Here is a 287,652-nt window from a genome sequence, read left to right on the forward strand (position 1 = left end):
GGCTCAATAGCGGCAGTGGAGGAGAACAAGTCCCAGTCACCCCTATTCATGGCCCATCTGCTATGGCGCCCAGAAGAGTGACTCTGTGGCAGTGACAGAAAGATCAGAAAGTGGTCACTACCACACAGGTCGTCATGCACACTCCATTGGACAGAAGGTAGGAGGCTAGCGCTGCAGGTCGAAAGGTTCAGGGCAGACTATGTGCCATGACCCACACTGAAATGTGTGAAGGCACCACCATTTAAAATGGAAAGATCGAGTTGTGCCAATACATGCTCAATGGTGGCGCCTCGACCTGTTGCCACTGAGCCACACCACAGAGGGTGATGGGCGTTGAAGTCGCCCAGTAACAATAAAGTTGGCAGCAATTGGGCTATCAGTGCAGCCAGGACATGCTCCATGACATCAACATACGGTTGAAGGTAAAGACTGCAGACGGTAACAGCCTGTGGCGTCCACACCCGAACAGCGACAGCCTATAAAGGTCTTTGCAGAGGGGCAGACTCGCTGTGAAGAGAGTGAAGGACATAGATGAAGACACCACCAGACACCCTTTCATAAGCTGCCCGGTTCTTATAATAACCCCAACAGCCGCGGAGTGCGAGGGTTCTCAATGCTGGAAACCAAGTTTCCTGAAGAACAATGCAGAAGAAAGGGTGAAGGCTGATGAGTTGTCGGAGCTCAGCTAGATGGTGGAAGAAGCCGCTGCAGTTCCACTGGAGGATGACATTGTCAGTGGCTGGGAAAAGCGTGAAGGGACTGGGGAGGTAGATTACGTCTCCTGGGCCCCTGCTGCTACCGAGTCACTACCTGTGCAACAGCTATCCATCGTGTCTGAGGGATTGCCGAGATCCAAGTCCTCAGTGATGCCAGAATGTCCACCTCATCCTTTGATGCAGAGGTGGAAGGTTGTGGTGGGACAGGTTCCACCGCAATGTCAGGATGCTTCGGAGCCTTTTTCTTCGTCTGCTTTGCGCGCTATGCCTTTTTGTGGGTCTGCCTGGGAGGGCCACACTGGGTCAGTCTCAGGGACGGACGACGACTGTGAGGCCCTACGACCAGAGACTGGTGGTTGCTTCAGAAATTTGCAAGTGTCCACTTTAGCACTGGGCAAAGCCTGGGATGGGAGGGCCCCAAGTGACCCCATCCTGGTGAGAGTAGCCGAAGAAGTCTCACGCTTCTCTGGCTGGAAAGGGGAAACTAATGTCCCCGATGTTGCTCCTGAAGTAGATGGAGAAGGAGCAACAGAGAGTGAAGTGCCCCCCACAACAAATGGGGCCAGTGAATTCTGACATAGCTGAGAGGCAACTGTACGTGATAACACAGGACAAGACCATATCAGTGTTGCAGCCATGGCATAAGTTGATGGCATTGGCACAGGATGTAGCCGCTCAAATTTCCGCCTAGCCTCGGGGTGGGTCAGGTGGTCCAGAGTCTTATATTCCATTATCTTCCATTCTTGCTGGAATATCCTACAGTCTGGCGAGCCGGGGGAATGGTGTTCTCTGCAGTTAACACAGACAGGAGGTGGGACACATGGAGTATTGGGATGCAAAGGACGTCCACAATCTTGACACGTGATGCCGGAAGTACAGCGGGATGACATGTGCCTGAACTTTCAGCATTTAAAACACCGCATCTGAGGAGGTATATATGGCTTCACATCACAACAGTAAACCATCACCTTAACCTTTTCGGGTAAGACATCACCCCTGAAGGCCAAGATGAAGGCACCGGTGGCTACCTGATTACCCCTCGGAACCCGATGGACGCGCCAGACGAAGGGAACTCTTCGTCGTTTTAAGTTGGCGTGTAGTTCATCATTGGACTGCAGAAGAAGATCCTTGTGGAAAATAATACCCTGGACCATGTTGAGACTCTTATGGGGCGTGATGCTAACTGAAACATCCCCCAACTTGTCACAACCCAGCAACGTCCGTGACTGGGCAGAGGATGCTGTTGTGATGAGAAATGAACCAGAGCGCATTTTGGACAAGCTTTCCACCTCCCCGAACTTGTCCTCTATATGCTCCACAAAATACTGGGGTTTGGTCGACATAAATAAGTCACCATCAACTTGCGGACAGACTAGGTACTGGGGTGAATAATCTGCACTGCCCTCTTTATCCATACGTTCTTCCCATGAAGTGGTCAGGAAGGGAAATGATCTTGGATCAAATTTCTTCCCGTTGAGGTTACACCTTGGTCGCTTAGAGACTGCTGGTGGAGGCCCACCAGTGAGAGATGATGTACCACACTTCATTGCGGGTCATCTGCCCTGATGCCACCCACTCTGACCAGTGGCCCTCCCCACAGGCGCTATCCAGCCACACCAAAGACCGCCTTTGCTGGGAGTCCCGACGCCCCAGAGCATCTAGGCATCTACTCCTCAGCATACATGGTGAGGTAGCAGCTCAGGCATCAGCAGTGTGATCCCTGTGTAGTCAGGGGGTACCACTAAGAGGGTACATGACGACCCCACCACAACGGACTGGTTACCGTGCTGGTTGTCAGGTGTCGAATATCCATGAATAAAGGGAGCAAAGATGGAAATGCACAATGGAGGGAATGTAGGCTACCCCGAACACACTGCAGCCCATGTGGCCGGAAGATCAGTGTAAGTCCTACTCCTTGACAATAACGAATATGCCAGATGCTAGTTCAAGATGGATATAGAATGCACCACGGAAGGCGTCCTTCCCCCAATGGTACGCACTGACGGAAAAAATTTTGAAATGAAGTGGTCAAACCACTTAGGGGACCATCACATTAACGGCCGAAACAGTTTAGACTTCTTGTAGTTGCCTCTTACGACAGGCAGGAATACCGCGGGCCTATTCTTACCCCTGAACCCGTAGGGGGGGGGGGGGGGGGGTTCCATGAAGTGTCCTTGCTCTCAAACTGCGTCTTATATTTCAGTTTCGACGGAAGTATCCTTAAACGAAACTTCTAGAACACTCGAGATGGATCTTCCTCTTCTCTCTGGGACGTGACTTCCGCTCGCTACAGCAGATTGACATCTCCCGCAGCAGAGCGTCGTCACCTGTCGAGACAGTGGTCGAACATGGTCGCTGCTCCCCTTCCCGAACCTAACAAGACCATCTCTCGCTTACACAACTTACATTGTACATTCATGTTCACTAGTATTCTGAACAAATTTTGTTTTGATTATCTATAAACTATACTTCACATTTTTACTGGCTACACTGAATATGATTGTGTGGATCGTTGCTGTATTGTAAAACCAGTGTTGTAAAAGTTGACCTGAATCTTGAGTATTTAGTGCGTTGCAGCTTAGATGCATAAGCACTGTGATCCTTGTACAGTGAGGGGACGAAAATGATGGAATACCTCCTTTCGTCTGGCCTAGTGCAGCAAGTAGACGTGGCGTGTGGCATGAATTCAACAGCTCATTGCAAGCCGCCTGCAGAAATGTTGAGCCATGCTGCCTCTATAACCATTGTGAAAATGTTGGCCAATTTGGGTCAGCAACTGAACTTTTAATTATGTTCCATGAATATTCGATGGGACTGATGTTGGGCGATCTGGGTGGCCATATCATTCGCTCGAATTGTCGACAATAGTCTTCAAACCAGTCGCTAAAAATTGTGGCCCAGTGACATCTCTGGGAAGATGAAGGCCATTAGTCACTGCAAATGATCTCCAAGTACCGAACATAACCATTTCCAGTCAATTGTCGATACAGTCGGACCAGGGAACGCAGTCCATTGCTTGTAAACAGGGCCCACACAATTACGGTAGCACCACCAGCTTTCACAGTGCCTTGCGACAACCTCATCACACACGAGCTATACCATGAGCTGAAATCCTGATTAATGTGACCAGACCACGATTCTCCACTCTTCTAGCGTCCAACCGAAGTCACCAACCCAGGAAATGTACTGCGGGCGATGTCGTGTTTTTAGCAAAGGCACTCGCACCGATCGTCTGCTGCCATAGCAAAATAACCCAAAAATTTCGCCGCACTGTCCTAACGGATACGTTCATCGTACGTCCCACAGTGATTGCTGCGGTTGTTCCGGGCAGTGTTGCTTGTCTACTAACAGTAACAACTCTACGCAAACACCGCTGCTCTTGCACGGTAAGTGAAGGCCATCAGTGACAGCGTCGTCCGGGTGAAAGGGAATACCTGAAATTTAGTATTCTTTCTCCTGACACAGTCGATGCCGACCGGTGAGGCCGAGCGGTTCTATGCGCTTCAGTCTGGAGTCGCGCGACCGCTACGGTCACAGGTTCGTATCCTGCCTCGGGCATGGATGTGTGGATGTCCTTAGGTTAGTTAGGTTTACGTAGTTCTAGGGGACTGATGACCTCAATTGTTAAGTCCCAATGTTCTCAGAGTTATTTGAACCATTTGAACCACTGTCGATGCCGGAACACTGATTTCCCTTACGATTTTCGAAATGGAATGTCCCTGCATCTGTCTCCAACTACGATTCCGCGATCGAAGTCGGATGTTAATTCCCGTCTTCCGGCCCTAATCACGTCGGAAACCTTTCCACTGAATCACCTGGGTAAAATTACAGCTCCACCTTTTATACCTTGTGCACGCGATACTACCACCTTCTGTATATGTCAATTTCTCTGTCCTTCGAATTTTGTCGCCCCAGTGCTTCATCTTATCAGTCCCTGAGCGAAAATAAAACCGTCTTGATTTCCAATCGAAGCAGAGTTGACAAATCGGCATGAATGTAACGATATTGAGGAAAGTAGGGCACACAAGTCGTCGCTCGTGGTACCGATGAGGAAAATGGAAACTATCCCACGGAAACGGTATATTTTGGACCTAATGGGTATTCGTGTTCACCGTAGCACGCACTGAACTGTTTCAGAATGCTGCAACCTGCTGAAATAAGCTGATAATTAGCCATAGAACACTGTAAACGAGAAAGTACATCGTTTCACTTACTTTTGTACAAGGATATCAGCACCTTATTTCTCATTGTTAAGGTTGTAATATGGGTATCTATTCATAATGTATAAGAGAGCTCATAATCCGTGAGAATATTATCTGCCATAGGACGCAACCTCTTCTCTCATCTCTTTTGCAAATGATGTTTATGAATGCTGTTTATGAATGCATGTGCTGTTTATGAATGTATATGCTGCCTACTACAATTGCAATCTCTTGATTAATCAATTGAAGTCATAGTAAATCAGAAACTAAAGGAATGTCTCACGATACACATACATAATAATTGCGTTCGTTGGTGCAGGCATTACATATATGACTATAATTTCAAGATAATCAGTGGGGTGTTTGACGTTGTTGACAATAAATTCTTATTTGTGAGTGAAATAAGGCTAATATCTCAGTTTCTAAATAATCAGATTTACAGATTTACGTTTGTATGAGTATAACAACAGAAGTAGTTTTGGCTCGTAATTATAGACGCTATTTTAGTACCAACAGTAGAAATAGGACGCTTTTGCTTGTTTATAACAACTTGTATGTATGAAGTTGGAAACACAGTATGAATTAAAATACTGGGATCAAATAGCTTAAAGTTAACACCAAAACTGTGTCCTTTTGAGACTGTCGAATCATTCTTTGTAGCCGCGCGGGATTAGCCGAGCGGTGTAGGGCGCTGCAGTCATGGACTGTGCGGCTGGTCCCGGCGGAGGTTCGAGTACTCCCGCGGGCATGGGTGAGTGTCTGTTTGTCCTTAGGATAATTTAGGTTAAGTAGTGTGTAAGCTTAGGGACTGATCACCTTAGCAGTTAAGTCCCATAAGACTTTTTTAAAAAAAGGAAGCAAAGAATCCTTTGTATCTTATATTCAATTACCGATTTACTTGTGTAAGATGTATGAGTTCCCACTCAAGTTGTAATAGTACGACAGTTATATGAAGACTAATATTTCATATAAGTACCGAGGATGAAGCACCGATGAATTTGCATCAAATTGCACACGGTCACTTCTTGTATATTTGGAATTTGGTTAACCCTAAAAGTGTAAATAATATTATTAATGTCCTGTTAATTCAAAAGTCATTAGCGGAAGAAAATTATTTTGAAACACTGTACGTAGGTATCTGTAAATTTAGTGTTTTGTGACAGGCAACATAGTTGAGTGATGACATCGCTGTGGATCATGTCAGCAGTGTTAGCATTGAATTGTTAGTTAATGTCTTGAAAGCGGCACATCACCTAAGAAAAAGAGAGCAATCGATTTTCTTTCGTGAGCACAATTGTAAACTAATCTTTATATTAGGGAAGCCAATTCTGAGAAATGCCCGTTGACAGGGCTCTGAAAGCAGATTACGAACAAGGATTAGTTGGAAAGGTATGCATTCTACTTCATCATATTCAAAATGATTGTTGGTGCTTCTGACTGCATTGATATTTATTAGAAAACTGAAAGCAAGTGTGTTACATCAACAAGAGATAAATGAAACTCAGATTATGTGTTGAGTATATTTGTATCTTGGCGTGCTGTATGAGTTTAATAAACGTATATGAAACAGTGGGAAATCTCATAAGCGGTAAGTTAGTAAGCATGAGTCTTCTAAAGGTGTTCTTCAAATTATAAATCAGATACAGCGCGTTGTTATATGAACAAAACCACTTTAGGCATCAGTGTCATCAAGTTCTGTGAAGAGAGACAAATGCCGCACAGTGATAACGAAATTTCATTTTCAAGTAGAAGTAATCACCCTCTTTATATGTAAAAAGTTTATGGAAATTTTATACAAAAATAATAACGACATATTACGAAGTGAAGTTAAAAGTGATTTTACTAGCAATTGGCGTTTACCTTGAAAGCATTACCGAAAAATATATTGGCATCGTTATGGTAGTATATTAGTATAAAATTCATAAAACTGTTTCCTCGAGTCAGAAAGTTGAATACCACAAATCTGATTGTGGTAGGGAAGGTAAAAAGTCTGAAAAGAGACCGCTCAGTCCAAGCTTTCTGGGGGGTCAGTGAAGTGACATAGAAAGAGATTAAGGATTTTCGGTCAGATGAAAATAGGGTAACATCAACAGCAGCAGAAAACGGTGTAAACAGCAGTAGGATTAATCCTGAGTAGGAAGAAAGGGCAGAGAGTGAGTTACCGTGAACAGTTAAGTGGTAGTATTATTCTCATCAGAGTCGAGCGCGAACAAACGCGAAAAAGAAGTCCACGTAAACGGTCCGACGTCACGAGCGTAAGATAAAGAGATAGAGGCAATGTATGAGGAGCGTACTGAACGTGTAATTCATTATGTGAAAAGAGATAAAAGTCTTATAAATGTAGGTTATTGAAACGCTGGAGTTGAGCAAGGAGCAGAGAACAGAGTCAGGGGAGAATATGAGTTCTGTAATATTAACCAGGTTAGTTCAATCCTATAATATATTCCAGCTAGTCACAGCGAATATAGAGTTGAAAAACCGCAAAACGAGCAGGTATAATTAGCAAAATCCTGGAGACAGGGCAGATCCCAGATGTATTACATCATTGCCAGACAGAGATTCCGAAATCAGGTCTTGTGTTGTAAGACTTTCCCAGGAGCAGATACATACTCGTGTCGAGCGGGATACTGAAATACCGAAGAATAACGAGAATAATGCATTGCATTTACTACAGCTATAAATACCACTATAATGGATATCACAATAGGCAGTTCAATTGAAAATGAATAGACATCTCTAAAAACGGGAATCACAAAATTTTGACTAAATTTGATTACGACGAAAATAACAATAAAGAAACTTTGGATAACATAATAGGTACTTCTGTTCATCGACAAAAGAAGGAAGTATAAAGATGTTCAGGAAAAGACGGGAATTTAGCAGAAGAAGTCACTTGGGAACAAAATAACTAGTAAGTGCAGGAAGGCCAAGGTGAGAAGACGATAGAATATGTGTCAAGACATCAAGCAATAACTTTCATGGTACTTAAGCTATCTGCAAAAACTGCCCGAGAAGGCAGAGATTGCGATGTGTTCAACAAATAACTCAGAACGTTGGATGCAACTGCTACCCTGACATGAAGAGATTGGCACGGGAGAAAAATTTGTGGCAAGCCTCATCAAATAGGTGAGAAAACTGATGCCCCCTCTCCTCCATCCCCCCCCCCCCCGCCACACACACACAAAAGACTATTGCTTTATTAAATGAATCTCACACTGATATGTAATCTCCCATCAAATTCTGCGTACGAGAATCTAAGTACTCACTGGAACCGCGTCCCATGCCCTTAAATTAGAATCGCTTGACGAAGAACACTTCAGTGTCGTTTTCGAAAAAGTTGAAGCATGTTTAGAAAGACTTGTGGTTTGGGCGCATCATCTACACAGTTGAAAAAGCTAAAGTAGAGCCACGGAGTGGTGAAGGCGATAGTACGCCGATGAAAATGGTTCACTTATCGTTCTCTGATTAGTTGTCAGCGATGCTGACATGCACAGTTAATCATATGCTTTACGTTTTGAAAATGGATAAAACAGTAATTGGCTCCTGTCAACAATGTTGTAAGATTACTTTTATAGCCAGATGAAGAACAACCGATAGTCGTAGTGTAGATAAAAATGAGGGAAGCTAAAAATAACTTGGGCTCTAGTTCGTGTCGACAGTGAGATCGTTCGAGACCAGGCAAAGCTCCGATAACACATGGATGAGGAACTAAATCAGCCTTGGATGGGGAACTAAATCGGTCATAACCATTTTGAAAAAAATCGTCCTTGCCTAGAAACTGTACAAAATGAGTGGAGTTGCACCTACTGGGTTTCAAAACCGTTCTCCGCGCTCGATTTTATGGGAGTGTGCGTTTGTTTGTCTGTGTATGTGTGCGTGTGTGTGTGCGTGTGCATGTGTGTGTGTGTGTGTGTGTGTGTGTGTGTGTGTCTGTGTGTGTCTGTGTGTGTGACAGAGAGAGAGAGAGAGAGAGAGAGAGAGAGAGAGAGAAATTTCTTACTTTCTTATTTATTTTAATTTTTAATTTCTATTATTTTGTTTTTACTTCATTTATATATTTATTTTTCTGCTGATCCAGTCAGGCGATTTAGTCCTGTTTCCTTGTGCTTCAGCCGATGATGCGCATGCCTTTTTTGCCTTTCTTCGAGATTCCTGTGAATAAAAAATTTCATGTTACAGTTGACGTAAATGGTTAATTAATCAAATAACAATGCATGTGTAAAAGGCCGACTCACTCATAATAGATTCTATACCTCCGTTTTTGTTTCAGAGTCTCCTCAAGATAATTATCTAACTGTACAGTTGTTGCTTTCAGTTTACACTATGTGATAAAAGTATTCGGACACCCCCAAAAACAACCGTTTTTCGTTGGTTGGTTGGTTTAAAGATTAAAGGGACCAAACTGCAGAAGTCATCAGTCCCTTGTTTCAGAAACACACAGAGCACAGTGAAACCATCCATTAATCATTCGAAGCACTAAAATAAAAATTCCGGGGGAAGAAAAGCCCCAAGGTCAATAATAAAGCAACATGGAAAACGCAGCACAACAACAAAAACAACATAGAGAAGAAAGGCAGAAAGAATTAAAACTACAGCAGAGCATTTTGGCTGGCTGATCACGAAAATAAAAGGATGAGCCAGCCACTCTGCAACACGTTAAAACCTCCAGCCTAAAAGATTAGGGTGGAGTCGAATTACAACTCAAAACTAATTAGAAGATACAGCTGAAAAGAGGGTGCTGTAATAAAATTAAATGGACCTATAAAAGCCGCTTGCTCGAATAAAACTTAAAACCCGATCTGCCATAGAGACATTGTCACTTAAAAGAGATGATAAATCACCCTGGAGATTAAAAGTTCGCCTGAGAGCGGTTAAAAGAGGACATTCCAACAACATATGGGCCACCGTCATGTTTGCACCACAGTGACAATGAGGGGAGTCCTCTCGACGCAGCAGATGACCATGCGTCAGGCAAGAGTGACCAATGCGGGGCCTACAGAGAACAAAAGAATCCCTGTGAGAGGCCCGCATGGAGGAACCCCACACTGTCGTGGTCTCGTTAACTCGCCGCAGCTTGTTGGGTGCAGCCAGAGTGCGCCATTCGTCTCCTCACATCCCAAAGACCCGACGGCGCAACACCGATCGGAGATCAGTTGCCGGGAGGCAGATCTCCAGCGTCAGTTTGTGGGTAGCTTCTTTGGCTTACTTGTCGGCGAGTTCGTTTCCCGCTATCACAACGTGTCCCGGGGTCCATATAAACACCACTGAATGTCCACACTGTTCAAGAACATGAATGGACTCCTGGATGGCAACAACCATGGGATGGCGTGGGTAGCACTGGTCAAGAGTCTGTAGACTACTGAGAGAGTCACTGCTAATGACAAAGGACTCTCCAGTGCTAGTACGAATACGCTCAAGGGCACGAAAAATGGCTGTTAGCTCTGCGGTGTAAACACTGCAGCCTTCCGGCAAGGAGTGCTGGTCTACATAGTCCGCATGAGCATAAGCGTACCCCACACGGCCATCAACCATCGAGCCATCTGTATAGATAACCTCTGAGTCACGGGATGCGTCGAGGAGAGCAAGAAATTGGCGGCGCAAGACTGCAGGAGGAACTGAATCTTTTCGCCATCGTGGGAGGTCGAGCCGAAGCTGCGGCCGACGAATACATCAAGGTGGTGTATGTGGGTGACCTGAAAAGCAGAGGGAAGAGGCAAAGACTCGAGTTCACTAAGGAGGGACCAAACACGGATCAAAATTGTATACCCTGATCCCGACCGCCGGTGGGGGATATGGACTGCCGCATTAGCGAAAAGGAGACGGTAGTTAGGGTGATGGGGCAAACAACGGACGTGTGCAGCATAGTTAGCTAAGAGTTTTTAACGCTGGACGCGAAGTGGAGGAGCCCCAGCCACAGCAAGTAGGCTATTAACAGGCTGGTGTGGAATGCTCCAGTCGCCTGTCGAACCCCAGAGTATTGAATGGGGTTCAGCAGTTGCAACACTGAGGATGACACTGAGCCATAAGCCACACTCCCATAATCCAGTGGGGACAGCTTGAGTGCTTTGTAGAGCTGCAGCAGCTTATTACGATCTGCACCCCAAGTTGTATTGCTGAGGCAGCGGAGGGCATTCAGATGCTGCCAAGCACTGACGCTTGAGCTGACGAATATGTGGAAGCCAAGTAAGCCAGGCATCGAACAGCAATCCCAGAAAACGGCAAGTGTCAGCAACCCTGATCACGGCATCCTGAAGATAGAGCTCAGAGTGGGGATGGACAGTGCGACGACAACAAAAGTGCATAACACAAGTCTTCGCAGTAGAAATGTGAAACCCATGGACTACGGCCCACGCCTGCACCGTGCGTAAGGCTCCCTGCAACCTACGTTCTGCAACACTAATGGTGGAGGAGCTGACAAAGATGCAGAAATCGTCAGCATATAACGTGGGTGAGACAGACGAGCCCACTGCTGCTGCAAGGCCATTAATGGCCACAAGCAAAAGTGGCACGCTCAATACAGAGCCCTGTGAAATGCCGTTTTCCTGGACATGAAGAGAACTATGGGACGTGCAAAGTAAAACGCGGAATGTTCGAACAGATAAAAAATTCTTAAGAAAAATGGGTAGAGAGCCCCAGAGACCCCACCCGTGAAACGTGGCGAGAATATGGTGCCGCCACGTCATCTCATATGCTCTGGAGAGGTCAAAAAAGACGGAGTCGAGGTGTTGGCGCATGGAAAAAGCAGTGCGGATTGCAGACCCAAGGAAGACCAAAGTATCGGCGGTGGAACGGCCCAGACGGAAGCCGCTCAGGCATGGAGCCAGAAGACCCCGAGGCTCGAGCAGCCAACACAGCCGTCGACTCACCATACGTTCCAGTAGCTTGCACAGAGTATTTGTAAAGCTGATGGGCCGATAGCTATCCACATTAAGCGGGTCCTTACCAGGCTTCAGCACCGGAATGATGGTACTTTCTCGCCACTGCGACGGAAAGACACCATCGCCCCATATGCGGTTTAAGATGGCAAGAACACATCGCTGACGGTCCGGGGACAGGTGTTTGAGCATCTGACTGGGGATGCCATCTGGCCCAGAGGCTGTATCGGGGCACTGTGCCAGGGCGCTTTGGAGTTCCCATGAACTAAATGGGGCGTTATACGCCTCAGGGTGGCGAGAAGCAAAAGAAAGCCGTTTGCCTTCCTCCCGGCGTTTCAGCGCGCGAAACGCAGAGGCCCGAACATAGTGCTGAGCGAAATGCTCGGCGATTGCATCGGTATTGGTGGATACCGCCCCGTTGATGGTAAGCCCTGGGACACCTGTAGAGTGCTGCAATCCAAAGAGGCGCCGAATCTTCATCCACACCTGGGAGGTTGAAGTACAGGAACCAATGGTGGAAACGTACCTCTCCCAGCACTCCTGTTTCCGCCTTTTGATGAGCAGCCGGACCTGAGCACGGAGGCGTTTGAATAAAATGAGGTTCTCCAAAGACGGGTGCCGCTTATGTCGCTGAAGAGCCCGCCGACGCTCTTTAATGGCCTCAGCGACCTCCGGAGACCACCAAGGCACTGAATTTAGCCGGGGGCACGCTAACGAACGAGGAATGGTACGTTCCGCAGCGTAAACAATCGCTGCAGTCAATGCCTCAACCGCCACATCCATGGTACCGTGGGGGAGAGATTCAACGGTGGCAGCAGAGGAGAACACTTCCCAGTTTGCCTTGCCAAATGCCCATCTGGGCAAGCGTTCATGGGAGCGACGCTGGGGTAGTGAAAGGAAGATGGGAAAATGGTCACTACCACACAAGTAGTCGTCGACTCTCCAGTGAACTGATGGTACAAGCCCTGGGGTGCTCAACGACAGATCTATGGCCAAGAACGTGCCATGCGCCACACTGAAATGTGTGGCGGCGCCAGTGTTTAAGAGGCAGAAGTCGAGTTGGGAGATGAGATTCTCGATATCTCTGCCTCGGCCAGTAATCTTCATTCCACCCCACAGGGGATTGTGGGCGTTAAAATCCCCCAGGAGAAGGAAAGGCGTGGGGAGTTGGGTGACAAGTGTAGCCAATTCAGTCAGGGGGACTGTACCACCTGGAGGGAGATAGACACTGCAGATGGTTATGTCCTGGGTAGTTCTTACGCAGACAGCCACAGCTTCCAATGATGTTTGAAGGGGCACAGGAGCACTATATACAGAGGTAAGGAGGTACATACCCATTAATAAAGGGAGTTGTTTGGTTGGTATGGGGGGTTAAAGGGACCAGACTACTACGGTCACCGGTCCCTTTTTCCAAACCTTAAAAACACCCACAGAGAATAAAAGCGAACAAGGAAAAGATGATAGACGACAAAGGACAAGAGAAACTGAGACAAAGAGCAGACAAAACGAATTAAAATCACACAGAGTGTGACGGTGGTTGGCTGACCATAGAGATAAAAAAGGAGAAGCCAACCACCAAGAACATATTAAAAACTCAGCTTACAATCGTAGGCCAAAGGCCAGAATCCACACAAAACAATAAAAGAAAACAGAAACACTCAGAGTAAATGATAAAAACCCCCTGAACGAATAAAATGTAAAACTAAGCCAGCCATAGCGGGCTCATCAGTTAAAAGGGCAGGGAGCATATCAGGCAGCGCAAATGTCTGCCTGAGCACAGCTAAAAGCGGAAAAGTGAATAAAATATGCACCACCATCAAAACTGCCCCGCAGCGACAGAGAAGCAGGTCATCACAACGCAATAAATAACTGTGTGTCAGTTGGGTGTGGCCAATGCGGAGCCGACAAATAACAACTGAATCTCTGTGAGTGGCTCGCATGGATGATTGCCACACACACGTTGTCACCTTGAGAGAACGGAGTTTGTTTGGCGTGGGCAGATTGCGCCATTCACTGTCCGAAAGCGAGAGAACTTTGCGGCGTAAGACTGCCCGCAAATCAGGCTCCGGGAGGCCAATGTCCAGGATGGGTTCACTGCTGGCCTGTTTGGCCAGGCAGTCAACATGTTCATTGCCCGGGATACCAACATGACCGGGGGTCCACACAAAGACCACAGAGCGGCCGCAACGGGCAAGAGTATGCAGGGACTCATGGATAGCCTCACCAGACGAGAACGAGGGAAACACTGGTCGAGAGCTCGTAAACCACTCGGGGAATCTCTACAGATGACGAAGGACTCACCTGAGCAGGAGCGGATATACTCTATGGCACGAAAGATGGCGTCCAGCTCAGCAGTAAAAACGCTGCAGCCAGCTGGCAAAGAATGTTGTTCATAGTGGTCCCCTCGAGTCAGAGCATAACCGACACGACCAGCAACCATCGAGCCGTCAGTGTAAACAACGCCAGAGCCCTGATACGTGGCCAGGATGGAATAAAAGCGGCGTCGGAAGGCCTCCAGAGAGACTGAGTCCTTCGGGCCTTGTGCCAATTCGAGCCGAAGGCAAGGGCGAGGCACACACCACGGGGGTGTAAGCAGAGGTGCCCGGAAAGGAGGTGTAACAGGGAAAAACCCAAGCCTGTAGAGAAGCTTTTTGACGCGTATGGCGATCGGACAACCCGACCAGGGCCGACGTTCTGGAAGATGGACGACTGACTGCGGGAACAGGACACGATAGTTTGGATCCCCGGGCAAGCTAGAAACATGGGCAGCATAAGCAGCCAGAAATTGTTGGCGTCGTAACCGCAGCGAAGGGGCACCTGCCTCCACAAGTATGCTGTGCACAGGGCTGGTCCGGAAGGCATCAGTGGCAAGGTGTATCCCGCTGTGGAGGATTGGGTTCAGCACCCGCATTGCAGATGGGGATGCTGAGCCATAAGCCAGGCTCCCACTATCCAGACGAGACTGGATTAACGCCTGGTAGAGCCGTAACAGGGTAGATCGGTCGGCGCCCCAGAGGGTGTGGCTCAAGCATCGCAGAGCATTTAGATGCCGCAAATACGCCTGTTTAAGCTGCCGAATATGAGGCAGCCAAGTCAACTGGGCATCGAAAACCACCCTTAAAAACCTGTGTGATTCCACCACAGCAAGAAGTTCGCCGTCAAGATAAAGCCGCGGCTCCGGGTGAACAGTGCATCGCCGGCAGAAATCCATAACGCAGGTCTTGGCTGCTAAAAACTGGAACCCATAAGCTACAGCCCAAGACTGCACCTTACGGATAGCACCCTGTAGCTGACGTTCAGCAGCTGCAATGCCAATAGAGCTGTAGTAAAGGCAGGAGTCATCAGCATACAGAGATACGGAGAACCCATTTATTGCAATTAAAAACAGGCAGACACTGAGGACAGATCCCTGTGGTACCCCATTCTCCTGGACTCGGGAGGAACTATGGGAGGCCGCGACTTGCACGTGGAAGGTACGATACGACAGAAAATTGTGGATAAACATCGGCAGAGGGCCCCGAAGACCCTATCCATGAAGTGTAGGAAGGATGTGATGACACCATGTCGTATTGTACGCCTTACACATGTCGAAAAAGACAGCGACCAGGTGCTGACGGCGGGTAAAGGCAGTATGGATTGCCGACTCCAGGCTCACCAGATTGTCGGCGGCGGAGCGGTTTTTACGGAACCCATCCTGAGATGGAGCCAGAAGGCCCCGTGACTCCAATACCCAGTTCAACCGACGGCTCACCATCCGTTCAAGCAACTTGCAAAGAACGTCGGTGAGGCTAATGGGACGGTAGCTGTCCACCTCCAAAGGGTTCTTCCCAGGTTTCAGAATGGGGATAACAATACTTTCCCGCCATTGCGACGGAAGCTCACCGTCGACCCAAATGCGGTTGTAAAGGTCGAGGAGCCATCGCTGGCAGTCCACTGAAAGGTGTTTCAGCATCTGACAGTGGATGCGATCTGGCCCAGGAGCGGTATCAGGGCAAGCGGCAAGCGCACTGTGAAATTCCCACTCACTGACTGGAGCATTGTAGGATTCAGAATGGTGGGTGCGAAAAGCAAGGCTCCGACGTTCCATCCGCTCTTTAATGGAGCGGAAGGCCAGAGGCTGAAGTGGAACTCAGAGCAAAATGCTCTGCCAAGCGGTTCGCAATTACGTCGGAGTCAGTACAAACTGCTCCATTCAGTGAGAGCGCAGGGACGCTGACATGGGACCGATAGCAATAGAGGCGTCGAATCTTGGCCCAGACCTGCGATGGAGCCACATGGAGGCCAATACTTGTGTTGGCAAATGATGCGGCGGGCCAGCGCATGGAGCCGTTTGAAGGCAATGAGGTGTTCTGTGGAGGGATGTCGCTTGTGACGCTGGAGCGCCCGCATGCGATCTTTAATCGACTCAGCAATCTCAGGCGACCACCAAGGCACAGTCCGCCGAAGAGGGGTCCCAGAAGAACGGGAATAGCAGATTCTGTGGCAGTAACGACGACGGTGGTGGCCGAAAGAACCACCGCATCAATGGCGTCAGAAAGAGGCTCAATAGCGGCAATGGAGGAGAACAGGTCCCAGTCAGCCTTGTTCATAGCCCAGAAGAGTGACGTTGTGGCAGTGACAGAAAGATCAGACGGTAACAGCCTGTGGCGTCCACACCCGAACAGCGACAGCCTCTAAAGGTGTTTGTAGAGGGACAGACTCGCTGTGAAGAGAGTGAAGGATATAGATGCAGACGCCACCAGACACCCCTTCGTAAGCAGCTCGGTTCTTATAAGTTTCTTGAAGAGCAACGAAGAAGAACAGGTGCAGGCTGAGAAGTTGTCAGAGTTCAGCAAGATGGTGGAAGAAACCGCTGCAGTTCCACTGGAGGATGATATTGTCCATGGCTGAGAAAGGCATGAACGGACTGGGGCGGCATATTACGCCGCTCGGTCACCTTCTGCCTCTGATGGAGCGCCTTCACAAGTGCTATCCATTGCGTCTGAGGGACTGGCGAGATCGAGGTCCTCAGAGGGCGCAATAATCTCCACCTTATCCTCAGAGGTAGAGCTTGTAGGTAGCGGTGGAGTCAGTGCCACCACAGGTGCCTTGGTCTTACAGGTCTTCAATGGCGCTTTCTATCGCTGTTCCTTTGGTTGCCGTTGCTGGGAGGGCGTACTGGAGTCATTCTCTGGGACTGAAGATGATCGCGAAGCTCGACGATCAGCGACCTATGGCTTCATCAGCCACTGGTGGGTGTCTGCTTGGCCGCTGATAGAAACCTGGGAACGGAGTGCCTCAAGGGATCCTTTCCAAACGAGAGAAGCTGAAGAAGACTTACACTTCTCTGGCTTAAAGTGGGGACTGGTGTTCCCGATGGTTGAGGGCAGGGGGTGTTGCTTCGGAAGTAGATGGAGCAGGAGCAACAGGGAGTAAATTGCCCCCCACAATCAAGGGGGCTGGTGGATGCTGACCGATCTTAGAGTCAACCACGTGATGATGGGAGAACTGTTGTTGCAGCAGCGGCGTAGGTCGACGTCATTGACACAGGATGGAGCCTCTCATATTTCCGTTTAGCCTTCGTGTAGGTCAGGCGGTCCAGGGTCTTATATTCCATTATCTTCCATACTTTCTGGAAGACCCGGCAGTCCGCCGAACAGGGGTAATGGTGTTCTCCGTAGTTAACACAGATAGGAGGCGGGGTCCATGGAGTACTGGGATGCGAAGGATGTCCACAATCTCGACACATGATGACGGAAGTACAGTGGGATGACATGTGCCCAAACTTCCAGCATTTAAAACACCACATCAGAGGAGGGATATATGGCTTCACATCACAACAGTAAACCATCACCTTAACCTATTTGGGTAAGACATCACCCTCGTAGGCCAAGATGAAGGCACCCGTGATTATCCCTCGGACCCTTATAGACACGCCGGAACAAGTGAACACCTCGTCGTTTGAGATGGCACGCAGTTCATTGTCGGACTGCAGAAGAAGATCCCTGTGGAAGATAATACCCTCTACCATGTTGAGACTCTTAGGGGAATTGATGCTAACTGAAACATCCCCCAACTTGTCACAAGCAAGCAACCTCTGTGACTGGGCAGAGGATGCTGTTTTGATGAGAACTGAACCAGAGCGAATTTTGGACAAGCCATCCACCTCCCCGAACTTGTCCTCTATATACTCCACAAAACACTGGGGCTTGGTCGACATAAATGATTCACCATCAACTCGTGTACACACGAGGGACCGGGGTGAATAGTTTCCATTGCCTTCTTTAGCCATATGTTTCTGCCATGGAGTGGCCAGGGAGGGAAACGATCTTGGTTCGTATTTCTTGCCATTGAGGTTAGACCTCGATCGCTTAGAGACTGATGGTGGAGGCCCACCAGCGAGGGATGATGTACCATGCTTCATTGCGGGTCATCCGCCCTGATGTCACCCATTCCGACCAGGGGCTCTCCCCACGGGCGCCACCCAGCCACAGCAAAGACCACCTGGCAGGATGGCCTTTGCTGGGAGTCCCGATGCCCCAGAGGGATAGGCATCTACTCCTCGGCATACGTGGGGAGGTAGCAGCTCAGGCATCAGCAGTGCGATCCCTTTGTAGTCAGGGGGCTACCTCCAAGAGGGTACATGACAACCCCACCACAACAGACTGGCTACCATGCTTGTTGTTGGGTGTCGAATATCCATTAATAAAGGGAGTAAAGATGGATGTACACAATGGAGGGAATGTAGGCTACCTGGATCACACTCCAGCCGATGTGGCCAGAAGCTCAGTGTAAGTCCAACTCCACGACAACAACGAATATGCCAGATCGTAGGGCAAGATGGATATAGAATGCACTACGTAAGGCGTCCTTTCCCAAATGGTATGCACTAACGGAAAATTTGGAAAGGTAGTAATCAAACCCCTTAGGGGACAATCACATTAAAGGCCAAAACAGTTGAGACTCCTTTTAGTCACCTCTTACGACAGGCAGGAATACGGCGTCCTATTCTACCCCCGAACCCACAGGGTGTTCGGAAAGAGGGCACTACCACACAAGTCGTTATGCACAATCCATTGGACAGACGGTAAGAGACTAGGGCTGCAGATCGAATGGTCGATGGTGTAGTACATGCCATGAGCCATACTGAAATGTGTGAAGGCACCATCGTTTAAAAGGGGAAGGCTGAGGTGTGCCAATACGTTCTCAATGTTGGAGCCTCGACCTGTTGCCCCTGACCGAGCCCACAGAGGGTTATGGGCGTTGAAGTCGCCCAGTAACAGGAACGGTGGCGGCAATTGAGCTATTAGTGCAGCCAGGACATGCTGCGGGACATCACCAACTGGTGGAAGATACAGACTGCAGACAGTAACAGCCTGTGTCGTCCACACTCAAACAGTGACAGCCTCTAAAGGTGTTTGTAGAGGGACAGATTCGCTGTGAAGGGAGTGCAGGACGTAGATGCAGACACTACCAGACACCTTTTCATAAGCTGCCGGGTTCTTATAATAACCCCAATAGCCACGGAGGGCGGGGATTCACAAGGCTGGAAACCAATTTTCCTGAAGAGCAATGCAGAAGAAAGAGTGAAGGCTGATAAGTTGTCGGAGCTCAGCTAGATGGTTTAAGAAACCGCTGCAGTTCCACTGGAGGATGATATTGTCCATGGCTGAGAAAGGCGTGAAGGGACTGGGAAGGCAGATTACGCTGCTGGGTCACCTGCTGCCACCGATTGAGCAGCTGTGCTAGTGCTATCCATTGCATCTGAGGGACCAGCGAGATCGAGGTCCTCAGCGGACGCCAGGATCTCCACGTCGCCCTCAGACATAGAGCTTGAAGGTTGTAGTGGGGTGAGTGCCACCGCAAGGTCTTTGGCCTTAGAGGTCTTTCTCTTTGACGTCTCTCGCTGAACCTTGGGTTTCGCTGGCTTTGAGGGCTTCACTGATTCAGTCTGTGGGATGGAGGAGGATCGCAAAGCTCTATCATCAGCCACTTGTGGGCACTTACGCCACTGCCAGGCATCATCCTTCCCGCTTATGGAAACCTGGGTAGGGAGGGGCCCAAGGGACGCCTTGAGAGTGGGAGTATCCAAAGAAGTTGGATGCTTCTCTGGATTAGAAGCGGGTACGGATGTCCTCGATGGGTGGGAGGGTGTTCTCCCGAGGTAGGTGGCACAGGAGCAACAGGGTGGGTAGAGCCCCCCGCGGGCAAGGGGGCATGGGTAGTTGTACGGCTTGGTGATCCTGATCCAATTCTCGGAAATGATGGGGCTACCATGGTTGTCATAGCAGCGGCGTATGAAGATGTCATTCGAACAGGATGTAGTCAGTCATTTTCCTCTTAGCCTCACTATAGGTCAGTCAGTCCAGGGTCTAATAGTCCATGATTTTGCGTTCTTTCTCAGGATCCTTCAGTCTGGTGAGCAAGGTGAATGATGCTCTCCACAGTTGACACACATGGGAGGCAGGGCACATGGAGTATAGGGATGTGTTGGGTGTCTGCATGTGAAGCTGGAAGTACAGCGGGAAGACATATGGCCAAACTTCCAGTACTTGAAGCACCACATTGGGGGAGGGATATAGGGCTTGACATCACACCAGTAGACCATCACCTAGACCTTCTCTGGTAATGTATCACCCTCAAAGGCGAATATGGAGGACTGGTAGCAACCTGATTATCCCTCAGACGATATGCACACCTCAACGCTCTAAGTTGGCGTGCAGCTCGTAATCAGACTGCAAAAGTAGGTCCCTATGGAAAATAATACCCTGGACCATATTTAAACTCTTATGTGGTGTGATGGTAACGTTAACATCCTCCAACTTGTCACAAGCAAGTAACCTTCGTGACTGCATAGAGAATGCCGTTTTTATCAAAACTGACCCAGAGCTAATTTTGGACAAGCCCTCCACCTCCCCAAACCTGTCCTCTAAATGCTCTTGAAAGAACTGAGGCTTTGTGGACATGAAAGACTCCCCATCAGCTCTCGTACAAACTAGGAACCGGTGCAAATAACTGTCACTGTCATACTGAGATTTACGCTCCTCCCACGGTTTGGCGAGCGAGGGGATCGTTTGCAGATCGAATTTCTGAGCATTACATTGAGCCCGAAAACGCTTAGAGACTGCTGACGGCTGGCCACCAGTGAGAGATGATGTACCATGCTTCATTGCAGGTCATACCCCCCTGATGCCACCCACTTCAACCAAGGGCCCTCCCCACAGGCGCCATCCAGCCTCAGCAACCGACAGGATACATGGCGGCCCCACCTCAATGGACTGGCTACCATGTTGTATATTAGGTGCAATGAAGTCGATGGTGGTCGTCTCCGCAAAAAGTAAGACTGCACAGTGCATAGTGGAAATTGCACCCAGGAAAGAATCCTCGCCCAAGAGATGGAGAACGAGCGGGACAGCAATGCGACAACGATAAAGCTGGCTAGAAGTCTCAATGCACGATGAGCAAAATGCGCCATGTAACGTGCCCTTCCGCAGTTGGCTCGCTCTTCGGAAGAATTTAAAAAGATGTAGGTCAAACCCGAGAGAAGACCATCACATATAGGCTGAAACGTTTGGGACTCCTTTTAGCCACCTCTTACGACAGGCAGGAATAGTGCAGGCCTATTCGTACCCCCGAACGCGCACGGGCCATCTCCAATGGTCATGACAGCAGGACGTCAGCCGATGATATAATGTATCAGTTTCATTGCAACAGTGGCAACGATCCGTCACACTGAGACGAATACGAAAATGTCGCACGTTGGTAGGTATAATATTATGAACAACTTGGTACCACGAGGACACCACTGCCATCGGGAAAATCGGGAGGTTAATGTTAGACCAAAAAATCTTCCAGTTCGTTAGGGGCGACAGGGCTTCCACAGAGGAAATACTACGAGGAATTGGCCAGCGGCTTAACAGCATTTTTAGGTAGAGGTTCGCTTGGGAAAGGCTATTTACTCCTAAATAACTGACTTCAAAAAAATTCCTTAAAGTGCCGTAGTTTGTAAGTAATCCTAGCAGTATCTACTGGAGGTGCTAAACTCGCCAGTCGGATACAGTCATAAAGGCGACCTGTAAGTGACTGGGGGGCGCGTTGACACGTTAAAACGGTGCGACGGATGAGTATGGCATGACACCATACAGCACGCGAAATATAGAGTTGCTCCAGATAAACCTGTCAGTTAAACTTCGCAGGAAGTGGAAAGATTCGTGCAATAAAATGAGCCTTACTTAACACATACGTTTCCATGTCCCGGACCTTAGGAACAAGTGAGAGGGAGCGACGCACGCATTCAATGATCACTCCCTGAATCTTATCAGTGACAGACTTCCAGTTTATCGTAGCCATCTTTAACGGACAACTGTCAATTCTAACACCCAAAGATCGATATCGGGTGACCTTCAAAGCCCATGGAATTTCAACAGCGTCAAATCTTCAGAAACTGAGTAAGTGACATTTCTGGTCATTGACCTGTGCTCCCTGTAAGACGACAAAAGAAATCCAAAACTTACTTCAGCAGTGGTATATCATCATGGGTACAGAGAAGAACCGTAACGTCGTCAGCAAATGCACGAATGGTAAACCTTTCTCCCAGCAGCGACCAGTCACCCAAACGAGCAGCTATAGTTCGCAATAATGGCTCCAGAAACAGCACATAGAGCGACATAGATAATGGACTTCCTTGATGGATGACACACCGCGATAGGGGAAGTAAGACTGCCATTTATGTCAATGGATGCCCGAATACCAGTGATTAGAGAGCTAAACAGCCGTTGTGCAGCATTGTTAAAACCAACAGTCGTCAATACTCGCATAAAGAATCCATGATTAACGCTATCGAACACTTGGTGAAAATCAATGAAAAGCAAAGCGCTTGGCACAGGAGTGGTGGAAGCAATCGAAATTATATAACGACATTCAGCAACGGGAGTCAGGAGAGTACGACTCGGAAGGCAACTTTCATGGCTCGCGATAATGGTGTCCAACAATACCGATAGTCGGCTATTTACCGCTGCTGCCACTATTTTATAATCATAGTTGAAGAGGGTAATCGGGTGGATCTAATCCACACGCAAACGTCCCAGCTTTTTGGGGATCAGGACAATTTTAGCAATCTTAAAGTCAGGCGGGAGAAGACCTCTGTGAAAAACTTCATTTACCATGGAAGTTATCGTAACTCCTATCAGGGGCCAAAATCAAATATAAAATTCTTTGAGAAGACCATTGGGGCCAGGCGATTCGTGGGAGGGGGGACGAGCCGCGATATTAAGTATATCATCATGATGGACTACAGAGAAAAACTCTTCCTGGAGAGCTGGCGTAAAAACACTATTGTTGTGTACATAGTTCCGCGTAGTCAACTTTCCCACTAGAGCGCGCCCCGCTAAGCACAACAGCGCAGGCGCAGCGCTCGTCAGTCTCCGCACTACGAGATGGTGCTGCCTCAGAGACGGACCAAATTCTGCTTCCGCCGATCCACGTATTAATATGTAATGCAGCCAATAAGATTGCTGCTAACGTAGAACATTTTCTCCTCACGGATCACACTCGCTCAGTGATACCTGATCGTGCGAGGTATTATAACGAATGTACAGACCTCCGATCAGTCAGTCTGCATTTGTCTGCACCAGTCTGTACCAGTCTGCATTTGTGTGCATTAGTCTGTACCAGTCTGCATTAGTCTGTACCTTAGTCTGTACCAGTCTATAGTCAAGTTTCAGTCTGCGCCTAATAAGATTACCATATTCCTGTACATAGCCATGAAGATAAATGAATAGACACTTTGTCAAGTATCAGAGGTATGTGAGGATAAGATTAACGTACCAAGACCAAATGAACTTCATACTGTCAATTTTAAACTGCATCCAGAATCAAGTTACATAATGTCTGTGCTTTTTATTATTTTAATAAATGCGTGTGAAAATTAATCAAATTCTGTTTAAAGTTTGTCACCGTCAATCTGCTACTCTAAGCGTGCAAGTGGCATTTCTATCGTCTGACCTAACGGCAGAAGATAAACGCGCAACGATAAGACCACGAGACATATTGCTGACACTCGCCTACTTCGTTAGAGCGACAAGTCAAATAATCTGATGGTGTGTGTACCAAAGGTCTTATAGTACGCATACCACAACTATCAAGGAGGGAGGTGAAATCAACAGACGATGGACCGTCTGAATCCACTTCAATATAAAGTTCGGAATAATACTGGTAAAGTTCAAGCTTGATATCAGATTGGGAGGACCACTCACGCCCATCCATGAACGGATGGTAGAAAGACACGTTCTTTGAGATAGCTTGTGAAGCCTGTACGATTGAACGAGGCTGGGAACGCAATCGGACACAATCCATTTGCCTACGTTTCCGTTATAGATGTTTCGCCTTCACACGGTGGTCGTCGACGACCCTCAAGGGGGTATCACGAGCATTATTGTAAAGATCGCGAAGGACAGCGTAATAAATTTCCCTAGTGCGCCTTATTTCAGCCGCTTTTTCAGCGCTAAAATGCTTGAGTGTATTTCGAAACCGGGGTTTTAGCAAATGTAACCCGTCATTTTGGAAGTAAGGAATAACGCACCTGGGACTGGGTTATCCGCACCCATACGTCTGCGATGATACCTTCCAGAGAGGGATCCGTGAGATGTAGAGTGTTTAGCTTCCATAAAGGGCGCGAAAGGTGGACCCGCTGCGGGACGTGGTTGTAAGTCATCGAAACAGCACACTGATCAGTGAAACTGGCAAGAATTACATCTATAGATAGAAGCTGATTACAGATGGGGGCAGATGAACAAAAGTGGTCCAATCAGCTACTTGAAGTAGCTGTAAAAAGCGTAAACCACTTCAATGTAGGATATCTGCAAACCCAAGCATCCTGGAGATTCAAGGACGTCACCGTAACATTAAATTCACGACAAAATGTATAATTGGGGGTCTAATCTACACGACCTAAGACGCAGTTAAAATCGTCCCCCAACAATACCTTGCGCGGTTTCTGTCTTAGTAAATAAAGGTCATAAAAACTACAGCCTATACAGCGACCATCATCTAGCGCAAAAACCGTCAGCGGGATTCCATCTCGATAAAGCAAAGCCATACCGGTAGAATTTTCGGGCGCGACATTGAAAAACAGAGTATCCAGGAGGAAAAAACATATCAACTAATACCTCTTGTAAACACACGATATCAGCTTGGGAATCGTAAATAAACTGGCGTAACGTAGCAAGCCGTAATTGGGAACGTATCCCATTAAAATTGAGAGTTAGAAATGTATATGCTCTGCATCCGTTAACACATGTAAGGTCAATAAAAGAACACTAAGGAAAAATCACTCATCACATCTGTCTCTGCTCAACGTCCGGAGGTGGGGAAAGAAGGTATAATTTTAATTTTCCCCACCGGATGCCGATGAATCCACGTTGTTCTTTTTACGACGCGTCGCTGCAATTGCAGGTTGAAAAGGCTGTTTCACACCACTCCGTGAAAACATACACTCCTGATGTGGAGGGGTTGCGGACGCATCAAGCTCCTATTTGATAGAGGAGACATTACCACTGCACTCATCGTAAATCGCGAAGCACAACTCAGAACGACCAACAGCAACATCAGGTACAGAAGAGACAGATAATGCAGTGCCGGTGTCGGATGGCATCTCCTGATCATCAGGAAGAGAACCCGCAGAATCCTGTTGCTCCACCGTCTCAGCGTGGAGGAAGGGTGGTATTGCACTGGAACACTGTAAAGACTGGCCAGCAGGCAACGTCTCTGCGGGAACATCTGAACTCACGGGAACCGTCATGTCTACAGGTAAAGTGGGGGACGCAGATTCAACACACATTTCAATATCAACAGTATGGTGTCACCGCCAGACACCACACTTGCTAGGTGGGAGCCTTTAAATCGGCCGCGGTCCGGTAGTATATGTCGGACCCGCGTGTCGCCACTGTCGGTGATTGCAGACCGAGCGCCGCCACACGGCAGGTCTAGAGAGACGTCCTAGCACTCGCCCCAGTTGTACAGCCGACTTTGCTAGCAAAGCTACAGTGACCAATAAGCTCTCATTTGCCGAGACGATAGTTAGCATAGCCTTCAGCTACGTCATTTGCTACGACCTAGCAAGGCGCCATTATCAACTGCTATTTATCTTGTGATGCGTGTACCGTCAGACCGATGTTCACCAATTATGGATTAAAGTTAAGTATTCCAGAAGCTACGTACTATTTTTGCTACTATAAAGACCTTGTCATTTTCCAGACCTCACGCCATCCTGCGTGAGCTTAAACGCGTGCCTTTCGGCTACCCTCTAGTGGCTTGGCTGTCTTGCCAAGTCACAACAGATCTCGTTTTCTATTTCAAGAGATATGTCATACACTTTCAACCACGACGGATCCAAAGACAGTGATTTTATTTATTACTCGGAGATAACATAGCTGTCGGATTCCAGTCTATTTTTTCTAATTTTCGTTTCCCAAATAATTTTATTTAGTTACCTTCATAGTCAAAATGCCTTCGTTAAAGCCTGTTATCTGTTTGTAACAAGTTGATCAGCTTCTCTCAATACCGTTTGATATAATTGTCTATGTACTAGCTAATTTTTTGGGATTTAGAAAACACGGAGAAAATCTCGTACATATGCTGCTTTATTGACACCATTCACTTCTTAATTTAATGATAGATGGCACTGGGGAATGAATGAAGAACTAGTGTGTATCATTTCGGTATAATACCGGTCAGTCCGTACCACATTCCTTTGCGTTCCTGTCACACCAAAGATATGATTTCCCATGAAACTGAACTTTACCATTAATATCTGATAAATCATAAATACATTACTGGCCATTAAAATTGCTACACCAAGAAGAAATGCAGATGATAAACGGTTATTCATTGGACAAATATATTATACTACAACTGACATGTGATTACATTTTCACGCAATTTGGGTGCATATATCCTGAGAAATCAGTACGCAGAACAACCACCTCTGGCCGTAATAACGGCCTTGATACGCCTGGGCATTGAGTCAAACAGAGACTGGATGGCGTGTACAGGTACAGCTGCCCATGCAACTTCAACACGATACCACAGTTCATCAAGAGTAGAGGCTAGCGTATTGTGACGAGACAGTTGCTCGGCCACCATTGACCAGACGTTTTCAATTGGTGAGAGATATGGAGAATGTACTAGCCAGGGCAACAGTCGAAAGTTTTCTGTATCCAGAAATGTACGTACAGGACCTGCAACATCCGGTCGTGCATTATCCTGCTGAAATGTGTGGTTTCGCAGGAATCGAATGAAGGGTAGAGTCACGGGTCGTAACACATCTGAAATGTAACGTCCACTGTTCAAAGTGCCGTCAATGCGAACAAGAGGTGACCGAGACGTGTAGCCAATGGCACCCCGTACCCTCACACCGGGTGATACGCCAGTATGGCGATGACGAATACACGCTTCCCATGTGCGTTCACCGCGATGTCGCCAAACACGGATGTGACCATCATGATGGTGTAAAAATAAACTGGATTCATCCGAAAAAATGTCGTTTTGCCATTCGTGTACCCAGGTTCGTCGTTGAGTACACCATCGCAGGCGCACCTGTATGTAATGCAGCGTCAAGGGTAACCGCAGTCATGGTCTCCGAGCTGATAGTTCATGCTGCTGTAAACGTCGTCGAACTGTTCGTGCAGATGGTTGTTGGCTTGCAAACGTCCCCATCTGTTGACTCAGGGATCGAGACATGGCTGCACGATCCGTTACAGCCATGCGGATAAGATGCCTGTAATCTCGACTGCTAGTGATACGAGGCGTTGGGATCCAGCATGGCGTTCCGTATTACCCTCCTGAACTCACCGATTCCATATTCTGCTAACAGTCATTGGATCTCGACCAACGCGAGCAGCAATGTCGCGATTACGCATTTCTCCTCCTTACACGAGGCATCACAACAACGTTTCACCAGGCAACGCCGGTCAACTGCTGTTTGTGTATGAGAAATGGGTTGGGAACTTTCCTCATTTCAGCACGTTGTAGGTGTCGCCATCGACGCCAACCTGGTGTGAATGCTCTGTAAAGCTAATCATTTGTATATCACAGCATCTTCTTCCTGTCGGTTAAATTTCGCGTCTGTAGCACGTCATCTTCATGGTGTAGCAATTTTGATGGCCAGTATTGTATGTCTCTGGCTTTACAATGTCTAAGCTTCTTAATTCTCACGAGACGATATTAATTATAAGTTCGATTTTTTTCTATGTCTTTTCAGTATAAATTTAGTCTTTACACGGACACTATATCTCACGTCTCGTTTATTAGCAGAATCGCCTTGACAACCATCGGCAAAGATTTTAGTATGATAAGGTCCAACTATTTTCTGTCCCAACATCTCAAAAGAATCAGTTATCCACCAATCCAATATCTAACCCAGTTATCAGAATGATATTTAATTAGGCTTATAATCCCTAACTTCCGACTAATACGGAAGACTGCGAACATGCACCATTGGAAACAAAGACTCAAGAGAGCTAACAATGCTGCGCATTGGTTTATATATTATATTCAAAACTAAACGCAGCTCTCTTATGTTTTTCTTGGATTCCCTTTGTACCACATTTCGTTACTATATTTCAAATATCTACTCTTTGTAAAATTTTAACTAACTATTACTTCGAAATACAACTACCGTTTTTGGCTCTTGGGTCATTTCGTATTACAGAATTTAATCCAGTACTCGTTTCTGAATAACCACTCTCTAAAGAGCGGTTACATGGCGTATGCCTATTGCTGCTTGCTTCGGATGATAGGAGACCAATTTCAGCACCATTTCCACCTCAGCCTGAATCTGCTCTAGTGAGTGGCCTACATCATCACCTATGTTGTGCCGAAGCTACTAAACATTGCCCAGATCTTTTCTCTACCAATGCCGTAGGAATATAGTTCCAGGCGGCCTTTGGGTACATTGTATCAGCAGGAACCATTTTTAAAGTCCGCTATGATACCCTAAGCAACCACAATTCAGCATCAGGACTCGGCTCATCCATGTTAGAGGCAGGGCATCCACTTTATATTTAACTACTGTCATAAGACGTTGGTGTGGGCCTTCCACGTTCCTTATGCGCAGCTTCTTGGAGGTTCTTATATCTGGCTCCCCTGTCTCGTCGGTCACTGTGGCCCACATCGCCCCAACACTTTCCCATGTATTGACCTACTTTGTCTGACATAACAACTTCCGAGACGCCCTTCCGACCATACACGCACTATGAGCAAAAGACATTTAGAAGTTGTTTTCGGAATGCACCCAACCCCCACCTAGATATTTGTTGCGCAAGTGTGGAAGAACATCCAAGTGTTTTTCTTTACAGCCGACGCATGAGCTCTGTGGTATCGCGTAATTGATGGTAAATACCGACAGAGCACCGATTTCGCCATGTTGCACTGGCCGAATTACCGCTATGTACTCGCTGCCACAGCGACAATACTGATGATCATTATGTCACATGATACATGGCAACTCGTGCAACGGATACTGTTTTACCGTCTCCAAGCCCTGCCACTGACTCCTCCCAAAGGACACACATTTTCCGCTTACCAGGCATCACGCTATCACATGTTTCAAGGGCCTGACGATTGCATATCGCTTCAGTGACAAGACGCACTGTAAGCTCGACTTTTGCATCGTGTCATGGATGCTCACACTGCACTTGAACGAAGGCCATTCTACCGCCATCAATTTGCTAATCACTTACACAGTGTAATTTATGACCCTCCCCTTCCCCCCTCAGCTGGGGCGTAGCAGATATTCGGCAGGCCTGACTCCTTACGACACCCACTCTCGTAAAGGTACGGTGTAACAGCAAGTCCAGGCCAGTGAGCGTGAGACGCAATCGAAGAAGAGCGTGGCACACCTACTCAGTATTCTTTCTTCGTTTTCTCCTTTATTCCAACCTTTTGTTTCTTTTTCTTGTCACGCTCCCAATATTTGCAGGCCATGAGCCGTTAGAGAAGTCTACCATAACTTAGCACAGTTAGGACAGAAATATACAAATAAATAAATAAAAATAAAAAAATTAAAAAGTAAAAAGTAACTAAAAAAGAAACGAAAAATTCCGAACAAAAGGATTTTCTTGTTTCAAGAAAGATCGTTCTGGCTTGATGAGTTTTTATATTCAGGAGGTCTCGATAGCAGATATATGTGATGATCTGTGTGTGATTAACTGTGACCATTTAAGCATCGTGGACATTTGCATTCAGTAGGCAAGTTTCAATAGTCGGATGTAGGGGTATTCCGTGCTCTAATTCATAGCAACGAAAATCAAAGCTGTCTTTACAGCTGCGTTTGTGCTTGAACGTCATCAGTTCATACATTGAGTTCCTATGCAATATTGTTACTGGTGGCGAGTCATGGTGGCCATTTCTTAATTTTTATGAGTGAAGTAACGACAGAGCCATAGCAAGAGAGATGTGCTTGAGCAAAGGTCAGAGTGAACGTATTTTGTATCTGTTGGCTGTAAAAGCGTCTAGTACACTAGGAATTCCTTGCCAGGTGTAAGCCCATGGCAGCTGGTATTTGTTGCCAACAACTGAGATACACCAAACGAAACTGCAACGCGTGTTGCTTACACTAGGAATTCCTTGCCAGGTGTAAGCCCATGGCAGCTGGTATTTGTTGCCAACAACTGAGATACACCAAACGAAACTGCAACGCGTGTTGCTCACTGCACGATAACAAACTGTGTTCATGTCAAAACCGAATACTATCCAGGAGGTTGCTTCGGAAGCTATCCTTCACGCTGTTATAGTTCTGATCTTATGCCTTCAAATGTTTACCTTTCTCGCTCCTTATCGAACAACCGCCAAGAAAATTGCTCTGATATAAATGAAATGTAACTTACCATAATGACCTTACGACGAAAGTCCGTTTTAATAAAATATGAACTATGTATAACACAAAAGTGCCTATATCGGCACGAATTAGTAAGAAATTACTCACTTTGGACTTCTAAACTGTCGGTGTTTACTTGCTGTTGCGTTCCATTCCCAAGTAGCATGGAAACGCAGAATTTCACAAATTGAACGATGTATTCACAAAAACCAAAGTTCTGTCGACAGAAGCGAAAAGAGACATTATCAGCTGTAAAGTATCATGTTTTACGCCCTTCCACTATGAAGCACCGCCAGAAGTGAGACGATTTTCGATGAAGAATTTTTCTTCAGATATCATTATTGATTTTCGCTGAGGCTGTTTGTAGCTCTGTAACAGAACAACTGACAATGTAGCCTTCAGTGAGATTGGTTCGGCGAGCCAATACAGCCTCAGTCTGACAGGCGCCAGTGTCGCCCCAGAGGTAGCAAAAAGATGCACTGCATATATCTCGATTATAGCGCAGTGGTGGCTAGGACACATGAATTGCAACATGAGAAACGAGATTAATTGCAATTTCCACGTGTAATGACTGTCTAGATTCAAAACCATAAACTGACGATACGCCTCACCCTAAGTAAAAATTACAAGGATTATTCAATGGTAATTACAATTAAATTTAGCAGGACAGTTCTGTGTCATCCAAGGAACAGATCGTTGGTCACAGAGCTGATAAACTTATTCTGAGTCGTTGCCAAGATTCAATTATACTATAAGCACGAAGAAAACAAGGAGATGTGTGCTTTGATGTGGTTGCGGAAGTGATTATAGTTCGCGTGTCAAAGACGCGGCTGGTGAGGGTCGGAATATAAAAATTATATGTCGATTACTTTTACTGCCATCTCTGTAACTAGCTTTATAGACCGGGGCATAGTTGCTTATAACATTTAGGTGCACCGACAGGAAAATGAATACAATAGATCAATAACTGTATCAATCATTTCTGTTTTCCTTTTGTCTTCAGCGCACTGAATTCTGAAAATCTCATTCAGCAGACAATATTCACATTTCTTAAGTGTTCCAGTTGTTACACTGTTAAGTATTATGACTAGGCAACACGTCTTTTGATCCTTATACGATGTGAAATCATTTTCCTTGAGAACACTGACTGCAAAACGTGAACATCCAAAGAGAGACTTCGTAATCGCTGAATAAAATAACTTTCCAAAGCAAGTAGTTTAATGTGCACCGAAGCCATACGGCATGTCCGAAAAAGCGATCTCCAAAAGAAGTGTAGAAAATCAAATCAGCTAACATGAAAGGCGAAGGAGTTGTCACCAGAATTTGGAACAAGGAACATAGCACGCTCACAGTAATGTCTAGACGAAGTCATCCTTAAGCAAACTCGTCATTTAGTCTATAAGTACTGAAAGAACGGACAAAAACAATGTGTTAGTAAAAAAATGTCTCTGAGCACTATGGGACTTAACATCTATGGTCATCAATCCCCTAGAACTTAGAACTACTTGAACCTAACTAACCTAAGGCGCAAGAGAGGTGAAGTACTTCGGTACTGCACGTAACTTTCACTCTTTTAATAGAGCCAAAAACACAAGTAAATATCAAATGCATACATAACTTTGGCTAGGATGAGCACGTAGGTGTGAAGCCGTAGTCCATGTCTGATCCTGTGAAATTAAGCTGTGTGTTCTGTATCATCTCAAAACTAACAAATACTCGTTGCTGTCAAAACTTTAACTGAACTTAACTATTAGAAAGTCTCAATATCAAGCTAGCCCACTCGGAAGTAGACGCGATATTCCCAGGCCGTCTGCTCTTGATGAAAAATATGCGAAATCAAGACGGCACTCTCTGAGCTCCACATCGTCGGCAGAGGGCGCTGTGGTCGGCGTAGTTACTTTTCTCTCGCAGTACCAACTTACGAGAGCGTACACCTACGTTGTGGCATCGTAATTATGGACGCCACAAATTAACCGCAGCAAAAAGTTCAATGCTGTATCTTTCTGCCTACAACTTAATTTCTTTCGCAGCAGACGGTAGCCTTGTTGCGGAGGCGAGAAACAAGTGTTGCGGCCTGTCACACAATTGTTGACGATCACTCTCTCATCCACCCACCACAACAACTGTTAATGTGTCGTAACATACGACAACGTTCGGAAATTTACACCTGCAAGGCGATTCTGTGTTCATGGAGAAGAATAAATGTGTCAGTTAAGGGATCCTGGCCCGGAAACGACCAGGTCGAAAGTTATAAGCGAAAATCGTTCTGATCCCTTCGACAATGGGCCTCTGCTACTACGGTCTCTTTGCTTTCCATATTTTGAGAGATAGATGTATGGACCAAAACAAGAGAGAAATTCCCGGGAAACATGGGCTCTAACGTTGGTGCTATGCGCAGCTGTCCATTTTTGCTACTGTGAAACACAATTCTTGCATTGCACAAGTTGTCAATAGCTCTTAAGTTATGCTTTTTAGATCCCATGTTTGCTAGACAATTTTTTCTTGTTTTGGTCCACACTACCTGCTCCCAGTAGAAGAGGTCCAATGTCGTAGGTATCAGAATGATTTTCACTTTTGACTTTCGAATTAGTCGTTTTACCACCACGATTCCTTACCTCAAATTTATTTGTTTACTCTTCTCGACCTTTCCTGAACGTTTGTAACATCATTACGGAATCACACTGTAGGCTATATTGACTGTATTCTTGTTATCATTTTCTGACTGGTTATTTTGCTCTTGCTCTGAAGATAAATTGTTCAGGTAAATACGAAGACACCGTATGGCGAACATTCATCGTTTCCATTGTTCCATCTCAACCATTTAAAAAAGGAGGGCAAATAAGCGACAGAAAAGCGCCTAAACTGCGCGGGGTAGCCGCGCATTCTGAAGGCGCTTTGCCACAGTTCGCGCGGCTCCCTCCGTCGGAGGTTCGAGTCCTCCCTCGGGCATGGGTGTATATGTTGTCCTTAGCGTAAGTTAGTTTAAGTTGGATTATGTAGAGTGTAAGCCTAGGGACCGATGACCTCAGCAGTTTGGTCCTATAGGAACTTACCACAAATTTCCAGAAATTTCCATAGCGCCTAACCTACACAGCACTGCAGTACAAACTCAAGGTTTAAGTAGGATTCTGTGAATTAAATTCGTTGCGGTTGTTCTCAATTAAAACAGAGGAAGAGAAAAACATATCTGAGTTTAAAGATGCTTTTAAAGAAGTGTTTAAATCTATGGCCACAGCTGCAGGAGCATACAGCTGGTGTCGCATCGAGAACGTGAACATTTTCTGATTTCTGTAGTAGAGATTAAGGCTGAACAAAGCAGTAAATGATGAGGGATATGGTGATTTAATCGTAAAATAACCTTCATGCAGTCGAAAACTTAAATATTCGAACTCTCTGTCACTTATTACGCACGAACTATTCAGAATACTTCATCGCAGTTACAAGTAAATAACTTGCAGACCTACTAGGATAATTCAGTTACAGTCCTGGAAGGCCGTCTACTATCACTGAGTTACCAAACTTTTTCTGGACGGCCTCTTATTGTATAATAGTTGGTGAAATAATAAAAATAATTTGCGGACATTTGTCTTTTTGTATGCGTACTAACACTTTTATTTACATCTACATGTACATACGTACTCTTCAATCCACAGTAAATGCCTGGCAGAGGGCTCATCGAACAAACTTTAAGCTGTTTCTCTAACGTTCCCCTCTCAAATTAGCGCGCAGGAATAACGAACACTTCAATGTTTCCGTGCGAGCTCTGAGTTCTTTTATTGTTGATTGGAATTTCATAAAAACATTCTGCCGCAGCCAAAAACGCCTATGTTTTAATGATTGCCACCCCAACTCACTTATCATATCCCTTACACTTCCTCCTCTATTTCGTAATAATACAAATAATGGAATGTAGTCTAATTAAGTCGGGTGATGCTGAGGGAATTAGATTAGGAAATGAGGCACTTAAAGTAGTAAAGGAGTTTTGCTATTTGGGGAGCAAAATAACTGATGATGGTCGAAGTAGAGAGGATATAAAATGTAGGCTGGCAATGGCAAGGAAAGCGTTTCTGAAGAAGAGAAATTTGTTAACATCCAGTATTGATTTAAGTGTCAGGAAGTCATTTCTGAAAGTATTCGTATGGAGTGTAGCCATGTATGGAAGTGAAACATGGACGATAAATAGTTTGGACAAGAAGAGAATAGAAGCTTTCGAAATGTGGTGCTACAGAAGAATGCTGAAGATTGGATGGGTAGATCACATAACTAATGAGGAAGTATTGAATAGGATTGGGGAGAAGAGAAGTTTGTGGCACAACTTGACCAGAAGAAGGGATCGGTTGGTAGGACATGTTCTGAGGCATCAAGGGATCACCAATTTAGTATTGGAGGGCAGGCAGCGTGGAGGGTAAAAATCGTAGAGGGAGACCAAGAGATGAATACACTAAGCAGATTCAGAAGGATGTAGGTTGCAGTAGGTACTGGGAGATGAAAAAGCTTGCACAGGATAGAGTAGCATGGAGAGCTGCATCAAACCAGTCTCAGGACTGAAGACCACAACAACAACAACAACATGTTGAATTAATGTTATCACGAAATTCTCACAGATACTGCACTGCCCAGAACGTAAGGAGCCTCTCGAAGTTCGCAGCAACTACGAAATGATTTGAAGCGTAAGCTGTCAGACACACATTGGTCGCCTGTTTACTGGCCAATGCGACTCTGCGTATGTGTGCGTGTGCGCGCGCGCGCGTGTGTGTGTGTGTGTGTGTGTGTGTGTGTGTGTGTGTGCTTGCGTGCGTGCACGCTGGCACGCGCCCTCGCTCACTTTTGAGCACTGTGCGAATAAATACCATTAACATATAAAAGACAAGCGTCAATAAAAAGTGCATTAAATATTACTGTGAAGTATTTTATTGAAACGACACATTCCAAAATTAATTTCTGCTCTTTCCGTGTCCTGCATATTGCGTAAATTAAATTCTTGGAGGGTTTATTAGGTCTCAAATATATTCAGCGTAGACAGTGCTCTCTTGAGACCTTGATTCGCGGGCAGTGCAGCGATAAACAGTGGCTGAAATGTTTATGTTGACTGGCCGACGGATACTGCAGGAGACAAAATAGTTCAAATGGCTCTGAGCACTATGGGACTTAACTTCTGAGGTCATCAGTCCCCTAGAACTTAGAACTACTTAAACCTAACTAACCTATGGACATCACACACATCCATGCCCGAGGCAGGATTCGAACTTGCGACCGTAGCGGTCGCGCGGTTCCAGACTGTAGCGCCTAGAACCGCTCGACCACTCCGGCAGGCACTGCAGTAGACACTAAGATATAAACCGAAAGGCGCACATCCTGGCTCTGAACGTAGTATAGACGCGTTTTGGGTAACCAACGTGAAATTATATTCACACATACAATGGAAACAGTCACGAGTCTCGAAATGTTAACCAGTCATAAAATGCCCAATCTCTTTTGACCCTGAGAGAAAACGAACCTTCTCACAAAGTAAGATGAGGTGATACCATAATTATCAACACACACCCCCAAAAATAGAATTAACAGGCTTATCTGCCCTCGATTGCAGTACACAAGAAATTACTTTTCCTGGGAAGCATATAATTGATTTCTTCTTCTCATCCATAGCACTTACTGTAGTATAAAGTGAAGAAAATGATTATTCTAGGATTCTGAAGCATGAAATGACACCGCATTCTTATCCCGAGCTCTCCGTTCGTTCGGCTAACCGTCCGTTTCTTTTCATGCTTTACCACTGCTCTCATGGTCTTATTTAAGGATTTGCGGGCATCAAGTGTTTCAGCACAATATTCATTACTTTATTTTATTAGTTATACTGTGGAGGGACATTCGCAAAGGAGTGTTTACCCTACAGCAATGAAGATCTTTACTAAAGTCTGCTTTCAGCACTGACTACCGTCTATTATAACACTTTACAGAATTTACGCGGCAGGCAATTGAACAGTCAGGACAGTTAAGACGTCATTGAGTAAGTTGTCAGGTGCCGTGCGAAAAGTAAAATTAACATAGCTTCTCGAGTCACATTCAACACAAAGTGTAGTACTACAGCAGTGTTCTACCAACTACACTTCGTTAATTCCCCGGTTAATATTAGCATAGCGTAAAGGACCCGTTACTGTGCAACTATCGAACTGCAAGAACTCGGGAAATACGTAAAGGCACTGCCATTCGCTTCGTTCTGTTAACCTGTTACTACTATTTTGGAGTGCCAGTGTTTTAAGCTTACTGCAAACAGAAATAATCATTTATCAGGCGCTTTTCTCTTATGATAGCAATCCACCAGCAGCAATCGTAGATTCTAATTCAAATGTATTTGACATGGGTTATCACCATCACGAAACAATGACTCAAGAAATGGTTCTAAATAATGAATACGTAAAGTTCTCCACACGCTTACAAAAAGGCATCCGTTAAATTTCTGTTACACGGTAAATCACGTAAATCTAAAGGCATTAAACTTAACTAAATACTTAGGGATTACGATTACTCTTATATACTCTTGTCCATCATCCCTGAAAGTTTGCACCATCGCCACGGAATCGCCTTGTAGGTATAAATCTCCCTTCATAGCCGGAAGTTACGAGACATCCACCGTTGTTGTGGTGCGTGGAAGAGGGATTGAGCGTGAACGGCAGTGTGGTAGACCGTAACACTTGTTTATCTCCTCCTCAACGGGGCTACCGTCTGTTGCGAAAGAAACTAATTTCTTGGCAGAAAGATACAAGCATCACACATTTTGATGCGATTCATTGGCATATAATGGGTATGTGTAGCGTGTGGAATGCAGAGATGTCGATGCTTTTTATCCACTGTTTAGCAGTTCTTGAATAGACGGAAATTAAAACTGGTCTATAATATAACGTAGTAGTAGTTTGGCGCTATGAACCAGCGGCATGTGGGTAGTCTCGGCAAATTGTACAACCGTCTGCCCGTCTATGCCGTCACATTACAACTCAATAATTCTCGTTTGCGTATTATGGTAGCCTAGATGCGTCGTTCATACGAAAACGTCAGTGGCTAGATTAATAACATTCTGCGCAGATACTGCTCAGGACCGGAGCTCCACCCTCAGCTTGATGAACGAGTTATTGTTTCGGATTCTCTCTGTCTTAGACGTAATGCAACTAGAAAAGTTCTTCTATATAGACCGTTTTCGCTTTTATTGACAAAGCATCAGAAGCATTAATTTTGTTGTCATAACTGAGAGATGGTGTTTGTCGTTTTTTTAGTAGTTATTCACTGAATTATGAGTTTGTTTAAGGGTGACTTAGTGTAGACATTACTGTCAGTACTCGAATAATGATAACAAAACCAACAACTGTATTGGAATTCAGCGTCGTTTATACGTTTTAATACATGCTACCAGATTCGACACCAAATGGTGTCCTCTTCCGGCCCTACGCCTAAACTGCCATCGACACCCGCAATTATAAAAACCTACGAAGTCTTTGAATGGCAACAGTTATCAAGCAAGTACCCCAGCAAGTGCAACCGACAAAGTCGTGTGCAATAGGGCCACAAGTAACTGAATTCCGTACCCTCGTAGCAGTAACAATCCCGGCATGGGCATCAGATGGGAATAATAAATGCATGAGCGATACTTTCTAAAGCAACCTCCTGGACAGTATTCGGTTTTGAGATCAGCAGAGCGTGTAATCGTGCAGCAGCGACTCGCGATGCATTTTCGTCTGGCGTGTCTCAGTTGTTGGTAGCAAATACCAGCTGTGGTGTCACCGCCAGACACCACACTTGCTAGGTGGTAGCCTTTAAATCGGCCGCGGTCCGTTAGTTTACGTCGGACCCGCGTGTCGCCACTGTCAGTGATTGCAGACCGAGCGCCACCACACAGCAGGTCTAGAGAGACTTCCTAGTACTCGCCCCAGTTGTACAGCAGACTTTGCTAGCGAAGCTACACTGACAAATTAGCATAGCCTTCAGCTACGTCATTTGCTACAACCTAGCAAGGCGCCATAGCATTTGATAATTATCTTGTGAAGCATGTACAATCAAGAGCGATGTTCTACAATTATGGATTAACGTTAAGTATTACAGCAACTGCGTCCGTTTTTCTAAGTTCTCATTTCCTTGTAATGTTCCAGACCTCACGCCAGTCTGTGTGAGTTTAAAAGCGTGCATTTCGGCCTCCTCTAGCAACACGGTGTTGACTCTTCTGCCAACACTTCACCAGCTACGAGGGGCACACGCATAGGGAGGAACCCCTAGTGTACAACGCCCTTTTTCAGTTAACATACACAACGTACCTTCGCACTGACCTTTGCTCGAGTATATATCTCTTGCTACGGCTCAGCCGTCAATTTAGACTTAAAAACTTAAGAAATGGGCACCATAGCCGCCACCAGTAAAAATATTGCAGAGGAAAACTCAGTGTATGAACTAATGACGTTCAAGAACAAATGCAGTTATAACCACAGCTTTGATTTTTGTTGCTCCGAATTAGAGCATCGAGTACTCCTACACCCGACGTTTGAACCTTGCGTCTGGAATTCAAGTGTCGCATGGCACTTTAATGGTCGTAGTTTATCACACACAGTTCATCACGCATATCCTGATTTCGAGACCTCCTGAAAGTGAAAAGTCATTCATCCCAGAATGATCTTTCTTGAAACAAGAAAATCCCTTTCCGTTGTATATTGCCCAAAGGTACTCACCCAACACTTAACACAAAGATTCCGGGTCCCTCCGTCTGCTGCCTACACTCCTCTATTAAATCCGATGAAACTAATATTTCGCCAATGTTAGACGGTTTTCCGCTTGCGAATTTATTTTACAACTCGAACAAAGTTCATAACTTTCAAACGTGCAAAATCCAGTATGTAACTGCAAGGTATAACTATACAGGTAACATTACAACACTAAACAATATCTTTATTAACAGAATTACTAAGTTTCGATCAGGTGAACTGTTCGTATTTGTACATCATAACTTTGAAAAATAACACGTGGTACCGCTGAAGCAGTGGTCCGCTGGCATGGAAAGAGGTTCTGTATGACACACGGCTAATCTGGACGCTCATGTCATCTAGCAGTTGCAATGACGCAATCTGGATGTAAAAACGTGTAGGTTATGTACCACCGTAGCTTGCTGCCACCTCGTGGCGCAATTGTCAGACAATCTGTGACATATTTACTAAACTGTATTAACAAATCATTAAATATATTTTGTTAAAATGCTTAGAGTGTTAAAACGACTGTAAAATTATATATTGTGTATTATAAACAGTCACGGCTTCAGAAATAAGTAATAGTTGTTAAGAGAATTCGAGCATATTATTCTGAGCGGCGTTATCCAGCCTTTCTTTTAAAACAGACGGCTCTCGAACAAAGATTGTATAAATAGACATTAGTAGTGCGAGCACAGTGCATCTGAATGGTGTTTGCGTGGCGAAAATGGAGAACTGGCAAAAATAGCCTTGTAAGACTGCTGAATGATGCAAATATTTCATAAAATATGTAGCTAAACAGTGTGTTGTGTCAGAAGAGGTTTTCTCTGACTCATTGTGGAGTGAAAATCTGATTGCATTGTGGATCATGGGACTCTGCAAGCTGTAAGAGATATACCGCTGCCTACGCATGCAACTGGAGATGCTGTAGCATTCAGAGCCACAAATAATAAGCTGCTACTTCATGTTTCAGTAGCGTTTGGACATAGCCCATCATCACGTTAAATGCAACATTTTTATCTGGTCTGTGCTACAACATGTAACAGTCTTATTTTCTCTTTGCTACGACTTAAAGTGGACTTCGAGTAGGGAAGCCATATTGGCAAAACGTGTAAAAGCCATTGCTTAATTGGAGCTCGAAGTTGTGTGATAATATACTGATCATTTATAAAACAAATACATATCTCGTGTGTATACTTATGTATTAAAAAACAACGTCCTTATAATTTCAGTGTTTTAAACCAAAAATTTTTACAGTGATGAAATGTAGTACTTATTTGAATAAAAATTCGTTCGCCGATTTACACTGAGAGTTCATTTACGTATTATAAACCAGCCAAATTTCGTAATGGATGCTGTGTGCCGCTGTTACTGTTGAGAAGAAGACTCCACAAGGTAAAGTGAAACTTCTACTTCTTTTCTTCAGGAAACTGTGGTGGCATGTGCACTTTGCAAATCAAAACCAGTGGCGTATGACGAAATCAGAGCTTTTGCCAATGACAGTCAGGTATAGGTAGGAACTGACACCCATAACGTAATTTCGGATTACATATTGTTAATTGACTTAAACTTTTTTATACCTTGTCTAAAATGTTTTTATATTATTAACATTAAATATTTTACCACCACAGTAGTATTTATCTTCAGTGTTTATCAGATTACTCATTAAAGTTTAATTTTGATGAAAAGTGCTGTGCTATCTAGGATAATTACATATATTTGAATATGGGCACATTCCTGGGAGTTTAATGACTCCATGATGAAGTAACGTCACCTCAAAGGTTGTTAACATTAAAATTAATAGGTTTCATCTGCGATAATTTGCTGCTAACGTCTGTTTACTATAATTTAAACTAATTCGTGTGGTGCACCGCAACTCTCACAGACAAAAGAGAGTATCAGCATCACATAGCTGCACGCCACTGTCTCCCGTATTTTACAAGTCCAACTGCCACACACGGTTAATACAGCAATTATTACATCATAATTAAGATAAAATAAATTAATCCGAAAGAGGACCAACTCAAAGCTAAGTGCAAGAACTTGAAATAAGAAAATGACAGTTGATTAGTTCACTCACAGCCCCGCCGCCTTCACCTGGCGGACGGCGCCTGGCTTTAAGGCGGTAGGTGGCGCATGGCCGGTAGCCGGTGACCGGCAGCCGTTGAATGGCGAGAAAAGTCTAAAGCGTTAACTGTCCCGATCTTGACGCAGCCACAAGCTGTTCGGCGGAATAGTCACTGGAAGTTTTTGCAATCACAGGTAGGTTAGAAAGCGTACGAATTATCTTCGAGTTTCCATCAGACTGATAACATTAGCAGAAAACCGAAATCTGATTAAAAATGTAGAAAAATGGAATGGACTCGAACTCGAGAGTTCATACCTACATTCCACTAGACTTACCAGTAGACCATGATAAAACAAATCACAGCGACAGCTCGTGAAGAATGACAGCACTTCCTGCGTACACTTCCGCACCATACAGTATTGCAAGCTCGAGCAATAGCTAGATTTAGAATTCTCAGAGGCGACTGGTTACATTGTCCACGTTAGGTGAATGAGATCGACTTAGTAGCTGCGGCGGCTGGCCGACCCGTGGTGGGGTTTAGTGTCTAATTAGGAAAATCTGGAGTGTGAGGTCTCGCAAGGCCAATGATGTTTTCGAAATTAGATGCCAACATATTGGCTATCATACAATATGAGCTGCTTATGGTAGCTTGGGGCGGGACTGGAGATACCCAACAGTGAGCAGAGCTTGAAGCTGAACGGCTTCATCGATAACTCACAGCAGTGCTATAGGCAAGTGGTGTTGATACAAAGCTTAGCAATAACAACGACAAACAAGGCAACAAATGTTTTACATGTACAGGAAAAATTGCTGAAATTGACACTTCGTCAGAAAGTAAGCCTAGTAATTTCGCAAAGATGAAGTATTAGCATTTCTGAAGATGAGTCAGTGAAATGTGTGGTGTTGTATATGCTCGACTGTGCAGGCAATGATCAGTCTTAGACTAACAACAGACAGCTGGCCGGACGCCACAGAGACTAAGTCCGAGTCGTTCACTTAAGGTGGCCAATAAAACCGACGCCTTTGACAACTCCAATTCCGGTCGTCTGCACAATCTGGCAACGCTGTAAAATGTGGAAGTGTCAGGAGGAAGTATTGTGTACTTACGAGGTATTGGGGATTTTATTTGCCCTTTTTCCGGTGGTAATCGTCATGCATTGTAAACTTACAGTCGCGTGTTCGCATCCAACTGTATCTCGTTTTTGTTTTTTTTTTATTTTTTTAACCACATTTCGGCTCTCGTCTTAAGTTATGAGTCTGATTGAACATCGAAAATAATTCGCTTCACATTCTACCCCATAGTAATAACAAACTCTTTCAGAAACAGTTCCGCAGGACAGCTCGTGGTTGCGTCGCGATCACTGCAGCTTACGCTCGAGTGTTTCCTCGCCATGCAACGGCTACCGCCGCCGCCGCCTGAAATTGGGCGCCACACAGGAGAACGCGACGCGACGCTGTCAGTGTATGTATCAACTGTCATTTTCGAATTTGAAGTTCTAGTCATCATAATGCAGTTAAGCATTGGATTTTGCATACCTGAAAATCATGAACTACGGTTAAACGTTGTAAAATTGGGTCGCAAGTGAAAAAGGGTGTAACATAACATCTGCAACACAGTATTTACTTTCGGTATAACAGAGGGGTGAACGCAGAGGAGGTAGCTCGAAATATTTGAACTGTATGTGGAGCGAGTGGTTTTGGGAAATATACGCCAGAAAAAGATATTCTTGTTTCAAATAAGATTTTCCACATTAAGAAACTCTCGACTACTGATATAAGTGATGGATTACCATTTAACCATCATTCGACTTTTGCATTCAACAGGCAAGGTCCAGAAGTCTGGTGTAGGAGCCCTGATTGCTTTAACAACAAAACTCAACGGAGTGACTATAATTGCAGTTTTCCTTGAACATCATCAGGTCGCGCATTAAACATTCGTGTGCAGTACTATTACTGGTGACGAGTTATGATGCTTTTGTCGTTAACTTGCTAACAAGAAATGAAAGGCTGAGCCCCCCAAAAGACGCAAACTCGGGAAAAAGAGTAGTGTGGATGTAGTGTGTTTTGCTCTACGAATTCTTCCCCAAAGGTGTGTCCATCACAACTGGAAATTGTTGCCAGCAATTGAGACACCTTTCGGTCGCAGTGTAAGGAAATCGACCAACAAAACTACATCGTGTGTGCTAATGCTTGGTAACGCACTCTGTTGATTTGAGAAACACAGCTATCCAGGAAATTGATAGGGTAGTCATCTCTCAGGCACTTGTCCCTCTGATTGTATACTTCTAAAATTTTACCTTTTCCGCTTTTGATCTATCAACCGTCAAGGCAATTCATTTCTAGACGAAAATGCTCTTCAAACTACTGGTTTGGTGACATTTTGCTGGAGCCTTGTCTTACGACTCCCTTGTTGAATTTCTATCTGCCTGCTTGTAGCTGTGGTACAAAAGAATTAAAAATATGGTTTTCAGCAAGTCTCGAAAGGCGAAAGAAAGCAGCTTGCACCTGGTAGGCAAGCATGTTACCTCGGAGCTGGTTGTTTGCTAAAGTGGGTAGTCATCATTTTGAGTTTGAATTTCTGGCAAATGTGAATCAGACGTGTACCGTTGGTTTTAGTGTTTAGGTGTGTTGAAATTTTACCAATGATTTTTCTATAGTTTTTTTCTAGCGCAAATTGAGCGTTGAAGACTCCCATTAGCATTTTCACGTTGTTCTTGGTAAATTTTTCTCATGGTTTTTTCGAGTGTGTTCTAGAATTTTTCGACATTTTCGGGGTTTTTCTTTTTTTAGATGTTGGTGTGGAGATATGCATTGATGAGTGTATATTTTTTATTGGCGCTCTGGATGAGCATAGTGATAAGCCGATTGTTGATGGGTGTGACTTCTTTGACAGAGATGATGATGGATGTGTGTCGAGAAATGCCATGCCGAATGTTGGTGTGCCTTTTGTTACCTTTTGTTCTGTTTTGCTCTTGAAGATGCAATTGTTTCCCAATGCAAGGTTTCATTATCAGTTATTCTGTTTCTTGAAGAGCTAGAAAGAGAATTTTTTGTTGGTCGAATTCTTATATGAGATAACTTTGCTTTCCTGTTTGGATCAATGTACTGATATTTAGTGTTCCAATGAATGTTTTCTGCTTGTAGGGAAGTTTACCAGAGAACTCCGATATTCTCTGCCATGCTAGCCTGGATTCCCCAGAATCCGAATCCAGTTGCGGATTGTGTACCACCTGGGGTAAGGCTTAATTTACTTGCACAGTTCATGTTGGCTTGTGTTGAAACCTCTGGAGCTCATTGAGTTAACAGATGGTGACCAGAGTACCGGTGATTTTCACTCAAACATGTCTGGATTTGGGTTCAACGGGTTGAAAAGCCGTTGAGGATTGTGTTGGTATGTGGTCTAGCCCAAGTATTTGATTTCCTCGGTACACCCATATCTGGGAGGCTTTTCCCTATCCGCCACCTGGGGAGATGCCCGATGGAGGGTCTAACATCACACGGGATTATTATTATTATTATATTATGTCTTCAGCAGATTCGATATGGTGTGTCTTCCTACCACCGAAACAGATGTGTATTGTTTGATTCAATATTTGCATCACATAAATATAGGTTATAATTACGTTACAGTACTGCTAGTGAACTTATTCCTCACTTTCTCTTAGACAGTTACTACCTGTTACTCCACCAAAGGAACATATGTGCGCAGCATTGTTGCAATGCAGACGTTCAAATTATCTGATTTCTGTAATTTCAGTTCGATACCAGATCATTCTAATCGGATTCAGCCAGTCAGTCTTAATGTGGATTTCCGACTACGACTCTCATCATATATGACAGACTCGGTAAATCACATTCCTAATCAGATTGTTGAATCTAGTTCACTTATCTATGACAGGGCCTGAATTCTTAAACACTATGGAAAATTCTAATACAATATATTTATTACAAATCCTTATTTAAATATAAATATATGAAGGAAAGGCCTTGGGCATGGATGTGTGTGATGTCCTTAGCTTAGAAGGTTTTAAGTAGTTCTAAGTTGTAGGGGACTGATGACCTCAGAAGTTAAGTCCCATAGTGCTCAGAGCAATTTGAACCATGAAGGAACGGGATAACGTTTTATTTACAGGACCACAGCCCCATCCATCAGAGCAGAGCAGTGCAAGATTGGTTTCGGGGTCAAGAGAGGATAAAGCTGTTGCCGTTTTTTCCACGATCAACCCGATAGAGAGCGTGTGGGCTGAGGTAAGAAGGTCATTGCCATGTGGACCTACAAATGCAAGCGACCTTTGGACGAATATAGAAAACGAATGGTGGGAAGTAAACCATCACGCTACATCATCGAAGACCTTAGTGGAATCAATGCCCTGACGCCTTCAAGAAATCTTACGTAATGATGGTGGGTGGGTTTGTTAATAAAAGTATACTCGTTCACAAAACCCATGTGGACAACTATCTGATAATCGAGCAAGATTTGCTTTCTAGCAGGTCTTTAGCGTACAAGTCCATTTACTTTCAGTCTCCTCCTCACAATTCTTGCAATGAAAGGTAACTGAGAAATCTCATTCACTCGGCGCCAACTGAGGAATTGAATGGTGCTTGTGTTGTTCAATAGACAGCAGTCGTCACTCTCACTCGAATCAGTGACTGTGTGTGTGTGTGTTTTCATGTTCACACACAATCTGAATCAATACTATTAAAATGAGAGAGACAAGCAACAATAAATGTTGCGTCAAATGTAACTGTAAAGTATTTTAATGCAGTGGCTACTTACTACAATCTGAATTTTTGCCCAACCCATGTCGTGCATGTCTTGCATATTACGTTAAGTAAGTAGGGTATATTAACTCCATTATGTCGTTCGCAGAGGCAGTGCGCTCTTGATCTCGTGGCTCACGACAAGTGCAGCGGTTTGTTTATGTTGGCTGAGCGTGGACAATGCAGCAGACCCTTCGCCATAAACAGAAAGAAATCACCTTGGCTCTGACTGCAGTGAGCGAACATCACTGCGTGCATGTTCTTATACTAACCAACGTGAGACTCTACTCACAGGTGCCATGGAGCAGTTGGAACGGGTATCATGTCATTACTCATGAGAATATCAACCAGTGAGGAAATCTCTGCTCTATTTAGATCACAAGAAAATAGGAACCTTCTCACAAAGTAATGTGAGGTGATATCAAAATTTATCCAACACCCAAAAATTAACTCCTGAGCTTTCATGCAGGCAGTAGAAGTACACAAGGAAATATTATGTCTTGGAAGCGTATATTTCATTTCCTTCTCTCATATGAACGCCCTTGTTTTAGTATAAAGTGAGAAAATAAACACAAAATACTAAACCTTCTGAGAAGCTTATAAGTCATTTCCTCTTCCCGTATCATAGCTTTTGTTTTAGTATGACGGATTATGAAGCATAATATGACACCAGATTCTTATCGAAGGCCCTATCGGAAACACAAAACGCAGGGAGCTCTCCATTCTTTTATCCAAGAGCCTGTTTCTTTCATGCATTACTACCGCTCGCAGATTCTTATATAAGGACTTGTGGGCATCAAGTTCTTCAGCAGAATGAGCCTTATGTTACTGTGCTAATTACGATATGGAAAAAATGCAACAGAGATGAGTTCCCCTAGAGCAGTGAAGATATTTGCACATGTCTGTATTCAGCAATGACTGCCAGCTGTCACAATACTTCACAGAATTCATGCGGCAGACAACACAATTGTGAGTGCACTTCAGACTTTATTCGCAAGTCGACAGGAGACGAACGGAAACATCAAATTAACGTCGCCTTCCTAGTCATATTCAAGTCAAAATGAGGTGTTATTAAGGTAGCTGAGCGTTCTAGCAATTACACTTTGATAATACCCATATGAGTACTCCGATAGCCAAAAGAACCGGTTAGTGTGAAACCATCGGGAGCTCCATTACGATCAAACTGCGACAACTTGAAACAATACGTGGATTCTTCTCTTCTCTGGGTAACCTCTCACTGTTATTTAGGATTCTCTTTGTCCTACACGTAATGCAAATGGAACTGCAGGTTCACGAGGCGCTTTCCGCTATTCTTGAGAAACATCAGCAACTTGCAATCACTGCAAGTAACAACTGCTTGATGTTAATGGTCCGAGTTGCAGTGGCTGTGGTGGTGTTATGTTGTCAAACTGCTTACAGTAACGTTAATGGTGGCGCACATAATCTAGCGCTGACTACCTACGTAAAGAAAGATAGTGTGGTGGCGTCGTCGCTTCTCTTTATTTGGCATCAGCTTGAGTAATCTGATTTAACGAACATAGTACTCCATTCACGAGCTGCAAACGTTACAGTATGACTACAGAGATAATCGTGCAGGTATTATATTAATTCTACAGTGAATTGCTTGACAAATATTACCCTCAGCTATGCAGCTGGAATGACTCATTACAGCCGGTCGCGGTGGTCTAGCGGTTCTGGCGCTGCAGTCCGGAACCGCGGGACTGCTACGGTCGCAGGTTCGAATCCTGCCTCGGGCATGGGTGTGTGTGATGTCCTTAGGTTAGTTAGGTTTAAGTAGTTCTAAGTTCTAGGGGACTTATGACCTAAGATGTTGAGTCCCATAGTGCCCAGATCCATTTGAACCATTTGAACTCATTACACAGGTACTCTACGTTGCACTAGGTTAAGTGATCAGTTCACTGCAATCCTGCTTCTACTGTTCGTAAATGCTTGTATACTGACCATTTGTTATTTGACTAAATATGCACTACAATCTAATTCGCATTTATATGACGTGGGTTAGCGCCATCATAAAGCAATTACTAAGGAATGGATGCCGTTGAAGTCCTGTCACATTGACGGCAAGACAATTGTTCGCAAATCACCTTTATTGCCTCAAAAAGCAACTGCATCTTAAATATCGAAGGACAGACGTCCACACTGTCACAGAGCTTTGAAATATAGCAAAGACGGCAGATGAGAATTCGTGACCGCCCGGGCGCCCGGGGTTCGAACCTAGACCTCCTGCTGAGTATCTATACACGCTCCTCGTCAGACGAATATTCCCATCTTTGTCGCATACTCGCATACCACATACGCGGTACTGCTCCCCCCATCCCCCCCCCCCCACCCCCACCCCGGGTCCATTATTCCATTCGATCGCAGCCGCGCTGAATTCCGGTGAGGGTTCGGAAGATGACGTGCGTCTAGCACTGGAAACTTTCGATGGCCCGTCGGGACCTGAATAATTATACAAGATGTTTCAGGAGAGTAGTAAATATTGTAGGAGGACGTAGCAGAAAAATACCATATAACATGTGTCTAATATTTATTGAGTACATGCAGCTGGGTTCAGTGCATTTTCGTTTAGTTTGTTGGTCCTTACAGGAACTCATTGCCTATACTTCCTTGAAAATGAGCTTCCAGCATCATTGGAACAGGTTCCTTTGGCTACAAGAATGAGTATGTTCCTCCAGGATGACGGGGCTCCTGCGCATTCTAGTCGTTGGGTGACATAATCGAAACCTAACATTTCCCGGTTGATGGATCAGTAGATATGGGCACTTTTCTTGGCTACCGAGGTCCCCAGACCTTATCTCCTTGAATTTTTTCCTGTGAGGATGGTTGAAAGGCGAAATCTACAAAGAAAAAGTAAACTCAAGAGCCTATTTGATCATTTGGATTAAGAAAAGTGCAGCCCTCATAAAAGAACGCAAAGACGACCTCAGAAGAGCTACATATGGTGTTATCAAGAGAAGTCAAAAGTGGACGGAAGTTGGTGCAGGAATTTTTGAAAATCAACTTTGAACGTCCTCATTTGCCTTTGCTTTGAGTCTGTTAGGGTTACGTACTAACAGCTGTATCTCTGTACTCAATAAAAAGTGGACACATTTATGTGGAATTTTTTATGCAATTCGTCTATACTACCACTATTCCTCCTGAAACACCCTGTATACGCACATATGTGTGGTGTATGTTCTTTCGGACATGTCCGGAAGGACAGATATCTCACACACACACACACACACACACACACACACACACACACACACACACACATTTCTATCTTAAGTGCTATTCGACAAATGTTTGGCAACTCAGTGGTACTGACGGACTGGAGCTGCATTAACCCACTCATTTGACTAGATATAGTTGTAATTTTCTGAACAATTCATGTTTATTAAGTTCAAATGGCTCTGAGCACTATGGGACTCAACTGCTGAGGTCATCAGTCCCCTAGAACTTAGAACTAATTAAACCTAAGTAACCTAAGGACATCACAAACATCCATGCCCGAGGCAGGATTCGAACCTGCGACCGTAGCGGTCTTGCGGTTCCAGACTGCAGCGCCTGTAACCGCACGGCCACTTCGGCCGGCGTTTATTAAGTGACAGTGACAGTGTCTCTCATCGTATACTTTGTTGAAAACCTGCTTCTTTCTGCCCTAGCCTATGCTACAACAATGAATGAATGCTCACATTCTTGATACCTCACTGGATGTGCTACTGCAACTATAGCCAAAGATTCCAATCCCGCTGGAAAAGTATATTTCAAGTCAAATCGTTTTGCTCCTCCTCTAATGTCATTTAAAACGATCACAACGAAATTAAGTATAGGAATCTTACGAAACTCTTGAGTTCATACTGCGGTGCTGTGCAGATGAAAAAAGTAGTGTTTCACAATTATCAGATTACAGATGGAGTTTGTCAGATTCCATTAATTATGACTGGATTATTAATTGTTAGTTCACAGGCGCTTTCCTGCCGCTTATTGCAACTGTTTTTTTAATGTTAGAGCTGGAAGAACAGAAACATCAGATTATCGCCGTATGGAATATTCGAATTCACCTTAAGTCTTCACGTTTCGAGCAACGGCTGAATATCCGTCAGAAGAGCTGACAAGAAGAAGTCAGGTCATGCCTGCCTTCTGGCAGGTGTGCTAATGACAGTGATCTCAATAACAACATTGTATAGCAAAGATACGTTGCCAATTCAACCACTGGAGAAGCTCCAAAATTGTGAATCGCGTCTAGTGAATATGCTTTCAAAGTTTTGGTGCGATTAAGACAGTAAAACACAAGTAATCGTCGCAGTTATTAATTTATGAGGTTACGTTTGCACTCAGTGCATCGCTGTATTATAAGTAATTTTACGCTACCCCTAAACATAGCTACAGAAATGCGAATAAGACTCATTGAAATATAATGAGGATATCCTGGCCCTTGCCAGCCACATTTGAGACGAAGCTATAGTCACTTCCGATGTCACTCACAGAATACATCAGCTGGTATCCTTCCTGGCAGTATAACTGAAACTTAGCAACAACGCAGATTATGTTTGGCAACTCTGTGACCGACGAGTTACTTCCTTGACGGCACAGAACTATCCAGCTAAATTCGCATGATGTTATGGTGTCATTTCAATTGAATAGTGTAAGTGTATTTCTCTTGGGAAATGATAGGGTATCAGTTAATGCTTTTGAGTCCACGAAAGGCGTTCCTCACTGGAAATATAACTCTCGTCTCTTCTGTTGCGGTTTATCTGTCATAGAGGCTACTGTGCCAATAACTAACTCACAGACGCCGTACATTTTCGCTAGCTCCGAGTAACATGCTTGCGTGCCCGTCAGAAGCTGCTTTCGTTCACCTTTCGAGACTCGCTGAAAGCCGCATTTTTAATTCTTTTGTTTCCGACCTACAAGTAGGCTGATAGAAACTCAATAAGGAAATCGCAAGAGAACGCTCGAGAAAATTCGTCTTGCTACTTTCATTATCCCTTAGTGTCAGAGCAAAAACGTTAAGGCATTGCAAAATTCATAATGTCAGTTTTGTTTTCTGCCTGCAAATTTTTTGTTGCTTTGAATACATAATTTTATCTATGAAATGCCACATTTTCATAATACTTAGTATGATACAGGACATGAAGCAAATACAGACATTTTCGAAGTCGGTAACATGCTATTAATTTGTGTTAAAATAGGCACAGTCGTCTTACACACACTTATTGCTTCATTAAAATACATTGTCGTCGTAATGTTTCCTTAGTAAGTTCAGTTTAATTTGTATTAGTAAAGTGAAAATTTAATTTCTCTTTGATTACTACAGTTGTGTTCAATAACCTAATGGAAAACGTAACAGTATATCCTTTCACAATATCTAAAACAATCTAGCACCAAAGTAGTTTAAAAATTCTACGCCTGTAGAAACCTATTGGTTCTAAAAACGTTATTAAACCAGTGTAGTTTAAAGAGCATTTTCGTGTAGGAATGAATTGCCTTGACTGTTAATCGATCAAGAGCGGGAAAGGTAAAATTTTACGAGTATACCGTCAGAGGGAAAGTGCCTGAGAGGTGACTTCCCTATTAATCTCCTGGATAGTTTCGTTTCTCAAATCAACACAGTGCTTCGTCATGCATTAGCACACATGATGTAGTTTTGTTGGTAGATTTTCTTACACTGCGACCGAAAGGTGTCTCAATTGTCGGCAACAAATTCCAGTTGTGATGGGCACACCCCTGGGGAAGAATTCGTAGTGCAAAACACACTTTTGGAGCTATCAGATGGAAAATATTATGTCCGCTCTACTCTTTTCTCGAGTTTGCTTCATTTGGGGGATCAGACTTTCATTTCTTGTTAGGAAGTTAGGGATAAAAGCATCATAAATCGTCACCAGTAGTAGTATTGCACAGGAATGCTCAATGAGCGACCTGATGATGTTCAAGGAAAACTGCAATAATAGTCACTCCGTTGATTTTTGTTTTTACAGTATGCAGGGTTCCTACACCAGACTTCTGAACCTTGCCTGTTGAATGCTAGAAAGATCTTATTTGAAACAAGAATATCTTTTTCCGTCGTATATTTCGCAATAGCGTTCACTCCACACACAGTTCAAATCTTTCGAGCTACCTCCGCTGCATTCACCCCTCTCTTATACCAAAAGTAAATGCTGTGTTGCAGATGTTACACCTTTTACCACTTGCGACCCAATTTTACAACGTTTAACCGTAGTTAATGATTTTCAAGTATGCAAAATCCAATGCTTAACTGCAAGATGATAACTAGAACTTCAAATTCGGAAAATGACATTTGATACATACACTGACAGCGTCGCGTCGCGTTCACCTGGGCGGCGCCCGATTTCAGGCGGCGCGAGGAAACACTCGAGCGTAAGCTGCACTGATCGCGAAGCGACCACTAGCTGTCCTGCGGAACTGTTTCTGAACGTATTTGTTATTACTAGTGGGTAGAATGTGAAGCGAATTATTTTCGATGTTCAGTCAGACTCATAACTTTACACAAGGGCCGAAATGTGGTTAAAAAAATAAAAAAAGGAGATACAGGTGGATGCAACACGCGTCTGTAAGTTTAGAATGCATTACGATTAACACATTTTTTTAAGTTTATTTGATACGCTCTCAGTAGCGTCATGGCACAGATAGAGCGTTACCTGTATGGAGAATTCGGGGCAGCGTGCATCTGCTGCCGTTGCAATAGCGAGCGGTGACTCTCTAATTGTCATGCACAGCCTCTCGAATGTGAAATAACTTGTCTCATAAGGAAAACGTCAGCCTAACAGACGCCTTTCGGAACTTAGTTGAATGTAAGGTATCATTTCTACCACTATGACACTGAATAGCGTGCAGGATAGCTGGATTTCGAGACTTTTACGAAAGAGTACACAAGTATCACTGCGTTTTGAACACACTAGTAGTCACCGATGATGCAACACCAATGTTGTGTTCAGCAACCACTTTTAAAAACTGTTCGTTCCTTGTGGGGATCGAACCGACGACCTTTGGATTTTTTTTTAACCAGCGCCTCAGACCCCTTTTTTCGTTTTCTTTGTGTTAGTTGAGCGGAGTGAGTTCCACGAAGTTCTTCTCGAAAAATTGTATGAAAGATGTCGTCTCTTTACGTAACTGTGAGGTAGCTTCGCGATATGTCCTAACTCCGGGAACGTCACCGGGCAATCGCACACGCTATGTTCGTATATTGCATATGAATGTATGAAAAGGTAAAGGTCTTCCGTAGACCAGGGAGTCCTTGAACTGCATAGATTCAATTTCTGATGTGGCGTCCATGAAAACAATATTACCCTAAATTATGTAGAATAAATTATCTTAGCAAATATAATTTAACTCCTTCTGGGCTGTCACTGCGGCGACCGTGCGTTCAAGGTCTCAACATCACAGGGAAGTAGAGGAACTTGAAGAATTCTCTCAACCATTAAATTAAGAATACCCGTGCTCCCGGGTTAAAGGTGCCTTCTATTTGCCATCCTTGGCATATCATCATATCATCATACTAAACTGTAACATAGAACGTAAAGAGAACATCGGTATCACGCAAAATGTTGAGCACATATATATTTTCGGTGTAAGATCTCTTCTCGGTTGACATCGCTGCGAGAGGCGCTCGTAATTCCTGCAGATCGCCAAACCCTGAGTGCACGGCAGATATCTTTGAGAAGTGCGCTGGACAGTGACGCAAATATTAAAAAGTTTTGGAATAGAGTTTTATATTTGCGATGTTGCCGCAACCGTCAATGTTCATAAGTAATGTAAAAAAGGAACTCTTCTAAAGTAGGCGATGTGTGTTCGATAACGAAGTACACAAAGTGGCCCATGAGGAAAGTATAGCTATTGCGTTTTGCGTTGGGATAAAGGTTCCAGTCGGGGAGGTTCCATTCGCTGTTATATATTTCTCTGCCGTCCTGCTCATGGACGCCAATTTCTTGCTGGTCCAGTTCCAGATCCGAATTTTGTCTCCACAAATAAGGAGGTGCGCTACAGATTCAACAAGCCGAGAGCGGTCACACAACGGTATGGCTCGCAGCTGAATCTTATGAAGTCATTCAGCCATGGGGACGTTGTACCAGGCTGCACTTACTCTGGTAGGCAAGATGGCGTGGGATATATTCTGCCATATGTTCGTCCAGTTTTTTTCCGGAAATTTGGCCTCGAGGAGATTCGGTGGACGTCGAGAGTTCTGCAATTCATAAGTCTGCTTGCAGGAAGTTCGTCGCCGATCATGTGGGAGATAACTAATATCCAAAAAATATTGGTGTACATAATCAAGTTCAACATTGATATGGCCGACATTGCCTGGAGCAGTGCAGTCAAGCGGTCGCAAAGTTCCGAACAGCCACTGCGTTGTCCTCGGCTCATCGGTATGCAGGATCCTAGACGTCCGTGTTATAAACGTTGCACGACACTTCATCCCGATGTGTTTGTCGCCCAAGCCACCTTTGCTTCTGTTGTGGGTTGTTGTGTTGAAGGACGCTTTGAAGATATTCCTCTTCCACACGTACCAGCAGGCTACAGATAGAATGGTGCGTGCAATTTCCGATGGTATCGGTAGTACCGCCGCTATATGGTAAATTTTACTCAGGCTGTAGGTGTTACTGAATTATACTCTTTGGACTCGATCTAAAGCTCGGACGTTGTTCTCCCGAAGCATGCCACGAATGATGTTCAAATTAATCTACCAGTAAGTAGAAATCATTTCACGTACGTTTGGCATAAGGTACATTCCAAGTTGAGATCTTGCTGTAGTTCCCTCTAGCCACGTCGTGTCCACTTTACCACCGTGTGGGCTCAGATGCAGGAGTTGAGATTTCTGAAGATTAAGCAGTGCACCCGGAGAGCTGGTAAATGCTCACAGAATCCGTCGCAGGGTGTTCATTTTGTCAGTCGTATTTACGATTACACTGATGTCGTCTGCATAGGCGTGACAGACTGTTTTGACGTTAGCAACTGTTAAGCCCGTTAAAGTCGTATGCAGTTTCCAGAGTAAAGGTTCCACAAATATGACATACAACGATATTGAAAGAGGGCAGCTCTGACCGACTGACTGGTTAATGGGAAAGGGCCCAGTGAGTTGTCAACTAATCTTAATCCTGGAAGTGGTGCCACAGACGCATTGCCGGATGAGATGTAAGAAACAGTCCTCAAATCCCATTTTGCTCGTAGTTTTCAGTAAAATCTTGTGATCGAGTCTGTCAAATGCTTTGTTTAAATCCAAAAACGATTACAGATCCACGGTAAGTAAATTGTGTCTCTATATTCACACAGAGCATTGAGAATGGATCGTCCCAATGGGACTGTGGTTTCATGCGGACCTATCACCTTCCGCAGGACTGGCTTCAGTCTGGCGTTCAAGATGATTGTGAAAATTTTAAAATTCACATTTAATAAAGTCAATGGACGAAAATCCTTGAAACGGTCACGTCTGGTCGTTTTGGGGACAAGTATGAGCATATGATCAGTGAAGCCGGACGGGAAGGGCGTACCCGTAAAAAATTCCTGTAACATCTCCTTCATGGGTGGACCAACTAAATCCCACACCCAGGCGTAAAATCCTACCGGGAAACAGCACGACAGCTTTCCGGCGCGGTGCGTCCTTTAAGGTATTTTCTTTTTCCTCGCGAGTTATGTCCTCCAAGAGACCCACGTTGTCACCCAACGTTAGGGTGGTGGGAAGGTCCGACAGAAGTTCCTCACCAGCACCCAAGTGAATATCTTGTTCGGCGCACAGCGCAGTGTAGTAAGTCTCCACATGACGATTGATCGAAAGTTAATCGGTGTACACTGTACCTTCTTCGTCTATCAAACGTTGAATGATTTTCTGTCTTCCGTGCCTTATTTCCTTCGTGATGTGGAAGAGGGAAGTGTGTTCGTGCGCAGCTCTATCCACAGTCCGTGACCGAATCCTCTTACCATCTTAGAACCTCCGTGCCAAATCAGTGACATTCTACTTTATCCGTTTGATTGCCAGGATATTGGTTCAAGTGGTTCAAATGGCTCTAAGCACCATGGGACTTAATATCTGACGTCATCAGTCCATTAGACGTAGAACTACTTAAACCTAACTAACCTAAGGACATCACACACATCCACGCCCGAGGCAGGATTCGAACCTGCTACCGCAGCAGCTGCGCGGTTCGGGACTGCGGCGCCTAGAATTGGAGGTGTGGCTTGACATACTGCACCCAGCAACTTATCCAGTCGGCGTAACGTGGCTCAACCCGTAGACAAGCGATCCACGTTTCGGTGATTGCCTGTTTCAGACTGTCTTCAAGCAATAACGACCTGTTGAACTGCCAGGTGCTGCGTCGGAGAAAGGTCTGTTGCTTCTCGTGTCTGAAGGTGATGTGGTAAGCCACGTGTTCGGAAAAGTTCACCGCCCAACACTCACAGTCGATCACGTTGGCCAAAATCCCTCATCTGGCATTAATGTGGACTAATCTACTCGCTGAATCGCTGGTAACATAGGTAAAGCGCACCACTTGAGGATGAAAATAGCCCCAAGTGTCTTCCATGCTAAGTTCATTAATTAAAACAGACAGCTCACCACACACATTAAAATTCGGGGCCTGATCTTCTTTGCGCAACACACAATTAAAATCTCCGCCCATGACGACATTTGTCAGAGCGTCCGGCAAAAGGTTCACAATTGCATCTTTGAAAAAGTCACTTCTATGTCGTTGCCAGTAGAGCCTGTTGGTGCATATGTGTTAATGATGTGTAAACGCCAGCTGTTGTGACCGAGCGGTTGTAGGCGCTTCAGTCCGGAACCACGCTGCTGCTACAGTCGCAGGTTAGAATCCTGCCTCGGGCATGGGTGTGTGCGCTGTCCTTAGGTTTAAGTAGTTCTAAGTCTAGGGACTGATGACCTCAGATGTTACGTCCCATAGTGCTCAGAGCCATTTGATTTGATGTGCAAAACCTTGGAATTGAACACTGATTCCTCTGCCGGCGTCCAAAACATTGGCACCTACGCAAGGGACGCCCTCCGTATACAAAACAACATACCGGCCTCTGTGCCAATATTGTCAGTACCATCGTAACCAGTGATCTTAGTGATCTTCGCATTCTCGACTTCTTGTAGCAGTGCAATGTCAATATCCGCCGCATATAAATAAACTCTGAGGCACTGTATCTTTATGTCGGAGATTAGCCTGTTAATATTGATAGTCGCTAGCTCGTAAGCTTGAACGTAAGTGTCCCAATGTTCTTAGTTACTGTTATCATCGACGATGAGTGAGCGGGGTACCTTGTCCTTAACCATAGCATCAGATATTCAGAGATTTCTTTGGGGGTGCTCCCTCTCAACTTAGGCACCAAAACTTCGAGAAGCAGTTTTCCATGAGGAGGAAGACAACAAGCTCTGGTAAGTGCGGCAGGTTGGGAAACCGCAAGTACGTCAAAGTCCTTAAGAAGTGGCTCTATAAACAGCTGTTTCCGAAGTATTATCTGTAGTAACCCAATAAGCGGCGCACCGTACGTCTGATAGACGAGACAATTCAGTACAACACCCCTTCCAGACTATTCGGTACCAGGGATGGGATCGGGTGGTCGTTCTTGTAGCTAACCAGCTTTCTACTACGATTCATTAGGAACGATTGAAGGTAGATGTTCATCGACGTTCATTTCGTCCGACAAACTATCAGAGGCTAACTTCGTGACAACATCTCCAGCCTCACGCAATTGACTCGTAATGCCTTTAATTTTCGGTTTAAGCTTTTCTACGGCGGCTGAGGCTCCTTCACGTGCAATTCGCTGTTTTCTATTCTTCTGCGAGGGAGATCCAACATGCCGCGGCTAGTTGCGGTCACCACCTGGAGAGGACACGGTGGTGGTTCCTGGGATGCTTTCGGAGTGTGGAACATTAATTAAGAGTACTGGGGCCGTCGTGGTGTTGACGGACGGTATATCACTGTACTGGTCGGGTTAGGCTGACTGATCCCGGGAACGCTTCTCTACTACGCGCAAAGGGGCGGTGGGCGGAGCCAGGGCAAAAGGCGGAGTCTCAGATGCATCGGCAGCAGCTGCCTGGCGCATCTCTGCGTCAGGTGTCGCTAACGTTACCGGCGGACGGGTCACAAGTGCGGGATCTGTGTGAGACCGACATTCAGTGAGAGCAGCAGCAGCAGCACTTGCAACCTGCACTTGTGCGGGCACGTCTCCAGCTACTTCCGCGTACGACATCGGAGGCGCAAGTCTGTCAACAAGCGTGGCCCGCACGCCGACAGGCAGCTGCGTCGGCGACAAGCGTGGGCACTCGGCACGGATGTGGTCCGACATATTGCACCACGAGCGGGTACGCGGCTGGCCCTCGCAAACAACAACTACTTTGAAGCCCATGACGTTAACGTAGGAAGGGATATGCCACTTTAAGTCAATCTTCACAGTCCTAATGCCAGTGAAGTATCTGTTATTTGTCCAACGGTCGTTAGTAACAGCGTACACCATGCCGTACTTCGACAGAGCCTGCTTGAGACATGTACTTTCGATCTCAAATGGCAAACTGTGAACCATGACAGATCGTAACCCCAAACCAGCGTAAGATATTGCAACTGGACTCACCTCACCCGGAAGTGTCTTGTATAAGGTTCCCCTTTCGCTTCTTCCATGATCCAACCGCAAATTGCACTGCTGGTAAATTTCACTTGGAACGAATTTTCCAGAAAATCATATTGCATACTATAAACATAACCATTTTCTAAACACAACTCATCGTCTATCAATGTATCGAAATCATAAACTTTTGGACATGAACATCATAACGGAAATTGAACTTCAGGGGCGATTTACGAATTTGCGACTCCATTTGCATAATCAGGAGTATGCAATGACACAACGCACAAGCAGCTGCAAGAACAGTGCGTGACACGTCCGACGGCGAGCAGGGCCGGCCTGCGACTGTCCACTAGGCCACGGGCTAACACAACCCCATCCCCCACCCCAATATCTCGTAAGTACACAACACTTCCTCCTAACACTTCCGCATCTTACAGTGTGCAGATGGTTGTACTTAAGAGTTGTCAGAGGCGGTCGGCTTTATTTGCCACCTTAAGTGGACGGCGGCTGGCCGGCGGTCAGTTTTTATGTCTAAGACCGTACATGAGGACACCAATGATGACGACACCTGTGTAATAAGTGAATGTGGTACTGAAACAGGTGTCAAGCCATATAGTTCACATCTATGTCTGACAGGGAGCCACCAGTACCGTGTCCAGTGAAATGTAGTAAAGGACAGTCTGTAGCGTCGCGGCTATTACGCGAATGCGGATTTTTGCAGTAAGTTTGTTACGTTATGTCAAGCTGTTTTCGAAGTCTGCAGTGTAGTAGCGTTCGGTGTCGGCCGGCATGTGCCTGCCGTATGCGTCATAGCCACACCTGTCGGTAAAGTGGACCGTGAGAATGCTCACTGTGGCGTGTACTAAAATCACTTAGTCACCTCACCTAAGAAACTGAGTAACTACGTTAAATATTAGCTGTTTTATTCCAAATTTCGTACATGACCTTTTACTATTCAGACTAACTTCGTATCAAAATTTGGTACTGCTACCTATAATAGTTTCGGAGATATAAAAAAAACCTATTAAAAAGTACTTAACTGACGCTGAAGAAAGTAAATTCAGTTAGTAACAATAACATTTTATATTTCTTTTGTTATTTGAAAACAGTAATAGCGCTCTTAGTGTGCCAATTTATTTTATAAAGATTTTCAATTATAAACTTTTGATAATTTTTCGTTTGTACTGCAAATAACAGTTTAAAAGTCCATATTTATATTTTGTGTTAGGTTGAGAGCAAATGAGGGTGAATGCGAGTGTATGTGTGACACACGTCCAATTTCAATTCTATATCGTATTACACCTTACGTAACTAGCAAGTGTTACGCCACCAGGATGTCATGAAAAGTATATTTCAAGCATAGTTTTCTCTTAGTTTTCATTTGGTTTGATTTGGTGGAACATTTTGTTAATACATGCAGCATGAAATGACGTAGATGCATCTGCGAATGTTGATTGGACTAAAGCAGACTGAGCGCGAATATGATCATGAAAGATTAATCTGGTTGGCTGTTCGATTTGATTAACCAATGAGAGTAAAGTCTTTCCCGCGCATTGGGATGAGTGATATGCCCTGAAAGCAACAGCAGTCAGTCAGTCGTGGACTAGCTGTCGGACGAGAAGGTCATGTTAGACGTGTCCAAAAACATTATTTGCAAAATGAAGAGAAGACTGTTATATTGCGTTCGGTTTACATCGCTATTCAAGCAGATGCAGTTACGGAGAGTTCTGTGAAGTTTGGGAGATTTTGGAGTGTTTGTTGTAGAGAAAGCCACGCATGAAACTATCGGCCTTTGTGAAGAATTCTGTGTGGCGTGCATTTACAGAACATTTTTAGTGAGCATTTTCTTTTGAAGAATCCACTGAAAAGGACCAAGTGTGAAACTCATTTCGTAGCAGAGTATTGACTGTATTAATCTCGTAATATTTCGGGTTGGACTTAGTGTTTTTCTGGCTGTTTAGCGTGTGATATAAGCTGCATGAACTAGTAGTGGATGTGCTATCGACGTAAATATGAGCTTGTTGACACCGTAACTAAAAGACAATAAAAAACGTTACTATCGATAAGTGGACATTTTCAATGAAGGAATGAAGCATCCATTTTTGTATGTTAGTAACAGAGATTTACAGGTTTATTTTGTTACCTGGGTTGCGCGGACTTTGCAATCGTAAGTATGGACAATGATTTTCTTCAACGGTGCAATTAACACCGTCTACATAGTACCATCGAATGCAGAGCAGCGGGTGGTGAACGAATGCTATACTGAGGTAGGTGGGCATTATTTTTGCAGCTTGCTTCATACAGTACTATCGAACATTGTAAACCCACCCCTCCGCAAGTCATTCTCCAGGGAGAGGGTACTAAACATAATTACGTACATGGAACATCATTCACGTTATAGTAAAAGAGCGATCATGAACAGCTTTCAAACAAGTCTGCAGAAATAGAACCATGTATTGCATAAGAAAAACTACAGATATTTTAGGGAGGACAAGGCGCACTTGTTGCAAAAAACGGCGTTTGCGCATTTCAAGGACACTTGATACAATTTGCAGGATGTTCATGAGAGTGACCTACTATGTTACGCACATCAAATTGCTCGCGACATAGATCACGATGATTTAAGGGAACCAGTGGATGGTGGCATAACTTCAAACAAGATGGCGATTCGGCGATGCACAGCTAACTTGCGGAGTTGGCCCGAATATTTGTAGATGAGGTAAGCAAACCTATTCCATCGTTCTGTAAGGAATTTGTTTTTGATCAGTCAGGATTTGAAGAGGAAATGCATGTGAAAAGAATCCTGAAAATTAAAGGTACCAAGAGAGCTGTATTAAGATCAGCTAACATCACTGCCTTACTACATTCGTATACAGTTACGCCGACTGTTAATCTGGATAGTAAATTGGCTGGAATGTTATTTATATTGTTGTGAGAAGTTGGAGGTGCTCTGCTCCCTACGACGCCTACGATTCTTTCTCGTGTGGGTGATCTCGCAAGGGCAGTAAAGAATAGTTCCATCACAGCAAGCATAAGTGGAAAAATAGGCATAAGGCAACAACAACTATGGTATGAGAATTGCTTTTAGCTAATAGCTTGCTTGATTTCTGATCTACATATAAAAGTCATACTCCTTTAGAACGAACTATCCCTCCTGAAAAGTGTGTGACATTGCAATTCAAACCATCTGGAGCCGCTGGACAAATTCTGCCTCTGGATGGTTGTTTTTTTGTAACCTATAAAACTTATTATTGCACAATTTGCAGGTATGTTTCATAGGATAGGCAGTTTCATGATAAGCTCCATGACAGAATTTTTCGCATTTAGTTGCATGCTGTCATAAACATCAGTTCTCATTACCTCCTTACACCAATATGATTCGGGAATGATGACCGTAGTAGTCTGGTCCCTTTAATCCCACAAACCAACCAACCAACCAATATGGTTCTACATAGATTCCTCAAGAACGGATACCTAGCTGAAATTCTTCCTACACAGTTTGTAACTCTCAGGGAGCTTGCCTTAGATCTTGCTGGTGCGAACCTTTGTGGGCATTGTGGTGCGCAATTTTTCATTCGATGTTCATGGTGCAAGTTAAACGTTTGTTTTTTGACATTCCTTGAAGGTCTATGACATCTAGTTTGTGGAGTGTAATACATACATCCCAAAGAATCTTGATCTCTGCACATCCCGGACACTCACTTTTTGTCGCAGTCTTGATGCATATGGTGAGTCATTAGCAGTTTAACTTTTCGCGCCATAATTACTAACAGAACACTCTCTTACTAAACATTGAACTTATGATCTGACACTCAAGGGGTTTCATTTAAGTCAGCACATAGGTTGTAATCACGGGCAGTTCTTCCTAGCATCTCCTGGGGCATAATGCATTCGACAGTGAAATTGCACACACACAGGTTAAAGTGGCGCACACTGGGGTATGCCAATCGAACCACCGACGAAAAAGGCGCGAATATGTCCAACATTACTTTGAAATAGTATTTCAATAAGTATGTCTTAGTGCAATGAACAACTGTCTGAATGTGTCTCGTCGGAAATAAATGCTGTCACGGGTTGGCAGAATTTAATGGCAAGAAATTTGACACTTCATTAAGAGACGTATTGAATGCATTATCATAATTGCAATTAAATGGAGAAGTGATACAGAGATGTTGTTTTAATATTTTTGTAGTACATTTTCTATAACTATCCAAGTTTATTGAGCTGGTAAAGCAATGGATGAAATGCGTGTCATTGAGACTTTGATATGCAATAGACATCATTTGCCACACAGATGGCACAATACACCACATACAAAGGGTTGACAAAACACTATGAACCCCAAATTGGTTTTACATCGAATTTTGCGACGAAATTTCCAAGAAAGGCTGGCTCGTTGTAATGGGTACTTTTTCCCTAATGCATACTGCAGTACTTTGATACACAGTCATGTCAACTTTATAACTATTGGGCACTTTTACACCTGCTAGGTAGCCACCTGAGCAAATATATTAAGCTTTTTAGCTGGAATAAGAGGAACTGCTTTCTATTTTGTGTTGCCTCTATTGCAGACTCCAACCTCCCTGAGGCCATTACATCTGAGTGAAATCCGATATTGGTTTGTCTCCACTCCCTCCCCTCTCCACCTATCATCATACCATTAACACCAACTAAAGTGTAAAATGAAAAATAGTTTTCTTCGAAACTTTTTAAATGACTAAATATAAATGATATTTAGATTCTGTAGTTGTTTTATTATGCAATTCAGTAATGAGTCAGTGAGACAATTGAAACTACTTCTATCTAACAACCTTTTCTTATAGAATGATTAATCAATTTTAAGTGCATCGCAAATGTTATCTCCGACTCTTTCTCAGGAAAGAACCCACTTGAAGGATGAACAATGTTTGCAAAACATGAATCCTCTGCAGCAGTCCTCTCCCTTTCAACGCCTGCTTCACCTATCCATGCACCACCATTTAAAGTCAACCAGTTAATAACGTTTCCCTCTAAATAACTTTCAGGGCACTTTACTTCTGAAATATCAGAAATGGGAAAACTTCATGCTGATAATGATTTGTGTCTGACCACTCTAAGTGGAACTGAGTTTTCATGAAACCATGGCTATCAACAGACGCTTATGGTGCATACATTTCAAATTTGCATACTGTAAGGTATCAAGCCAAATATTTATAGATAAGGAAAAAGTACATTTCATAACATATATAAACCTTTTCCTGGATGCTTATATAGTGGCCACTTTTCCCTACCTAATATGGTAAAGTGGAAAGTCCTTTGCCTCCATTCTCGAATAGACAGTCCACTTTACAAAAGGGATAGGCTTATTGTTTTTATTTTACCACTGATTATTATCAGGAGAGCAATAACACAAATAAGAAATAACCAACATGCGATACATTCTTGGCACAAAAAGGTCAACAAACGATAAGTATTATTTATTCCTGATGATGTAAGTAGAGAAATCAACGACTATCATGGATTACTTTTTCATTCTAATTCATCCACAGTTTATCCAGACAGAAACAATATTAAGTCATGTACAAACTTCGCACGTGAGCTTGTCATTGTTCTCATAATATGCAATGCACAGTTCATGATCCCAGCGTTTACAGCACCGACGTCTTATCCATCCATCGTTTTCTTTAGATCTAGAAAAAGCTTACTTGCAGTAAAAAGAGCCTGTGTCTCTGTCCTCGTCAATTTAATTTTCTTATTCCATTTATTCTTGAAAAAGTTACATTTTAGCCTAAAACTGTCTTAGCATTTGTTCCCACTTATAGCTTCTAACCTTTATTTTGTGTTGCCTTACAATGTAGGCCTTATCTGTTTTTTTCTCTTCGAACTTCCTTTATTTATTATTTATTTATTGTTCCGTGGGACCAAATTAAGGAGAAGTCTCCATGGTCATGGAACGAGTCAATACATGAAATTATAACACGATAGTAGAAACAGATAAAATGAAATACAAGAAACGTATTCAGGCGACAATTCGCAAGTTTAAATAAAGAAAATCAACAATGTAACTCTGGAATTTGCTTAATTTTTTAGCTCTTCCAGGAGCTCCTCGACAGAATAGAAGGAGTGAGCCATGAGGAAACTCTTCAGTTTAGACTTAAAAGAGTTTGGGCTACTGCTAAGATTTTTGAGTTCTTGTGGTAGCTTATTGAAAATGGATGCAGCGGAATACTGCACTCCTTTCTACACAAGAGATAAGTAAGTGCATTCCACATGCAGATTTGATTTCTGCCTAGTATTAACTGAGTGAAAGCTGCTAACTCTTGGGAATAGGCTAATATTGCTAACATCAAACGACAGTAAAGAAAATATATACTGTGAGGGCAATGCCAGAATTCCCAGACTATTGAATAGGGGTCGACAAGAGGTTCTCGAACTTATACCACATATAGCTCGAAAAGCCCGTTTTTTGGCCAAAAATACCCCTTTTGAATCAGAAGAATTACCCCAAAAAATTAATACCATACGACATAAGTGTATGAAAATATGCAGAGTAGACTAATTTTCGTGTTGAAGTGTCACTTATTTCAGATACTGTTCTAATGGTAAATAAAGCAGCATTTAGTTTCTGAACAAGATCCTGGACATGGGCTTTCCACAACAGCTTACTATCTATCCGAACGCCTAGGAACTTCAACTGTTCCGTCTAGCTTATAATATGCCCATTCTGTCTGATCAAAATATCGGTTCTTGTTGAATTGTGAGTTAGAAACTGTAAAAACTAAGTCTTACTGTGATTATTTTCCACAAGCCATGAACTTATTTCATGAACTACATTATTTGATACTGTTTCAATATTACACACAAGATCCATCACTACCAAGCTGGTGTCATCAGCAAACAGAAATATTTTTGAATCACCTGTAATACCAGAAGGCATATTATTTCTATAAATAAGAAACAGCAGTGGCCCCGACCCTTGGGGAACGCCCCACTTAACAGTGCCCCATTGGGACTGAACATCACTACCACTCTCAATATTGCGGAGAATTACCTTCTGCTTTCTGTTCTTAAAGTAAGAGGCGAACCAATTGTAAGCTACTCCCTTTATTCCATAATGGTCCAACTTCCGCAGTAATATTTTGTGGTCAACACAGTCAAAAGCCTTCGTTAAATCAAAGAAAACACCTAGCGTTCGCAACCTTTTATTTAATCCGTCCAAAATCTCACAGAGAAAAGAGAATATAGCATTTTCAGTTGTTAAACCATTTCTAAAACCAAACTGTACATCTGACAGCAGATTATGTGAATTTAAATGCTCCAGTAATCTTGTATATACTACCTTCTCGGTAACTTTAGCAAATATCGATGGCATAGAAATAGGTCTAAAATTGTCAACATTATCCCTGTCTCCATTTTTACAAAGTGGCTTCACTACCGAGTACTTTAATCTGTCAGGAAACCGACCACTCCTAAAGGAAAAGTTACAGATATGGCTAAGTACTGGGCTAACATACATAGAACAATACTTCAGTTTTCTGCTAGATACCCCGTCAGATCCATGAGAGTTCTCGGTCTTTAGTGACTTAATAATTAACTCAATCTCCCTCTTGTCAGTATCATGGAGGAGCATTTCAGGTAACAGTCTCGGAACACTTTTTTCTACGAGCGCTATATGATTCCCTGTTGGGACTAGGTTTCTATTTAGTTCACCTGCTATATTCAGAAAGTGATTATTAAAGACTGTACGTATATGCGACTTATCAGTAACACGGACATTCCCACTACGCACTGATTCTATATCCTCGACCTGTTTCTACAGACAAGCCACTTCCTTTACGACTGACTGCATGGTTTTAATTTTATCCTGACTTAGCTATTCTGTCTGCATACCACATACTTCTTGCCTTCCTAATAACTTTTTTAAGCACCTTACAATACTGTTTGTAATGGGCTGCTGCATTTAGATTTTGACTCTTTCTAACATTTTGATATAATTACCACTTTGTTCTACAGGATATTCTAGTCAGCCACCCAGGCTGCCTGTTTGTGCTAGTACCCTGTTTTGAGCGTTCTAACGGAAAGGCAACTTTCAAAGAGCACGAGAAAAGTCTTGAGGAAAGCATTATATTTATCGTCCACTGTATCAGCACTAAAAACATCTTGCCACTCTTTTTCCTTGATAAGGTTTACAAAGGTCCCTGCAGCAACTGTATCAGCTTTCCTAAAAAGTTGATAACTATATTTAACATGTGTTGCAGCACAAAAATCTTTTAGAGTTAAAACTTATGCATCATGATGTGAAAGGCCATTCACTTTTTTGCTAACAGAATGTCCTCCTAGTAATGAGGAATGAACAAAAATGTTGTCTACGGTTGTTCTACTGTTCCCTTGCACTCTCGTTGGAAAGAATGCGGTTTGCATAAGATTATATGATTTAAGGAGATTTACCAGCATCCTTTGCCTTGCACAATCACTTATACAATTAACATTGAAGTCACCACATATAATTAACTTTTTATATTTCCTATAAAGTGAACCAAGAACATCCTCTAGCTTTAGCAAAAAATGTTGTGAAATCGGAGTCTGGGGATCTACACTCCTGGAAATGGAAAAAAGAACACATTGACACCGGTGTGTCAGACCCACCATACTTGCTCCGGACACTGCGAAAGGGCTGTACAAGCAATGATCACACGCACGGAACAGCGGACACACCAGGAACCGCGGTGTTGGCCGTCGAATGGCGCTAGCTGCGCAGCATTTGTGCACCGCCGCCGTCAGTGTCAGCCAGTTTGCCATGGCATACGGAGCTCCATCGCAGTCTTTAACACTGGTAGCATGCCGCGACAGCGTGGACGTGACCCGTATGTGCAGTTCACGGACTTTGAGCGAGGGCGTATAGTGGGCATGCGGGAGGCCGGGTGGACGTACCGCCGAATTGCTCAACACGTGGGGCGTGAGGTCTCCACAGTACATCGATGTTGTCGCCAGTGGTCGGCGGAAGGTGCATCTGCACGTGCCCGTCGACCTGGGACCGGACCGCAGCGACGCACGGATGCACGCCAAGACCGTAGGATCCTACGCAGTGCCGTAGGGGACCGCACCGCCACTTCCCAGCAAATTAGGGACACTGTTGCTCCTGGGGTATGAAGCTGGGCTACGGTCCCGCACACCGTTAGGCCGTCTTCCGCTTACGCCCCAACATCGTGCAGCCCGCCTCCAGTGGTGTCGCGACAGGCGTGAATGGAGGGACGAATGGAGGCGTGTCGTCTTCAGCGATGAGAGTCGCTTCTGCCTTGGTGCCAATGATGGTCGTATGCGTGTTTGGCGCCGTGCAGGTGAGCGCCACAATCAGGACTGCATACGACCAAGGCACACAGGGCCAACACCCGGCATCATGGTGTGGGGAGCGATCTCCTACACTGGCCGTACACCACTGGTGATCGTCGAGGGGACACTGAATAGTGCACGGTACATCCAAACCGCCATCGAACCCATCGTTCTACCATTCCTAGACTGGCAAGGGAACTTGCTGTTCCAACAGGACAATGCACGTCCGCATGTATCCCGTGCCACCCAACGTGCTCTAGAAGGTGTAAGTCAACTACCCTGGCCAGCAAGATCTCCGGATCTGTCCCCCATTGAGCATGTTTGGGACTGGATGAAGCGTCGTCTCACGCGGTCTGCACGTCCAGCACGAACGCTGGTCCAACTGAGGCGCCAGGTGGAAATGGCATGGCAAGCCGTTCCACAGGACTACATCCAGCATCTCTACGATCGTCTCCATGGGAGAATAGCAGCCTGCATTGCTGCGAAAGGTGGATATACACTGTACTAGTGGCGACATTGTGCATGCTCTGTTGCCTGTGTCTATGTGCCTGTGGTTCTGTCAGTGTGATCATGTGATGTATCTGACCCCAGGAATGTGTCAATAAAGTTTCCCCTTCCTGGGACAATGAATTCACGGTGTTCTTATTTCAATTTCCAGGAGTGTATAAATAAACAACAGTTAGAAGTTTAACTCCACTAAATTTAACCACACCTGCACAACATTCAAACACCTTTTCGGTTCAGTACTTTGAAACATCAATTGACTCAAATGGGATTCCGTTTTTCACATACATGGGTACTCCCCCACACCGCAAAGAGCTCCTAGAAAAGCTGCCAGCCAACCTGTATCCTGGTAAAGGAAGCCTCTGAATTATCTCCTTATTTAAGAAGTGTTCAGATATACCAATAATTTCAGAGTCAACATCTATAAGCAGTTCACTAACTTTATCTCTAATACCTTGTATATTTTGATGAAATATACTAATTCCCTCATTACTCGGATACCTAAGCTTTGTCAAAAGTGGTTTCTTTGTTAGAGAGACTTCCCTTAAGCAGGAATACCTATCAGCTGACTTCAATATAAAAAAGGTGCAGCTCGACCACCACTAGTGCAGGAATTTTCCCATGAGTGATCCCACCACCCCCACCTATGCTGTCACCTATAAGGTTTGCCAACCTCCCATTTCCATACCTTTTGGGTGCAAACCATGTCTAGTGAAACCCGTCCTGCTGATAGACTCCACCGACACCACTGAAATGTGACTCATGCCTTCTGTCATCAGCGCACCCCCATATCTCATGTTATTACGCTTGACGGCTTTATTAAGATGAGGCCGATATGACGCCGAAACAGTTCCACGAAATGCACGTTCATGTTGCCAGTCTGAGTGGCTATCTTTTCCAGGTCACCATCTATGTCATACTCCCCATCCCTATCAATACTATTACCAGCCCCACCCACAATCACTACCTGATCCTCTTTAGTACAATCCCTACGTAACCCCCGTATGTTAACAGTCACCTGAGCCAATCCTGCATTTCGCTTCACAATGATGGTGACTTGGTACTCACTCCCCAACGCTTCCTGCAACTGCTGGCCTACACCTCTACTATGAGAACTACCTAACAGCAGAACCTTCTTCTTTCTCTTAGACGTTGCAACTGTCCTAGCCACCGTAACTGCTGAGGTCTGCTGCATACTTCCTACATCTACAGCTACTACAGATTCCTCTCCACTAGACTCTGACAGTTGGTCATATCTTTTGCAAACACCAATAGTAAAACTATCTGAAAATCTCCTTCTCCTAGCAGATCTCTTGCCAACAGCCAGCTTCCATTCCCCAACCCCCTTCTCCCTCCTCATTCTATCTAGCTCCTCCTGTGCGTTTTTCAACTGCACCTGAAGGGCACACATCTTACGCTCCTGCTCCTCTGTCAACTTACTCTTGCTACATAACCTGCAGTTCCAGGAGAGGATCTCACCAGAATGTCCACTGGCTTCCCCACTGCATTCCCCCCCCCCCCCCCCCAGTGAAAATACCAAAGACCACACTTCTCACTCATGGTAAAATTTTACAGTTATTGAAACAAGGAAACTACTTTATCTAAGTTACGCTAGTACAATAAGAAGATATTAAAAAACTGACTACAATAATCACAAACTTACTATACAAGGGAAGTAACTACTATTATTAACAGTATTAATCAACAGCAAATGAGAATATAACAAAAGACAAACATAGAAAGAAAATCAAACGTCTAATGTCATTTTTGTCATGAAAAGCTCTTCATCTTTCTTTCTTTCTTTTAGCTTCAGTCAACTCTTTTTTTTATAAGAGCTTGAAGTGATTATGGCAGCCTCTCCTTTTTTATTCCTAATTTGTCTTTGATTCAAACTTTGTTTCTTAGACAAAGGTTTTACGTCCTTTGGGCTTATGTGGAACCCGCCTATAGGATGCTCAGACGGACGTTCTTGAGTGGTTGGACACCGAGGGGAAACATCTCTAGCCATAGATTTAGATTCTGGCTTCCTAAGACTAATGTTAGAGATTTGTTCACTTAAGCACACCACCCAGTCTTTGCTGCCATTTCAGACTCTTTGTTGAAACGATGGGGACTTTTGTTACGTTCTGCCAACTGGGATGCTAATCGCTGCAGGTCAGTAACCGTAATTCCATAAAATTGCTTTCCCATTTTAAAAAACGTAATTAAGAATTTCCTGCTCTTTTTCTTCACGGAACACTGCCCTTAAGCCCCCTTATAATCTTTTTACTGCCAACTCCATCTCTATTTGCTCCTACAACTCTCCGTTTACAGCCGGTCGCGGTGGCCGAGCGGTTCTAGGCGCTTCAGTCCGGACCTGTTACGGTCGCAGGTTTGACTCCTGCGTAAGGCATGGATGTGTGTGATGTCCTTAGGTTAGTTAGGTTTAATTAGTTCTAAGTTCTAGGTGACTGATGACCTCAGAAGTTAAGTCGCATAGTGCTCAGAGCCATTTGAACCATTTTACATCAAACGTTCGAAAAACCTAAATGTTTTCACAGGAAGAAATGGAGCAAGCTTCCTTTGTCAACGTCACTGGCAACACTAATGGTGTAGAGTACACCTAGTCTGGCCACTACTAGGTAGGAAGCAGCACTGTTGAAGACATCAAATAAGCAGTAGCCACTTTTCCCAAGCTGGCCACCTTACCCGTATTTCCCCTAATATAATAATAATATATTTGTAGGACCTACAGTAGGTAGTAGTCATTACTATTGTGTTGCACTGTAAATTAGTTCATTTATTCTTGCAGAGAGAATGATCAAACAAATTTATGATCAATTGTGGAAGATACATACAACAAAAAGTATGCGTTATCTTGAGATATACAATGCTCAAGTACAATATTATGACCGCCTACCTAATAGCCGGTATGTCCACCTGTGGCATGGACGACAGTGGCGACGTATCGTGGCACGGAAGCAATGATGCCTTGACAGGTCGCTGGATGGAGTTTGGCACCACATGTACACACGCACACACACAAGTCAGCTAATTCCTGTAAATTCTGGGGAAGGGGGCTATGTGCTCTGACACCAAGTTGAATCATATGCCAGATTTGTTTCGTTGGGTTCAGATCTGGTGAGTTGGGGGAGAGGATGAGCACATCAATAGGAACTCGCCACTGTGGTCCTCGAACTACTCCACCACATTGTGGCCTTGTGACATGGTGCATTATCCTGCTAAAAATGCCACTGCTATTGGGAAACGTGATCATGTTTTTTGCACAAACCCCACTGGACCCATGGATGCCCACATGATTGTCCTCCAGAACATAATATAGCCGCCGCCAACTTGTCTCCGTCTCACAGTACAGATGTCAAGGAGCTGTTACCCTGGAAGACGATGGACTAGTGCCCTCCCATCGCCATGTTGAAGAAGGTATTGGGATGCATTAGACCACTCAGTGCTCAACCACTGCGCCAATGCCCTGTGGCGATGGTTATGTGTAAATTTCACTCGTAGTTGCTGATGTCGTGATGACGTTGCTGACCTTGACACGTTCATGGGTCTTCGGCTGTGATGATGATGATGATATTTGGTTTGTGCAGAGCTCAACTGTACGTTTATCAGCACCCTTACAAAATCCCAATCTTTACGCAGTTAAGACTCGGTACTATCACGAATGATGATGAAATGATGTGGACAACACAAACACCCAGTCCCGTAGCGGAGAAAAGTCCCGACGCGGTCGAGAATTGAACCTGGGACCCCGTGATCCAGAGAAATCAACACTAGCGACTAGACCATACGCTGCAGATTTTCGATTACGAGGCCCACCGTAAGGGGTATTTGGTGCACTTTGTGTTCAGACGCACTGATGTTAGTTCCACCACAGTTCGCCACCTGTCCTGCCCAGAGTATGCCATCCGACGTCTGCAATAAGGGGGGGGGGGGGACGATCAACCCCACCGCATCTGGGCATGGTCTCACCTTGGTTTTGCCACTTGTTGAAGACACTCACTACACCACTACTCAAGCATCCTAACAGTCGTGAAATTTCTGAAATGCTCGTGCCTAGACTCTGGCCCATCACAATCTGCCCTTGGTCAGGCTCAGATACACTGCCTGCCTTCCCCATTATACATACAGACAGTATATTCACTGATACTGCATGCACCGTGTGTGTCTGACTACCAGTGTCATGCGAAGCTACTATCGCCTGGACGGGTTTATATCGATAGCAGGTCGGTGGTCGTAATGTTGTAGCTGATCAGTGTATAAGCATATGTGATACACCTGTTAAAATTTTACTGACATAAATGGTGCAAAGTTCAAAGAGTGTAAGGAAAATATCCGCGCATTTGTTTCATAGGCTGTAGTCTCCACAATACTGTGTCATACGTCAGAATGAAATACCACTCTCCAGCTGAGTACGCATTCATATGAGATTTTCTGTCAGATTAAAAATGTGTGCCTAAGTGAGACTCAAAGACACATGACACAAGATATGGTCACAGCTTTGCTTCAGCCAATACCTAACCTGCTACCTTCCAAACTTCACAGAAAGTCTCTCACAAAATTTGTTCTACTATTACTCCTGGAAGAATAAATGTTCCAGAGACATGACTTAGCCATACTGTGGGGGACATTTCTACAACGCCATATTTACTCCGCAGTAGAGTGTGCGCTGATAAGGAATTTCCTTGTAAATGAAAACTGTGTACCTGACTGAGAGTCTAACATTTGCCTCTCGTGGCCATTGCTCATGAAAATAGCTACACAAGAACGATTCATGACCTGTTCTCAAAGTTTCACTTCATCTCGTAAGCCGTCTCCTTCTTTTCAAACTTTTCTCCTCCGAAACTTGCAAGTGTAGCACTTCTGAACATATGTTGCAAAAAGATTACTTAACCACAGCTTTCACGATGTTTCCAGAAAGATATCTTCACTGTGCGGTGGTGTGTGGGTTGATACGAAACTTCCTTGCAGATTAAAACTCTTTACTGGAACGTGACTGGAACCTGGAACCTTTAATTTTAGCATTTGGGTGCTCACCTGCTGAGATAGCACAGTGCAGATCATGACAGTCCTCTCCGCTCTATTTCTGACAGTACTCTATCTCCTACTTTAAAAATTTCACAAAACTTATCATGCGAAACTCGTAGGAAAGATAATTCTCGAAGAAAGTATATCCCAGAAACATGGGTTTGCACAGCGCGCGGGATGTTTCCACAAGGAAATTTTCACTGTGCTGTGGACTGCGCTCCGATATGAAACCTCCTCGGAGATTAGAACTGTTTTACAAACCAAGACTCGACTTCGAGACATTTGTCTTCGGACTGCAAGTATTCACCGAGTGAATCGCTCAAGCACGACTCACGATACATCCACACAGCTTTACTTCCGGTAGCACCCATCTCCTGGCTTCCAACCTAGCCTGCGGAAGTTTAAGAACTAGAATTCCTGGAAGAAAGGACATTTCAGAGACGTGACTTAGCCACAGTCTGGGGACGCTTTCAGAATAAAGTTTCAGTCTGCGGCGGAGTGTCCGCCGATGTGAAACATAGATGAGGATTAAAACTCGGGACCCTAGCCATTCATGAGTAGTTGCTCACTTTTTGAGCACAACTCACGACAGTCCTCACAGCTTTACATCCACCAGTGCCTCATCTCCTGCTTTAAAAGCTACCCCCTGCGAAACTTCCACTAGTAATCCTGGAATAAAGCATATTCCAGATAGCGGACTGTGAAGTGTTCTGAAACTTCTTGGCAGTGTAGTGTTACGAAATTTATTGGCAAATTGAAACCATGTGCTCGACCAACCCTGAACACTGGTCCTTTGCCCTTTGCTGGCATTTTTGACAGCTTGAGGTAACAAAGAACAACTTGTGACCCGTCCTCCGCGTATTACACCAGCCAGTAACCATCTAATATCATTCAAATTTAACAGAAACCCTCCTGCTAAATGTGTAGGTCTAGCACTCCCGGAAGTAAGGATACTGCAAAGAGATGGTTTCACCACGGACTGTGGCATGTTTCCGGAATGAAATTCTTATTGTGCAGCGGTGCGTGTGCTGATACGAAATCTCCTCGAAGATTAGAACTGTTTCCAGACGGAGAGACGAACTCGGCACATATACCTTTGCAGGACATGCACCCACCAACTGAGCTACTCCAGTACCACTCAAGGCCCCTCCTCAGAGGTTTACTTCCATCAGTGCTTCACTGACTGTCTTGTTAAATTTGCAGGATTAGTATTCCTAGGCGAAAGAGTATTGGAGATACTTGGCTTAGCCTCAGTCTTGGGGAATTTTATAGAATGAAACCTCTAGAGCAGAGTGTGCGCCCTTATGTAACTTCATGTCAGATTAAAACAGCGTGAGGAACTGATACTCGAACTCGGGACATTTGCTACAGGGGCACGACTCACAACACGTTTACACAGATTTACTTAAGCCAAAACCTCATTTTATACCTTCAAACTTCACAGGACTAGAACTCCTGGAAGAAGGTATATTATAAAGACATGGTTCAGCCGCAGGCTGCAGGACGTTTCCAGAACGAAATTTCGCTCTGCAGCAGAGTGTGAGCTGATACGAGGCCTCCTGGAATATTAAAACATAGTGGCGGCCGCGGATAGAACTCGCGAACTTTGACGTTCGCCCAAGCACGAAACACAATCCATCCTGACAGCTTTACTTCCACTAGTACTTTGTCTCCTACCTGCCATACTTCTAAAACCTCCCTGGGAAACTTTCAGGACTAGCACCCTGAGATGAAAGGATGTTGCAGAGAGGTGGCTTAGCCACAAGCTGGGGGATGTTCCCAGAGTGAAATTTTGACTCTGCAGCGGGCTGTGTTTTAATATCAAACTTCCTAGCAGATTGAAACAGTCTGCTGATGAGACAAGGGACATTTCCCTTTCGCAGGAACGCGCTCACTAAGTAAGATACACAGTCCGTCCTCACAGCTTAGGCCCTACTTTCGCCAATACCTCATGGGCTACCTTCCAGATTTAACAAGAGCTCTCCTGCGAAGCTTATAGGACTAACACACCTAGAGGAAGCAATACTGGAGAAATCTGTCTTAGCCTCAGCCTGTGAGGTGTTTCCTGAATGAAATATTCTCTCTGCAGCGGAGTGTGCTTTGATATGAAAGTTGTTGGCTCATCCCCTACCTTCCAAATTTCATAGAATTTCCCCAACGAAACTTGCAGAATCAGTGTTCCCGAAAGAAAGGTTAATTCAGAAACATGGCTTAGCCACAGCCTGGAGGTTGACTCAGGAATGAAATTTTCGCTCTGCAGTGGAGCATGTGCCGATGTGAAGCTTCCTGGGAAAGAAAATTGTGTGCTGGACTGAAACTCGAACCGATGACACTTACCTGTGGCGGCCAATTCTCACCACCTGAGCTAATAAAACACAACTCGCGATCCATCCTCACAATTTTAACTCAGCTAGTGACTTATCTCCTATCTTTCAAACTTCAAAGTAGTTCTCCTTCGACACTTGCAGGTCGAGCACTTACGGAAGTAAGATACTGCAGAGAGATTAAATACCACAGCCTGGGAGTATTTTCAGAATGAAATTTTCAGTGTGCAGCGGAGCGAGCGTCGGTTTGAAACCTCGCAGATTAGAACTGTTAGCCAGAACGAGACTCTGACTCGAGACATTTGCCTTTCAGGTGCAATTGCTTACCAACTGAGCTACCCAAGGGTGACTCACGACTCGTCCTCACAGTTTGTCTTCCGCTAGTATCAAACTCTTACCTTCCCAACTTCGGAGAAGGTCTCCCGCGAAACTATCTCCCCTGGAAGAAAGGATAGTGCAGTCACTTGGCTTACAGGTTAGTCACAGCCTGAAGGATGTTTCCAGAATGAAATTTTCAGTGTGCAGTGGAGTGTGCGCTGTTATGATACTTCTTGGTGGATTAAAACTGTGTGCTGAACCAGGACACAAACAGTGGACCTTTGCCATTCGTGGGCAAGTGCTCTCCTCCTGAGCGACCCAAACATGTTTAATGACCCATCGTCACAGCTTTACTTCCGCCAATGCCTCATCAGCTATCTTACAAACGTTACAGAAGCTCTCCCGCAAAACTTGCTGGCCTAGCTCTCCTCGGTGAAACGATGGTGCCGACACATACCTTAGCTACAGCCGGGGGACCAGTCATAGAACGAAACCTTCACTTTGCAGCTAAGTGTGCACTGTACCGAAAATTCTTACAGTATGTCTTCCGCCACCTACCAAACTACATAGAAGATCTCTTGCGATGTGTACCGGAGTAGCACTCTTGGAAGAAAGGATATTGAAGAGACATAGGTCAGAACCCAAATTTCATTCTCAGCAGAATGTGAGCCAATATGAAACAATCTGTCAGATGAAAAGTGCAGTCCAGCACCAAACTGGAACTCAAGGCTTTGTCTTTCGCTGGTAGTTGCGCACCTGTTGTTTTACCCAAGCAGACCCCACAGCTGATCCCACAGGTTTTTTTTTCGCCAGTCCCTCGTCTCCCACTTTAAAAACTTCCTTCGAATCTTGCTGGACTGTATACTCGGAATAAAGGATATTCCGGACATATGGGTAAGGAATACCCAGGGAATGTTTCCAGAACAAGTTTTTCATTGTGCAGCAGAGTGTGCATAGATCGGAAACCACCATGCAGATCAGAAATGAGAGCCTGACCATGACTCAAATAGTGGACCTTTGCTGTCTGCTGGAGTGCTCACTGCCGCACCCGTCATACCCACCCTGCGACACTGGCATCCTGCATGACAGAACAAAGATGCGGCATGCCTTCATCACAGCGAATAAAACCAAAGCAGATGTTTACAGTACGGGCGAGGCCGCTTCCAGAGACGAAAACACAACCTCTTGTCTCAGCCAACGGCGGCCAGGGTCCGTTACCCGAGCACTACACATCAACAGCAGAGCTAGAAGTCGCCATCAACAAGCGGACTATTTTGCTACGCCACTCAAGTGAACTAAAATACTCCGTGGGTCCATCCGCCAATCGGCCTTATAAGCCGGCGCACTACTGACCAGAAGGTAGTTCGACATGCTGCCGGGACTTGTAGGGACCTGCCACCCCAGCCACAACACGCAAGCACCTCATTTGCTTGTAGTCCCAGATCGTCAGGAATGGTAGCTTTGGTCTATGACTCCTCTCTGATAGGATTCCGTGTCGCATCCCCAGCGTTTTCCAAGTTCGACAAAACTTTTGAACCATGGGAAACTACGTGGCCCGTTTCGATCAAGTTTTCATTGCAATAGCGGTCTGGCCTCCCTGTACAGCTTTGTGATAATACTGTGCCGACCACTCTCTAGTAGTTTTGTCTCCATCTTTTCTTTGCTGGACTTTCTCGAACGAGAGACTTGTGAGGAAAACGGATTACTTTGTTATTCGTCTCTTATAAGATCTGGAATAGGATCCACACTTTCTTTCTTGCTTGGATTGTGTATTGTTTCTACTACTTTGTCGACGTCAGCAGTGTTCTTGTATGTTGGTGTTTCCAAATAAAAACCGATTGAGGAGTATCATTCTTGTTTTGACTCTGCTACTGCAGATACAGAAATGGCGACGAGTAGGTTTCCTTGACATGCATACACTTTCTCATTTGTTTTTCTCTGTGTTGGACGGTATTTCAGGTTTATAAGAACCTTCAGCGCTACTCATTGCACTGTTAAAACGTTTGCAACAAACAAATGGGCTCATTATCGAAACAATGTCCTCCACTCCCTCGCAGGCTCCGACGCATACGTCTAATTCAGACTCCTCTCTGAGAGGGTTCCGTGCCGAATCTCCAGCGTTTCCTAAGTACGAAAAGACCGTTGAACCATGGGAAATTACGTGGCCCGTTTGGAACAACATTTCATTGCACATAATGTCACCAGTGACTTACATCGTAGCGCTGTTTTTCTTGCCAAAGCGGGCCTTGAAATTTATCATGTATTGAAGCAATTACATCCAAACGAGGAGCCTGTTACTCTCTCCTACGAGGCACTAGCATGTTGCCTGTTGTATTATTTTGACTCAGAGGTGCATACGGCAGTGGCATCGCAAAAGTTCTTCTGTTGCCAAAAACTTCCAACACAGTCTTATATAGAATGAATTACTACTCTTCAAGGTATTTTCCGAGACTGTCATTTCTTCTAAGGGAACCCTTGTTGCAAGCTGTCACATGGTTCGGCACTCATATGGAAGATGATTCTTGTCCATGCGCCAGACGACTCCCTGCGAAAAGGTATTTTGACACTGAAAGATCACTCCTTGAAGACTTGTTTATCGATTATTCACGCACGTGAAAGTCAATTTGGTCATCTGCTGCACTCCAATGGCTGGCACAGGTCTTGGGCGCCAGCCGCACGTCGACCAACAGCGTCCACCAACAGCGTTGCAGTCACCCCTGGGACCAAGACTTTGGTCCCTGCCTTCGGCGGCAAAAGCAAAGTTTGTCCTCATGTGGTCAATATTTTGTTACGTATCAACGACGAGGTTGTCGTACTTGGAAGGAGACATAATCAGCGTTTGGGGTGCAGGGTCATAGGGGTGAAGTCTACCTGTCGTCAACGTTGTTTCCTGTGGACCACACTACATTAGACCCTCCAGAATCCGCAGGGGATGAGTCAGACCAAATTCGTCAGCTTCATTCGTACAATGCGTTTTTCCGTACACGATGGTGGCTGTCAATCTGACAGCGCTGGTAAATGGCACGCCTCTCATTTTTGAAGTGGATATTGGGACCTCAGCCACCATCGTTGATGGGGATTCGAACCACCAGTTGGGATCGCCGCCGCTTCGTCTATTCACGAACTCTCTGAAGAGCTACAACAACGACATCATCCAGCTACAGGAATTGTTCTCGGCACCGATCCAGTACCTCACGCGTGATATCATGGCACAGATTTTGGTTCTTACCGCCTCCAAGGCCACCAATGTATTAGAGACGGAACTCTTGCACCCCCTGGGCCTCAAGCTACATGATTCTGCACCTGGTATCAAGACCTTGCCTTCGGACACTCAGCTGCAAGAGCTTCTGGAATCATTCTCGGACATCGTTCCCGACATATCTCCAGGAGTCTCTGGGTTCAAAGCCCATACTGAACTCCTCCCCTTAGTGGTTCCAAGACTCATTCAAGCCCATACAGTAACGTTCGCAATCCATGATAATTAGCAGCTGGTGCTTTGTCTACTGGAAGATGAAGAAGTTCTGACACCACTAAATTATAGTCGCTCGAAATCAACCATCGTCGTCGTCAAAAAGCTGAATAGGTCTCTTCAAGTTAGTGGGAATTTTAGAGTCACTGTCAATATGCAATCCGTTATTAACAACAGCCATACCAAAGGTTGTAGACATTCTGTCAGAAATGGTGGGTGGAAAAATATTTGCCAAGATTGATCTTCGTGTCACCTACCTCTAGCTACAATTTGACGAGACATCGAAGTCTGTCCTGGTCATCAAAATGCGTTTTGGATTTTCTCATTACAACCGGTTTCCATTTGGGGTCACAAGTGCTCTTGCCATTTTTAAACTCCATTTCCAGACGCTGACCAGAGACATTCCTGGGATAGTGAACTATCCTTGATGACATCTCAATTGCTGGTGCTACCACCCAGGACCCCACATAGTACCCATGTACACTTTTCAGCATTCTGCAGGATGCTCGCTTACTTTGCAACAAGGACAGATGTCTGTTTTTTGTGCCTCAGGTAACCTACCTCAGTTATGTCTTGAGCACCGCAGGCATTTGTGTTCAATTCCGCAATACATCAAGGCTATACAGCAGCTACCTCCTACAAAGGACACTTCAAAGCTCAACATCGTCATTGGACAGCTGAATTACTATAGCCATTTTATTCCCCACACTGCAGTTCTGGCAGAACCATTTCACCGCCTCCACTGCAAAATGTGGGAATGGTCTCTGGCTTGTGATGAGACATTCCAGCGTCTGAAATCAGCCCTCCTCAAGCCGGCATGCCTTATCTCATATGACGCCTCCAAACCTCTCATCTTGGCTACGGATGTGTCAGACTATGGTTTGGGGTCGTATTGTCTCACAGTGTCGATGGCGTCGAACGCCTGATTGCCTTTGGCATCAAAACTCTCTCACCCCCACAGAACAACTATAGCTAGATCTAGATGAGGGCCATAGCCATCATTTTCAGATTTAAGAAGCTCCACAACTTCATTTAAGGAAGCCAGTTCACATTGTACATTGATCTTAAGACCTTGGTCTCCCTATTCAGTGCCGACTGTAGTGCCCGACCGGTTCTAGGGGTTTTATCTGGAACCGCGCCACCGCTACGGTCGCAGGTTCGAATCCTGCCTCGGGCATGGATGTGTGTGATGTCCTTAGGTTAGTCAGGTTTAAGTAGTTCTAAGTTCTAGGGGACTGATGACCTCAGAAGTTAAGTCCCATAGTGCTCAGAGCCATTTGAACCATTTTCCCTATTCAGTGCCACTTCAGTCAGCCATCTGAGGACTGTTTGCTGCCTCCCACACAGGGCATTGTTCCTTGCAGAGTATTTGTATGACATTCAGTACCAGGCATGGCTGTGCATGCCAACATAGATTTTCTCTCTTGTCTCCTAGTGGGGCCCGACCCTGACTTGTATACCGACCCAGTTACCTGTTTCCACTTAGATGATGCGGTCGCCATGACGGTATCTACATTGTCACTGGATGCCAAGTTCGTCACACATCACATAGTGGATCAACCAGCAAATTGGGCTATCATGCACCATGTTCAGCACAGGTGGTCACACAATTGTCATCAGCTTATGCAGCTGGGGGTACAAGCTTATTGGCACTAGTATAGTGACTTGTTGGTAAGAGATGATATGCTCCTGATCTTCAGGGATAATTATCACTGGGAAGTCTTGCTGCCGCCTTCCCTATACTGGCCAGGGTTGGAGCTCCTGCACATGTACATTGGGGTATTGTCCTCACAAAATGTCTCACCCACCAAAACGTTTATGGGAGAGGGATGGATGCCACCCTCACTGACATGGTGACAATATGTACCATGTGTGAATGTCAACAATTGGTGCCCTCTCACTTCCTGTTTCCTTAGCCTCTGACTACTTTCCCTTGGCCCTCCTTACACCTGGATTTTGCGGCCCATTCCTTGGTTCCTCCTGCCTCATCCTCGTGGTTGCTGGCAGTGGATTTCCGTATGTCTCTTGCATGTCCTCCACCTTCTCCACAAGTACCATTCTTGCATCTCCCACGTCGTTGGCATTGAGGGACTTACCGAATCAATTGTAACTGACAATGGCCTTCAGTTCACATCTGCTGAATACACTTCCTTCTATGCTACCCCTGACATCCAGTTGGTCCATACAGCGTCATTTCATCCTGCATCTAATGACCTGAGAGAAATATTTGTCTACACACTGCAGATACACATGACCAAAATGGATCAGCAACACACCATGGACGACACCCTTACAACTGGCCTTTGCACATACTGGTCCACAGCCCAGGATGGGTTGTTCATAACAGAAAGACTTCATGGCCACACTAATCGATCGCGCCTGTTCAGCCTATTCCCGCCCTCCACCCACCCAGCTCAGAAATGTCCTAACCACTCTCGTTTTGGGCGATGGTCTTCCCCAAGAACCATCCCTGGTGGGTCCCAGCCATGGCCTCTAAGCTTTTTGGCCGCTCCATGGCGACTCTCACCCTCACATATGGTACAGTGTGCTAGAAGCACAGCAACTGGCTCCACCATCGGTATGCTTCAGAGCTGGCTACTATGCCATCTCCTCTTCCATTGGATTTCAGGATGGGTCACTGTCTGCCTTCCAGTCCGATGCCACTGCTATCGCTGCCGCCTGCAGCACTCCCATCGGATCCCCCTGCTCCTGCCACTGTGCCGATGAAGGTGGACGCAGCACCTGCTTCTGCCTCACAGCTACAGTCACTGATTGATCTGCAACCCAGCTCGAGGTGAGACTTCACCTCACGCCTGTGGGTGTGTTGTTGGGTGAAACGCCCTGCTTAACTCCGCAGGACAGAACAGGTAGTTGTAATTGCCTAAAGAGGCCAAAAGGGGGCAGTCAGTTACACTTAAACACATGTAACTTTATTTAGTTGTCCAAACAATACAGCAAAAATTATCGGCTGAATAGGCCACACTATCTTATGCCTTAAGGGCACAACCGCTTAAATTTAAAAACGGCTGCATGCCATTAACTTAAAATTCAGACTCAAAACAGACTATTTAGAAGGCAGAGGGCCTCACATATCTAACACTTGAAAAACAAACAAGGTTAATTTAGACGCCTGAAGACCCATTATTTAAAACTGCAAGTAAAATTAATTTAAAAAAAAGCACAAGGCAGATGCCTTATCTTCACTTAGGCTGAAGGCCCCACACAGTCTGATACTTGAAAGACCAGAAATTTAATTTAAAAACGGCTGAAAGCCGATTACTTAAAACTACTAAAATAATTTTTAGTAGACGGAAGGCCCAAAGATTTATCTTTGAACAATATTTTACACAGGCTGAAGGCCCAAACAATGCAATACTTGACAAGTAAGGAACTTTCAATTTTAAAGCGGCTGAAGGCCCATTATTTGAAACCCAACTAAAAGCATACAAATTCAAACTATCGGCTATAAGCTATTAAAATACACAATCCAACACCAATATGAAAACGCAGTACAGCCAACGGTGCTCAGAAGTTTCCGGCGGTCGGTCTGCACTTGAAATATTAACGTTCGCTTAGGGGAGACAGGTAATCGGCCTATCTATATCCGATCCCCCGGCAAGCCAACCAAGAGACAGTCAACGGATCTACCAGCAAGACGACTTGCTTTCCACCCGACCAATGCACAAGGAACTCCAAAGCCAAAACGTAAAAGGCGTAGTCACCCTCAAACAAGTATCCATAAGCTGTCAAAACTACACACACATGTTGGACAGCAACAACACGGTTAGGAAAGGACACTGCCTGAATTTTACGTCAGCGGCCAGAGCAGGTAACCGGAACGCTAACGGCCACAAGGCAGAAAATTCCGCTGGTGCACTTGAACTTCAAATAACCAAAATACAGTTAAACTCCACCGGATGGTGGCCAAACTTTCGCCAACTCGAACACTCGCTGTTGCTCACGGGAATACTCCCACACACTCCGACACTGCGTACAGACCGCCAGCGGGCCCAGCCCACTGCGCTGCGCGGAGATTTCCTGACTGATCCACACCAACCGACCGACTGCCGCACATCAGCACGGAAACAGCACTAAAGTAACTGAGCAGTCTACATCAGAAGCTACACACAGTTTCACGAACTCTTGCACAAGGACTAGACAATACTAACGATAGCAACTGTGCAATAACAAGGACGAATCACGAGTTGGCACACGCACGCAACTCACAAGCGATCGCCGGCCAACATACACGGCGTCCGACACGACAACCGACCGACGACCAACCAATGTAGTCCGTACTCAAGTGATATGTATCGACAAACGTCGGGTGAGTCATGGCTGTCAGGACCTCACTGCAGCCGCGCCCCGACTGAACTTCTGCCGCGTCCTAGGTCAAACACCGCCAGGTCCGAAATGCACTTCTAGCGCCCCTCAACTCATTGGCAGATCACAACTAACCCGAACACACGACAACCGGGAAGTAATAGCAGTCCACCGGCCGCGGTGGTCTAGCGGTTCTAGGCGCGCAGTCCGGAACCGCGCGACTCCTACGGTCGCAGGTTCGAATCCTGCCTCGGGCATGGATGTGTGTGATGTCCTTAGGTTAGTTAGGTTTAAGTAGTTCTAAGTTCTAGGGGACTGATGACCTCAGAAGTTAAGTCCCATAGTGCTCAGAGCCATTTTAATAGCAGTCCAGCAAAGGTAATACGGCGGGGCATATATCGATAAGCGATGCTGCCGGTAACAGTAGTAATTGACTTAACAAAACGAGGTGGCAGTACAGTAAAAACAGAATGTGAAAAGAGAGAGAGATGGCACGAACATGAGCCACGCACCGCTCAGTGGGAATGACCACAGTGTCCGCCCCATCCACCTGGGACATCGGCATCCCACATGATAGAACAGAAATCCGGGATACCTTCATCACAGCCAGCGAAACCAAAGCAGATGTTTACGTCACGACAGAAGCTGTTGCCAGAGACAAAAACAGAACATCGTGTCTCAGCCACTGTCGCCAAAGCCTACTACCGGAGCAGCGTGGATCGACCGCAGCACCAGTGGTCGAGATCAGCAAGCGAACTATTTTCCTACACCATTCACGCGATAGAAAATAGTTGCATGAGATCCATTCACCAACTGGCCTTATGAGCTGGCACACTTATGGCCAGAAGGCAGTTCGATATGCTGCCTGGATTTGTATGGACCTGCCATCCCATCCACAACATCCACACAACTCGTCTGCTGGTAGTCGCAGATTGTCAGGAGTGATAGCTTCGGACTGTGACTCAAGAGTGTCGTGTATTGGTGGTCTGGCCTTCCTTGACAGCTTTGTCGTAATACTGTGCTGACCACTCTCTAGTAGCTTGTTCAAAAATGTTCAAATGTGTGTGAAATCTTATGGGACTTAACTGCTAAGGTCATCAGTCCCTAAGCTTACACACTACTTACCCTAAATTATCCTAAGGACAAACACACACACCCATGCCCGAGGGAGGACTCGAACCTCCGCCGGGACGAGCCGCACAGTCCATGACTGTAGCGCCTGAGACCGCGCGCCAGTAATTTGTTTCCGTGTTTTTTTTTTGGTAGACTTACTCGATCGAGAGACATGGGAGGAAAACATTTTATTTTGTTATTCTTCTGTTATAACATCCGAAGTAGGATCCATACTTCGTTTCTTGCTTAAATTGTGTTTTGATACTACTTAGTCGACATTTGCAATGTTCTCGTTTATTGGTTTTTCGCAATAAAAACAGATTGAGGAATATCGTTCGCATTTTATTTCTGCAATTGCAGATACAGCACTCACCAAGCACGACTCATGGCCCATCTTCACAGCTTTCCTTTCGCCAGAGCTTCATCCAGTTATTTCCATACGTCACAGAAGCTCTCTCGCGAAATTTGTAGGACTAGCACTCCTGGCTGAAGTGATATTGCAGAGACTTGGCTTAGGCACAGCCTGGGAGATATTTCCAAAATAAAATTTTGGGTCTGCTGTGGAGTGTGCGCTGATAATGAAACTTCCTTGCAGATTAAAAGTGTGTGCCAGGCCGAGAATCGAACTCGACAACTTGGCCTACTGCAATCAAGTGCTCACCTGCGAGTTACCCAAGCACTAACTATGACCAGAGCTCACAGATTTATATCAGCCCATATGTCATCTCCCACCATTCAAAATTCACAGAACCACTCCTGCGAAGCTTGCATATGTAGCACTCCTGGAAGGAAGGAAATTGCAGAGAAATGGCTTAGCAAAAGCCAAGGGGATGATACTGGAATGAAATTTTCACTCTGCAGCAGAGTGGGTGCTGTTCTGAAACTTCCTGAGAGGTTATAATTGTGTCACAGACAAAGACGTGAAAAGTGGATCTTTGTCCTTCGTGGATAAGTAATCACCATCTGAGCTAGCCAAGCAAGGCTCGGGATCCTTCCGAACAGCTCGCTTCAGCCAGTTACTTATTTCCTAACTCATAAATTTCACAGAAAGTCTCCTGCGAATCATGCAGTACTAACAAATCTGGAAAAAAGGATATAGCAGAGAGATATCTTAGCCACATAGCATGGGGGGATATTTCTCGAATGAAATTCAATGGACGTCTAAAACTGTGATCTAGGCCAAGACTCGAACTCGGTTTCGTGATTGGTCACATGTTACCTTACTCCGCCAAAACTCACGACTGGTCTCACTGCTTTACTTTTGTCAGGACCTCATTTTGTATCTTCCAGATCTCACAGAAAATCTCCTGAGAAACATGCAGGACTAGCACGCCTGAAAAGAAGACACTACAGCGACTTGGCCTAGCCAGAGGCTGGGGCACGTTTCCAGAATGAAATTTTCGGTCGACAGCGGATTGTGCGCTGGTATGACACTTCCTAGCACATTGAAACAGTGTGTTGAACCTATAATCGATCACGGGAGATTTAGCTCTTGTTGTGACTTGGCAAGACAGCCAAGCCACTAGGAGAGGAAGCCGAAAGGCACGCGTTTAAGCTCACGCAGGCTGGCGTGAGGTCTGGAACAGGTAAGGGAATTTATAGTAGCAAAGAACGTAAGTAACTACTGGAATACTTAACTTTAATTCATAATTGGTGAACATCGGTCTGACGGTACATGTACCACAAGATACATAGCAAATGATAATGGCGCCTTGCTAGGTCGTAGCAAATGACGTAGCTGAAGGCTAGGCTAACTATCGTCTCGGCAAATGAGAACGTAATTTGTCAGTGAACCATCGCTAGCAAAGTCGGCTGTACAACTGGGGCGAGTGCTAGGAAGTCTCTCTAGACCTGCCGTGTGGCGGCGCTCGGTCTGCAATCACTGATAGTGGCGACACGTGGATCCGACGTATACTAGCGGACCGCGGCCGATTTAAAGGCTACCACCTAGCAAATGTGGTGTCTGGCGGTGACACCACAGCTTTCACGGTCAAGTGCTCACCAATTGAGGTACACATCCTTGACTAACTACCCATTCTCACAACTTTACTTATGCCACTACGTCAACTCGTACTTTTCAAATCTCACAGAAGCTGTCTCACGAAACCTGCAGGACTAGCACTCCAGCGAGATAAGACAGTGCAGACACATGGTTTAGCCACAAATTGTGGAATGTTTCTAGACAGAAATTTTTGCTATGCAGGGGAGTGTGCACCGATATAAAGCGCCTTCGTAGATTAAAACTGTGTGCTGGACCGACACCAATCCCGGGTCCTTTGCTATTTACAGGTGGGTCCTCATCTGTTGTCTTACCCCATCACAACTTATGACCGTCTTCGCAGTTTTACTTCCACAAGTACCTCATCTCCTACTTCACAGAAGCTCCTTGGAAAACATGCAGAACTATACTTGTAGAAGAAACAAATTATTGCAGCTATATGGCTTACCCACAGCCTAGCAGATGTTTCCTAAATTAAATTATCTCTCTTCGGCGGGTTTTGCGCCGATGAAAAACCTACACGGAAATAATAATTGTTTTCCGCACCGAGACTCGAAATAGTGACATTTACCTTAAGACGGCAAGTGCTCACCAGCCGAGCTATCCTAGTGCCACTCACGACCATTGCTTACAGCTTTACTTCCACCAGTATCTTACCTCAGAGCTCCCAGACTTCACAGAAGCTCTCCTGCGGAACTTACAGGTCTAACACGACTGCAAGAAAGGTTGCTACACAGGCATAGCTTTGACACAGTTGGAGATTAATTTTAATTTTAATAAACAACAGCCTCAGTTGCAACGTTTACCTATGTTTACCTAAGTTTCAGTTGGGATAACCCAACCTTCTTCAGAATAAAAGTAACTACCGTTTGTCCATAGTGGACATCGTCAAGCTAAAATTACAAATACATAAATTATCGTCAGACTGTAAAAACTTATCTGAAACTGCCTCGGCCCCACTTCGCGACCGCGATGCCGCAGCCACGAGTGCTGTATTGCTGGAGAATTCTATGAAGTTTGGAAGGTACAGAATGAGATACTGGCGGGAGAATATCTGTGAGGATGGGTCAGGAGCCGTGTTTGGTTAGCTGACTTGTTGAGGAGATGCTCGCGAAAGGCAGAAGTCCCGAAGTCGGGTCTCCGTCAGGAAGTTCTATATCATCATTTTGGAAACTCCCTCCACTCCTAGCCTATGGCATGTCTCTAAAATATCCTTTCTTACGGGACTGCTAGGTATGCAAGATGAGGTGCTGTCGGAGGTAAAGCTGTGGGGACAGGCAGTGAGTCTTGCTTGGGTAGCTCAGCTGGTGAGCACTTGCCCACACAAATCAAAAGTCGCGAGTTCGAGTGCACAGAGATTTAATCTGCAAGCAAGTTTCACTGTGCCTTACGTTAACGACGCTACTTTAAAAAATTTAATTATCATTGACTTATGAAATCAGTATTTCAATCTTAGTAAACAGTGCTAAAAATGTGGATCTTTTAAAAGCAATATTGTTTCGTGATTGAAATGCAAATTAACCCTTCTTTTACCCCTCAGAAAATTTCATTTACCGCTCAGGAAGTAATTACCACCCCGGCTAGGAACCATTGCCCTAAGGGCATACAGACAGCAGTAACCTTCATGTAATTGGTAGAGTACAAATTTTAAACTTATAAGTCGATTCAGTCAAATGATATGACTATTTATGTCATATGTTTTGATAATGGGAAACTAATTCATCAAAAGCAATACGGTACTTTACGTTGACCTAGAATCATGAAATTTGGCAAGAAGCAAGGTCTCACGGTACAAATGAAACAAAAAATATCTTAAAATTGTGAAAGTGCAGTTATATCACGCAAACAATCTTTTGCTCTTAGAATATGGATTGCATTGATAATCCTTCAAAAATGTAACAGACAAACATTACTGGATGCAAAAAAAAAAAAAAAAAAATGTAAGTTGTGTCATGTTTCAGTAAGTAGATAAAATACATTTTATTAAAGCTTCTATATCTAACATATATAAACTTAAGTCCCTTAGTCGTTTCCTTTTGTATCTTCGGGCTAGTCATAGGAGCTAATGTATAAGTTATGATACGGTCTTGGAATTCCCGCGACCAATATCTATATCGAAAGCAGGGGAAAATCGTTGAGATTCTCGATTCCCATTATGGATGAAGTGTACAGGATGATCGTTAATAAAACCGACGATCTGCAGGGCTGGATTCCTGATCGGAAATGGAGTAAAAGAGGTCTCATGAACATGTGTTCAATAACAGGAGGTGTGTCTGTAATGACAACAAATCGTCCCAGGATACGTTACAAAGCTGTATCCCATCCACGGCACAACAGATGTTCAAAGTGGTCGCTATAGTATTGCAGGTGATAGGGACAGTAACGGCTGTCATGCAGGAAACACGTAATCGAACTTCGGCTAACACCATGCTGGTTGAGCGCTAGCCTGGGGTTTGTACTAGGGTTCGTCTCAACATCCTGTAGAAACCAGCTCACCACGTCCTCTGCTTCCCTGCACGTTCGTCTGTCTCAGACGCTCCTTGATCACACAAACGCCCAAAAATGGCTTGAAATTTTGTGTGATGTGATTGGCGTCTGTGAGGGGACGTTTTTTTGTATAGCTGTGCTGCTTGTCGTCCGTTTCCATGTGCTTGGCCGTACACAAACACCATTTCGGCTTGTTCCTGACATGAGTATCGGACCATTCTGCTGCTTACAGTACGCCGCGTCTATCACACAGCCTGCAATGCACAAAGAACGCACGGCACGTGGTTAGAGGAACTTTCATCCGTGAGCACCATCTATCACGTAAAGGATGCATATCAGGACACAAGTTTATAGGACCATTTTCCTTCCACTTCCAGTCATGAATCCGTCCCGTCCACCTTGCATATACACACCTGTATTAAGTTTGCACAGAACTCTCAGTGCACGAGTCCTACTCGCATCTGACCACTTTCTTAAAAATAATAGCATTAAAGCGTGACATTGTGGTAGACGTTACGGCTACTGATAATGCATGAACAATTTCTTTCTCGCATAGCCCACCCACCACAATCACACTTTGGACTTTATAGAACTGGTGTATGACAGTAAGAATGAGACGCATACAGTTATATAAATAAACAGCTCATTAAATCCCTTCTCCGAGTTGTAAGTGGTTCCTGCAATAGACCATAAATAGACACTCAGGAGGTTAAAACAACTGCATGGCTAACGTAACGAAAGAACGGCCTCCAAACACATTTGTCATTTTGGTATTTGGCGCACTTAGCATACTTATTACAGACAGTGTATGCTTATGAATAATACACAATCCATATAATGCATACGGATCAACATACCTGCTATCTATGAAGGGATCTCCCTGATATAGACACGAAGCTCCAGACAACCTAACGGATTATCATCTTTGGATTGTTTCACCATTAACCTGAAATGACCATACGGCAATTCAGGAAAGTTAACAAGTTTTAGCCTCATCGGTTTGAAGTTCACCATTTGGTAGGTACCCTGCAAACAGGTCACAAGGTCAGACTTATTATACTCTCTACGTTATATCTTGTTAAGTGATTAAAATGAAAAACAACATACAACCACCGGACTCTGATGCAAATATTGCTGTATATTGACTTATTCACCATTACAAGTAACATAAAAATATATAACTCTGCACTGTACGTATACCTTATAAACAATGAGACGCCTGAGACGCTGCATCCTAATTGCGTCCAAGATAATGAAGTATATAGTTATTACAATGGAATGAATACCCCTGCCTCCATACAGGCGTTGATATTAGTCAACGTGGCCAGATGAAAATGTGTGCCCCTTCCAGGACTCGAACCTGGGATCTCTTGCTTACATGGCAGACGCTCTATCCATCTGAGCCACAGAGGACACAGAGCAAAGTGCGACTGCGGGACTCATCTTTGGCACGCCTTACGTGAAACCCACATTCCCAACTTATTGTCCCGTACTATACTCATAGTGCCCCTGCCCATTATACTCATTACTCGCGGCTTTTTGCCGATTCCCTTATGAGTCCAGGCACTGTGCATCCGCACAGAAGAAGAAGGTCAAATGGCCGGTGAGCCTTATATATATATATATATATATATATATATATATATATATATATATATATATATATATATATATATATATATATAAAGCTCTCCTCTAGACAAAGGAAGACGTACGCGAAGTACTCCATTTCTGTCTCACATCTTCGACACAAATCGAGTCTTCAGTTTCATATAGCATTCACGAAGCAATTGTTACCTTACGTTTCATGTTACTCCTGTTCGAAATGCATGTATATGGATTCTCAGGGAGAGGGCAGTCTTAGGATATTTTTAGTTGGTTAGTATATAAGATGCACAAATACTTTCGTAGGAAATCAAACAGCACATGGGTATGTCAGTAATATGACCGTATGCATAAGAAAAACTCGGAAAAAATATGAAAAATGACATAAAATCTTTAAAATTGGAGGGAAATCTGATATAATTACGAAAAATTAATGTAAAATAGGTAAAAACTGAGGGAAATACGAAGAACTACGTAACATCGCGAAAACCCAGTAAAATTACGGAAATTGACTGAGAATACATAAAATTAGGAAAGAATACCATGACATGAGTAGTGAGCAAAATCAATTAAACTGCGTTTTCTGGAGCAGGTGAGTAGAATGATACTAAATATACATTACTTAATAGGGGAAAGAGTTGGCTTTCTAGAGATGTGACGTCAAAGCGAAAAGGAAATATTATTCCGCACATGATCAACAGAAACTAACATCGGACCATGACTTTTGTGTGCAAAAGGAAAGTTACCAGAGGAAGCGGTAAACTGCGATAAGACTGCTACTGTTTGATCATACGCGTTTCCGGCAGCAGACGGTCATTTTATAGGACTGTTGTGCGTCATACAATTGTGGAAACCTATGTTGTTACAAAGAATCGATGTTTTCTTTGGAGTGAAAGATGGTAGTTTCATCACTTAGCAGTTTTTCGCCATAGTTTATCGTAGAGAAACTTGCAGAGAGAATGTACGTCATGCACGGGAAATACATCTCTTAAATTAGAATACTGACAGCGTTGCATTCCACGTGACTAACAGGTCGGAAACCGCGCGGCTCTTGCATTATAGGGTGTTTAAGTGCAGAATCGTTTACCTTTTCGAATGTGTTTATGTTCCACTATAATTTCTCTGTTTCCGATATCTTACTGGTATCGATACCAAACACCAGAACAATAATACAGAATTGACAGCACAGTCGATTTACGTAAAATGATTTGGAGTCTTACTAATTTTACACGATCAAAACGACCATTTTACTGTCATCCTGCATAAAAAGCAGTCTTGGTTCTACAGGCACACACAAGAGTATTATTTATTAAATTTTACTACACATTGATCTTGCCAAAAGCCGAGAAGCGATTCTTCTTAGTGTTCTAGCTCTCTGGGGCACTCTGGGATGCTCTCTGGGGCACTCTGGGATGCTGTCTGGGGCACTCTGGGATGCTGTCTGGGGCACTCTGGGATGCTGTCTGGGGCACTCTGGGATGCTGTCTGGGGCACTCTGGGATGCTCTCTGGGGCACTCTGGGTTGCTGTCTGGGGCACTCTGGGATGCTGTCTGGGGCACTCTGGGATGCTCTCTGGGCGTGTTTTTGTTGATCTCTGTTCACACTCTGATTATGTATTCTTAAGTTTTTGATCCTTTATTTCTTATTTTTTTTACTTTAATGTTCACTATAAAGTTGCGAACTATCCTTATCTATCTCGTGAGATTTTTTTTTTTTAAAGTCTGCCTCAACTTTACGTTTAAACTCTTATCTTTTATATCTATAAATTAATTATTTATTATATATAATCAATCTGTGGGTTTCAGGGGTTCCGACCCCTGGGGAGGTGGGTGGGTGTTAACGGATGGCTGTGTGCGCCGGTGGAAGCGATAGCTAGCGTACAATAGACATTATTCTTGAGTTGGAGCAATAATCAGGGGTTTATTTCATTGTAGCGATATTTTTTAAGGAAATTTTAATCTCCCATCTACACAGGAAGAGATAAACCTCGTAATAAAATCAGATGTATTACCGAATTTATGAAGTGATACATAGAATCAAATAAACTGCACTGTTACCATAAGAGACTTCGTATTTGGCGAGGCATTTAGTTACTTAAAGGGAATCCGAAAGTGAGAAGGCATCCCGTGACAGAGGTAGATCTTGGTATTCAGTAATAAGCCAAAAGCGAGTTTAATATTCTAGTCTTGTGATGGGTGATGTAACAAATACTAAGCTGATAAATTTTCGTCAGAGTCCTCATCTGTTCATGTAAATATCTTATAATTTAAAATCTGTAACTTTCCGGTGTCTTCAGGTCTCTTCCACGCATACAGCCTCCTTTCATGATTGTTAAACCAAATGTTAGCTGTGATTAAATTATGCATGTGTTAAGCTCCACCAGTCGGCTTCCTATTTCATTCCTTTCCCCTCGTCCATATTCACCTATAATTATTTCCTAATGTTCCTTTTCCTACTATTGAATGTCAGTTCCCCATCACAATTAAATTTAGGTCCCCCTTAACAATCTGAATAATGTCTGTTATCAGAAATTTCTTCAATCTCTTCATCATCTGCGGAGATAGTTGGCATGTAACCTTATACTACTTTGGAGGTTGTTGGCTTTGTGTCTGTCTTGACTACAACAGTGCTTTCACTATGGTGTTCATAATAGCTTACCCTCATTCCCATTTTCTTATTCATTATTAAATCTACTACTGCGTTACCCCTGTTTGATTCTGTATATCTTAACCTGTATTCATCTGACCCGAAGGCTTGTTCCTCCCATCACCGAACATCACCAATACCATCGTATCTAACTTACTAACCAGTTCCCTTTTTAAGTTTTCTAATGTACCTGCCCAATTAACGGGTCTAACATTCCACGCTTCAATCCGTAGAATGACAATTTTTTTCTCCTAATGATGACTTCATCCTGAGTAGTCCCTGCCCAGAGAACCGAATAGGGTGCAATGAGGATCGACTGAAAAGTAGTGCCTTCATCTTCGTAACTCTTCAACACTTGGCAGCATCGGTATACGGCAGGTACTGGCTTGTTTCGTAGCTTCTTCTCTACAGCTCCAGTTGCCGGGAAGTCCTAGCATTGAACAGTTGTGTTGTTACAGTGTAAAGTATGGAACCTTGCGCAGACGATCGGTCAATGCGATTTAAGCAACGTGCAGTCATTGAATTCTTGACAGCAGAAGGTGTCACCCCAAAGGAGATTCATCAGAGAATGAAAGCAGTTTCCGTGATCGTCTTGATGTGAGTACTGTGCGTCGTTGGGAGAGTATGTTTAAAGACGTTGACGTGGGAACATCTGACCTGCGTGACAACCAAAGAGTTGGATGTCCTCTGTCAGCAACCACCGAGTTTCACAAGCAAAATGTTGACAGATTGATTCAGGACGATCGTCGTGTCACTCAGAGAGAAATTGCAAGCACAATCGGCATTTCACAAGAAAGTGTTGGTCACATTAATGCTTTTCTTGGCTATCGGAAGATCTATGCACAGTGGGTACCCCGGATTTAATACTGTAAGGTTTTCATATGTTTTCTGTCATTATAAATAATTCACCTTTGCTGTACCGGGACAAGATGAATGAGCGCGGCACCCAAGTAGGAAATAACATCCTTGACGTTGTATTGAATGTAATCTATGGTGCACTTCTTGGGCACTCAGTTGTGCTGCGCTGAAGCAGTCGTATTTAAGGCATAGTAACGAACAGCTGAGTTTTAAGACGTGGAAATTGGACGTTTGTGAATCCGACAGAGTTGTGTGGCATACATTATTATGCAGATGAAAATTTATTTGTAAACATATGCTACTGATTCTACTGCTGACAGGATTTTTTGGAAGGATTTTTCAAGGTAACCAATGGATGTTCAAGAACAAAATGTTTATTCGTCAGAACTTTGTCCCTCAGATAACTTATAACATTCATAATTGTTATTTATCTGATCTCTTTGTTTTCATTTGGTCACGAATAGCGCAACTGGTTGGAGTGTCTGTGATTTCTGTAATGAGATAACTTAGTAATTGTTAGAGTCTTCTTAGGCTGTATAGTTGTTTTTAGCACTAATCACAGTTTCATTTTTCAAGAACGACTTTCTTTAAAGTAAAACTCTCTTTCATCATTCTTAGTAAAGTTTTCAACATTTTGTCTGGTGTGCATTGTATCTTACGCCATAATCTTACGCCATACGAAGCTACAGATTGTATGTGACAAGCAGGGTTAGAGGACGTTAATAAAGCTTTAAGGAAACTGAAGAATAACAAGGCTCCCGGCACTGATAGCATTTGTGCTAAAATGTGGAGGAGCAACATTAGAGCAGTCTCTTTTTGAACTTATCACTCTCATAAGAGAATAGGCAAGGACGACAGACGAATGGAATAAAGGAATATTGTGTCCCATACCTTAAAAGGGCGACCGAATCGAATATGGGAACCTCCGTGGAATCACCCTCCTGAACCTGGGTACAAGGTGTTATCTAATATTATTTTTGATCGGCTACTCCCACAGGTGGATAAAGAAATTGGAATATACCAAAGTGGATTTCGACGAAGAAGGGCAACAATAGACCAGATTTTCAAACTGTGCCAAATTTTGGAGAAAACTGTTGAATATAGAATTGGAGCACATCACCTCTTTATTGACTTTAAGGCTGCATACGACAGCGTCAGTAGAAACCGCATTTTAGCATATGCAGATGATGTAGACATCATAGCACAGACAGAACCGGCACTGAAAAAGCTTTTACAGCCTTAATTCAGGCAAGTAAGAAGATGGGTCTCACACTTTCAGTGTTAATGGATACACATTTGATAGAGTTGATAGCTTCAGTTATCTTGGTTCCACAGTCACTTGCTTTCATGACTTCTCAAGTGAAATTATGATTAGGCTGATATAATCAAATAAGGCATATTTCACCTTGATTAATTTATTCCTGTCAGCACTCCTTAGCCGCCCATTAAAACTCACTATTTACAAAACCCTAGTAAGACCAGTTCTGACTCACGCTTCGGAAACCGATGCAAGGCTGATCGACGGATTTGAGAGGAAAGTTGAAACATCTGACTTTCAATAATCCCTAGAAAAGGATGGCCCTGACTAACAGTAACCCATACCTTTCATGAATCACTTACCTCACAAAAATCTTCGTTACTCAAACTACTGCAATACAGCGAGCGCCAATACTGCCAGCTAAATGAAAGATTCTAACTACTGAAGGTACTAACTACTGATAGGCATAGTTAGCAAGTGAAATATTTTGATGGAGAACAAACAATGTATTTACCTTAATAGTGTTCAAAAGTTTTTTATATATATATATATATATATATATATATATATATATATATATATATATATATATATATATATATATATATATAAGTTCGTGACATCCAGTCTTACAAATTTCCTTTTTCTGACGGACACACGTCCAGGTCGTCCGCTCTCAAAACTCTGGCATCTCTCTCCCCACATCCACCACCGCTGGCGGCTCACTTCCAGCTGCGCAACGCTACGCGCTGTTCACATCCAAGTGCCCACTACTACAATAGCGAATATTCCAACAATGCCAACCAGCCACAGACTGCACACAGCACAGTCAGTGATTTTCATACAGAGTGCTAAGTGGCGTTACCAACATAAAAACCTAAACAGCCCACTTACAAAATTTTGAGGAGAATGATTGGCCCTGTGTATGAGAGAGAACAATGGAGGAAACGGTACAATACAGAATTGTGTACTATATATGCCGATTCTCCTGTAACAATAATCATACGGTCAAGAAGGATAAGATTGGGAGCTCATGTGGTACGAATGGAGGAGTCTGAGGTGATAATGAAGGAGGAGAAAGAGGGCGAGGTCGACATCGAGCAAGATGGCTAGATGGAGAGGAAGAAGACCTATGGAAATTGGGATGCACAATCTGGAGGAGGGTGGCATGGCCGTGATGGATGGCGGAAGCTCGTTGGGAAGGCCAAGGTTCATCCTGGACAGTAGCACCACAGAAGAAGAAGAAGAAGAAGAAGAATCTACCTGCGCGATTAAGGCATGTAACATTCAACTCTCCAATCCGTAGCACGCCATTTTTTTTTCTCCTGATGACGACATCCTCCTGAGTAATCCCCGCCTGGAGCCCTGAATGGGGGACTATATTACCTGCGGAATATTCTTCAAATTTCATCATCATTTAACGATACAGCATAGCTTCATGTCCTTATTAAAAATTACAGCTGTGGTTTCCCCTTGCATTCAGCCATTTGTAGAGCCAGTAAGGCACAACGTCAATTGTCCAGACTGTTGGTCCTGCTACTACTGAAGAGGGCGCAGTCCTCGTTAACAGCAATGGTTATGTGCAACCACCAGGTCGAGCACTTCTCTTTACACTGTCCAAGGTATTTGACCGAGTTACACCAAGATTAATCCTTGTCAGCAGTAGTGAGTTAGCTGTTGGGGAACTTGAGCTTGGTAGCGAATAGAATTTTTTGACACTTGTTATGATTGTTTCGCCCTCCACACAGAGCACAGGAAGATTTTGTCCAGATGACTGTAGCTGCCTATCCAGAGAGCTTAGGTTGTGGTAGAGGTTGAATAGCGCAGTATCATCGCCGTATAGGGCAGTTTCACCTTCCATCTACTTGGGTATATCGTTTGCGTGGATGGAGCACAGCCCAGATCGCAGTACTGAACTGGAGATCCTATGACACTCACAATCGGTTTCAGCGGGACCTGTGGTTTATGCACCTTTGGGAGTCCTTAATGTCTGGGTGGATAAGCTTCCGCAGTGCAGAAATGGCAACTAATAGGCAAAAGAGGAAATTCGTTGGCCTACAGAAAGACAGAGGTGAAACATCTGTCGCTGGGAACTCTCGAACTGTGTTCTCCTGCACAAGAGGTGGCCAGATATCTCGCCTGCTTGCTGCAACCACACAGCGGCAGAGCGGACAGTTACATTAAAAACTCGGCGCATTTTATTGAAAAACTGAGGGAGATTAACGTCAGCCCAAGTGATATTCTTGTGAGCTTCGATGTAATGTCTTTGTTTACCATGGCGCCTGTAAACGAAGCTATTTCATATATAGCAGATATTTTTACGACTGACATAGTGGCTTTATTTAAACACTGTGTGACGACAACTTATTTCCAGTACAACAATGAGTTTTACGAACAGATCGACGGGGTGGCGATGGGAAGCCCTCCCAGCCCAGCTGTTGCCAATTTATTTATGGAGATCTTCGAACAGCGAGCGCTGCAGACTGCCAGTAAAAAGCCTGCTAAATGGTACCGCTATGTTGATGACACATTTGTAGTGTGGACGCATGGTGAAGAAGAGTTGGATGTCTTCTTGGTGCATCTGAACAGCATTAACCCGAAGGTACAATTTACGATGGAGAAAGAGAGCAACGGTCAATGCAATTTCCTGGATGTGTCGATAATTAAACTGGTGGATGGGACTCTGGGCCACAAGGTGTAAAGAAAGAACACTCACGCGGGTCAATACCTCCACAAGGAATCTAACCATCATCCTAGGCAAAAAAGAGGAGTCATTAAACCTTGGTGGACACAGCCAACAAAATCTGCGAGCCGACTTACTTACAAGATGAACTGAATCACCTACGATCAGCCTTCATCAAAAACGGATATACCAGCAAGGAAATTGATGAAGCCCTCCATCAAAGAAGAAAAGAAGTCAGAAGTCCAGAGCAACAACGGTCACCTACCGGAAAAGTTTTCCTACCGTTTATTAATAAGGTTACGGACCGCGTCGGGAGAGTTCTGGCCAAGTATGGAAACGAAACAATCTTCAGGCCCACCAAGACGATTAAGGAATATTTAAGAACTGCAAAAGACGCCCGACATCCCCTAGCAACACCCGGGGTATACAAAATTCCATGCAATTGTGATCAAGTATATACTGGAACAACGAAAAGAAGTGTAAACACCCGGTTAGCCGAACATAAAAGAAACTGTCGCTTAGGACACATCGAAAAATCGGCCGTAGCTGAGCATGTTTTTCGAGATGAGAGCGAAGCGTCCTAGCACGAACATCCCATTATCATGCGCGCATGTATAGAGAAGAAATAGAAATTCACAAACACCATAACAATTTTAATAGAAAAGAGGAAGTTTTAAAGTTGGACAAAATATGGATGTCGACGTTGCACCAACAGAATGACAATCGATTACTCTTAATCGAGAATGATGACGCCTTCCAAAGATACGCATACCGTCGGCATCACGTGACGAATGGTGGTGCCCTCCATGCGCTCTATAAATGCGAGAGTACTTGGAGCCTCAGTGGCAGTAGCCGGACGACCTCAGAAGATGTCTCCCGCAGATGGAGACGAAACGTCAGGTGGAAAGTTTATACACCGACCACGGCCTCTCAGCCCGGAAGTTTTAACTGAAGACAACACCGGCCGTGAAAGCCTATATTGTATGATTAAATGCCTTTACGGGGAGGAAGTGTCAGTTTTGGTTCGGCGACTGGAGGGACTGCGCAAGAAGAAAGCACAACAACTGTGTACGCTTACTTTCCTGCTATGCTGCCGGGACACCACAACAGTGGCGAAGTTTCTGAAGGCGAGAAGGTTTCACTCGGCGCAAGCGCACCGTATTTACAACCGCATGGAACTAGCGATGCTACGGGAACGAATTCACAATACGCGGCGAGAACTAGCGGAAATCAGCAGTAAGCTGTTACATCTCCATTTATATATCAGTAACATAATGCAGTGTTATGACTGGAATAAGGTGGACTGTCTAACGTTCAGGACCATGGAGCTCAGTGCAGAAATGGCAACTAATAGGCAAAAGAGGAAATTCGTTGGCCTGCGAAAAGGCAGAGGTGAAACATCAGTCGCTGGCAACTCTCGAATTGTGATTAACAAGTCTGGGAGAGAATTAACAAAATAGGAACATTCAGTTCTGTCGAAAGGAGGCAACTTTGCAGTCACACCACTAAAGGTTCCTACGGAGGACATTATAGCAAATGTGGAGGCAGGAATCAGTTTGTTATCATCACATTCCGCGGATGAAAAAGGTAAGAAATTAAGGAGATGGGACGTAGGTAGGTTGAAGGAACCAGAGATTGTTGAGACTTTCAGACGGAGCATTAAGCAACAATTGACTAGAACGAGGGTAAGCAGTAGAAGCCGAATGGGTAGCTTTGTGAGGTGAAATAATGAAGGCAGTAGAGGATCATACTGCTAAAAACACATGGCTTAATAGAAATCCTTGGCCAATACAAGATATACTGGCTGTAACGGATTAAAGAAGAAAATATAAAAATGCCGTGAATGAAGCAGGCGAAAGGGAATACAAATGTCCAAAAAATGAAATCGGCAAGAAGTGCAAAATGTCTAAGGAAAAATGTAAGGATTTAGAAGCATATTTCATGAGACGGCTAGAAACGATTACAGGAAAATTTAAGAGGCCTTTGGAGAAAAGAGAAGCAGATTTGTGAACGTCAAGAGTTCAGAAGGAAAACCAGTCCTAAGCAAGGAATAGAAAGCTGAAAGATGGATGGAAAACATAGACGGTCTATACAAGGGAGATGAACTGGAAGGCAATACTGTACGAATGGAAAAGAGGGCAGATAAAGATGAGACGGGAGACGATACTGCAACAAAAATTCCACAGAGCGCTGAAAGATCTAACTCGAAACAAGGCTCCAGGAGCATACGACGTTTCATCAGAATTACTAAGAGCCTTGGGAGAGCTAGCCAAGACAAAACTCTTTCGTCTGGTGTATGCCCTCTGACTTAAAGAAATTAAGCATTCCAAATTCAAAGAAAGAAGGAGCCGACAAGTGTGAATATAAGTCTGATACGTCATGATTGCAGAATATTAACACGAAGTCTTTACACGGCAATGGAAAAACGTAGAAGCCGACCTCGAGGCAGATCAGTTTGGGTTCCGGAGAAATGTAGGAAGACGCGACGTAGTATTAACCCTACGACTTATCTTAGAAGATAGGTTTAAGAAATGCTAACAAACGTTTACAGCATTAGCAATATAGAACGCTTTTTACAATGTTAACTATAATACTGTCTTTGGAATTCTGAAGGTAGCAATGTTAAAATACAGAGCGAAAGGCTATTTATAACTTACACACTAACCAGACGGCAATTATAAGAGTCGTGGGGCACGAAAGGGAATCAGTGTCTGAGAAGTGAGTGGGACAGGATTGTATCCTATCGCTAATGTTATTCAAACTGTGCATTGTGAAAGCACTAAAGGAAACAAAAGGAAAGCTTGGAATAGGAATTAAAGTTCATGGAGAATAAATAAAAGTTTGATTTAGGCCGATGACATTGTAATTCCGTCAGCGACAGCAAAGGACTTAGAAGAGCAACTGAACAGAACGGAAGTGTCTCGGAAGGAGGATACAAGATGAACATCAAGAAAAGGAAAACAAGACTAATGGAATCCAATCGAATTAAATCAGGTGAAAAGATATACTTAAAGTAGTATATGTGTTTTGTTATTTTGCCCAAGTAGAGAGAACATAAAATGTAGGCTGCCAGTGGCAAAAGAAGCGTTTCTGAAGAAAATAAATTTGTTAACACCAAGTACAGGTGAATAAATGAGTGTAAGAATGTGTTAACTGTCATATGCATGTGTGAGTACAATGTATATATTGTGTGAATGTGTGAGCGAATGGGAAAAAAATAAAAAAAATAAAAAGTAAAAGAATAAAAAATAAAAAATAATAAAAATAAAATAAAAATAAAAAATAAAAAATGAGAAATAAAAAATTACCACACAGCTAGTGTATTTTTAAATCATTTAAAAGCAGAAAAAAATATGACAACCAAAAAGCTATTGTTTTAATGTCAGTTTTAATTATTGAAGGCGTAGCCGCATGGCTTGAACTTCTATCTTCAGACTGGGCAATCCTTGATGCCCCCATATATTCTGCAGCGCGGCAGGTTAAAGTGTTTAAACATCTTTTCTAAAAGTATTTGTATAGAGTGTAGCCATGTATGGAAGCGAAACGAAAATTTTAAACAGATTAGACTAGACGAGAATAGAAACTTTTGTAATGTGGTGCTACAGAAAAATGCTGAAGATTAAGTGGGTAGATCATGCAACTAGTGAAGCGGTATTAAATAGAATTGGGAGGAAAAGAAATATCCAGCAAAACCTGACTTGAAGGGACCGGTTTATAGAACACGTTCTGAGACAACAAGGAATCACCAATTCAGTTTTGGAGGGAAATGTGAGGGGTAAAACTTGTAGAGGGAAACCAAGAGATTAATATAATAAGATTCAGCAGGGTGTTAGTTGCAGTAGTTATTCGCAGATGAAGAGACTTGCACATGATAGCGTAGCGTGGGGAGGTACATCAGACCACTCTTCGTACTGAATACCACGTCAGTGTATCCTATCAGCGAGAAGTAGTGCACTATGAGAACACTGTGGCTGTTCTACGATCGATTTCATTCGTCTCTGGTCTCAAGGATGGTTCCTCTTATTTAAAAGACCCCATGTGCTCGTCACACGTAAGCTGCTATCCTAGTTGCCGCTTCCTGCGTGTAGTGCGCGCCTGAGCAACTAAGGGCAACGCTACGGTTCTAAGCCTGATAGTGACGATGGAGAAATCCACATTCGATACCATGGCAGAGACGTCGGAGCCCTGGTTTACACCTTAAACTCCGTTTCCATGCTGAGGACTGCGATCGATCCTGGGTGCAACGCTACGTATACTGAGTTTTACATGCACCCCGTGTGCGATGCCAGTTGCCTTCACGAAATCAGTCATCCGCCAGAAGGAACCGAGGATGCTTCAGACTCCAAGCGGCAAGCGTCATCAGTGTATAACGTACTGGCAGCTGTTACTTACGAAAACTTCGACCCACTCACGTTATCTGAGAATCTAATTTGTAGGCTCGGGCCTTCGTTAGCAATCTGTACTCGGGTACCGTGTCAAATGCTTTCCGAAAATCTAGGGATGTGGAATCTGCTTCTTGCCTTTCGTCCATAGTTCGCACGATAACATGCTGGAAAGGAACAAACTGAGTTTCGCACGAGTGATACTTTCTAAATCCGTGCTGATTCGTGGACAGAAGCTTTTTCCGCCTGAAGGAAATTTATTGCATTCGAAATCAGAAAGTGTTTAATAACTCGGCAGATAACTGGTATTACGAGTATTGGTCGCCATTATGTAGGTCAGTTCGCTTACACTTCTTACATACAGAAATAAGGTGAGGTTTTTTCCAGTCGCTAGGGACTTTACGCTGAGCGAGAGATTCGCGAAAAATGCAAGCTAGATAAGGGGTCAGTGCTGCAGAGTACTCTTCGTAAAAAGCGAATTGGGATTCCATCCGTCCGCAGCTCGTGGTCGTGCGGTAGCGTTCTCGCTTCCCGCGCCCGGGTTCTGTTCCCGGCGGGGTCAGGGATTTTCTCTGCCTCGTGATGACTGGGTGCTCTGTGATGTCCTTAGGTTAGTTAGGTTTAAGTAGTTTTAAGTTCTAGGGGACTGATGACCATAGATGTTAAGTCCCATAGTGCTCAGAGGCATTTGAACCATTTGATTCCATCCACTCTTGGGGACTTTTTTGTTTTCAACTATTTCAGTTGCTTCTCTACACAAGGGCTTCCTGTTTCTAAATCCTCCATACGAAAATCTGTGCGTGAGTTACTTCTTAAACTCGAAATTGAAAAACTTCACTTTCCGTTTCAATTGCCACCTCTGAGTGATCGACGAGTGGAAATGGAAATGCCGTGTGGCTAGGGCCTCCCGTCGGGTAGACCGTTCGCCTGGTGCAAGTCTTTCGAGTTGACGCCACTTCGGCAACTTGCGTGTCGATGGGGATGAAATGATGATGAAAGACACACAACACCCAGTCATCACGAGGCAGACAAAATCCCTGGCCCCGCCGGGAATCGAACCCGGGACCCCGCGCGCAGGAAGCGAGAACGCTACCGCAAGACCACGAGCTGCGGACATCGACGAGTGACCGGATAAAAGTCTTCAACTCGCGCTGTGATTTTACGTATCCAGAATTTCTCCTGTGCGCGGCAGCATCTCTTGCTAAGGTATGATGTTGGAAGTTGTTTGCTTCACGCATCGATCTTTTCACATATACGTGCAATTCTGCAAGCTTTTGATAGACGTAGTACTGCTATTACGCTGACGGAAAATAAATCGCGACACCAAAAAATGGTTAATGTAGAGTAATGAAATTTCGAAAATACCGGGTGATGAAAAAGTCAGTATAAATTTGAAAACCGAATAAATTACGGAATAATGTAGATAGAGAGGTACAAATTGACGCACATGCTTGGAATGGCATGTGGTTTTATTACAACCAAAAAAATACAAATTTTCAAAAAATGTCCGACAGATGGCGCTTCATCTGATCAGAATAGCAATAATTAGCATAACAAAGTAAAACAAAGCAAAGACGATGTTCTTTACAGGAAATACTCAATATGTCCACCATCATTCCTCAACAACAGCTGTAGTCGAGGAATAATGTTGTGAACAGCACTGTAAAGCATGTCCGGAGTTATGGTGAGGCATTGGCGCCGGATGTTGTCTTTCAGCATGCCTAGAGATGTCGGTCGATCACGACACACTTGCGACTTCAGGTAACCCCAAAGCCAATAATTGTATGGACTGAGGTCTGGGTACCTGGGGGGCCAAGCATGACTAGAGTGGCGGCTGAGCACACGATCGTCACCAAACGACGCGCGCAAGAGATCTTTCACGCGTCTAGCAATATGGGGTGGAGCGCCATCCTGCATAAACATCGGACGTTCCAGCAGGTGTTTATCAGCCAGGGTGGGGATGATGCGATTCTGTAACATATCGGGATACCTCTCACCCGTCTCTGTAGCAGCTCCTTTTATACACGATTGTCATTCGCAGTCACTGACGTTTTGCTGTCCAGCGCCATCTGTCGGACATTTTGTGAACTTTGTTTTTTTTCCTCTCTAGTAAAAACTCATGTCATTCCAAGCATGTGTGTCAATTTTTACCTCTCTATCTACATTATTCCGTGGTTTATTAAGTTTTCAAATTTATACTGACTTCTTGATCACCCGGTAGGTTTGTCTAGGTAACATATTTAAGTGATTCACATTACTAGATCATAGGTCGATGTAAGTACGAGATAAGCCATTGAGAATGTGAGATGTTGGTACGCTAATACCCTATATAACCTCTAGAAAGCTGAATGCAAACATGCAAGCGTGCATGGATTGTATTGTACAGGCGCTGGATGTCAGTTTATGGGCTGGAGATCCATGCCTGTTGCCCTTGGGCGATAATTACAGGGATGGTTAACGATGGTGTGAATGACGCTGGAGTTGTCGTCTGAAGATGTCTCCTTTGTGCTCGATTGGAGACAGATCTTGTAATCGTGTAGGATGAGGCAAATTGTCCATACACTGTAGAGCATGTTAGGTTTACAACAGCGATACGTGGGCGAGTGTGATCCTGTTGGGAAACATTCTTTGGAATGCTGTTCTTGATTGGCAGCACAACAGGTCTTATCACCAGATTGACGAACAAATTTGCAGTCAGAGTGCGTGGAATATCCAAGAGAGTATTTCTGCTGTCATACGAAATCGTACTCCAGACCATTAGAGCAGGTGGAGGTCCTGTGTCTTTAGCGCGCAGGCTGGTTGGTTGCAGGCGCTCGACTGGCCTCCTTGAACCGAAACATGGCCCTCACTGATACCGAGACAGAACCAGCTTTCGTCAGAAAATACAATAGACCTCCACTCTGCCGTTCAATGAGCTCTCGCATGACACCGCTGAAGTCAGAAATGGTGGTGGTTTGGGGTCAGTGGAATGGAGGCATCTGGCTTGGAGCTGTCCTTGAAACAGTCACTTTGTAACAGTTCGTTGTGTCACTGTGGCGCCAACTACTGCTCAAATTGCTGCTGCAGATGCAGTTCGATGGGCAGAGCCGTACACCGAACGGGATGGTCTTTCCTGACGGTAAATACATGTGGCTATAGGTAGCCTGGGCATCCGGCGACCGTACATTCTCGAGACAACCACTGCCAGCAACCACGTACTGTGGTTGCATTCCCGCCAAGTCTATGTGCAACATTGCAGAAAGAACATGCAGGTGCTCATAGCCATATTAAACGACATGGTTCAAATTCGGCGAGGTACTGACGATGGCGTCCTTGACACCTTAAAGACATTCTTGACTAACATTAGCTCACCACGACTAATCTCAGGTTCATTGATGCTCACGACCGTTATAGCATGTACTTAATGCAAAACTGATTTGTTTCCTCATAGTCGCTATACTATCGACACTCTTAAGTGACTGATGCGAAACCTGAGTAGACATTGTCTTTCAGATGTAGAAGCACGCCTGCCAACTTGAGTTTATGTGGCACAACTTTTCATGGTGCTGCGATTTTTTTTTGTTAGTGTATTTTGCGTCAGGCCAAGATCTCATTTCATTTAACATTGAATTTGAATTTAATTAAAACACCTTGATGAATAGACAGGGAAGAAAGGCGCATTACGTGTAGTATCGGTTTGGACAATGTACGTGCAGTGCATGAGGGCATTACAATCTCAGGTGAGCTCAGGATCGGGAGTTTGGGAACAGATATACAGTTTAGAAACATTCTTGAGCACGTCCCGATAGGAGGGAAGCCACATCACCTATTTTTCTGTTTCCCTTCTTAAACTATAAAAACATTTCAAAAAACTCTTAGAATGCTTTGGAAATGTTCTCTCTGTTGTTAGTAGCTCTACAATCTGCTAACTTAACCGATGTAATGTGATATCTATCCAGTGTATGCTTTGTTTTTTTCGTCATAGCTTCATTTCTCTAAGTTCTTTCTTTTGCTACATTTTCGTTGAATCTTCTCCACTCTCTATAACATTTATAAATATTTCATCTAATTCAACACACGTTATCGTTTGAAATTCTGGTCTTATCGTTCCATTTCCAGTTTTCTTATCTTTTGCACTTTTCATAGCCGTTGCTTAATTTAATCAGGCACACACACACTCACACACAAACAAATACACACAGACATAAGCTCACCGGACAAAAAATTTGCCAGCCTAGAGAAATCATTACAAGCATCATTTAACACCAAGTAATTCCGTCCACAGACTTTGTAGCCGCTTTGATTCTGCCAGAAAGTAAGTCCAGGACACTGTACATCGCATCCAGCTTAAGCCACTCGCTGAGGATTTGACACCCAATTCCACCAAGTTGCGTGGAAGCTGATGTTGGTGTTTTATCCATTGTTCTAATAGTCACACAGATTTTCTATAAGATTGGATCATTTTGCAGGCCAGTCGAGACGTAATAGGGCGGGAAAGTGTTCAGAAAACAGGTCACATATTCTTAGAGCCCGATAAACCTGGCTGTTGTCGTCTTTATGAGCCTGTGTGCGCATTGTCCCCTCGTAAGGTGACTGACTCAAAATGTTCATTTCACGCTGTTTCCATCGCGGCGGTCACTCATAACTGATTGGTATGGGCCTGCAGCAATTCCTGTCGCATTTGGAAGCGATTGTGAATCACAAGCCTTGAAACGCGTCCCCGCTCCCTCTCAGTGAAGGTCTCTTTCCAACGCGTCTCGTGGAACGTAGGTTACATACCATTCCTTGTAGGCAAGTTGAACAGTCCGATGCGAAACAGCAGCAAATCTAGCAACTTCACAGACTGTATGGCCACAAGCAAATTCAAACACGATTACTCCTCTTTGCCAATCTGCCACGACGTTACATTTACCCATGCCTATGTCCGTTTTAAACGTAAATGTCTCACTCATCGCTGCTGCCTCACGCTCACGTGGAGGCAGTGCACGAGCAGTTGAGCACGTGGGCCATTTGTAAAGGCTTAGTGATTTATCTGTGCATGCGCACTGGGCTGACTAACTTTTTGTCCGATGAGCTTATATACAAAGGGTGGGTGTCACAGGAATGTTGCGTCACGGTTGGAGGGTCTGTAGAGGAACAAATTGAGGACACGAATCTGTGTCCAAAAACGTCACCCAATTACACTACATAGAGCCGAAGTTACAGGCACCGGCGTCTGCCACTATGCCGCCCCTTCCCCCTCTCTTCGATAACAAACGTGAGTTTGTACACTGATGGACCGTAGGCGCAAGGCAACTGATAGCCACGATCGCCAGTGGAGGTGTGTACTACTGCGTAATAAGCCTTTGTTTCCTATGAATGTGATGCTCTGTTGCCTTGGTTGACGACGGTTTTGGACACAGGTTTCTGTCTATAGTTTACTCTGCTGCATTGTACCTAAACTCATTGCAGAGTTTAGAAGATTCCAAAATAAACATAAACTGTAGATAGAAACTCGTGTCTGAAACCGTCATCCACACAGGGAGCAGAGCATCGCACTCAAAGGAGACAAGGCCCTTCTAAGCAGCAGCTAGCTCCACTTCCTCCACTGGTGATCGTGGCAATCAGTTACTGTCTCCATTTAACAAACAACACTTTGTTCCGTCAGAGTACAAAGTAACGTTTGCTGCCCAAGGAGGAGAGAAGGGCCGTCAATTCCTCAACTAATTCAAAGAACCAGATCTTTCTAGATAGTGGATGATGAATGATTCGAACAAAATAAATGGTAGCTCGTCTGATTTCAAAAAGTGTCTGGTGGCTGTAATGAGCAAGATGAAAATACTACTCTAGGCTGCTGCAATGGCGCCTCACCTCGCATCCATAAAAAAAAATGTCCCAGGCTACGAAAACTTTGTACACCAAGTGCACATTTTGATTTGCATACCTCACTAGCGCACAAAGGTTTTCGCTTCCACGAAAGCAGAACATGAAGGAAGCTTCATTTTTTTTTTCACCTTATTAGCTGGTGGGTAGACTCACTCAGCCATCTCTGTAGTAATACTAATTATGACGATATAAAAGTAAACACCACACTTTACCCAGTCTCTAAGTGAAAAAAAAAAAAACATTGACCATACTTGTAACAGAACCTGGGCCGCAATTGCTTCAGAATCAGCCGTTTTGCCCACGCAGCTACCGGGACAAACGAAACAGTAAGTGTTTCAGTGCAATACATCAACGCTAAAAACGGAGACACTACCAGCATTATATTTCCGCTCTTGTGTTCAAAAGAATATCTCAGACATCAAAAGTTCAATAAACTTTTATATATTTTTGACTGAGTTGTTAGTTTTAATCCTTTGACTTAGCACCATACTCGGAATATGTTGTCAGCGATCATAAAAGCTGCAGTCTTCAGCCACCATGTGGTAGGAGCGTATTGCAAAGTGATCCAGGCACACTCCACTCCCAACAGATCAGGCTCCCAACCACTTTCACTGAACGGACCCTAGGCCGTCTCACTAGCTCACTGCTCCCCACCACTCTCAGGAATAAGACTGCAGGATAGCTCTCTAGCTCACTACTCCCCACCACTCTTAGGGATCAGATTGCAAACTGCCTCACTGCTCCCCACCAAGGTACTAGCTCTTGTCAAGGACATCACATGGGGCAGACCACACGGCGACTTGATGTCTGTTGCATTTGTAGTCACTGTTGTTAGTGTGTTAGTAGCCTTTATGAAGGTTTTAATTACCTTGGGTGGATATGATACAAATAATATAATGGTATGTATAGCACACAATTATTTTAACATACATGATAGTCCATTACGAAGGTTGTCTCAGGAGAAATGGTCAATATTCAGAAATGTGAGAGGAACTATTATTTGCAGCAAAAACTAAATGTGGATGTATGCCCTATTCCAAATGTTTTCTAAGATGGAACATATTTAAAGTTACTTTAGTGCGTTTTTCTTGTTGTTGTTGTTGTAGTCTTCAGTCCAGGGACTGGTTTGATGCAGCTCTCTATGCTACTCTATCCTGTACAAGCTTCTTGATCTCCCAGTACCTACTGCAACCTACACCCTTCTGAATCTGATCAGTGTATTCATCTCTTGGTCTCTCTCTTCGATTTTTACCCTCCACGCTGCCCTCCAATACTAAATTAGTGATCCCTCAGAATATGTCCTCAACCGATCCCTTCTTCTTGTCAAGTTGTACCACAAATTTCTCTTCTCCCCAATTCTATTCAATACCTTCTCATGAGTTATGTGATCTACCCATCTGATCTTCAGCATTCTTCTGTAGCACTACATTTCGAAAGCTTCTATTCTCTTCTTGTCTAAACTATTTACTGTCCACTTTCACTTCCATACATGGCTACACTTCATACAAATACTTTCAGAAACGACTTCCTGACACTTAAATCTATACTCGATGTTAACAAATTCCTCTTCTTCAGAAATGCTTTCCTTGCCATCGCCAGTCTACATTTTATATCCTCTCCACTGAGACCACCACCAGTTATTTTGCTCCCCAAATAGCAGAACTCATTTACTACTATAAGCGTCTCATTTCCTGATCTAATTCCCTCAGCATCACCCGATTTAATTCGACTACATTCCATTATTCTCGTTTTACTTTTGTTGATGATCATCTTATATCTTCCTTTCAAGACACTGTCCGTTCCATTCACCTGTTCTTCCAGGTCCTTTGCTGTCTCTGACAGAATTACAGTGTCATAGGCAAATCGCAAAGTTTTTATTTCTTCACCATGGAGTTTAATTCCTACTTTTGAACAACACAAAATCCCGGCTTCTTGCGAAACCTTGTTGCAGAATAAAGTTAAACTACATTAAATTTCCTTTAAAATGGTCCCATTTATTTTTTCTCAAGGACTTACAGGTAGCTTGAAGAGAACGAGAGAATACGGAATACCTTACCAAATTTGCATGCTTCCAGGTGTAGGTAAGCCAGTTTGCAGTAGTTTCCCGACTTCATAGACCACAGGCCATGTGTCCTGCATCAAATTATTCACCTCGACTTCGGCGAAACTACTATGTTACATTGTAAACAATGACAATGAGCTGAACAATAAAGAAAATAAGTAACAATGTCCATTAAATAAGTTCTGTCTCGGAAACCATTCAGAATAGTGCCTGTGTCCACATGTACACTCCTGGAAATTGAAATAAGAACACCGTGAATTCATTGTCCCAGGAAGGGGAAACTTTACTGACACATTCCTGGGGTCAGATACATCACATGATCACACTGACAGAACCACAGGCACATAGACACAGGCAACAGAGCATGCACAATGTCGGCAATAGTACAGTGTATATCCACCTTTCGCAGCAATGCAGGCTGCTATTCTCCCATGGAGACGATCGTAGAGATGCTGGATGTAGTCCTGTGGAACGGCTTGCCATGCCATTTCCACCTGGCGCCTCAGTTGTACCAGCGTTCGTGCTGGACGTGCAGACCGCGTGAGACGACGCTTCATCCAGTCCCAAACATGCTCAATGGGGGACAGATCCGGAGATCTTGCTGGCCAGGGTAGTTGACTTACACCTTCTAGAGCACGTTGGGTGGCACGGGATACATGCGGACGTGCATTGTCCTGTTGGAACAGCAAGTTCCCTTGCCGGTCTAGGAATGGTAGAACGATGGGTTCGATGACGGTTTGGATGTACCGTGCGCTATTCAGTGTCCCCTCGACGATCACCAGTGGTGTACAGCCAGTGTAGGAGATCGCTCCCCACACCATGATGCCGGGTGTTGGCCCTGTGTGCCTCGGTCGTATGCAGTCCCGATTGTGGCGCTCACCTGCACGGCGCCAAACACGCATACGACCATCATTGGCACCAAGGCAGAAGCGACTCTCATCGCTGAAGACGACACGTCTCCATTCGTCCCTCCATTCACGCCTGTCGCGACACCACTGGAGGCGGGCTGCACGATGTTGGGGCGTGAGCGGAAGACGGCCTAACGGTGTGCGGGACCATAGCCCAGCTTCATGGAGACGGTTGCGAATGGTCCTCGCCGATACCCCAGGAGCAACAGTGTCCCTAATTTGCTGGGAAGTGGCGGTGCGGTCCCCTACAGCACTGCGTAGGATCCTACGGTCTTGGCGTGCATCCGTGCGTCGCTGCGGTCCGGTCCCAGGTCGACGGGCACGTGCACCTTCCACCGACCACTGGCGACAACATCGATGTACTGTGGAGACCTCAAGCCCCACGTGTTGAGCAATTCGGCGGTACGTCCACCCGGCCTCCCGCATGCCCACTATACGCCCTCGCTCAAAGTCCTTCAACTGCACATACGGTTCACGTCCACGCTGTCGCGGCATGCTACCAGTGTTAAAGACTGCGATGGAGCTCCGTATGCCACGGCAAACTGGCTGACACTGACGGCGGCGGTGCACAAATGCTGCGCAGCTAGCGCCATTCGACGGCCAATACCGCGGTTCCTGGTGTGTCCGCTGTGCCGTGCGTGTGATCATTGCTTGTACAGCCCTCTCGCAGTGTCTGGAGCAAGTATGGTGGGTCTGACACACCGGTGTCAATGTGTTCTTTTTTCCATTTCCAGGAGTGTATTTTGCTTCAAGTGATCTTTCCTGTCATACCCTGAATATTGACCATTCGTCCTGCGACAACCTCTATGTTATGTTTAATTTGTTATTTATTCATTTAACCCAAACAGATTAATGGCTTTAGGAGTCCTCTTACATCATACCAGAGTGTCATATGTAACTACAAAACTTATTAAAATCACGGTTACTTAAAAGAATTATAATATTTTTAATATTCTCTGCATGTATTTACTTTAAATATAGAGCCCATAGTTTCTTGCCTCGCTATTTTATGACGAAAATCGATCGCCTTAAACTTAAAAGGAACAAACTGGCAGATAATGCAAGAAGCTTTAAGAATTTGAAAGCTTTATATGAAACTACCAAATAAGTGTCCTTGGAGATAACAGTCTCAGTTTTAAAAATGAAAATCTTGTCAAGATTAGTGAAACAGCGAGTAAAATCTTTTAAAGATAAAAATAAAGAATATCCTCAAGAACCAGAATCATTGGTTGATAATTTCCTTAAAGGGTTGTCAGGGTGGTTTGGCGTTATCTCCAGCAATGAACTGATTAGACAGGCAACGTTACTGGACTTCCTGGTTCGAAGGCAAGGATTTGCAGACAACAAATCATTTCAGAACTGCTACATGAAGGATATTGCAGAAATGAAAGCGTTGGTTGTTCAACAAGAAAAAAACAGAGCTAATTTCTCAACCAGTTACCACTGTGCCACATGAGACTTCCTCAATCTGGAGGGAGTTCAACGAACCTATTAGTCGGCTTCAAAGAAGTCACGACCAGAAAGTGTGGCAGTTGTAGAGCAGGGCAAAAATTAAGTGGAGGGAAATTTGTTTAGAAACGGCAATCCCTTAAACTAGTAGGAAACAAGAAAATATCTGTGGCTGGCGGTATCAACTGTTTCTAAAAGTGTTATATATCACAGCAACATCAGTAGCCTAAGAACGAATGTATTCAAAAGTTGCACAAAGGTGCACTAAGAAGAGAAAGAGACTCACATCGACTAAAATTGGTCAAATTTTACTTATAAATGAAAATATTAATTTTTCCTTTATGGAAATGTATATGATAATACCGACTATAAGTGATGACTACAAATACACTTCAGTTACACTTGTTATTATTTATATATATTTTTTCTCCTATAAAAGCATCAAAATATAACAAGAATCCGTCTGCATCCTAAAATTTTTTCTACTTGATAAATATATTTAGGATATTGTTGTAATATTTATAATTTTTAGAGCAGACGATTTTTAAAGCTTTCGTATCTGAAAATTACAAGAGACATAACACAAAATTATTACTCTTCTTTATAAGTTATTTCAAAATAGGACCATATCAGATAAAATACAGGGTTAGCGACCAGAATTAGAAAGGCAATGTGCCTTTCTTTTACTTATTTTTATGAGTGAATGGTGAGTACTGAGTCATGAAAAAGAGCTAACCAATGCTGATCCGATCTTTGAAAAGAACAGTTCTGCAGATCTCTACAAAGGAGTTGCGTAGTGGCAGGCACATGCGCTTATAAAGTCTATGCTCTATGGCGTCACTCGATGATGTTTCTGGGCACGGGCTACTGTACTCAGTTTGTTCCTCGAGACACTGTCTACAATCCTTTGAGGTGTGTATATGTTTAAATAAAATCACTGTGTTTTTAGTACTTACGGCTGGCATTGGTTTTCCTGTAATGCCCATGCTGCCATAGAAACTTTTGAAGGCATTTGGAAAGTAGGTAAGCATGACTGTCATAATGTCGTACCTCTCGAAAGTACCTTCATATTTCCAGCCACCAGTACTGCCCCATTTGTCAAATCTAATTGCAGTCTGAGAAAATAAAAATATATTACAACTTTGAAATATGTTAATATACTGGTTATCAGATTAAGCAAATGTATCCAAAATGTTTTCTACATACCAAACTCAATTCAACCAAATAATTGTTTCAAAAGACCATAAATTACAACGAATCATGATTAGGTTCGGTCAACATATATTTTCAGCATATACACTCCTGGAAATGGAAAAAAGAACACATTGACACCGGTGTGTCAGACCCACCATACTTGCTCCGGACACTGCGAGAGGGCTGTACAAGCAATGATCACACGCACGGCACAGCGGACACACCAGGAACCGCGGTGTTGGCCGTAGAATGGCGCTAGCTGCGCAGCATTTGTGCACCGCTGCCGTCAGTGTCAGCCAGTTTGCCGTGGCATACGGAGCTCCATCGCAGTCTTTAACACTGGTAGCATGCCGCGACAGCGTGGACGTGAATCGTATGTGCAGTTGACGGACTTTGAGCGAGGGCGTATAGTGGGCATGCGAGAGGCCGGGTGGACGTACCGCCGAATTGCTCAACACGTGGGGCGTGAGGTCTCCACAGCACATCGATGTTGTCGCCAGTGGTCGGCGGAAGGTGCACGTGCCCGTCGACCTGGGACCGGACCGCAGCAACACACGGATGCACGCCAAGACCGTAGGATCCTACGCAGTGCCGTAGGGGACCGCACCGCCACTTCCCAGCAAATTAGGGACACTGTTGCTCCTGGGGTATCGGCGAGGACCATTCGCAACCGTCTCCATGAAGCTGGGCTATGGTCCCGCACACCGTTAGGCCGTCTTCCGCTCACGCCCCAACATCGTGCAGCCCGCCTCCAGTGGTGTCGCGACAGGCGTGAATGGAGGGACGAATGGAGACGTGTCGTCTTCAGCGATGAGAGTCGCTTCTGCCTTGGTGCCAATGATGGTCGTATGCGTGTTTGGCGCCGTGCAGGTGAGCGCCACAATCAGGACTGCATACGACCGAGGCACACAGGGCCAACACCCGGCATCATGGTGTGGGGAGCGATCTCCTACACTGGCCGTACACCACTGGTGATCGTCGAGGGGACACTGAATAGTGCACGGTACATCCAAACCGTCATCGAACCCATCGTTCTACCATTCCTAGACCGGCAAGGGAACTTGCTGTTCCAACAGGACAATGCACGTCCGCATGTATCCCGTGCCACCCAACGTGCTCTAGAAGGTGTAAGTCAACTACCCTGGCCAGCAAGATCTCCGGATCTGTCCCCCATTGAGCATGTTTGGGACTGGATGAAGCGTCGTCTCACGCGGTCTGCACGTCCAGCACGAACGCTGGTCCAACTGAGGCGCCAGGTGGAAATGGCATGGCAAGCCGTTCCACAGGACTACATCCAGCATCTCTACGATCGTCTCCATGGGAGAATAGCAGCCTGCATTGCTGCGAAAGGTGGATATACACTGTACTAGTGCCGACATTGTGCATGCTCTGTTGCCTGTGTCTATGTGCCTGTGGTTCTGTCAGTGTGATCATGTGATGTATCTGACCCCAGGAATGTGTCAATAAAGTTTCCCCTTCCTGGGACAATGAATTCACGGTGTTCTTATTTCAATTTCCAGGAGTGTATATGATCACTATTCAATATGTTTTAAAATCACTCAGATTACGAGTATTAACTATGTATATATTAAATGTACATCTCAGTTGAGCTAGATCTAGATATAGAGGCAAACAGTGTGACTAAGGAATCTTAAACTTCATTGTCTTCTCTAATCTAACAGTATTTCTCTGTCGTTAACACATCTTCATGTCTACTGACATTTTATCTCTGCCTTTGTTTCCATAGCTAGTAATCAACAAAATTTTTCGTGCTACGTTTTCGTTCTTTGGAACCAATAATTTATATTGTCAAGCATCAAGAACAATGAGGAAGTGCAGCTGGATAACCAGACGAAGAGAGGTGAAACTGAAGTGGAACAGCTATGACTGTGAAAATGTTCTTGTGGCTAAGTATGATGCAAATAAATTATCAAATTGTAAGGCTAATATATAACATAAATCAACCGGAAACACTTCCTGAAGTAATAGACTGAAGTATAGACTTCTCCACGCTGTAGTGAAGAACTGAGCAGCACGTGACCGAAGCAATTTTTATGAGTTGTCAACGCAGTAGCCCACTCGGTGATGGTTTAATGAATTTATGGGCTGGGAAGAAAATTACGTTCTCTATTATGCACGTAAGTCCTTGGCAATCGACATGCTCCGTGGTTTCTCTCTATCTTGCAAGCAATATGGAGTTAGGTGAGCGGATTCATTCATTCATGATGTTCCATTTATACCATCAAGAAGGACAACATCCAGGGACATTAAACAATTCAGGGTATAAATTAACGTCACTCAAGGACATCACAGAAACTTAATCGGAACATCATCAGTTGCCTTTATTTAGTGGCTTCTGTCTGGAGTCATTCCAATCATATTGACAGAAATTACTTGTATGTGTATGTACCCTGAGCTACTGTGTAGAACATGTGAAATGTATAGCTATTTACGTTGAATTATCAGATGGAACAAAGGGAAATACACTACTGGCCATTAAAATTGCTACACCAGGCAGAAATGCAGATGATAAACGGGTATTCATTGGACAAATATATTATACTAGAACTGACATGTGATTACATTTTCACGCAATTTGGGTGCATAGATCCTGAGAAATCAGTACGCAGAACAACCACCTCTGGCCGTAATAACGGCCTTGACACGCCTGGGCATTGAGTCAGACAGAGCTTGGATGGCGTGTACAGGTACAGCTGCCCATGCAGCTTCAACGCGATACCACAGTTCTTCAAGAGTAGTGACTGGTGTATTGTGACGAGCCACTTGCTCGGCCACCATTGACCAGACGTTTTCAATTGGCGATGACAAATACACGCTTACAATGTGCGTTCACTGCGATGTCGCCAAACACGGATGCGACCATCATGATGCTGTAAACAGAACCTGGATTCATCCGAAAAAATGACGTTTTGCCATTCGTGTACCCAGGTTAGTCGTCGAATACACCATCGCAGGCGCCCCTGTCTGTGATGCCGCGTCAATGGTAACCGCAGTCATGGTCTCCGAGCTGACAGTCCATGCTACTGCAGACGTCGTCGAACTGTTCGTGCAGATGGTTGTTGTCTTGCAAACGTACCCATCTGTTGACTCAGGGATCGAGACGTGGCTGCACGATCCGTTACAGCCATGCGGATAAGATGCCTGTCATCTCGACTGCTAGTGATACGAGGCAGTTGGGATACAGCACGGTGTTCCGTATTACCCTCCTGAACCCACCGATTCTATATTCTGCTAACAGTCATTGGATCTCGACCAACGCGAACTGCAATGTCGCGATACGATAAACCGCAATCGCGATAGGCTACAATCCGACCTTTATCAAAGTCGGAAACGTGATGGTACGCATTTCTCCTCCTTACACGAGGCATCACAACAACGTTTCACCAGGCAACGCCGGTCAACTACTTTTTGTGTATGAGAAATCGGTTGGCAACTTTCCTCATGTCAGCACGTTGTAGGTGTCGCCACCGGCGCCAACCTTGTGTGAATACTGTGAAAAGCTAATCATTTGCATATCACAGCATCTTCTTCCTGTCGGTTAAATTTCGCGTATCTAGCACGTCATCTTCGTGGTGTAGTAATTTTAATGGCCAGTAGTGTAAATTCTCATACACCCTAACACAAACTAAGACAAAAAAAAAAAAAACACTGACTACGAAGGAATTATCCCAGTGGGACGGACTTCGGTAGATGTGATGTACATGTACTTAGAAACAAACGATTACAGTTTCAGAAAATTTGGATGATTTATTAAAGAGAAAGACCTTCACAAATTGTACTAGTCAATAACGTGTCAGCCCACTTCCAGTCCTTAAGCAAGCAGTTATCCAGATTTGCATTGATTGATGGAGTTTTTGGACGTACTGCTGAGGGATGTCGTGCCAAATATTGTTCATATCATCAAAATCCAGAGCTGGTTGGAGGCTACCAACCATAATACTCCAAACGGTCTCACAGCTATGACTGTGAAACTGTGCTTTTGGCTAACAAAGATGCAGATAAAAGATCAAATTGTAAGCCTAATATAATAACTTTAAACAAGTGGAAACACTTCCTGAAGCAATAGACTGTTGTATCGACTGCTACACACTGTAGATCCGATTACATTGTTGGTTAAGGTAGGGTTTGATAAGCACAAAGACGACCTGTAGAATCTCCCGCCGTGTTTGAACAATTATCTTCCTGCAACGTAAGATCAGGACGACCTGCCATGAAGGGCAACAAAACGGGGCGTAAATATCGTCGACGAACGCTATGCTGGAAGGGTGCCTCAGATGACAGTCAAAGGGGTCCTGCTAAGAAATGAAATGGCATCCCGCAACACTGTTCCTGGTTGCCGGGCCGTATAGCGGGCGACGTTAAGTTTGGTATCCCACTGCTGTAAGTGGCACCTGCAACCAAGTCTTCACTCGTGATGTGGGCTCATTTGGAGGAGGGATTTATCACTGAAAACAATTGTACTCCAGTCAGTGAGATTCCAGAGCGCAGTGCACTAAATCTGGTTAACCGTCTATGGTCACATAAATTTTGTTTATGCGGTATAGTGGATTCGACTCTAGAAGTGTTTGGGAGACGCTCACTCCTACTACATTCCGACGCAACCATCGCCTAAAAAGCATTATGGGTTATTTAAAATTACCAAAGAGTTGAAAACCGTATGATCAATAGACAAAGTTTCATTTTCATTTCATTTTTTGCAACATTTCCCGTTACAATGTTTCTAATATCACATGTTCAAACGATATTTATATGACCAATGGCTTTGTAGTTGAGTTTTTTCTTAACTTCTGTGCTCTACACGAGCATTAAGACAGAGTATTGTCTGAATTTAACCATTCTAAATCGTGTGGTGAGTTTTGGCTGTCCTCTGTCTTGTCCATATTTTCCGAAGTACCTCCTTCTAATGATATTCTCCCACCTTGACCGTGAACCCTGCGATACGGAAAGGTTGCGTGTGTCAACAGTACTGATAGCAGCACCGGTGGTATAACTGCAACGGTATCTGTGGAGATGCCAGATTAATCTGTGGTTCCTGTAAGAGGGCAACAAACTCTGCAGTAGTATCAGGGGAAACGGTCTGGATGCCTGAATAGTCTGCCATTCATCTACATGGTTACTCTGCAATTCACACTTAACTGCCTGGCAGAGAGTTCATCGAACCATTTTCATACTACTTCTCTACCACTCCACTCTCGAATGGCGGGCATCATCAGCGATCACTGTAACATCATGGTTCTTTTTATTTTACAATTTTGTTTTCTTGGATCGCGAACAATTGGCATGCTTTACTTACTATTATAAACAGTGTTTAAAAACGGGTTGAAAGCATTAAACTACCAAATTGCTAGTTCCTGTTCGTTCCCTGTTGATGCATCTTTTGTTCTTTATTTGATATTTTTTTCGGTGTTTCTGATATTGGGAACACATTTCTTTCCTTTTTTTAAAGTAAAACATCGGGAGGTGTGATTTATAACAAAAAAGTCTGTATAATGTATAGACAATTATTTTCATCGTGATACACGATGCGCTAGATAGGACTTTTGTAAGATCATGATGCTCAACCGACCTGCACCATAGAGGTGACACCACCAAAGTGGGCCTTCCTTTCTCAACCGTGTGACGCTTATTTTTTCCAACAGGTAAATAATTTCCTCGCATGACTTCGAAATCATGCGAAATAACAGCAGAGCCGAATATTACAAGATAGGGCGGATGCTATCAAAACTCAGTCCTGGTCCATAACCAGCTTGTCTTCTAAGATATGCTTTTATATGCTTGTTACAAATCCAAATTGATATCTAATCAATTTGTATTTAGCAACGTGAATCAAATATGTTTTCCGCAAACACTATATCGGAAAACACGTCAATGCGGCGGGATTTCATTCGCGTGTTGCGCATGGTGCGAGGAACATTTGTGTTTTGCCTATTTCTATGGCTCAGGAATAGACGATCAGATAGGATCACACAATAATATACTTAGGTGTATTTTTGTACTACGTATCACAACGAAAATAGCTGTCAATACATTATAATATATACTTATGTACTTATCAATGAGACCTAACGATGTTTTACTTTTAAAAAAGGCAAAGAAAAATATTACGGTCCTCACAATATTACCCGATACACCGAAAAAAGTATCGAAAAAAATGCCACGACCATGAATCGTACACGGGACATCGGTTTGGTACCTTAATCCCTTGGCCGTTCTACCGCCGATCTCACTTTATTACACACATCAAGTGACGATTACGCAAGCTACAGCGTGAAGGCACGGAAACATCAATAACTCAAATATTATTAACTTTGGACCCGGTATTAAATTAGTATAAAACTGTTTTTAAAGGATGTTTCGATGTATAGCATTGATAATACAATTTTCCATCATCAAATCCGGCCTCGATTTGTTCAAAATCCAAGGAGTATGAAGCAAAAAGCCCAAAAACGTGCCTCTTTATGTCGAGTGTGGAACGTCCGTGCAAAATATGACGAAAGTCGCTACCTCACATGTCAGATCCTCACATTATGAGAAGCCGTGGTCTTGGCTGCTACATCAGCCCACCCTGGCGAAGCAAAGTATTGTTCATTAAAAGAAGTAAAAAGACCTTCCAATCGCTCCTTTTAACGGTTCGGCATGGTTCTTTCAAGGTCTTAACGGACAGTACCTGATTTCTGAGAAGGGGGTTACGTGGTTTCATTTTGGATAACTGGCCGATGGGGCTGTTTGCTTCATGGATACTTGGGTATCACATTACGAGGTGGTAAATCAATTGCCCGGTTTGACTTTGCTCTAGTTTCATGTCGAAGTTTCAGTCAGGGCAAGATTTTTTGGTTAAAGTTTTTCAAGGTTGTAACCAAGAATTTGACTAAAGCTGCGTTCCATGGCGGATGACGTATCGAGGAAAATACTGTGACCTCTTCCTGAAATATTAAACACTGGAGCGTGAAGAAGTCTTTGTGGTGTGGTGAAATTTAGCCACGGATTGTTGGTTTGATAAGACGTGTTTGGGGGCATCACAGACTGGTATTGAAGACTGTTTTCGAAATCGGTTGGACTATAATTTGTTTCGTAGTAGGTGATAATATTATTGCTCAGAACACTCTAGTGTAGTTGAAAGATTTCTGGGATTTTGTTGGATAGTAATTGCACTCAGAACATTCTAACATTTTTGAGTGTTTTCTGGTGTTTTGTTGGATAACAACGCTACTCATTACTGTTGACTGGTTTTTGATGTTGCTTGTTGGATGTTGACTGGTTTTTGATGTTGCATATTGGATGTTAAAAAGAGCGTAGAGTGCATTAAGTCTGTTAGAAGCCACGCTTATTGTTTAGCAGTATTCGTTCTGTCGTCATTATGGAAAGCAGTAGTGGTGAGATAGTTCTGGTTTTCTCCACTAGTGAACAAGATCAATCACCGAATGAATAGTAAAACCTGTTTACAAGAAGAGTCATTAACTGAAGCATGAGCAGAGTCACTACTCTCTTAAGAGAATCAGGTGTCGAGTGGCCCCATCTTAGCTTCAAGTGAGAGTTTAAGTAAAGACAATAGTCATTCCCGATTTGAGGATTGACTGCTACCGTCATTAACATACTTATAACTAATAACGGTGGCTGGCTGTCAAGCGCACCTATCTCGAAGGCAGTGTGCTAGGAGAGACCGTTTCTTGTCTGGTGTCTATTATTCACATTCGTGAGACTGAGCGGCTTCACATGTCTGTCGAATGGAGGACTGGTTCCAGTAAGCATACAGCAAACCCATCTGAGTTTCAGCACAGGGGGACTACTTGTCCCTTTCGCCACTCTCCGACGTCACTGACCGAGCCCCCAGGACACAGCAGGGAGCCGGAGACGTGTGACGTGTACCACCCCAGCTGTTGGCTGTCACAACACTTGCCCGCCACAGCCGCTCTTGGCCGTCTAAATAGTGCTATGTCAAATGCATCTGTAGGACACAGTGTGGTGTGTAAGTGAGTAAGGGAAGAATTTCCACCCCACCCTTTCTCACATGTGCTACATCACAAGTGATGTATGGCAAAGTGCCATTTTTTCTTCACGAGTTAACAGCGTTTTCCTTCTTTTCTTTAAGAATTTTTTTGTCTCATTATCCACACTTGTAAATTTTAAATGCCAGGTGAGAACTTTTGTTAACCATGCTTTGTATTAATTCATGTTGTAGATATGTTATGTTGTAGACGAAAATGTTTATTGTCATAACACTGAGACAGCCTTGAGACATATTTACGATTTGGTTTTCCATTGCTTTTTCCAACAAGTCCACAGGAAAAGGAACAAAATTAAAGTTACAAGAGTGCACTTATTTTGTGTCTGAATTCTTGTTCTATATGCATGCCTCATATATCTTGTTCTTGTTTTATAATAATAGCGTCCATTTCTTCTACTGACTCATTCCTGTCTTCGGTTAGATACTTTTACGACGGATAAAGCAGTTCAGGATACGGAAGAGATGACTCAGTTGTAGTTAAATGACCTGTCTCAGACTCAGAGCTCTTGAGGGAGGCAAGTCATAACACTTCGTGTTACGAACCCTCCAAAGAATGCCACATTCGGTGACGAGCATGTGGGCGGCTGCACAAGGCCAGAAACAAATGATAACTCGATAAGTAATTAATAAATATGAAATCAGGCGGCAGATTCGGGACCTTTCAATGAATAACACGCAGCTGCTCTACCCATAATTTGCCTGTCTGTTTTATTTCTAAGTAACTAAAGATTCAACCGCGAACTAAACATCTAAATAAACACATAAACTGCAGAAACTTCCTAATAATAACTTGTTACATACAAAGGAACTAAAACCTGTACACAGAATTCAGGTGCAATCACTTTCAGAGGAATTAATAAATTAAAAGATACAGGTTAAAAGGGAGCGTATTTTGGTCTTGAGACGTGCAAGAACACAGAAAAGCCAGCCGTCCCACCTGATCCAGGCTAGGATAACTCTGGTGCAAAAAGGAAGCGTCGAGTTATATGGCCCACCAGGCTACAGGTAGCCGCTTTACCTACCAACATTTTGGTTCCAGAACTACCTTTTTTCAGTCGAAGCCACCCTAGAGTTTCGATCACAGTTTCGGTCATTTGGCGATCGCGAATATTTCGCAGTACTATGGAAGAATAGCAGCGCCGGTCCCATATGGTAAGATCTACCGACGTCCACTACACCCTTTCTGTTGCCGAAACGTAGTTCTCATAGCTGAGTATCCTCTCTCTGAAGTGTTCTCATTTGAAGTTGTGCAGTTGTAGGTGAGTGCTATTTCTGTATGTTGTTCTGTGAATATGTCTACGTCAGTGGTGGCCACCTTCGGCTAAGACTACGTGTTCTGTGCTAATTTCAGAATATATCTCTTTGTGGTCGTTTCTAAATATTTTATTTGTGTGGTGATTTCTAACACCCTTCCAGCAGTATCCATTCAAGTCAGAGGCTCTCTGCAGGTAGGGTCGTAGTCCATGTCTTTCAACGGTGTGACACTGGGTAGAACAATGGCATGAGTTCCCGATGGAATATCAATATTCATCTCGCCAACTTTCCATTGACGACGCCTGGGATACCAAAATTGTGGTAGTCGGTATAGGTGAGGTAGCACAGTCTACGACAACATTAGTGGCATTTTGTGTATATAGATGCCAGTGCCTGAAGAGGCAGAGCTCTGTTTACAAGTGTTAAAATACTGGTAAAAAGTAGCAGTGGCACTAGCGCTTTAGTTTTTAAAATGCTAGATTAGTAATAGAGCGTTGGGTACCTTTGGTCATCGAACATATCGTCTTGACAAGTTCTTGTTAAGATAGCTTGGTGTGTTATAAAGAAAAGAAAAAGTAAGTATTTTTTCAAAAAAATGGCTCTGAGCACAATGGGACTTAACTTCTTTGATCATCAGTCCCATAGAACTTAGAACTAGTTAAACCTAACTAACCTAAGGACATCACACACATCCATGCCCGAGGTGGGATTCGAACCTGCGACCATAGTGGTAGCGCGGTTCCAGACTGTAGCGCCTAGAACCGCTCGGCCACTCCGGCCGGCGTATTTTTTCAGACTGTAGCCTTTTCACTTATCTCATGTTCAGTTGCTTTGAAAATATCAAAGGAAATAAAGAGAAAATTAGTAAGTAAAGTTCCGCCCAAAGTGTTAGGAGATAAAAGATGTGAGATTGACTAGAAAGATTAGTCAATTGGTGTTACGACATTTATCTGGGGAAGATATCATAAAGCAAGAAAGTAATCAGTTTGCTCTATAAAATATAAAAACATTAAGCTTAATTACTGTGTTGGAAGGTAAAAAGTAGTCAACAATACAAGCAAACCAAAATAAAAGTTCTCGTGTAACAGTCTAAGAAAAAGACGATAGCCTGTATTCTATCTCTGACGTTGTTATAGACACGTCTTTGTCTAATGTAGTATTAAACTTAAAACAGAAGGTAGTGAGGCTAGCTTAACATAAACAGAAACAGTATAAAACCCACTGAACGATAACTGAAAAGTTGAAAGTACAAAAAATTTCTTTTCTGAACATTGGTAGTAATATATGGTAATGATAGCTTGCAAGGTACGTGTGACTTCTTTTTTAATTGCATTGTGAGTCAGTGATGAGGTTGTTACTTAATATTCACGGCAGCTACAATCTTTGTGGCACGATATATTCATAGGCAATTTGCATAAAATCGGAACTGAAATTAACATTTATACTATTAATATTAATAATGCATGACGATCACTTTTGAAAGTTGATCGCCTACAGGTTAGCGGTAGAGCTGCCATATCTAGTGCTGAGCTTACCAAAACAGGCAGTAGTAGAGAGCTATTTATGTGTCATACAGCTCTAACTACAACTAACAGCAAACATATGTACAACATTATACTACGTTATCCTAGCCCCAAATAGGCTAACGGTTGAGTAGAAAATTCCTGGATTGTATTGTGGTTCATAAGGCATTGTGTGATTAAATACATTCACGACCATTTCACGCGGCAACAAGCCTATTCTCAGTATCTTATCTCACGTTACGGTTAATATACATATATCAATACTGTTGCAAATTAACCAAACAGAGCCTGGAATTGTCCCAAATCCAATGGTATATCAGATTGTGGTGCATTTAAAACTACTAATACAAGAGATTGAGTTGAGCAACAATCAAAATAAAATATAAATACTGGGACGAAAGGCAGGTCCTGAAAGCACAGGACTAGACGTCCTTGTTTTCGTTGAGTTACACAGCGCCATAACTTCGCTGAAGGTGCGCGATAAGGCTGCACAGCTCAGCAGACAATAGGTATCCTCTAGGACGCTAGACGCGTGGCGTCGTTGAAATAAGGCATGGCGTGGAATGTAGCTCTCCTGAATCCATTGCTTCAGTACTCACTTTACAGTCACGGGATATCAGCCATCATGTGCGGCAAAACTGTGCAATGTTAGACTATAGCCTTTCTAGGACACGATTCTGCCACTGTCAAAATTCGACACTCGTTCGTAGATGTTTCTCCTTCTAACAGGAGACAGCAATATATTCTCACAATCAGTCAAAATTCGAACGCGAGTTCTTATGAATGGGAAACTCGTTGCGTAATGTTTCGTTATATACAGAATATAGAAAGAGTTAGCTCGTACCTAGGGTTGAGCGGAAATAGTGATCTTTTGCGTATCAAATACGCACTATATTTAAGCCAATTTGATGTTTGGTGCTTGTCACCTTCGTGATGTTTCAGTACTGAAGGTCAGCGGTGTGTTTATACAGCAGAAAATTTTAATGAGATTTCGAAAAATGGATATGAACCATCTTTTCCCTTTTACTTTGAAATTATTTTTGAGGAAAAACTTTATTTTAAACATCTATAGGATTTTGCAGTAACGACGAAAATATCTGATTAAAATGGATAGAAATTGAAGACGGTGCAGACTTCGTGAGACGTGAGCACAGTCTAGTTTATTTCGATGAATAGCGACTGAGCAATTAATTGATTTCCTAGTTTCCTCATAGCACATTGCACATAATTCTCTACAAGGGAGGCTACAAACAGTAGCAACCAGGACGTATTGCTGCAAATTTTTAACGATGCATGTAGAAAAGGAAAAGTTATCACGCTGTTTTTACCCTTGAACAATTTATTTAACGCAGAAAACTTGAACTGAGGATTGCATGGAGCACAAAATGCTCAAGCCCCATGCAGACGACTGCCTAAACTGGGCACGCTAACAACAGGATAACAGTAGTTTTACTTCCTTTGAAGTTTATTACTAACACCTATTCAGAGTTCACAAAATTTCTCATTACGAATGAACTTGGGTATATCATTTTGGACTTAAACTACCCACTGACTGGAAAGCATTAAAATATTATTTCTTGGAATCATATGTTTTCTGAACGTTTTGGCGCTGCCCGCCACAATTTCCACTCCTCTGATAACTGATTTGATTCAAAGTACATCTTCTACCCAAAGTCCTAATTATTTGTTGGTTACGTTGCAGTCCCCATCTTCCTCTGCAGTTTCTACCACCTAGAGCTCCTTCGAGTAACAAGGAAGTTATTCCTTGATGCCTTAACTGGTGTCTAAAATCTTCTTCCTTCTTCCTGTAATTGTTTTCCACTAATCCTCTCCCCGCCAGTTTCGCAGAGAATCTCATCGTTTCTTATCAGTCCATCTTTCAACATCCTTGCATAGCAGTTCCTTCGTTTTCTGGTTTCTGGTGATTTCCTTTTATGTAATGCTGTACACCAAACGCACATTCTCAGAAATTTATTCTCCAAATTACTTCTTTCAGTCAGGAATGGTCTCTCTGCCCGTGCTAGTTGGCTTTTTACTTTATCCATATGTTTCACGTCGTTTGTTATTTTGCTTCCCACATGACAGAATTCCCTCTGCTCATGGTCCAAAATTTTTATTTTAAATCTATCTCTAATATTAGTCATTTCTGCTACTCCACATTACTGTCGTCTTTCTTTGGTTTACTCTCAGTGCACAGTTTGTGGTTGTACCTTTTTCATTCCATTCAGAAGGTCCTGCAATTGCTTCTCTGTTCAACAGAGGATACCGGTGTCATCAGCGAATCTTGTCCATGGCATCCTTTCACCCTGAGTTTTAATCCATCTTCTGAACATTGGCTTTTACTTTTGTCACTGTCTTTTCGATGTAAAACCTGAACAGTGGGTGGAAAAGATTAAATCCAAGTCTGAAAGACATCCTAACTCCAGCGCAAAATTATGGTCTTCTATTCTTAAACTATTTTCTTCATAAAAGTAAATCACCGGCTGCCAACCAGTCGTTAGTAGACAGTCAATGCAATTTTTTTAAAAAAATTATAATTCCATTCAAGTATCATTATTACTTCATAAAGTCATGATAAACAAGCTGCGTCCTTTTTGCGTATTATTACGTGAAATAGGTGTCAATGTTACATAATAGCTAACATGCCTTGAAATATGAAGAAATGCAACTAATTAACTCACTCAAGCAGTCTTCTGCTTTTGTAATGCTGCCTTTTCCACAGGCTATGTTCCCTTTTCATGTTTATAGAGATTTAGCTCATAGGATTCAGATTATTGGCTTTATTTTAAAGAACTGGTATTAGATAACTCAGAAGCCACTAAAGTCAGAGAGAGTTTAGTATTTTTCAGCGCTGTTTGTGCTCAGAATAATGAACATCAGAATTTCTATACTGAGTGTGCAGAAGTAGAAGTTCCTCCAAGAAATAAATGCCAGTTGAATGAAGTTAGCAGTCGAAGTAACACAAGCAGAAATTCTAAACGAAGGAGAAAGTTGCATACGAGAATAGTGGACGATAAGCAGTGACCTTGTAAGTACATACCAGCAGTTCCTCGTCGTCTTCATCATACGGAAACGTCAGGTTTCCATTGTAAGCAACTTTCCAATGTTCAAAAGTGTAGAGCACATTGAACTTAATACCAAGACTGCCAATATCAGTGCATGGTGAAAACTCCTCTAATTCGATCTCGTATGGGCCCTGTCAACAAAACAGTTACTCTTATTAGGCTGTCACATGTCCTAATGGTAGACTAATGATATCTTTCATTTATTCAGACTTTCGAAATTAGGCCTACATAGCACTGCATCAAAATAGAAATTTGTGACCATAATTTTTTTAAATAAACAAGACACAGTTATCAGATATTGCAAAAATGGAGGAGAGTCTGTTCCAGTTCTTTAAAATGTATGTCATACGTATTTCAAGAAAGCTCCTGGTTCATTTTGAGTCTTTTCGTTGGTCGTAATGTAGAGTTCATGTCTCTGGTAGCCAAAATGAAACCATTTTCTATGTGTGCTCCAAACAGACCGCAGTAGATTAAATTCAAAATCACATGATTTTGACGGATTCTTCGGTTACATTTAAAAGATATTTTATAAAATTTCAAAGTTGGTTAACGTTTCATAGCTGGGGTCTACAGCCACGCAGAACTTATTAAAAGACAAGATATGAGCCACTAACTTTTTACAATCAACGGCGAAAATATTGTCTTTTAAAAGATTATCAGAGTGTTTCTACTGTTGTCAGATGCTTAAAACTTGAAGCTTTCATGAAAGCAAAATGTAATTTTAGACATAATTATTTTCGAAGCCTAATTTTTTTCATATCTTCGGAATACGAAACATTAGAAAACACATAAAATAGTGGAAATGATCCTCACAGGCTTCATTTGACAGCATTCATAGCCCGTACCAGTGACAAATATTGAAAAACTGGCAAGATATGACTTGTGAGAATGCCAAGAAACTGTGCTGCCCTCACTGGTATTATTTTTCATGGTGCTGATATCCATGGCAATCTTTATGACAATGTCTGTCGTAGAAAACAAAATAATTTACATGACACAGCACCAGTTAAAAAACAGCATCTTTAAAACTGGATAATAACTCTGATGGCATATGGAATTTTACATGTCACTGGTGTAGTGAATGTTTGGACTGCGTAATATGTACAAGAATTTAAATATTTCATTCAGTAACTTATTCGTGTTAGTCACTACTATTGAGAGAAAATTGGCTGAAATGTGAGTTTATGAAAAAACATGACAGAGAAAAAAAAACTAAAATGTCAGAACCGTGAAGAAACTATGCAGCATAGAGGTATAGCTGAATAACAAGCGTTAATAAGAAACTTCTTTTGAAGTAAGTTTTTAATCTAAACTATAATATGTAACGGAGAAGAACTATATGGAAAATTAAACTACATGCAGAAAATTGAAAAGTATTTATCTACTAAATGTGCTTTGACATGCCAATCAAATTTATGTATTACAGACACATTATCCCACTCATACATTTCACTACATTCCACATTAAAATTCAGATATGGCAACATTGTACACTTATTGTATGGCCATATTCACTGGAAATCGAAAAGTCCCTCATACACCCAATCAAGAAAAAAATTCATCATTTAAAACTGTGCCAACACGAAAAAATAGTTTAAACCAGCTGATAGAGTGCTATGAAATATCTCAGCTCATAATGAAAATTTTCTTTTATTTTTTCCAAGTTTTGTATTAAAAAAATCACCTTACAATTCTAAATTCGTCATTTTGCTGAAATCTGGAAGAAATTTTTTCGGTAAGGCATCTCGGTATCATAATACTGTGAAAGACAAATTTCAGCTTCTGTCCCTACACATTCTTGAAGATCAACATGGTTTAGCTGGAATTCGATCGACTTCCACAAGCTCTGCTATTTATTCTCCAAACGAATAAAATGTCTTAACCATTTTGGTCACAGAACATGCAAGGTGAAGCTAATTTTAGAGTATTGGACATGCAAATTTGCATGACACACACACACACACACACACACACACACACACACACACACACACACACACATAAATCGACGGTATAATTAGCACAAATTGTACGGATGCCAAATTGAATGGAGAAATTAACGTGAACTGGCACGAACTGATTGTGTATGAAAAACTAAATGGAAAGGGACAGAGTGAAATTATTATGAAAATCTGATTACATGGGGTAATAAGGCAGTGAAATTAGTTCGTCAGCATAATTCAAACATTCAGACAAGTTGATCATAGCTAAAAAATGCTTTGTATTTTATCCTTACAATACAAATAAACAGAAGAATGTGTGATAAATGCCACATCAAGAAAAGTAATGACGAGTGAGGGAATGAATTAGAAGAGTCAAGGATAATATTGAAATAAGAAATAAATATCAAGTTAGTTAATGACTAAAGGAGGAAATAGATAAAAGGCCCCCTACAAATTTTACGTGCCCTAAAACGTGACCAAATTAAGAAATGTTCTAGGATAAAAAAATGAGAAATATATCATAGCTGTAGGAAACTGAATAAAGAAAGTAAAAGTGAAAAAAGTAACAAATAAGTTATTAGATTCTACATTCCTGCGAAGGAATATGATTAAATTACATACCGGGATACAAAGCTTTAGAACTTTATACGATGCACATATGAAGCTATGAAAAACTCCACACGTTGTGCAACATTCGTTTTTACGACCTACCTGAAAAGTGACTCTTCCTATGCTGAGACAGATGGAAAACCTATGCCTGTGTAAGACGACAACTAAACTATACATCTTTCTGTGACCTTTGAACAGATGTCGTCGAAGAAGATGTAAGTATAGCTTCACACGCAACTTTCAGTGAGAATTACAAAAAATATTTTCCACAGCTCAGATCGCAAGCTATATTCCTCCACCTATACAACGACACCCTGCATACCATTAAGAGGGTCAAGGAAGAGGGTCTTTCCCATTGTACCACTTATCAGGGCTCCTTCCCGTTCCATTTAGAATATTTCTAGATTCTTCACTAAGACTATTTATTTACACAACATGAGCGAGATTTCGCGCTATGTTGGTTGTCTATAGTGGTCTATCTGTCACGTTCATCAGCATTTCCGTGACTCCCTTCCATGGCCGAAAAAACCTGTAACCAATCGTGCACACTTCTTTCTACATGTTCAGTATGCTCTGTTAACCCTAACTGATATGAGTTCCACACATCTGAGTAATATTCTAGGATGAACTGCACCAGTGTTTTGAAGCCACCTCCTTTGTAGACGGATTTCACTTTCCTGGTATTTTACCAACCAGTAGAACTCTGCTACCTGAATTAAGTATGATTAAACTCACATGATAATTCCATTTTATACCCTTCAAATTGCTACACCCATGTATGTGTTGACCGATTCCAGTTGTGACTCAACGATATTTAATCAGAGGATATAACGTTTATTTCATTTTATGATGTACACAGGTGTACGTCTCTGAACAGTTAAATCACTTGCAACAAAATTTATCTCAGTCACATTTTTTATGTGATGAAAATTATCTTACATGTTTTGATATTACATTATTTTCGAAGACTATAAAGCAATATGTACAAGGTATCACAAACTGGTAATGATTACATAAATGTTACAATGAAACTGCTAAAGTTTGCCAAAAATTTCATCAAATTTTAAAAAATATATAAATAACCTTCTTACTAAATTACTGTTGACTATACCGATGTATGGGTACTTGTGCCTGGCCATATGCTGTGTACCACAGCCAGGTGCTTTATGCTATGTGATCTTAATAGAGACCAGTAACAGGAGGGCGCTAGTGTAGCGATCAATCTGCCAATCACCTACAGACTTGCGCACAGCAGTATTTTAAAAAAATTAAAAATATAAAAGAAGTTCCGCAGCAACCTTCAGACTAGTAAAATGTCTTTCACATATGCCCTACAAGTAGTTGCATTGTAAAATAATACAGTCGAATTACAACGCAAACCGACAGAAGGCTTTGCTTATGAAGAAAATTACTATGTAGAGTTGCATCACAAACCAATAGATAGTGTTGCTTATGGTTACAAAATAAAACATAACGTATGCAGTCAATTCCAAACTCGTAATACATCTTACATTAAAATTATTTACAAAGGTACGTGTCACACTGCAAATGCTAAAATGCAGTGATAAATAGAGTAATATTACTGTAGTTGGTATCTTACTTATGACCCATACAGGGCTGCAACCTCAGTGCAGACGTTGACTACAATATGCAGCTTGTCATGGGCACAATATGAATCTAACTGAATTACATATAACCATTAAGAAACAATACAACATGCATGTATCCCAGTGCATATGCATAAACCTCTGGATACATTTTTATGCAGCTCACAATTATTGAACTATATGAAATAAAATCGTCATAACTGCTGAACAGTTTGAGTTAGGACGTTCAAACTACTCTGGAGGCTGCAGGGCATGTTGGGAATTAATATGCGCATGATTGGTATGGTTTGGCGACGAACCCCACTTTCATTTTGATGGGTTCATCAATAAGCAAGATTGTCGCATTTGGGGGACTGAGACTCCGCATTTCGCGATCGAGAAGTCTCTTCACTCTCAGTGGGTGACTGTGTGGTATGCAGTGTCCAGCCATGGAATAACTGGTGCGATATTCCTTGATGGCACAGAGACTCCGAACGGCACGTGAAGGTTTTGAAAGATGATTTCATCCCCATTGTCCAAAGTGACCCTGATTTCGTCGAAGAACAGTGTTTCATGTCCTGGAGGAGCAATTTGGGGACCGCATTCTGGCTCTGGGGTACCCGGAGACACTGGCATGGGACTCGATCGGCCGCCATATTCTCCGGATCTGAAGACATGGGACTGCTTTTTGTGAGGGTATACTGAAGACAATGTGTAGAGCAATAACTCGAAAACAATTTCTGAGCTGAGAAGAGCCATTCATGAGGTCATCGACAGAATCGATGTTTCGACACCTCAACGGGTCAGGCAGAATTTCGGTATTTTTTCTGCGCCACATCATCGCCAATGATGGAAGGCATATAGAAGATGTCATAACCTAAATCTGAATCTCTGCAGTGACGTTTACATGTTGAATAAAGTGCGTGCACACCGTAGTTTGTAACTAATTTACATTTTCTTTTCATATTGTTCAATAACTGTCACTCTGTATGTACTGTTTTCCTTGTCTACATGAATAAAAGAAGGAAGGTAAGAATAAATCATTATGAAGTGGTGCGGGAGAAAGAGGGGATGCGGGGAGAAGAACGGCAAGGAGAGGGTTAGGATGAACTGAGGGTCAATATGGGGGCTGGTAGAGGCTATGGTAGCGCCGATAGCAATATCTAAGAAGACTGGAACGGGGAAGGAAGGACGGAAGGGCTAAGAGGGATGGGGAGGGGTTGGGAAGCGAGAGGTAAATTGCAGAGGTTTTCAACAGAAAAGAAAGAAGGTCTGAGACATATAAATTGCCAGTTACACTTGTTGTGCAATTAATTGCACTGTAACCATGGTTGGGTTCCCATCCCAAAATAGGTGACACTGGAAACAAGGATAGGGATAAGGTTAACCTTGGCACCATTTTGAAATCTTGTCAAGACCACGGTGAGTATTCATACACAATTTTTGTTCGAACAGTATTTGCATCATCTGTGAAAAGTCTCAAGGTATCAGTAAAATTGTCTGCTAGGTCATCAATAGACAACACGAACAACAAGGGTCGCATTACACTTCCCTGGTACACTGTTGAATTCGTTCTACGTCTGTTGGTGAACCCAGCCTAGACAACGAGCTGCATCCTCTGTTCCTACTTACATATCGTAGCAAACCAAGACGATTGTCCCACAGTTTTGACTTCTACAGTAGGTAGAATAGCTTCTACAGCCGGCCGGTGTGGCCAAGCGGTTCTAGGCGCTTCAGCCTGGAGCCGCGCGACCGCTACGTTAGCAGGTTCGAATCCTGCCTCGGGCATGGATGTGTGTGATGTCCTTAGGTCAGTCAAGTTTAAATAGTTCTAAGTTCTAGGGGACTGATGACCTCAGATGTTAAGTCACTTAGTGCTCAGAGCCATTTGAACCATTTGAGCTCCCACAACACATAAATATAATTATTTGAGCTTCAGTAGAAAGCTTTAATCTGGTATCCATGTCCATATGTGGGACGATAATACATAATACAGTCTCAGCACACAATGATGGCCGTTCTTTACATTGAATAACATTACTGTAGTAGTCGCAACTATTTATAGTTCCTGCACTGGATAACTGTTCTGCACAGAAGCATTTTAGCCTAATATGACAGTCAGGAATAGCCTTTCACTAGCTCACTGGTCTGTCTGAACTATGACGAAGGTGCTGTCAGAGCGGGTGAGCGGCCCAGCACTCTGGTGTAAGTCGATTTCCTTGCAATCGCGGTGTACAGCACTTCTGGAGAGCGTGTCTTTGTCTATCATTTGTGGCTGCGTCTGGCTATGACTTTCTTTAGCTTGTGGTTACGTCGTGAGGTACCAACATTACCACGGGACCTCACTCTTCATATGACACCACATCCCTCTCCACAAAACCATGTGTCGAGCACTGTCGTTTTCATCATACTGTCTGCACCCCGGTGTCCACCTTGCGAGTGACCAGGAACACTGGGTGCAGAACTGGCCACAAGGTGCCACCCCCCCCCCTCCCCGCTGCCTACATCTAGGGACCAAGAAACCATTAGGCCGAGGGTGAAAAGCAGCAGTAGTTATATAGTTATGCTGTTGTTGGTACATAATTGTTGAAAATTTACTGATGTGAACCCTGGTCTTCTTGTCCACCTTGTCAGTGGAGTCACACTTCAAGACCAGGGCTCCTCTGAAGCAAACAGGGTTGCCTAATATGATCATCAGACAACTATGGGCAAAAGCACCAGTGCCAACTAGACTATATAGACTGTGTAAAATGCATAGGAGGGTGTCCCCCTACTCCCAATTGTCGGTAATGATGGGGCACCTACATACGCAATAGCCAAGTACCTGAAAACCCTGCTGTCTCCGTATGTGGGGAAGTGTGTTCACCACATTCGAATCTCAGAAGACTTCCTGCAATGCCTCAAGCAACTACGCATCATAGATTCAGAAACAATGGTTAGTTTTGATACGGTATCACTGTTCACTGGGGTCACACTGAAAGACTCACTAGAACTGATAGCGGAGAAATTTGACGGTGCTCTGTTGGACCTGTTCAAGCGTACACCGACATCCACGTATTTCTTTTTCGGGAACCAATATTACAAGCAAAACTGAAGTTGTAGCTATGGGTAGCCCATGTCTCCTACGGTTGCCCAGATGCTTATGGAGGGATCTCAGGAGAGGACATTAGAGAGAGCCAGATATAAAATACCACGCTTCTTCAGGTATGTGGATGATACCTTTGTGGTGTGGCCTCATGGGAAGGACAGGCTCAATGACCTCCTTGAAAATCTTTAGTCATGCCACGCAAATATCAAGTTCACCATAGAACTGGAGAAGAATAGCCAGCTGTCGTTTCTGGATGTACTAGTCAAAAGGAAATCAGATGGATCAATTGGCCACAATGTGTATCGAAAACCAACACAAACTGATTTATATCTACAGGCCAGCAGCTGTCACCACCCTGTGCATAAGAATGGGGTACTTAAGATATTGGTCCACAAAGCAGGTGCCCTGTCAGACCACGAGCGTCTACCCATAGAAATAGAACATCTTAAAACTGTGTTCTGCAAAAATGGATATACGACCAAATAAACTGCGGCGGCACTCCAACCAGAGGCTACACCACAGGTTCCAGAAGCAGAGCAAGATGAAGCAAAGAAGATGGCGTTTCTGCCTTATGCTGGTTCTATTTCTGCCAGAATCAGTAGGATTCTCCGTGAACACAATATTAAGTGTGTTTTTCGTCCATCCAGCAAGATCGGAGGACTGGTGGGGAGTGCTGAAGACGACACGAGTTTACGAAAACCAGGGATTTATCATGTACCTTGCGAAGTGGCTTGTCTACCTTGGCCAGACGACAGTGCATATCAGGTGCAAAGAACATTAGAGGCACGCCCGATTAAGACAGGTGATGAAGTCAGCCATTGCTGAACACAGTCGAGAACGAGATCATACCATCAATTATGATGAAACCAAGATTCTAATTCAGGCACCCAGATAATGGGACAAAGTTATAAGGGAATCGACTGAGATAAAAGTGACTGACAATCTCATGAACCGCGACATGGGGTTACAGCTAAGTAGAGCCTGGGAACCTGCTCTGGAATTGTTAAGGGAGCAATGGGGACAGCTGCATCTCACCACGAATAGAAGAACGAAAGGCTTGGATGTAGAAAACGATCAACAGAGTGCCAGGCGCAGCGGGCCGAAGATGAAACGTCCAGGAGGGGGTCCAACGGGTGCGGATCGCAGACGGAACATTCAGAATCGCGACGGATCGGAAACGGAACGGCAACGCTCCAGCAGATCGCAGTGAGCGGGAGCCAACCGTAAGGGGAACGCCTGGTACCTCAGACGGAATTATAAACGCACCAGACCGAAGGTGGAACACCCAGGAGCGGATCTGGTGGGCGCGGATAACTGAGGGAACATCCAGAACCGCAGCGGACGGAAAACGGAACGGTAGTGTTCCAGAAAATCGCAGCGGGCAGGCGGGGACCGCAAAGGGAACGCCTGCCACCGCCGGTGGAGGGGGAAGTACACAGACATAAATACTGAACTAGGTCCACTCGAGGAGCAGTCCCATGTCGCACCTGATGAAGGTTACGAGCTATGTTACAGAAATAACGAGCAAATACGACGCCGATATCCGGCATAACATCCGACAACCCAAAATGTCATTAAATCGCAGGTAAAGCCAAGTTCCCCTTTAGCATTTGGTCTATTACTGGAGCACCTGTTTGTGACCCAGCTCTTCATGGACTTCTGCAATACATGAGCCATGGATGGTCTCACAGTTTGAGAGAAATCCCCCTCCCCGCCAGTGGCTTGTCGCTGCTTCTCCCACTGTAATATGCTATCAGTATAATCAAGTGTCCTGATGCTGCATACAGAGCATGACGATGCACAGATTGTGATTCCTCAGACCCTCGACTGGATAGTTTTGTCTTTGTTACACAAAAGCCACTGGGGCGTAGCAGCTCACCCGATGCCATGGCATCCACGTTTAAAGTACCTACAACGTTCACTGAAATATAAGTATCTCACTGATTGATGACTGTCACTTCCTTATGGTAAAGTAGAGCGCGCGCGGTTGAGCACATGACTAGATATCGCTGCGCCATCTGTATAGGCCTAACGATACATCTGCGCATGCGCTCTGGGTTTACTAACTTTTTGTCTGTTGAGTTTACAATACATTAGGAGAAGGAAATGCTGAACTGACACATGCAGTAGAATGCCATTTACGTAAGATGAAGACGAGGAAGAGGGAACTGCCACGAGCTGTAACTCCTGGAACTTGTAATCGCCTTGTATATTCAATGCTTGAAAAAGTAAGACATTTCAAAAGTGACCGTGCAATGCGGAGGACACGAAGTTTTTCAACGACTGGATTCCATGCCGAATGCAATTCAAAACCGCCGTCTCGATTTATAAGAGACTCACTGTCAGACAGTCGTTTTTCCACGGATTCATTAACAACAGAACTCCAAAAGTTAGACGTATGCGCCACAATTTTTGTCTCACTGTAATTCATTACGTGACCAGTGGAAATACAGTGTTCGGTGATGGCAGACTTACAAGGCTGAAGGAGTCCAGTATGCCGTTGATGTTCTACAATGCGATCCTGCACAGTACGCGTTGTTTGCCCTATATAAGATTTGCCGCATTCGCACGGTATCCTGTAAGCACCTGCCTTGCGCAGCTCTAGGTCACCTTTGACAGATCCCAACAGCGACAAAATTTTTGCAGGAGGGCGAAAGATTGCTTTCGCTTTATATTATCTTAGTATTCTCCCTACTTGCGCTGAAATATTACCAACGTATGGTAAATAGGCAGTCGTTTTAAAGGCCTCTTCCTCTTTTCTGCTCTATCGTTTACAGGTCTGCAGCGCTCTCTCCACTTGCTGCGACATTCAGAAATACAGTATGGACGTGCTCCAGTTCCGCCTGCGAAGTATTAGTGTCAGAGATGACGTCGGCTCTTTGAATCAAGGTCTTCAAAACACCCATCGCTTGTGCCGGAGGGTGGCAACTAGCGGCTTGCAAGTAAAGGACTGTGTGAGTGGGCTTTCTATATACTGAATAACCAAGTGTGCAAGTGTGCGTCGCACCAAGACGTCTAAACATCGCAGGCAACCCTCCTTCCCCAACTCCGTAATAAATTTTATGTTTTCGTGTATGGAGTTTCGATGTTATAGGAACTCTCTCAGACGATTCAACCCAAGGGGTCAAAACTACAAAACTATCGTCAACATATCGCCAAAATACTGTTGGTTTAAAAGGTGAGTGCTCGCTCCTCAAATTTTTCAAAAAAATGGTTCAAATGGCTCTGAGCACTATGGAACTCAACTTCTGAGGTCATTAGTCCCCTAGAACTTAGAACTAATTAAACCTAACTAACCTAAGGACATCAGAAACATCCATGCCCGAGGCAGGATTCGAACCCGCGACCGTAGCGGTCTTGCGGTTCCAGACTGCAGCGCCTTTAACCGCACGGCCACTTCGGCCGGCTCAAATTTTTCAATAAAATGTTTGGCCACCAGGGGACACAAAGGACTTCCCATGGCGACACCGTATGATTGCTCATAAAACTCGTTGTTAAATAAAAAATACGTAGAGGAGAGGGTGTGCTCGAACAGCGCTGTAATGTCAGCTCCAAACCTATTGCCAATGAGATGTAGTGAGCCCATAAGAGGTACATTTGTAAAAAGTGAAACCACATCAAAACTGACAAACAAGTCATTACTTTGCAGCTGCAATAACTTCAGTCTGCTGATAAATAAATAGAACTCTTCATGTGATGTGGACATTTTCCCACCATTAGTTTGAGCAAAAACACGCCAAGTACTTTGCTAAGTAGTAGGTGGATGCCCCAATATTACTCACAATTTTACGTAATTGCACGTTATCCTTGTGGATCTTAGGCAATCCATACAGACTAGGTGGAACTGAACCAATTGGTTTGAGTCTCTTAATTACCTCCTTTGGTAAGGAACTGTTAGTCAGAAGTTCTGCTGTTTTCGCACCGCTCGGGTTGCAGGATCCTTATCGATTTTGCGATGTGTTGAGTCGCTTAATAAAACATTAATCTTATTAATATAGTCCTCCCGTAGCATTAAAACTGTAGCATTACCTTTGTCCGATTTAACTACGACTGTATCCGGGTCTGCTCGCAAATTCCGGCGAACTTCCTCAACTCAACCTGTAGCAAGACGGCGCATAGCTGCTTCGATGTAATGGAGCACAGTGAGACAAAAGTAGTGGCCCATAGGTCTAACTTTTGGAGGTCTATTATTAATGGATCCGTGGAAATATCACTGTCTGACATGAGTCTCTTATTAATCGAGACGGCGGTTTTGAATTGCATTCGGCATGGAATCCAGTCATTGAAAAACTTCGTGCCCTTCGTAGTAGTACTGTGATAAAATCGAACTGATATCGATGCGGCGGGTTTTCACCACGGAGGGCGCGCGCGCAGTAGAATCGAACGCTCTCAAGTAGCGCACGCGCAACGCCAAGTGAATCTACCAAGCATGTGCCGGTGCATTTTCGCCAGTATCACCTGAAGATGTCCAGAAGACTCTGCGCCGAAATATTGTGGCAGGTCTTCCGAAATTTTGTGGAAGGTGCATGGAATTGTTTAAAAGAAACATATCGTCTCTGGGACTGGGGGAAACAAGAGACCGGAGCGCAATATAGCTTTTTGAAGAAACTGAGATAATTGTGACTGTCATGTGAAGAAACACAAAGAATTAAAGACATTAGCTCCATTAGGCATTGGGAATGGGACATACTGAAAATTTGTACCGCACCAGGATTCGAACTCAGGTCTCCTGCTCACTAGGCAGATGCGCTGACTACTACGCCATCTGGACACAGATGTCACCACAGTCGCACAGACCACCCTAATACACCTACCCGTCATACCCAAATTCTGAACTTATACCACACACTACTGATATAGTGCCCCCACTCATTAGCTTCATTACTCGCGGCATCTCGCCGACTCCCATAAGATTTCGAACTTGCTGTGCATCTGCACTGAAGAGGGTATTGCTCGTCATCGCCTTAATTATGTATGTGGTGCTTATTCTTTCGGACCTGTCCGAAACAACAGACATCACGTCTATCAAATGAAGATGGGTTAGTGCCCACCACGTCCGCGGCATCCTATGACTCTACGTGCGTCCTAGATCTTGACAAAAGGCGATCACTTCAGAAAGCTCAGGTTTTATTGGGTGGGTACGAGTTTGGCTAACGAGGCTTTCCAAAGCTGGGGATAGGTGTGCACCGGTAGTCGTCTGTAACTGTAAGTTCAGTGCCAACTTCAACGACCACAGTTCGGCAAGGAAGTGGAACACTGTGTGTCAGGGGATCGATGTTTGAGCTGAAGGGCTCGGCCCTCGAGGATAGTACACACCTTGTCAGAAAACAACCTCAGGTTGTGCTGTGTGCCGATGGAGTGGGTAGCTGTTGAGGAGAAACGTGTCTTTAGTAAGTAGACTCCGGAGAAGCTGCCGCATCTCAGTTATGTATAAGGCTTCACCAAAATAGCTATGCTATACTTGCGCGCATCGTTCTTACCCTAGCCGCTCGTGAGATCGAAGTGGCTCATGATTTAATAAAGAAAAAATGTTCCAATGGATCAGATGGACCTGTTCATCAAAGAGAGCTCCACAGACTATCCCCCCAGAGTAATTAACAATCTATATAAGAAGCATGGATAGTAGAGTGGTACAGCTGCATAAAAATGTATTTTTAGCTATTAAAATGTGAGGACTGAAGTTTGAAAATATGTTTCCTTCCTATCGCTCTGGAATGTACAGGTGTTGGACTAGACTAAATAAACAACGCGAAAAATGCATGCTTGAACGTAAATAGAGATGCTAGCCATATCTGCAGGGAGCGCTGCAGTATTTGCCCACGAACGCCAACTTGTGCAACGCCCTCAGTAAGTTTCAAGTGTCAGTTTGGTCGGAACAGTGTTGTCTGTAGTTGTTAGTGAATTATGTTGGAGCCAAGTGAGCTCGAACGCGAGAAAATTGTTGGAGCTCCGTAACCGAGGTAGCCGACGTGACCGGTGTTTCAGCATGTACCATACCAAAGATTTACGAGTATATTGGATACAGAGAAAGCGGAGAAACATCAGACGCTAAGCCACAAGGCGGACGGAACAGTAAATTTATTGATAGTGACAGAAGGCAATTGAAGACGATCGTGACGAAAAATAAGAGGACGACAGCTGCAAAAGGCACTACAGAACTGTCGTACCTGTAAACATGAACACTAAACCACACGAAGCCTGGTGCTATAGGGCGAAATAGAATTCCAAAACTACTCATTAGTAATACAAATTCCCGCAATGATGATGAAGCTATAAAAACGTCAAATAACATTACTCCGCGGAAGCTCTGTAGAAGTATGTCAAGGCCGCGCGCAAAATCGCGATTTAGTGGCGGGAGGGGAGGGAAGTACTGAATTTCAGTTCCTATTTGAGCTAGGAACGTGGTGTAAAACGCTTTTGGTTTAGTCCAGACCAGCAGCCATTTGCATTGCCATTCGAGCATCTATTTTATTGCAGTTATGTTACAGTCTATTGAGCAAAGTCTGAAAGTCGAACCGGGGCTGACACCCATGGAAGTTGTGTGAATCGATTAATTCCTTTTCCAAAATATTTTAATGAGGATGAAATTAATGCTTAGCTAATGCTGGCATGTGTATGTGCACATTTCGGATTTTGTGTGGAAAAACGTGGAAAACAGGTTTTTAGAACGCGCCTCTTATATATTTTACACGCGTACGAATCGTTCAAATTTTGCTACGGAAGATAAATGGATAAACTCAAAATGATTTTTTTTTCATCCAATAATCTTTATCGATTGTCAAGATACTATAGTTGACAGACGAGCTAAATCTAGCACGTAAAATTCTGTCTTATGTGTACTGAATGGGCGGAAACGGTTTAAAGTGATTCACATAAATAAAAAATGCATTCTTATGATAAAATTGGAAACTCGATTTTAAAAATTTAGCTTCATTCAGTTTTATGAAAGGTTTATCCCTTGCCTCGATATAAGCAACATGGCTTCAAAGACAATAAAAAACATACACCGGATCTGTCGTCGTCCGAGTCAACGAAAATCTGCATCGGTTACTAAGCTATGGTGGTATAATGTCGAAATTATGGCATAGTAAAAGTTGAGAACCAGAATAAAAAATCCTCCTATCACGGAACAAAAAAAGGCAAATATGTCGAGGGCTGGGTTAGAAAAGTAAAGAATGGGTTGTCTGGCAAATTTTAAGATATTTGAATCAAAACATCTTGACATGTTCGCGCGTTTTTACGAGATAACCCTACTGTACGAGGACAGTGAGCTCTCTGAACTGTAAGGTGTTGACACACCTTCATCCGCTGATCCTGTGCCCAGAATCCAGAAGATTGTTTCGCCATAGTAAACTACATACTCGTATAATGTCATACGGCTGAAGACCATACATTTAATAGCCAAAAAAGGTTTTTGGTGATAAAATTTCTGGACGTGGATTTGTTCCTGGGTGGATGACATAATGTGTCACGTTACTATACTTGATACGTTGTATTTGTATTACTTGAACTGGTTACTAATATCAACAAGTAGTTACGATTTAAATGTCTTTGAACTGCCAGATAAGTCGTAAAGCTAGTTCCCTTCTTCTACAGCCTAAACTCTCTCCAGAATATACTCGCCATTTTTGTGCTATGATAGGAGAATTTTTCATTCTGGTACAATAAGAGAGGAATGGCATTTGATCGGATGAGTCATGTTTCGCGCTGTTTCCAACTTCTGACTGCGTTTACGTCCAGAGAGTGAAGCATTTCAGTGTTTCCTTCATGATTTGGGGAGCTGTACCGCGGTATTCCATGGATCCCGTTGTTATTCTGCAAGGTCGCGTTTCTGCTAAGGATTATGTGAACTTTTTGGCTGATCAGGTCCATCCCATGGTAGGATGTCCATTCCGTGCAGACGACAGGGCCCCTGTTCGCACAGTTCAGGACTGATTTTCTTAGCACGAGGATGAGTTGCCGCATCTGCCATGGCTACCACAGCGACATCTCAGTATTATCGATCCTTTGTGATGTGCTTCGGAGAGAAAGGTGCGTATGTGGGTTCGTAGATTTTCCCGGCGAATGAGATGGTTGAAGGTCCCTCGGGCATGCAGCTGGGTTGACTGGTCGTCGTAGAACGAATTTTCGACGGCGTAACGTGCCATCATCATCAGGTTACTCCTGCTGACTGACGTCCTAGGATGGCTGGTGGTGTGGTATATATGCCTGTCGCCTCTCCCCTCCTCTGACTCTGCGTATGGACCGAGGGATGTGCAGGCCGCAGTGGTGGGGGTAGCTTGCGCTGACGAGATGACTGATGGGCGTCAGTACGCATGCAGAAATTTTATTACTGGATTCCACGCTTGGCTGAGTTGAAATCCGTTGTCCTTGTTAATAAGGTTCTCGTGCAGCCGGATCTAGCGAAGCAGACAGCCTAAGTCGGTTCTAAATGAGACTTTGAAAGCTATACAGAAACTGTCTGCATCTGAATGTCGATACAGCGACCAGGATTGCGCAGATCACATTACGGTGGTAATCAATCCATCCCAAAGTCTTCACGAAATATTTGGAACCCTCTTACTACATGGTGATTTGGCGAGTGCATCTCTGCAGTCACGGTCAGGCGGATGGTTCAGTGTCCGACAAATTGCAGAGACCCTCGCATCTTTCCGTGTAACCTCTCTATTATGTCACATAAATGTTCGATTGGATTCACGTCGGACGATATGGGTGGCCAAAACTGTTCACTCCAATTGTCTAGAGTGTTCTTCAAACCAATCAAGAACAACTGTGATCCGGTGACATGGCGCATTGTCATTCCTTTAAAATTCCATCCTTGCCTCGAGACATGAAGTCCACAAATGGCTGAGAATGGTCTCCAAGTAGCTGAACATCCAGAGGGTTCAGTCCATTCAGTATAAATACAGACCACACCATTATGAAACAACCAGCAGCTTGCACAAGGCCTTGTTAACAAGTTGGGTGCATGGTTTCGTGAGATCCGCGGCAGACTCGAAGCCTATTATCAGCTCTTACTAACTGAAATCGGCACTAATTTGACCATACCACGGTTTTTCAATCGTCGAGTGTCCAACCGAGATGGTCACCACACCAGAGGAGGCGCCTCAGGCGATGTCGTGCTGTTAGCAAAGGCACCCGCGTCCGTCGTCTGCTGCCATAGCCCATTAACGCCGCCAAATTGCGCCGTTCTGTCATAATGAATCTTTTCGTCGTACGTCATACACTCATTTCTGTGGTTATTTCATGCAATGTTGCTTCTCTGTTCACACTGACAACTCTACGCAAACGTCGTTAAGTGAAGAACGTCGGCCACTGCGTTATCAGTGGTGAGAGGCAATGTCTGAAATTTTGTAATATAGGGACACCCGTAACACTGTGAATCTCGGAATATTAAATTCCCTAACGATTTCCGAAATCGAATGTCCCATCGGTCTAGCTACAGCTACCATTACACGTTCAAAGTCTGTTAATTCCAATAATCACTTGGGAAATCTCTGATGTGTTGGCAGAAGAGCCAACACTGTGTTGCTAGAGGAGGCCGAAATGCACGCGTTTGCTTACACGCAGACTGGCGTGAGCTCTGGAACAGGTCAGAGAAATAAGACTAGCAAAACAGGAGGTACTGGTAGAATACTTAACTTTAATCCATAATTGTAGAACATCGCTCTTGATGATACATCAATAGAATCTCAATATCAAATGCTATGGCGCCTTGCTAGGTCGTAGCAAATGACGTAGCTGAAGGCTATGCTAACTGTCGTCTCGGCAAATGAGAGCGTATTTGTCAGTGAACCATTGCTATGAACGTCGGCTGTACAACTGGGGCGAGTGCTAGTAAGTTTCTCTAGACCTGCCGTGTGGTGGCGCTCGGTCTGCAATCACTGACAGTGGCGACACGCGGGTCCGGCGTATACTAATGGACCGCGGCCGATTTAAAGGCTACCACCTAGCAAATGTGGTGTCTGGCGGTGACGCCACAATCTCTTCGCATGAATCACCCGAGTGCAAGTGAGAGCTCCGCCAATTCACTGCGCTTTGTACCCCGTGTACGCCGTACTTTCGCCATCTGTACAGTTGCGTATCACTATCCCATGACTTTCATCACTTCATTGTAGTTGTACACCAGTGGACCTTTTTACTAAGTATGCGCCCCATGTTCCTTTTATTTACGTTCAAGGTCAACTGCCAGAGCCTGCACCACTCATCACCACACTGCTGGTCATGTGCGAAGGGATACTGTGTTCTGGCGTTGCTACTTTCCTATAGACAATCGCGTTTTCAGCATACAGTCTTAATTAGATTTCAGGACTTTTTATTTTAGGTCATTTATATACAATGCAAACATTAACGGTGGTATCACACTTCCTGGGGTACTCCAGAGATTGCCTTCAGATCTGTCTACACTCCTGGAAATGGAAAAAAGAACACATTGACACCGGTGTGTCAGACCCACCATACTTGCTCCGGACACTGCGAGAGGGCTGTACAAGCAATGATCACACGCACGGCACAGCGGACACACCACTAACCGCGGTGTTGGCCGTCGAATGGCGCTAGCTGCGCAGCATTTGTGCACCGCCACCGTCAGTGTCAGTCAGTTTGCCGTGGCATACGGAGCCCCATCGCAGTCTTTAACACTGGTAGCATGCCGCGACAGCGTGGACGTGAACCGTATGTGCAGTTGACGGACTTTGAGCGAGGGCGTATAGTGGGCATGCGGGAGGCCGGGTGGACGTACCGCCGAATTGCTCAACACGTGGGGCGTGAGGTCTCCACAGTACATCGATGTTGTCGCCAGTGTTCGGCGGAAGGTGCACGTGCCCGTCGACCAGGGACCGGACCGCAGCGACGCACGGATGCACGCCAAGACCGTAGGATCCTACGCAGTGCCGTAGGGGACCGCACCGCCACTTCCCAGCAAATTAGGGACACTGTTGCTCCTGGGGTATCGGCGAGGACCATTCGCAACCGTCTCCATGAAGCTGGGCTACGGTTCCGCACACCGTTAGGCAGTCTTCCGCTCACGCCCCAACATCGTGCAGCCCGCCTCCAGTGGTGTCGCGACAGGCGTGAATGGAGGGACGAATGAAGACGTGTCGTCTTCAGCGATGAGAGTCGCTTCTGCCTTGGTGCCAATGATGGTCGTATGCGTGTTTGGCGCCGTGCAGGTGAGCGCCACAATCAGGACTGCATACGACCGAGGCACACAGGGCCAACACCCGGCATCATGGTGTGGGGAGCGATCTCCTACACTGGCCGTACACCACTGGTGATCGTCGAGGGGACACTGAATAGTGCACGGTACATCCAAACCGTCATCGAACCCATCGTTCTACCATTCCTAGACCGGCAAGGGAACTTGCTGTTCCAACAGGACAATGCACGTCCGCATGTATCCCGTGCCACCCAACGTGCTCTAGAAGGTATAAGTCAACTACCCTGGCCAGCAAGATCTCCGGATCTGTCCCCCATTGAGCATGTTTGGGACTGGATGAAGCGTCGTCTCACGCGGTCTGCACGTCCAGCACGAACGCTGGTCCAACTGAGGCGCCAGGTGGAAATGGCATGGCAAGCCGTTCCACAGGACTACATCCAGCATCTCTACGATCGTCTCCATGGGAGAATAGCAGCCTGCATTTCTGCGAAAGGTGGATATACACTGTACTATTGCCGACATTGTGCATGCTCTGTTGCCTGTGTCTATGTGCCTGTGGTTCTGTCAGTGTGATCATGTGATGTATCTGACCCCAGGAATGTGTCAATAAAGTTTCCCCTCCTGGGACAATGAATTCACGGTGTTCTTATTTCAATTTCCAGGAGTGTATTTTGTTCCGTTAAGAGTGACGTGCTGACTTGTATTTGCAAAGAAACATTGAATTCACCGCTTTCATGAAGAACAGTGTCCTCTAAGTAGTATTTGGTTCACGTGTCTACAATTTCAAACCTAACAGTCATTAGTTACATATATTATTTTTATGCTGTCATTTATTCACACATAGGGTATGCAGTTAACGCCAAAATTATACAAAAAAGACAACTTACTTTGAATAATTTAATAATTTTCATATAACAATGTTTCCATATTATATCGATTCACACCTTATATACACATTTTTTCCAAGTGAAATAACATTGCATGCAAATTAAAAGTTTGCTTGACCGGTTTTCTCTTGCGTAACTGCATTTTTTCAGTATTTTGAAAAAAGATTTTGCATTATTCAAAAAATTTCCATTAACGATTTCTTATATACTTGAAAGCAACATATTCTAACAAATTAATCTAAAATAACTTTACAATTGCTGTTTTCTTACGTATTAGGACATATTACTACTAGTTGCCACCCGTAAAGCAAAACAATCATAATTTACATAATCAAGAACATTACTGTGAAAAATTATGTCAATAGAGGTCAAAACATGAATCTAAATGAGTATTCGCAGTTCTAATGTCATTTTTATTAAAGTTACTTGAATGAAAATGTGTAAATACTTTGTCAACCACAAACTTTACCAAATTAGAGTATAAAATGTAGTAGCATGTGAAACATTAATTATTAGTGAACTCATTCAAAACAGCTCACATAGTTTGTAATTCTTGGACCATGTTGGCGTTTGGAAGAATGGGGAGCGAGATGTATTGATGTATGACCCATTGTACGCTACATAATTGTGAACTGACCAAGGCTGATGGCGTACAGTCGTTCTATCACGCACGAAGTCGTAACATTAAGTAAAATTGTTACTGAAACAAAAACAGAAAATGTTGTTTATACGACTGAATGCTGAACATACGAAGATGCCCTCGAATTTTTTGTAAAAGATGTTAAAGTTTTTTTAGATAAAAGAGACGTCAATAACATTCTCCAACTCTATTCTTTATGTCTACATATTAATTTCTGAACATAGTCAACCTTGCAACGAATACATTTCTTCCGAGATACCAGTTCATTGATACCGCCACCGTAGCATGTTTTACTCCTTTGACGAAGTAATAACCTCATCACTGCTTGCACCATTTCATGGCTATCAAAGTGAAGTCCTCGAAGGTGTTCTTTAGGTTTTGGATACAGATGAAAAGCGGATGGGGCCAATTCGGGACTGTATGGAGCGTGGCCGGTGTCAGTGACCCAAGGCAAATCTCGCAGTGCTCATGTGCCGCCCGACATTATCATCCTGAAGCAGAGGGTGCCTCGTGTGTGGACGGATTTTCAGAATTCGAAACTTGATTACAGCACCGCTGTTTCTCACATACCGACTTAGTTACGCTAGACACCGCCATATATACGCTACAATTCGGAGTCCTTTAGTGGCAGCGGGTTGCAAATATATAGAAGTAAAGAATAAAGATGTAGATTGTTATAATGTTTGTTTTACACTCTAAGACAAAACAAGACGACTGACCACGAAGATATTAGCCGGGGGCGGAAATCGGCAGCTGTGTTGTACATACACATACATTACTGGCAATTAACATTGCTATACCACGAAGATGACGTGCTACAGATGCGAAATTTAACCGACAGGAAGAAGATGCTGTGATATGCAAATGATTAGCTTTTCAGAGCATTCACACAAGGTTGGCGCCGGTGGCGACAACTACAACGTACTGACATGAGGAAAGTTTCCAACCGATATCTCATACACAAACAGCAGTTGACCGGCGTTACCTGGTGAGACGTTATTGTAAGGCCTCGTGTATGGAGGAGAAATGCGTACCATCACGTTTCCGACTTTGATAAAAGTCGGACTGTACCCTATCGCGATTGCGGTTTATTGTATCGCGACATTGCTCGCGTTTGTCAAGATCCAATGACAGAGTATGGAATCGGTGGGTTCAGAAGGGTAATACGGAACGCCGTGCTGTATTCCAACGGCCTCGTATCACTAGCAGTCGAGATGACAGGCATCTTATCCGCATGGCTGTAACGGATCGTGCAGCCAAGTCTCGATCCCTGATGCGGTCGTTTGCAAGACAACAACCATCTGCACGAACAATTCGACGACGTTTGCAGCAGCATGGACTATCAGCTAGGAGACCATGGCTGCGGTTACCCTTGACGATGCATCACAGACAGGAGCGCCTGCGATGGTGTACTCAACGACGAACCTGGGTGCACGAATGGCAAGACGTCATTTTTTCGGATGAATCCAGGTTCTGTTTACAGCATCATGATGGTCGCATCCGTGTTTGGCGACATTGCGGTGAACGCACATTGGAAGCGTGTATTCGTCATCGCCATACTGGCGTATCACCCGGCGTGATGGTATGGGACATAATTTTCGGATGTCCTCGTGAGGGATATTGTGCCAGATTTTGTCCAATTGGCACGTTAAATCGACAAAATCCCGATACGGTAGGAGAGTCCTGTCCATAACGTTGTAAACGTTCTCAATTGGGGAAAGATCCGGCTTCCTTGCTGGCCATGGAAGGGTTTGGCAAGCCTGGAGACGAGCCGTATAATCTCTCAATGTGTGGGAAGGGGCATCATTTTGCTGAAATACAAGCACAGGATGATTTGCCACGAAAGACAACAAAACTGGGCATAGAATATCGTCGACGTAGTGCTGTGCTGTAAGGGTGACTCGGATGGCAATTAAAGGGGTCCTTGTAGTAAGGGAAATGGCACCCCAGACCATCACTCCTGCTTGTGGGGCCGTATGGTGGGCGACAATCAGGTTGGATATCCTACCACTGCCCAGGGCGACTCCAGACAAGACTTCGCTTGTCATCGGAACTCAGTTCGAAGCGGGACTCATCATTGAAGACAATCCTACTCAGGGCTATGAGATCCCAAGCTGGATACGTGTTGGGAGATGCCCCGGGATTGTGGTGAGATGCCAACATGACTGTTGCCCGCCATACGGCCCCAGAACCAGAATTTATGGTCTGAGGTGACATTTCTTTCAATAGAAAAACACCGTTGGTTGTCATCCGTGGCATCCTTGTAGCACAGTAGTACGTCGACAATATTCTACGCCCAGTTTTTTTCGTTTCAAGGCAAGCCATCTTGGCCTTACATTTCGGTCACCTGCACACGGCGAGAGTTTCTAATGCTTGCCAAACTCCACTCTGGCCAGCAAGGTCACCGGCTCTCTCCCCAGTTGGGAATGTTTGGAGCATTCTGGGCAGGGCTCTCCAACATCTCGGGTTTTGATAATCTTACGCGTCAGTCGGAACGAATTTGGTACCTTATCGCTCAGGATAAGGGCCAGCTCAATTTGTGAAGCTTGAATAAATCATTCACTTTTTCTGAAATTGTAATCATTTGTTTGTCTGTACATGTACATGACGTCTACCGATTTCCGAACAGTCGGACAATTCCTTCTTGGTGCGTCCGTTTCTTTCTTACAGCTTATTTAAAAAGCTTATTTAAAAATCTTTAAGTGTTTTCACATAAAATTCGGAGGCATTATTTTTCAGCACCCCCTCGTATGTGAGATGACGTTGGAGACTGAAGACCCTTGGTAATGTTTAGGAAACAATCATCCGTTAGACAATGACAGAAGAAAGTATTTAAGACGAACGTAGACACACTGTCCGGTAAAAAAAGTGAAGCGTCCAGAAGAGGAGGCAGAAACGAAATGACACTTCACGGGTGTATATGACATTTGTGATGAAAAAATCGACTAAAAGTTATACTGATCTTGGCAGTATGAGAGCACTTATCAGTACGACGTTGCACACCCTCTGAACTGTGTGCATGCACCGATTTGGTGGAAAGAGCGTCATAAAGATGTATTTGTGCTCAGAATCACAGTTCTATGAAAGAACGCTGCACTGAACATCAGTGTTGCAGTAGCCATTTGGAACCAAGAGACTGTGCTATTTCCGGACAACGTATTTCCACTGCACATGCATTGGAGTATAATGGAACTATGATTCTGACCGCAGCTACATTTTTTTAGGACTCCATTATTAAGGGATTGGTGGAAATACGCCTGGCGAAAAATACGATGAACTGTGATAGCGGCTACCAGTTGGACAGTGCGTGGAACCACATGATTTCCACGATTTCTTCTTATCGAAGACGACAGGAGTGTGCCAACGGCCCCAGCGAGCGGTAACACACAGGAGACAGGAGAGTTCCACGGTTCCATCAGCGAGGGTGCTGCCGCCGTAAAGTCTGGTCCGCTTGCCAACTTGATTCTGACGCATGCGTGAAATACTCTCAGAGCGCTATATAGGGCAGAACAGGGCAGTCTTCGTCCTCCCCCCTCATCTGTCCGGGTCCTCCCCAGCCCCTTCCCCATAGCCATATGCCTTCGTACTCGATAGTGCAGTGTTTTCCATAAATGTTCTGTGTCATGCGTCCCCTTTTTTAAAGTGCTGCGAACAGAAACCAGACTGTCACCATTTTTTTAATTGTGTCTGTCTATTTCCTAAGTGTTTTAATCAGCATCACTGACCCCTTCGTTTTTTATGTTTTCTTGACAACTTTTTCACCATGTACTAGTTTTAAACAGTCACCGTTTATCGCCTCTTTTTGCTGTTATATCTCCTCATTCTGTTATTTAACTTTATCTGTAGGCTGCAGAGTGGCGTATTAAGCTTCTGCCCCCCTCTTGAGAGGGGGGGGGGGGGGCGGGATCGAAATACAATAAAGAAAAAAAAGTCTACGTCAGTGTTCGATGACTCATCTGAAGATGACCGGCAGGTGCTCAGTCGATATATCGTGCCATGAATTAACCGACGATCGGCTGCAAGACCGAAATTTTTTTGAGTATTTAATTCGCCTGGAAATTTCTAAAATTCTCATTGACCTACGTTCCAGTGGCGTGTACACGTACGAAGTTACATTGACATCATACTTTGGCTTATGAGTGATTAACATTTTTCCTCGGGTACCGTAATTTGAGGAGTATTTTATTGTCTGCATCCAACTGATCAGTTCTACCCGTTCGGGTAGCTGAGAGCCCTAATGCGCTGCTTCCTGCACTCGAGTAGGCGCGCCGGCCCCGGATCGAATCCGCCAGGCGGATTAACGACGAGAGCTGGTATGCCGGACAGCCTGGATGTAGTTTTTAGGCGGTTTTCCACATCCCGCTAGGTGAATACCTGGCTGGTCGCCACGTTCCACCTCAGTTACACTACTCACAGACATCTGAAATTGTTCACACTATTTCTCGGCTTACACTAGACGCAGACAGCTGGGTTACCCTACTTACGTCCTGGTAGGTTCGGGGTGACGGCAGCAAGGGCATCCGGCAACCCTCTGCATCCAACACTGACAAACCCGTAATAACAAGGCCAACCCCATGTCGAAGTGGGATGAGGTCCAAAGAAAGAAAGAGAAATCCAACTGGTCAGTTCTGCAAGCAACTGCCAATCGTGCAAAGGACAATGCTGATGTCTCAGTTACACAATCTGACAATGCATTTGGAGGCTGCCGAAAATCGAAATTAACCTTCAAAATTTATTAGCCTTCATATTTGTTGTGAAGCTTATATCATTGCAGTATGTAAGCGACCTGTAAGAATCTTTCAGTTGATTATATGGAGCTGTACTACTGTGCTGAACTTTCAATAGCTTGGACTGCGACTGGATTTACAGCAACTGTGACTGAATAAATAAAAACAGAAATTTACATTTCCGATCATACATTCGTCCCTCAAAATTCTCTGTTTAAGGCCCTGTATTAATTGTGTAAATTTGAACTGAAACGTTTGAGATACTCCGTAGATCGATTGTGTCATGTGTGTGTGTGAAGACGCCATTATGTATCTAATCATTAATTTTGCGGAGCTGTGCAGGTGTCGGACAAAGGTTACATTTGTTGAACAGCAATATTTAAAAAAACAGGGAAATTATTCCACGAGGTGGCCTTGATAATGGAAGTCTATTGCAAGCCAAAGGAAACATCTAGTGCAGGTGAAACTAGATAATTTTAAGTTGACAATAAGCTTAATTTCAGAGTGTTTGCCGTGCAGAGTAGCCGTGCGGTCTGAGGCGTCATGTCACAGTTCGTGCGGCTCTCCCCCTCCAGAGGTTCGAGTCCTCCCTCGGGCATGGATGTGGGTGTTCTCTTTAGCGTAAGTTAGTTTAAGTTTGATTAAGTAGTATGTAAGCTTAGGGACTGATGACCTCAGCAGTTTGGTCCCATAAAACTTACCACAAATTTCAATTTCAGGGTGTTAAAAGCCACGTGCCGCACGTAACTATGCCACAGTGTTGTGGCGTCATGTGGCAATAAACTGAAGAACAGACTGACAGACTGTGAGCCAGTTAGTCTCACAGAGAGAGCAGCGGGGAGCATGCGCTTACCCCAATCCTGATATTCGCCACCACTGCGAGGCCCCTGCAGAGCGCCCAGACCACCACCACCAGCAGCTTCAAAGACCCCATCGAGCAGACGTAATGCCGCGTGAACACTGGCAGCCAGTTTACATATGGCGTCTTATCTGGCGCTATGACGCACGGCATACGGTTACCTCTTCCATTTCTGTGCACCTAGATATCTGTTGCCCTTCATAGTGACACAATCGACCATTATGCTAAACTACTAACAAGGCCAACAAGTAAAATGCATGCATTTAACGCAAATAAGCCTTCAGCTGCACTACAGAGCATTAAGGTTTGAGAAAGACATATTATGCACTTTGACAATTTTACCATTTTATGGCCAACATAACAATGTACTCATGATATTCTCTGACATTTAAAGCATTTTCTGACCAGCAAAATAAACTGTAGTCAAGATGCTACGCGGTTCAGCCACGTTAATTTCAGCATGCACCTATGTTTCACGTCAGTGTGGAACAACCATACATAGACGGCAGGACGCAGCGCTAGCAGTGGAGGGTATATGAAGCATAGGGGCGGGGGGGGGGGGGGGGGGGAGGGAGGACGCGGAAAACAGTTCAGTCGTCGTCGTAATGCGGAAATGGAGCGATTTATCTTACGTCCACAAGGGCACGCACATTGCTTTCTGGCAAAGGGATGACGCATTTCCGAAACGGCTTAGTTTGTAACTGTTCGCGTGCCGCCATGATTAAAATATGCCATGCATGGCAAAATGGTGCTTTCCAAAGTCGGCGCCAAGGCAACTGTGGCGCTCCATGCGCCACAGACGACATGGGAAAACGAGGGCATGAAGAAGTGTACGGGCTAATAGATATGTTACTGAAACTTCCTGGCAGATTAAAAATGTGTGCAGGACCGAGACTCGAACTCGCGATCCCACAGCCTGGGGGATGCTTCCAGAATGAGATTTTCACTCTGCAGCGAGTTCGGGTCTCGGTCCGGCACACAGTTTTAATCTGCCAGGAAGTTTCATATCAGCACACACTCCGCTGCAGAGTGAAAATCTCTTTCTAGATATGCAACTGTTGATGAACCATGAGACTACCAAGATTGTCTTCTCAACGACCATTCAGCTAACGTAGCCCCGTAACAAGCGCCTGTTTCATGCAATCATGATGACTGCTGTTCACCAGCGACGAAGGCTGGAATTTGCACGCCTGTACCGCACGCCTGACGTCCACTGATTAGCGAAAAGTGTCCTTTTCAGACGAATCACGTTCTATGCTCCGTCTGACAGATGGTCGTTTGCTTCTACGGTGTGAAGCATCTGATAGCGAACTTCCAGGAACTATCGTTGGAAGTGTCCTGCCGGAGGAGCGAGTTTTATGGTCTGGAGACTCTTTCCGTGGCATTACCTAGATGATTTCTTCATTCCGGAAGGCACAATGGGGCAACACAAATGGTCTTCTATCATTGGGGATCATGTCCACCTCCACATGCAATTTGTTTCTCGTCAGCACGATGGCATCTAACAGCAGCGCACGTGCGTGATTCGAAGAGCACTAGGATTTACTGTACTCCTCTGGCGACCAAACTCCGCGGATTTAAACCCAGCCGAGTATCTGTATAACCACCCAGATAGGTCTGAGAATCCTAGAGCAGTTGACCACGGCACTTGAGTGGCCATAGCTCGTCATCCCTGTCGGTACCTTACAGAACGTAACTCACTCTCTTCGTGCACGTTCTCGAGTGGTCCACGTAGCATAAGGTTATTAACCATACTTTTGCCTGGTGGTGTCCTTAATGTTCCATTATCATTTTTGTCTTTTAATGAGAAAACGTTAAATATTATTTATAACCGCAGATGTCATTTATGTGGCTCAAACACTCATTATGACTGCGATAGACAGACTATCTCTGACTCGCGATATAAAAGCACTGTGGATAGAATGTGGAACATTACGTCTACAATGGACATACTTACTTCTGATTGAGAAATGCGGAGAGTAGAATCGCAGTGGAATTGTAATTAGCGACATTGTTGTAAACTGCCATCCTGAACACCGAATGTAATTTCGTGAACTGTGACAACATTTCATCTCATACAAAGGGATGATGTATACTAGAAAGTGGCTAGGAAAATCGTTTATGGAAAATTACAATTTCATTTATGGAAAATGCACGTTCAATTCTCTGGTTATTTTAACATCTACCATGTTTGTGGCTCGGAATGCTTTTTGGTGTTTCGTAACTCGTAGGGAACTTTACATTCTGGGAAATCATTAGAGCCTGGACCACGGTCGTTTATGCTCTATTTTCAGGGATTAAATTCTGGACTTAATAGAAACTAATACATAACTTGGACACTGATTCCCATGCTGCAGAGTGATTGCGTCATAGCACCCACGACGACTTCCCCACGGCGTACGATTGTGCCTCTGAATATTTTAAGCATTTTCAGATTCGACGAACTCCAGGATTCTGCAGAGGCACAGAGATTTTATTCCAGTTAGAGTAATTAATTTCATACCCCGAAGAGGGAGAGATATTTGTGTAAGAATATTGGGGAAGCGACTTCACTCGCCCAAAAGTTTCCATTTAAGTGACTACACATTATTCAGTCATAATAATTTAATTTCAAATTTCAGATGGGGAGAGACGTTAAACTGGCGATCGTTTAGGCCACAACTCTGTGTATAACACTTGCGTGTATCTGTTTGGTTCCACAACGGAGCGAGTACTGCTGCAGTGACATTGGGTGCAGGCTATGCAGGTCTGTTACATGCGAATTTCATACCGCAAACTCGATGGAAATCTACATATAAAGGCAGGACCTCTAACCAGTTATCTTTCTGCATATACTATGGCACCAACTTTGCTCTCGCAGTGAGTAGAAGTAGCAACGACTCTGTTGCTGTTATAAGTTTCTATGAAAAGAATGATTTCCCATTTTCGCTATCATTTTGTAGACAAACTTCTGTAACGGTAGTTTGTGAAGCGCTACAAGATTTCAGTTACTTGTGAAACATTGACTCCTTTTATTCTGTGCGTCAATCAGAAAAATGGAGTTTATGAAACTGTTGGCAGCATTTCATGGTCTTAACTCGCTAGCAGTTTATAGTGAAAGCGGGACAAGAACGCGAAATGCCGTCAGCTAACGTAACGGACGCTGCAGAGTATAGAGGACCCCACAGCTGCGGTGAAGGATCTAGTTAGATCCTCAACGCATGTGATTGACTCCCTCACCGCAGTTATGCAAAAGCTTAGATTGCTATCTGATAGTGTGTCTCATATTGCGCAAGTGCAGTCAACCAAGGACAAGCGCAAAAAGATACGATGATTCAAGTCGATCATATGGCACAACCGCAGTCAACCATGGCACAAGAGTAAAAGGATATGAAAATTCAAGTCGATCAAATGACACAGTCACCGTCGGCCACGTCACAAGCGTAGTCTGCAATCCAGCCACAGGCTGACTTAATTCCGCCGATCGTGCAAAATCGAAACGAAATACAAGAGACGATAGCTGATCTTACCAGAATGCAAGAGGCCTTGTCGAATGAGTGACAACAGTTGCAACAGCCTCAGGAAAAATTCCCGATAGGCACCGAAAAGATGGGTGATACTGTCAATGAAATTATAAATCGACAGAATCAGCTAGAAGAAACGGTTGCTAGCCCAAAAAAACAGTGCAAGATATTTCCTCAGGACAGATAGCTAAAGTCAAAGAAAATTTTGAGGTACATAAGCGTTAGTTTTCGGAGGAAATCGATAACTGGGCAAAGGCAAAGGAACAGCAGCTCAGTCGGGCGATAACAGATGGTGTAAAATCTGCTGTCTCATCCTTAACCCCACACGAATTACTAGAACAGAGTTTCTTTCAGAAAGGATTAGAAGAGGTTAAGACTCAGCTAGGTTCTGACTTTGTGAAATGGAAGGAGCAAGTCGAGGAATCTATGTAGATGACGAAAGGAAAGCTAGAAGAGTTTTGGGGGGCGATGAATAGTGATAGCAAGGTACATCAAGCTGAACGACAAGAAATTTCGGGCGACGCATCCAGTTACGGACATCCAAACGTAATTCGCCATACTATAGTCCTCCATACAGTCCACAAGAAGCTGCTGCGGGTCCGTACGTGTATTCTATGCCTAATATCGAAGAGAAAATGATCAAATGTTGGCAATTTCGGGTATTTAATCCCGATAAGAGGACCGTAAATCCCGTAGCGTTCGTGCAAAGCTTCAGGGGAGCTTTCCCAAGGAATTGGACTGATGCACTGTTTGTAAGCTTTGTATCAGGTTATATTCAAGGAGAATGTGCACTATGGGCAACCGATGCATGCGAATCTAGAAGGACGCACGATGAGTTTGAACAGCCGAACTTAGCAAAACACTGGTCGCGTGAAATTCAACAGCGGTTGCGCCAAGAAGTATTTTACTCTGAAGAATTGTCATTCAAACAAGGGAGAAGTTAAAATAAGCAGAGAATTGAACGTACCTTTTCCATTCATGAAACTGTAATTTTCCATAAACGATTTTACTAGCCACATTCCAGTATACATCATTCTCTTGTATGAGTTGAAATGTTGTCACAGTTTGCTAAATTATATTCGGTACTTAAGATGGCAGCTTACAAGAATGCCGATAATTACAATGCCACTGGGATGCTACTATCAACCAGAAATAAGTTAAGTCCATTACACACATAATGGTCCACATTTTATCCACAGAGTTTTTGTATCGCCAGTCAGAGATAATCTATCTCTCGTAGTCGTAATGAGTGTTTGAGCCATATAAATTACTTGTGCGGATACACACTAAACCATGACATGTTAGTATCTTTACTCAGTACAGTACGATGAAAAATGTCTACATCTACTACCCCATAATAATGCGTACTAGCAAAATTCATCTGATCTCAAGAGAAAGAGGTGTGTAATTAATAACAAAAGAAAAAGGATAATGGTGTCATATTTCATATACAGCGAAGTCAAAATAAAAAAGGATCGCAACAAATATTATACACTCCTGGAAATGGAAAAAAGAACACATTGACACCGGTGTGTCAGACCCACCATACTTGCTCCGGACACTGCGTGAGGGCTGTACAAGCAATGATCACACGCACGGCACAGCGGACACACCAGGAACCGCGGTGTTGGCCGTCGAATGGCGCTAGCTGCGCAGCATTTGTGCACCGCCGCCGTCAGTGTCAGCCAGTTTGCCGTGGCATACGGAGCTCCATCGCAGTCTTTAACACTGGTAGCATGCCGCGACAGCGTGGACGTGAACCGTATGTGCAGTTGACGGACTTTGAGCGAGGGCGTATAGTGGGCATGCGGGAGGCCGGGTGGACGTACCGCCGAACTGCTCAACACGTGGGGCGTGAGGTCTCCACAGTACATCGATGTTGTCGCCAGTGGTCGGAGGAAGGTGCACGTGCCCGTCGACCTGGGACCGGACCGCAGCGACGCACGGATGCACGCCAAGACCGTAGGATCCTACGCAGTGCCGTAGGGGACCGCACCGCCACTTCCCAGCAAATTAGGGACACTGTTGCTCCTGGGGTATCGGCGAGGACCATTCGCAACCGTCTCCATGAAGCTGGGCTACGGTCCCGCACACCGTTAGGCCGTCTTCTGCTCACGCCCCAACATCGTGCAGCCCGCCTCCAGTGGTGTCGCGACAGGCGTGAATGGAGGGACGAATGGAGACGTGTCGTCTTCAGCGATGAGAGTCGCTTCTGCCTTGGTGCCAATGATGGTCGTATGCGTGTTTGGCGCCGTGCAGGTGAGCGCCACAATCAGGACTGCATACGACCGAGGCACACAGGGCCAACACCCGGCATCATGGTGTGGGGAGCGATCTCCTACACTGGCCGTACACCACTGGTGATCGTCGAGGGGACACTGAATAGTGCACGGTACATCCAAACCGTCATCGAACCCATCGTTCTACCATTCCTAGACCGGCAAGGGAACTTGCTGTTCCAACAGGACAATGCACGTCCGCATGTATCCCGTGCCACCCAACGTGCTCTAGAAGGTGTAAGTCAACTACCCTGGCCAGCAAGATCTCCGGATCTGTCCCCCATTGAGCATGTTTGGGACTGGATGAAGCGTCGTCTCACGCGGTCTGCACGTCCAGCACGAACGCTGGTCCAACTGAGGCGCCAGGTGGAAATGGCATGGCAAGCCGTTCGACAGGACTACATCCAGCATCTCTACGATCGTCTCCATGGGAGAATAGCAGCCTGCATTGCTGCGAAAGGTGGATATACACTGTACTAGTGCCGACATTGTGCATGCTCTGTTGCCTGTGTCTACGTGCCTGTGGTTCTGTCAGTGTGATCATGTGATGTATCTGACCCTAGGAATGTGTCAATAAAGTTTCCCCTTCCTGGGACAATGAATTCACGGTGTTCTTATTTCAATTTCCAGGAGTGTATGTCAGAAATGTATGCCATACCAGTAATGACTGAAGTTTGTTTCCCAGATGGTCATATCTGCGCAAAATAGAAAAGTCACTATTCCACAAATGATTTAATGTGTGTTATGTGATCAAGTCTTTTACTCATTTTAGTGAGTATTGTTTTCATTTATACTGTGTAGTCGTGTGCTCTGCGACGAATTCTATAAGGTCTGTTGCACACCAATAAAAACGTATAACTTAGATGCTTATATTTGTGCAGTGAAGGAAGGGATTTCACAAGTACTTTCTGACCAATGTATAATTTCTTCATGTTTATGTTAGCTGTTAACTCTTAGTGATATAGTAAGCGTGAATTAAGAAATGGTACAAGCTCTCTGATGCGGTGTGGTGGCTGCTTCTTCTTAAGCAAAAGTAAAGGCGATAATGAAGTACAATCATGTGGCAATTCGTTAAAAATGTTCTGACAAATTTTTATTTGCTGTCCCAATCCTGATGTTGGCGGTGACAATATAATCTACAAAGTTTATTGATTTCGCACGCCATGCGTTCTGAAGCATTAGCTTGTGGACAACAAAGAGAGATAAATATGGGTTTAATTCTGTGATTTCTTAAAGTTCTTGCCCTGAAGCGTGACCGAAACTGGGGACCATCGTCCAAAATTGTCTTGTCAACATGTCCTACTTGACGTACGAAATACTTCACGATTGCATGTGATACAGTTTTCCCAGTGGCTCTTCGTAACGGGGGTGAGTGACACAAATTTAGAAGTTAGCTCTACGGCAACAAAAATGTATGAAAATACATTGCTGAGTTCTTGCGAGTTGGCCTAGAAGACCTATAGTGGCTAATTCTGTTAACTTCGTAGGAATGATGGCAAATAGTTGGGCATGGTACGTAATTGTAGATGGCTTTGCCATTGACACAATTTACATAGAGATAAAACTTTTCTGATTTTCTTTTCCATGTCATTGAAGTAGCGTGTTATGCAGAGTTCGTTGAAACAATTACGTGCTCAAAAATGAGCGTAACTGGCAACGTGTACCAAATGAGTTTCTTTATGAAGTCATAAGAAGTACTAAGAGCGAAACGTAATCGTTGGTCGTACGTCACTTAAAGGGAATGATTTTGTGTTAACGGTAATACCGTCTTATCACTGTGTTTGGTCATGACATTTATTTTTCAGGTGTCTCCACATGGGATCCTTATCATTTTCCTGTGCAATATCTTTTAAAGAGGAAGCAATGAAGTTCTCAATGGCAACTTTCTGTATATACAGTATACGGAAAGTTTTCTGAAGATTCGTTTCTATATTTAGTTTGTAAATCTGTTGAATGCAGCTTTACTAATCACAGATATGCGGCTACCTGAGTCAACAGCAGAAAGAAACATGTATCAATGGATGTGCGACAGCATTCTGTGTGTTACTTGATCCCTGTAATAAAATATCTCGTATGTCTTCATGACGTATGAAATTTACTGTTTCGCAGCGATGTCTTCAGACTTGTCTCTTATGTCGTCAGTTACTAACGCTGCGAGTCATTGTTGTGTGTTATTTCCACGCCCCTCATCGTCGGCTAAGTTAGGTAGCCTCACTTCAACTGTCTGAACGTGTCGTGGCGGGTTTGATCTCATAGCGTTTTGCCAACGTTGACTGTGTAGTTGTCTATAATTGTTTTGATAATATTGCGTATCTTGACGACTGTCTCCGTATGTCCTGTTCTCTTGTGAGTTCTGCGAGCTTGATCTGTCAAAGTTTCATCTGTCAGAATACGAGATGTGCCTATAGATTTTCTCGTTAAAGTGGTTATATCTGTGCTTATTCATGGTCAGTGTTCTGTCGATTACGATGCTGTGAACGTTACTACGGAAAAAGCCTCTGTCGCGGAAGTTGTTTCAGTCTTGCCAATGTGAAACGTACGGATGATGTCTCTTATGTTCTCTGTAGTTGTCTCTGTGATAATGAGTTTTGCGAGAGCGTTCATCATTTCTATGATCTTACGGGGGAAACGAATATAGCGAATTCTGATTACTGTTACCACGTTTTCTTGTGATAGAGTTGTCGGTGTCTAGTTCCAGTTCTTGTAGCAAACACTGGAAAGCTTTGAGGTCGTCCTTGCATCCTCCTGCTAACATCGCGTGACGCAAATGTGAAGTCATTATTTTTTAAGCAAATGCGTATCAACTCAGTCGGACTTTACGGTTTTGTGAGACATTGGTTGCTACGTAACATCTCCTCAAAATTATTGAATAATTCATCGCTATTACATCTGTGACCGTAAAAAAAAGAACAAAAATAAAATTGATCCAATCACGCTTGAAGGTGGATGTTGCTAAGACTTTCGAATTTACAAGCAGTGTAAAAGTGCTTATTGTCGAAATTGTGGCTGCGGTGAGAACCGGATTATTTCAAAAGTGATATTAAGGTCGTCATGACGTTCTGTGAAATGCGAGACTACTGCACTCGGTCCGGAGGTATTTATTTTTGCAAGTAACTCTTCCTTGTCGTTGTGTTGCGCAGTTTTTGAATTATTTTGTTCAGTTTCAAGGCTGCGCAGCTTGGTCTCAGACCTCGTAATAACAGGTTGTAAGTAATTTCTAATCTCTTGTCGGATGCGTAGAGACAGGTTTTGCCGTTTTTCCTCAATTTTCTTCATATATTTACTTACACTGATAAACCAAATCATAATGACCACTGGCTATCACGACGCTGGATGCCGCCCGGTGGCGTTGTGGGCACGTGGCGCGATAACAGAAGTATGTAAGCGGAGCAGACACGGACGGGGCATCACCATAGGGTAGACATGGGCTGCAGTCGGGGATATCAGCTGAGATAAGCAATTTGGCAAATGGCAGATTATTATTACGTAAAGCCTATGAACGCGTATCCCGAACACGGCGAAGCTAGTCGAAAGTTCACGTGCTACTGTCGTGAACACCTACGGAAAGAGAAAGGAAGACCGTGAAATTACCATTAGGCGCTAAATGATTGGATGTCCACGTCTCTTCACAGTAAGTGGGTTTCGAAGGCTTCTCTGCTCTGTAAGATAGGATAGATGGAGATCTGCGGCATCTCTGTCGAAAGAGCGCAATGCTCGTGCACGCACAAGTGCTTCGGAGTACATGTTAAAATATATATCTGCTCAACCACTTGTTTATAGTGTAAAACACTAAGATTGACGCGTTTCGGAAGTCAAGCTTCCATCAACAGAATAATAAAAAGTAAAAGAACCTGTTCAAACTCGCTAAAATGGAACATGCACCAGGCACAATAAAATTGATAATAAAATTAAAGCATCGTGGCTAATTGCCTTGTTGCAGCCGTGTCTTCCAAGGTACATCACCACATAGTCGTCAAAATAAAGAACTCTAAAATGGTGTCGCCTATGGTGTTCAACATCTAACCACATGGCTCTCTCCTCTATCGTCGTAAACCGCCCGTGCGTCTTCGTTGATATCACACACCACGTAGCCAAACACGACACTGAAAAGCGAGTGAGCTCACGCGCAAGTAAACAAGGTAGTCACAGGGATGTCTATACAAACAGATAACGTATACATGTTCCAAGGACCTCACGAAATGATGGTATCCTACCAATAGCTAAAAATGTAGTTACTAACAGAAACCAGTGAAATGTTTGAAAAAGTTATTTGTATCACCAGTTAGCTGTTCAGTCAGTGTGTTCTGATTATCCACGCTATGTAGCGTAATTTCCAGCTGTTCTAGTAGATCCAGCTTTTTGTTTTTGTCTTGTCTTTGTAAAATAACGAAATCCTGATCTATACCCAACATGGGGTGTCCCGTTTCCCAAGTATGCGTGGCTACAGCTGACTTTTCGAAATTATTAAGCCGGAAAACATCACTATGTTCTTTGTAACGTACTTTAAAGGACCGGCCAGTTTGGCCTACATAGCTTGCGTTGCACGTTTTACACTGAATTTTATAGACCCCAGCTCTCTCATATTTATCGCTTTCCTGCTGCAAATTATTTCTTAGTTTAAACCGCAGCGTATTATTGGTCTGAAAAGCTGTTTTTCGACGATAGATGAGAGAGCCATGCGGTTAGATGTTGAACACCATAGGCGACACCATTTTAGAGATTTTTATATTTTGACGATTATGTGGAGATGCACCTTGGAAGACACGGCTGCAACAAGGGAAGTAGCCACGATGTTTTAATTTTAGTATCAATTTTATTGATGCCTGGTGCATGTTCCATTTTAGAGAGCTTTAACAGGTTCGTTTACTTTTTATTATTATGATGATGGAAGCTTGACTTCCGAAACGCGTCAGTCTTAGTATTTTACACTATAAACAAGTGGTTGACCCGATATATTTTGTGGTGTCACCGCCAGACACCACACTTGCTAGGTGGTAGCCTTTAAATCGGACGCGGTCCATTAGTATACGCCGGACCCGCGTGTCGCTCTGTCAGTGATTGCAGACCGAGCGCCACCAAACGGCAGGTATAGAGTGACGCACTCGCCCCAGTTGTACAGCCGACTTAGCCAGAGATGGATCAATGACAACTACGTTCTCATTTGCCGAGACGATAGTTAGCATAGCCTTCAGCTACGTCATTTGCTACGACCTAGCAAGGCGCCATAGCATTTGATATTATTTTATATTGTGGTTATAACACGTACCGTCAAGAGAGGTTCTACAATTGTGGATTAAAGTTAAGTATTACATCAACTACGTACTTTATTTGCTACTATTAATTCCTTTAACTGTTCCAGACCTCACGCCAATCTGCGTGAGCTTAACGCGTGCCTTTCGGCTTCCTCTCATTGTGACTCGGCTGTCTTGCCAAGTCACAACATACTCAACAGCTGCCCACCTCATCCTCTGAAACGGTAAAGGCGACTTTAACAATTCCGGTCATTAGTCGATTCGAAAACGCATTGACCATGTCGTATTGTACCTGGTATTAACGTCTAAATGTCCTACCGCAGTGCGCCAGCCGGTGTGGCTCAAATGGCTCTGAGCACTATGGGACTTAACTTCTGAGGTCATCAGTCCCCTAGAACTTAGAACTACTTAAACCTAACTAACCTAAGGACATCACATACATCCATGCCCGAGGCAGGATTCGAACCTGTGATCGTAGCGGTCGTGCGGTTCCAGAATGAAGAGTCTAGCACCGCTAGGCCACACCGGCCGGCTAACAGGTACTTTTCGGTATTTCTTTGGTCTCGGTTTTAACGGAAGTTTTCTTTATTTTTTACTGTCAACCGAATACACCTGTGTGGCCGAGCGGTTCTAGGCGCTTCAGCCTGGAACCGTGCGACCGCTACGGTCGCAGGATCGAATCCTGCCTCGGGCATGGATGTGTATGATGTCCATAGTTTAGTTAGGTTTAAGTAGTTCTAAGTTCTAGGGGACTGATGAGCTCAGCTGTTAAGTCCCATAGTGCTCAGAGCCATTTGAACCATTTTTGAACCCTACTGCAGTGCAGATGATCTAACTTCTACAGGTGAATCATTTAACGATAGGCATCCGAACACGTCGGCACCCGACAGGCGGCAAATCATCGGCGCACTTACTTTCTGCAGCAGTATGGTTTGTATTGTCCTGCAGTGCCGTCTAAAGGACAAGAAAATTGTCATATGCATTCAGTATTATGACTTGTATTGTATTTTATTGTATGGAACTGGGGGCGTAGAAACGACGGGGCGATTTCGTCCCCGCCGTAGCCCTCTGTGGTTCACAACAGCCCAACTCACCCCACAACCGCCCCATACCGAAGAACCCAGGGTTATCGTGCGGTTCGGCCCCCACAACAGCCCCCCCCCACACCCCCCCCCCCCCACCCTGGACGTCTCACACCAGACGAGATTAACCCCAAATGTTTGCTTGATAGAGTAATTATAGTGTACGCGTATGTCGAGACAGTGTTTGCGCAGCAATCGCCGACATAGTGTGTAAATGAGGTGGAATGAGGGGAACCAGCCCGCTTTCGCCGAGGCGGATGGAAAACCGTCTTAAAAACCATCCACAGACTGGCTGGCGCAACGGAACTCGACACTAATCCGCCAGGCGGATTCGTGCTGCGGACCGGCACGCCTTCCCGCCCGCCTTATCCCGCACGGCAACGTCACGTACATCATGACTTCTGGTTCGCCAATATTAATTCGTCACCCTTATTGGCTTCGTGTCTGGTACTGCTTGTGAAGGTTTGTTAGGAAGAGCAAACCATGTTCTTCCTACCTGAGTGTGAATGTGGTATCCTCAAGGTCGTCTATTAGCATCTTATCACGTACGCCAAATGTGCGTCGGAGAGAAATTGCGTATTAAAATGTGGAAATACGTAACATTCGAATACTCGTTTTCGTCGTGATGTACTACGTTAGGCATATGTGAGTGGTGACTCCAACTGTTGGCGATGTGATACAGAGATACGATGGCGTCCAATGCTTTGGGCGACCACTGGTGACGGTCGTCAGCGCAATCGCGTTGTCGGAATACAGAATGTCGCTAGCGACAAGTTGTAGTGCAGCTGAGGTATTAAAGGCGTGATACGTTACAATGGTTGTGCGATGTGTGCAATTAAACAGAACTCATCCTTTGTCGTGGTGTCATTTCATCTTGGGGGGGGGGGGGGTTGTGTTCAGCATTTCTTGCAGACGCTATGTGCTGCGTATGAGTTCCTTTGCTAGTACTGAACGGCGTTTCGCGTGTAGAAGCAGAGACCAGAAACGAGTTGTTTATGCAAAATTATTCGGCGAGGAAGGTATTCGAACCAAGCCGTGCAGAGCGAATTGGATTAGCAGTTCGACGCCTTAATCACTTTCTTTTATTAAAAAAAAAACTTGTTCTGTGTAAATTACCTTAGAAAGAAGTAATGCCGGTAGCTGGAAGGAAACTGTATGTCTTGCAGTGGGATCCACCAAGGAAACGGCAGGGAGAAATAAATTATTGGACAAACTTAAATGTGAAGCGACAATGAATGTTGTGGAACAAGTTGTTTTGAAATCGATCTCGCTGGTTAATAAGAAGAATGATCTGGATTCTTGGGCAAATGTATCCTCTTCTTTATGCAGTATCTTTTTTGAGGGTCTAGTTCTACATGCTTAAGAATACTGTTTATTTTTCGTTTTATTGCTTTAATTTGTTTGTGGTTGTTTATTTTTCATTTTTTGATTGGTTTTATTAAATGCTGCGTTACAAGAGTAGCACAGCGACTTCCACAATGTTGGTGTACAAAACAGTTCGATAAAGTATTCCGTGCCGATCATCGGTTCTCTATGCTGCCGCTGCTTGAAGTTTGCTCCTAAATTTGGGAGCTTCACCCGCCAAGTTCCAAGTATTGCTATACGTATATTTCATAAAATATGTGAATAAGGAATGGCCGTCTGTAGATCAGGAAGTGCTTGAACAGAATCTACTTCGCAATAAGCATTGTAGTGTGAATCAAACGTTCTCGGTTTTACAGCCGCGTCAATTCGAATAAAATCTTCGAGCTTTCGATGGCCACCTCCACCATTGTCGTCAGGAGTTCACTGACTGCCGGCGCTGCTGCGGTTTCTTGCTTATATAGGCAAAATATCATCAGCAGCCAATCTGATCGATGGAACGTGGCGCGCGCGCGTATGTCGACCCGAGAGCTATCGCTTGTGGCAGCACCGGTGACGTCAGGTGGCGCCAGGGGTAGCGCCACGATTGAGACTGCCGCACCCCGTCGCCCATCTGTCTTTTCTTTCTTTCGATGTCCAACACCCGTCCCCACGCCCTGCTGAGTGTGTATCCCCGGTCTCTGTTAAAATTGTTGTTGTTTAAACGAATCTCGGCCGCTTCCTTTATAATGGAGTCCCAATATGTAGACGCATGAGCCAACACTTTTGTATTTTAGAACTGTATTTTATGTCTATTTTCTAGGCAATGCTCCGTTATGGCCGACTTGTGAAGCTCCCTTTGTTTTATATGGCGCTTGTGCTCAGTACCACGCTCCGCTACCGTGCGAATTGTTTGCCCAATATACATGCTGCCACATTCACAGGGTACACCATACACGCCGGATCCTCGAAGAGCAATGTCGTCTTTAACAGGGCGCAACATATCTCGTATCTTGAGGGGCGGGCGGGAACACTGATCTTAGCCCACGTTTCTGCAGCAGACATCCTAACTTACTGTTAGTTGCTCCCCAGTATGGCAGGAATACAGTCCGTTTGGCCTCTTCTACTGATTCGCCAGGTGTCTTTCATTCAGACTGTAGGTGGTAGTCGTCAGAGGTAATCTTAGCTCTATGAACCAATGTGTTCAGGACCGCTTTCTTGTGTACAGGGTGGTGGAAACTATTGGCGTTCAAGTACCGATCAGTGTGTGTTGGTTTCCGGTACAATGAATGACCAAGCTGGCCTCTTGCCTTCCGCTCAACCAAAACAACCAGGAATGGTAGATTGCCGTGCTTCTCCATCTCGACAGTAAATTTAATGCCAGGATGGACACCATTCATGTGATCGACGTACTGCTATAGTGTATCTTCACCATGAAGCCATATCAGGAAGGTGTGATCAAAGTATCGAAGAAAGCAAGACGGCCGTAATGTCGCAGTTTGCAGAGCCTGCTCCTCAAAGTGCTCCTTGAAGAAATTTACGACTGCTGGAGACAGTGGTTATCCCATGGCTGTGCCGTCCGTCATCTCATAATAATCATAGCAGCACAAAAGTACTTTGTCGTTAGGACGTGACGAAACTACTTAATGATTCGAGATGGAAAATGCTGGGTCAAAAGATCAAGCGTATCTTGTATTGGTTCGTAAAAAGTGACACAACGTCCAAGCCAACCATTAGGTCGTTTGCGCCTATCTTAATTCTTTTGAATGCCTCAATAAATTTTTGCGAGTTGACAACATAGTGTTCGCAATGTCCCAATTTTGGTGCTAATCATCCTACCAGATGTTTAGAAAGTCTGTAGGTGGGCGAACTGATTGCACTAACAATGGGCCTCAGAGGAACACTTTCCTTCTGTTACTTTGGTAATTCATAAAGCCTGGGAGGTCTGGCGGCACGAGACGTTAATTTCTTCACCACTTTATCTGGTAAGCCAGAATCCTTCAATAATTTCCCTGTCTTTCTGACAATAGCCCGTGTGGGATCACGACTAAGCATGCGGTACGTGGCGTCTACTATTAAATGTAGCATCTTCAGGTGGTAGTCTGCACAGTTCAGAAGCACGGTGGCAATCACTTTGTCGGCTGGCAAGACAACCAAGTCTTCATTTTCATGTAATAACCGTAAAAAACGTCGTTACTCCTGGCTAATTTGTCACTTCGAAAACCCATCGTACTGTAGCTGGCGTTAACGTCTCAATCCCCTGTTGTAGTGCAGCTGACCAAGTCCCACTCGTTAATCATTTAATGATAGCATCCGTCCACGTCGGTATCCAATCAGGGGAAAATAGTGGGGCCCGCTTACTTATTGCCGACATAAGCACTGAATCGTCATGCAGTGTCGTCTAATGCAAATGACAAATGTCCTGTGCAGTCAGTATCACAACTTACTGCAACGACGCGTATATCTCGATGCGCAACATTTATTCGTCACCTTCGTTGATCTCATCCTGATATTGCTTGCAAGTTTCTTTCGAAGAGCAAGCCGCGTTCTTCCTGGTCGACTTGCGTGAGCAAGGGCCTCCTGCTGTTAGTGATGGCGCTTGGCCCGATCAGATCGCTTCCGTATATGGCGACCTGATGGAAAACAGACTGTCAAAATGATTTTTTTTTGTGATATGTTACAATACAGCATCACCGGTCTATTGCGGTCTAACTGTGTTGGTGAGGCAGTAAATTTATCCACAGGGCAGTGACTGCGTCACTGCAATTCACTTTGGAGGTATGGCGGTGGGACTTGTAGTCCCGTACCACCCTCTGACGGTGACAGTACTACATGAGTCAGGCAGAAAAATTTAGCCTAACGTGGGCAGGTATGATTGGAAAGTATTGGACGTAGAATGGGGGCTAGTCCCGTCAAAGGATGCGTCCGTGGTGGGCGTGCCAGGCCTATCGTTAGCCATGGTCGGAATCCGATTCCTCTAGGATGGTTAGGGGAACCGGATGTCGATGCCAGCGGCGTGGAAGTGTGGTCCCAACGTGGCGTAACTCATGGACAGTGTCCTGCAAGGCATCTACTTTCTCATAGAGCCGCCGCGCGTTGTTGCGTATGGTCGTCTTTAGGGGGACGATATCCGCTTCCTCGTGGAGAGTGACAATTCTCGTGAGTGGCGGGGCGTGTAGGCTCCACCTGAGCACCTTGTTCTGCAGGCGATGCAATGTCAGCATCCTGGTGACACTAATCGTGGCCCAAGCAGCAGATCCATACGTGAGGACAGGCAGGATAACTGTTTGGTAAATGCGGAGCTTGGTGTGCAGGTTAAGTTCCCTACTGCGAAAGAGCGGGTACAAAGCCCTGGTTAGCTTTTGCCCCTTGTTGGTGACATACTCCGCATGACAGTAGAAGAGCAACTTGTGGTCCATCTGGACCCCGAGATAGGTGGTTGTCGGGGACCAGGGCACCTGCACGCCTGCAATCAAGATATTGCGGCGGAGGACTGGGCGCCGTTTCGTGAAATAAACTGCCGTAGTTTTGGCGACACTGAGAGCTATTTTGTTTGTCCGGCACCAGGTGATAGTGGCGTCAACCTGTCGCTGGACGGCGTCAGTAATGCGGCCAGTGGTGTATAGCGCTGTGTCGTCAGCGTATTGTGCAAGGTCGCACTCGGGGATGACCGGCATATCATTGACATAGATATTAAATAGGATGGGAGATAGCACCGATCATTGCGGAGTGCCTGCCGACAACTGGTGAATGCCAGAACGCATTCCCCGTTGAGCCACTAGAAAAGTCCTACCACGGAGAAAGTCATCCACGATCTTGACATAAATATCCGGTATAGGGGTCTGTGTCAGCATCTTGAGTACGAGGTTGTCTTGCCTGATCTTATCGTAGGCGTTTTGCAAGTCCAGAAAAACGGCAGCTGTCGACTTGGCAGTGTTGAAGCCTTTGCTGATGTGTTCAGTGATCCGTAGGACCTGAGGTTCAGCAGAGAGGTGCGAAGTGAATCCGAACTGTTCAGGACGGATCGTCCCAGCTGCTGCAAGAGGCTGGGAAAGTCGGTGAAGGATCACAGATTCAAGGACCTTCGCCATAGTGTTTAGGAGGCTGATGGGCCTGTTGTTGGTGGGGACTGTAGGGTCTTTGAACCTCTTGGGGATCGCAATCAGCTTGGCTTGTTTCCACTGAGGGGAGAAAAGGCCAGATGTGAGACAACAGTTTAAAATCTTGGTGAACAAGATGAGTGGTGTGCGGGGAAGGTGGCAAAGATGTTCATTTAAAATTCCGTCCAATCCAGGGGCCGACCAGCCACGTTTCCGTCGAAAGATGGGCTGAATTTCTGCCATGGACGTAAGAAGGGGAGCAGACTGGGGTGGGCGGTTGCGGAAAGCAGCAACAGCTGTCAGGACTTCATGTTCTTGCTGTAGTTCGTTCGGAGAAAGGTCCTGGACCAGAGGGCGGTTTTGGGCCTCGAACGCATCTGCCAGCTTTTCCACAATTTGCAGGGTATCATATGACAAGCCCGCTGCTGTGCGAGTAGGATGGGCAGTCGCTGGCTTTGAACGCCGCAGGGTGCGAATGACAGGCCAGTCAGATTTTTGGTGGAGTAGGAAAGAGGACATCCTGTCCTCCCAGTGTTCAGACCTCCATTCGGCGAGCCGGTGGCTGAATTCGCGTTGGAGGCGTCTCATTTGGCATTTGTCCTGGGGGTCACGAAACTGCTTCCACCTCCGGCGGTAGCGGTTCTTTTGCACCTTCAGCTCTCGTAACAGAGGGGGCAAGTCGTCCAGGGGTGTTAAATTTCGAGGTGCAGTGGAGGTGGAGAGTTTCACTGCTTTCTGTATTTTGGCGACAAAGGTAATCCACAGCACGGACTATATTGGCCGGTGTTGTCAAATCGAGGTCGTGTCGAGTGGTGTTATTAAGTACCCTGGTAAACTTGTCCCAATTGGTGAGGGTCGCAGTGGAACGAGCATCAAATGAAAGGGCAGCATTGGTGAGGTGCAAGAGTACTGGCTCATGGTCAGAGGCCAGTTCGAGGAGAACTTCCAGCGAAAACTGAACGGTGATGTTTTTGAAGACGGCCACATCCAAAATTTCTGGCTGGCAGTTAGTACGGACTGGGATATGGGTAGGTTCGTGGGGGCCATAGAGTGATAGTGCTAAAGTATCCTCCAGGTCAAGGAGGAGCCGGCCTTTGGGGTTAGACACGCGAGAATGCCAAGCTGGGTGCTTGGCATTGAGATCTACCCCAATGACGAGCCTGTCAAAGGATGACAATGTGCGGAGGTCTGCTTCCAGCAGTGGCTTGTTTGGGCTCAAATACGCTGCTGCAAAGGTAATGGCACCAACGCGTGTGGAGATGGTAACTGCTGTGGCCACTATGTGTTCCATTGGCTGGAGAGTCTCTTGGGTATGGACAAGAGCTTTGTTGAGGAACACAGCTGTGAATCCACCACGGCGGTCGAGGCGGTCAGAGCGGTAACACACCATGTTGCGAAGGCGGAAATCGTCTGCCGGCTGGTTGGTTGGTTGGGTTAAAGATTAGAGGGACAAAACTACAAAAGTCATCGGTCCCTTGTTTCGTAAAAACACAGAGCACAGTGAAACTATCCACCAGTAAGGCGAAGCACTAAAAGAAAAACTCCGGGGGAAGAAAAGCCCCATACTCCATTGTAATACAACACGGAAAAAAGAGCACAGCAACAAAAACAACATAGAGAACAAAGGCAGAAGGAATTAAAACTGCACAGCAGAGGACTGTGGCTGGCTGATCACGAAAATAATAGGGTGAGCCAGCCACTCTGCAACACGTTAAAACCTCCAGCCTAAAAGTTTAGGGTGGAGTCGAATTACAACACAAAACTATTTAAAGATACAGCTCAAAAGAGGGTGATGTTAAAAAAATTAATTTAAATGGACCTAGAAAAGCCGCTTGCGCGAATAAAACTGAAAACCCGATCTGCCATAGAGACATTGTCACCTAAAAAAGTGGATAAATCACCCAGGAGATTAAAATCACGCCTGAGAGCGGTTAAAAGAGGACATTCCAACAATATATGGGCCACCGTCATGTTCGCACCACAGCGACAATGAGTGGGGTCCTCTCGACGCAGCAGATGACCATGCGTCAGCCAAGAGTGACCAATGCGGAGCCTACACAGAACAACAGAATCCCTGCGAGAGGGCCGCATAGAGGAACCCCACACAGTCGTGGTCGCCTTTACCTGCCGCAGCTTGTTGGGTGCAGAAAGAGTGCGTCATTCGTCTCCCCACATCCCAAAGACCCGACGGTGCAAAACCGTTCGGAGATCAGTTGCCGGGAGGCCGATCTCCAACGGCAGTTTGCGGGTGGCTTCTGTAACTAACTTGTCGGCGTGTTCGTTTCCCGCTATCCCAACGTGTCCCGGGGTCCATATGAACACCACCGAACGACCACGCTGTTCAAGAGCGTGAATGGACCCCTGGATGGCACCATCAATGGGATGGCGTGGGTAGCACTGGGCAAGAGCCTGCAGACTACTGAGCGAGTCGCTGCAAATGACAAAGGACTCTCCAGTGCGGGTACGAATATGCTCAAGGGCACGGAAAATGTATGCCAATTCTGTGGTGTAAACACTGCAGCCTTCAGGCAAGGAGCGCTGGTCGACATAGTCCGCATGAGCATAAGCGTACCCTACACAGCCATCAACCATCGAGCCATCGGTATAGATAACCTCCAAGGCATGGCATGCGCTTAGGAGAGCAAGGAATCGGCGGCGCAAGACTGCAGGAAGAACTGAATCTTTTGGCCATCAGGAAAGTTCCAGCCGAAGCTGCGGCCGACGAATGCACCAAGGTAGTGTATGGGGGCGGACCTGGAAAGCAGATGGAAGAGGCAAACACTCGAGTTCATTAAGGAGCGACCATACACGGAACCCAATGGCATGGCCCGATCGCGGCCGCCGGTGTGGTATATGGACTGCCGCATTAGTGAAAAGGAGACGATAGTTAGGGTGACGGGGCGAACAATGGACGTGGGCAGCATAGTTGGCTAACAGTTGTTGACGCCGAATACGAAGTGGAGGAACCCCAGCCTCAGCAAGGAGGCTAGTAACAGGGCTGGTGCGGAATGCTCCTGTCGCCTGTCTAACCCCACAGTGGTGAATGGGGTCCAGCAGTTGCAACGCAGAGGGCAACGCTGAGCCATACGCCACACTCCCATAATCCAGTCGGGACAGCACAAGGGCTTTGTAGAGCTGCAGCAGCGTGTTACGATCTGCACCCCAAGTTGTGTTGCTGAGACAGCGGAGGGCATTCAGATGTTGCCAGCACTGACGCTTGAGCTGACGAATATGTGGAAGCCAAGTAAGCCGGGCATCGAACAGCAATCCCAGAAAACGGTAAGTGTCAACAATCCTGAGCATGACATCCTGAAGATAAAGCTCAGGGTGGGGATGGACTGTTCGACGCCGACAAAAGTGCATAACACAAGGCTTCACAGGAGAAAATTGAAACCCATGGGCTAGGGCCCACGCCTGCGCCTTGCGTATGGCTCCCTGCAACCTACGTTCTGCAACACTAATGGTGGAGGAGCTGAAAAAGATGCAGAAATCGTCAGCATATAACGTGGGTGAGATAGACGACCCTACTGCTGCTGCAAGGCCATTAATGGCCACAAGGAAAAGGGGCATACTCAATACAGAGCCCTGTGGAACGCCGTTCTCCTGGATATGAAGTGAACTATGGGATGTGCCAATTAAAACGCGGAATGTCCGAACAGATAAAAAATTCTGAATAAAAGTGGGGAGAGAGCCCCGGAGACCCCAACCGTGCAACGTGGCGAGAATATGGTGCCGCCACGTCGTGTCATATGCTCTGGAGAGATCGAAAAAGACGGAGACGAGGTGTTGGCGCCTGGAAAAAGCAGTACGGATTGCAGACTCAAGAAAGACCAAAGTATCGGCGGTGGAACGGCCCTGACGGAAGCCGCCCTGGCGCAGAGCCAGAAGACCCCGAGACTCGAGCAGCCAACACAGCCGTCGACTCACCATGCGTTCCAATAGCTTGCACAGAGTATTTGTCAAGCTGATGGGCCGATAGCTATCCACATTAAGCGGGTCCTTACCAGGCTTCAGCACCGGAATGACGGTACTCTCCCGCCACTGCGACGGAAAGACACCATCACCCCATATGCGGTTGAGGATGGCGAGAACACACCGCTGCCATTCCGGGGACAGGTATTTGAGCATCTGATTGTGGATGCCATCTGGCCCAGAGGCTGTATCGGGCAATGTGCCAGGGCGCTTTGGAATTCCCACAAACTAAATGGGGTGTTATACGCCTCAGGGTAGCGAGAAGCAAAAGAAAGCCGTTTGCATTCCCCCTGGCGTTTTAGCGCGCGAAACGAGGGCGGGTAATTCCCCGACGCAGAGGCCCGAACATAGTGCTGAGCGAAATTCTCGGCGATTGCATCGGTATCGGTGGATACCGCCCCGTTGATGAGAAGCCCTGCGACGCCTGTAGAGTGCTTCAATCCAAAGATGCGCCGAATCTTCATCCACACCAGCGAGGGTGAAGTACGGGAACCAATGGTGGAAACGTACCTCTCCCAGCACTCCTGTTTCCGCCTTTTGATAAGCCACCGTGCCTGAGCACGGAGACGCTTGAAAAAATTAGGTTCTCCAAAGAAGGGTGCCGCTTATGTCGCTGAAGAGCCCGCCGACGTTCTTTAATGGCTTCAGCGACCTCCGGAGACCACCAAGGCACTGACTTTCGCTGGGGGCACCCTAACGAACGAGGAATGGTACGTTCCACAGCGGAAACAACCGCTGCAGACAGTGTCTCAACCGCCACATCGATGGTACCGTGGGGGAGAGATTCAACAGTGGCAGCAGAGGAGAACGTTTCCCAGTTTGTCTTGCTAAATGCCCATCGAGGCAGGCGTTCATGGGATCGACGCTGGGGTAGTGAAAGGAAGATGGGAAAATGGTCACTACCACACAAGTCGTCATGGACTCTCCAGTGGACCAATGGTACAAGCCCTGGGCTGCACAATGACAGATCTATGGTCGAGAACGTGCCATGCGCCACACTGAAACGTGTGGCGGCGCCAGTGTTTAAGAGGCAGAGGTCGAGTTGGGAGATGAGATTCTCGACCTCTCTGCCTCGGCCAGTAACCTTCGTTCCACCCCACAGGGGATTGTGGGCGTTAAAATCCCCCAGGAGAAGAAAAGGCGTGGGGAGTTGGGCGACAAGTGCAGCCAATTCGGTCAGGGAGACTGTACCACCTGGAGGGAGATAGACACTACAGATGGTTATGTCCTGGGTAGTCCTTACGCGTAGAGCCACAGCTTCCAATGATGTTTGAAGGGGCACAGGAGCACTATTTACAGAGGTAAGGACATACACACAGGCTCCACCTGACATACAATTGTAAGTGCTACGGTTGCAGTAATAACCCCTTTATCCATGAAGGACAGCGGTCCGCATTGCTGGAAACCAGGTTTCCTGGAGGGCAATGCAGAAAGCAGGTGTCAGGCTTAGAAGCTGTCGTAGCTCAGGGAGATGGCTAAAGTAACCGCCACAATTCCACTGGAGGATCGTACAAAGCGTGTCCCGTAAGGGCGTGAAGGTACTGAAAAAGCAAATTACTTCACAGAGTCACATGCTGCCACCGACTGAGTGACTGACGTCGCAAATGCCATCGTTTCTGAGACAGCGAGATCGAGGTCATCTGAGGACGCAAAGAGCTCGACCTCATCCTCAGAGGCTGAGCTGACAGGAAGCGTTGGCGCGGGAACCACTGGGTCCTTAGGGTTCTTAGAGAGCTTCCTCTTCTCTCTCTTGTCTTTGGGAGGAGGGTTTGCATGCTGGGAGGGCTTTCCGGATGCATTGTCAGGAACAGAGGAAGAGCGTGAAGGCCTTCGACCAGCAGCTGGTGGCTTCCTCAGCCACTGGCTAGCGTCTAGCGAGACACTGGTAAAATTCTTGGAAGGGAGTCCCCCAAGGGACCCCTTCCAAACGAGTGAGGCCGGAGGAGGCTGTTGCCTCTCCGGCTGAGCAGCCGGAGGAGGCTGTTGCCTCTCCAGCTGAGGAGCCGGAAGAGGCTCCTGCCTCTCCGGCCGAGCAGCCGGAGGAGGCTGGTGCCTCTCTGGCTGAGAGGTGGGGATGGATGTCCCCAGTTGTTCAGGGTCCACTGCCCCCAAAACCAGGTATTTTGGGAGCAGTGGAAGAGAGTGTGGCCCCTACCAGCGGTGGGGCAGGCGTAACTTTACCGTTCTGTCCGCCAACTGAGAAGGGAGTCTTTGCAGGAACTGGTGGCGGCAGAGTTGCAGCAGCATAACTCCTCAACGTAGATGTGGGGTTCAGCTGGTCTAGCTTCTTCCTTGCCTCTTGGTAAGTTAAACGGTCCAGGGTCTTAATTTCTTGTATCTTCTGCTCTCTTTGGTAGACTGAACAGTCTGGCGAGCAAGGAGAATGACGCTCCCCACAGTTAACGCAGGTGGGAGGCGGAGCACATGGAACATTAGGATGTGAAGGTCGTCCACAATCACGAAACGTGGGGCTGGCAGTGCATCTGGAGGACATATGTCCGAACTTCCAGCACTTAAAGAATTGCATAGGGGGTGGGACATGGGGCTTGACATCGCACCGGTAGATCATGACCTTGATCTTCTCAGGCAAGCAGTCACCCTCAAAGGCCAGGATGAAGGCACCGGTAGCGACCCTATTATCCTTGGGCCCCCTAAAGACACGACGGACAAAGTGCACACCTCGTCATGCCAGGTTCTCCCGTAGCTCGTCATCAGACTGTGGCAGAAGATCTTTATGAAAGATAATCCCCTGGACCAAATTTAAAGACTTATGGGGAGTGACATGAACGGGGATGGCACCGAGCTTCTCACAGGCGAGTAACGCTGGTGACTGTGCAGATGAAACTGCTTGTATAAAAATAGCCCTGCTCCTCATTTTGGAAACAGATGCCACTTCCCCAAACTTATCTTCAAGATGGTGAACAAAGAAGAGAGGCTTAGTCCCCAAAAACGAATCCCCATCGGTTCTGCTGCACACAAGGTATCGCAGTGAATACGGCTCCTGTCTGTCTGCAGCCCTACGTTCCTCCCATGGCGTGGCTAGGGAAGGGAACGATTTGGGGTTATATGTCACAGCATTAAATTCTGTCTTACCATGCTTAGAGACGTTGGCGGTCGTGCGACCACCGGATTGAGACTTCACCTGCTTCATTGTGGGGCATCCGACCCGATGCCACCCACTCCTACCTGGGGCTCTCCCCATGGGCGCCACCCAGCCACAGCAAAGGCCACCTGGCAGGATGGCCGTTGTCGGGAGTCCTGATGCCCCAGAGAGACGAGCATCGACTCCTTGGCTTACGTGGGGAGGTGTCAGCTCAGGCATCGGCAGTACGATCCCTGTGTTGTCAGGGGGCTACAACCTAGAGGGTACATGACGACCCCACCACAATGGGCTGGCTACCCTGCTGGATTTTGGGTGCCATGGGTAGTTCATAGTGATCGTGGGTGCAGATGGTGACGCACTAAGGGCGTTACGTACACAATCCACCAGGTGTGTATGCCCAAAATGACGGATGGTGGGTGCAGTTACGACGCCAAGACGATCAAGAGTACCAAGGCCTTAGGGCACAGAGGACTGATGGTGCATCACGTAAGGTGTCCTTCCCCAAAAGGCTCGTACTTCTGTGGAATTTGGAAAAATGGAGGTCAAACCCTAATGGGGACCATCACATTAAGGCCGAAACGTTTGAGACTCCTTTTAGTCGCCTCTTACGACAGGCAGGAATACCGCTGGCCTATTCTAACCCCCAAACCCGCAGGGGTGGTCTGACGCTTTGAGGTGTGTTTCTGTGACCAGTAAAACATCCACACGATAGTCATGGAGGAAGGTGTTCAATTCCGTCTTCATACGTTTTATGCCATTGGCATTAAAAATGCAAGTGACAAAATCCCGAGGCAGCTGGTGCTGGTGTGGAGGTCAATTCGCCATTACAACAATATTTGAATAAGCCCCTCCACTAGGGCGATGACCTTGGAGAGCCCACCCTCCGACTGACGGAGTTTTTGTGCAGTGTCACGAATAACAGCCCGGATGTGGGGTTTCGTGAAAAAGGAGATGACCTGGAGGATTTCACGCATGTCAGCCCGAAAGGACGCATCAGTCTCCATCACTGGGGCAGGGTCCCGGGTGGTCTGCTTGCCCCAACGGCGCGGAGGTGCAGGTGTAGTAGTTGGCAGAGTGGGGGTAGGGACAGAGGGCTGAGACAGAGCCACAGATGGACTGGAGGGAGCTGCAGCTGGCTCCTGTAGTTGGTGAGCAGTGTGAGCCGCCACAGAAGACAGACAATGAGGAGGAGACCGGGCTGCAGCAGCAAAGGATGTCGTGGGAGTCTAGGTAGGAAGGGGCACAGGAGCCACCGAACCATCTGGTGCCTGAGTGGCTGGTACCAGAGTGGCTGCTGGGACAGTGCACCAGGCTGACCCCGCAAAACAGGGTAGTTGGTCATGTCCCGTAGCGGTGGGGGAGGTCGATTTGTTCTTGGTTTCTTTTTGGGTGGACAAGAAGACTTCAGTGCCTTCTGGTAAACGGGGCACCCCCTCCAGGATGCCATGTGGTGGGGATCGTGCGTCGTTCCCAAACATCTGGCACAGGTAGGTTTCTCCAAAGCAGGGAGTGTGCAGTTCTCCACTAAATGTGGGCCAGCACACTTAACACACCGCAACAGCAGAGAGCAGTAATTCCCAGTATGTCACAAACGTTGGCATTTGCGACTGATGGCTGGCCCGTTGCGGCCCTCGTATAATTCAATCCGGACTTTCGTGTACAGAAGATAGCGGATATGGTAAATCCGCTCTATGTCCTCCCTCCGGGAAAGGGAGACGACGTCGGTAGGGCAGGGGATCAATGCCCTGGTCTCAGGATTCCTCTTGCTATACTGGTGGACCAAAGGATCTTCTAAATCGAGTCGAAGCAGTTCCTCCTTGACCTCCTCTGCCGTAACCTCTGGTGGCAAGTCCTTGATGACGATTTTGGTGCGGCGATTACCCGACGTCTGGTGGGTAAAGTAAGGGATCGCCTCTGATTTTACGAAATCGAGAATGGTAAGATAGTCATCCCTACTGTCAAGGAGGTATTTCACATGATCTTTTTGGTAAACAGCTCTCAATTGGCCGACAATGAGCCGCTGGAGCTCAGTGTTCAGTTTCGTGTAATTAGTGACATTATATACCACAATGGGGGGTATCCTCTCTTTCTTCAGAGGGCTTGACAGGATCTCTTGAGAAGGAGGGTCGGGAGCATGAGTCATTTCCTCATCCACAGGACCATCCAGTGAAGCGTACCCCGGCAGGGGGGTATCGGAACACGATCCGCTGCCACCACAGCCCACGTGGGCGGAGGGGCGTCTGGAGCGACGGCCAGAGGACTTTCCGACTGGGCCAGGGTGTCCAGAGGACGGCGTAGAAAGAGGTGCAGGTACAGCCGGGTGGTGGTCAGACAGAGCCGATGTGTTCGCCGCCTCACTACGAGAAAGATCAATTACTAGGCGGTCAGGTGAATCGTCGGACGACGACGACGACGCGGATGAACGGACCCTGACACGCGACGGTGGACAGTCTTCATGATGATCGGTTTCAGTGCCGGTGGTGTCCACCGGCGTTTTTTGGCGGTTGGCGCGATTCAAGCGATCCTTTGCCCGTTGCGAGGTGGGCGCAGCATTGTGTGCGACAGGGAGCCGGGGCGAGCGGCGTTTCCAACGCGGTTCTCCCCGAAGGGTGCAAGAGTCAGAGGGTCGCGAAGGCTGCCCCGCGAGCTTCTCCATAGTGGACACAGGTCCCCCTGACATGACCAGGGCCCCGGCACGAGACGACCACGCACACCAAAAGCTTCCCAGCTATCCTGGGGTAATAACTACTAAGACACCAACGCCGAAACAGCAGGTAGTGCAAAAAATTACATGGGGGTATTATAGGCTCAATACGTTAAAATGATTGTGAGAAGTGAGCACTTAACTATGAATAAGAACGCACCGTTCCCAAACACCACCATGGTGCCAAACTCCGATTCGTTTATAGATCTTGAGATGATGCTTGATTCAAAAGGCGTACGCTATCGAATGTTGTGTCCTTCCATCTGGTAGGCGGTTTAGTTTGGTATTTCTTACAGATGTTATCTGCCACCTACACGTTCCATTGTCAGTAATCAGTGGCGTTTCGCATGTAGAAGACGTGATCCGAAATGGGTGCTTCACGTAAAATTCTTCGGCGAGGATGGGATTCGAACCCACGCGTGCAGAGCACATTGGATTAGCAGTCCAACGCCTTAACCTTTTTTTTTTTTTCAACGCCTTAACCACTTTTTTTTTTTTTTTTTTTTTTTTTTTTACAACCTCCATCCACCTCTTATAGCCTTTCGTTCTGCTCGCCATTAAGTCGCCTTCGTCGGCGCGGCACCAAAGGCCTTGAATTAAGGAAAATGAAAACGTGGTGGATTACATGCGTCGTGCACGATACAATCATCCATATGATGGAAATATTAACTGAAATGTATCGCGGCTCCATCGCCTTGTGGTAACAGAAAACGGCAAAGAAGTTAAAAGAAAAGTGAAAATCCATTTCTTCTAAAATTAAAAAGCTGTGTTCTGAACTCTTCGAAATTGAAAGAGAACTAAAATATTCCTCGAAACAGGAAACTGAATTTTCTTCTTCTTACGAAATGAAGCCTGAGCTCTTGCCAATCGATTACTTCAGTATGTTTGTACTTGTGATTCGGTCAACCTGACATTTTATTCGCCTTATAGATGGTCCGTCTTATCTGGAGTATCTGCTGAATGTTCGTTAACATGAAATTCAATCAGTTGATCTGTTAGTCTCTTTATTTTACGTTACAGTATTGAGCAGGTAGTTGGCGAAGTTATCCTTATAGTTTTTCGTTTTCATTAGCATATGGTGCTGAGTTGTAAGATAGACCCAGAAGTCTTCTTTACTCTTTTCTTCTTTTGTAAATAAGTAGTGTACCGTTGCAGCTTTTAACCAGTATAGTGCGTTCCTTCTCATCCGTGGGTACGGAGTATCATCCGGCGTCAGAAAGGCAGCAGATGTTATATATCTGGGCGATGTTCTACTGATGAGTGCTAACTTGTTCGTGATATATTCCCATATATCTTTTACTTTGTCGTACACAAACCTGTGATCATCAGTATCTATTAAATTACACGTTGTGCACAAAGGCGATTCTGCGAGGTGTATGTTATGTAGTTTGGAGGTAGTGGTCACATTTCTGTTAACTGCGAAATACCAAGTGGCTTTCATTGTTGACGGCAAGTATAGACAATGGATGTTCTCCCAGATTACCTTCCAGTTGTAAAAGTTGTATTTTTCTTCGATGCTATTTTTCTTCTTATCTTTCATGAGTTCCTCGTACACGTGTTTCACTGTCTTCATTTCTTGTTCGGGGATCCTTGTTTGTACATAACTGTACTCCAGTAAAAACCATTTTAAATGGTAAAGTCCGTTTGGAATATGTTGCACCGTGATAGGTGGACTGAGGTCGGCCGGAGCTATCTCAGTAAGCAGGTGAGCAGCGAGACTATCAGCTGAGTGTTTCCATTGGTGGAAAGTTTTTGATATGTATAAAGTTTGCGCCTTCTTTCCAACATCGACAAGATTTAAGCCACCATTTCTTGTGGCAAGCGTTAAGGTGTCAAACTGAACTTTAAAAATGTGATGATAGCTGACAAATTGTCCTAATGCTGATATAATTCGTTTTGCAGTGAGTGCAGACATTGGCAAAACTTGAGCGATATAATTGAGTTTTGAGGTGAGGTATACATTTGCGACCGTTACTTTCTGAATTTCATTTAGTTTTCGTACACTGTGTTCCCGCATGCTGGCACGAATAGTCCGTAGAAGCTTTCTATAGTTGGTTGCAATTGTGTGCCGAATATTACTCTGAAAATCAATTCCAAGACACTTGAAGATCTTCAGCTGACGTAGTTGTCTGTGAGGATGCGATCCTAGGCCGCGGCGAATATTGATTATTCCAGACTTTGTCCAGTTTAGTTGTGCGACTGATGCTTGCTCATATTGCCTGATTATCTGTAGTGCGGTCTCCACTTCAGTTCTATTGAGTACAAGGAAACCGACATCGTCTGCACACTACTCGGGATCCATGTATGACGATGCCCTGTAAACTTTGCGATAGGGTAGCTAACAAAGGCTCAATGGCAATCGCAAAAAGCGCCATGGAAGTTGGGCAGCCCTGTCTGACGGAACTGGCTATCTCTATTGCTCGGGTAGGCTGGCCATTGATGATGACTCTGGATAAATTAGTCGCTACCATCTGTTGTATAATTGCGACGAACCCAGATGGAAAACCCATCGCATACATGGTACAAAAGAGATACAGGTGGTTTACCCTGTCAAAAGCTTTGTCCAAATCCAAGGACATGATGGCACACTTCCGCAATAGAGATTAAATCACGGTAGTCGCACAGAGTCTGTTGAATTTTCCGATCCTTGCCCACGCTGGTCTGGTAAGGGCCAATGATACTGGTCATTGTAGATTTAAGCCTTTGGGCCAAAAGTCTCGCAAAGATTTTATAGTCGCTGTTGAGCAGCGTTATCGGTCTTAGATTTTTTACGTTTGCACTGCCTGAGTTTTTTTTTAATTAGAACGATTATGCCTTCACAGAATCTGGTGGGGATCACGTTGTTGTGATCTAGAAGTTCGTTACAGATGCAAGTGATCTTCGCCTTTATGGTGTTCCAGAATTTTTGATAGAATTCGGCGGGAATTCCGTCAGGCCCGGGGGATTTATTCTTAGCCCTTTCCCAGAGTACATATTCCACGTCTTCTTCGGTTGCCACGGCTAATAGCTTTTACGCGTCCACTAGACTGACTCTGTTGCGCAAATTATTCAAAATATCATCCTGCGCTTGCACGTTAACTTCTTTATTTGACATCAAGGTGGTGAAGTAGTTTAGCACCGCCGCTTTAATCTCGTTGTGCGTAGTCAGCGTTGCGCCATCCTCAGCAGTTAACTCCGTCAGTATTTTACGGGACCCTTTCCTACTTTCTTGGATCATATGGTAGACTGAGGTGAGTTCTTGGTGTACAGTAGTCTGGACCCGCGACCTGACTTTGTAGCCTTCTAACTGCGTCCTCCTTAGGGTTAGAATTTTGGCCTGGATTTTCTTAATTCGTTGACAATTCTCGGCAGCCGAAGTGCCGAGCATATGCAGTTCCCGCAGACAATGAAAATAGAAATTGATCGTCCTTTGAAGCCAAAAGCTCTTTTCCCGTGCGTAGTTCATGAAACACCACCTAATTTTAGGTTTGGCGCACCTGAGCCACCAATCAATGGCCGAATTATAAGAGGCAAATCTTTGCTCACATTCTCGCCAGGTATTGAGGAAGGCTTCTTGACACGCCGAGTCTTGTAGATGTGAAACATTTAATTTCCACAGGCCCCTGTATCGACACGTTCGTTGTCGGTCTAGAGTGACAGTACAGATGTATGCAGCATGATCTGAGAACGCCACTGGCCGTACTTCTGACTGCAGAATGTTATTCCTCAAAGTGGGTGTGACATAAATTCGATCGAGACGGCTTGCCGAATGGGTCGTGATATGGGTAAACCCAGGTGCTGCCCCATGCTTGAGCTCCCAAGAGTCAACTAAGCGCAAGTCTCGTACAATTCGTTCCAGTTCAAGTGATTTGTTAAGATTGGGAGTCTGGTCCTTTGCACTGATGACACAGTTAAAGTCACCGCCGAAGATGACATTGTCGTGGCGGACGCCAAAGAGAGGAACTATTTCTTCTTTAAAAAAGTCTGCTCTTTGACGTCTATTACTGGAACCGGATGAGGCATATACATTAATTAGTCTGTTGTTATAAAAAGTGCCCGCAATGCCCCTACTGTTCGGCAATGTTGTGACGTCATTAATAATGATACCTTCCTTCACAATAAAAGCTGTACCTAATTTGCAACCGGCCCCAGGATTAGTGATCACATTATAACCTGGTATGCAATCAAGTCTGATCTCTGTTACTTCCTGTACAAATAAAGTGTCTACATCAGCTGCATATAAAAAGTCTTTTAAATGTTGTAATTTAAGAGCGCTACGTATCTTATTAATATTGAGAGTAGCAAGTCGACAGGTCTGTGGCGGAATCGTGGTTGACTAAACAGGAGCAATGCCTAAAATCAGTCCAATATCAAACATAAATATCGCTGGAAAAACACGTCACGTCGAAATAGCACTTTGGAAGCAATTCCAGAATACAAAAACATGTATTGACAGTCACTTTAAAGGCAGAGTTAAAAATATTCTCCGTTTGAAAAGGGATCAGTCGCGCGTTCTTTTTGCGTGGTAGTTTCTGTCGAGGCGTTATCTTTCTCATTAACATCGCAGTCTTTGGAGACTGAAGTTATGGCTGTCACCGTTTCTGAAGTATCCATACTGTCTACTTCGCCATTGGATTCTGTATCGTCTGCCCAACTAGCTGGCGGTGGCCGTGTCGAGGTCGTTACTGACTCTTCAACAGGATAGAGTTTGACCATGCTGTCATCACAGTCCGCTCAAAGTTTAGCTGACTGTTCGGGGTTCAGAGGTAGAGCATCTGATACACTGTCAAGAACTGATGGTAAACTGGCTGAGAGATCATCACCGTTTGTGCTATCAGATGCTTTTCACTGAGTTGTTCACCTATCTGTTTAGCCTTTTCGCGTAGAACCGTCCAATCTATTCTGCGCCCTGGCGGGCAACTCTCCGTTTTTTACTTTTTCTTGGAGATGTACGATTTTGTGGGCTTTGATCGTATCCTGCTGGACATTCCCCCCGTGGAGTAGCAGCGGCCGATGGGGACGCAGCCGTTTGCATGTCGGATGCCTGCTCTTCTGTGACTACGACAGACGTCGATATTTCTACGGGTGTAGGTTGGGTCTGTTCCGGCGTTGCAACAGTCTCCATTCGCGTCACTGTCTCAGGCACTACAGTGTTTTCACTGACTTCGGTGACCGTGGATGTAGCCGAAAGCCCACGCGCTACGGTGACGTACGTCACAGGCAGTGTTGTCATCGCGGGGGGTCTGGCAGCCTCGCCAGCAGGCAGCTGCGCCACTCGCCTCTGCATGCATTCGGCCCGCACGTGACCTGTCGAGATGCATGCGGCACTCGTTCGAGGCTGATCATCGTACATTACTATCGCACGATACCCGCATACGTTAATATAAGACGGGATGTGCGTCTGCAGCTCGATTTTCAATTGCCACACCCCATTAAGAACCGGGAATTTATGTGCACTAGACCAGCGTTCCGCAATATTGCTTATGATTTTACCGTGCGGACAAAGCACTGCGTTGATCTGTTCATTGGTTATTTCAAATGGAAGTTCAAAAATTCCATCAGTCCGTATTCCTAGGCCGGCATGCGAAACAGCAACTCCTCCCACATTTCCATCGCTATGTTTAAACTTTAGGATACCACCACAAGATCAACCATTTTCTCACACATGTCTGATCTAGATAATTTAACGAAAACGGTGCTACTGACAACCGAAAGATGTATCCCGATTATGTCCTCAAGTCCTATCTTTACTTCATCTTCTAACCATTGTTCAACTTCGAAAGATTTAGGTCGGAAAAAGTTTCTGTCAAAAGTAAACTTCAGTGTATCTTTCCTACTCGGTTGAGACATCACGAAACCGAGTTCATTTTCAGATCACACCAAAACACTGGTAGACACTGAAGCAAGCGCAGCGACTCACCACACGTAAACAACGACGGCGCAGCGCGCAGCACAGCACGTCCGGCCTCGACCGCGTCCGCCGGCTGACTACCAACCACTCGGCCACCTCGTCTGATGCATCCGAAACTGCGTCCCTCTGTAGTCATTCCGGAAAGAAATCGTTTGTCGATTCGAAAACGCATCGTAATGTGGCTGGTGTTAACGCTGTAATGCCCTGCTGCAGTGCGGCTGACCAAGCTCCCACTCTTGAATCATTTGATGATGGCATCCGTCCACGTCGGTATCCGATCGGGAGAAAGTAGTCGGCCCACTTACTTACTGCAGACATAAGCACCGAATCGTCGTGTAGCGTTGTCTAATGCAAATGAGAAATGTCCTGTGCATTCAGTATAACAATTACTGCAACGACGCGATTACCTCGATTCGCAACATTCATTTGGCACCTTCGTTGACCTCATCGCTGATGTTGCTTTCGAAGAGCAAACCACGTTCTTTCAAGCCGAATTGTGTGACCAGAGGCTGTTGCTGTAGGCGATGGTGCCTGGCCCTATCAGATCGCTTCCGTATATGATGCCCAGACGGCAAGCAAACTGTCCTACACTTGTGGGTATTATATGCTCGATACGTTAAAATGACTGCGAGAAGAATATGAATAAGAACGCACCGCACCCTAACACCACCATGGTGCCAAACTTCGATTCGCTTATAGATCTTGAGATGATGTTTGATTCCAAAGGCGTACGCTATCGAATGTTGTGTCCTTCCATCTGGTAGGCGGTTTAGTTTGGGATTTCTTACAGATGTTATCTGCCACCTACACGTTCCATTGCTACTACTGAGTGGCGTTTCGCTTGTAGAAGGGGTGATCCGAAATGGGTGCTTCACGTAAAATTCTTCGACGAGGATGGGATTCGAACCCACGCGCGCAGAGCGCATTGGATTAGCAGTCCAACGCCTTAACCACTCTTTTTTTTTTTTTTTTTTGGTCTCCTTCCTCCCCTTCAACCCATCCTTAGGCTCGTCAGAAATTGCCTTCTCGGCCTGGCTTCATCGTCATTAACAGAAATTGTTCTTCTTCACGATGAAATGAAATACTTCTTCTGTAAAGAAAAGAAACCTGTTTTCCTTTAAATCATTCCCCTGCGTAATGTTCTTCTTCATGACGAAATAAAAAGACTTCTTCTGTAAAGAAAAGAATAGTATTTTCCTTGAAAACATTCCCCTGCTCGTCCTCCAACAAGGTGGCACTGACTCAGCTGACACGCGATCCTCAATTCTCGTCTTCTCGAAATGAATAAGCCTTCACTTTATATACCCCAAGCATTAAAGCTTGGCTTCGTCCGTTAAGTGATCCTTTCTTTTTCGCCCATGTTTCCTTCTCGTAGTTGTGAGGGCAGACGTCGCTGAAGTCCGTGACCGTCGTGTGGTGTGCTGGAGTGTGATGTTAGGCAATGTTCCTCTGGATAAAGTGACATTCACAACGTGAGTCACAAACTGAAAATTTTCTCCCGACTATCGATGATAATACAAAACAAAGTCCAAAAAAAAAAAAAAAAAAAAAAAAACGTACAAGTACAATATTTGTGAACTTGGGTTTTAAAAACTGAACACCTGTTCGTTCCTCGATCTGTTCGTCTATCATCCTTTTATAAGTCTCTTCATCGTATGTGTGTCATATAGTAACTAGTTGTAATGCCGCGATATAATTGGCAAACTTCCTCTTATATTTTGGGTCCCTCAACAGTAACTTAGCCTGTGTGGCTAGGTATACTCTGTAGCCCATGTATGTCCGGTCTTCCTGGGCATTAATGATGTAGTGCAGTGTGTGCGCTGCCAACCACGTCCACGTGTTCTTTTTGGTTACCGGATAGTAAGTTCCATCCGGTTGGAGAATCGATGTTAGAGAGATGTTTTGCTTTGTTGTCCTGCAGATCGATGTCATGATCCTACGACACCAGTTCAATATATGGCCGTTCTCACCACAGCCACAACGGTGTTGTAAGGTGTCGATGACATTACATTTTCGACACTTGTCTGACACTGACAGATGTATTTTATGGAGTCGCTCTCTAGTTGGTATTGTCTGATTGACAATTTTGTACCAAGTCGATCGGACGTCAGTGCCTAGAACACTGTTATTGATGTTTGTCCAGATTCTAGTCCAATGTGTACAGGGGTACTTCGTCACCATGCGGTTGGCTCTTCCAGTTTCGTTCATCAGCCGATATAGTTGAGTAGATGTGACATCACTTAATGGAGCACTCGATTTCGACTTCAGGTAGCTGGATTCTAAGAGAAATATCCTGATATGATTCGCCTTATAGTGCACTTCCACCAGGTTTATTGGTATTAGCATGTTGTATGGTTGATATGTCCTTACGGCCATACGAAGTGCACTGTCGGGGTATTTGTGCCACAGCTGCAGTGTATTACGTACGAGGAGAGCCTTGCATTTCGTTGGGACATCTGTTAGACCCAGGCCTCCTTCCCCCGGAGGGAGAGTGACGACGTTGATCCCCACCTTGAATATCTCACCCCTCCAAACATACCATCCGACTGCCGACATGATGCCCCTGGCAATAGTGTCTACCACAGGGAGAAACTGCCCAATATACCAGGTTTTGGAAAGGATCTTGGTATTGATGAATTGATCTCGTTGAAGCAGATTCTGTTCTCTGCTTTTATTTTGTTGAAGGCATGCTTTCGTGATGGCCAAGAATTCTTCCCAATTGACTGCCGTTGTTCTTATAGGGTAACTGCTCATTTTTATACCTAGCAGTTTGACAGTCTCGCACAACCTCTAGGGACAAGTTACATCTGTCGGAAAGCCTCCCCAATCGGCAATAATCTGGTCTTCGTATAATTTAATTTGGAGCCTGATGCTCGTTCGTATTCAGTGATACTGTCAGTGATCTCCCGTAGCTCCTGTTCCGACCGTATGACAGCACTCACGTCGTCCGAATAGGCAATACATTTTATGTTGCATGAGTAGACAGTTAAGCCTTGAAGTTTGCAATGGAGCATCCGGAGAAGACCCTCAATTGCTATTACGTAGAGAGGCATAGACATGGGGCATCCTTGTCTTACTGATCTTTCAATAGGAATCGGTCGGGTGAACTGACCATTAACAATGACCTTAGAAGTGGCAGCGGTATACATATTTTGAATCACTGTAATGAAGTCGTCACCGAATCCAAGATGTTTCATAATTTGGAACAGATAGCGGTGCGAAACCCGGTCAAATGCCTTACAATGGTCTAAAGCAAGAGTTGCTGCAGTCGGCCGTGTAATTGCACTGAACGAGATGATCTCTCTGTAATCGGCAAGACTTTTGAAGATAGTGCGTCCAGGCACTGCTGCTGACTGGCTGTGATGGATTATCGTCCCTAGGACGTTTTTAATTCTATTTGCAAACACGTGGGCCACAATCTTATAGTCGGAATTCAGGAGGGAGATTTGTCGAAAATGATTGATGTCTTCGTGTGGGTGTTGTTTCGGAACAAGTACAATTAAACTGCCATTGAAGTCTTCTGGTAGTTGGAGACCTGCTCTAATTTCGTTTCATATATGCACAAAACAATTTTCCAGTAGATGCCAGTATTCCTTATAAAATTCAATGGGAAGTCCATCCGCACTAGAGGATTTATTAGGCTGAGCCTTCCTCAAAGCCATCTTAATTTCATCCGCAGTGACTTCACTCATCAGTGACTCCCTGTCAGCCTCGGCTAGTTTCGCTGTTAGAAGATCTTGCATGGCGGAGATGATCTCATCATCTGTCGGGTCTGCCATATAGAGTCTCCGGTAATAGTCAGTGATATAATCCTTTATTTCCATCTGAGTCGTCAAGAAGCTGCCATCTTCCGTTTTCAGTTTACTGATCAGTTTTTGTCTTGCTCGCCGTTTCTCTCTGCCGAGGTGGAACGAGGATGGATATTCATCGGAAGTACAGTTGATGTCTCTAGAGCGGATTTTGGGACCTTCCATTTGTTTCCGTTTCAATAGTAACAACTTCGCCTTAATCCTTTTAATTTGTACGATGTTTTCGTGCGTGACAGACGTTTCGGAGTATAAATCACGTAGGTATCTAAAATAAAATTCATAGGTCTCCTTTTTCAAGCGGTTCCTGGCGTAGCTATAGGCCTTCAAGCACCTAATAAGTCGAGGCTATGTATAGTGGCACCACCACATCGTGACAGACGGAAAAGCAGCCTGCCTGTGTAGACTCGATTCCAAGACCTCCTGCAACTGTTCTCGTAGCCCTTGCTCTCGGAGGGTGTCTACATTTAATTTCCATCCTGTTTTGCCTCGGAACGTTTTCTGCCTGGTCATACGAGTGGTACAGTGGTAGGCCAAGTGGTCTGAGAAACATATTGGCCACGTTTCCGTTGCCGATATTTGCCCCCTCAGAGTTTTCCCCACATAGATCCTATCGATGCAGCTGGCAGTTTGTGCGGTGTAATACGTAAAGCAGCTTTGGCCCCCATGTAGTATTTCCCATGTGTCCTCCAGTTCGAGCTGACGCACTGTTTCTGCGAGAGTTGGACAACCATTCAAATTCGGCCTTTGATCTTTAGGCTTTAAAACGCATTTGAAGTCACCCCCAAGTACAACGTCTTCTGGATTCCGTCGTAACAGATATAACAGGTCAGTTGCAAAGAACTGGGCTCTGCGCACTCTATTTTGATTACCAGAAGGGGCGTAGATGTTTATAAATCATATACCGTGAATTAGACACGAAATGCCTCTCCCGTTTTCCAGTAGTTCGACGTCAGAAATGGTCACTCCCTCTTTGATTAGGAAAACCGTACCGGAGGAGCTATCCGGAGTGGATTTTTTTACCACTTCGTAGCCAGGAATGTCTAGGTGAAGGTTGTCGTCCACCTCCTGCAGCATCACAATATCCGCGTCACAGCTGTAAAGGTAGTCGTGAAGACTGTACAGCTTCTGAGTCGAGGTAATTTTATTGATATTTAACGCGGCTAACTTGTAGTCCTGAAACGGAGGAGGCATTTATAGCTAGTGGTGCGAGGTCTCAGTCCAAGTATGGAAGCGAGACGTCGGTGGGAACCATTAATAAGTATCAGAAAAGTAATCAGCGTCCCCTGTTGGAGTTGTTGAAGCAGGACCTGTCCTTTTGAGTTCTTCATCCCTCAAAGCTGAGGAAGCACCTTTCGCCGAGCCGACCTTATTCGATTCAGTGTCCACTGACATGCCGTCTACGTCATCTGCCCAATCGCCGACATTAACAGAGTCCCTCTTGGCGTGTGAGGCTGTCTCAGCCAAACGGAGGTGTGTGGAGCTATCCCTGAAGACCCGTCGTGTAGTCTTTTCCCCTGCAGCGAGAGCGTGGTCTCCGACCTCTGAATGGGGCTTCGTGGTGTCTGCCAGATCGCTGGTGCCACTCTGTTGCTTCTCATCAGGGTTTCCATGTAGGGCATCGGTAAGGTCGCGGGCAATTTGCAACCCTTTCTCACGCAAACTTGGTGCAGTTTGCTCGGCATTCTTGTGGGCTATCCTCCTTTTCTTATGTTTCTTCGGTGAACTGCCTCGCCTTCCATTTTCGTCAGCCGCTGGAGATGAAACGCTATCTTGCCCACCAGTTAATCCTGCCGTTTGCGCTGAGACAGGCATCTGTTTGTGCCAGTGTCCGAATCGTTGATGTTCCCTTGGGATTGTACATCACAGTGAAGGCTGGCCAAATTCGTACCCACTGGCTCGTTAGTTTCCGTTGGAACCTCAGGGGTTACATCTGCGATGTCCTCTGTGATGGAAGTTTCCATTGGCGTCACTTGGTCGTCGTCCAAGGCGTTGGAAATTGTGTCCACAACTGAATGTTCCACGTTATGTAACCTCCCTGCAATGAAATGTACTGACAAAGGCAACAAAAATGTGAAATTCGCAATCTGACTCTGGTGTAAGCTCCCACAAAAATAATGAAAAACAATTCAGTGCTAATGAAATTCAATTAAACCGAAATATCGGTCCATGGCCCTGTGCAAATCAGAATTAAACTCTTACCTCATTGTAACTGCCAGTCAAATTTCTGCTCTTATTCTTGCGCACAGCTTGGAGGAACTGCATTGCAAATAATAATATTCTTTTTTTTCTGAAACTTTTCTTTAAGGGAAGTGGGACGAAATCGTTAGTTCAATTAAAAAAAAAAATAAAAAAATTTTTTTTTGTAAAATTGCTTTTGAAATAAAAATTATTATTGGGGCACTTGTTGGAAATTAATTACAATAAATAAACTTTACATTATCTGATGATTCCCTTAATTAAAAGTATACCTCATTCAGCATCTTGACCAGTGTTGCCGACAGACTACATCACACAACCGCACTGTGCTGCTACTACTGACCGACTGCTCTGCATGACGACTACTAGCGTAATGGACGCAACTGAACAGAGCTACTGACTGAGAACCGCTCGCAACACTTGCGCGGTCAAGCGCCTACTCTCTGGTCAGAGACGCTGCAATGCCTCGCCATCGCTGCTACGTTACATACGTGTTTCATAACCCTCCACTGGGGGGGCAAAAATTTGGCAGCGATGGTGAGTCATTTGGACTTGCCAAGCGCGGCAAAATTTTTCTTTAATTAATAAACTTCTACAATTTACAGAATATTTAGATGTAGTACATGAATTAAATGTTGTGCACACGCACTAAGTACAAAATATATCAGACAAAGACAAAATGTGAGTACAAAACATAGTAACAAATCAGAAAAATGTATATACAAATTATTTGATAGATAACAAAGTGCACAGGCACTGAAAAAATTCTTTAGCATAAACAGAATGAATAAACAGAATGGCAAAAAAAAAAAATCATGTTAACAAGTGACATGAGTGCACATGCACTGCAGTTGAGAACATATCAGCAAATGATGAAATGTGTATACAATTATTAACAAATGACATAAGTGCATACGCACTGAAGTATTGAATATACAGAATGAGTACAAATCATATTGAAAAATGAGAAAAGTGCACAGGCACTGAAGTTCAGTAGAAAACATATTAACGCCTAACATAAGTGCACATGCACTGTAGTTCAGAACATATCATTAAAATAAAAATGTATATACAATATAAAAGAGAAGAGTGTACATATACTGTACTTCAGAACAAATCGAAAAAATGTCTTTAGCATTTTCGCAACAAATAAACATAATGGCAAAAAAATCATATCGACAAGTGACATAAGTGTACTCGCACTGGAGTTCAGCGAATCGAAAAAAATATATAACCCATGAACATAAATGATGTTAGCAAAAAATGATTTTCACTATGTGACAAGAATTAGGATAGGAAAGGGAGGATTGCATCATGGTTGTAGCACTTTAGATTGCACACAGCTGTTCTGAAAGTCCATATCTCTCCACAGAAGTACAACACCAAGTGACACAACTTGAAGTTCTTTTCCCATCAGAATTTATCAGTGTAGCCAAGACACTGAATTGTCGTAGTAATATTCCATGTTTTCATTTTGGCAGTACATTAGGTACACCAAACAGTGGGACCATAATAACGTCTTCATCGCTCACGGTGGTGGACAGCATGTCGTGTCAACACCACGCTCTTACAAGGCACACCAACGTAGAATTAGTGCAAAACCAAAGATAGTGCTCCATGATCACTAGGATAAACAGGACAAATGGACATTGCAGTAATTCAGGGTAGTTAGCTCATGAGGTGAAGGACATCAAGTCACATAATATTGACAATTACAGTCTTCATTACTAGTTTGCGGCATTCATAGCCCAGTTATTGAACATTTCTGTACCAAGTATGTAGTATTACAGAAAAATGTTCATGAATTGTTTTACATAGAATCAGTAACCTTCTTTTCCTAGTTACAAAGCATTATCAAATAATTGCATTCTTTTCCAGTCACAAAGTATAGCATAGTTAATTAATCATTTGTCATTCCAATAGTAATAATCATTAGCCTTTTCCTAATTACAAAGCATTATGAAACAGTCACATTCCTTTCCAGTTACAAAGTATGGCGTAGTTAATTAATCATTTGTCATTTCAATATAGTAAGAATCATTAGCTTTTTCCTAATTACAAAGCATTATGAAACAATCACATTCTTTTCCAGTTACAAAGTATGGCATAGTTAATTAATTATTTGTCATTCCAATAGTAATAATCATTAGCCTTTTCCTAATTACAAAGCATTATTAAACAGTCACATTCTTTTCCAGTTACAAAGTATGGCATAGTTAATTAATCATTTGTCATTCCAATAGTAATAATCATTAGCCTTTTCTAATTACAAAGCATTATTAAACAGTCGCATTCTTTTTCAGGTACAAAGCATAATTAAGAATCATTAGCCTTCTTCTAATTACAAAGCATTATTAAACAGTCGCATTCTCTTCCAGTTACAAAGCATAATTAAGAATCATTAGCCTTCTCCTAATTACAAAGCATTATGAAACAATCGCATTCTTTTCCAGTTACAAAGTATCAACACTGAAAACAAGAGCTAATCAATGGCATAATTAATAACAATTCATTGAGTGACATTAATTATTGGCACTCAGTGGCCAGCAAGTATTGAATAGAGTAAAACATAGTTCATCATTCAGTATTATTCAGATCATTATGAAGTCATTATTAAAAATCAGCTAATTACAATCATAGCATTAATAATCATGGGCATTATAAGTAGTCTCATTACAATAAACAGTGGCAGTTATTAGCCAGTTACAAAGCATTATTTTAAATATATACTTTTTTTTGTCTCATTATGAAGTCATTACTGAAGTGACATACTATTCAGAGCTAATCAGCATTACTCAGAACTTTCTCAAACTGGTATCACTATTTGGGACTGGTAATACATTTTTTTTTGTTAGCAATGCATTGCGTTGGGATCGATAATTAATTGCTGAGGCATAACACTACTTGCTTTTGACCTATTGCTGCAAATGAGGATAGGTAACGTCATTCGTCATGAGTCAGCTGTAGCAAGATTATGTAACAAGGCAGTATATGTGATCACATTTATAAATGATAGACACAAATGGGTAAAAAATAAAAATGCAAGTACTAGAACAGGTATAATAAGTAACAGGTTTAGTAAGTATCATGAAAAGCTTCTCCTGGAAAAATATACAAAATGGATTATTGACCTGAAAGAAGAAACGCACACTATGCTGAAAAGTAGTGAACTTCGAATTAACAGGTAGTGAAATGTGTATAAAATGTGTTCCATAGCTGTCCTTTCCAAAACTTTCCATCATCCTACTATGCAATATAACACCTGCTGTCAAAACAAACTGCAACAAATACTTAAATAACTACGTAGCATAAATACATAACTTCAGCATTATCCTCATCTGTAAAGAAAACTTCATTATCCATATCATCAAAAACTCCATTATCATCATCACCTGTAAAGAAAAACTTCATTATTCATAGTAGCATACTCTTCATCATTATTCATCAGCATTCATTATCATCTGCAAAAAATTACTTCATTACTCATTACACAACTAATCCTTATCTCTAGCATATTTCATCACTAAAACTAAGATGTGTTGTTCAGTCTGACAGCCTGCATCAATCACCTTGTATTCTGAAAGAAAAAATTAGTTAAGACTGCTATTCTACGATGAGTATAGTATATTCTTGTTAATGCTTGTTAATCCTGATCCATTTACTCTCCCTCATAAAGTTATTGCATCTTCTTTCGTTTATTCCGTAGGTGAAACTTCCATTTCTGTTGAATTTATTTCTTACACGCATCATTTCTTTCTGAAATTGATGAACAAATATTAATGTCTTGCATTTAAATCATATACCCACTAAATAACGACTGGTTTATGGTAACATAATTAACCATACAGCATAACATGACAGAAAACGTAATATGTCAAAGACATTGACAGTGTTCAGATGCAAAACTGTACACAGAATAATACAATGCAGCAGCAAATAATGGAAAACAGTCACGATGTTGAGATATCATAGGGCAAAAAAAAAAATGTCAAAGTCAACTGGTGTGTTATATCTTAACTATTTCACAGTGCATATAAACGAAACTGGAGTACAATCATACACACAAAAAATGGAAAATGTGCACGTTCTGATGTGTAACGACAAGAAAAGCGACCTGCTAACCTTACCTTGCCGGGCACTTGCCAAGAAAAAATACGATAATCATCAGTAATTAGTCACGTGAATATAATTGCATTAGTGAATAGCATCATAGTGTGTTGAATCATAAAGTGGTTTCATTCAATAAACGGTTTAATGTTTGAGATATGGTGATTGCCTTTCGATTTTCTGGTTCTCAAAGTTTCGACGTGTACAACATTGGGGTGAGGGATGCTGCGAATCCGATATGGACCTGCGTATAGAAGTTCAAATTTACTGCACTTACCTTTTATTTTACTGGATAAATAGTGTGTACGTACTAATATCTTCTGTCCAACGTGAAAGTCTCGGCGTGTACAAACCTGTTTTTGCTGTCTTCTCCGGCGCTCTGCGGCACGTTTGATGTTGTTCAGCGCAATGTCAATTATTTCGTGGTGTCTTAGTCGACGACATTTGGGGAAGTTTACTAATTCTTTAATTTTGTTTGGTGGTTCTACGTTTTTCAGTATAACAGACGGAGATAGCATAGTGGATTCATTTGGAATGGAATTAATTATATCTTGGAATGAGAGTATGTGTGTATCCCAATCAATATGTCTTTTGTGGCAGTATATTCGGCACAGCTTACCAATTTCTTTCATTAATCTTTCACAGGGGTTCGAAGAAGCATGGTACTTGGATATATAGATCGGAGAAATGTTTCTGGCTCGTAACATGCGTGTCCATACGCTACTACGAAATTGAGATCCATTGTCAGAAATTACTTTCATCACATGCCCTACATGAAATAGAAAATGTTTTGCAAATGCTTTCGAAACAGTTTTAGCAGTAGCTTTGCGTAATGGAGTGAAAGTAACAAATTTTGAAGTGAGCTCAACAGCGACAAAGATGTAGCAAAAACCTCTGTTAGTTCTGGGAATCGGACCAAAAATATCTACAGCGGTCATGTGTCTTAATTTAACAGGTATAATGGGATATAATGGAGGAATATGTGAAGTGGTGTCTGATTTAGCTTTCTGGCAAATTTTACAAGACGCTAAAACTCGTCGTATACGTTTCTCCATGTTGGTAAAATAACAGTTCCGTCTTAGCATAAGAAAACATTTTCGTGCTCCGTAATGTGCGTAACTTAAATGAGTGTACCAAATTAATTTGTTAACCAGTTCGTCAGGAATGCATAATAACCAATTGTTGCTGTCAGGATGAGAGCGGCGAAACAGAATGTCATTGCGTACAGTGTAATGGTTTCTAATCGTAACATTATTCTTATCCTGTCAAAGGTGTTTAATTTCTTTCCACACATTGTCTTTATTTTGTTCTTGTGCTATGTCCTGTAATGACGATGAAATAAAGTTTTCAAATGCAACTTGCTGAATGTACATGACACTGAAATTTGTTTTGCAGAAGTTGGTTGCTACGTCTTGCTGATTGTTGCTCAGAGAACGCGATAGTGCGTCTGCTATAACATTTTGTGTGCCGGGAATGTGGACAATCGTAAAATTAAATTCTTGTAAATAAAGTTTCCATCTACTTAATCTGTCGTGAGTAAATTTAGCTGAAAGTAAAAATTGTATAGCTCTGTGGTCTGTGTAAACTGTGGTATGTCTGCCATAAAGAAAATGCCTAAATCTCGTAAAAGCCCATACAACACATAATGTTTCCAATTCTGTAACGGAGTAATTTCGTTCAGCAGGTGACAAAATGCGGCTTGCAAATGCGATGTTTTTAATTACTATTGAACCATCTTCTTCAATTTCCTGGAAAATGTGTACGCCTAAAGCGGTGTTGGAACTGTCAGTGGCAATGGAAAAATTTCTGGTAAGATCTGGGTGCGATAACAGTGGTGCATTCAACAAAGCATGTTTCAGGTTCACAAATTCAGAATGTGCTTGCTTATCCCAAGACCAAATAGTATTTTTACCTGTTAATTGGCATAATCTGGGTGTGTCTAAAGCAGAATGATGAATAAATTTGCGAAAAAAAGTTAATTAAGCCCAAAAAACTGCGTAGTTGTTTCTTCGTCGTAGGAACAGTAATGTCACGTAGAGCTTGAAGTTTTTCCGGATCAGGCGCAATGCCTTCTGCTGAAATCACGTGTCCAAGAAATTTTATAGAAGTTTTACCAAAGTGCGATTTACTGAGGTTAACTGTAAGTCCTTGTGCACGAAAAGTTTGTAACAGTTGTTCAAGAATTAGATTGTGTTCAGACCAGTTAGCTTCTGCGATAAGAATATCGTCTACGTACGTCGTAATTCTGTCCTTAATGCAAACGTGTGTCGGATGGCGTCAAAATTAATAACATTTTCGTGAACAAAATTCTGCGTGTCAAAAGTAATGTTTGCGTTACTGTAATATGCAATCTGTGCTGTATCTGGTTAAAATCTATCGTACGTGTTATTATTTACGGGACAATGTTGTGGCATATCCACTATATGAACTGTTCTGTTATTTCTTACTGACATGTTACGCTATGGATGACACCTATTGTCTGTTTCATTCATGATTATTCGTTGTTGCTGCTCATAAGATCGACTGTTATTAAATGTACGCTGAAAATTGTGCTCATCATTTTTTTTTACGTCTGTCATGATAGTAATTTCTATACGGCGCATTGCGATACGGGTTGAAATAGTGTGTTATCTGTACGTAGTTATTTCTTTGCTGCCATGCGTTACTATTTGTTGTAGCTGAGACTATACGTGCACGCGGCGGAACATTAAAGTTTGGTTGACCTTGTAGACTGCATTGTTGGTTACGTATGCTAAGCGGCTTACTTTCATGCTGTTGTGGTGAAAAACATCTATTGTTACAAAAAAAATGCGTTTGCTGTTAATTTTACACATACTGATGATTACGATTTTATCCGTTATTAAAATTCTCGTGATTCTGGAGTGCCTAATGAAAATTGTCACTTTCAGTAAAAATTTGTCACATCGGGTTTTCTTTAGTCATTTTTCTTAATTCTAGGTAGAGCAATAGTTAAAGAGCAGTTTGGATAGATATAAAGGATAGTAGAAGAAAAGGCAGCAGTGCAGAAAACTAAAGATGAAACAGCACTACTACAGCTCGGGGCCCTATGCTCGCTACGGCACATATTCATTAAAGCGTAAAGAATCCCCTGAGGTCAATTACGCACTGCAAATAAATTTTAGCTTTTGCGTTGCAGGCAATGGCGGTAAAATTGCAAAACCAAATTGTTGTAACCATGTTAATTCCAATTTCTGCATAATAGATAATGCTGATGAAAATACAATAGCAAATTGTCGCCTCAGATTCAAAGCTAGTTTCTGCATTACAGGTAATAGCGGTGAATGTACAAAGATAAATTGTCGTATACAGTGTAAAGCGTGTACCTGTACGCTGTCATTATTAAATTCCTTACATTTTCTTACAAATGCAAACTGCTTATTATCAACGTTCTCGTCACTGAATTTGAGAACACGTTCGGGTTTGTGTGAGAATTTGTTTGTCTGTGTCATTTCGTACTTCAAGTTACGTAGCTTTTCAGATTTTAAGTCGCGTGGCTTTTCGGATTTTAAGTCGCGTAGTTGCTGTAAATTGCTCACATTATACACGCTGCGTTACTCTGACAAATGCTCACAACGTGGCGGATTCTGTGACGCATTGGTGACTGAAATAGTTTTTAATTCTGTTACTTGAAAACTTTCGACATTTTGGTTGTTCTGTCGTTCACTTTTATTATTGACTTCCGTATTCGGAGTGTGTGAAACTTCCACTGACTCTAAATTAACTTCGTCGCGAATCTGTACTGCGTTTTTAGGGCATTGTTCAGTGATTGCATTAATTTCGTGTATCTGTGTTTCGTTTGCTGAACATTGTTCGGTGACTGCAATAATCCCGTCTTTATGTGATTCTGTTGTGTCTACACGTGTACTATTTAATTCTTGTGCAACAGTGCCAACTTCTTTATTACTGTTTTTAGCACAAGCCTCAATATCCTCACGTAATTGTTCTTTAATGTCCTGGCATTGCACAGTAATAGCTGTATTCTGTTCACTAACTTGTCTGCTCCGTTCGTTAAGGTTGTCTTGTTTTTCGTTCGTCAGTTTGAAACTTTCATTAATTGTTTCGCTAAGTTGTTTGTAATGGTTGTCGACACTTTCATTTACCTGTTTGTAATGTTTGTCAAAACTTCCATTAAGTTGTTTGAAATAATTATTCATCATTTCCTTCCGCTGTTTGTACTGTTCACTAAGTTGTTTGAAATTGTTATCTGTTTTCTCACTCTGTTGTTTGATATCTACACCAAGATCGTTCTTAAACTGTAGCATTATTGTCATAAATTGATCCAAACTTAAAGTAGCTGTTGCATTCTCAGTACTCTGTGATGGAGTACATGCAATTGTCGCGCTTTGTGTGACCATTTGGTCATTCTGCAACTTACAAAAAGGATTATCAGTCGGATGTACACTGTCAGACACTATTTCGGAATTAAATGGATCCGTCATACTCTCACTACACTGACTATTTTCATTCGAAAAATTTGTTTGTATGTTACTTGAATTTTCCAAACCGGTTGTATTAAGTTGGGTAGCGCTCATTACAATAGGGCGTCCCGCGTCATCAACTGTCGTCAAACTAACAGAAGAGACAATTGAGTTCGTTTGTTCATCATTAAGATAAAAGTCATCATTAATGGTCGGAATGCATTGATTGTCAGTGAACGCAGGATTGTCATCATTACACTGCGTGTCACAATTACTATCGGTCACGTTGTTTAAGTCGGTAATTTCGTTCATAATACCTCGCGATACACTATTCACAGTCTTTCGCGGCATTTTTACAGTAATCACAAATATTCACAAAACAATAAGCACAATCCAAAAACAACACACAAATACAACAGAGCAACGAATTGCCGTTGACCTGTAGAGAGAAAGTCAGAAGATTAGTAAAAGCGTAGCGCCAAATCCTAATTATATCTAAGCAAATAAGAGCAGATATCTGACTGTTTTTCAAAAGATTCTCAACGAAATACGATCCTGGACTGGGTGTCGCCAAGTGTAACCTCCCTGCAATGAAATGTACTGACAAAGGCAACAAAAATGTGAAATTCGCAATCTGACTCTGGTATAAGTTCCCACAAAAATAATGAAAAACAATTCAGTGCTAATGAAATTCAATTAAACCGAAATATCGGTCCATGGCCCTGTGCAAATCAGAATTAAACTCTTACCTCATTGTAACTACCAGTCAAATTTCTGCTCTTATTCTTGCGCACGGCTTGGAGGAACTGCATTGCAAATAATAATATTCTTTTTTTTCTGAAACTTTTCTTTAAGGGAAGTGGGACGAAATCGTTAGTTCAATTTAAAAAAATAAAAAATGTTTTTTTTGTAAAATTGCTTTTGAAATCAAAATTATTATTGGGGCACTTGTTGGAAATTAATTACAATAAATAAACTTTACACTATCTGATGATTACCTTAATTAAAAGTATACCTCATTCAGCATCTTGACCAGTGTTGCCGACAGACTACATCACACAACCGCACTGGGCTGCTACTACTGACCGACCGCTCTGCATGACGACTACTAGCGTAATGGACGCAACTGAACAGAGCTACTGACTGAGAACCGCTCGCAACACTCGCGCGGTCAAGCGCCTACTCTCTGGTCAGAGACGCTGCAATGCCTCGCCATCGCTGCTACGTTACATACGTGTTTCAGTTAGCAATGTTCGTGCGGGCTGCCGCCACATATGTCAGCGGTAGTGAAGTCATCGTAATAGCTGGCACGGCGTCTCCCAGTGGCAACTGCGTCACCCTTCGTTGGATACATTGAGCACGAACGTGATCCGTGGCACCGCACCCAGAGCAGGTACGCGGTTGACCGTCGTATATGACGATCGCCCTATACCCACAAATAGTAACGTAAGATGGTATGTGCCTCTGCAGTTCCATTTTAACCTGTCGAACACCGTTCAGGACAGGAACCTTAAACGTCGCCCATTTTTCGGCAACATTGCAAAACAACTTTACCATAATTTTTGAGCACCGCGTCGATTTCAGCCGCAGGTACTTCAAATGGTAACTCAAAAATTCGTAGACCAAATCCTGCATGCAAAACCTTAACCTCTCCTATGTTCCCATCACGGTACTTAAATTTAAGCTTACCACTACGACTGCAAGATCTGTTCGCAAATATCAGCGGTAAGAAACTTAATGTAGACAACGCTACTAACGATCGACAGGTGTAAGCCGATAATATCGTCAAAGGATCGTATCAGACTTTCCTCAATCCATAATTCTACCTCAAAAGACTTCGGTCGTCCATAGTTGTGATCGAATACATATTTCAACGTGTCTCTGCGCGTTATGCCGTTCATGTTCCAGTTCTAAACATTGTCACACAATAAGACGTTATTGTGGCCGCTAGAACAGCGTCTACTCACCAGTAAACAGCACACAGCCAGCGGCAGCGAGGACGTAAAGACGCCGCGCGTCCGCTCGCCACGGCCGCTGAAGGCCGACTACCACTCGGCCACCTCGTCTGCTGGAACTACAACTGTGACTTTGGCGAGTGCTTGCGGAAAGAAAGACATTTGTCGATTCGAAAACGCATTCAAAACATCGTACTTGGCCGGTGTTAACGTCTGATGCCCAGCTGCAGTGCAGCCGACCAAGCTCCCACTCGCGAATCATTTAATGACAGCATCCGTCCACGTCGATATCCGATCGAGGCAAAATCACCGGCCCACTTATTTATTGCAGGAGTAACCATTGTATCGACATGCCGTGTCGTCTAATGCAAATCAGAAATGTGCTGTGCATTCTTTTCCACGACTTACTGCAACGAAACATACATCTCGAATCGCTACACTGATATTGCTTGCAGGTTTTTGGCGTTCCTCCTAGCCGAAGATTGTCCTGCTGTTTGCGATGGAGCCTGGAGTTTGGGCGGCCACTAGTCGTCTAATGCAAATCAGAAATGTGCTGTGCATTCTTTTCCACGACTTACTGCAACGAAACATACATCTCGAATCGCTACACTGATATTGCTTGCAGGGTTTTGGCGTTCCTCCTAGCCGAAGATTGTCCTGCTGTTTGCGATGGAGCCTGGAGTTTGGGCGGCCACTAGCGACAGATGTCTGCAAAGTCAAGTCTTCCCAGTTGTTGTTGTTGTGGTCTTCAGTCCTGAGACTGGTTTGATGCAGCTCTCCATGCTACTCTATCCTGTGCAAGCTTTTTCATCTCCAAGTACCTACTGCAACGTACATCCTTCTGAATCTGCTTAGTGTATTCATCTCTTGGTCTCCCCCTACGATTTTTACCCTCCACGCTGCCCTCCAATACTAAATTGGTGATCCCTTGATGCCTCAGAACATGTCCTACCAACCGATCCCTTCTTCTGGTCAAGTTGTGCCACAAAGTTATGTGATCTACCCATATAATCTTCAGCATTCTTCTGTAGCACCACATTTCGAAAGCTTCTATTCTCTTCTTGTCCAAACTATTTATCGTCCATGTTTCACTTCCATACATGGCTACACTCCATACGAATACTTTCAGAAATGACTTCCTGACACTTAAATCAATACTGGATGTTAACAAATTTCTCTTCTTCAGAAACGCTTTCCTTGCCATTGCCAGCCTACATTTTATATCCTCTCTACTTCGACCATCATCAGTTATTTTGCTCCCCAAATAGCAAAACTCCTTTACTACTTTAAGTGCCTCATTTCCTAATCTAATTCCCTCAGCATCACCCGACTTAATTAGACTACATTCCATTATCCTTGTTTTTCTTTTGTTGATGTTCATCTTATATCCTCCTTTCAAGACACTGTCCATTCCATTCAACTGCTCTTCCAAGTCCTTTGCTGTCTCTGACAGAATTACAATGTCATCGGCGAACCTCAAAGTTTTTATTTCTTCTCCATGAATTTTAATACCTACTCCGAATTTTTCTTTTGTTTCCTTTACTGCTTGCTGAATATACAGATTGAACAACATCGGAGACAGGCTACAACCCTGTCTTACTCCCTTCCCAACCACTGCTTCCCTTTCATGTCCTTCGACTCTTATAACTGCCATCTGGTTTCTGTACAAATTGTAAATAGCCTTTCGCTCCGTGTATTTTACCCCTGCCACCTTTAGAATTTGAAAGAGAGTATTCCAGTCAACATTGTCAAAAGCTTTCTCTAAGTCTACAAATGCTAGAAACGTAGGTTTGCCTTTCCTTAATCTTTCTTCTAAGATAAGTCGTAAGGTCAGTATTGCCTCACGTGTTCCAGTGTTTCTACGGAATCCAAACTGATCTTCCCCGAGGTTGGCTTCTACTAGTTTTTCCATTCGTCTGTAAAGAATTCGTGTTAGTATTTTGCAGCTGTGACTTATTAAGCTGATAGTTCGGTAATTTTCACATCTGTCAACACCTGCTTTCTTTGGGATTGGAATTATTTGGGATTGGAATTATTATATTCTTCTTGAAGTCTGAGGGTATTTCGCCTGTTTCATACATCTTGCTCACCAGATGGTAGAGTTTTGTCAGGACTGGCTCTCCCACGGCCGTCAGTAGTTCCAATGGAATATTGTCTACTCCGGGGGCCTTGTTTCGACTCAGGTCTTTCAGTGCTCTGTCAAACTCTTCACGCAGTATCGTATCTCCAATTTCATCTTCATCTACATCCTTTTCCATTTCCATAATATTGTCCTCAAGTACATCGCCCTTGTATAGACCCTCTATATACTCCTTCCACCTTTCTGCTTTCCCTTCTTTGCTTAGAACTGGGTTTCCATCTGAACTCTTGATATTCATACAAGTCGTTCTCTTATCTCCAAAGGTCTCTTTAATTTTCCTGTAGGCGGTATCTATCTTACCCCTAGTGAGATAGGCCTCTACATCCTTGTCCTCTAGCCATTCCTGCTTAGCCATTTTGCACTTCCTGTCGATCTCATTTTTGAGACGTTTGTATTCCTTTTTGCCTGTTTCACTTACTGCATTTTTATATTTTCTCCTTTCATCAATTAAATTCAATATTTCTTCTGTTACCCAAGGATTTCTACTAGCCCTCGTCTTTATACCTACTTGATCCCCTGCTGCCTTCACTACTTCATCCCTCAAAGCTACCCATTCTTCTTCTACTGTATTTATTTCCCCCATTCCTGTCAATTGCTCCCTTATGCTCTCCCTGAATCTCTGTACAACCTCTGGTTCTTTTAGTTTATCCAGGTCCCATCTCCTTAAATTCCCACCTTTTTGCAGTTTCTTCAGTTTTAATCTACAGGTCATAACCAATAAATTGTGGTCAGAGTCCACATCTGCCCCTGGAAATGTCTTACAATTTAAAACCTGGTTCCTAAATCTCTGTCTTACCATTATATAATCTATCTGATACCTTTTAGTATCTCCAGGGTTCTTCCATGTATACAACCTTCTTTCATGATTCTTAAACCAAGTGTTAGTTATGATTATGTTGTGCTCTGTGCAAAATTCTACCAGGCGGCTTCCTCTTTCATTTCTGTCCCCCAATCCATATTCACCTACTATGTTTCCTTCTCTCCCTTTTCCTACACTCGAATTCCAGTCACCCATGACTATTAAATTTTCGTCTCCCTTCACAATCTGAATAATTTCTTTTATTTCATCATACATTTCTTCAATTTCTTCGTCATCTGCAGAGCTAGTTGGCATATAAACTTGTACTACTGTAGTAGGTGTGGGCTTCGTATCTATCTTGGCCACAATAATGCGTTCACTATGCTGTTTGTAGTAGCTTACCCGCATTCCTATTTTCCTATTCATTATTAAACCTACTCCTGCATTACCCCTATTTGATTTTGTGTTTATAACCCTGTAGTCACCTGACCAGAAGTCTTGTTCCTCCTGCCACCGAACTTCACTAATTCCCACTATATCTAACTTCAACCTATCCATTTCCCTTTTTAAATTTTCTAACCTACCTGCCCGATTAAGGGATCTGACATTCCACGCTCCGATCCGTAGAATGCCAGTTTTCTTTCTCCTGATAACGACATCCTCCTGAGTAGTCCCCGCCCGGAGATCCGAATGGGGGACTATTTTACCTCCGGAATATTTTACCCATGAGGACGCCATCATCATGTAATCATACAGTAAAGCTGCATGCCCTCGGGAAAAATTACGGCTGTAGTTTCCCCTTGCTTTCAGCCGTTCGCAGTACCAGCACTTCAAGGCCGTTTTGGTTATTGTTACAAGGCCAGATCAGTCAATCATCCAGACTGTTGCCCTTGCAACTACTGAAAAGGCTGCTGCCCCTCTTCAGGAACCACACGTTTGTCTGGCCTCTCAACAGATACCCCTCCGTTGTGGTTGCACCTACGGTACGGCTATCTGTATCGCTGAGGCACGCAAGCCTCCCCACCAACGGCAAGGTCCATGGTTCATGGGGGGGTCTTCCCAGTAGGCCCTGCCAAATCGCTTCTGTATATGGCGGCCTGACGCAAAACAAACTGTCGGAAGGGGTTATTATAGGCTCGATACGTTAAAATGACTGCGACAGGTATGCACTTAAATATAAATAACAACTCGTCGTTCGCAAATGCCAACATACTCTTTGCTGGAGCCGAAATTTGATTGGTTTATAGATCTCGAAATGATGTTTAATTCGAAGGGTATACGCTATGGAATGTTGTGCGCTTTCATCTGGTATGCAGTTTTGTCTCGTATTTCATACACACGCTATCTGCCACGTACACGCTTCGTTGTTACTACCGAGTGGCGTTTCGCACGGAGAAGGAGTGACCGCAAACGCGTGCTTTACGTAAAATTCTTCGACGAGGATGGGATTTTTTTGCAGGACTTTTTTTGTTTTTTGTTTTTGTTTTTGATTTTTTTTGAGTCGGCAGGACTTTTTTTTTTTTTCTTTTTTTAAAAGATGCAACCAGAGCAACAGGCAGGCAGAGGCAAAGAGGGCACGGGTCGAATGTCCCGAGGCCTGGCCACAATGCCTCCCCCATACCTGTCATCAAGTCGCCACCTGATTGTGTTGTAGATAACTGGTTTACTGTTTTTTTTGTGTATTGAATTTTTTTAAATATATATTTTTTGTTTTATTGTTTATTTGTTTTCTTGGTTTTTTATTAATTGCCGACTTGCATGATGAATAGTGTGGAACTCACACATTGGGGCCTGTTGGCCGTAGAAAGACGAGATAATATTTGGGGATACAAAGGAAAGAAACACCGCCCCAAAACTAAATAAATTCAGCGTTTCCTGCCGGAAGAGAACGACAAGAAGTGCAGTGGGAGAAGAACACCTCTCTTGGAACGGAGTGTGAAGGGAATGGGATAGTTTGAATGTGCTGTCTTCACGGAAAAGAGCGAGTAAAACAGGCATCATAGAATTCAAAGCAAGCGATCTCCGTAGGAAAGAAGAAAGCGAAATACCAAATGAAAGAAAGGAAGACTAAGCCCTCGAAAGGGAGTAAAATGCTCACTCGAATAAACGAAAGTGTGTTCCAATCACAAAGAAAGGAAAAGGAAAATTATGAAAATAATCAAAGAAAAGGAAGAAAGGAAAGTATTTCCGTATTTCATTATTCTTCATTTCAATGTGTTTCTAGCGTCTTCTTCAGTTTTCTGTTTCCGAATTCTTTCGTTACGTCAACACGCTATTAGATCTGTTCACATTTCAGGACCATGATAGACGTCGTCATTAAGGTTGGAGAACAGACGGTGCCAGATTGAAGACTTTCCGAAATTGCTGTTCAATGGGGATTTGTAAAAAGCGCTGAAAACACCTCTGATATGAGGCTGTCCTCCGGAGCGTTTGATGGTGCTCCCACAGATAAATCAAGTAGTCGACTGTATCATTTATATTTTTGGCAAATATAGCGTAGGTGGTATGCCCTAAAATCCACACTGTAGCATTTCGCTTAGATTGCGGAAAAGGTTTAATGTCGGGAATGACAGCCGTTAGCGGGGACAACGACCGTTTGTCAGTCCTGTTAATGAGTGCGAGCATGTCGCAGGAAATAGCCCACACATCTCGTGTGGTTCTGCAAAGAAACCGATGCTCAAGTGTACCCCGTTCGTCACAGTACTCGCATTTAGAGGACGGACTTAGGTGAATAGTCGCCAGTCGATCGCTGGTGGTCACAGTGCGAGTCATGACCGTATACCACGTGCTTCGCACTTCCGTCGGTAACAACTTGTTGCTGACGTTTTGCCAAACAAGAACCCAGTTATTGTGGGGAGATTGACGTACTAAGTTATTCGGTGGTGGCAAACCAACTATCTCATGATACAAAGAAGTTGCAGACCGCGTCCTGCGGTCGCGAGCTAGTGAAACATGGTAACTTCGGGACAAGAAAAAATCTCTGAACACAGCAAGCTTGTAAGGTATCCGCGAGACATTGATCGGTGCACTGTCAGAAAGGGGCTCATGGGCGCGGAAGAGGGCAGCCGTCGTACTGTGAGGGCTGTTCTCCACAATGGTGGCAATTCGGTTGATAAGCAGGGCAGAACATTTCTTTCTGACATCTACGAGACCCAGTCCTCCGCGAGACGGAGGCTGGGTACACGTGGCAAGTTTCACCTTGAAAATGTGACCACGCCACAGCAGCCAGTGTGCTGCTTGGCTGATCATGCGTGCCAACGGAGGTGGGACGTTGAGTACTTGGGCCACATACCACGCTTTAGCCAGAATGTGAACATTGATCAACTCGACACGCTGTAGAAGATGTAATTGCCGGGTAGCGTGACAGACCATTAGACCCTTGACAGTTGTCGAAATACGGTGCCAGTTCTGAGCGGCCATCTTTATGGGGCAAGCAAAGAAGTGAATGCCGAGCAACATGTGGGAGGCAGCTATGGTGTACCAGGAATCGGCAGCATAGCTGCGACAGGCACCTATTGGGAGCGGCACCGTTTTATGCGGGTTCAGTTCCGCACCTGTAGCCTGGGCAAAAAGACTGAACAGAGATTTAACTAAAGGGATGTCCTTCTCTTGTCGTATAAAGACGCCGACATCGTCGACGTACGCAACGCACGACGCCCGCGCACCCTCTACATCGATCCCACTGACAGTGCACCCAATTCGGCGGAGGAGGGGGTCATGAGCGATAACAAAGAGGGACATAGAGAGTGGACACCCTTGCCGCACAGACCGTGCAATCCTAAAGGGAGCCGAAAGGGTACCATTTATCAGAATGCGAGAAGACGCTCTCGTTAAGACATATTTAAGGGCGGAGACAAAGTTCATATGAAAGCCGATGTGACCTAACAAGGCAAAGAGGTAATCGTGGTTAATCCTATCAAAGGTCTTCCTAAATCCAATCGATAGAATCGCCCCTGGAGTCCATGTGGCCCCAGTGTGAGCCACGACGTCCCTATACGTGCTCACGGCGGCAAGGATACCTCTCTCTGTCACAGCGCACATCTGGAAAGGGCTAATGATTTTTCGCATCGCAGTGGGTAGCCTGGTTGCGACGCATTTGCTGAAAAGTTTGTAGTCACTATTCAACAGCGTGATCGGGCGAAAGTTTTCAACTTTGTCAGCCCCAGCGGTCTTACAGGGTGTGGTAGATAAGTAATGAGACTCAATGTAGAAAAACAAATTTATTGATCCAATTTGTACAAAACGTTAATATTCTTCAAAGTACTCGCCTTGGGCGTCGACACAACGTTGCCAGCGCGTTTTCCAAGCTTCATAGGCCCAACTGTAGTCCGTTTGAGTTATCCCAGTTAGTGCCTTCGTGACAGCACGTTGGATGTTCGGAATATCGTCGAAACGATGACCCTTCAGGCATCTTTTGACCTTCGGAAATAGGAAGAAATCAGGAGGACTCAAGTCAGGGCTGTATGGTGGCTGTGGCAAAACTTCAACTCCAATTCGGGTCAAGTAGGAGGTCACGAGGAACGCTGTATGCGCCGGAGCGTTGTCGTGGTGGAGACGCCAGCGTTGAGCAAGGTCCTGTCGCTTCTGTTTGACGGCTCTGTGCAATCGCTGAAGGACTTCTTTGTAGAATTCGGCATTGACAGTCTTCCCCTGAGGGACAAACTCTTTGTGAATTAACCCCCGCTTGTCGAAAAACACATTCAGCATTGTCTTGATGCAGGACTTTGACATTCTTGCTTTCTTCGGCCGCGGGGATGCCGGTGTATGCCACTCCGAGCTCTGGGCTTTCGTCTCCGGGTCGTACTGGAATGTCCACGATTCGTCGCCTGTTACTACATTGTCTAAAAAGTGTGGATTATTTTCCAAATCATTCAACATCTCACGGCAAACGTCCACTCGTTGTTGCTTTTGTTCGGCGGTGAGCACTCGGGGAACCAATTTTGCGCAAACTTTCCTCATCATCAAATCTTGCGTAACAACTTGGTGAACCGTAAATTTATTCACGGAGACCTCATCGGCGATCATTTTGAGACTTAAACGACGGTCGGAGTCCAGGAGTTCTTTCACTTTGGCCACCGTTTCATCCACACGACTCGTTGAAGGGCGTCCAGATCGTTCCAAGTCTTCAACGGATTCCCTCCCGTTTTTAAATTCATTAAACCACCGGAACACTTGAGCTCTTGATAGGGAGTCTTCTTTATAGGCCTCCGTACTCATAGCAAAAGTTTCTGAAGCAGTTTTGCCCAAGCGAAAGCAAAATTTGATTGCATACCGCTGTTCTATCGAGCGATCCATCTTCAGCGTTTTCACAAGTGTCACGGTCACACAAACAACGTAATACGCGAAGCTCGTCCCTCACTGCACCAGAGCTCCGACGCGACTGCGAACCGGTTCTATTGTTAGCTCAGATCCCCCACCACGTGACGTACAGGTGGAGACCGCCCTGCGAGCGACTGGGGCGCCGCGCGGCGGCCAGTCTCATTACTTATCTACCACACCCTGTAGGGAGAAGAATGACTATACCCTCTAGGAACTCTGCCGGACACGGAAGGCCACTCAACAATGCATTTGCGACCTTTGTGAGGATAGGTTCTAAGGTATCACAGAACGGGAGGTAGAATTCTAAAGGAATTCCGTCAGGGCCTGGGGACTTGTTTCGAGCAGACGATCTGAGTGCATCGCTCATGTCCTCCGTCGTGATGGCGGAAAGGAGGGTGTCATTGTCCTCACGTGTAAGCAGGTTTCGCATTTCACCCATGAGTACATGTGCGGCCGCCCTATCGTGGTCGCTACGTTGAAACGCGGCACTAAAATGGGCAAAAATGTGCACACGAATGTCCCTCTCAGTGGTTAGTCGCTCCCCAGTCTTCAGTCTAAGACACCGAATAAACTTTGTAGCACCCCATCTCCGCTCTCTTTCGATATGGTGAATAGTCGATGACTCATCAAAGGTCCCTACACAGCGACTTCTATGTAAGGAGCCCGGAAAATCTTGGGCTTGCAATTTAAAAATTTGAGCTTTCACAGATTTTAACTGAATCAGAAATTGCTCATCGACAATATCTGGCAAAGAGACGGCATCTTTTAAAATCTGATAATAATATTCAGTGGTTCTGTGTTCCCACACCGCAGCTTCGACGCTATAACGCTTTAAAACAGCACGGGTAGACGGCTTGGCCAGGTGAACCCACCACCTGACAACCGAGGCATAGTTAGCCAGCTTTTCGCCGCAACAAGAGAGCGTATCGTGAATCTGCCGACGCAACGAGGGGGCACGGACATGGGCCACGTTAAACATCCATACCCGAGATCGACATAACTGGCGGAGGTGCGGCGCGCGAAGGTCGCAGAAGAAGGCGCAGTGATCAGAAAAACAGACATAGGCGACGTCGGCACTAATCAGGTGATCCGCTATGCAGGTCGACACATAGAACCTATCAAGTCTACTAGCCCAATTTCGATAGAAATACGTAAAGACTTGCTAGTAAGGATAAAGAACACGCCACACATCTGCTAACTGGAAGCTTGCAATCAGACGATTAAGGTCGACGCACTTATAGGCCGTCCGCAACCACGCAGTTAAAATCATCCCCCAACACGACGGGCAGCGTCGGGCTACCAATCGAGGTGGGTACATCATCATCATCATCATCATCATCATTTAAGACTGATTATGCCTCTCAGCGTTCAGTCTGGAGCATAGCCCCCCTTATAAAATTCCTCCATGGTCCCCTACTCAGTGCTAACATTGGTGCCTCTTCTGATGTTAAACCTATTACTTCAAAATCATTCTTAACCGAATCCAGGTACCTTCTCCTTGGTCTGCCCCGACTCCTCATACCCTCTACTCCTGAACCCATGAGTCTCTTGGGTAACCTTGCTTCTCCCATGCGTGTAACATGACCCCACCATCTAAGCCTGTTCGCCCTGACTGCTACATCTATAGAGTTCATTCCCAGTTTTTCTTTGATTTCTTCATTGTGGACACCCTCCTGCCATTGTTCCCATCTACTAGTACCTGCAATCATCCTAGCTACTTTCATATCCGTAATCTCAACCTTATTGATAAGGTAACCTGAATCCACCCAGCTTTCGCTCCCATACAACAAAGTTGGTCGAAAGATTGAACGGAGCACAGATAACTTAGTCTTGGTACTGACTTCCTTCTTGCAGAAGAGAGTAGGTCGTAGCTGAGCGCTCACTGCATTAGCCTTGCTACATCTCGCTTCCAGTTCTTTCACTATGTTGCCATCCTGTGAGAATATGCATCCTAAGTACTTGAACCCGTCCACCTGTTCTAACTTTGTTCCTCCTATTTGGCACTCAATCCGTTTAGATTTCTTTCCCACTGACATTACTTTCGTTTTGGAGATGCTAATCTTCATACCATAGTCCTTACATTTCTGATCTAGCTCTGAAATATTACTTTGCAAACTTTCAATCGAATCTGCCATCACAACTAAGTCATCCGCATATGCAAGACTGCTTATTTTGTGTTCACATATCTTAATCTCACCCAGCCAGTCTATTGTTTTCAACATATGATCCATAAATAATATGAACAACAGTGGAGACAGGTTGCAGCCTTGTCTTACCCCTGAAACTACTCTGAACCATGAACTCAGTTTACCGTCAACTCTAACTGCTGCCTGACTGTCCATGTAAAGACCTTTAATTGCTTGCAAAAGTTTGCCTCCTATTCCATAATCTCGTAGAACAGACAATAACTTCCTCCTAGGAACCAGGTCATATGCCTTTTCTAGATCTATAAAGCATAGATACAATTCCCTGTTCCACTCATAACACTTCTCCATTATTTGTCGTAAGCTAAAGATCTGGTCCTGACAACCTCTAAGAGGCTTAAACCCACACTGATTTTCATCCAATTGCTCCTCAACTAATACTCGCACTTTCCTTTCAACAATACCTGAGAAGATTTTACCCACAACGCTGATTAAAGAGATACCTCTGTAGTTGTTACAATCTTTTCTGTTTCCATGTTTAAAGATTGGTGTGATTACTGCTTTTGTCCAGTCTGATGGAACCTGTCCCGACTCCCAGGCCATTTCAATTATCCTGTGTAGCCATTTAAGACCACTGTACTTGATGAGTTCCGACTTAATTTCATCCACCCCAGCTGCTTTATTGCACTGCAATCTACTGACCATTTTCTCCACTTCCTCAAACGTGATCCTATTTCCATCATCATTCCTATCCCATTCTACCTCGAAATCTGAAACATTACTGATCGTATTTTCACCTACATTGAGCAACTCTTCAAAATATTCCCTCCATCTGTCCAAGGTATCCACAGGATTCACCAGCAGTTTTCCTGACCTGTCCAAAATACTTGTCATTTCCTTCTTACCTCCCTTTCGAAGACTGCTAATTACACTCCAGAATGGTTTTCCAGCAGCTTGACCCAATGCCTCCAACCTGTTTCCAAAGTCTTCCCAAGATTTCTTCTTGGATGCTGCAATTATCTGTTTGGCTTTGTTTCTTTCTTCAACATAACTTTCTCTGTCTACCTGATTTCTAGTATGTAGCCATTTTTTATACGCCTTCTTTTTCCTTTTACGGGCTGCCTTGACTGTGTCATTCCACCAAGCTGTTTGCTTCCTCCTACTTTTACACACTACTGTTCCAAGACATTCTTTAGCCACTTCTAGTACTGTGTCCTTGTACCTTGTCCATTCCTTTTCCAATGACTGTAATTGACTACATTCAACTAACTGGTACCTTTCTGAGATCGCTGTTATGTACTTGTGCCTGATTTCCTTATCCTGAAGTTTCTCCACTCTTATCCTCCTACATATGGACCTGACCTCCTGCACTTTCGGCCTCGCAATCCCAATTTCACTGCAGATTAAATAATGATCAGTGTCATCAAAGAATCCCCTGAATACACGTGTGTCCCTCACAGCCTTCCTGAATTCCTGATCTGTTATTATATAGTCAATGACAGATCTGGTTCCCCTGCTTTCCCAAGTATATCGGTGAATGTTCTTATGTTTCAAAAAGGAGTTTGTGATTATTAAGCCCATACTGGCACAGAAATCCAAGAGTTGCTGCCCGTTCCTGTTGGCCTCCATATCCTCTCCAAATTTACCCAGTACCTTTTCATACCATTCTGTTCGATTTCCAATCCTGGCGTTAAAATCACCCATGAGCAGAACACTGTCCTTGTCCTTTACTCTAACAACTACATCACTGAGTGCCTCATAAAAACTATCTATCTTATCTTGATCAGTCCCTTCACAATGCGAATATACTAACACAATCCTAATTTTCTTGCTAGACACTGTCAAATCTATCCACATCAGTCGTTCGTTTACATACCTTATTGCAACTACGCTGGGTTCCATTTCTTTCCTGATGTAAAGCCCTACACCCCATTGTGCTATTCCTGCTTTGACTCCTGACAAGTACACCTCGTATTCTCCCACTTCTTCTTCTTTCTCACCCCTTACCCGAATGTCACTAACAGCTAAAACGTCCAGCCCCATCTTACTTGCAGCCTCTGCCAGCTCTACCTTCTTCCAAGAGTAGCCCCCATTGATATTAATAGCGCCCCATCTCATTACCATTTGTTTGCCAAGTCGTATCTTAGGAGTCCCTGGTTTGTCAGTTAGAGGTGGGACTCCGTCACCTCCAAAGGTCCGAGGCATTTTGCTCTGATTGTTGCCAGCATCATATTTAAAGTACCAGGGAAGCAGGTTGCTAGCCTTACTTGCCCCGAGTCCCATTGAGTTTTACCCCTAACGGCTGAGGGACTAACCGGTGGATTTGGTAGTCTTTGCCGTATGAGCACAAAGGTGACCACGACTCAGAATATGTCCGAGATGCCCAGCCTTATTCCAAAGTAACTGGTATCCCGACTGTCGGGACCACTTACTTGGCCACTCATACGTTCCCCGTGGTTCATGAACTAGGACATGACTACAGGAACCGACACCATGAACCACATCTTCAATGAAAAATCTCGCTCTCGCCCTCTTTAAACTGGTGCCAGACGGAGCGTAAATGTTAACTAGTTGCAGGCCTCCGATAACGCACGAGATTCCCCTGCTGGTCGGTAGTCGTTTGACTCGCGTCGGCTCTTCTGCAGACTGATATAAGATAGCGGTACCACACCGAGCTGCCGGGTCGATATTATAAATGGCGGAATACCCCGTTAAAACATCAAGGGACACAACGCTCACTTCCTGCAGAAAAATAAAATCATACCGACAATGTTGGATAAAATTTGCCAAGACTTGCAATTTCTGAGGAGCCGCAATACAGTTGATATTTAATGTGGCTATTTTAACCATGTAGCTATAGGACGCATGGGTGTAGGGCGCAGAGATAAAATTTTTTTGAAAGGGAGTCACCGGTAAGGCGCAGACTCACCGGAGACGGAAAGCAGGATGCAGTGGCAGTTACATGTTAGCATCGTCCGTCCAGGAGAGCGGCGCAGGATTGGTCGTGTCTCCGTCTGACAGACTGCCGCCGGTAGAGTCACCCGACGGGGTTTTCCGTGACGCGCGAGTCTTTGATTTGCGCTGTTTACGAGATTCCGTATCAGTACTGATCTTTTTCGACGGGGGGGAAATTTCCCGGCCGCCGGTACTCTTTCCTAGCATATCCTTAAGCTTCTGACTTTACTCTCGCACACGTTTTTCTCTTTGCGTGACAAAGTCAGTATCCTGCAACTTGGTCTTTACGTTTCCCACTGAGGCAACAGAGTGCGGTTCTACATCCATAACAAAATTCTCCGCGTGGGGTGGAGAAATGCGCAAAGTATTCGCTGGAGCAGCAATGTTACTGGGGGATGGGTTGGAGCACGCGACCTTGTCAGGAGTGGCAGTAGGTGCACAGTCCCCAGCAGGGATGTCCGACACAACAGGCACTGAAGTTGCAACATCACATGGGGAGGACGTTTGACACTGTAGAACCATTGAGGCAGGCGCGGTCTCGCAAACTGCGACAGTAATGGCACCTGATTCCGGAACGCTCTGAACACGTTCATCAACAAGTGAAGCCACGGAAGTCGACTTCTGCAACGGAGCAGAACGGTTGGTCGGACGACATTCAGTGCTGCTAACGTCAGGGACATTGTCAACAACAGGCGTATGTGGAACAACAGGTACACTAGGAAGAATAGACATACCCGCTACAACCGGTTCACGAACTAGCGAGTCAGCCGGTGGCGGAGAACCTCTAAGAAGGGCACCTGCGTAACTACCTGAGTTTTCCAGGGGCAACTGCACAGGGCGCCGTCGGGGACAAGAATTCCGCATATGTTCAGTGGAATGACAGAGAGAGCACGTTGGAGGTTGGCCGGTGTAGGAGATGAAATCCCCTTTCATCTGGTACGCAGTTTTGTCTTGTATTTCATACACACGCCATCTGCCACGTACAAGCTTCGTTGTTACTACTGAGTGGCGTTTCGCATGGAGAAGGAGTGACCGCAAACGGGTGCTTTACGTAAAATTCTTCGACGAGGATGGGATTCGACCCACTCGTGCAGAGCACATTGGATTAACAGTCCAACGCCTTAACCACTTTTTTTTCCTTTTTTTGTTTTTTTTAGTTTATTTCTTTTTTTACCATAAATATACAAACATATCATCAGTCCAACCTTTTTTTTTTCTCGGGCCTCCTTCCTCCCCTACAGCCCGTCCTTCCGCTCGCCATTTGTGCCTTCTTCGGCTAGCTTCTGTGCTGTGTTTGGTCCATAGGAGATAGTTGACCAACGAAGTAAATGTATACAAGTAAACAAAATCCCTTCTTTTGGGGTTGTGGAAAGAAAATAGGTCCGCTACATTCTTCCATCATTGTGCGGGAGCGACTTTTATGGGAGAGCGAGGCGTACTTCAGCCTGCTGGCGTCTCATGTTTGCGTCAGCAACCTATTAGTGCTTCTACACGAGGGCAAAGGGTAAACGAAATAGTCACCTTGTTGGCGTAAAATGAATGAGAAACTTAATAGATAATTTCATAAAGAACAAAAAAAGGAATCCTGAGAGTGAAGAAAATATCGTTTGATCTTTCTTCAGCTCTGTCGGTAAGACAATGTTCGGTTCAGGAGATTTGCGTAATTTTATTTGTATTTCTTTTGTCGTTCGAGCTTTTGATGTTCTGTCATCAGGAACATCCAATAATCTGCTTCAGTCTTCGTCATAGCCGTTGAGATGTAATGGACTGTCAGTCCTTTGAGCCAGTTGGCTGACCTTCTTTTAGTGTTAGGATATGGCACGTCATCAGGCAGAAGGACGTGTGTCGGTGTAATCGTGTTAGGTGACGTGCGGAGCACATGTGCTAGTTTTTGCCTGAAGAGATTCCATACGTCTTTCACATCGTCACAGACGAAGCGATGTTCTTCAGTGTCGACGACATTGCAGCTGGAACAGTTTAGTGTGTGTGCCAGACGTATCGCGTGCAATTTAGAGTTGTTGGGGATTTTTCTATTGACTGCGAGGTACCACGTCGATCGCACATTGGATGGTAGATGGGGGTCAGATATGTTTTCCCATATGTTTTTCCAGTTATAATGTCGAAACTTGTTTTCTATTCGATTGCGCAATTTTCCTTCCAGCGAGGTGGTGTAAACATCCTTAACCTGATATATGTGCCTCTCCGGTATTCTATGGCGTACATAGCTGTGTTCCACAAGAAAATGTTTATAGTGGTACAGGGCGTGGGAGATGTGATGCACATCGATTGGTGGATCTCTACTGACTGGGGGGATTTCACGTAAGAGATGAGCCACTAAGGTCCGCGGTGATCGTTGCCACTGTTTATAAGCTTTGCTAACGTATAGCGCTTGCGCTTTAAGGTAGATGTCTGTCAGATGTAGCCCTCCATTGCGTGTCGGTAGCGTCAAGGTATCATAGGAAACCTTAAATATCTGACCTCTGCTGACAAAATAACCAAGCGCTGCTTGCATTTGGTGTGCTATGGTTCGTGGCAGAGGCAGCACTTGAGCAACATAGTTTACTTTGCAAGTTATATAGGTACTGGCAAGTTGCACTTTTTGTATTGCATTTAAATTACGCAAGCTGTGTTGTTTTATGCTTGCCCGTAATGTGGCAAGTAATTTTCTATAATTGAGAGCGGCCGTGCGGCGGGTATTACTTGTATAGTCTATTCCAAGGCATTTTATTTTATCCATAGTGTTGATACGTCCAGCGGCTCTGATCTCTATACCCCGGCCAATATTCATAATACCAGATTTCTTGCGGTTGAGTTTAGCTCCTGACGCCAGTTCGTAGGTCGCCACAACTTCAAGTACTGTTTCCACCTCGCTTTCGTCAGTCACAAGTACCCCTACATCGTCCGCGTAGGCTTGACATATGATCTTCTGTCCGTGTATATGTAGTCCACGGAGTTGTCGAGTCAGGGATACTGATAGAGGTTCAAGCGCAATCGCGAAAAGCGTGATGGACATGGGGCAACCTTGTCTTACCGAACTCTGAATACTGATCGGGTGACTGAGTTGTCCGTTGACACTGATTCTTGACGTGCTATTCGTCAGTATGTTTTTCACGGAGGCTATAATTTTCTGTGGGAAGTGCATGGATGTCATACACCGGAACAGGTACGAATGATTAACTTTATCAAAAGCTTTTTCAAAGTCAAGCGACATCAGAGCACAGCGAATGTTGCAGGCTTCCGATATCGCTATAATGTCTCTGTAGTCGCATAAGGTCTGAAGTATCGTTCTATCCTTTCCCACACTTGTCTGGCAAGCTCTTGTCACTGTACGAATAACTGAATTGAACCTTTGCATCATGATACGGGCGAAGATTTTATAATCACTATTGAGAAGTGTTATGGGTCGAAGATTCACCACGGCTTTGCCTTCTGGTGTTTTGGGCACTAAGAGCACTGTACCTTCACAGAATTCAAATGGCTCTGAGCTCTATGGGACTCAACTGCTGAGGTCATTAGTCCCCTAGAACTTAGAACTAGTTAAACCTAACTAACCTAAGGACATCACAAACATCCATGCCCGAGGCAGGATTCGAACCTGCGACCGTAGCGGTCTTGCGGTTCCGGACTGCAGCGCCTTTAACCGCACGGCCACTTCGGCCGGCCTTCACAGAATTCCTTCGGAAGGTCAGTGGCGCATTTAGTATTTAATTGCAGACGAGTGTCAATTTAGCAACTATCTGTTCGCGAAAAGTTTGATAAAATTCAGTGGGTAGCCCATCTGGTCCAGGTGATTTATTCTTTGGGCTCCTCGAGATGGCATCTTCGACGTCTTCGTCCGTTATTCTGGCTGCGAGCACATCAGCTTCTTCTGGAGTGAGTCGCTCTGTCGTCCTAGCAGTAAGAGCTTGCTGCGCTGTTTCATCTGTCTGTGTATGGGGCCAGCAATTCACTAAAGTGTCGATGGATCTCGTCTGGTATTGCAGCTTGATCTGTCAAGAGTCTCCCGTCTGAAGTTTTGAGTTCCGTCAGAATTTTCCGTTTTGGTCTTTTGTTCTCTTGGAGATGTGGTACATCGATGTTGTTTCTTCTCGTGTACCGTTCTGCAAACGCGTTCGTATTTTACAGCCTTCGAGATGGTGTCTCTGCAGGGTGAGCAATTTTGCTTTTATTCTGTTGATTTGCCCATAATTTGTTATGACTGTAGCATCCCGAACGCACAAGTCTCTCAGACAGCTTAAGTAAAATTCTAATGTCCGCTTCCGCCAGGCGACTTTTTCACGGGAGTAAGTTTTCATTGTCTTTATTATTACGGGCTTCGCGCAGTTTAGCCACCAATTCAGCGCCGTACCGTACAAGTGGAACTTCCTTTCACTTTCTGCCCAAGTGGTGTGGAAGGCGGCGTGACATCCAGGATCCGAAAGATGAGCAACGTTTAGCTTCCACTGACCTCTCGCCCTGTAAGTTCCTTATTTCTCTAAATTTATCGTACATATGTACGCGATATGATCAGAGAAAATAGTGGGCCATAGCTCGGACTGTAAAACGTGTCTCCTTAAATTGGATGTTGCGTAAATCCTGTCGATACGACTGGCAGAATGGCTGGTGATATAGGTGAAACCCAGCTTATCACCATGTTTTAGTTACCAAGTATCAAATAGATGGAAGTTTCTGACGGTGTTCTCCAGCTCCACAGATTTGTTAAAATTTGGCGTCTGATCTTTGGGACTCAGCACGCAATTAAAGTCACCCGCAAATATTATTTGTTCAAATCGGACCGCGAAACGGGGGGGCGATGTCCTTGAAAAATTCGGCTCTGCGGCGCTTGTTTCCGGTTCCCGATGGGGCATATATGTTGATAAACCTGGTGTTGTTTATCGTGACAGCGAGACCTCTACTGTTCGGCAGTGTCGCCACGTCTGTAAATAGGATCCCCTCTTTAGTCATAATCGCTGTGCCGAGGCTATTGTCATTGCCAGGATAGATGACGGCGTTGTAGCCAGTGATGTCGTCCAAACGGATAGCCGTTACTTCTTGCAGCATTAAGATGTCAACATCAGCGGCGTACAGAAAATCTTGGAGATTTCTCAGATTGAGGGTGCTGCTAATTTTATTTATATTCAAGGTCGCAAATCTGTACGCCTGCATGGACGTCATGTCAATTATACCGTGTCAGGTGGGATACTGTTTGCCAGGTGAAGTGGATGTTTGCTCTACTTAGAAGAAGTTGAAATGGTTCAAATGGCTCTGAGCACTATGAGACTTAACATCTATGGTCATCAGTCCCCTAGAACTTAGAACTACTTAAACCTAACTAACCTAAGGACAGCACACAACACCCAGCCATCACGAGGCAGAGAAAATCCCTGACCCCGCCGGGAATCGAACCCGGGAACCCGGGCGTGGGAAGCGAGAACGCTACCGCACGACCACGAGATGCGGGCTTAGAAGAAGTCGGCATCATCATCTGCTGCACGAGTGTCTTTGATGGTGGTTTGTTGCCGGATGGACACATCTTGTACACGGTCGGGTGCCGTCCGTCCAGAATGTTGTGGTATGTCAGCCATCTCTGCATCATGGCTTTGCTCCTCCATGTCATCCGCCAAATCTCGCGAGCACGTAACTTCCTGCGTGTCCGTTTTTGGTACAGGTGAAGGGCCCTTCGGACTAGTTGTACCGTCTGGAATGTGGATTCCACGGTCGGGTTCAGTGTCTTCATTTCGGGTCTTCTTTTTTGTTGTTCGATCTTCCAGAGGAGTTGCCTGTGTCGTCGCCGCCAGTTCTTGGCCTATCTGTTTCGCCTTTTCACGCAGGATTGGCGCGATTTCTGCTGCTCCCTGACGGGATATTCCACGTTTCTTCCGTTTCTTTGGTGAAAAAGTTGTAGGCTGCTGGTCATTATTCTCCAATGTTGCAACTGTGTCCTCTTTGTGGTGCCCGACTTCTTCGAGTGGTTTGCACATGCCTTCTTTCCTCTTTGTGTTACCCGACTTCTTCAAGTGGTTTGCACATGCCTTCTTCTGCCGTCTTAGCCTGGTCTTGTTCTGCACGCCTGTCAGTTTCCTCGTCTTGTGAGTGTGCTGGACCTGTAGCTTCTGTGTTGCTAGTATCCATGGCTACGTTACCATCGGGAACGTCGGCATAAGCAACTACCGACCCGTCGAAACACATGTCTGGGGCGACGTCACTGCGAATTGCGGCGGCGTACGTCACGGGTAGCGTGGCCATCTGACTAGGCGGGTCTCGCTCCCCAGCCGGCAGTTGCGTCACACGCCGTTGAACACGCTGCGCGCGGACGTGTTGGGTCGAACCACAACCCGAGCAGGTTCTCGCCTGGCCATCGTAAATGATGATGGCTCTATATACACCAATCCAGAGATACGATGGGATATGTTTCAGCATGTCAATCTTAACTTGCCTGACTCCATTTAATACTGGATACTTGTGCAAGCTAGACCATTTTTCTGCGACATTGCTGATAATGGCGCCATAGTCTCCCAGTTTGTTGTTAATCTCCTCGGGCGTTATTTCAAAGGGGGGTTCAAAGATTCGAACTGTTCTTATTCCCATTCCGGCACGCGAAACCGTAACCTGCCCTATGTTTCGGTCCGAGTGTTTGAATTTTGCCCCCCCCCCCCCCCCACATGCTTCTACAATTTGGTCGCACTTGTCAGAACTGGATAACTTAAGGAACACAGTCGGACTGACAATCGACAGGTGAATTCCTACCAATTCATCCACTTTGATCTGAAAAGTTTCTTCGATAAATGCCTCAACTTCGTAAGATTTCGGTCGGGCGTAGTTCGGGTCGAAAATCAACTTCAAAGTATCGCGTCGCGTTGTCTGTTCCATTATGTCGTTCTAGAAATGTGCTCGTGGACTATGACTAACGCAGAAAGCGCGCACTCACCACACAGCGCCGGCCGCTCGCAGCGATGATGTAAACACCACAACAGCCGCTCCGCACGTCCGCACAGCAGCTAAAATAAAATTCGGTCGTCTTTTTAATCCAGAAACTTTTCTGTCGTGAGTAATCGATCAGCATTCTTCGTATTTTAGGCTTCGCACATTGTAACCACCAAGCTATCGCAGAACTGTATAGCGGGAATCGTTTCTCGCATTCTTGCCACACATTAGTAAATGCTACGCGACATTCCTCATCTTGGAGATGTGTAATGTTGAGTTTCCATATGCCCCTCGCTCGGTAAGTCTCTTGTTTTTCCAAATTTATTGTGGTGATGTACGCGGCGTGGTCAGAAAACATAGTGGGCCAGACCTCAGACTGGAGTACATGGTTCTTAAGGTTGGACGAGACGTAAATTCTGTCTAGCCTGCTTGCTGAGTGACTGTTAAAATATGTGAAACCGGCCTGTGCGCCATGGGTATGTTCCCAGGTATCGGTTAACTGCATTTGGTGGACTATTCTTTCCAGTTCTGCGGACTTGTTGAAATTCGGTGTCTGGTCTTTCGGGCTAAGTACAGAATTAAAATCACCGGCTAGGATTATATAATATTGACGTGTACCGAATAGATGAACGATTTCCCTTCTAAAAAAATCCGCTCTAGCACGCCTGTTATTGTTGCCTGACGGTGCCTAAACGTTGATGATGCGGGCATTGTTAACAGTCACTGCAACCCCTCTGCTGTTTTCAAGTTTTGCTATTTGTGCGACACAGATGCCTTCTTTCGTGAGAATTGCGGTTCCCAGCTCTGCACCGATACCGGGGTTTATTATGGCGTTGTATCCACGTATCTTTTCTGATTTAATATCTGTTACTTCCTGTAACAGTAGTATATTAACGTCAGCTGCGTATAGAAAGTCTTGCAGATGTTGTAAATGCAGGGAGGAGCGTATCTTATTAATGTTCAATGTAGCGATTTTGTAGGCTTGTGCTGCGTTCATATTGTCCTACTCATTACCGAAGTCAATATTCGTCATACGAAGTGCTGTCAGTGGAAAATCCTTTTTCACATGTATGTTCCGGCAATGATGTACCCATCGTGTTCTGTTGATCTCTTGGGGCAAGAATCTGTTCCGATCCTCCAGTTTCATTCAATTCTTCATCTTGATTCATTTCCTCCGATTCATCAGCCCAGGTCTCTTTTTCTGCATTTCTAGTATCAGGGAAAACCTTGTCTGCATCGAAATTTGCTAGCAGCTTCGACCTCTCGTGTGACGAATGGTTTGTTGACATGGTGCATGGTGTATTTGATTTGGCTTGCAAGGGGTCAGGTGCCTGCATACTCAGAACCGGATTACTATGTTGTTCTTCATGCAGTTTGTTGCTAATCTGCTTTGCTTTTTCTCCCAATGGCGGTGCCAGTTGTTTGGCGCCCTTTTGAGCTAGTCTCCTCTTTTTATGTTTCCTTGGAGGACTGACTCTTGGGGAGGTTTCATCGTTTTCCATTACCTCTTGGGTTTCTTGCGCTCGGTCCTGTTCTCTGGCAAGTGATGGGTTGGTTTCCTTGTGGTTTTCTGGAGACTGCTCATTCTGAAGGACTATAACCGGTTCAGGAGTTTGTTCTATTTGAACAGAGATATTTGGTTCTTTTTCTTGACTCTCTGGCTGTGTTGTCACCGTCGAGTCGCTAACTTCCATTATCACTTCATTGTCCCGAGCTGCATCATCCTGAGTAGCGTCCCAGTAGCGTCAGGAGCTTCACGCGTATGGAGTTGTCCAGCGGCTGCCACTACATAAGTTAAAGGCAATGTTGACATGGCTGGGGGTCTCACTGCTTCGTCCGCGGGTAGCTGGGCCACTCGGCGTTGTATACACTGCGAGCGGACATGGCCTGTACCGCCGCAAGACGCGCAGGTTCTTGGCTGCCCATCATATTTGACTATAGCCCGATAACCACAAACATTCATATACGAGGGTATGTGCTTGTGTAAATCAACTCGCAGTTGCCTGATACCACTCAAGACGGGGAACTTGTGAGCAGGAGACCACTTTTCTGCAAAATTGCTAATTATTCTCCCATAAGGAGCTATCACGGAATTGATATGCTCAGCGGTGATTTCAAATGGCAGCTCAAAGATACGGACAGTCCTTAAACCAAAGCCAGCATGCGTAACACGAACTTCACTAACATTGCCATCGTGATGTTTGAACTTAAACGTTCCGCCACTAGATTCAACAATTTTGTCACACAATTCCGTGTTTTTAAGCTTGATATACACAATGCTGCTCACAATTGAAAGGGGAATACCTATGATATCCTCAAACGAAATTTTCACGACTTCCTCTAACCATGTCTCAATTTCGAACCAATTTGGTCTCTGCCCTTTCTGGTCAAAAACAAATTTCAATGTGTCTCTTCTATTAGGCTGACCCATCTCTCCTTCTAATATGAATTCATCAAGAGTCTCAAATAACGCAGCTAACTACTGCAACAGGTGCTCGACTTACTGAGCGCAGCGCAGCAGACCGCAGCGCGCAGCACAAGCCGGAGGTCCGCACACCACGGCCGCCAAAAGCCGACTGCCACTCGGCCACCTCGTCTGCTGGAACTACAGCTGTGTCTTTGGCGAGTGCTTGCGGAAAGAAGACATTTGTCGATTCGAAAACGCATTCAAAACATCGCACTGGGCCGGGGTTAACGTCTAATGCCAAGCTGCAGTGCAGCCGACCAAGCTCCCACTCGCGAATCGTTTAACGAAAGCATCCGTCCACGTCGATATCCGATCGGGGCTAAATCACCGGCCCACTTATTTACTGCAGTAGCAAGCATTCTATCGACATGCAGTGTCGTCTAATGCAAATGAGAAAGGTGCTGTGCATTCTTTTTCACGACTTACTGCAGCGAAGCGTACAGCTCGATACGCTACACTGATATTGCTTGCAGGGTTTTGACGTTCACCCTAGCCCAAGATTGTCCTGTTTGCGATGGAGCTTGGTGTTTGGGTGGCTACTAGGGACGGATGGCTGCAAAGTCAGGTCTCACCAGTAGGCCCTGCCAAATCGCTGCTGTAGATGGCGGCCCCACTTGAAACAGACTGTCGGAAGGCGGCAGTTGTGCTACAGATGGATTATTATAGGCTCGCTACGTTAAAACGACTGCGACAGGTATGCACTTAAATATAGATAAGAACTCGTAGTTCGCAAATACCAACATACTCTTTGCTGGAGCCGAAATTTGATTGGTTTATAGATCTCGAAATGATGTTTAATTCGAAGGGCATACGCAATGGAATGTTGTGCGCTTTCATCTGGTAGGCAGTTTTGTCTCGTATTTCATACACACGCTATCTGCCACGTACACGCGTCGTTGTTACTACTGAGTGGCGTTTCGCACGGAGAAGGAGTGACCGCAAACGGGTGCTTTACGTAAAATTCTTCGACGAGGATGGGATTCGAAACCACGCGTGGAGAGCTATTTTTTTTTTAATTTTTTTTTATATAGAGCTCTATCAGATATCAATTAGGATGCGTGCCAAATGTATAAAAGTATAACTTGAAATACGCAGAAAGGCACATTCAACTGAAACATAGCCATGACCAAGATTGTAACTGGGGTCGACAGCATCGTCGTCTGCAACATTTTTTTTTTTTTCGTAGACCTCTTCCACTTCAGGCGTTGGCCCCTATCACCCATATCACACCCAAAATCCTATCTAACATTAAAAAAAATCTGTTGCCACCGCCACTTTCACCCTAACTTAACCTACACTCTTTTCAGTTTATTTTTTTTTATTTTGGTTTTTTTTTTATTTTTTTATTTTTTAAAATAATATATAAAGGAACAGAATAAATTGTCTTTCCGTGACAAACTGTCCAATACCCGTAAAACAGAAGAACACGAAATCAAGCAAGCACTTCTGATTTGTTTTCTGTTACAGCTTCTGGCAAAATTATTTTTCCTGAGACACTTTGATTGCTGTTCTACAAAAATAAATAAATAAATAAATTCCAACTTAATTACAATGAAGCAAAATTAGTATCGACTCTCTGTAATGTTGTGCATCAACCAAAAATTGCCACTTCAGTATGGCAAAGTGTGAAGTAAGACATTTTGAAACAAAACTTTGTATTTTCGACTCGCTTTACGGTTGTGGTGCTTTTCCATTATATACTGTATGTACTCGTCTATACTCGCATGCGTATTCGTAACTGCAAAATATGCAAACTGGCCGATAATCCAAGTGTAGCTACTGTGTTTTGTTGCAGGAAAGAAATGCCATTCTGGTTGAAGTACATCATTAAATGTTATAGCAGAGTCTGTAGTTTTACTAATTATTGCGAGTTTTTTTCTAGTCCAGTTCCATATGCGGTACTGGTCTCGGCAAATGAGAATGTGTGCCAAGGTACCTACCGTATGGCAATGATCGCAGTATGGACTCTGCTTCATTTTGATATTGTGCAGCTCTTCACCTGTGGGAACCTTCTCGTTTACAATGTCATACCATTTGGATACTACTTTGGAGTGGAGGATGGGATTGTTAACGTTTTCCCAGACGTTACTCCAGTTGACCGCTGGATATTTCGCTTCCATTGGGTTTTGCCTATGGTGTCTCGTGAGGTGGTAATAGGTCCTTCTGGTGTTAAGCAGCTGTGAAGTATCTTGAATATAGCTCATTTCCAGGTAGTAAGTCCGGAAGTGATCGAGTTGAGCGCTGATTCGACCAACATCGCTTGGGGCCTTTTTGCTCGTTGGGGCTAACCTGTTGAATAACGTTTTTGTAATTGTCGGATGGGGTGTCTGCAGTATTTTGCGGATTCGGTCCATATATATGGCAGTGCATTGGTTCTTGACGTCTTTGACGCCCAAACCACCAGCGGCGCGGGTTAACACTATGGTTGGCATTGTGACTTTAAAGATGTTTCCGCTCCATATGAACCAATACGCTGCAGCTAAAAGGTTTCGTGCTGTATCCTGGGGTACTGGTAACACTGCTGCGATGTGATATATTTTGCTTAGCGCATAGCTGTTAATCAAGAGAGCTCTCTGTATCCGATTGAGCGTTCTGGTTTTGTGTTCACGGAGAGTAGCCCTGAATATATGTATTTAATTTATGGTCTCAGTTGGCTACTGTCATCTCTCTTGGGTTGGCCATTAGAATCATACCTAAGTGGTTCGTCTTCTCTGTCCTTTGTAGCCATGTTCTTTGAATTGTCTCCATATGGGGCCGACAGGTAAAATTTTCGATTTGTGTTCATTGAGTTTGGCTCCGGAAGAAGTGGCGTAAGCGTAGATTATTTGTTGAACGACTTCCATTTCTGAGTGCGTGTTAACTACTACACTGATGTCATCAGCATAAGCGTGACACACGGTTTTTGTACCCAACACCTATAGACCTTGTAACCTGTGATGTAGGGTTAACAGTAACGGTTCTACGGCGATTGCGTATAGTGCCATAGAAAGGGGGCAGCCTTGTCTCACAGATTGCTTGATCGGGACTGGTGAACTTAGCTGACCATTAATTTTGATTCGAGAGGAAGTGCCGACTATACATTTGCGTATGTTCTGAATAAAATGAGCACTGAATCCCATCCGTTGCATTACAGTTAGTAGAAAGTGGTGGCTGATGCGGTCAAAAACCTTATCGAAGTCTAAAAACATGAGGCCAACATTGCATTTACATAGCCACGACAAATATATTATGTCTCTATACTCACATAATGCAGTCGACATTGATCTCCCTGGGACAGCACTCATTTGATAAGGGCCAAGTACTTTCGGCAGTACCGCCTTCAGTCTACAGTTGATGAGGCGGGTGAAGATTTTATAGTCGGAATTGAGCAGTGTTAGAGGTCGAAAATCCTTCAGCGTAGTACTGCGTGGTTTATTGGGAATCAGGACGATCAGTCCTTCGGTAAACTGAGATGGCATCTGCACATCTCCCAATAATTCACTGCACATTTTGGTGAATTCCGGTCCTATGATGTGCCAAAAACAAGCATAAAATTCTATGGGTAGGCCATCTAAACCAGCAAATTTCTTTGTAGGCAAATCTTTGATTATGGCACATACTTCTTCCTCAGTTATGTGGGCTACAAAGTCGGCGTTGTCAGTCGGATGGACCGTGGAATGAATGTTGGATAAAAGCGGCTCACTTGCCGTCGCATCAGTCGCCGACGCGGCGTAAAACTCTGTATAATGTTGCATCACGTGGTTTTTTACTGTGACTTGTTGATCGTATTCGTTCCCCTGTTCATCACTGAGAGTGTGGATTAACTTTTGTTTACCTCTCTTGACTTCCCGGATCACGTGATATACGGACGTATTCTCCTGCGTCAGTTCAATCGGAGGACGTGATCGAACTTTTTTCCCCTCTAGTGATTGTCGTACCAACGCCGTTATTCTTGCTTTAGTGCGTTTTATTCTAGAGCTGTTTGCTACTAATCCCATGGGGTCATCATATAGTTCGCGGAGGCAAAGAAAGTGATACTCCAAGGTGCGTTTTCGCCAGTACGCTTTCATGCGACCATATCGTGCGATGCATTTTGTTATCTGTGGTTTCGCAGACTGTTGCCACCACATGATGCGTGTTGGATATCTGGATTGCGTCCGAAGACAACGCTGCCATGTATCATGGATCTCCTGTTTCAGTACTGCGTCCTCCAAAAGTGACACGTTTAGCTGCCATACGCCCCTTCCCAGGAATGTTTTTTGTTCAGAGTGCTGCGCGGTTATATGAAATGTGCAGTGATCCGAGAAGTTAAGAGGCCAAATTTCGCAGTCAGTTACATTATGAATAAAACCTTTCGTTACATACAGCCTGTCTAGTCTGCTTGCCGATGTACTGGATACGTACGTGTATCCTCTGGTGTGTGGCTGAAGATGGCACCAAGCATCTATCATATCTAGTCCATTAATTAATATCAACAGCTCCTCACAAAAGTTGAAGTTTGGGACTTGATCTTCCGGACGCAATACGCAGATAAAATCTCCACCCAAAATTATGTGCAGTCGAGGATCCGTTATTAATGGGACAATTTCGTCCCGGAACAGGTTGCCCCTTGCTCTTTTTCCGCTGGATCCAGAGGGAGCATATATATTAACAAGAAGCAGATCATATATTTGTGCAGTGATGCCTCGTCATATTCAAGTATTGCTTTTGCAGTACATGGTACGCCGTGTTTGAACAATATACCCGTTCCACATTCATTGCCTATGTTTAAGATCGCCTCATATCCGTACACATCCGCTATTTTGGACGTAACTACCTCTTGTAACATCGCTATGTCAATGTCGGCGGCATATAAGTAGTCCTTCACAGATTGTAACTTTACTTCCGAAACTATTCTGTTTACATTGAGCGTGGCGATTTTATACGCCTGCGTCATTCGGTAGTCCAACTGAGCGCATTCAATGTCGTCAGACCATGCTGTCCCCCTATCAGGTCCACAGCAGTCAACAGTGTCCATTGGTTCTACAACTGGAGGGGCGAGGTTCGTCTATACATCCTCATTCGGGTTGGGGATGTCTGGTTTTCCGATGTCTGCCACCCCTTGCTTTCCGCTTCGATCTGTTTTAAGGATTTTTTTGGTACGGGAGAGTTTTTTTCCAGTTCTTGAATCTCTTCAGGGCTCTGTTTTCGTGTTTGCTGTTTAGGTTTCACCGGCTGCTGTCTGATGTTGTCTTCCTCAGCTTTCTTCATATCTTCTAAGCGGGTGGTGTTTCGAGCCAAATTGTCGACCGTGCTTTTGGTGGATGATGGTGTCAATAGAGAATTCGGTTCACTATGAGGTTGCTCATTCCGGGATGGTTCTTGCATGTCATTCTCAACGGCGGAGGAATCGGAGAATTTGCTGTGGCTCCCAATATCTTTCAGTGTCTGTTGTGTTGAAACCGTTACAGGTGTCACGATTTCCTTAGGTTCGGGTGGTCTAGCTTCTGTTGTGTCAGTAGTGGCCATCTGGGCTTCTTCTCGGGGTGGATGGTTCTCCGTGTTCACGTTAGGGTTTGGGGTCAGGACTTGGCCGCGGGCAGCCGTAGCGTAAGTCGCTGGCAGCGCAGTCATAGCCGGCGGTCGCGGCGCCTCGCCAGCCGGCAGCTGCGCCACTCGCCGCTGTAAACACTCCGCGCGGACGTGTCCGGGAGAGTTGCACGGCGCGCAAGTCCTCGGCTGGCCGTCGTATATAACGATACCTAGGTATCCACACACGCTGATGTATGACGGTACATGCTTGTGCAAATCGACCTTTCATTGTCTCACTCCGTTGAGAACTTGGAATTTGCGTGCGTTGGACCACTGTTTCGCAACATTGCTGAGAACTTTACACTACGACGCTATCACTGCGTTTATTTGTTCCGCCGGTACTTCGAATATCCTGATCGTTCGTACTCCAAACCCTGCATGTGTTACGGAGACTTCGGCTACGTTTCCATCGCAATGTTTAAACATCATAATTCCTCCGCAAGACTCAACTATTTTGTCACATAAGTTTGCATTCTTCAATTTCACAAATACAACACTGCTCACTATCGAAATATGCATTCCAATGACATCCTCTGAATCAACTTTCACTTCATGTTCCAACTAATCTTCGATTTCGTATAGTTTAGGTCGGGCGTAATTACGATCAAACTAGAATTTCAAAGTATCTTGTCTGTTCAAGTGGGCCATCACGAATTCATACACTCCTGGAAATGGAAAAAAGAACACATTGACACCGGTGTGTCAGACCCACCATACTTGCTCCGGACACTGCGAGAGGGCTCTACAAGCAATGATCACACGCACGGCGCAGCGGACACACCAGGAACCGCGGTGTTGGCCGTCGAATGGCACTAGCTGCGCAGCATTTGTGCACCGCCGCCGTCAGTGTCAGCCAGTTTGCCGTGGCATACGGAGCTCCATCGCAGTCTTTAACACTGGTAGCATGCCGCGACAGCGTGGACGTGAACCGTATGTGCAGTTGACGGACTTTGAGCGAGGGCGTATAGTGGGCATGCGGGAGGCCGGGTGGACGTACCGCCGAATTGCTCAACACGTGGGGCGTGAGGTCTCCACAGTACATCGATGTTGTCGCCAGTGGTCGGCGGAAGGTGCACGTGCCCGTCGACCTGGGACCGGACCGCAGCGACGCACGGATGCACGCCAAGACCGTAGGATCCTACGCAGTGCCGTAGGGGACCGCACCGCCACTTCCCAGCAAATTAGGGACACTGTTGCTCCTGGGGTATCGGCGAGGACCATTCGCAACCGTCTCCATGAAGCTGGGATCTGTCCCCCATTGAGCATGTTTGGGACTGGATGAAGCGTCGTCTCACGCGGTCTGCACGTCCAGCACGAACGCTGGTCCAACTGAGGCGCCAGGTGGAAATGGCATGGCAAGCCGTTCCACAGGACTACATCCAGCATCTCTTCGATCGTCTCCATGGGAGAATAGCAGCCTGCATTGCTGCGAAAGGTGGATATACACTGTACTAGTGCCGACATTGTGCATGCTCTGTTGCCTGTGTCTATGTGCCTGTGGTTCTGTCAGTGTGATCATGTGATGTATCTGACCCCAGGAATGTGTCAATAAAGTTTCCCCTTCCTGGGACAATGAATTCACGGTGTTCTTATTTCAATTTCCAGGAGTGTATTTCAAATTTCAATATGCGTAGACTTTCCGCAACGATGCAAGAAGCACTGCGACTTACCACGCCTAAGCACAGCAGACCGCGGCGCACGAAACTCAGCACACGTGCGCACAGCACGGCTGACGCGGCGAGACTTTGGATTAGCATTCCAACGCCTTAACCACTCGGCCACCTCGTGTGCTGGAACTACAACTGTTTCTTTGGCGAGTGCTTGCGGAAAGAAGACATTTGTCGATTCCAAAACGCATTCAAAACATCGTACTGGGCCGGTGTTAACGTCTAATGCCCTGCTGCAGTGCAACCGACCAAGCTCCCACTCGCGAATCATTTAATGAGAGCATCCGTCAACGTCGATATCCGATCGGGGCAAAATCACCGGCCCACTTATTTACTGCAGGAATAAGCATTGTATCGACATGCAGTGTCGTCTAATGCAATTGAGAACTGTCCTGTGCATTTTTTTCTACAGCTTACTGCAACGAAACGTACATCTCGATACACTACACTGATACTGCTTTCAAGGTTTTGACGTTCCTCCTAGCCGAAGATTGTCGTGCTGTCTGCGATGGAGCTTGGTGTTTGGGCGGCCACTAGCGACGGATGTCTGCAAAGTGAAGTCTCTCCAGTAGGCCCTGCCAAATCGCGTCTGTGTATGGCGGCCCGACGCAAAAACAGATGTGTTATTATAGGCTCGATACGTTAAAATGACTGCGACAGGTATACACTTAATTATAAATAAGAACTCGTCGTTCTCAAATACCAACATACTCTTCGCTGGAGCCGAAATTTGATTGGTTTATAGATCTCGAAATGATGTTTAAGTCGAAGGGCATACGCTATGGAATGTTGTGCGCTTTCATCTGGTAGGCAGGTTTGTCTCGTATTTCATACACACGCTATCTGCCACGTACACGCTTCGTTGTTACTCCTGAGTGGCGTTTCGCATGGAGAAGGAGTGACCGCAAACGGGTGCTTTACGTAAAATTCTTCGACGAGTATGGGATTCGAACCCACGCGTGCGGAGCACATTGAATTAGGAGTCCAACGGCTTAACCACATTTTTTTCCAAACTTGGCAGGGCTCGTACGGGATATGAGCCCGGGACCTCCTGCACCCAAAGCAGGAATCATACCCCGTTTTTATTTCCCGACCCCGTTTATTTATTTTTTATTCATTTTTTAACTTTTTTGGAATTTTTTTTATTTATTTTGCTTATCCATTTGTGTTCTTTAAACTAATTTTCCAACTTTTGTTTTTGTTTTTTTTTCCTTAATCCGTTATTTGTTTGTTCGTTGTAGTTTGTTTGTTCGTTTGTTTTCTATCCATCTTCTTTGTTCGTTTTCTTTTTTCTGTTTTGCATTTTTTTATTCAAAATGCACCAAATTATATATTCGTCGAAAGAACTGCTCCTGGGAAGGATATATTCTTGAAACTCAAACGTGGCCATATTCATAATCTCCATGAGACAAGTGAAAGTCGTTGCAGTGAGTATAACCTTCGACTGTAGTACAGGAAAGACGAATTGTTGTAACAGATGATCATGTTATCCATGTCCTATGGCATCTCAAGGACGACGTGAAGAAAATTTTGAAATGTTGACTGATACCGGTGCGCATATTGGTTGGTTGTGCGCCAGTGTTGGTTTGAGAGGTATACTTGAAAATCTAAGACATTAGGGGCACTGTCGGACAGAATATAGTTGATAAAATGTCCCACGAGCCATAGGTAACTGTTATGTTTAGCAGCCGGGAAGAGTCGGAAATCCGGGCGCAGAATGTCGTGGATCTGAATCGCATGAGGCGCAGTCCGGTTGAGCACAGCGAGTTTTTTGCGCGTCCAATTCTAGACGTGCACTTGGTCCTTGCAGACAAACAGATGTGCAATAGTCGCAACCATGTGGCACAAGTCGCAGTAGGGACTCGGTGTAAGATTAATCCTGTGCCGCTTTTCTTGCGTCGGAACAGTTTCAGTGTCCACGTCATACCATTTGGAGCGAACATCTGTCGGAACCGTCGGATTATGGATGTTAGTCCAAACGAGGGACCAATTGCAAGCCGGATACTTCTTTTCCAAGGTGCCGGGCAGTGACGGCCAAAGTAAGTGGCGGTACAGTTGAACTGTCGGCTTCTTGAAAAGCTCGTCGTCGAGATGCCTACTTTCAAGATAATACAGTGCTATATGCTGAAAGTGCGGGCTGACGTGGCCAAAGTCCACAGGTGGAGACAAGTTGAGAGGGCGGGACAGCTGATAGAGCCACTTCGTGATGGTGTCCTCGCTGGCGGTGAGAGTATCCGCCATGAGCATTTCAGATACATAGCCATGGCGTGAATGCCAGGGTTTTTCAAGCCAAGGCCTCCCATATCGCATGGCAATGCTGTCGTGGTGAAGGAAACCTTAAAAATATTGAGCTTTCAGACGTACCAGGCGGCGGCCGCTAGAAGTGATCTTGCTACTGTGGTTGGCATGGGTAGGACGGCGGCAACGAATTGTAATTTGGAGAGGGCATAAGAATTGACGAAAAAGGCTCGCTGCAAACGATCGAGGTGTCGCATGTTCTGGTCGCGCAGGAGTGCTTTTATCGCCTGAATTTTGGGTATCCAATTTTTGTGAGACGAGTCCAGAGGCCGGGCCGTCACGTAGAGACCAAGGTGTTTTCTAGTCTGTACACAGGGCAGCCAAGCGTCGCCTGTGAGCGGTCGTTCCTGACCAAGCGTTAAGGCGGCGGATTTAGTGACGTTTAACATTGCACCACTATCTCTTTGGAATTCCTCAAGAATGAGCTTCGCTGCGGTGACATCGCGAACATCGTTAAGAAGCACGCTGACATCGTCGGCGTATGCTTGGACCACAGACTTGACACCATAAAACTGGAATCCAGGTAGACTATGATGTAGGCGGCGCAACAAGGGTTCCATGAGGATCGCATAGAGCGTCGCTGAGAGAGGGCAGCCTTGCTTGATACCCCGTGAGAGCTTGACGTACTCCGTCAATGTATTATTGATCAGGAACCGTGTACGTGTGCCACTGATACAGTTGTTGATGAGGTGGATAAAATTAAGACTGAAGCCCATCGTTTCCATCACGCTGCTGGGATAGTGATAGTCAGCTCGATCGTAAGCCTTGTCAAAGTCAAGGAATGCTATGGCCATGGGAGTGCGGGTGACCCAGGTGAGGGAGACGAGATCCCGATACAGCGCCAAAATGGTGGACAGTGACCGACTACGGATCGTACTCATTTGGTATGGTCCCAGAAGATCGGGTAACAGCTGCCGTAATCGGGCATTGAGGGCGCGCGTCAGAAGTTTAAAGTCTGCATTGAGCAAGGTAATGAGCCGCAGATCTTTGGTGGTGGTCGGCGTCGGCGTCTTAGGTATTAAAACAGTCAGCCCCTCTGTGAAGGCTGGGGCAGAGCAATCCCACGTAGTAGTTCATTGTACATCTCCGTGAGTCCGTCCTCTAATATAGGCCAATATTTGACGTAAAACTCGACAGAGAGCCCGTCAGTGCCCGGAGATTTATTTCGTTGTGCAGCAAGCAGGGCATCCTTTAGTTCTTCGTTGGTAAAGGGAGCGAGCAAGTCCCGATTGTGGTCGTCGGTAATGCGGTACGGTGGGTGTTCAGAGTGATACCATTCTCGCACTTTCTCATGTGGTACACCCGCACGGGTGTAAAGTGCGGCAAAGTGGTTGGCAACATGGTTTTTGATGTCTCGGTGTTGGGTATAACAAGCACCGTCGGCATCCTGCAACTTATGAATAAGTTTCCTGAGCGCCGCATGTAACTGTTGGACGATATGGTAGACAGACGTCTGCTGTTGCGGCAAGTTGGTGAAGTCACGTGCACGAATCTGGTGGCCGACAGCGGTCCGTCCCATCAAGGATGTAATTTTCGCTTGGAGTCTGTGTACGTGCGTGATGTTGTTAGGCACCTGATGATAATCCGGTACAATTCTCGCAGGACGCAGAAATAGAATTCAGTGATTTCCTTCTCACCGCGCGCCCGAATCCTGGCGTGGTGTTTGAGGCAAGTAATGAGTTTCGCCTTTGCATAAAGCGTCCACCAATCAATCCACGTGGGGTACGTGGGCCTGCGTGATGTTACGGAATGCCAAACTGACCGGATCTCACGCTCTAAAGTGGCGTCTTGTAAAAGGCGACAGTTGAGTTGCCATCGTCCGAAGCCTCTGTAAACTTTCTGCGGTGAGTGATTAAAGACGGTGTGGTAAGCGATATGGTCACTGAAATTAACAGGCCAATATTCGCAAGTTCCAACGTCGGCTAAAAGACCGCGGTGCACATACATTGCATGGGGGCTTAATTATAAAAAAAAAAAGAATGCAAATAATATTTTAAATTTTTGATTTTAGTAGCTGTCTGTCCGATTACGTAGTCTCGTAAACGGTTGGCCCTGACTAGTTTTAGTACGCAATCTGACTGCATAGAACAACAACAAAGAATGAAATCAAAGTTTCCGTTAATACAATCAATTAATTAAGTCCCCAGCAACTATAAAACCTACGAACCCAACAAAGCACAAGTATAACTGTTCTGTGTGTGGAAGCGTGATTCAACGTACGCATCTGGCACGGTTCTTCTTCAATAAGACAAGAAATTTCAAATACCATTTATACTGAAGTGATAAAAAAAATTAGAAATACTATAATTGCGCAAGAAAACCAGAATTACACTCTAATACAAGAACACAAGCCAGATGCTTTGTTGACTGAACCTGTAATGACGCATTATTCAAGACATTGAAATAATGAGAAAAAAACCGAGTTTTGTTACCTTCATATATATTGACGAAAAGCACTCTAATCATTACAACATCTCCATTAGAACAACATTTGCTATCTAGCCCATCAAATAACTGCATAAAACATGGAACAAGCACTCACTACTACGACATCTCGACAAGAACTTTTCACTACCACATCTCAGCAAGCACTCCCTACTACGAGTTCTCGACAAGCACTGCACTCTGCTACTTCTCAATAATCACTGCCAGTGGAGGCGGCGAAACGAAACTCTCTGGCGCGACCTCTGGCGCTGTGGCTCAGTGTAGCCACCTTTCAATGGAAACAGGTAAGATCTTTATCCCTTCAGCAGTCGTCCGCTTCGGAGGTCGAATAAGTCTAGACGTCGCCATCCGTGGACGCTGGATTGCGCCGAGGCGTAAGCAGTCTATCACCAGTGGCCATTGGTTCTTCACGCTTGGGATTGCCGGCCATAACTTCAGTATCATCCGCCCAATTAACGACAGACACAGCCGTAGTCGCGCCTGCTGTGGCGGTTCCGGAACCGCATAGCGGGCCGTCAGCCTGCTCATCTGACACTTGGGCCGTCCGCGGTGGTGCACAAGTCTCTGCCCTTCCAGTGTCAAGGTTGGAGACATTATCGTCAATATTCATAGGTGAGGCCAACGACGGAAGACAATCGTCGTTCCCCGAAGTGCCATCGCAGATCATGCAGCCTGCTTGTTTGACCTTTTCACGCAAGGGGGGCGCCGATTGGGCTGCCTCAGGACGAGCGATCCGACGTTTCTTGTGCTTTTTCGGGGAGGACCTACCGACGGAGACTTCCGCATTCTCTAAAGGAAGAGGAAGAGTCCCTGTCTCGTGCTGTCTGTCAGTGGCGGTAGTAGCCGCCTCCACATCGTCAACCCTGGCTTCCTCACGTAAGGCGTCACGGGGCACCGCGGCCAGTAAGCCAGCGACCGGCAAAGCTTCCTGTGTGGCAGAGATTTCCATAGGTACATCTCCGTCATTCTTAATATCGGCCACACTAAGTCCCACGTCCGCAGCCGACGCCGTGGGTGTATTTGCACGGACCGCCGCTACATAAGTAGTCGGTAATATTCTCGGTTGCGGGGGAGCGTCTAGTTCACACGCAGGCAGCTGCGTTACACGTCGTTGGATGCACTGTGCTCGGACGTGTCCCGTGGAATTACAGCCTGAACATGTACGGGGCTCATACATGATTATCGCCATATATCCACAAATCGTTAGGTAGGATGGAATATGCCGTTGCAATTCTATCTTAATTTGCCGCACACCATTCAACACAGGGTACTTATGGAACGAGGCCCACTTTTCGGCAATGTTACTGACAATTTTGCCGTAGGACTTAATAGAAGCAGTGATTTGTTCAGCCGTGATTTCAAAAGGCAACTCGAAAATCCTGACGGTGCGAATACCAAGACCAGCGTGGACAACAGTCACCTCACCCTCATTCCCGTCACTGTGTCGAAATTTATAGGTACCGCAAAATGACTCGATGATTTTATCGCACAATTCTGGGTCACGCAATTTGATATAAACTGTGCTACTAACAATAGACAAATGGATACCAATGATATCGGTGGGAGGTAATTTTACGTCTCCATCGAGAAATCGTTCGACTTCGTAATATTTCGGTCGAGGAAAACTGCCATCAAACATAAACTTCAAAGTATCTTTCCTCTCTGGGTGATCCATTTTAGGCTCTATTCGTTAACAACAAGAAGATGTTATACGCGCCGCAACGGCCCCCGACTCACCACGTGCCGCACCGCAGGCCGCAGCTGAGCACATAAACAACGCTCCAGGCACGTCCGACCTGCACGACGGCCGCGCCTCGACTGCCCCTCGGCCACCTGCTGCTCTCATCTGTTGCTTTCCCCTCTTTGGGGAAGTGTGAGGGGGAGTCTGTAGCCTTTCGGCTTTTACTCCCCTGTGAACTTGTGTGTGTGATTTTTCTATAGTTTTTGGTGTCTGTGATTTCTGATGATTGTTGTGAGTGTGTCTGATACTTGCCTGAGGTAGGCGAGAAGTTTGGTGTTATATGGGAAGGAACAGGATGATGGATTGGGTGTTGGGATTTCCTCTGCGACTTAGTCGTCGAAGATCGTCATAGGGCGCTTGTGCTTATCGCGGGACATATCATACCGACCTAGGGAGTGGATGAGGGCGTTTCCCGACCTGGAAGTACCTTCATAGAAGGCCCTTGCCAGGTCTTGAAAACGCTCTCTCAGGAGTGGGATTTCCGCAGCGGCATGCAAATCGTCGATAGGAAATCCGAGGGGTAAACGCAGTGCCCTCGTGAGGGCGCGGTTCTGCAGCCTCTGGAGTTTGTCCAGGTGCTGCTTCGCCGCGTGTCCCCAGACAGGACACGCGTATTCCATGACAGGCCGGATCAGGGCCTGGTATACGTTCACTCCTACTGAGCAGGAAAGGGAGCTGGATGAGTTGAGGATTGGGTACAGGACGGACATTCTGGCGCAGACCTTCCTATGGACCCCATCTATGTGGGGTTTCCACGTAAGACGGGAGTCCAAGGTTACGCCAAGATACTTGGCGGTTCTGCGCCAGGGGAGTTGGGTTCCGTTTAGGTGAAGGTGGAGGGGGGGGGGGGCGTTGAGGAGGTTCGCGCCTTCCGAGCTTACGGGTGATCAGCATCGCCTGCGTCTTTTCAGAATTGATGGTGATTCGCCAGCGACGGGCTCAAGTTTCTGTGTCATCTAAAACCCTTTGTAGCCTACGGATGACCAGGTCCTTGTTCGCGTTTCTCGTGTAGAAGGCTGTATCGTCAGTTGGAGTGTCCGCAGTGTACAAACTGTACAATACGGGCCCCAGGACCGATCCCTGTGGCACCCCAGCACGAATACGCCTCTTGGTGGAGGTAGCAGTTTCTACTTTGACGGAGAAAGTCCTATTCGTGAGATAGCTCTTGATCAGCTGAACTATGCTCCCGGGAAACCCTTGTGTGTATAACTTGTAGAGTAGCCCTCTATGCCATACTGAATCAAAGGCTTTGGCTACGTCTAGTAGCACTATCCCGCAATAGCCTCTGTGGTTGAAGCCCTCTGTGGCTGCTTCAACCATTCTCATGACCTGTTGTGGGGCAGAGTGGTTCTGTCGGAAGCCAAATTGGAAATCCGGCAGAATTTGCTCTCTGGTAATATGTTCTTGTATGGGTCTTAGCAGGAGGCGCTCATAGATCTTGCTGAGAGTTGGCAAGAGGCTAATCGGCCTGTAGTGCTGCGGGAATAGAGGGTCTTTCCCTGGTTTGTGTATCGCGACCACTTCCGCATGTTTCCAGCAAGCTGGGAAAACACGGGATCGAGTAATCTCGTTGAGGACGTTCGCGAGGTGTGTGATCGCTGTGGGTGGGAGTTTTTTGACTAACTGGTTTGTGACACTGTCGTGCCCTGGCGCCTTTTTTGTAGGGAGGGACCTGATTACTCTTGCCACGTCCTCGGGGGCAAAAAGTATGGGTTCGTCCTCTGGGTCGTCCTCGCATTGAGGAAGACGGCCAGTTGACGACTGACTACCTCTTCATGCTCTTCATCCTGGGGTTCTGCCGCTTGGAACTGCTTCTCGAAGGAGTCGACGAGGGCGTTGGCCTTTCCAGCATGGCTGTAGACCAGTCCCCGCTCGCCATGCAGTGGCGGCATCCTAGCGCGTCGTTTTGTAAACTGTTTTGTCGCTTGCCATAGTGTATGATCGTCTACTTTGAGGGCTGTGAGGCGGTTTTGCCATTGCTGGTTTCTGTGCTCATTGAGCGCTACCTTCAGTTCTCTCTGTAGACGATTGAGCGGCCTCCTGGTGGCCTGATTTCTGGTGATCTTCCACTCTTTTGCTACTCTGTACTTATGTCAAATTTGAGCCAGCAAGTGTTCCGGGAGCTGTATTTGCGGCGGTGGGCCATCCCTTTGTGGGGGGGGTGGCTTCTTCCGCTGCCTGCAAGATGGTGCCTGTTAGGTCTTGTAGCGCTTGTTCTACTGTTTCGGCAGTAGGTGGCGGAGCGCGAGCGATATCAGAGGCGACAGTTTCTTGGTATCGCTCCCAATCTGTACGTTTGTACGACGTCTGGTACCGTGGGAGTGCTACCCATTCTCCCACATCGACCTCCAGAATCACTGGGTTGTGGTCGGAGGACATTCTGTTGATTGTCCTTGCGGTCACAAACCCTGCGATCCTCCTAGTGAGAGCTATATCTATCACGTCGGGCCTGCCTCCATTTTTTGGAAAATGTGTGGGCTCGACTGGACCCCATGTTTCGAAGTGGTGGGTGCGCGCGCTAGTTGTTGCAGTTTGGCGCCTGTTCTGGAGGCTACTCTAGAATTCCAATCAGGATGTTTGGCATTGAAGTCTCCCCCTATTATGAGTTTGCCTTCAATTTGCCCTAGAGCAGCTATGTCTCCCTCATCTATCTGGTCATGTGGGGGTCGGTAGACTGCAACAATTGTTAGGGGTCCAGTGGCAGTGGTTACTTCCACCGCCACTGCTTCGATTTTGTTGGTAGCTGGTAAGAATACCTGGTGGCCTTGGGTTGGCCTGTCTTTACGGTAGCTAACGTAGTTGGGAACTGTCGCTTTTACTCCCGGTTTTAGGTGGGTTTCCCCCATCATGCATATGTCGATGGAGAACTCCTTCATGAGTTCTCGGAACTCGACCTCTTGATTAACAATGCCATCTGCGTTAAAGACGCACATTGTCAGGCCTTGAATATACGGTCGTCTATTCATGATGGTGTTTTGATGCTACTGAGGAAGTCGCTGAGGGGAGCGACTGTTGGACTGTTGCCTGAAGGGTGAAACACGTATGTAACGCAGCAGCGATGGCGAGGCATTGCAGCATCGCTGACCAGAGAGTATGCGCTTGACCGCGCGAGTGTTGCGAGCAGTTCGCTAGTTGTCGCTATGCAGAGCAGTACTCTGTCTGTAGTCGTGGCAGTCTGTAGCTCGATTTAGTTACGAGCAGTTCGCGAGTAGTAGTCGTGCAGTGCAGTAGTAGTCGTCATGTAGAGCAGTTCATTCGAGTAGAGATGTGTGTGTAAGGAGGCGGGAAGCGTCGACATGGCATTCTGGTCAAGAGGCTAAATGAGGTATATTCTTAATTAAGGTAATCAATAGATAATGTAAAGTTTATTAATTGTAATTAATTTCCAACAAATGCCCCAATAATAATTTTTATTTCAAAAGCATTTTTTTTTCAAAAATTTTATTGTTTATTGAACTAAAGATTTCGTTGCACTTCCCATTTCACTCCACTTTTTTAAAGAAAATTTTCAGTAAAATCACAAAAAAAAGGAATATTATTATTTGCAATGCAGTTCCTCCAAGCCGTGCGCACGAAAAAGAGCAGAAATTTGACATCCAGTTATTCTGAGGTAAGACTTTAATTCTGATTGTTTTGCACAGGGCCAAAGACCGATGTTTCGGTTTAATTGAATTTTCTTATCACTGAATTGACCTTAATTTTTTTTGAAGAACTTATATTTGAGTCAGATTGCGAATTTCACATTTTTGTTGCCATTGTCAGTACATTTCATTGTGGGCAGGTTACGCTTAGCGCAATGTCCATTAGGATTTCTAAATAATATTGTCTTTTCATTTAAAATTACGGTGGGGAGGTTACACTCGGCTCCCATTTGTATTAAGTATTGTCATTTTCTTTAAAATTTCGGTGGGGAGGTTACACTTGGCGACACCCAGTCCAGGATCGTATTTCGTTGAGAATCTTTTGAAAAACAGTCAGATATCTGCTCTTATTTGCTTAGATATAATTAGGATTTGGCGCTACGCTTTTATTAACTTGTGACTTTCTTCCTACAGGTCAACGGCAATTCGTTGCTCTGTTGTTTTTGTGTGTTGTTTTTGCATTTGTGCTTATTTATTTTGAGAATAATTGTGACTACTGTAAAAATGCCGCGAAAGACTGTGAATAGTGTATCGCGAAGTATTATGAACGAAATTACCAACTTAAACAACGTGACTGATAGTAATTGTGACACGCAGTGTAATGATGTCAATCCTGCGTTCACTAACAATCAGTGTATTCCAACCACTAATGATGACTTTTGTCTTAATGATGAACAAACGAACTCGATTGTGTCTTGTGTTGATTTGACGACAATTGATGACGCGGGACGCTCCATTGTAATGAGCGCTACCCAGCTTAACACACCGGTTTGGAAAATTTAAGTAACATACAAACAAATTTTTCGAATGAAAATAGTCAGTGTAGTGAAAGTACGACGGATTTATTTAATTCCGAAATAGGGTCTGACAGTGTGTGTTTAACTGGCAAACCTTTTTGTAAACTACAGAATGACCAAATGGTCTCGCAAAACGAGACAATTCCAGATCGACCATTGAATAGCACAGAGAATAGAAATGCTAATTGTGAATCGGATCGAATTATGGCATTTTTGCGGCAAAATTTCAAACAGTTTAATGAAAATTTTAATAAAATTGATGAAAATTTCAAAGAACAGAACGAAAAACTAGACAGACTTAGTGAACAGTACAAACAGCGGAAGGAAATGATGAATAATTATTTCGAACAACTTAATGAAAGTGTCGACAATCATTACAAACAACTTAGCGAAACAATTAATGAAAGTTTCAAACTGACGAACGAAAAACAAGACAACCTTAACGAACGGAGCAGACAAGTTAGTGAACAGAATACAGCTATTACCGTGCAATGTCGGGACAATAAAGTACAATTACGTGTAGATACTAAGACTTGTGCTAATAACAGTAATGAAGAAGTTGGCACTGTTGCACAAGAATTAAGTAGCACACGTGTAGACACAACAGAATCACATAAAGACGGGATTAATGCAGTCACCAAACAATGCCGTAAAAACGCAGTACAGATACGCGACGAGTTTAATTTGAAGTTATTGGAAGTTTCACACACTCCGAATACGGAAGTCAATAATAAAAGTGAACGACAGAACAACCAAAATGTCGAAAGTGTTACAGTAACAGAATTAAAAACTATTTCAGTCACCAATAACACATCACAACAGACGCCACTTTATGAACATTTGTCAGACTTACGCAGCGTGTATAATGTGAGCAATTTACAGCAACTACGCGACTTAAAATCCGAAAAGCCACGCGACTTAAAATCTGAAAAGCTACGTAACTTGAAGTACGAAATGACACAGACAAACAAATTCACACACAAACCTGAACGTGTTATCAAATTCAGTGACGAGAACGTTGATTATAAGGAATTTGCATTTGTGAGAAAATGTAAGGAATTTAATAATGGCAGAACACAGATACATGATTTGCATTGTATACGACAATTTATTCTTGTACTTTCACCGCTATTGCCGGTAATGCAGAAGCTAGCTTTGAACCAGATGCGACAATTTATTTTTGTACACTCCTGGAAATGGAAAAAAGAACACATTGACACCGGTGTGTCAGACCCACCATACTTGCTCCGGACACTGCGAGAGGGCTGTACAAGCAATGATCATACGCACGGCACAGCGGACACACCAGGAACCGCGGTGTTGGCCGTCGAATGGCGCTAGCTGCGCAGCATTTGTGCACCGCCGCCGTCAGTGTCAGCCAGTTTGCCGTGGCATACGGAGCTCCATCGCAGTCTTTAACACTGGTAGCATGCCGCGACAGCGTGGACGTGAACCGTATGTGCAGTTGACGGACTTTGAGCGAGGGCGTATAGTGGGCATGCGAGAGGCCGGGTGGACGTACCGCCGAATTGCTCAACACGTGGGGCGTGAGGTCTCCACAGGACATCATGTTGTCGCCAGTGGTCGGCGGAAGGTGCACGTGCCCGTCGACCTGGGACCGGACCGCAGCGACGCACGGATGCACGCCAAGACCGTAGGATCCTACGCAGTGCCGTAGGGGACCGCACCGCCACTTCCCAGCAAATTAGGGACACTGTTGCTCCTGGGGTATCGGCGAGGACCATTCGCAACCGTCTCCATGAAGCTGGGCTACGGTCCCGCACACCGTTAGGCCGTCTTCCGCTCACGCCCCAACATCGTGCAGCCCGCCTCCAGTGGTGTCGCGACAGGCGTGAATGGAGGGACGAATGGAGACGTGTCGTCTTCAACGATGAGAGTCGCTTCTGCCTTGGTGCCAATGATGGTCGTATGCGTGTTTGGCGCCGTGCAGTTGAGCGCCACAATCAGGACTGCATACGACCGAGGCACGCAGGGCCAACACCCGGCATCATGGTGTGGGGAGCGATCTCCTACACTGGCCGTACACCACTGGTGATCGTCAAGGGGACACTGAATAGTGCACGGTACATCCAAACCGTCATCGAACCCATCGTTCTACCATTCCTAGACCGGCAAGGGAACTTGCTGTTCCAACAGGACAATGCACGTCCGCATGTATCCCGTGCCACCCAACGTGCTCTAGAAGGTGTAATTCAACTACCCTGGCCAGCAAGATCTCCAGATCTGTCCCCCATTGAGCCTGTTTGGGACTGGATGAAGCGTCGTCTCACGCGGTCTGCACGTCCAGCACGAACGCTGGTCCAACTGAGGCGCCAGGTGGAAATGGCATGGCAAGCCGTTCCACAGGACTAAATCCAGCATCTCTACGATAGTCTCCATGGGAGAATAGCAGCCTGCATTGCTGCGAAAGGTGGATATACACTGTACTAGTGACGAGATTGTGCATGCTCTGTTGCCTGTGTCTATGTGCCTGTGGTTCTGTCAGTGTGATCATGTGATGTATCTGACCCCAGGAATGTGTCAATAAAGTTTCCCCTTCCTGGGACAATGAATTCACGGTGTTCTTATTTCAATTTCCAGGAGTGTATTTACAACAGCATTGCCTATAATGAAGAAACTAGAATTAGCATGCAGACAGCAATTTATTTCTGAATTTGTACCGCCATTGCCTATAACACAAAAGCTAAAATTTATTTGCAGTGCGTAATAGACCTCAGGGGATTCATTACGCTTTAATGAATATGTGCCGTAGCGAGCATAGGGCCCCGAGCTGTAGTAGAGCTGTTTCATCTTTAGTTTTCTGCACTGCTGCCTTTTCTTCTACTATCCTTTATATCTATCAAAACTGCTCTTTAACTATTGCTCTTTGTAGTATTAAGAAACGTATGTAATAAAAACCTGATATGACAAATATTTTACCGAATGTGACAATTTTATTAAGTACTCCCGTAATGACAACTACGGCCGTAACTTTATTAACAGATAAAATCGTAATCATCAGTATGTACAAAATTCTCGGCAGTCGCAACCACATTTTGGTAACAATAGACCTTTTCACCACAACAGCATGAAAGTCAGCCGCTTAGCATACGTAACCAACAATGTAGTCTACAAGGTCAACCAAACTTTAATGTTTCGCCGCGTGCACGTATAGTCCCAGCCCCAACAAATAGTAACGCATGGCAGCAAAGAAATAACCACGTACAGACAACACACTATTTCAACTCGTATCGCAATGCGCCGTATAGAAATTACTATCATGACAGACGTAAAAATAACGAGCACAATTTTCAGCGTACATTTAATAACAGTCGATCTTATGAGCAGCAACAACATCAGCAACAACAAATAATCATGAATGAAACAGACAATAGGTGTCATCCATAGCGTAACACGTCAGTAAGAAATAACAGAACAGTTCATATAGTGGATATGCCACAACATTCTCCCGTAAATAATAACACGTACGATAGATTTTAACCAGATACAGCACAGATTGCATATTACAGTAACGCAAACATTACTTTTGACACGCAGAATTTTGTTCACGAGAATGTTATTTGAAACATGCTTTGTTGAATGCTCCACTTTTATCGCACCCAGATCTTACCAGAAATTTTTCCATTGCCACTGACAGTTCCAACACCGCTTTAGGCGTACACATTTTCCAGGAAATAGAAGAAGATGGCTCTATAGTAATTAAAAACATCGCATTTGCAAGCCGCATTCTGTCACCTGCTGAGCGAAATTATTCCGTTACAGAACTGGAAACATTATGTGTTGTATGGGCTTTTACGAAATTTCGGCACTTTCTTTATGGCAGACATACCACTGTTTACACAGACCACAGAGCGATACAATTTTTGCTTTCAGCTAAATTCACTCACGACAGATTAAGTAGATGGAAACTTTATTTACAAGAATTTAATTTTACAATAGTTCATATTCCCGGCACACAAAATGTTATAGCAGACGCACTATCGCGTTCTCTGAGCAAGAATCAGCAAGACGTAGCAACCAACTTCTGCAAAACAAATTTCAGTGTCATGTACATTCAGCAAGTTGCATTTGAAAACTTTATTTCATCGTCATTACAGGACATAGCACAAGAACAAAACAAAGACAATGTGTGGAAAGAAATTAAACACCTTTGGCAAGATAGGAAAAATGTTACGATTAGGAACCACTACACTGTACGCAATGACATTCTGTTTCGCCGCTCTCATCCTGACAGCAACGATTGGTTATTATGCATTCCTGACGAACTGGTTAACAAATTAATTTGGTACACTCATTTAAGTTACGCACATTACGGAGCACGAAAATGTTTTCTTATACTGAGACAGAACTGTTATTTCACCAGCATGGAGAAACGTATACGACGAGTTTTAGCGTCTTGTAAAATTTGCCAGAAAGCTAAATCAGACACCACTTCACATATTCCTCCATTATATCCCATTATACCTGTTAAATTAAGACATATGGCCGCAGTAGATATTTTTGGTCCGATTCCCAGAACTAACAGAGGTTTTTGCTACATCTTTGTCGCTGTTAAGCTCACTTCAAAATTTGTTACTTTCACTCCATTACGCAAAGCTACTGCTAAAACTGTTTCAAAAGCATTTGTAAAACATTTTCTATTTCATGTAGGGCATGTAATGAAAGTAATTTCTGACAATGGATCTCAATTTCGTAGTACCATATGGACACGCATGTTACGAGCCAGAAACATTTCTCCGATTTATATATCCAAGTACCACGCTTCTTCGAACCCCTGTGAACGGTTAATGAAAGAAATTGGTAAGCTGTGTAGAATATACTGCCACAAAAGACATATTGATTGGGATACACACATACTCTCATTCCAAGATGTAATTAATTCCATTCCAAATGAATCCACTATGCTATCTCCGTCTGTTATACTGAAAAACGTTGAACCACCAAATAAAATTAAAGAATTAGTAAAATTTCCCAAAAGTCGTCGCCTACGACACCACGAAATAATTAACATTGCGCTGAACAACATCAAACGTGCCGCAGAGCGCCGGAGAAGACAGCAAAAACAGGTTTGTACACGCCGCGACTTTCACGTTGGACAGAAGATATTAATACGTACACAATATTTATCCAGCAAATTAAAAGGTAAGTGCAGTAAATTTGAACTTCTATACGCAGGTCCATATCGGATTCGCAGCATCCCTCACCCCAATGTTGTACACGTCGAAACTTTGAGAACCAGAAAATCGAAAGGCAATCACCATATCTCAAACATTAAACCGTTTATTGAGTGAAACCACTGTATGATTCAACATACTATGATGCCATTTACTAATGGAATTATTTCACCTGACTAATTACAGATGATTATCGTATTTTTTCTTGGCAAGTGCCCGACAAGGTAAGGTTAGCAGGTCGCTTTTCTTGTCGTTACACATCAGACCGTGCATACTTTTCCAGACGAACTTACGTATTTTATGACTAATTATGCAATGTTAGCTAATGACATGTTAATTTCATTACATTTTTTTTCATTAAAGTCTTTAATTCTCGCATCCATTAACTACACTACATACAAGCTGAACACAACGAACGTCACATTTGTCTTTTTATGTACGATTGTTTTCATGTTTTGTTTATATGCACTGTGAAATAGTTAAGATATAACACACAGCAGTTGACTTTGACATTTTTTTTTTGCCTTATGACATCTCAACATCGTGACTGTTTTACATTTTTGCTGCTGCATTGTATTATTCTGTGTACATTTTGGCATCTGAACACTGTCAATGTCTTTGACATATTACGTTTTCTGTCATGTTATGCTGTATGGTTAATTATGTCACCATAAACCAGTCATTATTTAGTGGGTATATGATTTAAATGCAAGACATTAATCTTTGTTCATGAATTTCAGAAAGAAATGATGCGTGTAAGAGATAAATTCAACAGAAATGGGAATTTCACCTACGGAATAAACGAAAGAAGGTGCAATAACTTTATGAGGAAGAGTAAATGGATCAGGATTAACAAGCATTAACAAGAGTATACTATACTCATCGTAGAATAGCAGTCTTAACTAATTTTTTCTTTCAGAATACAAGGTGATTGATGCAGGCTGTCAGACAGAACTACACATCTTAGTTTTTAGTGATGAAATATGCTAGAGGTAAGGAATAGTTGTATAATGAGTAATGAAGTTATTTTTTTGCAGATGATAATGAATACTGATGAATAATGATGAGGGAAATGGTATTATGAATAATGAAGTTTTTCTTTACAGGTGATGATAATAGTGAAGTTATGATGGTATTGATAATGAAGTTTTTTTCTTTACAGATGAGGATAATGTTGAAGTTATGTATTTATGCTATGTAGTTATTTAAGTATTTGTTGCAGTTTGTTTTGACAGCAGGTGTTACATTGCTTAGTAGGATGATGGAAAGTTTTGGAAAGGACAGCTTTGGAACACAATTTTATACACATTTCACTACCTGTTAATTCGAAGTTCACTACTTTTCAGCATAGTGTGCGTTTCTTCTTTCAGGTCAATAATCCATTTTGTATTTTTTCCAGGAGAAGCTTTTCATGATACTTACTAAACCTGTTAGTTATTATACCTGTTCGAGTACTTGCATTTTTATTTTTTACCCATTTGTGTTTATCATTTATGAATGTGATCACATATACTGCCTTGGTACATAACCTTGCTACAGTTGACTCATGACGAATGACGTTACTTATCCTCATTTGCAGTAATAGGTCAAAAGCAAATAGTGTTATGCCTCAGCAATTAATTATCGATCCCAACGCAATGCATTGCTAACAAAAAAAAAAAAATGTATTACCAGTCCCAAGTAGTGATACCAGTTTGAGAAAATTCTGAATAATACTGATCAACTCTGAATAGTATGTCACTTCAGTAATGACTTCTTAATGAGACAAAAAAAGTATATATATAAAATAATGCTTTGTCACTAGCTAATAACTGCCACTGTTTATTGTAATGAGACTATTTATAATGCGCATGATTATTAATGCTATGACTGTAATTAACTGATTTTTAATAATGACTTTGTAATGATCTGAATACTACTGAGGGAGAAACACTGTTTATTGTAATGAGACTACTTATAATGCCCATGATTATTAATACTATGACTGTAATTAACTGATTTTTAATAATGACTTCGTAATGGTCTGAATAATACTGAATGATGAACTATGTTTGGTTCTATTCAATACTTGCTGGCCACTGAGTGCCAATAATTAATATCACCCGATGAAATGTTATTAATTATGCCATTAATTAGCTCTTGTTTTCAATGTTCATACTCTGTAACTGGAAAAGAATGTGGTTGTTTCATAATGCTTTGTAATCAGGAGAAGGCTAATGATTCTTACTATATTGGAATGACAAATGATTAATTAACCATGCTACATTTTGTAACTAGGAAAAGAAGACTACTGATTCCATGTAAAACAATTAATGAACATTTTTCTGTAATACTACATACTTGGTACAGAAATGTTCAATAACTGGGCTATGAATGCCACAAACTGCTAATTAAGTCTGTAACTGTCAATATTATGTGACTTGATGTCCTTCACCTCATAAGCTGACTACCCTGAATTATTGCAATGTCCATTTGTCCTGTTTATCCTAGTGATCATGGAGCACTATCTTTGGTTTTGCACTAATTCTACGTTGGTGTGCCTTGTAAGAGCGTGGTGTTGACACGACATGCTGTCCACCACCGTGAGCAATGAAGACGTTATTATGGTCCCACTGTTTGGTGTACCTAATGTACTGCCAAAATGAAAATATGGAACATTACTACGACAGTTCAGTGTCTTGGCTACACTGATAAATTCTGATGGGAAAAGAACTTCAAGTTGTGTCACTTGGTGTTGTACTTCTGTGGAAAGATATGGACTTTCAGAACAGCTGTGTGCAATCTAAAGTGCTACAACCATGATGCAATCCTTCCCTTTCCTATCCTAATTCTTGTCACATAATGAAAATCATTTTTTTTTTTTTTGGTAACATCATTTCTGTTCGTGGGTTATACATTTTTTTTTTCGATTCGCTGAACTCCAGTGCGAGTACACTTATGTCACTGGTCGACATGATGTTTGCCATTATGTTTATTTGTTGTGAAAATGCTAAAGACATTTCTTCAGTGCGTGTGCACTTTGGACATGATTTTTTTTTTGCCATTATGTTTATTTGTTGTGAAAATGCTAAAGACATTTTTCAGTGTGTGTGCACTTTGGACATGATTTTTTTTGCCATTATGTTTATTTATTGCGAAAATACTAAAGACATTTTTTTTTGATTTGTTCTGAAGTACAGTATATGTACACTCTTGTCTTTTATATTGTATATACATTTTTATTGTAATGATATGTTCTGAACTACAGTGCATGTGCACTTATGTTAGGTGTTAATATGTTTTCTACTGAACTTCAGTGCCTGTGCACTTTTCTCATTTTTCAATATGATTTGTACTCATTCTGTATATTCAATACTTCAATGCGTATGCACTTACGTCATTTGTTACTAATTGTATATACATTTCATCATTTGCTGATATGTTCTCAACTGCAGTGCATGTGCACTCATGTCACTTTTCAACATAATATTTTTTGCCAGTCTGTTCATTTGTTCTGAATATGCTAAAGAATTTTTTCAGTGCCTGTGCACTTTGTTATCTGTCAAATAATTTGTATATACTTTTTTCTGATTTGTTACTATGTTTTGTACTCACATTTTGTCTTTGTCTTATATATTTTGTACTTAGTGCGTGTGCACAACATCTAATTCATGTACTACATCTAAATATTCTGTAAATTGTAGAAGTTTATTAATTAGAAAAAAATTTGCCACGATTGGCAAGTCCAAATGACTCACCATCGCTGCCAAATTTTTGCCCCCCCAGTGGAGGGTTATGAAACACGTATGTAACGCAGCAGCGATGGCGAGGCATTGCAGCATCGCTGACCAGAGAGTATGCGCTTGACCGCGCGAGTGTTGCGAGCAGTTCGCTAGTTGTCGCTATGCAGAGCAGTACTCTGTCTGTAGTCGTGGCAGTCTGTAGCTCGATTTAGTTACGAGCAGTTCGCGAGTAGTAGTCGTGCAGTGCAGTAGTAGTCGTCATGTAGAGCAGTTCATTCGAGTAGAGATGTGTGTGTAAGGAGGCGGGAAGCGTCGACATGGCATTCTGGTCAAGAGGCTAAATGAGGTATATTCTTAATTAAGGTAATCAATAGATAATGTAAAGTTTATTAATTGTAATTAATTTCCAACAAATGCCCCAATAATAATTTTTATTTCAAAAGCATTTTTTTTCAAAAATTTTATTGTTTATTGAACTAAAGATTTCGTTGCACTTCCCATTTCACTCCACTTTTTTAAAGAAAATTTTCAGTAAAATCACAAAAAAAAGGAATATTATTATTTGCAATGCAGTTCCTCCAAGCCGTGCGCATGAAAAAGAGCAGAAATTTGACATCCAGTTATTCTGAGGTAAGACTTTAATTCTGATTGTTTTGCACAGGGCCAAAGACCGATGTTTCGGTTTAATTGAATTTTCTTATCACTGAATTGACCTTAATTTTTTTTTGAAGAACTTATATTTGAGTCAGATTGCGAATTTCACATTTTTGTTGCCATTGTCAATACATTTCATTGTGGGCAGGTTACGCTTAGCGCAATGTCCATTAGGATTTCTAAATAATATTGTCTTTTCATTTAAAATTACGGTGGGGAGGTTACACTCGGCTCCCATTTGTATTAAGTATTGTCATTTTCTTTAAAATTTCGGTGGGGAGGTTACAAGGGCGACGAGGATCTGTGTGTTCTGCTTCTGGGCTTCCCTGACTTCCTTCATCATTTCCATGACGAGGTTCATGGTCGGCACCATTACGCCTAACAGCTGATCCATGGGGGGTGTGTGTGTGTGGGATTCCCTAGAGCTTCCTCCGTCATGGAGGACCTGGTCGTTGTTGCTGTGTGTATCCCGGTGTTGTTCTCTTGATAGAGTCTGGTATTGTGATGATTGGGCCACGCTTTCATGGTTCCTCGGAGGAGAAATCACTTCCGCATAAGTCGCCCTTGGTGTGTCCGGCCTTGGTTTTACCCAGGCCTTGTCTGTGTGTGTTGTTGTATTTTGTTTTCTTGTGTGGCTGGTTGGGTTTGTCGTGTTTTGTTTACGTGTGTGGGGGGCGGCCTTTGCGCCCTTTGCCTGCTGTGAGTGTCTTTTGTGGACCTCACAACCTTGGTAACCCGCTGTGTGGTTTTTGCCACACAGCGCGCACCTTATTTGTGGGTCCGTGTGCTTGAGTGTGCATGTCCTGGTGTCGTGGGCCTCGGCGCACTTCCTGCATCTCACTGGCATGTTGCAGTGCACCTCGTCTGGTGGAACTACAACTGTGTCTTTGGCTAGTGCTTACGGAAAGAAGACATTTGTCGATTCGAGAAGGCATTCAAAACATTGTGCTGGGCTGGTGTTAACGTCTAATGCCCAGCTGCAGTGCAACCGACCAAGCTCCCACTCGCGAATTCTTTAATGACAGCATCCGTCAACGTCGATATCCGATCGGGGCAAAATCACCGGCCCACTTATTTACTGCAGGAATAAGCACTGTATCGACATGCAGTGTCGTCTAATGAAAATGAGAAATGTGCTGTGCATTCTTTTCTACAGCTTACTGCAACGAAACGTACATCTCGATACGCTGCACTGATATTGCTTTCAAGGTTTTGACGTTCCTCCTAGCCGAAGATTGTCGTGCTGTCTGCTATGGAGCTTGGTGTTTGGGGGGCCACTAGCGACGGATGTCTGCAAAGTGAAGTCTCTCCAGTAGGCCCTGCCAAATCGCTTCTGTATATGGCGGCCCGACGCAGAACAAACTGGCAGATGTGTTATTATAGGATCGATACGTTAAAATGACTGCGACAGGTATGCACGGAATTATAAATAAGAACTCGTCGTTCGCAAATACCAACATACTCTTCGCTGGAGCCGAAATTTGATTGGTTTATAGATCTCGAAATGATGTTTAATTCGAAGGGCATACGCTATAGAATGTTGTGCGCTTTCATCTGGTAGGCAGCTTTGTCTCGTATTTCATACACACGCTATCTGCCACGTACACGCTTCGTTGTTACTGCTGAGTGGCGTTTCGCATGGAGAAGGAGTGACCGCAAACGGGTGCTTTACGTAAAATTTTTCGTTGAGTATGGGATTCGAACCCACGCGTGCAGAGCACATTGCCTCCCCTTCGACCCATCCTTTACGCTCGCCAAGTGTTGCCTTCTCGGCCCGGCTTCCCCGCCTTTATGAATGAATGTAACTTGATGATGTGGAAACGCGCTTCTTCTGAACGACGAACGAAGTATGCCCCTTCTGTTGCCTTTGTTTGCAACGTGGCTTGAATAAAAATAAATGTAAATTCCATTGAGAAGGCAGTCTCATAATTGTTGTGGAAATGTAACTGCATCTGTAAATTTCGTTCTCCGTGCGTGGAAAAACGGAAAGAAGCAAACTCATTATTGCTGATAAGTATAATTTCCTTTTTCAGAAGGTAATGAAGTAAAATAGGCTTCTTCTGCTTGATTTTACACTTAATTAACATAAATGTGTCTTCTTGTGAAAAGAAAAGGAAAGAAAGACAGAAACTAAATAAATGGTGTATACTAGTTTCATCACTGTGCTTCTCCGAAACCAAAGTAATAGATACACATAGGCTTAACTGGTCTATACTGGTGATCTTCTCCGATTACTTTCTGTTGGAAATCCTCCTCCTCCCACGCATTTCTATTGGTTACAGGATTATTTAGTTAAAAAGTTTGCGTAATTTTCTTTGTATTTTTTAGTACTCATCAACTTGTGGTGCTCAGTTGTAAGGTATACCCAGAAGTCCTCCCTATTGCTTGATTCTTTTGTTAGGACGTAATGCATCGTTTGGCCTTTCAACCAGGTAATTGCAATTGGTTTTGTTTTAGGGTAAGGTATACCGTCAGGGTTTAAAAATTCAGCAGTCGTAACGGCATTGGGCGTAGTTCTGCTGACGCTCGCTATCTTTTGTCTTATGTAGAGCCTTATTTCTTTTACCCTGTCACACAGCAATGTGTGCTCTTCGGTATCTGGTATTTTACATAATGTACACAGCGGTGACTCAGCCAATCGAATAGAGTGAAGTTTAGAGTTCGTCGTAATTTTTATGTTTACAGCAAAGTACCAAGTCGATTTGACATACGTTGGCAAGTTCCGGCAGTGAATATTTTCCCATATTGTTTCCCAGTTATAACAAGGATACTTTTGTTCTACGTCGTTTCTGGGTTTGTCTTTCATCAAGTTATTATAAAGTTCTTTTACTTTCATGAGGTCTTTTCCAGGAATCCTTGCCTGTATGTAGCTGTATTCTACGAAAAAGTATTTCAAGTGGTATAGTCCGTTGGGTATGTGTTGGACATTTATAGGTGCACTGACGTCAACAGGAGCTATTTCGTTTAACAAATGTGCAGCAAGGGTACCACTTGGCTCTTTCCATTGTTTGTATGTGGTAGCAAGGTATAAGGCTTGCGCTTTTTTGCTCACATCGGTAAGATTTAACCCACCACATTTCGTAGGGAGCATCAGAATGTCATATTTGACTTTGAAAATACGTCCGCGGCTCACAAAGTGTCCTAGTGCAGATGCGATGATTTTCAACAAAGTCGCAGGTGGTGGCAGAACTTGTGCTACATAATTAACTTTGGATGTGATGTATACATTTGCCACTGTTACTTTTTGAAGTTCATCGAGTTTCCTAATACTATGTGCTTGTACAGAGGCGCGTATGCTGTTAAGTAATTTTCGATAATTCGCAGCAATAGTGTGCTTGATATTTCTTTTAAAATCTATGCCGAGACAGATCCTGCGTTTGCGTCCCAATTCCACGGCCGTTGTTGAAAATCCCCGACTTCGTTCTATTAAGTTTTGCACCAGATGCCTGTTGATATTTTGTTACTATTCGTAGTGCGCTCTGTACTTCAGCGCCACTCATGACTAGGAAGCCAACATCATCAGCGTATGCCTTGCACACGATCTTTTCTCCATGTATTTGTAGTCCTTGTAGATGTTTCATAAGGGAGGCAAGCAGGGACTCGATGTGATGGCGAAGAGTGCCATTGACATTGGACACCCTTGCCTAATGGAGCTGGTGACGTCAATCGGGCGGCTAATGTGTCCATTGATGACAAATCTGGCTGAGTTGTTTGTTACTGTGTTTATTACTACCGCAATGAATAGAGGTGGGAAGCCCATTGCGCCCATGGTGCGAAGGAGAAAACTATGATTAACTCTGTCGAAGGCTTTGTCAAAGTCGAGTGAGATGAGTGCACATTTTATTTTGTAGACGTCGGCCGTTGAGATTAGGTCCCTGTAATCACAGAGGGTCTGGAGAATTCTTCTGTCTTTGCCCACACTTGTTTGATAAGGGCCAGTGACGCTGGTCATTGTGGTTTTCAGCCTGCGAGCGAGGATGCGGCCAAAGATTTTGTAATCGCTGTTTAAAAGCGTAATTGGCCTCAGAGCGCTTACAGATTTCGTATTGGTAGTTTTTGGCACTAACACTGCGAGTCCCTCACGAAATTCTTTCGGGATGTCATTTTCAGGGTTTAGCAGTTCGTTGCAGATGAGAGTAAACTTGCCTTTTACGAGGCCACTGAATCTGCGATAAAATTCTGCCGGAATTCCATCTGCCCCTGGAGCCTTATTTTTCGTGCTTCCATATATAGTTCTTCGACGTCTTCTTCAGTCACTTCCGAGATGAGAGTTTGTGCTTTCGCGTGGCATACTTTGCCCTGGAGGTTAATCATTAACTCGTCTTGAAGCTGTTCGTCAACCGGTTGACTAGACATTAAGGATTCAAAATGCTGTACGATTGCCTCTTTAATCTCTATTTGCTTCGTCAGCTTCCTTCCATCATCAGTTGTTATTTCAGATAATATCTTGCGAGACGCCCTTTTGCTTTCACGAATGACATGATAAATGGAAGTGACCTCGTGCTGGGCTATGTTCTGGGCACGCGACCTTATTTGGTAGCCTTCCAGTTGTTTACGCCGTAGTGCTAAAATTTTTGCTTTAATTTTGTTAATTCTTTCGTAGTTGTCCACAACTGTTGCATCGCACTTGAACAAATCCCTTAGACACTGAAAGTAAAATTCTATAGTCGATTTGTACCAAACGTTTTTGTCTTTGGAGTAGTTTATGAAAAACCTCCGTATTTTAGGTTTGGCATGTTTCAGTCACCAGTCAGTGCCAGGGTTGTACGAGCTAAATTTGCTTTCACACTCTCTCCATACCTTGTGAAATGCCTCCTGACAAGCATGGTCTTCCAGATGTGACACATTGCGCTTCCATGTGCCTCTACCTCGGAAGGTCCCTTGTTTTATCAGATTGATTGTGCATATGTATGCAGTATGATCTGAAAAAACGGTAGGCCATACTTCAGACTACAAAATGAGGTGTTTCAAATTGTGCGTTACATATATCCTGTCGAGACGGCTCGCCGAGTGACTTGTGGCGTGGGTGAAGCCAGGGGCTGCACCGTGCATATGTTCCCATGAGTCTATTAGTCTTAAGTCACTAACTATACGTTCCAGTTCAGTACACTTGTTGAAATCGGGAGTTTGGTCTTTGGCATGCAAAACACAGTTAAAATCTCCTCCTAGGATAAGGTGTTCATATCGAGATCCAAATAGTGGGACAATTTCTTCTTTAAAGAACTCCGTTCTGCGGTGCCTGTTACTGGATCCTGAAGGGGCATACACGTTAATGAGTCGTATTTTGTTTATTGTGGCCGCTATGCCTTTACTGTTTGGTAGTTTTACTACATCTTGGACTACTATGCCCTCCTTTGTGAGCAGAGCCGTGCCCATTTCCGCTCCATGCCCTGGGTTTGTAATGGCGTTGAAGCCAGGTACGTTACCAAGCTCAATGTCTGTCACTTCTTGTAAAAGTATAATGTCACTGTCGGAAGCATATATAAAATCTTTTAAGTTCTGTAGTTTAAAGGAACTGTGAATCTTATTAAGGTTTACTGTCGCGATTTTGTATGCTTGTATGTCAGACATTCTTCATTCTACTTGATCTAACTTTAAAAAAACATTCTTCTGTTTTGTCACGCAAACGTCAACTTTAAAACGCATCTTAATAATATTCACCGGTAGCAAATGTTTCAGTGGTGTGTCCTTGTTCTTTAGAATGTTCGTTCGCGGAGACGTCGTCGTGGAAGAAATCAGCCACCTGTGGGGCTAGCTTACAGTCTGTCTTAGTTTCTGAAACTTCTGTCATTTCTGCGTCGGCATTGTTATGGTCACTTTCGTCTGCCCAGCTGGTTGAGGTTGTCGTCGTGGGTGGGACGAGTGAAGCTTCATGAGAGTGACTCGTTTCTTGAGGGCGGTTGGATGCTTTCTTTGATGGATTTCCTTGGACGTCTCGTTTTTCCAGCGCAGATGCGGAACCCTCCTCAGAAACTGGTGTCGCTTTCGTGTTGCTACAGATCTGTTGGCTTAAGGTACTACCTATTTCCTTCGCTTTTTGTCGGAGTGTGGGAGCTGTCTCCTCTGCACCTTTGTGCGCCAGCCGGCGTTTCTTATTTTTCTTCGGAGAATTGCCTCTCGACGGACTTTCTTCTGTATCCAAGTTAGTGTCGCTTTCCTGCAAGGTGTGTCGGTCTTCAACTTCCGGCGGATCTGCTGCCTTTACAGTTGCAGGTGCCTGTGTCGGTGGAACTTCAACTGTTTCCGTAGATTGGCGGGACTCTTGTAGGTCGTCATCTATGACGGCACTGACGTCCATCGGAATTTCAGTGTTTGGAGAATTTGTATTTGCACACGATTCAGGGGCTGAGGAGACAGTCGGCCGTTCGCGTGCCACGACGGCGTAGGTTCCTGGCAGGGTTGTCGCCGCCGGTGGCCTGGCGGCCTCGCCGGCCGGCAGCTGTGCAACGCGCCGCTGTATACATTCTGCGCGAACGTGCCCAGGCTTGTTACAGGCGGCACAGGTTCGCGGCTGGTCGTCATAAATTACAATCCCTCTATATCCGCAGACATTGATGTACGACGGGATGTGCTTTTGTAACTCTACACGAAGCTGCCGTACGCCATTTAGTACTGGGAATCTGTGCGCGCTTGACCATTTCTCGGCAAAGTTGCTGAGCACTTTCCCGAAGGGTGAAATTACAGCATTAATTTGGTCTGTTGAAATCTCAAAAGGTAACTCGAAGATTCGAATTGTGCGAATGCCAAAACCAGCATGTGCAACGGTGACTTCACCAACAGTTCCATCCGAGTGCTTAAATTTCATGACACCTCCATAAGACTCAACTATTTTCTCGCACAACTCGGAACAACGCATTTTAACAAACACGACACAAGCTACAATCGACAGGTGGATCCCAATTACATCATTAATGGAGAGCTTCACATCTTCTTCTAACCAATTCTCTACTTCAAACGACTTGGGTCTGGCATATCGAGGATCAAAGGTAAGTTTCTACGTATCTTTTCGGCTTGGTTGAGCCATCACTGCATGCTACTCATTACTTCTCGAAGCGTTCTATAAACAGAGTTTTAAGCCGCAGCAAGCGCAAGACTTACCACGCGGAAGCACAGACGGCGCAGCGCACACCACACTACGTCCTACCTCCACGCCGTCCTCCGGCGAATTGGACTACTCGGCCACCTCGTCTGCTGGAACTGAAACTTTGTCTTTGGCGAGTGCTTGCGGAAAGAAGACATTTGCCAAAACGCATTCAAAGCATCGTACTGGGCTGGTGTTAACGTCTAATGCCCAGCTGCAGTGCAACCGACCAAGCTCCCACTCGCGAATCATTTAATGAGAGCATCCGTCAACGTCGATATCCGATCGGGGCAAAGTCACCGGCCCACTTATTTACTGCAGGAATAAGCATTGTATCGACATGCAGTGTCGTCTAATGCAAACGAGAAATGTGCTGTACATTCTTTTCCATAGCTTATTGCAACGAAACGTACATCTCGATACGCTGCACTAATATTGTTTTCAAGGTTTTGACGTTCCTCCTAGCCGAGGATTGTCCTGCTGTCTGCGATGGAGCTTGGTGTTTGTGCGGCCACTGGCGACGGATGTCTGCAAAGTCAAGTCTCCAGTAGACCCGGCCAAGTCGCTTCTGTATATGGCGGCCCGACGCAGAACAAACTGGCAGATGTGTTATTATAGAATCGATACGTTAAAATGACTGCGACAGGTATACACTTAATTATAAATAAGAACTCGTCGTTCGGAAATACCAACAAACTCTTCGCTGGAGCCGAAATTTGATTGGTTTATAGATCTCGAAATGATGTTTAATTCGAAGGGCATACGCTATGGAATGTTGTGCGCTTTCATCTGGTAGGCAGTTTTGTCTCGTATTTCATACACACGCTATCTGCCACGTACGCGCTTCGTTGTTACTGCTGAGTGGCGTTTCGCATGGAGAAGGAGTGACCGCAAACGGGTGCTTTACGTAAAATTCTTCGACGAGTATGGGATTCGAACCCAAGCGTGCAGAGCACAGTGGATTAGCAGTCCAACGCCTTAACCACTTTTTTTCTTTTTTTTAGTTTTTTTGTCGTTTTTATTATTATTATTATGAGTCCATCCGTCTACCAACTTTTTTTTACTTTTTTTGTTTTATGTACTTTTTTATGTTTATGATGCCAAGTCCTCATTTTTCTTACTTTTTGCGATTGCCTGGCCACTTTTTCTTTTTTAGTATCTTTTTATTTTATTTTATTTTTTTTATTTCGGCTTCTTAATTTTTTTCTGTAAGCTGGATGCCTAAATTACCTTAGCTAACAGAAATGAGAATAAATATTTCTTCTTAATATTAATTAAAGGTAATGAAACTTTCTCTTGCTAATGGAAAGACAAGTATATTAAAATAAACTGAAACGTGAAGTCTCTCATCTTCATAAGGAAAACATAAAATCTTGCATCCCCTTGAAAAACGTTTTTTTAGAACTTAAAACTTCTGCGCGTATGGCATAAGATAATTAAAAAAAATAAAATACATAAAACGTGATGTCTAATTTCTTCATGAGGATGTAGTCCGGTGCGTCTTGCCACGGACTTGATTTCTTTTCTGCAGTGTCGCGTGAAAGGATCGAAGACATACCGGTTCCAGGTATCTGTAATCGTGCAAGGCTGACGTCTCTGAATTCCGTACCAATCTTAATCTGTTATTGTTCTCTGTATAATTTTATTCCATGATTCTATTTAGGAAACATGCGTAATTTTTTTTGTAGTCTTTCGTCCGCATGAGATGATGGTGCTGAGTCGTTAGATAGACCCAGTAATCTTCTTTGCTTTTATTTTCTGCCTTCAAGATATAGTGCACAGTTTGCCCTTTTAGCCAGTTAACAGCATTTCTTTTCGTATCAGGGTATGGCACTGCGTCTGGAGTCAGAAAATCTGCGGCGGTGAAAACGGTTGGAGATGTTCTGTTACGGTCGCTAATTTCTGCTTAACTATATGCTATATGTCTCTTACTCTTTCACACACGAATCGGTGTTTTTCAGTGTCAAGAAGGTTGCATGACGCGCACAAGGGCGGATTTGTGAGATGTATAGCATACAATTTGAAATTAGTTGATATTTTCCTGTTGACTGCATTATACCAAGCTGCTTTCACCTTAGAGGGTAAGTTTCGATCGTGGATATTTTTCCAAATTGCAGATCAGTCGTTGTTGGGGTATTTTCTTTCAATAATATTTCCTTCCTTAGCTTCCATCAAATATGTATAGATGTCCTTTATTCTCTTATACTGGTGTTCTGAGAGCCTCGAGGAGATATAACTGTACTCAACGAGAAAAGTTTTCAGGTGACAAAGACCAGCTGGTATATGCTTCACGTCTATTGGCGGCTGCATGCTTGTTGGAGCAATTTCATTCAGCAAGTTGGCCGTTAAGCTGTCGGGCATCTGTTTCCATTGCTTGTACATTCGACACACATATAAAGCTCGTGACCTGTAACTGACAAACAAGGTTTAAACCTCCTTTCGATGTGGGGAGTGTTATTGTAATGAACTTCACTTTGAAAATGTTGCCTTGGCATACAAAGCTTCCTATCGCGGATAAAATTCTTCTGGCTTGGACAACGTAGTTAAGTTTGGATGTTATATGCACATTTACTAGTTTGATTTTCTGTATCTCGTCCAGTTGCCTCATACTGTTTCCTTGTACAGATGCTCGTATGCTTGCAAGTAGTTTTTTATAATTGACGGCAATAGTGTGTTGGATGTTGCTCCTAAATTGAATACCCAAACATATCAATGTGGATACTTCCGTCAATTGTCCCCGATTTTGCACGGATATTCCTCTGCCTAGGTTCAAGATGCCTGACTTCCTTTTATTTAGTTTGGCGCCAGAAGCAAGTTCATATGTGTGTACAATCTGAAGAGCTTTCGCCACTTCATCTTCATTTATAACCAGGACGCCCACATCATCTGCGTAGGTGTTGCACACTATTTTCTTGCCGTTTATACACAATCCTTGCAGGTGATGCGTGAGTGTCGCGAGGAGAGGTTCTATTGGTATTGCGAAAAGGGCCATTGACATTGGGCAATCTTGACGTACGGATCCAGTCAATTCAATCTCTCTACTTAGTTATCCGTTTATCATTATTCGTGCTACACTGTTTTTCAGAATTTGTTGAATAATCCTCACGAATCGTGGTGGGAATCCCATTACTTCCATGATACCAAGGAGATACTTATGATCGACTCTGTCAAAAGCCTTCTCGAAGTCTAATGACACTAAAGCACATTTTATTCGGCATAGATTTGCGGTTGATATTATATCCCTATATTCGCATATATTCTGATAGATGTTTCTGTCTTTGCCTACACGTGTTTGGTACGTGCCAGTTACAAAGTTAATAACCATTTTTATTCTTCTTGCTAATACGCGGGCCATAATTTTGTAATCACTGTTGAGTAATGTTACTGGGCGAAGGTTTTCAATCGCTTTGCTAAGTGAGTTTTTAGGAATTAGAACTATGATCCCTTCAGGAAATTCTTTGGGAGCGGCAACAGTGCCACTCATGATTTCGTTGTACATACATAGCAACTTGCTTTTCATTTGTGGCCAGAACACTTGGTAGAATTCCACGGGGATACCATCAGGTCCTGGAGACTTATTTTTAGGACTCTGTGCTATTGCGTCTTTCAATTCGTCCTCTTCTATTTCGGCCATGAGATTCTCTACTTGCTCTGTACTAAATCGTCCTGATACGTTTCTAACAAGATCACGCAGCGCCTCGTCGACGGTAGGTTTGGTGGACATCATATCTGAGATATATTTATGAACAGCGTTTTGAATTTCATGCTGTTTTGTGTGCCTGGTCCCATCAGGTAACTTAACTTCTGTCAGTATTTTTCTGTTTCCTCTCTTATTCTCACGCATTACATGGTACATAGCCGTTTCTTCCCCTTCTACAATGTTGTGTAGTCTCACTCTGACTTTAAAACCTTCCGACTGTCGCCGCTTCAGCGCTAAAAGTTTTGCTTTAACTTTCTGAATCCGGCTAAAGTTCTCCATTAATCGTGTTTCCAAGGTGTACAGGTCTCTAAGGCAGCTAAAATAAAATTCAGTCGTTTTTTTAATCCAGAAACTTTTCTGTCGCGAGTAATCCATCAGCATTCTTCTTATTTTAGGTTTCGCACATTGTAACCACCAAGCTATGGCAGAACTGTATTGCGGGAATCGTTTCTCGCATTCTTGCCACACATTAGTAAATGCTACGCGACATTCCTCATCTTGTAGATGTGTAATGTTGAGTTTCCATATGCCCCTCGCTCGGTAAGTCTCTTGTTTTTCCAAATTTACTGTGGTGATGTACGCGGCATGGTCAGAAAACATCGTGGGCCAGACCTCAGACTGGAGTACATGCATGGTTCTTAAGGTTGGACGACACGTAAATTCTGTCTAGCCTGCCTGCTGAATGACTGTTAAAATATTGAAACCGGCCTGTGCGCCATGGGTATGTTCCCAGGTATCGGTTAACTGCATTTGGTGGACTATTCTTTCCAGTTCTACGGACTTGTTGAAATTAGGTGTCTGGTCTTTCCGGCTAAGTACAGAATTAAAATCGTCGGCTAGGATTATATAATCTTGACGTGTACCGAAGAGATGAACGATTTCCCTTCTAAAAAAATCCGCTCTAGCACGCCTGTTATTGTTGCCTGACGGTGCATAAACGTTGATGATGCGGGCATTGTTAACAGTCACTGCAACCCCTCTGCTCTTTTCAAGTTTTGCTATTTGTGTGACACGGATGCCTTCTTTCGTGAGAATTGCGGTTCCCAGCTCTGCACCGATACCGGGGTTTATTATGGCGTTGTATCCACGTATCTTTTCTGATTTAATATCTGTTACTTCCTGTAACAGTAGTATATTAACGTCAGCTGCGTATAGAAAGTCTTGCAGATGTTGTAAATGCAGGGAGGAGCGTATCTTATTAATGTTCAATGTAGCGATTTTGTAGGCTTGTGCTGCGTTCATATTGTCCTATTCATTACCGAAGTCAATATTCGTCATACGAAGTGCTGTCGGAGGAAAATCCTGTTTCGCATGTATGTTCCGGCAATGATGTATCTATCGTGTTCAGTTGATCGCTTGGGGCAGGAGTCTGTTCCGTTCCTCCAGTTTCATTCAATTCTTCATCTTGATTCATTTCATCCGATTCAGCAGCCCAGGTCTTGTGTTGATTAGCTTTCGATGTCTCTTTTTCTGCATTTCTAGTATCAAGGAAAATCTTGTCTGCATCGAAATTTACTATCAGCTTCTCGTGTGACGAATGGTCCGTTGACATGGGGCATGGTGTATTTGATTTGATTGCAAGGGGTCAGGTGCCTGCATACTCAGAACCGGATTACGATGTTGTTCTTCATGTGGTTTGTTGCTAATCTGCTTTGCTTTTTCTCGCAAAGGGGAGCCAGTTGTTCAGCTCCCTTATGAGCTAGTCTCCTCCTTTTATGTTTCCTTGGAGGACTGACTCTTTGGGGAGGTTTCATCGTTTTCCATTACATCTTGGGTTTCTTGCGCTCGGTCCTGTTCGCTGGCAAGTGATGGGTTGATTTCCTTGTGGTTTTCTGGAGACTGCTCATTCTGAAGGACTATAACCGGTTCAGGAGTTTGTTCTATTTGAACAGAGATATTTGGTTCTTTTTCTTGACTCTTTGGCTGTGTTGTCACCGTCGAGTCGCTAACTTCCATTATCACTTCATTGTCGCGAGCTGCATCATCCTGGGTAGCGTCCCGAGTAGCGTCAGGAGCGTCACGCGTATGGAGTTGTCCAGCGGCTGCCACTACATAAGTTAAAGGCAACGTTGACATGGCTGGGGGTCTCACAGCTTCGCCCGCAGGTAGCTGGGCCACTCGGCGTTGTATACATTGCGAGCGGACATCGCCTGTGCCGCCGCAAGACGCGCAGGTTCTTGGCTGCCCATCATATTTGACTATAGCCCGATAACCACAAACATTTATATACGACGGTCTGTGCTTGTGTAAATCAACTCGCAGTTGCCTGATACCATTCAAGACGGGGAACTTGTGAGCAGGAGACCACTTTTCTGCAAAATTGCTAATTATTCTCCCATAAGGAGCTATCACGGAATTGATCTGCTCAGCGGTGATTTCAAATGGTAGCTCAAAGATATGGACAGAATCCGTAACACGAACTTCACTAACATTGCCATCGTGATGTTTGAACTTAAATGATCCGCCACTAGATTCAACAATTTTGCCACACAATTCCGTGTTTTTAAGCTTGACATGCACAATGCTACTTACAATTGAAAGGTGAATACATATAATATCCTCAAAGGAAATTTTCACAACTTCTTCTAACCATGTCTCAATTCCGAACGAATTCGGTCTCTGCCCTTTATGGTCAAAAACAAATTTAAATGTGTCTCTTCTATTAGGCTGATCCGTCTCTCCTTCTAATATGAATCCATCAAGAGTCTCAAATAACGCAGTAACTACTGCAACAGGCGCTTGACTTACCGAGCGGAGCGCAGCAGACCGGAGCGCACAGCACACGCCGGAGGTCCGCACACCACGGCCGACAAAGGACGACTTACGTACCACTCGGCCACCTCGTCTGAAGGAACTACAACTGTGTCTTCGGCGAGTGCTTGCGGAAAGAAGACATTTGTCGATTCGAAAACGCATTCAAAACATTGTACTGGGCCGGTGTTAACGTCTAATGCCCAGCTGCAGTGCAACCGACCAAGCTCCCACTCGGGAATCATTTAATGATAGCATCCGTCAACGTCGATATCCGATCGGGACAAAATCACCGGCCCACTTATTTACTGCAGGAATAAGCACTGTATCGACGTGCAGTGTCGTCTAATGCAAATGAGAAATGTGCTGTGCATTCTTTTCTACAGCTTACTGCAACGAAACGTACATCTCGATAGGCTACACTGATATTGCTTTCAAGGTTTTGACGTTCCTCCTAGCCGAAGATTGTCGTGCTGTCTGTGATGGGGCTAGCGACGGATGTCTGCAAAGTGAAGTCTCTCCAGTAGGCCCTGCCAAATCGCTTCTGTATATGGCGGCCCGACGCAGAACAAACTGGCAGATGTGTTATTATAGGATCGATACGTTAAAATGACTGCGACAGGTATATACGTAATTATAAATAAGAACTCGTCGTTCTCAAATACCAACATACTCTTCGCTGGAGCCGAAATTTGATTGGTTTATAGATCTCGAAATGATGTTTAATTCGAAGGGCATACGCTATGGAATGTTGTGCGCTTCCATCTGGTAGGCAGCTTTGTCTCGTATTTTATACACACGCTATCTGCCACGTACACGTTTCGTTGTTACTGCTGAGTGGCGTTTCGCATGGAGAAGGAGTGTCTACAAACGGGTGATTTACGTAAAATTCTTCGAGGAGGATGGGATTCGAACCTATGCGTGCAGAGCACATTAGATTAGCAGTCCAACGCCTTAACCACTTTTTTTTCCTTAACCACTTTTTTTTTACGCCTTAACCACTTTTTCCCTTAATTAATTTTTTCGTTTTTATCTTTTTTCAGACTCCTTAACCACTTTTTTTTTATTTTTTGTCCATCGTGTTAAACACTTCTTTTGTGAAAGCCAGGTATCCTTGCCACTTTTTCTTCATTAGTATTTTGTATCCATCCTAGCTCAAGCTTTTCAGCAGGTGGCGAGGGGGGTGGGGACAAGGAGGGCAGGGGTCATAGAACACGAGGCCTGGCCGCAATGGCCCCACCCGCCTCTCACTGATTTACTTCGTCAACAGAGACTGTGTTGTAAATACTCTCTAAGTCTGTATGTGTGATACCTTAGCTGCTTTTCTGTTAGTTTCTTTTTTTTATTCTTTTCATTTTTTTGAAAGTTTGTAAAATTATTGTTTCTTCTTTTATTATGTCCCATGTTGGTAACATCAAATCTTATTTTAAAAAAATACGGATCTAAATCCATTAGACAAGAAAACTTCTTCGACTTCACAGTAATACATGTTGAATTTGGTTGTTCACTCGTGAGCTCATGTGATGGTTGGTTGGTTTGAGGATTAAAGGGACCAAACTGCAGAGGTCATCGGTCCCTTGTTTCATAAACACACAGAGCACAGGGAAACCATCCACCAGTCACGCGAAGCACTAAAATAAAAATTCCTGGGGAAGAAAAGCCCCATGATCAATGGTAAGACAACACGGAAAACGAAGCACAGCAACAAAACAACATAGAGAACAAAGGCAGAAGGAATTAAAACTGCACAGCAAAGGACTGTGGCTGGCAGATCACGAATATAATAGGTTGAGCCAGCCACTCTGCAACACGTTAAAACCTCCAGCCTGAAAGATTAGGGTGGAGTCGAATTACAACACAAAACAAAGTAAAAGATAGAGCACAAAAGAGGGTGACGCAATAAAATTAGAGGGACCTATAAAAGCCACTTGCTCGAATAAAACTTAAAACACGAACTGCCATAGAGACATCGTCACCCAAAAGAGATGATAAATCACCCAGGAGATTAAAAGTTCGCCTGAGGGCAGTTAAAAGAGGACAGTCCAACAATATATGGGCCACAGTCATATTCGCACCACAGCGACAATGAGGGGGGTCCTCTCGACGCAGCAGATGACCATGCGTCAGCCAAGAGTGGCCAGTGCGGAGCCTACACAGAACAACAGAATCCCTGTGAGAGGCCCGCATGGAGGAACCCCATTCGTGGTCGCCTTTACCTGCCGCAGCTTGTTGGGTGCAGACAGAGTGCGCCATTCGTCTCCCCACAACCCAAAGACCCGACGGTGCAAAACCGTTCGGAGATCAGTTGCCGGGAGGCCGATCGCCAACGGCAGATTGCGGGTAGCCTCTTTGGCTAACTTGTCGGCGAGTTCGTTTCCCGCTATCCCAACGTGACCCGGGGTCCATATGAACACCACCGAACGACCACGCTGTTCAAGAGCGTGAATGGACCCCTGGATGGCACCATCAATGGGATGGCGTGGGTAGCACTGGTCAAGAGCCTGCATACTACTGAGCGAGTCACTGCAAATGACAAAGGACTCTCCAGTGCGGGTACGAACATGCTCAAGGGCACGAAAAATGGCTGTCAGTTCTGCGGTGTAAACACTGCAGCCTTCCGGCAAGGAGCGCTGGTCGACATAGTTCGCATGAGCATACGCGTACCCCACACGGCCATTAACCATCGAGCCATCGGTATAGATAACCTCCAAGGCATGGTATGCGCCTAGGAGAGCAAGGAATTGGCGGCGCGAGACTGCAGGAGGAACTGAATCTTGTGGCCATCGGGAAAGTTCCAGCCGAAGCTGCGGCCGACGAATACACCAAGGTGGTGTATGGGGGCGGACCTGGAAAGCAGATGGAAGAGGCAAACACTCGAGTTCATTAAGGAGCGACCAAACACGGATCCAAATGGTATGGCCCGATCGCGGCCGCCGGTGTGGGATATGGACTGTCGCATTAGTGAAAAGGAGACGACAGTTAGGGTGACAGGGCGAACAACGGACGTGGGCAGTATAGTTGGCTAACAGTTGTTGACGCCGAATGCGAAGTGGAGGAACCCCAGCCTCAGCAAGGAGGCTGGTGCGGAATGCTCCTGTCGCCTGTCTAACCCCACAGTGGTGAATGGGATCCAGCAGTTGCAATGCAGAGGGTGACGCTGAGCCATACGCCACACTCCCATAATCCAGTCGGGACAGCTCAAGGGCTTTGTAGAGCTGCAGCAGCGTGTTACGATCTGCACCCCAAGTTGTGTTGCTGAGGCAGCGGAGGGCATTCAGATGGTGCCACCACTGACGCTTGAGCTGACGAATATGTGGAAGCCAAGTAAGCCGGGCATCGAACAGCCATGCCAGAAAACGGTAAGTGTCAACAACCCTGAGCATGGCATCCTGAAGATAAAGCTCAGGGTGGGGATGGACAGTTCGACGCCGACAAAAGTGCAAACACAAGTTTTCGCAGGAGAAAATTGAAACCCATGGGCTAGGGCCCACGCCTGCGCCTTGCGTATGGCTCCCTGCAACCTACGTTCTGCAACACTAATGGTGGAGGAGCTGAAAAAGATGCAGAAATCGTCAGCATATAACGTGGGTGAGACAGACGACCCTAGTGCTGCTGCAAGGCCATTAATAGCCACAAGGAAAAGGGGCACGCTCAATACAGAGCCCTGTGGAACGCCGTTCTCCTGGATATGAAGTGAACTATGGGATGTGCCAATTAAAACGCGGAATGTCCGAACAGATAAAAAATTCTGAATAAAAATGGGGAGAGAGCCCCGGAGACCCCACCCATGCAACGTGGCGAGAATATGGTGCCGCCACGTCGTGTCATATGCTCTGGAGAGATCGAAAAAGACGGAGACGAGGTGTTGGCGCCTGGAAAAAGCTGTGCGGATTGCAGACTCAAGAAAGACCAAAGTATCGGCGGTGGAACGGCCCTGACGGAAGCCGCTCTGGCGCAGAGCCAGAAGACCCCGAGACTCGAGCAGCCAACACAGCCGTCGACTCACCATGCGTTCCAATAGCTTGCTCAGAGTGTTTGTCAAGCTGATGGGCCGATAGGTATCCACATTAAGCGGGTCCTTACCAGGCTTCAGCACCGGAATGACGGTACTCTCCCGCCACTGCGACGGAAAGACACCATCACCCTATATGCGGTTGAAGATGGCAAGAACACACCGCTGACATTCTGGGGAGAGGTGTTTCAGCATCTGATTGTGGATGTCATCTGGCCCAGAGGCTGTATCGGGGCACTGTGGCAGGGCGCTTTGTAGTTCCCGCAAACTAAACGGGGTGTTATATGCCTCAGGGTGGCGAGAAGCAAACGAAAGCCGTTTGCATTCCTCCTGGAGTTTTAGCGCGCGAAACGAGGGCGGGTAATTCCCCGACGCAGAGGCCCGAACATAGTGCTGAGCGAAATGCTCGGCGTTTGCATCGGTATCGGTGGATACCGCCCCGTTGATGAGAAGCCCTGCGACGCCTGTAGAGTGCTGCAATCCAAAGATGCGCCGAATCTTCATCCACACCTAGGAGGGTGAAGTACGGGAACCACTGGTGGAAACTTACCTCTCCCAGCACTCCTGTTTCCGCCTGTTGATGAGCCGCTGTGCCTGAGCACGGAGACACTTGAAAAAAATTAGGTTCTCCAAAGACGGGTGCCGCTTATGTGGCTTCAGCGACCTCCGGAGACCAGCAAGACACTGACTTTAGCCGGGGGCACCCTAATGAACGAGGAATGGTACGTTCCGCAGCGGAAACAACCGCTGCAGTCAGTGTCTCAACCGCCACATCGATGGTACCGTGGGGGAGAGATTCAACAGTGGCAGCAGATTTGAACGTTTCCCAGTTTACCTTGCTAAATGCCCATCGAGGCAGGCGTTCATGGGATCGACGCTGGGGTAGTGAAAGGAAGATGGGAAAATGGTCACTACCACACAAGTCGTCATGGACTCTCCAGTGGACCGATGGTACAAGCCCTGGGCTGCACAACGACAGATCTATGGTCGAGAACGGTGCCAGTGTTTAAGAGGCAGAGGCCGAGTTTGGAGATGAGATTCTCGACCTCTCTGCCTCGGCCAGTAACCTTCGTTCCACCCCACAGGGGATTGTGGGCGTTAAAATCCCTCAGGAGAAGAAAGGGCGTGGGGAGTTGGGCGACAAGTGCAGCCAATTCGGTCAGGGAGACTGTACCACCTGGAGGGAGATAGACACTGCAGACAGTTATGTCCTGGGTAGTCCTTACGCGTACAGCCACAGCTTCCAATGATGTTTGAAGGGGCACAGGAGCACTATATACAGAGGTAAGGACATACACGCAGGCTCCACCTTGTAAGTAGGCTGTTTAGGTTTTTTTATTGGTAACGCCACCTCTGTATGAAAATCACTGGCTGTGCTGTGTGCAGTCTGTGGCTGCTTTGCATTGTTGTAATACTCGCCATTGTAATGTTAGGCAGCTGGCTGTGAACAGCGCGTAGCGTTGCGCAGTTGGAGGTGAGCCGCCAGCAGTGGTGGATGTGGGGAGAGAGATGGCGGAGTTTTGAAATTTGTCATGAACTGCTATATTTATATATGATGATATCAAGGTAAATACATTGTTTGTTCTCTATTAATATCTTTGATTTGCTAACTATCCCTATCAGTAGTTAGTGCCTTCCATAGTTTGAATCTTTTATTTAGTTGGCAGTAGTGGCGCTCGCTGTATTGCAGTAGCTTGAGCAGTGAAGATTTTTGTGAGGTATGTGATTTGTGAAGGGTATAGTTTAATGTTAGTCAGGGCCATTCTTTTGTAGGGATTTTTGAAAGTCAGATTGCGTTGCGCTAAAAACAAAACATTGTGTATCAGTTTAAGCACAGTCTAGTATAATTGTTCAAAGGGGACGTTTCATATGGCGACCCTTAGCCTAGGATACCTCACTGGAATCTTCTGATTTTTTCCTGTAGTTTGTGTATTTAGTGTAGCTTTTGTTCATTGCTAGCGCGTAATTGTAGAGAGAATCTCCTTTGTAGTTGTAGCCTTTCATTGTTGTACAGTAAAACAGTTGTGGCCTGCATGTAGATTTGCACCAAGTATTTCGCAGCTGCAATTAACTAGATATTATTTTCAGTGCTATGTTAATGTGTTCTCCTATTTTTGCACTTCAAATTGTGCTTTTCTGTGTTATCGTGTGAAATATTGTGACAATTATGGCGTGTGAAAAACGTAACACTAGGCTCCAAACTAAACTGAGAAATAATAGTGACGACCAGCGTAGCTTATCAGCGCCACCGAGTAATGAATTTACTAATGTTCAAAGTAGTAATTTGGTAACTGTGCACAGGGAAATGGAGCGGGCGTCAAACAATGGCGTGGACAGTGAAACAATTAGTGAAGAGGGAAGCATTATCGATCGATCGGTCGGCAATAGCTCGCCTCAGGAAGCCGAAATGACACGACACGATCTCGCAAATACTGTAGATTCAGGTTTTGGATCTTCACCGTTTTCTCAAATAAGTCAAGACACATTTTCAGCTTGTCAAAATGTGAATGTTTCCGGTGTAAATTCACTGCCGAAAAGCACTGAGGGACATGTTTCAGACACCAATGCATTGTTATTACAATTAATACAACAAATGGGACAAACACAGCAAAAGCTTCAAAAGTTAGACACAGTGGAACAAAATCTTAAAAAGTTAGACACAATGGAACAACACCAGAGACAAACACAGCAACAGTTAGACACAATGGAACAAAATCTTCAAAAGTTAGACACCACACTTGAACAAACACGTGAAGATTTAACTACTGATTTACATAACATTGAATCGAAATGTCAGAAAGTCTGTAATGACGTAAAAACACAAATTTGTGAGCATTTTCAACCTATTTTCTCGCGGCATGAAAATGCATTACAGAATCACGAAGCAGCCATAAAAGAACTGCAAACCATTGTTCATGAAAATCATGAGATCTTGCACGCTAAATTTGACTCACTTGCATCTACCGATTCGGTTACGCAACTTGCAAGAACTCAGGAAAACTTAAAGGACACAGTAGATACCCTGAAAATTGGTTCAGAAAGACACATGGAGGAAATAAGTACACTATCAGAGAAAGTAGCCGAACTTTCGGATCAGGTCACTAACTTATGTACAAAGGTAGATGGTGATCTGAATGACACAAGACCCGTAGCCTTCACTGACACAGAAGAGTATGAACAAATAAGAAAATTCAAACAAAATCAAAATCAAATCAATACACAGTACAAAAGAGAAATCTGGGAAGTACAAGATCAGTTGACGCCGGTAATACAAGAATTACGTATTTCAGAGGACACTCGCGCTCCAATACGGGAAAAGGGACATAGAAATACGGAACAACCACAAAATAATAACACAGGACACTTCGGAAATTATGAAAGAAATTGGCAATGTGCACCGAATTTTGAGATGGAACGGCCGACACGACCTATCAATGACCGATATGCGACTCGCCGACATGATGATTTTGACTATAAGCTGTTCATTACTACATGTAAATTCAAAACATTTAAGAATTCTGGCAACGACATTCATCCACAAGCATGGCTCCATCAATTCTCGCATTGTTTTCCTCCCAACTGGTCGTTAGAACACAGATTAGAATTTATGTGTGGCTACTTGGAGAATGAACCAGCTGTAAGAATGCGATCGGTAATTCACGATTGCCACAGTGAAAGAGAGTTTTACCATGCCTTCCTCTCAGCATATTGGTCTCAAGCCACACAAGACCGAGTAAAACATAGCATCATAATGATGAAACGTTTCGAACAATCTGAATTTTCCAGTCTTATGAAATATTTTGAAGACATGTTGCATAAGAATCAGTATCTTTCAAACCCATACAGCCCCTCAGATCTCATCCGCATTTGCTTAATCAAACTGCCTGAACATTTACGACATATTATTTTGGCAGGACGTTGCAAAGACGACATTGAAGCATTTCATGGACTCTTACAAGAATTAGAAATTGACACTGACAATCGCGGAACACGAAACCAGGAACACAACAATTACAGGTCACATCCGTCGCAATTCCGCGATGAAAGACGTAATAACTTGACACGACAAGTCTATTCTCACAACACAAATCGTGACCAAAACAGACACCACCCGTATGACAACTGTTGGCGGAGTAGTAATAACTACAGGGAAAGATCGCATTTCCGTAGTAATGACTATCACAGAGACAATCAGAGAAACAGACAATATGGGAACCAAAACAATTATTATCAAGGGAGGCAGAATAACTTCAGACGCAACAGTTCGGCGCACAGTACGATTCAGGGAGAAACTCTCTACCACGTGACGGACAAGGAAGAAACTACGGAATCTACCGACATGACGACAGACGATATATTCGTAACGACAGACCTGAATTGCATCAGAACTGACGGGATTCAAACAGAGCAGGGCACTTTCGACAACGTGAATTTGTAGAAGTTAGGTCTCCTAATCCCAATAACAATGCACGCCAACAAAGAGACAGACAATGACTCGCACAGCAGGCAGCCGCGTGCGCCTGCTGGCTCCGAGAAAAATAACATAAGACGCTAACCTTGAGAAAAATTCCAGTATTCTTTACCGACATATACCACATGATAATTGCGTTGAAGCTGAAACTCTGCGTACTAGGAAGAGTAAAGGTTTACACCACATTTCACATGTAAAACCGTTTATTGAAAGATAATCTGCTTTTTAACTTTGTCTTTGCCATAAAACTTTTCACTTCACATTTCTAGTATGCTTTGTCAGATTTAGAATCTGTTAACATGTAACAATGTTTGAAGTGAAATATCCAGTCAAGAACCAAGAGAACTTATTTAAACAGAAATTACGAATGCATTGTTATAATGAACAGACGACACAGTGTTGTTAGTTGTACATTCTTGCTTGTTAGTTGCACGATTACGTAACGACTATCAGGCTTACATACTTAGGACACATACTGGTATTGCTAATGAGATTTTAATGCAACATTTTGGTTTATTTGCAAATACATTCTGGGTTTAAAGTACTTTCTGTGAGATACCAGAGGACACAGTGGTTAGTTTATGTGACAGCTGCACGATGTTATCACGACGCTACTAATGAGTGAAAATTTACAATGTTGCTTTTGCAGTGTTTCTGTTTTATATCTGCACAGTTTTCTGTTTTATTCTGGAAAGTAAAACAGGTTTTAGTAGTAACTTTTGTAGTATAGCTACAATGAGACTGCCTTTTCCGTAGCACAACAATACGTTACAGTACAGTACTTTCTTCATCACGGCAATAAGCGTAATAACTAAGACATTTATACGCAAAGCATTTCACTTTTGTGTATTATGAGGTAAGTACATTGACTTCTGCAGAACTTAGCTTTCGGAGGACGATAACTACGACACTTCCACACAGATTATGTTGCAACAAGACGCACATTTAGCGCTACAGTACACGTATTTGAGTGATTAATTTTGTACTTAAAACATTTATTTTTAAAGATTTTTTGAATTACAAAGAAAGTTTTCCGTGATACATTTCATTCCATTGCTTTAATCTGTAACACCTGAGGGTATAATTACATTAATCCTCAGGGGGGTACATGCTTACTTTGTGTACCATGTGTGTGGCAACCACAAGGAACCCTAGCTAATATGGTATTTGCTTATACAACTTTACACATCGGTACCATATTTCTCTAACACACAAATTACACAGCTATCTGATCATTTAACTGAGAGATAAATATGTTTTTTACTACGTCAGTGACACATGTTTACGTAATTACACCGTTGGATAACTTCACACTTACGAAATTGTATTTTGTCTGTACTGTGTGAACTCTTGATTTTTTTTGGAACCATTGTGATACTATGAGAGCTTTGAATGATGTATTTGGTATGGATTCATGATTTTTAAAGTACGTTTGAGGCAGATTACACTTTTGACATGAGCAGAGAATTCTTTTAATTATTGGAGGAAGCTACGACGATTTTGAGATTTGACTGAGGTGTTATGATGTTATTTTTACAATGACGATGTGTATTATGCTGCTGAGGTATGTTTATGATTAATAGGCTGAGGCTATATGAGTTATTTGATTATGCTTCATATTTATAATGACGAAATATTGACGAGTGTCGATGGATACGTATATGTGTAATAAGGTAAGGAGTAATGAATAGTGGGTAGGGACTCTTGACTTGTGAAACAGGATGTTGGAAACCAAGAATCGTACTTTAAGAGTTATGAAATGTGTGTAAATGCGTGAATGTATCACAATGCCGGCGAAAATTTTTTTGGACACTTATATTTATAGGATTTTGTTTCTACACATTTGTAACGCAAATTTTTCACCTGTGAAATATTTTTATGTGAGACTGTCACTGTAGCGGAAACTGGTGTCGTAAATATTTCCGTAAGAAAGTTAAGTGACCACCTGCACGTAATTCGTCGTGGGCACACAGCTGTGTCAAACACCGGGAGAACAAGTCATTAGTGAGTGCCTCATCAGAAGCACAGGTAAAAAAAAAAAAAAAAAAAAAAAAAAAGGAAGGGGTGGCCATTGTCCGGGCTATTTACATTTCCTTGTTGAAAGCATACTGTGGAGCTCGTAATTTATGATATTTACTACATGACACTGTCACTGTAGCGGAAACTGCTGTCGTAAATATGTCGGTAAGAGAGTTAAGTGACCACCTGCACGTAATGCGTCGCGGGCACCCACCTGGGCGACAGCCGCCCGAAAAAAAAAAAGCCATTAGCCTTTCATCGGCACAGGTAGAAAAAAAAAAGGGGACGCCATTAACCTCACTTCTGACATTCCTTTGTAGAAAGCATCGCAAAAACGACACGGTCGAACTTGAAAACATATGATTACACTAGCTCTTAATTTACGATATTTACTGAAATGCCTAATGAAATGACGAGAAATATTTTTACATCTGCACACCTGATTATGACAAGCATCTTTCTATGAGAGTTGAGAGAATTTCTACTAACTTATGAAATGTCACATGACTATTGAATGATATTTTTATGCTTTGGTTTGCGTAATTGCTTATTTCATTTGATAGCTGTTTTCCAGCTGTGTTACAGCATTAGTTTTATAAAATAAACTTAGATGCATTTGCTAATGTGAACACTTTCTGTCAACAGATCTATTAAATGATAATTTTGTAATCCACATTCTTTAAAAAAAGGAGCACTTGGAAAGGAAAGAACAATAAGAAGGGACTAGTAACAGTAACTGGACACATAATTTTCTTTTCAAGTACATGGTAATATTTTTTTTACAATAAGTTGTTGTGGTGCACCACTTTAATTACTTAGACATTAAGATGTGATTATACATTTCCCTTATCTGCATTGTTATCCTTAGTGTACTATTTTTCCTGCTTGAGCTATGTCATGTTTAGATATAAGCTGCTGTTTGCCAGGCATAGTGCTACTGAACTTTAATTTGTGTTACTCTGCTAAGCCAGATTTATTTTTTTGTTTGCTGCGCATTGCCTCATATTAGTTGTAATGTTGAATTGCTTGGTAATTTAGGTTTACTGTAGCTTGCTTTGCGATTTTCCATTTTTTTCATTGCTGTTTATATTAATTGTTTTATGTGCTGCTGCATTGCCTCATCCCTTAGTTTAGCATCTGAGCTCAGTAGATTTAAGTTAGCTTAAGAGGGGGTAGCCTATAAGAGAATGAGTTGCGATGAATTTGAAGAAATGCACTGAGAGGCTATACAAGAAAAGTACAGAAAGCAGGTATAGATAGGACTTTTGGAAATAATGAAGAACGAAGGGAGATCTCCGAGAAGTAAAGAAAGTTTTGTTTGCAAAATACTGCAGTAAAACAAACCCTGTCCTTTCCTTGTATTATTCCGCTATATGTTTGTGTACCCTTGGGTATTTATGTTGTTCCTTTATTTATATGTTTATCTGATAAGACTTATATTGTAGAATTTTTTTTCTTCTTTTAATATTAAGCTACATTCACTATGATGAGGAATACTGTTATCCTCGAATATAATTGGCATTAATAATATGTTATTTACTTTGTAAAGATGTTAGATATTATTAATTCTGTTCTGTTTAATGCTCATGTGTGAAGTTGATGTTTCGAAAGTTACTCTGATCTTTTATGTATGTACTCATGTCATAATTCCTGTAACACTGATGTATATGTTATTTCGATTCTTTTGTAAAGCCCATATTACTGCAAATGTTATCTGTATTATTATGTTTCAATGATGTTTTCTGTATCTTTGTAATTGTATTCTCATGTTATAAAATTGTACTTGACACCAGTTCATCAAATTAAGTAACTTGTGAGTTACATTTCACTGCACACGTTTCTGTTGGTCATAGTATATGGACAATATGTGAGAAGTTGGGACTGTTAGTGTTTGCACGTGTGTTACTAATTCAGCAAGGGACTGGATAACAGCATTGCTGGTTCTAAGGACAATTCCAAAAACTTTGTGAGTGCACAAGTGGTGGTTTATGGACTTGCTATATTCTCCGCAAGACTCTTCGATGGTGAATGTGCACCTGCACAATTGCAACAGATGGCTGCTGGACATTTCTACAAGGACTACAGTGGGTCTGCACCTCTGGTGGCCCACCAATACCATCATCTCTACAAGGACTACAGTGGGTCTACATCTTTGATGATCCATCAATACCATTATTTCTACAAGGACTGCGGTGGGTCTGCACCTCTGGTGGCCCACCAGTACCGTAATCTCTACCAGGACTACAGTGGGTCTGCTCTGTGATGACCTACCTACCAATATTCTTCAAAACTTCGAATGACTCTGCTGTGGGTTTGCTCTGTTGTGACCCATTAGTTGTCTGCATGTCGAGAGTCAGCACTGTCGTTCCGTTGGAAGGACAACACTACTTGCATGGAAATCCACTACTTCTGTGTGCATTTTCCTTTACTGCTCAGACTTTGAGAAAAACACTGCAATTTTACTGTGACGAATGATGAGGACTATCTTTATGGACTGTGAGAAAATTTTAGCTTTTGACCAACATTGTATCAATAAGTGTGTGCATTTGATTTCTTTGTTATTGTAATTATGAAAATTTTTTTCAAATCTGTATTGGCCACTGCCCAATCCAATTTGTAAAATTTTTGTGGGGAGCATGGGGGCTATGTAAGTAGGCTGTTTAGGTTTTTTTATTGGTAACGCCACCTCTGTATGAAAATCACTGGCTGTGCTGTGTGCAGTCTGTGGCTGCTTTGCATTGTTGTAATACTCGCCATTGTAATGTTAGGCAGCTGGCTGTGAACAGCGCATAGCGTTGTGCAGTTGGAGGTGAGCCGCCAGCAGTGGTGGATGTGGGGAGAGAGATGGCGGAGTTTTGAAATTTGTCATGAACTGCTATATTTATATATGATGATATCAAGGTAAATACATTGTTTGTTCTCTATTAATATCTTTCATTTGCTAATTATCCCTATCAGTAGTTAGTGCCTTCCATAGTTTGAATCTTTTATTTAGTTGGCAGTAGTGGCGCTCGCTGTATTGCAGTAGCTTGAGCAGCGAAGATTTTTGTGAGGTAAGTGATTTGTGAAGGGTATAGTTTAATGTTAGTCAGGGCCATTCTTTTGTAGGGATTTTTGAAAGTCAGATTGCGTTGCGCTAAAAAAAAAAATATTGTGTATCAGTTTAAGCACAGTCTAGTATAATTGTTCAAAGGGGACGTTTCAACCTGACACACAATTGTAAGTGCTACAGTTGCAGTAATAACCCCTGTATCCACAAAGGACAGGGGTCCGCACTGCCGGGAACCAGGTTTCCTGGAGGGCAATGCAGAAAGCAGGTGTCAGGCTTAGAAGCTGTCGTAGCTCAGGGAGATGGCTAAAATAACCGCTACAATTCCACTGGAGGATCGTGCAAAGCGTGTCCTGTAAGGGCACGAAAGTACTGAAAAAGCAAATTACTTCACAGAGTCACATGCTGCCACCGACTGAGTGACTGACGTCGCAACTGCCATCGTTTCTGAGACGGCGAGATCGAGGTCATCTGGGGACGCAAAGAGCTCGACCACATCCTCAGAGCCTGAGCTGACAGGAAGCGTTGGCGCAGGAACCACTGGGTCCTTAGGCTTCTTAGAGAGCTTCCTCTTCTCTCTCTTGTCTTTGGGAGGAGGGTTCGCATGCTGGGAGGGTTTTCCGGATGCATTGTCAGGAACAGAGGAAGAGCGTGAAGCCCTTCGACCAGCAGCTGGTGGCTTCCTCAGCCACTGGCTAGCATCTAGCGAGACATTGGTAAAATCCTTGGAAGGGACTCCCCCAAGGGACCCCTTCCGAACGAGTGAGGCCGGAGGAGGCTGTTGCCTCTCCGGCTGAGCAGCTGGAGGAGGCTGTTGCCTCTCCAGCTGAGGAGCCGGAAGAGGCTCTTACCTCTCCGGCTGAGCAGCCGGAGGAGGCTGGTGCCTCTCCAGCTGAGAGGTGGGGATGTATGTCCCCAATTGTTCGGGGTCCACTGCCCCCAAACCGGGTGTTTTTGGAGCAGTGGAAGAGAGTGTGGCCCCCTAAGAGAGGTGGGGCAGGCGTAACTTTACTGTTCTGTGGGCCAACTGAGAAGGGAGTCTTTGCAGGAACTGGTGGCGGCAGAGTTGCAGCAGCATAACTCCTCAACATAGATGTGGGGTTGAGCCAGTCTAGGTTCTTCCTCGCCTCTTGGTAAGTTAAACGGTCCAGGGTCTTAATTTCTTGTATCTTCCACTCTCTTTGGTAGACTGCACAGTCTGGCGAGCAGGGAGAATGATGCTCCCCACAGTTAACGCAGGTGGGAGGCGGAGCACATGGAGCATTAGGATGTGAAGGTCGTCCACAATCGCGACACGTGGGGCTGGCAGTGCATCTGGAGGACACATGTTCGAACTTCCAGCACTGGAAGCATCGCATAGGGGGTGGGACATAGTGCTTGACATCGCACCGGTAGATCATGACCTTGACCTTCTCAGGCAAGCAGTCACCCTCAAAGGCCAGGATGAAGACACCGGTAGCGACCCTATTATCCTTGGGCCCCCTAAAGACACGACGGACAAAGTGCACACCTCGTCGTGCCAGGTTCTCCCGTAGCTCGTCATCAGACTGTAGCAGAAGATCTCTATGAAAGATAATCTCCTGGACCAAATTTAAGAACTTATGGGGAGTGACATGAGCGGGGATGTCACCGAGCTTCTCACAGGCGAGTAACGCTCGTGACTGTGCAGATGAAACTGCTTGTATCAAAATATCCCCGCTCCTCATTTTGGAAACAGATGCCACTTCCCCAAACTTATCTTCAAGATGGTGAACAAAGAAGAGAGGCTTAGTCCCCAAAAACGAATTCCCTATCGGTTCTGCTGCACACAAGGTATCGCGGTGAATACAGCTCCTGTCTGTCCGCAGCCCTATGTTCCTCCCATGGCGTGGCTAGGGAAGGGAACGATTTGGGGTTATATGTCACAGCATTAAATTCTGTCTTACCGCGTGTAGAGACGTTGGCGGTCGTGCGACCACCAGATTGAGACTTCACCCGCTTCATTGCGGGGCATCCGCCCCGATGCCACCCACTCCGACCGGAGGCTCTCCGCATGGGTGCCACCCAGCCACAGCAAAGGCCCCCTGGCAGGATGGCCGTTGCCGGGAGACCTGATGCCCCAGTGAGACGAGCATCGACTCCTTGGCTTACGTGAGGAGGTGTCAGCTCAGGCATCGGCAGTACGATCCCTGTTTTGTCAGGGGGCTACAACCTAGAGGGTACATGACGACCCCACCACAATGGGCTGGCTACCCTGCTGGATTTTGGGTGCCATGGGTAGTCCATAGTGATCGTGGGTGCAGATGGTGACGCACTAAGGGCGTTACGTACTCAATCCATCAGGTGTGTATGCCCAAAATGACGGATGGAGGGTGCAGTTACGACGCCAAGACGATCAAGTGTGCCAAGGCCTTAGGGCACAGAGGACTGATGGTGCACCACGTAAGGTGTCCTTCCCCAAAAGGCTCGTACTTCTGTGGAATTTGGAAAAATGGAGGTCAAACCCTAATGGGAACCATCACATTAAGGCCTAAACGTTTGAGACTCCTTTTAGTCGCCTCTTACGACAGGCTGGAATACCGCAGGCCTATTCTAAACCCCGAACCAAAGGGGGGTAAGCTCATGTGAGTGAAAAAAAAATTTAATGAAAAGTTCAAGAAGTAAGGTAAATGATATACCCTCTTTGTAGAACTAAGTTGATATTTGCCTCAGTAACGAGATAAAGCACCTCACCTGTGAAGATCGTTGTCAGTGGGTGTCAGATCAATTTGTACATGACTGACGCTGAGACCGGAACTCGTCACAGTTGTCTGCTTGGTAAGGACAGATGAGAGGGGCTGCTGCATCATCAACAGACTAACCGATCCCTTGTTTTTCGAAAACAATGTCCAATATATTGCCAAAGATTTTTTTTCAAATTTCCCGTTTGTTTTATTCTCCAGTAAGCAGTATGTACGTATGCCAAAAATTCGACTAGGTTGTCGCCGTCCCGTCTGGTGATCGTATAATGCACGTAATTTGCCAATATCCACATCATTGTAGTATTCTTAGCCATAGGATAGTAGTCCTTATCTGGGTTCGTGATGATAGTGGTCGAGATACTCGCTGGCGAGCTTCTCGATAATAGTGCGAGTTTTTCCCTCAGCCATCGCCAGTTGTTTAAGTGTCCGCAGCAGGTGAAACGATGAAGCAAAGTGTCGATTAAACCACACTTAACACATTTGTCAGAGGGATGTAAGCCTATTCTGTGTAATTTGTCATTAGTGGCAATGGTATCGTTCACCACCTGGTATCAAGTTGATGCAACATCCCATGTATGAATCTTAAGACTAACGTTCCTCCATAGGGTCTTCCAGTTACAAGATGGATTTTTTGCCTCAATTGTATTACATTTACGCATCTTAGTCCACTTCTGCATGACTTCATTCGTTGTCAAATGCGGGTTTCGTAAGATGCTTTCGCCTACATAACTTGTTTCAATGAAATATTCTCGTACATGTTTCAGCTGGAAGTTTATATTGCTGATGTCGACGGGCGGGTGCATGTTTCCGGGGCGAACGACGTGGAACAGACTTGCAGATATGTTTGGGACGTGACTGTATACTAGGCGCGAAGTTTGTTTCAGAAAAAGGGCGGTGGCTTTTCCATGGATGTCAGTGAGCCCTAACCCGCCGTCGGGTCGTGATTTTGTTTGCGTGGCACTGTCGAGTTTAAAAATATTCCCTTTCCACACGAATCTGCTAGCTATTTGCAACGTTTTTCTGGCCTGAACTTTAGGTATGGGAAATACTTGTGCCAAGTAATATGCTTTGGAGAAAATACATATATTGACAATCTTGATCCTTTCAATCAAATTCGCAGAGCGCCAGTTGTTTTCAACAATGAGACCATGCATGCTGTTCGTAACTGCTTTCCAGTTTTTCGCCGCCATTTTAAGAGGACATTTGTCGACGATGATACCTAGTGACTTAGGATTGTCCACTTTTTGGGCCCAGGGTATGGATACATATTCAAGACCTCTCAAGTTAACCAGTTTGCATTTTCCTTCATTGAATTTAGCTCCAGACACCTTACTGTAGTTGTCGATTTCCGTTTTAATCGTCTTTACGTCGTTTACACAACGAATAACTGCTGTGACATCATCGGCATAGGCACGCACTGCAAAACGAGCTCTTGATATAGATAGACCTGGTAATGTGGACTCCAGTTTTCTGAGGACAGGTTCCAGAGAAAACGCAAAGAGCAACATCGAGAGAGGACTTCCCTGTGGGACCCCTCTCTTAAGTGTGATCGGTATTGTCGACTGGCCGTTAACACACAATCGGGTGGTAATGCCTGTGATGACATTGCGGAGTAAGGTTACTGCTATGTTATCTAATCCAATCCTTTCCATGATCTGGAGTATGTAACGGTGACTCACACGATCAAAAGCCTTAGAAAGGTCGACAAACAGTAGGGCACAGTTGATGTTGGTCGCCGCAGTGATCGAAATTACGTCCCTGATTTCAGCTATTGTCGTCGTTACGCTTCTGCCAGGGATGCAAGACTGATGATTTTTGATGACATGCCGGACTATCAAGATCAATCGACTGTTTATCACTCTGGCAATAGTCTTATAATCAAAATTTAGCAGCATGATAGGCCGGAAGTTATCAATTTGCCTGTGGCCTCGTTGTTTCGATATGTGCACTATTCTACCTTCTTTCAACTCGTCCGGTATTCTGTGGCCTCGAAAGACTTAATTAATAATGTCCGTAAGGGTGGGTCCAATGAAATGCCAAAATATGTGATAGAATTCTTTGGGGAGACCATCTGGACCAGGGGATTTGTTTGCAGGGGAACCGACAATTAAGTCTAAGACATCTGAAACTGCGAAATCGGCAAGAAATTCATTGTCGTCTTCCGCTGTTAAGTTCCTGCCCAGAGTCTGAAGGAAATCAGACGTCAGATTTTCATCAAGTGGCTCGTCTGAGTATAATTCACTATTATTATTATTATTCTGAATTTACAATGTGAGTACATTTTTCAAGCACCTATTCTAGATTACAGTAAGTCACTAATTATTGTTCTCCACTCTTCTCTATTTGTCCATAAATCTTCAGGAATGTTGTTCTTCCTCATTGATGACTGAACTCCCTGTTTCCATGTATCAGGTGGTCGTCCCCTTTTTCTTCTTCCAATTGGTACCCAGTCGATTATGCAGTTTGGTAGCCTTTCCTGTTCCATTCGTCTGATGTGTCCATACCATTTAAGTTGTTTGTGCTCGATGAAATCAATAATTGAATTTTTACATTTCATCTTGTTTCTGATTACTTCATTTCTTATTCTTTCTCGTCTTGATATTCTTGCTGAACGTCTCCAGAAATCCATTTCTGTGGCTAATAATTTTGATTTCAGTTGCCATTTTGTTGTCCACACTTCTGAACCATATGTAATAATGCTCCTAACTATTGTTTTAAAAATCCTTATTTTGTTATCAGTTGTTATGTGTTTGTCCCAGAGAATTCCATTCAATAAAGAGATTGTCGTCTTTCCAGAATTTATTCTTGATCTAATTTCTTTGTCCTGTTTCCCATCATTTGTAATTTTCACACCTAAATATTTATATTCCTCAGTAGCTGTTATTGTTCCCATCCCCTCTTCTAATATTAAGTCTCCACTATAATAGTGATAAAAACCCTGAACAATGTCCTTTTGGTGCACGAGATGATCACCGTTTGGGGTAGCTAGTTCGTTAATGAAGGTCCGCACACGATTGGAACGGTGTTTGATGAGATGGTATAAGGAAGTCATTTCTCTATCACTAACAGATTTGGTCTTAGCTTTACTTTTTAGGCCATCTAATTGCCTTCGCTTAATGCTTAACAGCTTCGCTTTGACTCTCTGGATTTGCGCAGCGTAAACGTTGGCGTCATGAGATTTGTCATAGAATTCTCTTAAAACGGTATAATAAAATTCTTTTGTCCTCTTGTTATCCGTCACTTTCTGATAGCAGTAAGAGATCACATATTGTCGCAGTTTTCTTTTAGCTGTGTGTGTCCACCACTCAAGTTTAGTTCTGTGCTTGTTAATGGAGCGGAGACAAAAATTCCATGTTGCACAAATGGCATCTTCAAGCTCCAGGTCTTGAAGATGAGAAGTGTTAAGCATCCACTGTCCTTTGAACCTCTTTGTTGGTTACTTGTCGAGATTTAAGGTGACAGCATAGGCACAATGGTCAGAGAAGGGAGCTGGAATAATTTCAGTATCAAGAACACGGTTGCTGATGTGAAACGATGTATAGATTCGGTCAAGTCGACTACTTGAAGTAGGGGTAAAAAAAGTAAATTTAACCAGGGTAGGATGCAGAATTTCCCACGTATCTTTCAGCCGAATCTTGGTGACGAGTTCTTGAAGATCATGACAGTAATTAAAGTGTGGCCTCTGATCCTTCCGATGTACCACGCAGTTAAAATCACCACCTAGGACAATGTTAACGGGGTCCTTTCGAAGCAAATAAATGACTTCATCTTTAAAAT

The 287,652-nt window shown here is 44.3% G+C and overlaps 2 protein-coding genes across 2 annotated transcripts; one reads left to right on the forward strand and one right to left on the reverse strand.

Moving 5' to 3' along the window:
* Positions 1-8,906: 8,906 nt before the first annotated feature.
* On the reverse strand, positions 8,907-154,071 carry LOC124776322. The gene is made up of 5 exons (XM_047251260.1): positions 153,898-154,071; positions 128,382-128,537; positions 114,301-114,459; positions 90,506-90,674; positions 8,907-9,070 (listed from the first exon to the last, which is right to left on the reverse strand). The coding sequence occupies exons 1-4, from the start codon at positions 154,054-154,056 to the stop codon at positions 90,513-90,515; spliced, it is 636 nt and encodes a 211-aa protein (XP_047107216.1). The 5' UTR covers positions 154,057-154,071; the 3' UTR covers positions 8,907-9,070; positions 90,506-90,512.
* LOC124775689 lies at positions 79,245-79,742 on the forward strand. The gene has a single exon (XM_047250518.1). It carries the CDS (start codon positions 79,245-79,247, stop codon positions 79,740-79,742), a length of 498 nt encoding a protein of 165 aa, XP_047106474.1.
* Positions 154,072-287,652: the final 133,581 nt, after the last annotated feature.

The sequence above is a fragment of the Schistocerca piceifrons genome, chromosome 2, assembly GCF_021461385.2.
Source record: "Schistocerca piceifrons isolate TAMUIC-IGC-003096 chromosome 2, iqSchPice1.1, whole genome shotgun sequence".
In the NCBI taxonomy this organism is placed as follows: domain Eukaryota; kingdom Metazoa; phylum Arthropoda; class Insecta; order Orthoptera; family Acrididae; genus Schistocerca; species Schistocerca piceifrons.

Bases quoted from the DNA above. Each gene is read 5' to 3' on its own strand.
- LOC124775689 (XM_047250518.1), top strand. From the start codon at position 79,245: ATGGTGGCTGTCAATCTGACAGCGCTGGTAAATGGCACGCCTCTCATT.
- LOC124776322 (XM_047251260.1), bottom strand. From the start codon at position 154,056: ATGCCGTGCGTCATAGCGCCAGATAAGACGCCATATGTAAACTGGCTG. The intron at 114,460-128,381 runs GTATGTACTTAC...TTATTTTCTCAG, and splicing joins AAGACGACGAGGAACTGCTG to ACTGCAATTAGATTTGACAA. The intron at 90,675-114,300 runs GTAAGTACTAAA...ACCTGTTTGCAG, and splicing joins CAGGAAAACCAATGCCAGCC to GGTACCTACCAAATGGTGAA.